This window comes from Lethenteron reissneri, chromosome 38 (assembly GCF_015708825.2).
Source record: "Lethenteron reissneri isolate LAM-NWPU_2019-01 chromosome 38, ASM1570882v1, whole genome shotgun sequence".
NCBI classification, from domain to species: Eukaryota; Metazoa; Chordata; class Hyperoartia; order Petromyzontiformes; family Petromyzontidae; genus Lethenteron; species Lethenteron reissneri.
In genome coordinates, this window is record NC_083816.1 from 11077100 (window position 1) to 11305431 (window position 228332).

Here is a 228332-nt window from a genome sequence, read left to right on the forward strand (position 1 = left end):
GTCCAGACATAATAATTGGGGTTTTTCCCCTTTTTTCTGGCAACAAAACTGAAACCTTTTACAAGGATTCATGTCACTGCATTAACCACAATACTTGCAGTCAAAATGCAAACAAAAAACATACTATGATAATATATTGGCATTGTCCTTGAAACTGATTGGTCCACACCAATTGGTGCTCGACCATAGAACGCCAATATATTATCATAGTATGTTTTTTGTTTGCTGCACTATCAAAGTAACGAGGGCTCGGGGTGAGCATCTACATCATTAGACCTTAGTTGGAAGTATTACACTGGTCAACACACTTTTTCTGGCATAAGGTATTCCAACGGTTTTAAGGTAATTTTAGGGTATCAAATATTGCATTAAAAAAAACTGCAGAAGAAAAATATTAAATAAATGTGGATATCTATATAAAATGATATTATAAACACACTATCCTAAAAATACAGCACCATATTTTAACACTAAATCAGTCACTGACTCGCAACAACTTGCAATCATAAGTGACAGAGTTAATTTCGGATAAAATCAATGAAAATGGGGTACACCGATAGCATAAAATGAGATGTGATAGGGCAAATCTGAGATCAGATTTGGAATCAGCACCCTGAAATTAGTCTAAAACAGCTGCAAAAGTCCAGGCCAGAAAACAATGTTTTTTTTGTTGACCAGTGTTATAATCTAAGGGAACCGCTCCACTAACGTTGACCAAAAGACTTGTGTACAGGAGGGCACTATTGTCGGTTGTCCCGGTCGATAACGTAGGAAACGTTTCATTACCCAGCACACACCGGACATGGGCACTTGCCAACTCCACATTTAGAATCAAAGTGCGTTTAGATTATTAAAATTAATTGTCTGATATAAATTTCCACGTGGTGAGCCACTTAGTTGAGCTTTCGTTTGGGGTGGCCAGGTCGCTTCTGAAAAAATAAGCTGATGGCTCAGTGGACTTTACCAGGTTAGATAGAAATGTACTTTTATTTGTAGTTTTCTAAAAAGTGATTTGCTTATCTTTCCTATACTTTGCACTCCTATCGTGTTTTTGTATTGTTTGTTGGGACGTTCTGACCCGCCCCTGCTGGACATGTAGTGAAAAAGAGCTGGAAAGCTAATCGTATTTCTCAAGGAAAATAAAGATTGATACTGCAGTCTACCAGCAACCTGGAATATTTTTTTTGTGAAAAACGAAGCCGTGAACACCCAGGACTCTGCAGTGGAATTTCCACATTACCATGGCAAGATTTTGCACTTTTCTTGGTTCTATTAATACTGTTCACATTTTTAAAAACTCATCATCAGTGCCTACCTTATTACAGACCAATTCAGACCTTATTGGTCACCCCGTGCCCTTATAAATCTCAACGTTCATCCTACAAAGTACCATCACAAGGCAGAAACACAAATAGACAAACATGTTTTTTTGCCCGTATTGAAACGGCTGTGCCGGATAACTCAAATTCCCCTGTACAAGAATACGGGTAAACCATATGGGTTAACAGGTATGCCATCGAGTGGCATTTGGGAGGTAACTATCGCCCAGAAAAAATCAACTCAAGGAAGGGAATAACACTCAAAGCTCCGCACAGATCGATTTCGTCCCACTGCCTGTACTACCATCTCCCTAGCCACCTCAAAGCCTAGCACGTTTGAACATTTCACAAACTTGTGTCATCCACCAACACTGGCTTCTAAGGTGGGACTTAAGGTGGGACTTGAGATTCTTGAGCACAACAGCCAACCCTTGACTTCTCACCGAGTGGTGTACATTTCTATGGCAATGTCCAGTTTCAATTGTTGAATTTCCATCAAGTGGCACAGGCCTCATTAGGCGATGCTCACTATATATCCACCCTTCCAGTTGATGACAGGCGGGTAGAGTTTGCCCTAATTGTGATTTAAACTCTCACACTTGGAATAAAACATTAAGCACGCAACGATACACCACCCACTTATAATTCGATATCACAATTCAACAGTTTAATGCTTCTTTTTTAATCTTATCATTTCTCCTGCCTTGTGCAGTTGTTTTCTCCATTAGTCTACATTTTACACAATTCAATGCATGCATAATGAGCGTAAACATTTTTTTCTATCAATGGACAAATGCACTAAATGCCCAATACCCGAACCAGCAATGCCATATATTTAGCGAGGAGACCACACTGAATCTCAATACTGTACAGCACCCTTTGTTTATCCTGCGTTGGGATGTCTGGTCCAAAAGTGTGGAATATGGGAGAGAAAATCAGAGTAGCCCAGCAACGCCTCGACGAAGAAAGGAAAATACCCCGAGGCAAGAGAGACGGGATCCCATTTGTTGTACTGCCATCTTGTGGCCACATTGCAGCCCTGCAAATTTGGGAGCTTGAGCCACCCAACGTATGAAACTACAGATACGCACTAACACACCGGACTGTACTTGAGGAATACGGACTGGGCCCTGCCATGGTAATGTGGAATTTAAACGAATGGCAAAGGCCACCTTTGACGATGCGCAAAAATAAGTAATTCTGTGAGCAGCAATGCTGTCTTGGACCTGTGTTTTATTCAATTTGTCGATAGCTTTCTCTTAATTTTTTAATACATGAGCATTCACGTGGAGGGATTTAAATCATCACCGCTTGCTTAAGAGACACAATTGGCTGAATCCATTCTGCACACATTGCCTACATGTAAACCTACACATATAAAAATGCGAGATTGGAAAAAAATATTTTATTAAACTTACATAGACTCGACCGAAGACACTTTGCGAAGGCAGATTCATATAAAATTTATTGAGAAAAACATTTTATCGTACAAAATATCGAGACTTTAAAAAACCTATTTTGGCTATTCTCAGTGCTGTTTACCAAGCAACTATTATTGCTTCTGCTAATGCACACCATATAGGGTGGCTGTTTCAGCACTTTCCACATTAACCACTTTTGCGTCCCCAATACTGATGTTCATATCACATCAGGTATTTTTCTAACGCAGAGCTGGCCAATGGGAGATCCAAATCAACTTTATTCCAACTGGCACTCGTATGCGACCAAGAGTTGAATTTAAGTTAATGGTGTAATCACTACACTATCGCAACCATCCCTCATGAAGACCACCTTTTTTGCCATCATTATTTGGTAATACTGCCTTTGCACAAGCACAAATCCTCAGCAACAATTTGGGCAATGGCCGTTCTTTTATGTGCCATGAATAATAACCATTGCCCAAAGCATCGCCTAATGTAAACCTTTCATTTTTAGCCTCCGGCTGTCGCAACAATCGCTGCTTGCGAGCACCTTTTAAAGCCGGCACATGACACAATAATAACAGCCGCCGCCATTCGCCACGAAGTGACGGTGACATCACCATCACAAAATACAAAGACCCCCCCCTTATAGCCTTAACAGGCTGTTGGGAGGTGGCGCTGTTAGCGAGCACCTATGAAGGCCGAAAATAATATTCACATAATGGTAAGTGGCCAAAAAATGAACATGAATTGTCAGGATCATAGCACAGTGTAACTACATTCCATTGCTACGCACATGTACACAAAAACAAAGTCTCCGTATTGCCATGTAGACCATTGGGCAGAGTACATTTGGTCAGCGTGTAATCAATCCAACATGTTGCATGATCAGAACCGTGCTTGGAAACCATTTTCTCTCCAGTGCTTACACTTCATCAGATATTCACTTATTGCTGAAATAATCTTTGAAAGACCCACTGATGTTACCCATGGCGAAAAACTGAACTTGGGTCAAAATTATTTAAGTGCAATGTGCGAACAACTTCTCCACCACTCGTCACAACACACACGCATAGACATATGTTTGAGGATGAGTCATTCGTGTCTTCACTCGAGTCCTCATTCTCCTGCAGCCTCCATGCAAGTTGCTGACATTTCCTTTAGGATGCTAGAGACCTGCAGAAGCCAACAATCACACAATATAACACATTGCTTCAACTCTTATCCTTTTCCAACCCTAACTTGTCAACGTATCTTCTAGCATTTTTCCAAGTTTACCATTAAAGCTGCCCCGATTCAATTCATGATTTCCACAGTGCAGTACTAACTTAGCAATCTGACACAGGCATTACGAGACCCCTTAACCACTCAGTCACCCGTGTCTGTGAACAAACGAATGAAAACCAACGACCGACCCTACTGACCATTCCTTAAGAACAGGGCTCCTTAACCGATAAAGGTGGATGTCAGCAAGAACGCACCTCGCTCATTGCAGGCCGTCTTCCCTTGCGATCCTCCAGGCACCGCAGGGCGAGTTGGTAGACCGCGTCCACCCGCTCAGGATCAACTGTGCCAACGTGTGGGTCCGTGAAGTCCTGCAGTGTGTGCGGGCCATCCTCCAGCTCTTCTGGTAGGCTGCTCTGCACAAGCAACGATATGCTGACTTTCCGTTGATTGCAACCGATAGGCATTTACTAAGATTTATTGGCAAGTTTATTTTCAAGTTTTGACTTTTTGAAAGTTGTATTTACATAATCCGTCATATGTAAATATGCAGTCCCTTTTGTCAATCCACTGCTGGATGAGGACCTCCCCATGCTGTTTATCAGTGCGAGTTGTTTGTGAAGACGGGGAGCATGAACATGGGAGCATTGAATGACAACTTTGAATTCTGATACAGTGCCCTTTGCTGACCACCATGTGGCACAGCCCACAGCTGCCTATGACAATTTGGCATGCATGGTGGTCACCCATTAAAACACTATCCAGGCTCAAACTGAATTAGTTTGTGAGATCTGATGAGATTTGGCACATGCCAGGTGATTTGGTTATAGGCCCATCTAATCTTGTCAGATCTCAAGATAAAAAAGACGGCCAGTATAGCAAAACACATTATTGTAGTACTATACTATGCTCCCATATCTATGCCCCCTGATTTCACCAACCTGCACGGACCAGCATGGTGAAGTATAGTCACCTAACCCCCACGACCTGCATGGCGGGGGTGGGGGGGACAAACAAAAAGGCTGCACATGTTTATCTCCTTAAGTGAAACTTGATGATGTCCTTACGATTACAGCTGGGGTGCGCTTGCTATCAAAGGCAGGAAGACCTGTGATCAGCTCCAGAAGAACCTGAAATACAAACCCAAGGTTTAGATGAGTGGGTAAGCGTTGTAGATGATTGAGTGTGCTGGGCAGGGCATTGGTGAGCGTATTGAGCGTGGTAAGTGTTGAGCGTGGCGAGTGTTGAGTGTGGTGATTATATTAAACCACGGTGAGCACGTTGTACATGATTGAGCGTGTTGGGCATGGCGAGCATGGCGACTGCAGTGGTCAAGGCGAGTGCAGTGGTCCTGGCGAGTGCGGTGGTCATGGTGAACGTAGCGAGTGCGGTGGTCGTGGTTAGTGCGGTGGTCGTGGTTAGTGCGGTGGTCGTGGCGAGTGCGGTGGACGTGACCCGTACCACCCCGAAGCTGTAGGTGTCTGCGCGGGGTGTGAGCTCGCCACGGAGTGCCTCTGGTGCCATGTAGGCCGCGGTGCCCACGACTACTGACGTGAGGGCAGTCGCACCGCCCGGCCCGGAGCCCCGCACCAGCCCAAAGTCCGCCACCTTCGCCACATTAGCATTGTCCAGCAGAATGTTCGCCCTGGGAGATAGAGAACAATCGAACAGCAAGGTTGCAGGTGTCCACATGCTCGAACAAGCAATCATCCCCTGCACCTCCAATTAGCACGGTTGGCTACGTACGGTGCGAAAGAAGTTCAGCATACATACATCTCCAACGGTGACCATGAGCCAGTGATTCCACACTTCTGTAAGGATTTGCATTATAGGTAGCTTAGATGCCACAGCGGATCAAAGTGCCTTACTTCACATCTCATCTAAACAATTCTATTGCTCTGCTGCTGTCTATCCAAGGGGACAGCCAGTTGCAGTTGTGTCTGTGTGGCACAAGGCCTCTGTGTGCAAGCACCTGCCAATGTCCAGTCCAGTTTACGATGAGAGTCCAGTTTACCATGGAAGTCCAGTTTACTATGGGGGTCTTATTTATTTTATCATCCCGGGATGGTTGATGAGTTGAGCCAACACCAAACATTATTTGAATTTGTAACCTTCCAACCGTGAGCCGAGTGCCTCACTACAGTGCCACTCAGCCAAATTCTGCATCAAAACTTGAGACTCATTTTTAAATAAACGAGCCAGCAGATGAACCCAAATCTCCCCGTGATGGAAACATGCCTCTATTCTTGCCAGCCGTGAGGATTTTACTCAAACCGAGTGAATGAATGGAATGTGCACGGTGATTGCCCACTCACGTTTTGATGTCCCGGTGGATGTGGTTGTTGGCGTGCAGGAAGGCGATGCCCTTGGCTGCCCCTTCAGCAACGCTGAGTCGAGTGGCCCAAGGCAGTGGAGGGGTATTATCCTGGAAACGGTCAGAAAGTAATCACTGGCAGGTGCAAGGGTGGTGGGTAGGTATTTAAGTAGTTAGGTTGGTAGGTGGTAATCAGGTAGTTAGGTTTGTAGAAATGAAGTTAAGGCACTGATATGTATCAAGGTATGTAGATCGGCAGCAGAAAATATGGACTGATGAAAATTCGAATTGATCCCAAGTGAGATTGCTAATATGACGAATTGTTTTTACTGCCAAAGGTGGTGTTCCGTGGCATTGGGTGATATCACGATTGTTATCACCATGATATTTTTTATTACTATATAATGTAAATGATCTAAAAATCTTAAAATCCGAAAAGATCTCGAACGGTCCTTAAAAATCAGAAATGTTTACATCCAAAACCCATCCCTATTACAGTCCTTGAATCTTTAAATAAGAATGTTATGATTAACCATGTCAAATGCTCTTGCGAAGTGGATAACGATAGCCGAAAAAATTATCCTATCTAAAAAACTGTAAAGTCAAATAGATATGCAGGTATGCAGCTAAGTAGATACGTTTGTAAGTGGAGAGTTAGATGGGTAGGTCCTTTATTTAAACCTTTTAAGAGCCCATTAGGACAACACATTTGTTGTTCGTAATACAACCCTGAGATGACACAGGTGGAAGAGTACGAATGGACACAACAGAACAAACGGATTACTACATGGTGCTCTGACGAGGCCATTATGACCCCTTGAAACACTTTCCCATGAATTGTTTTTCTACTTGCTTGTGTCAATGGTGACATGCTGACCTTGCAGGCGAGGCGTTCGGACAGGGAGCCGTTGGACATGTAAGGGTAGACGAGGCACAGCTGGGGCCCATCGCACGAGTAGCCGAGGAGCTCCACCAGGTTCTCGTGCCGACAGCTGGGCACACGCACACACACAGCTCCGCTATCATTTACATACATACACATTCACACTCACTCAACTCTGCTCTTTGTGTTTAGTTTATGTCCTTCCTCCGCACCTCCGATTATTATCACGGTTAGCTACATACGGTGCGAAAGAAGTTCAACGTTCAGCCGCCTTTGTCTCTCCAGTGGCAATGTTTACACTCCACACCGGGTACTCATTTGAGGCTGAGTTAACCTAGAGGAGGCCCAGGACCGGTTCACATAATCATCACTGGTGTTGGCCGTGAGAGTCGAACTCGGATCGCCGAGTTCATAGCGCAGCGCATTAATCGCTTAAATAAACATAGTCACATACAAGAAAAGATAAATCCCCTATTTAGCCTTATAGACAACTATTGTGTGTGCGGCTGCCAGTGGCCGCACCTGCTGAGCGTGTGTATCTCCTTGGTGAACTGTGTTTTCATGCTTTCCATAGACACATGGTCGAGCTGAGGAAAAAAGAGAAAACACACACGGGGCACTAAAACCCTCGGAACAAACATTGGGGAACAAAACTGTCAGAGAGTTGGCAGCAGATACACCGTCGGGAATTCAGGTTACTGCTTTGTGACACGAGTGCATCGGCCGTACGCTCGTGGATTCACAGTTATCTGCTCACAGTCAAATGATTACAAAGTTCTGATGTTGTTAGTTCCAAGTGTCAAGTTTTTTTTTGTTTAACCAGGTGAGAACTCAAAGAGACCAGGGTAGAGTCTCATTTCCAAGAGAGACCTGGGATATGAACCTGCCATATGGGGGTGATGAATGTGATGCATGATCCCAGTTGTGTAATCTGTCGGTAATTTTTTGAGTTTGGCAAATTTGGACTCTGACGCTGGCATACAATGGCCTACACTTGTGAATTATGTCAGGTGATCCTCAACAACCACTGTGACGCAGACGGCGACTATTATTCTCGTTGTTACACACCGCAGTAACAATCAGGCTGGCTTCTAGATTTGAAGCTTTCGTGACTGCAATGATTCATATCCTTAGGTTTTTTCGGTAAAGTCACGTAGGTAAAAACATTAAAAAGTTAAATAAAATAAAATAAAAATCACGACGTTTCGGAGGCAACACAAGCTTCCGTCTTCAGGTGGTACCGTCACAGCCACGACAGCTGTATCAAGTAAATGAGAGATTTCAGGAGTTACCACTGCGTTTATATAATGGTTGGAGAAGGTGGTGGGGCATGGGCCGCATCTTTATTATTAATATGGTAAGGTGAGGCTTGAGACTAAGAATAGACTGCATAACAAAGGCTGAGCCTTATGGAGAGGTGCGGTTTGTGACTCAACCTGTAACAGGGAGACCACCACTAAACATGGTAAAACAGTAATGGTTGTCTGTCAAATAAGATTGGCAAATAAGTGTAGTTAAATATTTTTTGCATGGTTAATCACATCATTCCAATGATTACTCAGTTTGTAACCGTCATCACGGTTGAAATTATGTCTGTGTTTGTATATTTGTATGGCTTCGTGTACAAACCTTTGATGGTAGCCAGGAGGTTTGCAGAGAACCTTGGTCTCAGAAAATACAATTTCATGAGAGCCGATCATTGCTACAACTCGGTGGGCTCTCATGAAATTGTATTTTCCGAGACCAAGGTTCTCTGCAAACCTCCTGGCTACCATCAAAGGTTTGTACACGAAGCCATACAAATATACAAACACAGACATAATTTCAACCGTGATGACGGTTACAAACTGAGTAATCATTGGAAAGATGTGATTAACCATGCAAAAAAGATTTAACTACACTTATTTGCCAATCTTATTTGACAGACAACCATTACTGTTTTACCATGTTTAGTGGTGGTCTCCCTGTTACAGGTTGAGTCACAAACCGCACCTCTCCATAAGGCTCAGCCTTTGTTATGCAGTCTATTCTTAGTCTCAAGCCTCACCTTACCATATTAATAATAAAGATGCGGCCCATGCCCCACCACCTTCTCCAACCATTATATAAACGCAGTGGTAACTCCTGAAATCTCTCATTTACTTGATACAGCTGTCGTGGCTGTGACGGTACCACCTGAAGACGGAAGCTTGTGTTGCCTCCGAAACGTCGTGATTTTTATTTTATTTTACTTTTTAATGTTTTTACCTACGTGACTTTACCGAAAAAACCTAAGGATATGATAATCAGGCTGGCCTCTGGATATTGAACCAGAAACCTCTGCGATGGGCAGCGAACACTCAACCACTAGGCGATGTAACTGCACAAGTATCCTGTGAGCAGGTTCATGTAAGTGTCTAAGATCTAGCTGCATGGATGTACTCACGGCTTGAGCCTGATAGCACTTTGAATGTAAGAGTAAAATTTGAATGTTTCAAATGCCATTATTGTCTGTATTTATAAAGCCTAAACACGAGCTCATGTAAGTATAAAAGGCAATGCAGCCTTGACAACAGTCGAGTGATCGCATTTACTCACGGCTGTTAGTTTCTTGACGGCGACGGCGTTTGTGCCGATGCGGCCCAGGTACACCAGGCCAAAGCCTCCCTCGCCTATTTTGCTGCCGCCCTGCAATAACGGGGCGTCATTGAACCCGCCAGTCATGCGCAGCAGGGCCGTGAACTCAAACTTCTCCACGTCTGAGGCATGGGCAGAGGAATCGGTGTAAGCCAGAGGTGTCAAACATCATAAAATACATAAAACATACTACATATTCTGGCATAGTGTAACAGTCATAAGGTCACAAAAGATCAATCCTGTCCAGGAATCCCCTTTTGAGTCAATAACAAGAAAGTTATTTATTTATCTATCTACGAAAGCCTCTCGAGTTTCGAGATTCTCTATCGAGAGGGCCTTGCCTTGGATGTTTTGTCAATTCCATTTAAAGGAGGATTTTATGACTGCGAGGAAATGCTTGTCACTAATAGCATCTCCCTGTGGAAGACACACTCTGGAAAACCAGTATTAAAGGAACATCAAGATTGTTAATTGGTTCACCTGTGGAGAGATAAATATGTCCACAGACAGACTCAGTTTGACACGCACATCAGGCTAACGCAGACAACCACATGCTCGCATTCTAACCTGAGTGAAAAAACACCCATGATAAAGGGTTCTAACAAACTTGCACAAATTGCAGTGACATATAATGTATCAATTTAAGAAAATAGAAATATAATTAAAATGTTTTTTTGCCAAAATAAATAAACGATATAGATTTGAGCAATTGTAGTGGAAAGGTGCGTGGTAAGTCTTATAGCTATTGGTTGAGGGACTTATGGAGTTTGCATGAAAATAGGGTCATCAGATGGGTGGACTGACATAAGTAAAGTTAAGGTGACCTGTGCCGTACCTGCTTCAATCCCAATCACCGTGAGCTCGGTAGGCGATGTCGGCTCCACCACGCGCTCCTCTTTGTTTTCGCTTTCTCTGCCAGCCCTCTTTGTGGATAAGAGCGACATCCCAACTCCAAGTCCTGCGATGTTGACGTTGCCTCTCCCGCTCTCTTCCCCGGCCGCCTCCTTCTCCTCCTTATTCTCCTCCTTCTCCATGGTGGTGTATAGCGGGCCCAGGCAGGTGTAGAGAGGCGGGACGACGCAAGCCTCCCACTCACCTGGCGAGCAGCAGGGCTGTGAGTAGAGCAGCGAGCTCTCGCACACGCTGCCATTGTCTGACGAGGGCGGAACAGCGGTGATATGGCGAAAGGGATCCCGCCGCTCGTACGAGCCTAGGGTGGGGCAAGCGTAGATGGCTTATTATTATTACAGGCGCATCGCACTTGCTCACGGTGACGTCATATCGCGCAGTCGTGCTCCACGAGTCGTGTGACGTTATCTGTCTTCATCTTGCCCAAAGTGGCATCCGTTTCACTCGAATGTTTTTAATCGCCACAACTTTCATCTAAAAATTATATTGGATAGTCTTCACGAGCGTTATTGTAACCCCCTCCCCCCTCCAACTACAGAGAGGTGGTGGGTGTCCATGGGCCCAGTGAATGACGCACTGGGGAGGAGCTGGTCAGCCGCATTGTAGAATTCCAGCTTTACAAGCAGGTCCACCAGATTCCCCACCGTGCAGTTCTGTGTGCCCCAATCATTCAGCAGTTCCATCGTGGGGCTCCTTCCCGCCTGCACCACTTTCTCAAACTTCCTGCAGGACACACACGGGCACGCACACAAGGATTCAATAAAAACACAAACACTATTTTTTATTTTACCAGGTATGTAGCTCTTTTTAAATCCTTTATATTAAGTTCGCATGCTTGCTTGCGTGCTTGCTTGCTTGCTTACGACCGTGCAAATCTTTCGGTCGTTTTTTAACCCACTTCCTGTGATCCAATCGAGCTGACATTTTCCACAGACTCGTTGTGCCAGACAATTAATGTTCGTGAAAAAAAATTCCCAAAATTTTACACTTTTTAGGCAAAAAAAAATTATTTTACATATATTCAAATAGAACTCATTCTTGGCTTTGGTTGAACGTCACAGTGTAAGAGCCCAGAGCGTAACCCCTCCACAGGCCATGGCGGAGTAGCGCAGTTGGTAGCGCCCTCGCTTCCCATGCCAAAGGTCGCGGGATCGATCCCCGCGTCCTCCACAGGCGAATATATTTTTAAATCCTTTATATTAAGTTCGCTGCCACGCATATAAAGGATTTATAGTGAAAAACTTTGTTTTTACGGGTTATACTTATTCAGAAGTGACCTAGCCACACATGACAGCTCAATGAAGTGGCTTATCACATGGAAATTTATAGCAGGAGATCAATACTCGAAGCGCATGATTCTAAATGTGGAGTAAAAAAACGGAGGACCCCAAGAAAAATGCACGCGACCACGGGGAGAGAGACAAGCAAACTCCAAATATACAGCAGGCGTCAGGGTCGGGATAAAACCCACAACCTCCTGTATACCGGGCGAGGTATTAACAGCTCACCACTGCGGCACCCCCCACATGCACACAGAGAGATACACATGCAGGGAGATACAAACATGCACACACAGGGAGATACACACATGATCCTGGGGAGACAGCCAAAGGAGGGATGTCAAGCTGGGGACAGGTTAAGATATTAAAGTACTTTCCACTGATGTTATCTGACAGCAGAATGCGCACCTAAGACAGCTAATAAAGGTGGATCAAAACGATTAAATAAAGAGAACAAAAGTAGAATGGAGTGCCTTGGAAAAGTTGAACACGATAATGAAATGGAGCACAACAATGCATCTGTAAACACATTTTCAATTGGTACACACTGATTGGGCCACTGAAATGTGTATAGATAAGGTCAGTTCATACGCAGGAGTTCGACAATAGCAGCAACACTGGACTAGCCCTGATGGTGTGGTTAGGCCTTCATCCAGCAGTAGATGGGACAGTGTTTTTTATAAGGATAACAGCCGTGGCCATAATCGGGAATTGAACTCAGGTCACCAGGTTCATAGTGCAGTGCGCAAACCCTACGTCACTGCTCCACCTCATTACACTAATGTGCGGCCACAAATCAAAGAACGTGGATGGCAGTTGTCAGCATGCTTCATCATGAGTTTGTGTGATTTCAATCTATTCAATTGCAGCCAACATCTGGTATGCTTGAAGCGAATAACCAAACCGACAAATCTGATGCAAATTCAACCTTAAAGACTTTGTTGCTCTTAAATGTGCATGAGTAGGCCGTTGCGTGCAGAAGTTGCAGATAAAACTTGAAAATTCTGCCAAAAGATTTTGGATAATAATGCTAATTACCAAGTTAAGGCTCATTGAGTCTAAAGAAACTTTGAGGGCCCTGCTTGGGATGTTTCAGCTGTTACTTTCAAAACCAATTGTAAAACTTGCTCTAAATCATTTAAAATGCATCAGACATGAAAGTGAGTGCAAACTGGAAATAAGCTCAATAATACCACGCACAAAAATGTGATTTAAAGACAGCCAAAAGTCACGCTTGTGACAAGAAGATCAGTCCTTTCATCGTGAGATAATAAACGTTATACACAGAGTCCAGTCACGTCACGTGACAAGCAAAGGCATGAGTGGAAGACCCATCGTGCTTTGCACAATCACACCATGCTGGAGAACACTGCAGCGCTGAGGAAAATCAACACACAAATGGATAAAGAAAAGCAATGGCCTTGTTGCTTGTGTCTCGCATACCAATGGATCCTGACCTGGGTAGTGAAGGACAGACATTTCCTTAATGCCAACTGGTGAGACAAGAAAGAAGGCTGTCTCTGGCGTCGGCCAATAAGTTTCAACGACAATGCATATATATTATCAGAGCATGTTTGTTTGCATGTTTGTTTGCCACAAGTACTGCATGGTATCTATTTGTTGTTTAAACATCTGAACACCTCGATTTAAAGCTTTCGTGACTGCAGGGATTCATCTTCTTGGTTCTTTTAGTAAAGTCACGTAGAAGCAAGCAGCAGTCTTCACCTGAAGACGGCTGCTTGCGTTGTAGCTGAAACGTCGTGATAATTATTTTATTATGTTTTATTTTTATTATTTTATTACTTCCCTTCTACGTGACTTTACCGAAAGAACCAAGAAGATCTGAACACCTGTTCTAAGGCAAAAAAGCTCCCACAGAGATGCCATCGTCTCAACTCGCACCGGTTGGCAGAGCAGTGGCGCACACCTCACCTGATCTGCAGCATCGTGTACCGTGGCTGGCCAAGACTGTTGGGGATCTGCGCTGCCAGTTTTCTCCAGGCGTCGTCTGGATCCAGCAGCGAGGCGAGGCTCTCCCGTGGGCTGAAGGCCAGCTTCCGCACCAGCGTCTCTCGGCTGATCGGTACTTGGCTCATTCTGGTTGCTGTGGTGCCAAAGGAAATAGCCACCTGAGGCTCAGCAACACACCGGCAACCGTTGCACGGTCATTCAACAGGGCCTGTCCGAAATGGCCACAGTTGAACCAATTCAAGGGGCAGCTGAGCACAAAATGCTGGGTCTGAAAAAGAGATATAAAAGAACACGTTTTCGCGCATTTAAAAAGGGTGCAGGTGATGGTTCTGGCTCTGCAATGTCTTACTAAAGCCACTGCTGGCGAAAAAGGCTTCAGAGGGTGCTCTCGTGGAAGTCCTTTAGACAAGCAGCGGTCCACAACCTTTTTGGCACCAGGGACCGGTTTCGTGGAAGACAATTTTTTCACGGACGGGGGGGGGGGGGGGTGTTCATCATTGGGTCTTTCTCCCTTTTCAAAGAAGCTCTCCAGCGACGTTTGTGTTTTACTCATTTTGGCTACTAGGGGTGAGCAGCTTCTGGGCTTAACAAAACTGTGACTGAGACAAGTGCGCAGTGCGGTAAAGAGGCGCGGACGGAAGTGGGAAATAAAATAATAGGGTGGGCCACACGTGGACTCACCGCGCTCACATCCTGCTGTGCGGCCCGGTTCCTAACAGGCCACGGACCGGTACCGGTCCGCAGCCCGGGGGTTGGGGTCCCCTGCTTTAGAGCAGTGTTCTGTATCGCAAGGCCCGCGGGCCACTAGCGGCCTTTAGTGCGGCCTCTTGACGTGCGGCGCCCGACAATACACAACATGTGAAAACACCCCCCCCCCCCCCATCATCATGGTGCTGCTGTCAAACTCCGATGGTTTCAAATGTGTGGCAGCCCTCACACTGATGAGGTCTCATCGGCGGAAGTGGCACCCCCCCTCTGAAAATTTGTGAAGAACACTGGCCTAGAGGGTATTTGGCCTACCATGGTGGCCAGGTGTCTTGTTCGAGATGGCAGTATCACTACTTTAATGCCACTATACGCAATCCTGCTGATAGACTAATTGTACACATTTGTTTAATTATAAACGTTTTGATTTTATGGCCACAGTGTTATGAACAAATGTGTTGCGTCGTTGGTATTGCTTATGCATTACAGTACGGTGACGTACACAAAGTTGACATACAACTCAAGAAAAATACCCGCGGAAATTCCGGCACACAGGTAAGATGACAAGTTGAAATCTCAACCGAGGTCATCATCAACTCAGACTCACCGCAATAATTTCACCAACACCTTCATGACCACCAACCATCATTACTTTACCATCATTATCATCAATGGTGCTTACTACCATCATTACATCATTACATCACCATCGCTAATCATCACAGGACCATCATAACTGTGTAGCCACCATGGTAATGTTGGCACTATCAACATTACCATTATCACCAATATCATACTATTACCATCACCATCATAACCATGGCTGTATAATGATTGCCACCATCATCACCACCACCACCACAGTACAATTACCACCATGATCATAACAATGACTGTATATTTATCATCGTCACGATCATTCCTGAAACATGACCACCCTCATCATCATCACCACCATCTCTGTGGTGCTGATACTACTACAAATTGTGAGTTGGGTGGGTGGGGGGGGGGGTGGCGGAAAAACTCCCTTTAAACAGCACTTACAACATCGTACTATGGCCATACTGGGCCCCGTCACAGACACATGGAATCTCCACCACGAGCAACTGAGACGAGCCGCGGTAAACTTTACCTTCAAGCAGCGCGTCCTGTAACCTCGGGCACTCGACGACGACGACTTCAGCAACGAGTCTTGGCACTGAACAGCGAAGTCGCTTTCGACCCCCCTCGCCTCCTGCCCCGCCGGCACTGCTGATGAGCACGGGGGGCTACGAAAGAAGATCAGACGGACATCACGGATGGAAAAAAGAGAGACAGGCAACAGTACAACAGCAGCAGCAACAACAGCAGCAGCAACAACAACAGCAGCAGCAGCAACAACAGCAGCAGCAGCTTTAAGACTGCGGAAACGACGGAGGCACGAGCGAGACGCTTTTCTTCCGCCCGCACTGCGCCCTGGGAAAGTCCCACGTGACTCACAGGGGGGGGGGGGGGGGGCTGCCCAAGTTGCACGCAACACGCCCGTTACTCACAGGGAGGGGCTGCCCAAGTTGCACGCAACACGCACGTGACTCACAGGGGGGAGCTGCCCAAGTTGCACGCAACACGCACGTGACTCGCAGGGGGGAGCTGCCCAAGTTGCACGCAACACGCCCGTTACTCACAGGGGGGGGGGGCTACCCAAGTTCCACGCAACACGCACGTGACTCACAGGGGGGGGGCTGCCCAAGTTGCACGCAACACGCACGTGACTCACAGGGGGGAGCTGCCCAAGTTGCACGCAACACGCACGTGACTCGCAGGGGGGAGCTGCCCAAGTTGCACGCAACACGCCCGTTACTCACAGGGGGGGGGGGCTACCCAAGTTCCACGCAACACGCACGTGACTCACAGGGGGGGGGGCTGCCCAAGTTGCACGCAACACGCACGTGACTCACAGGGGGGAGCTGCCCAAGTTGCACGCAACACGCACGTGACTCACAGGGGGGGGGGGAGCTACCCAAGTTGCACGCAACACGCACGTGACTCACAGGGGGGGGGGGCTGCCCAAGTTGCACGCAACACGCACGTGACTCGCAGGGGGGAGCTGCCCAAGTTGCACGGTACTCAATACTGCTGGCCGCTCTCCGGATGACGTGATTGCTAAGCTCCAGAGTGATTTCAACAAACTACAACATCAGCTAGTTGCTCTTAAACTAGTCCTAAATCCTGCCAAAACCAAGGTGCTATGCTTCTCACCAGGACTAAAGCGGGAAGTTGTTTTCCCCCAATTACATTCCTTAAATAATGATCAAATAGAACAAGTCAAGATCTATACGTATCTTGGGGTCATCCTGGATTCAAAACTGAATTTTGAAGATCACATTGATTATATTGGGAAAAAGACAAAACATTTAAATTTATTTTCTGTATCGACACAAGCACTGCTTCCCCCCTATGTTCCGTTTGGAATTGATAAAAGCTACCATACTTCATCTACTTGATTCCTGTGACATTGTGTATAAATCAGCCCCAAGTACTGTACTGAAGAAGCTTGACTCAATGTATCACTCGGCCTTAAGATTTGCATTGAACTGCCCATATAGGACTCACCACTGTGATCTCTACATTGGGTCAAACTTAACATCTCTGAATGTTCGACGGCTTGTGCACCAGATCTTATTTATTCATGATGTACTTACAAAAAAATCCGCAGATTACCTGCTGGATCTCCTCTCTGTTTCAAAGAACAAATTTGACCTAAGGTCTACACTCATTTACCAATCTTAACTTTGGAGCTTTCGTGACTGCAGGAATTATTCTTTGTTATTATTTAATTTATTATTTTTTCTGTATACGTGACTTTACCGAAAGAACCAAAAAATTTACCAGCTTCATATTCCCTATTGCCGTACATATACTGGAGGAAGGGCCTTTGCTATTGATGCCCCCAGGGTCTGGAATGCTGTTGTCAATAAATTGAAACTTGAGTCACTACCCATGAGATCTTCACTCAAAACTGCTCTAGAGGAGTTGTACACCCCTAGCTGCCAGTGCTATTCAGTGGCCTAAAATAAAATGTTTAGCTCCGGATGATCACTACAAAGTATGACCTGTATTTTTATTTAGTGTGCTGATCTTAAAGGTGCATTGAAAAATAATAATACTCCTATTGATGCTCCTGCTGTTGCGGAGTGGCTCATGCAGCCAGCTATGGCTGCAAGGTTTTGGTAGTACATGTTTATGCCATTTATTGTGAAAATTCCGTCACAGTTCCTATGATTGCTTTTTCATTGCTTTATTTTGGTGATTTCGAAAAGTGTATTGGTTTAGCCATGTTTGTTTGTTGTAGTACAGAGTTAGACTGATGGCCTTAATCTAAGTTGTCTTATGGTTGTTGTTTGACTTGCATCCCACTGGGATTTTTGCACACAGCGTTGGTGTACGGTGTTTTTTTCTGCAATATTTTGCTGTCTTTTCTCGGATTTTCTGTTTGCACGTAGTCACATATTCACTTTAAGATGTTTTTTTGTTCATGTTTTTGTTTTTTGTCTGTTGCGGTTGCACCCGATTCAAGAGCCGAATGGCTCACAGGGCTATACCTAATTAATGAACTTGAACTTCAATGTCGACGAAGACTTTTCACGTGGCAGTTAAGACAATCCATTTCAACACGCTTGCATTGACATAACATTTGTGTTGTGTGGAAATTCCCAGGCTACAGTCTACATTATAGACTGCCAGTACGCTCACCGAGATTAAGAACCAGGCTACATTATAAACTGCCAGTAAACCCACCGAGCTTAATAACCATTGCTACAGTCTACATTGCAGACTGCCAGTACACTCACCAAACTTAACCAGGCTAGTCTATTCTACATTTGAAGTTTTCGTGACTGCAAGGATCCATACTCTTGGGTTCTTTCGGTAAAGTCACGTACATTTTTGCTGTGGTTGTCCCACCTGATGACAGAAGCTTGTGTTGCCTCCGAAACGTCGTGATTTAGTTATTTTATTTTTACCTACGTGACTTTACAGGCGAGTCTACATTATAAACTGCCAGTACTCACTCCGATTAAGAACCAGGCGACATTCTACATGTGATTTTTTTTGTTTATATATATATAAAAAAAGGAACTTTATTATTTATATTTCTATCTTCTTGACTTTACCGAAAGAGCCAAAGAATATGCCCAGTGACTTTGCCAGACCCGTTCTCCTGGAAACCCCGAGGCAGATCCCCCTAACTACCTGACCTGGAGCCACGTTGGAGCAACGCTAAATGCACCAGTAAGTGTCGGCTGTCGCCGGATCTTTTGCATTAATTTCTTACCGAGAAAACCTAGGGTTAGCCCAATGTATGCCTGAACAGGAGCACATGCGTGGCGCTTCGCTATTCCCACATGCAAGAGTGCAATAAACAGGCAATAGCAAAAAGCTCAAAGCAGTAAGACTGTACTGAAGAAAAAAGCCATGATACTCCAGCGAATGATTTTCTTTCAGTTAATATGGTAAACGTAATTGATGGAAGCATACCAGTTGGGTAAAACGTCGTTTTATTCAACCAAGCATAGGCGATTGCACTACACCAAGAAAACAAAACTGTTACCCAATTTATCAAACAATTAGAAATAATACTAGACAGTTTTCACAATGTTACCATGCCAAAAATTAAACAATTTACATTAGCGTGAAGAATATTGTAAAAAGAGCAAAATATATATAGTACAATACAATGGTCATGTATAAAAACACTTTTAATACAATTCTCATCAACCACAAACGTAAAAGTATATTACACTCAAGTTTCCCATAACTTTAAATGCATGCACCATGAGCGACAAACGGACCAGTTTTTGCAATTGAAGCTATAAATATTGCTACCACTTTATAACAGCTGGTTTATAAACCAAAATAATCACACAACCTCTACTAAGGGATTTATAGAAAGTCTTTTAAAATTAATGTCATATTTCTGAGAGCAATATTTTGTTATAGAGTTGTCAATTTTGTTTTCAAAAACTTTACTAAAGCTGGTATAATCAGTCTGTCTAAAAGGCGGCAAAGGTGCAGCGCTGAAATTGCCTGCTCACGCCACTGCTGGGCGGAAGAAGCTCCAGCCAAGAAGGAGCTCTAGAGAGAGCCCGTCCTCGAGTGGCTAAATTCTTTTCCACGCTGACCAAACGTCTTGGAAGAGTAACACCTTAGACCTGCCAATGAACTGTGGTGTTGTTCATACTGCTGGGTGGACAGAGGCGGAAGCATTCCTCAATCTAATGCAGGCAACACCATGTATTCAGCATTCTCAAGGGTAGTCGTCACAGTCTCCTGTACAAGTTTGTAAGCTTCTCCTGAGAACCTAAGATTTTATAGAAGACGGCAACATCCTCAGAGGTTCCAGACATCTCCAATTGTTCACAATCTGCTTGCAGCTTAAGTCCATATTACTTACCAATATGTATCTGTGTGTCAAAGGTAAAAATCTCTGTACAAGTTTGTTCCACCGTTTAGTCTGGAGCTAATGAAATCTGACAAATACAAGTAGGACTTATGGAAGGAGACATTGATTATATCACAGATGGACGGCTGAATCAGAACTAGATATACCTACAACCATAAATGTGTTCACCCACCATTAATTCCAATGACCATATACAACTTAAAGTTGCTTTATCAGTATATGTAATGACACCCACATACCTTGTTCTAAATCTCTCTATGCCAATTACAGCCGTGTCCCTTGATGAAAGACCTTATATTAGCCCTCTGCTTCTGGTAAGACAAAAAACACATTACTTTCAGTCAATAAAATAATGCCCTATGTGGGTGGAACGCAAAAACACAAAGGTGTATCATGCAAAAAGTAAACCTCGCACAATGAAATCTTACCAATTGCAGGATACAAGTATATACAACGCAAGATAATATTTTACATTCAAATATAAACACAAATGCAAGAGGGACAAGGTGCCGGTTGGGTTTTTGTCCAGAGGGCTCAGTTTACTGCTATGTTTAAGCTTTTTAATATGTATGTCTATAACAACATTAAGTATCTAGCGACATTAATTCACACTTCGGCTGACCATTTGATCAAAGTACAATCTGTATGACACTGGATATGCCCATCATATGGCCACTGAAAGGCAAAATAATTCTCATCCTGCAGCCAATCAGTTATTATTTGCCGTATTACTTGTTCCAAAATTTTTACGTTGCAGACGTTAAATGAAGTAAATTCAGCTGAGTGGACATGTTAAGAGTATAGGTACACAGCAGTATACATTTAATATCTTACACACAATAGTTTGTTTTACATACGTGTATGGCAAGGGTGCTTGTACTATCACTAATCCTCCCCACCGCTGCCAAAATGGAAGGCTCCGTGCGTGCACGCTCACGGTTGCGCGCCACCTGCAGCCCTTGATATTAAGTGCGTCGTGAGCGAGCGTGACAAACCGACGGTGACAGAAACGCATAATGGCGTGGGGGGCTATGAGGAGTGCGGGAGGAGCGCGCAGTCCCAGAGAGCGAGGCGTTGAAAAAAACCTCTGTCGCACAGGACCAGAGGCAATGGCACCAACGTGGGGGGAAGACTTCATCCGGCAGTAGCCTGACGAATGGCAGCAGCCGCTGCTGTTGACGTTGTGATTGATGACGGATCACGATGATAACAATAACGACCATGACAACGCTGTCCATCGAAAGGAAGGTTTGGCAGAGTCGTACGGGAGTGCGTTGATGAAGCAGAGTAACAGAGTTACTTGTGCCTGCTGCCCCGTCTCTTCATGGCCACAGTGCATTGGGGGCAATACCACTTTCCCTTGGGGGCTTCCTTCAGCCCCACACAGCCGTAGTGGAACCACTCGATGGGGCACTGCAGAGAGAACAGAGAACACAGTTGGGGTCAGGCAATGCAAGGTAGTGGGACATACAGGTAACATCAGGACAAGAGCAGCTTATGAATACCATTCATGCTATCCCAATAATTTATCTTACAATAGGTACGATGCACTTAAAAAATAGGTGACACCGACTGACTTTAAAAGAGACATGCATTCGTTCCTTTGTCAGAAAGTATGAATGGCAATCTTGATTCTCAGAGAAGGATCGTTGCTCAACATTTTAGAGGATTAAAAAGGAGAAATTGAGGCTTCACCACTTCCCAAAAATGTACGGTTTGACAGTGATAATTTTTACGGTTCCTAACTGATCAAAACACTTTTTTGGGTGTAAATCGTTCATATAGAATCAGAATCTTAATTTAGACTGGAAGAATTTGATGAGCTATGAAGCTCTTTTTCACAGATGTCCAGTATCGGCGGGTCGGCAAGAAACAGGTTCCACTGTTTAATGAGCAACATACGACAAAGTCAAAATCATCTTCTTGGTTCTTTCTCTCAGGTGAGGACGGCTGCTTGCGTTGTGGCCGAAACGTCGTGAGAATTATTTTATTTTATTATGTTTTATTTTTATTATTTTATTACTTCCCTTCTACGTGACTTTACCGAAAGAACCAAGAAGATGAATCCCTGCAGTCACGAAAGCTTTAAATCAAAAAGTCTAAATCAATGTCGACACTACTAGACATATCATTCTTTATAAATCGTACAGCACGCATTAAAGTATATGTTTTGCACTAACACTATATAAAGAAAAAATGTTGCTTGAGGTACTTACGTCTTGATTGTCACAGCCAACCATTTCTCCATAAGAAACCTAGAAACATAAACACAAGACATTACAAAAGGACAATCCTACTGATAACAAGAGTTGACATCGATATTAGGGAGACAAAGGCAGCCGGGCGTGGTGCTGGTCACCAACCCCCTCGTTGCGCCGCACCGGCCTTCAAAGGTGCTCGCTAACAGCACTTGCCCCAACAGTCAATTAAGGCTATACGGGGGATCTTTGTCTGTGTCGTGGGACTGTGTGTGGTGGGTTGAGTGAGAGGGCACACCTGGTTGCAGATGCAGTACCGCGGCTCGTTGGGGTCATACGTCCAATCCACCTGGTCGCTGAGTTCTGCGTCCGCAATGACCATGTCGGGCTGCGCCAGCTCTTGCGCCAGCGCTGACGGCTGCTGTGCTGCTGCTGCCGCCGCCGCAGCAGCAGCCGCCGCCGCCGCCGCAGCTGCCGCGGCTGCGGCCTTATTGCCCCTGCGCACAGCAACAAAGGCGTGAAGCTCCGCCACCATCAACTTCCACGTGCGACACCACAAAGGCCAGCGTGAAAGGAGAATCGTGTCGGGTGGTAATTGTCTCCTTCGGTGACCGTGCATAACAATGGATTTTTGCTGCACTGCTTCCCTTTCGGCATTTTGGCATCCTCTGGTCTAACACCGTTTGAGACTAGGCTCGAAAGAAAGCTGTCTCTGGTGTGGACCAATCAGTTTAAAAGACAATGCATATATTATCAGAGTATGTTTTTTGTTTGCATTCTGACCACAAGTATTGTGGTTAATGCAGACATGATTCCTTATAAAAGTTTTCAGCTTGGTGTTTTAACATCTTAACACCTGTTTTGTTGCCAGAAAAAAGTGGAAAACCTATTCTCATATTTTGGTACTGGCAAAGGAGTTCCCATGATGAAAATTATTACCACAAAGTGTTACATAATTAATCGACTTAGAAGATCGAATGAGTTGCGGTGGCCACTGACCTAGATTTGGAATCACTAACCTCAGCAGGAATGGATTGGATTAATTCCATTAGGTATGAGACAATGAAAGACCTTAATTCAGCAGAGCATCATATTATGTATTTTGAACTTCTTTCGCACCGTACGTAGCCAACCGTGCTAATCGAAGGTGCGGGGGAAGGACAACAAACTAAACACAAAAAGCAGTTCTAAAGAAATGGGTTTTCAATATAGATTTTAAAGTGCATAGTTTCTTAATATCGGAAGGAAGAGAATTTCAGACGGCCACAGAAGCGCATCTGAAAGCGCGTGATGCAGTGACCATCTTTGTTCGATGGCTCGCCAAAGGCTGCTGCTGTGAGGGCGACCGGAGTTCGTGCGACGGCGTATGCTTCGTGACAAGATCAGCGAGGTATTGTGGTTCACTTGTGGCAAGCACTTTGCAGGTGTCAGTTAAGACAGGCCTATTGAAACGGCTCCGGTCTGTCAGTTCGCAAAACACAGAAGACACATTCTAGATTTGAAGCTTTCGTGACTGCAAGGATTCATATTCTTAGGTTTTTTCGCTAAAGTCACGTAGGTAAAAGTAAATAAAAATCAAATAAAAATTGATGGTAGCCAGGAGACTAAGGTGCTCTGCAAGCCTCCTGGTACCATCAATTTTATTTTATTTTTTATTTTACTTTTACCTACGTGACTTTACCGAAAAAAACCTAAGAATATGAACAGGAGACACAATCGCGGTCCGCTTTGCCGACCACCGCACGACGCACTTGCTCTTGCGGCCGCTGCGCGAGTCAGACGTTGAAGAAGCGGAGGCGGAGGAGGCAGCGGCGGACGCCTGTGCGAGCGCGGGCACCAGGCCGGGCCCCTCGCGCGGCAGCGGAAAGTCTCGCTCCACCAACGAGAAGTCGCTGTTCTTCAGTGCTTCGTATGTCGCTTTGAGGCTCGACGTGCGGCGGCCCTCTTTCATCTGAGCGCGACGCAAGCGCAGGAACACAAGCGTAACCATCGCCGTCACCACCATCATTATAACAATCATCCTAACCATCGTAATTATCTCCATTGTTATCATCACTACCATCCTTAGCATCACGAGCATCCGCAATACTGTATTATCATTATCACCAACATTATAGTTAACGTCATTAGCACCACCACAATCATTGTTATCATCCGAGTCTCGCATTTTGGAGGTGATGAATCATAGATCAAACACATTTGCATTCAACCTCCTAAACCCGCTGGGATGCAAGGTAGCCCAGTCATGAAACAGCAGTACCGACTGAATCCTCATTGCCTTTTGCAATTTTGGCAATATCCAAACATGGCTCACAACAAGTCTTTTTACAGTGACAATGAAGAACAGCTGTTGGCCTGTGTGAGAGTGACATCAGTGACTGTGGGAAAGGGGATGGGGGAGGGGGGGGGGGCATTTTTGTACCTGAGCTGTGGCCTGCACGGCATGGGCAGCAGCTAGCGTGATGGCCCCGGCCCCCATGCCGCCTGGGATGGCTGTCAGGCTGTAGGAGGGCAGCGGCTGTGACGTGGTCAGCTGGTAGGCTGCGGCGTTACCGCCTGTTGCAGCGGCAGTGCCACTGGTGCTGTTGCGGTAGCCTGCGTGGAAAAAAACCCACGTTCTATATTTAACATACACGTTGGGGGTTTTGATTTCAACAGACCGAGTCCCACTTAACTAGGCATGCCTATGAGTAAATCACCCAGAATGCCCACGATTGCATCAGGGTTGATCCTGGGTAGTGCTTAGATGGGTGACCACCATGCATAAACATTGCAGCAAAATCACTCCTTCTCCACTGTCCCACTACCCCAAAACAACCTCCAATGGGTTCAATCTCTCTCCAATTAAAACCCACTTATTAAAGATAACCGATGGCATAAAGACTTGCTCAATGACGATTGGTTCGGAATTTAATCCCAGTACCAATCAGTAGTACTGGATTATATGAAATCAACAATCGTTGGCCACCCAACAGGGAACTAGTGTGAATAGTTGAGTGTTGTCAGTTATCGATATAAAACAACCACACAAGATATGGTGATCCATTCCCAGATACCCCACTGATTTAAAATGACCATGTTCCATTCAATAGGCGACTGGATATTGTAAAAGCAATAGCTCAACGTCTTAATGGAGAGTGTTAAATTATTTCATAAGTATATTGAGATTGGTGGCAGACATGTAGAGTTTTATTTGATTTTATATGTTTTATTATTTATTATTTCCCTTCTACGTGACTTTACCGAAAGAACCAAGAATATGACATGTAGAGGCTTTGAAAGAAAATGTAGTCTTCTCAATAATGTCTCATTATTTTAGTGATGTATCTATACATGGATAACCATGTATATTTATTTAAAATAAACCACAGAGGGGACCTGAATCCAGATACTCACAATGTTCCGCACGTACCTGAAGTATTCTCCTTGCTGCTGTCAGCTGTGAGGGTTGACAGCAGAGCCTCTGACTTAAACTTCTTGTCCTGGTGTTCGGCAATGAGGTAGGGTGACGGGCTAGCGGTGTTTTTGCGCTCTGCAAGTTGGTAAAAGCACACATAAGCATGGCTTATGTAACACGTCATGTGTATAGTGTCTTGTTTGTTCTGTTTCATTTGATAATTTACCTACAGGTAACATTTGCATCGGATTTCCTTCGTTACAAATAAGCCATTTTTACATGAGCTATTTCCCGCGTGCATTGACAGCACAAGAATCGAGTTTAATCAACAAGTCCGTGACATACTATCAAACACGGGAGGGGTTGGAGTCTTACGGTAGCAGAAGCACAATAGTCATGAGCGCGTGTTCATGGAGGCCGACACTTACTCTCAGTGCGCGTGTGGCTGTGAACGTGGTGGTTATTGAGAGTCTGTGCAGGGGTGTCCAGTTCAAGGGACCCTGTGGAGGCGCAGAGACATCAATCAGAACACATCACAAAGAGAAATCATTTACACCATTGGAACCTCATTTGCCAGAAGAAAAAAGTATGATAATAGTTTTATTTTACCCTTTATCCTATAACCCTTTTTTGCATTACGACTGCAGGTATTGTGGTCTATGCAAACATGACTCCTTGTAAAAAAGGTGTCAGTTTTGTTGCCAGATAAAAGGGTAAAAAAAAAACAATTATCAAAGAGAAATCACTTATCAGAATCTTTATTTTGACTGGAGGAGGAATCCAATGAGCTATGAAGCTCTTTTTTTACAGATGTCCAGTATAAATATATATTGTTAATGTATTATTTGTCAGGACGAGGGCACGGGAGTGTGGAGCAACGTACGTCGCTCCAGGATCTCGGTGATGCCAGCATTGTCGGCCTCCAGCTCCATCTTGAACTTGGCGAGCTCCTGGTCGAGCTTCCGCAGGTGCCGGTCCACCTGGAGCACGGCAACAACACCACGCGCGGTCTCGTTTAGCAGCGCAAGGCCATGGAAAACAACAGATTAGCACCTACGATTAGCACGGTTGGCTACGTACGGCGCGAAAGAAGTTCAGCATGACTCACTGTTGCCTTAAAGCAGGGGTAGGAAACATTTTCCTCGCTGAGGGTCAATTCAACTTTCAAACATCTTTGGCACACCACACGTAAACATACATCTCCGTCACTGAAAAATCAGAAATACAGTATTGCTCAGTAGAAAATATTCGCCTCCAGTACCCAATTAGTGCAGCTATGTCGCTTGCAGTGATGAATAAATATTGTTAGCGGTTTTTTTTTTTTCAAACTGTGCTGCAGGTTGTATGAAACATTCACGGGCTGGGTACAGCCCATCATCCTTAGGTTACTGCCCTTCCATAAAGGGAACCTCAGGGCATGACATCTGAAGCGGACTTACCAAGTCGTAGATTTGATTGGATAACTGCACCTTCTCATCTGCATCTTCCAGAGCTTTGTAATAATCCTGAAAGGAGAAACAATGATGCTTCAAAGGGGTTTCACTCACACAAACCTGAGCACGTACTTAAGCAATTGCAAATGACATTAATTTCAACATTGACAAAGCACCAAAACATTGTGATGTGGATGCAGCTTTAGGAACTTTAGACAAGCGGTTGGGAAAATACATGAGGCATATATGGGGATAATACTTAACAAATAGTACACATCGGGTAAAAAATATACTTTCTGTACTGCCATCTATTGGCAACCTCGTACTCCTGCAGGTTTGGAGTTTCACACGATCTGTATGATCCCGCAACTCAATCTCGCAAGCGACGAACTACAGGTATTGTGACCGAGCATCGCCACTGTGAGGCGTGTGTAAGCGCAGCGATGTCACCCCAGTCTCTGCCCACGACGACTCTTCTCCTTGCGCGCACCTTTTTGATGGCCTCCATCTGCTCCTCGCGCCACTCGGGTTTGTTCTTCTTGGCATTCGCAAAAAATTCTTTCACCCGCTGCTCCAACTCATCCATGGCATCTGCTCGAGAGTAATAATAAAAATAATTAAGATGCATTTCAGCTGTTCCTTTTTTCAAAATGCTAATGTTTTTGCTTTCAATTATCCCAACGGTGGTGGGAACAACAGCTTCAGGCACAAAGCATAGCTCTTCCCCCCTCCATCCCAGCTTAAATAGACGCTCCAAGCCTGGGGTGTGTCATTCAGACTGTCTTCTCGACAGACCTGTTCTCCACCTGAGGACGGCTGCTTGCGTTGTGGCCGAAACGTCGTGAGAATTATTTTATTATGTTGAATTTTTATTATTTTATTATTTGCATTCTACGTGACTTTACCGAAAGAACCAAGAAGAGAAAAAAAAGCACATCACCTCCAGTTAATTTTAAGAAGCCTCTGCAGAGTTTAGACAGTCACCTATGCAAGGAAAATACTCTCTAGACAAGTGTAGTTTGCTTAATTGCTGTATATTTAAATAATCACAAGGTAGTGCTGCTGAGCTGTGATCACAGAGATGGCAGTATACAAACACTGCCATTTCTCTAATCTGGTCCCCGTAGTCTCGTCAATGAATGTGTAACTAATGCTAAGGGATTGATTCACACCACTTGCACAACAATCTTCGCACTGCACAAATCCTAAAGGTCCGTCTACTCCAGTATGAAAGAAGTGATTATTGAGGGAAAGCAGGACTCATGAAGCAACTACGAATCCATCATTAAAGTTGCTATTTTGCTCCAACACGTGGAAGTGTAATGACCGCGAGTGGTGACACACTGAACAAATCCATCTCAAATGCCGAGGTTAGACAATCGCTCTGCACCAGCAAGTTAAGCTCATTTATCTCCTGTGCCCATCTCATTTAAATGCACCTTTATCTTGAATGCATGTTATCCTAATTGATACTCGTGCAGATGCATAACTCTTCACATGCAGGTCTATTTTAGCCATCTCTAATACAGGCTTGTGAGGACAATTAATGTTAAGGGTTCCTCTGCATGCACAGTTCCATCTCACTCGTCTCCTGTTTGAATGCACTGTAATGATCTCTAGTACAAGTGCAATTAATGCAAGGTGAGGAGACAATGTATCTGTATCATCTGTAAGTCTATTTCCCGCATCTCAGTGAATCTGTCTCGTTTCAGTGTACTGTTCGAATAACACAATTCTATCAGCCAGCATTACACTCGCACACGACCAGAGAGACGTATGTGTATTGCTTTTATCATTTATAAAGTCCGTACTGTCCACATTGCTCACCTGTAATATTCTCTAATATTAGGTGCATTTTATTGCAATATACGTGTATAATAATCTGCAAAGTCTATTTCTATGGTTATATACTTGTACGATTTTAATGCGAACATAAAGTATATTTGTATACTATAAAATGTACAGCCTGCACTAACTCTGCACCTATAGGTCCGTGCGTATCTCTGTGACGAAAGCGTGTGGTTTTCATAGTAATGCAAATGTATCACCAAAATTGTGATTGCAACGCAAACGGTCACACAATCGATACTCACTCTGCACCTGTAGATCCATCTCCCGCATCTCCGTGAATCTGTCTCTCAGGTCCATGGGCAGCTGTTCGATCACTGCAAAGCAGATGCCGCACACGCGCGTTCAGCCCCCACTTTACACTCAACTCTTGTTTTCATGTTTAACAGGTAAGGACCCACGGAGCTCATTTCAAACGCGATCTGGTTCATCACAAACGATGGCTCGACGAAGCGGCTCATAGTGTGAATATAGACGGCCAAATACTCTAAACGCGTGTGCCGTTTCTAAATGTGAAGACAAATCCACGCGACCACGGGATGAGAGGACATGCAAACTCCAACTACACAGCAGCAGGCATCATCAGGGGGTCGGGATCGAACCCACGGACCTCCTGCATACCGGGCGAGGCAGACAACATCACGCCACGGGTGGTGGTGTTGGTGGTGGATACTCACTCTCGAGGTAGTCCTCCAGGTACAGCATCTTGGCGCCGAGTCGGCACGATGAGCGGAGAACTTCGAAGGAGGGGTGGGGAAGGTGGAGAGGGTGAGGAGGATGGTGAGGAGGGTGATGAGGAGGGTGGCGAGGAGGGTGGCGAGGAGGCGACTCGGGCGGGAGCTCGCGGCCTCCGCTCTGCCTCCTTCCTTGCGGCGACTTTTGCCCGGAAGTGAAAACCCCCTCCGACCGTCTTTACGGCAGCGTCGTAAATATTTGCACAAGTGTCGTGAAGCGCTGTGCGACGTCATCAAGAGTCGTAAAAAAGAGAAACCGTCGTGCGCGCGACACACCCCCCCCCTCCTCGGCGCTGCCGTAAGGCTTCGACGTTAAGTGTCGTGAAGAGTCGATGGTGTCGTAAAATGCCGTGAAGTGTGAGTGCGAAGTGCCGTGAAGCGTGAAGTTGCCGTAAACGTTGACTTAAAGCTTTCGTGACTGCATTAATTAATATTCTTTGGGTCTTTCGGTAAAGTCACGTAGATAGGTTAATAGTTTCAAAGAACCTATCTACGTTACAGAAAGAACAAAATAATTAGCGGTAAAAGATACAAAAAAACTGATTGGATGTCGTAAAGTCTCATAGAAGTGTCGTAAAAGTGCACACACATTGACCCAATGTTCAGAGCCCAGGTTCAGATCGATTGCAATCAGAATAATTTATTGTTGCCTCAGTGGGAGCTCAGTTTGGTGCAAATAAATCAATTAAAATGTTGCACTGCATAATAAAGGGCCATGCAAGTGGCAGGTCACTCCTCTGCTGCCACCTTTGAGAGACATCTCTCAGAATTGGGGTCTATTCCACATTTAGAAACAATTACCTGGTTGTTGTGGACTTCATTTACCAGTTTGGTGTGGTTATTTTTTACGCAATGTTGTACAAACCCATTACCAACCCGCACTGACCAGCATGGTGAAGTATGGTCAAACAACGCCCATGTGTGACAGCTTGTAGAGATCTTCAACCCAGCAGTGAATCAATGGCTGTACATTTCATTCATATTTAGTTAACTGCAAATATTTTAAAGGTTTTAGTGTGTATGTACGTATGCTCAACTTATTTTCCATAGTACGTAGCCAACTGCTAATCGGAGGATTCACTGCTTTGGAATGTTGGTCAATACGATTAAAGTGGCACGTGAAAATAAACGAGAGTATGCAGAGGAAACCCATGCATCTACCAGAGAATCACACTGAAAACCACCACTATCTGCTGGCCATATCACAGCACCATAAATAAACCACTTACTTGAGTTGTTAAGCAGCCAGCCACAGAGCTCACAAGTCTCACCCAGTCTACAAGGCTCACCCAGCCATAAGCCTCACAAGTCTCACCCAGTCTACAAGGCTCACCCAGCCATAAGCCTCACAAGTCTCACCCAGTCTACAAGGCTCACCCAGCCATAAGCCTCACAAGTCTCACCCAGTCTACAAGGCTCACCCAGCCACAGAGCTCACAAGTCTCACCCAGTCTACAAGGCTCACCCAGCCATAAGCCTCACAAGTCTCACCCAGTCTACAAGGCTCACTCAGCCATAAGCCTCACAAGTCTCACCCAGTCTACAAGGCTCACCCAGCCATAAGCCTCACAAGTCTCACCCAGTCTACAAGGCTCATCCAGCCATAAGCCTTACAAGTCTCACCCAGTCTACAAGGCTCACCCAGCCATAAGCCTCACAAGTCTCACCCAGTCTACAAGGCTCACCCAGCCATAAGCCTCACAAGTCTCACCCAGTCTACAAGGCTCACCCAGCCATAAGCCTCACAAGTCTCACCCAGTCTACAAGGCTCACCCAGCCATAAGCCTCAAACTCGTGGTGGCAGCACCTCACTTATTTCACGCATTCGCGATTCCATTTAAATCTGCGTAAGTAAATAGCTCGTGTACCAATAATGTATCCCTCCCCTGGTATAAACCACTTTAAAGTGCAGCCCTCACAAGTGTCTTCCCAAGTCGAGGCAAACCAATTTAGTGACTTGAACCTTATGGCGGTACCCTGGGGTACCAAAGTACCCCGGCTCTTGCACAATGTCCCTGATGCAGTCATTTTTAGTCTGTTGATGGTCGGCGATGCGGCAATCGACTCATCTCGACGAGCTGTACACGATGCACCACTACGGTGCGGACGAGCATTCAAGGTTTCGGCGCAATCGTCCTCGCTGCGTTTCGACATCGCAGGAGTGGCACTTATTTCGGATTGATTGGTACCCCAGTCCTGGAGTTAAGTAATACCCCTGGAAAAAATAGTGTCCTAGAAATAAAATATTTAATTGCCACGGCCAGTTTGTATTATTTGGTACCCCGGGGTACCGCCATAAGGATCACTTGGCAGTGGTGCTGAAGCATCAATGGACAACACTTCATTAACACTGCCTTGTACCAAACATATGAAATAGTCCACTATTCTGGGCATTTCCAATTCTTCAGAGCAGAGAGAAAGAGTGATGTATTGACATTTCTTTGAAAGATTATACTTTACTTTAAGACCATGAAGACATTTGAACTAATCTCATCAATGGATTTGAATTGGCAAGTTCAGTAAATAGTGATTGTACCAAATGCCATCCTGGGTAAAAAAACTCGATTATTTTACAGCAAATAGATGTGATATCCAATCTGATAGCTCTGCATACGAGAAGTCAGAGTCGTCTAATAGAAAGATTGCTGCTCACCACGTGCACATCTACAGCTCTTTTTGTAATTCCATTTCTGGATGAGGGCCTCCCCCTGCCATGCAGGACATGGGAGTTATATGGTCATTCTTTACTGTGCTGGACAATGCACTTTGGTGAAGGCAGGAAGCATAGACGTTGGAGCATGATGTAAGTCCAAAAATTGACTTTGATGCATTACATTTAATATGACTCGTTATATATTGTACAATAATTGATCAACGGGCACAATGTTTATTGAATGTGCGTTTTCCATTTGTCCTTTGGGGCCGTCCATAAATGACGTCACGCGATTTTGGACAATTTTTTACCCCCCCCTCCCTCGTCACACGGCGTCACAAAAAGTCAGACCCCCTCTCAAATATGACGTCACAAAGCTCTGCCCCCCCCCCCAAAAATTAAACATGTTTCAAATCGCTTTAAACTATTGTCATTGTAGTGCGTATTTAATGTGGCGCTGCACTCTGATGTTGTAGGAGAAAAATGTATTAAAAAGTCTATTCAAGTAAGTAGAACGTGTTGTCTATATTTATTTAAAGCTGCGCATTTTGATGTGATGTCACATTTCTCAAACCCGCCCCCTCTCGTCACACATTGTCACAAATGTTTGACACCCCCCCCCCCCAGGTGCGTGACGTCATTTATGGACGGCCCCTTTACACTTCTCGATATCGATTGAAGTGTTGAAAGTTTGTCTTCTTTAAAGAAAATCCTGGACGCATTATTCCACTTGTCTAAAAGTTCAGCGAAGTCTCCCACACCTCACTTCACTCCAAGTCTCTCTTGTCACTAACTCAAATATCATTGAGATTTCGTCTGGTTCAATTTAAGGATTTTATTGATTGTTTACGCTTGTGAATAAAATAAAATAAATAATCGTGTGCACAGTAGCTTTGCTGCTGTTGAACAGTGCTTAAGCAGGTGCTGTGAGTACGTTACAAGAGCCCGAGGCCCAATGGGAGGGCAAAGTAAAAGTTCAGAAGTGAGCATCCTGGTTGCTGTTGGCTTACGAGGGTACTCAACGCCTCTTGTTGGGAAAACCAGGACCATGCGGAGACCCTCACTTAAGAAAAAAATGCACACTGGTTTGAATATGAGCTGAAGTTATTTCTGTGTCCTCATGAATGAAAAAAGCTACGAGGTTGCTGATTAATCAAATCTATACTCAAGATAAAATTTGAATAAATTTGATTTTAGGAAAGTAAGTGGCCTTGGGCAGGGCATACAAGAACAGTGATGGAATGGCAGCCAAGGAACGGAACATGTCTGAAGGGGACTTTCACCGATGAGATGGAGCGATGAAATCAGCTCGTGTGCAGGTGCTAGGTGAATTATTACATTGTAGGATCACCATGGGGAGACGTTCATCCAGCAGTAGATTGACCATGGGTGATGATTATGACTTAATTAAGCATAGCAGGATTAATCTTACTGCCACCGAGAAACCAAACAAATCTTGACGTTTTAGTCAACTGGTCTTGTTTTATAAACTTCCTAATCACCATGGAGTTCTTGCGTTCTTCTTGGTGGTGGTAAAACATGTTATTGCTGTGGGTTTCACACCTGATGATTTCTTGTGTTGCAATCGAAACGTCGTGAGAATTTTATTGTTTTATTTTTATTATTGTAATATTCCCTTCTACGTGACTTTACCGAAAGAACCAAGAATAAGAATGCGACTTAACCTGTTCGTCATGCAACCAGACTATCTGTGTGAAGATCACATTCCAATCCTCACAATATTCCAACTGCCCCTTCCTTAACATGTTTCAGCTGAGACAAAGCCATATCGTAACTTTGTCATTACCTAGCCATCCCTACCTTGAAATCCTCACTTCCCCTGCAGTGAATGCCATGTCGAGATCAGATGAATTTAACGACATTTCAACTAACGAGAAATATGAAAACCATTTTAATTACTAATTGGCTGTGGCCAAGTTGTGCACAGACCATTGCCAAATTTAGGTTTTAATTATCATAATCAAGGCCATTCGTGGGGGATGGTTTTGTCAACATTGTGTTTTAGTACTGACTTGAGGAGCTTCATGGTTATAATAACTTGTTGCATTTGAAACAACACATCTAAACTGTCACGAAAACCCTGTGAGTTTTAGTTTGGTTTCAGAAACTGTTTTTAATTCTGTACGCTGTATTATGTGTGCATGTATGTGAACATTGCATATAGCCTTTCTTGGCCAGACGCAATCAGGCCAATTTTGCCATTGACAACAATGCAAACGTCCAAAACATATAAAAAAACGTCCCTCAAAGTACCCGTACTGTATGGACAAAAATATATCGCGTGTTATATTTTCATCACGTATGCAGAGACTTTGCACGCATTATTTATAGCTAGGACTACAGCGATGCAGCTGAGCTGGATTACTCATGGGTGAATTCTAAAGGCACATTTCGTCCCTCTCATTCGTGGGTACATTCTGACCATTGGAAGTGCACTATTCTAGAGGCCCTCAAAAACAAGTTTGGTCAGGGTAAGCGGGATAGGGGTGAGATTTAAAGATAAAGGCGTTCACCACCCTGCATTGGCCGGTGTGGTGACACACGGTCAAGCAATACCCGTGATTGACACGGCATGAAGGGGCTCAATATAATAATTATAATCATTACGATAGATTGGCAAACTGAACGTAGTAATCGAACACAAAGCAGGTGGCATTGCCTTAATGTGGTGCAGTAGATGCATTCTAGACTTGAAGCTTTCGTGACTGCAAGGAATCATATTCTTAGGTGTTTTCGGTAAAGTCACGTAGGTAAAACATCAAAATTAATAAAAATAATAAAATAAAATAAAAATAAAGATCACGACGTTTCGGAGGCAACACAAATCTCCGTCATCGGAGACTTGATGCAGCTGATCTGGCTGTGACTGTCCCTCCCGCAGTAGATGCATTTTGATATAGTAATAATACTGCTGTAATGCGTTATACCTTGGGGAGCCCCAGCTGAGTCTGGAGGGTCTTGCTACATTGGAACGGTTGACCAAGTTGTAATAGTGAGCGTTTGGCATTCTGTGGGGGTAATCCATAGAGCCCGCAGAAAACCCCTATGCATAAAGCACGGGGTGACACGTTCAAAGCACTGCATAGAGAGAGATTCACGAATCCATTGCTGTACTTTCATCTGGTGGCAACCTCAGAGCCAGCTGCCAACCATACAACATTCAAGTACTGACCAGGCTCAACCCTCGATTTGTAAATTCAATCTGGGGCCTGGGATGAACAGAACAACAAGAAAACACAAAGCCACGAAAATCCTCACACACCCCTCCTTCTCCATAAAGTCGCACCCTAAGTTGGTGAAAATCCATTGAAGTTTATTCACGTTACAGCACCACCCTCACCCTAACGAAGCGAATGCAATGATACGCAACAAACTTTAAGCAACATCTGATGACGAGATGCCTACAATGCAGATGCCTCGTGCGTGAGGTGCGCTCTCATATCTTTGTTAACAGAGATCATTATTTAACCATCTGAGACACATGACTCACTGGACATTAAAATCGTGTTTAATTACAGGCTCCTTCAGAAATGCCACTTACGCCACTCCTAATACTATTGCAATAGTTCTGTGAAGCAGATAAATAAACTATACTTGAGCAATTGCTGCACGCTGCTATTATTTGTGTACACGACATTGAATGTGGCTGACCATGCTCATATTTGGGGTACCTGGCTGAGCCTCTAATTAGTTCCGGGTTGCATTATTAAACAGATCCTTATTCAAAACATTAATAGATAATTATGCCTGTAGAACAATGGATAACGCTATGTTTACTATAGCAACAATTTATCAAACTCCTTTTATTTATTTTATCACAATTTATGAACAACTTTGAAAAGGCACTCCCTTTTCATACACACATGCAGAATACAATTGCATTTAACAAAAGAAAAAGAGTAGAGCAGGGAAAACACGCTCCAGGACTTGAGGCCACAAAGTCGATCTCTTCAGTCTATCAATCTATCAATCAATTGCGATGAAGTTGCTACTTAATAATATGTACTGTAGATTAATATATCTTTCATAAATTAGTCACTTGATAGACCTGTAAAGCAAGACTTTGTATGACCACCTAATTTCTGGCCCGGAGCCAAAATAATTACCATTGGTCAACACAAGGGGTGGTCATAAAGTTCTAACAATAGAACACTATATAATCACAGGCTCACACTTATAACCTTATTCGTTTTATACATAACCGACTGCACTACGAACCCGGTGCCCTGAGTTCGATTCCCAGCCACGGCTAACCTCAGTGGCGGGTGATATTTGCACCATGTTCTGGACTTCCTCTTTCGCCGACCTGCATCGACCAGTGTGAAGTTTCCTCAAACAACCCATGTGACCAAGATCATGGGGAGGCCTTCATCCAGCAAGAGGATTGACGTCGCGCTGTACATTTGTATTTCTACAACTGACTTAACGTCAGGATCGAGAGGAGCCAGTGGGGTGGTTCAGGCACCTGGTAAGGATACCCCCCGGTAGACTCCCCCTGGAACTCTAGCGGGCAGGACGGCCCACTGGGCGAAGACCCCAGCGCAGAGGTCGCAAACGGGTTTTGATTCCTTACCCGTACCCGGCCGCACCAGGGTCGCAAATGGGTACCCGTACCCGTACCCGGCCGGGTACAGGTAGCCGTATCCTACCCGTACCCGTACCCTACCCGAAATGAGTGACAAACGGTTAATCACCAGTGACTAACGGCGTACCCGTACCCGGCCGCACCAGGGTCGCAAACGGCTACCCGTACCCGGCCGGGTACGGGTAGCCGGGTATCGGGTAGGGTACGGGTATCGGATACCTGATTGCGACCTCTGCCCCAGGGCTGGCCCAGGACACGCTGGCAGGACCGTGTCGCTCGGCTGGCCTGGGAACGCCTGGGAATTCCCTAGGAAGAGCTAGAGTCTGTGTATAGTAGTGTATAATGTAGTGTAGAGTAGCGTATAGTGTAGTGTATAGTAGCGTATAGTGTAGTAGTACTGGAGTCTGTCGTCAGGGAAATGGAGGTGTGGACCGCCCTACTCAACATGCTGCCACCACGACCCTCACCAGGACAAGCGGACTGAGAAACGAATTTAGCATCAATTCACTTAGTTTATCACATCACCGGTGCATAGAAATACAAATGAATATCATACAATATTGGATGTATAGAATCTTATTATGGAAGGGTTTAAATATAAATGTTGGGTATTGCATCGAAGAAAAATTATGTAGCTCAGTGGGTAGAGCAGCAGGGCTCACACCTACGAGAATGTGAGTTTAAATCCTGGTCAGGGTCAACGCAATCCGTCAATTATCACCATCATCATCAATCATAACCATCATAATTTCTCTGCAGTTTGGTAATACAAGCACCGTCCACTGAGGCTGCACCATAGCAATGTGGAATTTCTGCCACTGGCTCAGGATCAACAATAAAAATAAGCACTGCCCAGTGTTCGTTTAAACATGGGAATGCGATGATGCCATTTCATGTTACTCAAACCTCCGATTGCCCATTGTGTTTAACTGTCAGTGTTAGAAACCAAAGCATTTCAGGCAGACATTGCTAGCTGTTTTGTGTTCCAATCATTGCCCATCGGAGTTATGAGGCTGAGAAATAGCTACAAGATCGATTATGAGAATATAATATTGAAGGTGTAATTCAGTGTAAAATATAAACATACCACTCAAACTCCCTCTCGAATTAACCATGGCATCAGCTTGATCTATATTGAATAAAACTCCCAAGAACTGAAACAAAGGTGCACTGGCTAACACAAAATGTCCAATAACATAACGTATGAAGGCCACACTGTTAAAAGAACCCATCATTATGCAATTATTACGTAGCGTGGTATTATTGTTTTCTAGAGTTGCATTTTAAACTGGGATATCAACATTTTGATGAAAATGTTGATGCAGCTGGCTTCAGTAAAAAAAAATTGCTGTAAATCAACACCCCCAATTTAAATCAAGTCATTGTGCAGGTCTACAGACATTGGAATGATAGCACTTAGTGGTTAAAGTCACTTCTCGGTCAAGCAACAAAAATAGTGCCGTATATGTTTTGCTTTGCATTCACGCACAAATCTCTTAAGAGCATCGCTCACTACACCGCATGACAAACGCCTTTTCACACCATCGTTTCTGCTTTAAAGCCACCGATTTGCTTTTATAAACCTTTCTCAGTTCTCACGGTCGATGAGTCCGCGGCCTTATTAGTAACTAATGTGTTTCTTCTCAATGATGTTATTTAACTTTACCTTATGCAACACAAAAAAACTACGCGGAAAGACACCCTCGCGCGACAAACGTTCCAAACGCGACACTCGTATGCGACAATGCATGTACAAGCACTATCTGTAGTAAAGTTTTTTTTGGTATTTTCTCAACAAATTTTGTTACTGAGATCCGTTCCCTTCCTAAACAGCAGACATATAGGGCATGGTTTCTGCCACCACGGCAGAAAAAAAGTGGCTCATTGGGCCGTCTCTCAGACACATTTTGCTACCAACGAAACTCAAGCAAGGGGCCTCTTGAACCATGAACCTTTCCCCCCCCAGCCCACCAACACAAAGAGAACAAAACAAAAATCTGGCCCAAACCACCACGGCCCATTTTCTTTGCTGTTCGTTTCTCACAACGACCCGTGACCCCCATCAATGCCTCCCCGCCGTCCTGCCGGCTGCAGGCGCGAGCGCGTTCCACGGCCCACCGACGTCCTTCACTCGTCGGAGAGCTGCGACAGACCCGAGTTGCGGATGATGCGCCTGAGTCCGCGTTTGCCAGAAGGCCCACGCGGCTTGGCAAACGCCTGCGCGTAGGCAAGTTCCCTCGGGTGGACCTCTTCGTAAAGGAACTCAGTCGTCAGCTCCGCGCCGTCGTCAATCTCCAGCTGAAGCTGTGGTGAGGACAAGGAGGGAGAAAGGGAGAGGTCAAGGGGTGAATATGCAGGGGTCAGGTTCGAACCCACGACCACCTTGTACACCAGGCGCGGTAGTTAACATCTGAAGGAAGATCCGCTGTGAGGGTATGGTGGCTGTTATGAGGGCGACTGTTCGGGAAGGGTGTCTGAGAGGGGAGTGGGTGAGAGGTAACGGCTGTGAGGAGTGCCGGCTATGAGGGGTGAGTCAGCGGTAAAGAGGGTGACAGAGGGGGTGAGTGGCTGTTACAGTGGCTGCGGGGACGCTGATGAGGATGGTCAGCAGCAGCAGCTGTGGGGACATCGTCGAGATGGCCGTCGTGAGAGAGAGAATTACTGCACGGAGGATAATCGAGGGGACACAGCTGCGAGAAGCACAGCTAAGATTGACTCTCAATGAGGAGGAGGGTGATTTTAGGAGGGGTTGGTTCTGTAAAGGGACTGCTCAAAAGGGAGGATGGCTGTGCGGGGTGGATAACGGTGAGGGGGATTGCTGAGAGGTGGTGCTTGCAAAGAGGGTTACGATGTGAAAGAGTGGCTGTAAGAGCCATGGGTGTGTGATGTTTAATATTGTTTAATCTTAATTTTGGAGCTTTCGTGACTGCAGGAATTATTCATTGTTTTTTTCGGTAAAGTCACGTATAAAAATAAAATAATAAATTAAATAATAGCATACGACGTTTCGATTGCAACACAAGCAATCATCATCAGGTATAATGAAATAGCGACATAGAATATAACCAGAAAACTATAGACAGACATATAAGCAGACAGATATCACCAAGATACATAGAGAGAGCAACCCAGGTACAGAGAGAGGTGATCGTCTCTGTGGGGTGGCCTTAAATAGACAGAGGGGGGCGGAGGCAGAGAGAGGGAGGGGGTAGGGAAAACATTTACATGTCAATGAGTACGAAGGGAGGGGAGTAAGGTAAGCAGGCTTAGAGGGAGAATGATTAATATTGTTTGTTTTGCATTCTTATTTACTTCCATATCACACGGCCGGTGGAGATGGCTGTACGTGTATGCATGTTCAACTTGCATGTTCAACTTCTTTCGCATCGTACACATCCAACTGTGCTCATTGGAGGTGCAAAACATGTGAGATGGTGTGAGAGCAGCTATCTGTGGGAAAGGAGAGGGGGGTGATGAGAATAAGGGAAGCTGAGAAGGGGGCAGCTGTCAGAGGAGAATGGAGAAGGGGCAGCCATTGGAGAGGGGGCAGCTACAATTGAGGGCAGCTGTGTCATAGAGGGTGGCTGTGTGACAGAGGCAGCAGCTGTGTGAGATGGAGTGACTGCGTAAAAGGGGCATGCTGCGCGACAGACGGAGGCATTGTGACAAGGGCGGCTGTACGATAGGGGGGAGGCTTCGTGAGAGGGAGCAGCTGTGTGATAGGTGACAGCTGTATGATCGAGGCTGTGTGGGATGTATCCGCCGTGAGTGTGGCTCTGAGGGAACCCGCTTGCCTTCTTGGCGACGTCCAGGCCGATCTTCTTCTCAGCGACGTCCAGCAGCGAACTCTTGCAGCTGGAGTACAGCATGCGCTCCTTGATGCTGCACTTGTACCCGGGCATAGAGTAGATGAACACTGTGGGGTGGAAGCAGCCACCACGACGATGTCAACCGTTCCAACGAGCAAGCGCCAGAAGTCGCAAACGGGTTTTGATTCCTTACCCGTACCCGGCCGCACCAGGGTCGCAAATGGGTACCCGTTCCCTACCCGTACCCGTACCCTACCCGAAATGAGTGACAAACGGTGACTCACCAGTGACTCGCGGCCTACCTGTACCCGTACCCAGCCGCACCAGGGTCGCAAACGGGTACCCGTACCCATACCCGGTCGGGTACGGGTAGCCGGGTATCGGGTAGGGTACGGGTATCGGGTACCCGGTTGCGACCTCTGGCAAGCGCCCCACCACTTCGTGAATGCAGTGATGCGTGAACACCTGTAATGGGCGACGTAGCTGCCTATCGCGCGTGCAGGCGGTGCAACTGCACGGGGGCACATGAACGAAGGGGCCCAGGTGCCGGTCTATGAGATGAAATGTATCTCGAGCCACACCCTATCAATACTTTTTGTGTGATTTGTTAACCTTTCCTATACTTTGCACTCCTATTGTGTGTTGGTACTGTTTGTTGTTGTTACTTTTCTTACCCCGTGCCCCTACAATGGACCCCTGCGAAAAAGAGCTTCACAGCTCATCGGATTCGTCCTCCAGCAGAATCAAGATTCTGATTCTGAATTTATTGCACCGGTGCCCATACCAACCACGCCAATCTACTGCTGCGGCTGATGGCGTGCGGGAGTGTGTGCACACCTGAGATCCAGAACTTTGGAGGCAACGGTTGATGTATCGCACGGATGCGTAAACGCTCGAAGCTGCTGGACTACAGGCTGCACATGTATACAAACAGCTCTAAGGGTAAGAGGAACGGTAATAATGCGTGAAAAGGGTGGTCCTCAAGCCAGAGACAAGTGCGATGGCCACAATGTGTGTGAAATTACCCTTCTTTGTTTTCAGCCAGCACACACTCTTCTGTTTAATGAGTTTGCCATCGTTTACAGAAAGGGTTATAATTGGTTTGAACGTGAATGGTCACCAGTCTGAGCATGATTACAAACAGCGACAATAAACACTAACACTGGCACACTCGCACACACACACAAGACACCACAATTCGCCTCACAGGCCGTTCAGGCAAGGGCTGCTCAGTCAGTGTCCCTTTGGCACAATCGAGCGACGCGGAAAAGTGCTCACTTTAACGGGTGTCTCCAAGTCACAGCACAACCCAGAAGTCACCGGATTGAGTCCTATCTCCCGGCGTGGCAGTTGAAACAATGGGTCAAGTTTATTAATCCCCCCCTGCCCCCCCCACCTAACCTCGAGCCTCTGTCGACCCAGCCGCGTAAATGGGTTCACCGAGATAAAAAGACTATAATCTATTTTTTATTTTACAAGGTAAGGCCCACGTGGAAATTTATAGTCACAGCCAAATACTCTAAACGTATGTTGATTCTAAATGTGGAGGGGAAAACAGGAGGATCCGGGGAAAAATCCACACGACCACGGGGAAAGAGACACTGCAAACTCCAAATATCCAGCAGGTGTCAGGGTCAGGATCGAACCCACGACCTCTGGCATACCAGGCGAGGGAGATAACATCTCACCACCGCTGCGCCTCAATTGGCAGGTCGGATCTGGTGGGTAAAGTGTGGGCACTCACATTTATTCCAAGATGCCTGACCAGCACGGAAGAGAAGGCCAGTAACAACTCCTTTTACTTGATACAGCAATCGTGCTGTGACGGTTCCACCTGAAGACGGAAGCTTGTGTTGCCTCCGAAACGTCGTGATTTTAATTTTATTTTAATTTACTTTTATTAATTAATTTTAATTTTTTACCTACGTGACTTTACCGAAAAAAAACCCTAAGAAGATGAACTCCATAGCGGTTCTCTAGAACTCCCCCCAGATGGTTCGAGCAAAATCTACGCCGAGTGGCAGGTGCGTCGTGGTGCTAGCACGTACCGACGGAGTGCAGCTGCTCCCCCTCGTGCATGTGCGTGAAGAGGAAGAAGTGGTAGCGCTGCCGCGTCCGACGGGATGCGGCACGGGAGCTCGTCCACGGTCGTGCGCTCCGTGTGCTCCAGGTTGATGGTCTCCAGGTTCAGGTCGATGCTCTGGCACAGGGTGGTGGTCGGCCGTGAGGATCGGTGCGTCCACACACAGAGACCGAGGCTACTCTGTCCCATTTAATCATTTAATTTCCCTCCGTACGCGAGTGTTTAGACTGATTTAGATAATTCTGCTGCTGCTGTAAGTGTCGAATTGACAAGCCGCTTTGTTGAGATATCATTTGTGGCCAGGCCGCTTTTGAACAATAAGTTAATATCTCAGCGGGCTTCACCTGGTAGGATGGGGATGGTTCAGTTTGATTTGTATGCGTTTGGGTGATTTGTTTATCTTTCTTCTACTTTGGATTACTTTCGTATTTTTGTACTGTTTGTTGTTGTAACGTTCTTACCTGCCCCTACTGGATATGTGTGAAAAATAGTTTCATAGCTCATAGGATTCCTCCAGGATTAATTTAATTTTCTGATAAAATAAAATATTCTGTACATATGGAAAACGTCATTCATCCGTATGCGATTCTGTCGGTCACAGCACTTGCTTGAATTGAGAGCTAAAAGTAGTTTTGTGAAATGAAGAAAGATCCAGGTAACCCATGGGGGACAATATATTTACAATTAGCATTGTTGATCTGCAATGTCCATGAAACGACATATTAAATGTGTCGTTTTATTGATGACTACCCGGATTTCCATCGAAGAAATATCCACAGTTATTCACTTTACTCTCACGTGGCAGGCCGCGCTCTTGCTTCAGGCTCACATCTGCGGCCGCCGTGCTCCCCAGCGTTCCGTAGCCACGCTGCCCCGGCCGTCACCGCCGTACTCACCAGCTGCACGTAGTTGATCTTGCGAGTCTTGAGCCGGTAGAGCGCCTCCAACGCCCTCTCCTCGATGGGGAAGGCCACGCCTTGCAGCGTCTGGTGCTTGCTGTCCACGCTGATGTCCGTGTTCACCTGAAAGGTTTTTTTGAGCTGTTGAATTCCGGCGAAATGTGGCCGCATTTACCACTTTAACAAAAATTACATCTTAGTTTCCCCCCCCCCCCCCATTCATGGAGATTTTCATTCAATTGAAGAGGGAGTGGCCAGTGCGACGTGGATTGTTAACTCGTAGGGCCCAGAGAGATGGCTATTTCACATCCTTGGGATCATAGACGAACAGTACAACAATGGATTGTCCTGCACTGCCTTCTGCCACCTCTACCACGGAGCGACCCGGCCTATAGCCTTCCATCCATGCACGATGGTCGCCCATCCAAGCACTATCCAAGCTCAGGCCTGCTTTGATTTTGAGATATGATGACATTGAGTGCATTCGGGATGACTTGGTCACAGGCACTGTTACCGGCTTTGCACAGCGTCTGGGTACAGCCAGTATCCTAACAATGAGTCTTGAGACTGAATCTTTTCTGGGCAGCCAAATAAATATTTTTTTTTCATCTCAAGACCCCCGACGATGATGTTATGAGCAGGGTTGCGATTTCCGCATGGAAAATGCGGAAGGAGGGTTCAAATTTTCCCGCATTTTTGCTAAAGTCAACCGCAAACGGTGGAAAGACTACTCCTATGACCGCGCGCTTTTAACAACACGTTAATGCGTTCTATTGGAAAGGATACATGCAAGGCCCAGCATCACGTAGGGCTTTGAGTTACTGATTGGAATGAATATATGATTTCCGCATTTCCGCACAAGAACCACATACTTTATTCAAATGCGGAGCCGTGATTACGAGCACATGTACATGATGTATCCTTTCCAATAGAACGCATTAACGTGTTGTTAAAAGCGCGCGGTCATAGGAGTAGTCTTTCCACCGTTTGCGGTTGACTTTAGCAAAAATGCGGGAAAATTTGAACCCTCCTTCCGCATTTTCCATGCGGAAATCGCAACCCTGGTTATGAGGTGGGGGGGGGGAGCGCCACCTCATTCAATTTTATCCGCTGCAGCTCCTCTTCCGCTGCTGTAAGAGGAGCTGGCGCGGAGCGAGCGAGTAGATGTCTGTTGTAGCCGTTGTAGGACACGTCATCCTGCACACAGACACACACACAGACAAAGATCCCCCGTTTAGCCTTAACAGACTGCTGGGGCAAGTGCTGTTCGCGAGTAGCACCTATGAAGGCCAGCACGGCACATGACGGGGTAGCTGGCCAGCACAACGCCCGGCCGCCTTTATCTCCCCAGTGGCGATGTTTACTACACACCGCACCGGGTAATCGTTTGAAATCGAGGCGGCCTAGGGGCAGCCTAGGATCGGTTCAGATAATCATCACTGGTGTTGACCTTGAGCGGGAATCGAACCCGCACTACACACACACAGACGCCCACTCGCCCAGATCGGGCATCAAGCCTGGGGTGATTTGTACAGAGTGGCACAGAGTTGCTTCACCAGGAACTGAGTTAATAGTGAAGAGATGGTGCCAGTGGTGGTGGAGGTGGTTCAAAAACAAAACTCAAAACACCGCCTTCGCCATTGCCACTGGCTTTAAACAGAAAAGTGCAATACACAGCAGGCTCCACGGAGTAGGAAATTGCCCTTTAACCTCATTAAACCAACTAGGAGCGATTATGAGGCTCAAAATGTATGCATAGAATGATTCACGTGAGAATTAATGACTTTGTACTTGAACGTGCTTCATGTAACAGCTTCACGTGACTCCTGCATCCACTAGAGGCCGCTACATTCAACACAACGACAATACAAGAACCACTACTAACCACATAGGTTTTTGCGGTCGTGCTGTATATAGTGGTGGCGTGTGTTTTCGGGTTGTACTGCACGTTGTTCGACAAACCATCGTGCTGAACAACACGCGGTACAAACCGAAACCACACCGGAGAGAGCCAAGAACCAACTTCTGAAATGTCACAAAGGACACCGGAGTGAAATCCTTGTGTTGATGTGAGGTGTATCTCACCAGGGCTGTCCCAAACATCTCCTCCTTGATGTGGCCTCCACCAAACTCATTCTTCACCGTGGCTCTGGTTGCAGCGTAGAGCATCTTCTGTCTCACCTGAAGACCATGGGTGACAGCAAAGTTCGCATTTAAACTCGACCGGGTCAAGACACTGGAACACAACGGCCAGCAGTCATTGAATTTTGTCACGGGGCCTTCGATGTTACACAATAAATCTGTTATAGACTCTGTAACGTCTGTCACTGGTGGTGACATGGGCGAGTGGTCGCGCGTTTTGCTGCATATTTTAGAGGTTTGTGGTTTGAGACCAGGCTGCCCTGTTTACTATTGCGGGTGTATTTTCCGTAAAATATGTGGCGTTTTGCACAACTATGGATATTGAACATCCCATGACGTTATAAAAAAAAATCAGTCGGCTACGTGAACTGGCACCATAGTGCAAAAAAAAAAAATACTCAATCGGGTCGAATCACACAGCAACATAGCACCCCTAATAGCAGACTATACCCCTCTGAGAAATATCGTGCCTTCGTGATAGCCTTGTGCGATAAGAAATGTGTGAATACCAAATTTACGATACTCTTTTTTCTAACTGGCCCAGTCTAACGCCGGTGGTGGTGCTGGTGGCGCCGGTGGTGGTGGCGGTGGTGGCGGTGCTGCTGCTGGGTAGGGTTATCACCGGCGAGAGGTCGGGCGACCAGGAGATGAAGAGCCACTCGTAGCCCTGGGCGTTGCGCGAGTCGAGCCGGAGCAGGATGTACGTCGGCTGCTTGTCCTCCAGCAAGGGCAGCATCAGCGCATCATAGTCGCGCTCCCACGGGCCCCCCGGCCGCCGCTGGGCAGCAAGCACCAGCTTCTCTGCGAAGCGGAAGCGGTCGGCGCACACGATAGTTAGATGCGTCTCGTTCGTGCAGAGCCACCCATCCCTCCGTTCGTCCCCGTTCATCTGAGCCGGGCGGCGGTGGTTTGCTGCTGCTGTATGCGGTCTCTAACCCAGCGCTGCTGAGGTAGCAGCGAGGGTTGGCGGATTGCCGCACAGATCTTGTTGTGAAACTCCCTTCTACCCGTGGGCATCAAGGAGGTGCCATACCCTGGCTCGCCAGGAGAAGGCGGTACAGCAAGTGGACTTATCGGCATCTGTTTCCATCGGTACGGGGATAGAGCGTTGCCCCCTTGCGCGTGTGGGTTTTCTCTGGGAGCTCTGGTTTCCTCCCACCGCTTTGTATGAACACAACTCATCATTATTTGGCTCACAACATATTCTATTATAAAAGCCCAATGTAAAAGAGTTGGATGAGTCAATGTGGCTTTCCTGGCTGAATAAGTAAATCATTATTAATTGTATGTAATATTAAGTACATCTGTCTGTCCACCTACTCTTTCCATGGCTCCGTCAATGGCTGAAACCAAGTGTTTAAAAATGTTAATTATCATTTATTGTCCAAGGACATAAACATAATATACAGTCCACAAAAATTCCAAAATCCAGATATAAATACGCATTCTTGGTCTAAAATTAAGTTATGTAGGTTTGACTTCGTTACCAATGGAAAGATTCAAAAGCGTATACTTTATTTTGACGCTACAGTATCTTATTGGGTTTCATTACCATTCATGTCTCAATTGTGCTATCTGCATCATGTAGTGATGAAGTGAGTATCTACTGAATTGACAGTGCTTCGCAAGCACAAAAAAACTCAAACTCAAGAGGAATAAATGTACTGTTTAACAGGTGACGATTCAGGTAATGGGAATCATTGGCGAATGTGTTGAGCTTTCATGAACGCTTGCAGGATCGAAGAGCTCTCTAGGACCGAGTTCCCCCACCTGTGGTGTCGTACTTGCAGGGTAGAGAACACGGTGGTGGGCTGTGGTGACCCCTTGATAAAGCTGCACTGCCGGCGAAGCCATGAAGTGAGCGGGGCTCACCGAATGCGCGAGCGACTTTCGTTGTCGCTAAGCGACTCGGTGTTTGTTGACGGTCACTCTACCGGGCCATGCGACTCGCCAGTCCATTACCTAACGGTCTAAATTAGACGCAGTCAGTCACGCAAGGCACGCCGAGAGCCGATCAGCTGAAGCCAAGCGGCTGCGATACTACTCGTGAATGTTTTAATTAACGCCGTGGGTTTGTTTTCCACATGAGTACTCGATTTGTACGTGACGACGACATTCCCATAACCGAGTTCAAATCCTGGTCAGTGTTATGGGGGGGGGGGGGGGGGTGGGGTCACTCATTATCTGTCTACAGTCCACACAATTGTTTACCACTTTGTAACAAGTAAATAGCGGTTGTCCTATGGGTGCAATGGCCCTGCCTTGGGAGTGTGGAATTTCCATCACTGATTGAGGATAACCAATTAGAGTGAGCACCGTTAATCATTATTTTAGAGAGTACGTACATTGACTACTGGAAATAATCAACAATAATGATTGTATTCTACTGGAGCACATTCTAATTCAGTCCTCCCAGACGTCAAGGCTTTTGTTAAACGAGTGGCCACAGATGCCACTAGCAGACAGCTCAAGTGTATGGCATCACCACTGGTCGCAGAGTCTGGGCACGACGTCTTTGGCAGCAGTCCGCATTGGCTCGCATCTGTCGGCTGCAGCTACTGCAGACCCAAAATGTCCTCGGGGGCTGCCTCGAGTGGATTTTGTCACCAAAGCATCTTACTTGTTGTTTAAATTAATTGTGTTACTGTGAACGTATTTTAGATTAGCCGTCATTTGGGTTATAGCAACGAGCGATGAACACCTTTGCGCAGAATAGCTTTCACATTTGAATTATAGGTTATTTATTGAGCGAAATGCCGACAAGATGTAATTTATCTGGCACAAAGTGATTGAATTAACATGCCATGTGCTGTGTTTGTTGTTGGGTTAAATCGCGTAAATATAAATGTGTCGTTAAACATAACACCACCCGACACAGCCAATTAGTAAGGTTTGTCACGTAAACAAAACATGCAATTGATTACCAGTTCAGCACACCGGTGTGTAGGAGAGTAAACCGATAACATTGCTGTGTTTCTCTACGGGCATGTGTTCTGCTGCACTTCTATCAAAGTCCAGCCGAGTAGTGCTCGCGGTTAGAGGTCTCGCAACTCACAATCGGAAGCGTCACGAGTTCAATATATGTATATTTATACTTCTTACACAACCCACCAGCCACACGGCCTTCTGGGAGTGCACAATTTCATCACCGTTGTTTCCAGAAACGCAAACTCTGCACTCGGTTTGACACAATACCTCGTCGGCAGAGGCAGGCCTGCTTGAATCAACGCTGGTGAACTTCCACTCTTACAGGTAAGGGCCCGCCATTCACGTTATGGGGTCCCAGTTATTTCCAGTTGTATTGTAGAGCTATTGTCCGCTTGTTTATTTTGTTCTTCACATATCGGTGGGACGCGGTGATCAAGTAGCAACGTTTTCTCTTCTTTCAAAATCCCGGCAATTGTGTGGAGGCTGCCTCAACACGGACGATGCAATAAGACTTGACCCTCTGATTGGTCACACCTATGGTTACACCTTGTGCCCGGGTTGTTAGAAAACAGTGCCTTAGATCACCCGCGTGAGACCATTAATTCAGCTCACAGGTGAACGAACTGCCACTGTTTCAGGCTGTTAAAAAAAACCACTTAGCAACTTAATGGTTTGCTTTGTGCTCTACGACCGGGAGACCTTAATTACTTTATGGGTTAAAGCAAATACGAGCAGAATTACATTCTGTCCCATGGTGAGACATGTCCCCACCATATAATTGCGGAATTCCCACGGCTGGCCAGGACAGGGTTCGGCAACCAACAGAGCAAGAAGAGCCACTTTTCCCCCTTAGAATTCAGGAACAAACTCAATGTTTCGAGGGCCGCAATGCACACGGTGAATATGTGATGGTGGTCTTTCATAAATAACGCCGGGAAGAGCCTCAGGTTGCCGACCCCTGGGCCAGGAGGACCACCAATGGAGTTGAGCAGAGCCCAAGGCACAAATGAGTATGGGGAGACACCCACTCTCTCGACAATGCCGTGTCGTGTCTACCCTTTGTAGCTCCTCCACTCCCGTGGTGAGGAGCAGACAGCTGGGCAACAATATCAATTGTTGCGCCGTACTTCTATGCTCCCACATCTATGATTCCCCGTTTTCACAACCCTGCACGAAATCAGCGCGGTGATGTTTCAAACTCACGTGGCGTGGAGAAGCCCTCATCCAACAATAGGATGGACCAAAGGGCTCGTCATCTACACGGTGGTCCAGATGTCTCGTGACCCCAAATTATTTTTTTTTCCTTTGCACATTCATTTCTGTTGGAAATAAACTTTACTTTTAAAAAATCAATTAAGATTTGGATAATTAAATGCGGAGTCACAAGACATCTAGACCACGCTTGGGAAACATCACTTTTGTCGCGGCTTTCAGTGGAAGCTGCTGCGCTGTGCCACGGTGCGCTGTGCCCTCACCATCCTTGATGGAGACCTTGATGAGGCGAATCTCTCCGTCGCGCGCCTTGGAGAACACCTCCTTGAGCTCCGTGGACGCTACGAGCACCAGATACATGCCGCCAGCCGCGTTAGACGAACCTCGCAGCGAGCAGACCCACCTCACGTACGTTGAACTTCTTTCGCACCGTACCAAGCCAACCGTGCTAATCGGATGAGGTGGTGATGGGGAGGCGGTGGGGGAGATATAGAGGCCCTGGCTGGGGCTCAGCCGGGCTCAGACACCCTCCGCTGAGAAGCCACGAACTTGGAGGTCGCGGTCGAAAGAGTCGCACAAGCAGCCACACGCAGCAACAAACGAAAAAACGACGCGCGACGGTGGAGCGCACGCCACTCGCAGGGCCTCCGGCTGCCGCGTCGTTGGCTCGAGTCGGATGTCGTCCGCCTGCCAAGCTGAGGTGTGCACGGGCCCCCTAAGCTGCGGTGCTCTCTGTGCGCGTGTTGACGTGAAGTCTCCAGCCGGGGGTCTCTGGGTGGCCTGCCGAGGGGGGACAGCGTTTGCGTAGCCACACTGGGACAACAGGCTAAATATATAACGGCGGCCGGATTGAAGACGCTTTATGTATCGCCGGCTCAGGCGCATGCTATCATGGACTAAATATAACCCACTCCGTGCGGACCGCAGGCCAGACGACAAGGTCTTGTGACAAGGTCTAAGCAGAAATATCCACGAGCGGTTATGGAATGTGGGTGATTGTAAGTACTGTGAGTAGCAGACGGTGTGGCGTGAAGCCTGGCGTTTCACTGCTTTTCGAGGCTGCGTTCCCAAGTCCGAAAAAGGAGTCTGCCTCGTGAAATGGCTTTGTTGATTCTGTGAGTGTCTGGTGCAGCTCTCGGTGACTTTTCGATGACGTACGTAGGCTGGTCGTGTATACGTTACGTGTAAATAATGACGGTAGTAATCCAGGGCAAGAAAAGAAAGTCTTTAGGAATGATCCTTTAGCTTAAATAAAATGTCTATCCCACGATGGAAGTGTACCCTCTGCCTGTTTCGTAGCCTATTCAATTGCATGTAGAATATTAAAGTTCAGCATAAAAAACTAATCTGCCAAAATTGGGAAACGTCTACACAGAAATTAACGTGGTGCTTCTGGAGATTTATTTTTGGCTTTGGCCTAAAAACACTTTCCAGCTGTTGATGTTTTTTTCGGGGATTGATTTTCTGCCCGTCTGACAGATCCAGCTGTTGATGCCGCTTCAAGCAACAACTTTGCATCGAAAACATTCGTCCCGAGTTAGTCTCCAAGCAATTTGCGTGACTGGGCTTGTACAAACTTGATGTTGAGATGCATATTTCACTCACAGCCATGCTTCCAATCCTCGTGTTAGTAAAATGTTTACCTCGAGTAGGGAAGTTACTACATTTATAAACGCGCAAATCGTATAACCCAGGTTATCAAATCACGAGTTGTGCGTTTTTGATTATGTAACGTCGAAATTATGTATCTGTCTGGGGCAAATTATATTTAACTTGCTTACATCGCTGATTAAATATCACATGTCCAAGTTTCCATTGCGAGAGTGAGATTGTATGACAAATACAGACCGGTGAAGGTTTGTAATAAAGCAAATTAATGAACGTGTGTGTGACTTTGTTTGAATAAGGGACTGTTTAAACGTGGATTGTACTGAATAAACAAATAAATGTGTCGCTCTCGCTGCCATCCCTGAAATATTTTCATATTGTCGAGTGACACTCTTCATTCTGTACAGATGCCAGTTTCAGGAATAACCTCTGGTGAGATAAATCTGGGTTGTGGTTCGTGACGGCGCGATCCCATCGGCAATAGCCTTCACGTAAACACACGGCGTGGATTGTAATAACAAGGTCTTCTGGGCACATACAAATTAACCTCGCTGACAAGCCAGTGCCCAAAGCACCACACGTAAACGATTCACCAACCTTCGATATTAACCCTGCAGCGTGGTCGAGAAATATTACCGAAGCATGGAAAGAGGGAGCTGGTGTGATACAAAGACAATTGAAGAGGTGCTCAGAGGGAATGGCCACACGCAGGAATGACCAAGAAGTCTGATTAGAAGCAAGGTGGCGTACGCGTCCTCACAGGGTCAGCTGGAGTTATGATGAAGGTGATTGCGCAAGGAAAGTGCTGGTGGGAAACGGATCAGCTGGTGGGACGATGTGAGGACCTGGAAGAACCCCCCCCCCCCCCTGTATTTTGGATGATTTTGGTCGGGGAAGCCGACCACGCGTTACACTGATCTGGAAGGGGTCTCTCCATGAGAGGCGATGAATACCGCGAAAGATGGAAAGCGGCTGCCATGGTTGAGATCAGTCGGTGAGCAATATCTGAACCGATCCTGAGCGCCCTTCTTCACCAACCCACATTGACCAGCGTCATCCAGCAGCGGACTGACAAAGGGCTGAAATATTATCATATGATAATAATAATGCTACTACTGGCTTAACACGTAGGCTTTCGCGACCAATATCGTCCAAGGGTTAGATCGCGAAACGTCGTACTCAGTTTGTAAATGTTGTGGCTTGGCTCTCCAACACACCGGTTAGTGCTGTACTAGTGACGAATTGGCCACGTTCTGTTTACGTGACAACCCTTACTAGTATGTTGTGTTGGTTGTGTCGGGTGGTGGAGGGTTTTAACGACACATTTATTTATTTACGCAATCTAACGCAAAAAAACCTCTATTATAAATACTACAACTACTACACGCCTAATGTGGTGGTGCTCATCTATTTAAGCACCGTCCGGGGGAGGCAAGAGTTCGTGAAACTCCCAAACTCGCCGGGCTGCGAGGTCTCCGGGAGATGGCAGCACAGCAAGTGGGATCATCGACCCAGCCGTGCGGACCTTTGAGTGTGCCATCGTGTGCATGTGTCTTCTCTTTGGGCACTCCGGTTCCCTCTCATATGCGAGACATCTCTTAAACAAAAATGATCAAACATCCCGATGATGCAGTAGCCTCTTGGAGATGTGTCTTGGAACACCCAGTGAGGTTTCCCTGACGGCGAACAGCCACGCACCGTTGTGGCCGAAGAGGAAAGAGTTCTTTCCATGTGTACTACCAACTATGACCTGGGCTCAGAAACGTGACCACTCACAAAGGGAAATGGAACAAAAGCTAAAAAGAGCGCAGAGAAGCAAGGGAGAGGCGCATGCCTGCAATTACACGCGAGAGAGAGAACGGAGATCACGTGGATCAGGAAACAAACACAATTCTGAGACATCGTATTCACGGTCAATACAAAGGAGCGGGATTTTGCAAGATCCACCACGAGCCAGAGTGATGAATTAATACGCAGCCACTTACTTTGTTACAAACATACTCTATCCCTCCACTGGCATGAAGACTCAACTCTTGCAGTTCCCGATCGGCAACCTACTACGTAGATACGTGGCGTCTTAAGTTATCAACAGGGTGTCGAGCATGAAGGCTGGAAAAAACATGTCCCTTCATTTCTAAATTTAGTTATTTTAACAAACTTTAACATCCTTGCTTCGTACATGTTATGTATATCGTTTATTGTTACATTTGAATCACAGTTCCTATGATCACTGTTACATTGTTTTTATAGCTTTATTTTGGTGATTTCGAAAACGTATGGTTTAGCCATGTTTGTTTGTTGAAGTACAGAGTTAGCCTGATAACTTTAATATAAATTGTCTTATGGTTGTTATTGTTTGACTTGCATCCCACTGGGATTTTTGCACACAGCATTGATATACGGTGGGTTTTTTGGAAGACTTTTGCTGTTTTTTCCTGGATGGTTCTGTTGCGTGTAGTCACTTTAAGATGTTCTTTGTTCATGTTTTTGTTTGTTGCGACCGAGTCAAGAGCCGCATGGCTCACGGGGCTACATCTAATAAATAAACTGAACTGAACGTTCAGACCTCAAGCACACCGATTTGATTCACCGTTCGGCCATTCTTCGTTTAAACAAGTAAGTGGCCATTGAGAGTTACAAGGCGCGCAGCTTGTACACATGACAATCACTGTGCCACTGTCAACCCTGCGCCTCCAAAAGTGCTCGATTACAGACAAACAACACCATTTCCCAACAATGTCAACAGTGAAACCACTTTGTACCGATGGTAAAGTGTGCAGAACAACACTGCGCACAATGGAGCGAGTGTAGCACAGGGAGATAACGGGTTAATTATTATGTTTTTTTTTATAATAGAAAGCTGTTTATATTGCCACGGGGAGGACAGGCAGATCTCGACAATTCGCCCACGTGGTTGGCTCTCTGTGAAACTACTGAGGTTTCCAGAAGGAGAGTCCTAAATACTCTTTGAAGGTGTCGGTGTTGGTGAATCAGATCTCTGACCGACTGAAGTTCGTCGGAACTCTGTGATGTCTATCGCGTGTCGTTAGGCTCGATGCCTGACGTGTCACTCCACGTGTTCGGAGCTTCTCCCTGTGTTTCCTTATTTTGAAACTGCCCCTTTTTGTACATAAACATGTTTGCTGAGCACAGAACATCAAAGGCTTACAAGAGCAAGCGGCTAGCAATCAACAGCACGATCGGAGTTGTAATAGTTAAGAGTTTACCACTTTTCTTAAATTGAGCAAGGTTATTGTCAGAGCTTGGGAAAAAGAGACGATGGGAGAGAATTCCAAAGTCACTGAGCAGGAAAAAAGCAACATGAGAAATGTGTTGACCTGCTGTGTGGTGATTGGACGCACAGGATGAGGCGAAACAGACAACCCGGTACAACTGAGTCCTCAACGTGTGTGGTGGAATCGATGAGTTTCACGTTTATTTTGTTTAACCAGTTGAGATATCAAGAGTCGTCTCAGTTTCAAAATTTAGCTAGTCTGCCAGTAGGGGGCAATGGTTGTTTCTGCATAGTCCCAATTGAGTAATGAGTGAAGTTCATTGTGTCACTGCCTGCCTGTGACTGCATCACGCCACGGTGGCTATGAGATGTTAACTCCCTCGCCTGATGTGCAGGAGGCTGTGGGTTCGATCCCAACCCTAACGCCTGCTGTATATTTAGAGTTTGCATATTCTCCCCTTGGTGGTGGTGTGGATTTTTCTCCGGGTTCTCTGATTTTCCCTCCACGTTTAGAATCAACACGCGTTTAGAGTATTTTTTTTAAAGCGAAGTTATGTTTCTTATTGTGCCACTGCACAATGCTGTAGTTACACACACACACATCGCTCTATTGCGGAGGGCACGCGATTACCGCGCTGTTCCCACCCGTTGAGTAATGTAGATAGATGCTCTTTGGTTCTTTCGGTAAAGTCACGTATAAAGATAAAATAATAAATTAAATAATAGCATACGACGTTTCGATTGCAACACAAGCAATCATCATCAGGTATAAATGAAATAGCAACAAATATCTAACCAGAAGACTATAGACAGACATATAAGCAGACAGATATCACCAAGATACATAGAGAGAGAGTAACACAGGCACAGAGAGGGAGATCGTCTCTGTGGCGAGGCCTTAAATAGACAGAGGGGGACGGGTGCGGAGAGAGGGAGGGGTTAGAGAAACAATTAACATGTCAATGAGTGCGGCGACGCGTGGTCAATTACGCAAACTTGTAGATGCCCAATCCGATGTCTCGTAAACAAGCCCCGGTCCAGCCTCAGACTATACCCGATATATTTATACTCTCGACTCGTTATAATGATCGTGCGAGCAGAAATAAATGCAGTTGTGCGATACAAATCTGTGACCGTGTCATGTACATATCGCGAGAGAAACAGAAGCAACGAACACATTGAAATTCTTAGTGTTGTGTGACCATGGTACTGTTGTTTAATAAATCATTGCTCGGGAGAGGCAGGCAGACAGACAGAGATAGACATGCATGCCGAGCAGGCAGACTGGCAAGCAGACACACAGACTGGTAGACTTGCAGGCAGACGGCCAAAATTTAATTCTCAGCACATTTCAAACGCAGCTTTCGTGACATTGGATGATGATCAACTGTACACATGCCGTATATACCGGTAACCCAAAGGGAACTCTGTCCACCTTCTGTTGGCATTTAGAATCACACTGCACGGGAGGTGAATTACACGGTTCACTAATGATGGGGATTGCGAATGATTCCAATGTCCTAGGCTGAGCCAGTTGTCCGAGTTGATTGGTTTCATTCCCACCAATACAGCCACTTGGTAAATTCTGTAGAATTCCTGTCTGTTCTGTTGCAAAAGTGACCATCGAAAATTCTGTGACATCATTCTCAAGAGGAGCATTGGTGGGTGTCAGTATCACAGCCCAAATCTAAAAGTTGAAATGAGCCACAGTAATTTCTGATGAATAATAATGTCCTTATACAGTACATCCAAGGAAGAAGCCACACCGAGCCTCAAGATGTGTGTTTTTTCTATCCCCACCTTCATCAACGTGCACTGACCAGCGTGGTGAAGTATGGTCAATAATGGCCAACACCTGCACAGCACAATTGAGGCCCTCGTTCTGCAGCAGTGGATCGACAAAAGGGATTGTCCAGTGCACACAGATACCGTAAGTTGCACAGGGCTTCGTGGCAAACGGTCATAATGATCTCCTTGTCCAGTAAAATGCACCGGTTTAAACCTTTGCCCTGTGTTTACGGCGCTGTGCCGTTTGGCATTTGGCGAATGTGAGAGTCCGCGGCAGGAGAGAGGTCTGCGATAGGAGATGTCAGCCAGACGGGAGCTGGGATCCGTGAAAATAAACCCTTTCAAAACACATGGGTGCGGCACCGTGCCAAGCCGGGTGTTTGACGTTGTCCGTGGATTGATATTTTTAGGGTCTGTTGATGTTGGATAAAACACACAGCACGTTGAATGTATGCCTCCATACGCGTTCTGTGTGTTTAGAGTGGGGAGCGGTCATCCAGCGGTTCGCGCTCTGCACTACAAAACCGGCGACCTGAGATGGACTCCTGCCAATGGCTAACGTCAGTGGCGAGTAATAATAATATATTAACCCGTTCTGGGCCTCCCCTAGGTCAACTCGGCGGTCATTGAGTATCTCGTACGACGTGTAAACGTCACCACTGGGAAGACAAAGGCAGCTTGGAGTCGTTCTGGGCACACCACCTCAAGCGCCGTGCCAGTCTTCATAGGTGCTCGCTAACTGCACTTGCCCCAACAGTTTGTAAGTCTATATGGGGATCTTTGTCTTCGTGTCATTCAAGCGGTTGCGATGATACCAGCGCCCCTTGGTGCGTAATCTTCACCCAGTCCTCCCCTAGGAAGGACTCCCAACAATGTGTTGGTCACGGGGCTTGATTGACCATACTTCCCCATACCCCACCGGTTGTTGACTTCCCGCTGGTCAGCGCAAGTTGGTGACAGGGGTGTGGGGGAGAGGTTCAGGTGTCCCTCGCCACTGGTGTCAGCTGTGGCTCAGAATCAAATTCAGGACTCAGAGGTTCATAGGTCTTCAGTTCGACCTTCGCACCAACAATTCGAGTGTGCGTGCCGCAGATATCGCTCTCCCACAAACAGCAAGCGTGCTATATAACAACAACAACAACACGTCCAGGTCAGCTACAAGTGTAATTTTCAAAAGACTAGCATGAGTTCGTGGCTCTGGTGGAAATTCCACAGTCGTATGAAGAGTGCCAGTCTGTCCGGCCAGGTGGCACCGAGGTTAGAATCCTTGATTCTCAATCAGAAGGCTACGAATTCAAATCGCTATTCGGGGAGTCAACTTCAGCACATCATCCATCCCTGGTTGGATACAATTATCACCACCTGGAGGTGGCCGAGTGGCTCAGATGCTTAGAGCGTTGAGCGCCGACTGCTAAGAGCCTGGGTTCGAATCCAGGCAGCCGCATGTGATTAAACCATGTTCTCGAGTGCAGTAAGTTGATGGTCTCAGCCGGTCACCAATGACTAGGCAAAAAATAATGACGTTAACTTTGGTCCCGTGCATTATTTAGCTAAATTGCAGCTTTGAGAAGTAAAAATCAGTTTGACTGTCATGCGATGAACATTGCTCGCATACGCCAGAGATGATTTTAAAGTCCTGGGCCCTTTATGTGTGGAACAAAAGTCACTGGAAGGATTCTCAGCGGTAGTTCTGTGAATATCGGCTTCAGTGAGTCCATTCTCTAACACAAATGGTCTTACCGCTTTGCGAGATGTCCACATGGATACTCAGTCTCATGGCATGACACTGATATCACCATCGGGATAACATTGTGGGGAAATGACAAAACCGTGTTCAAACGAGAAGTCAACAGAGGCCATCCATGCAGAGGACTGAGCTAGAAACACGCGTTTAGAGTTACGTATTTGGCTGCAATAAATGTCCACATGCAAAGCCGCTTTAATTGGCTATTAATTGTGGCCAGGTCGCTTCTGAAAAATAACTATAGGGCTCAATGGGTCTGATCTGGTCAAATTTTTTTTTTAGTTTTTACTAGTGTCGTTTGCTTCAGCTGATTCACAATGACTTTTCACCTTTGAACATAATACACATCACCTGTTGACTAACAGTGTATCGCGGCACGAAATTAGATATGCGTTTCCTTCTTTGAAAGAGGATAAGTAGATAGTATAGGCGGCCTAATGATGGAAGCTTCTTTTGTTAAAAGGTATACTATTACATGCCACACCTTAGACTTTATAAACATACGTCTATTGAGATTATTGTAAACAGTGGCCACAGCAACTGTACTGTTTAAACAATACACGGCTACACACAATACGCCGGCTACAGTATATTTTTAGTTTAACAGCTACAAGCATACGGCGAAAAAATAAAAATCACCAATAAAACTCACGAGTATTTAGGAAAAACATGCATTGTATTTACAACACGCACAACAAAGTAATAGGCTAGCATACACACACACACTTACATTTAAATGTAAGTTATAACATCTAAATATTACTTCCTGTAGTTTTCACAAATAATGATGAAAATGTTATTTAAGAATATCGAATAAAATACAAAGGTATTGTTCCGTGTCAAGGAAGGATCTGGAAAAGTAATTTAGTAGTTTTACTTAAACTACCGCTAAACTAACAATACCATAACTAAGGAAAACAATATTTACAATAGCCAACATTTCTGTTATGAATACAGCAACGTGTTAAATGCTTGACCTTCCGTCTAATTTGAACACGAGTAATTTTTAAATAAAGTACAAACGTAGCTCAGGATTTATCGATGATTGTATCGTGTTCATTTCTCCTTGCCGTAAGCACGTGGCATTTCCACCAGTCTTAGGGACGTTAACGCAAATGAGCATCATTCATGCTCGTCTGAGTAAGCAACCACTCTGGCATTTTAACTTTGGGGTGATTCAAAAAAACATTTCAGACACCAAATGTAGCTTGAGCAGTAATCTGTATGTCATTCTTTGGCTAACCGTGAATAGTGAAAGAATGGTGTCCCAAGGATTGGAACGTGTCTGACAGGACGTCTGCCAGAGAGATGGAGCAATGAAATCAGCTCGTGTGCAGGTGCTGCGTGGATTGTTACATTGCGGGGGATGGCGAGGGCGTGCTTAGGCTTTCATCCAGCAGTCGATGAACCATGGATGCTGCTGCTAAGATGATGATGATGGTAATGAGGAAGAGGTAAGTATTTTACAAATCTAAAATGTCCCTTTGTCGTTATTCTCACGTTGTGCTCGAGTACGTTTGCCCGGCAAGTTGGGAACGCATTACAAAGTGACAACTTTGAGCAGACACACACACAAAGTAGAAAAGCCAAAGTAACTTAACAAAATCTGGCTGCAGTAAAATAAGAGTCGTTCTGGGAGGGCGAAATAATAAACCCCTCGCGTGAGAAAAGGAAACGTGATGTGAAAGCGAGCCACCACACTCGTGCACTGGTCGGTGTGCTCACTTACACGGTCAGACAATAACCACACGACGTCCCCTTTATTCGCTCATTATGTTTGAACGTTATTATGTGAACTATCTCAGGATATTTCTGAAATCTTAAGCTATCGCACGCAACACAAATATGTGATAATACCTATTGATTGCATTGACAGTGTTCAGTCCAGACATTACCTATTCTCTTAAGATTTATTTTCTTTTCCTGAAATGAATAAACAATTTTTAGCACACACAAAGACAAAGATTCCCCATATAGCCTGAACAGACTGTTGGTGCAAGTGCTGTTAGCGAGCACCACACACACATGAGCGCACACACAGTACTTACCTTGAATACCCGTTTGATGAGACATAGCAACAACAAAAAACGCCGAATCAAAACAAAATCCACCTAAATGCAAGTCCAGGTGACACCTGGCTTCTGCGATGGTTTCAACCTCCTCCTCCTCTCTCTCTCTCTGAGCCACACACACACAGACCCACACACACAAACACACTGACCTGTCGTCTCTAACCACCTCACGTCACTTCCTAAAGCCCTCACCCGCCTCTCTCTCTCGCTCTCTGCACATTGCAAACCTCGCCACACGTGGCACCGGCGTTAAGAAACGAAGGAAATGGGGCCCCCCTTTTTATTTTGGGGGGGGGGGGGGTCAGCCGGTGGGCATGACTACTCGTCGTTGCGACCCCCCCCCCCACACACACCATGCATTATTGACGTGCCGTAAAAGTATATGAACGCGTTAATTATTGATGTGCCAGAGACCAAACTTGGTTTAAGTTAACGTTAGGCATGTGTGCAGAGCGTTACGCGCCTGCAGAATTGAGCACGTGTATCATCAGCAGCGCTCGCGTTCCAAATATTGCCCCGTGGCAACGTGGCCTCATTTGCTCGTCATCTCTAATGCGACTCGTGAGCACTGCAGAATTGAGGAGGAAAATCTGACACGTGGACATTATTAATGACGATTCTTGTCACCATGACCCTGGCAAGCGGGCACACAATCGGCATCGCTCGCAAGCGATGCCACTGACAGAATGCGACTGCTATATACCACAGCCCCGGAGAAGGAAACGTGTCCGTAGTAAAACAAAAACTCAACAAAATCGTCAATAATACTGTGGCCGTAATAAATACATAACAGTCGACGTTTCGGGTAATGGCCCTTCTTCACAGCACCCAGAGAGAGGCAGAGTCTCTCGATGTGACGTGAAGGGCCATGGCCCAAAAACGTCTCACTTTAATCTACTCTTTCTCGGCAGTGTGCATTGATGCATGTGCTGAGGTTTTTTTCGGTGGGGGGGTTACCCTGTGCTTGCGCTCTACTGCCAACGCAGAGGCGTGTTACCAACTCACCCGTAGAACCGTCACATTTAAACACCGAGCTTGCCTACAATTCGCCTACCATCGACCAAGTGCCGCAATGGAAGATCGATTTTACTGTGCGCGTTTGGTCGCGAGGGAAAGAAAAAGAAAGAAAGAAAAAAATCCTCGCAGCGAAGGGCAGCAAAAATGTCTCAAAAATCAGTGGAGTGAGAGGAGACTCAGGGATTTGCGTGCCCCCCCCCGGTTCACACAGGGTGGCCTGCCCCGCTGGGCCATTGTAAGGGCCCGGACTTTGGACGGCTGTGCCCCTCCTGTTGCCCGGGGCGTTTGTTTGCCTTGAGCCACAGCGCCCACACGCAACACTCCCTTCACATTTCGCTTCATGTTGGAGGGAAAGGGGGGGGAACAACCCCGCTCATCGACTGGATTTTTGGATAAAGGTTTCACACTGAATAGGCACAATATGAAACAATTGTAGTTATGCTTTTGGCACTATTAAGATATTAATTTTAGATTTGAAGCTTTCGTGACTGCAAGGATTTCATACTCTTAGGTTTTTTCGGTAAAGTCACGTAGGTAAAAAATAAAAATAAATAATAAAATAACATAAATAAAAGAAGATACAAATAATTATTATAATAATTATTATTTATATTATTTTTATTTGTATTACTTATTTTTTACCTACGTGACTTTACCGGAAAAAACCTAAGAGCATTAAGATATTCACCCGAGCATTTGAAGGTCTGTGGTGGGGCGCTGAAACAGCAGTCCCGCACACTGAATTGTGAATCCGGCGACTTGAGCTTGATTCCCGATCATGGCTGACAACAGCAGCGAGCGACATCCGAACCGGTCCTGCCCCCTCCTTTCACCAACCCACACTGACAAACGTGGCGCAGACAACTCGAATGACTCACACGTCGCTGGTAGGCCTTCATCCAGCAGTGATTTGACCAAGGCTGTAGATAATCATTATTATTTGGGGCCACTGAACGTTTCCCCATGGTTTAGAAGCAAATTAATTTTTAAAATTTTCGTTTTCAATTTTACACAGCAAAACAATGCAATATATGCAGAAACACTAATCTAAAATTTATGTAAATATTTGTGATGTTTAGGGGTTTGCTGTATGAAGGCCATTTAATTTGTCAATGTTCATGTCTTCGTGGGTTATCTACACGGAATAAAATCGATCTTCTTAGACCACAATAGTATGTTGCTTATCATTATCAATAACAGATTTCCAGTCACCCTTCCTGCTCTAGTTCACCCTTTTATATAATCACTTTGCCCTTGATCCACCTTCAACAACTGCCCTAGGTATACCCACATATTTCCTGTATACATAACAGACATTTCAATCAGTTCCGACTGTAATCTCGCTCCAAGCTCTCACAAACAAAATCCTTTACAAAAAGATATATTACAAAATACCATAATAATGTAAAAGTACGGAACCACTTCTGTAACATTATGTATGTTGAACTTCCTTCGCACCGTACGTCGCCAGCCGTGCTAATTGGAGGTGAAACATTACACAAAGATAGCGACAGAATACAAATCATACTCCTACAGAAACGAAAGAACGGGTGAAATAAGCAATAGAAAATGTATTAACTACTGTATCTGATATTTTCTGTGGACATAGTCGTTGAAACAACCATCAAAGTAAAACGCCGCAACATTGTGGAAAATTATAGGTAAATGAAAAAACTAAAGTTATGAACAATAACTGTCATAAAGAATAGAATGGTAGTTGGAGGGACAACACTGGGCAGGAACTCAAGAGGCAATCGTTAAGTGCAAGTCTCTCCCTGTTTGTTTTACTCGAGTGTTTGATAATCATGTGACTTGCATCCTTGAGCCCCGTGGTGTCAACTTCACATTTGCGTTTCTGCATAGCATGACAACATTAATGTACTTCACGCAGAAGATTATCCTCACTGAGTTTCAATACTTGATTTTTTTAGGAAAGTTCTGCTTTGGGGTGTTTGGCTCACTCCATGAATGGGTATTCAGCATGTGGGAGGAAACCAGCGAGAAAACTCACTCAAAAACTCCGCACAGATGAGTTCAATGCATTGATGAACCACCATCTCCGGGCTACATTGCAGCCCGAGTTTACAAGGCCGAGTATTCCCCCAAGGTCTCCTGTCCAAGCACTAGCCAGGCTCAACTCCACTTGGCTTCCAAGACACGATGACAATGGGCACATTCACAGCAATGTTGATTTCCTTACATTGTAATGTTCAAAAGAGCTAATTCAACCGACAACAGATTTGAACTTACAACCTTTCAAATCGCGAGTTGAGTACTTTTACCGCGGTACTATCTGGCGGCAGTAAATAGATGCACCCTGTATATGGTACGTTGCCGTGGTGTGGCGGTTATTGCACTGGACATGTAAACCAGAGGTTGCGGTTCAATATCCTTGTACGGCAATTGAAATGGGGCAAGCTACCTAAATATCTCCCCCCCCCCACCTATGTCCACGCAGCAATATAAATGGGTACAAAACAATGAGTCGATCCGCAGGTCCGCTCATGGTGGGGAGAGATGCGGGCACTCCCAACCTCTTCCAATTAGCACGGCTGGCTGCGTACGGTGAGAAAAAAGTTAAACATACATCTGGCCAGTCCGGTAGGTCAAATACTCTGTAGAGGGGCTCTCTAGAGCTTCCTCTGGTGGAGGCCCTTCCTCCAATAGTGGCACTAGCAACGAATTAGCAGGACTGTATCTTTACACTCTTAAACAATGTACACGTGTGGATGTGCATGAGAGTGGGCCACCATTTTTTTTGTACACAAAAGTTAACTGTTCACACTCCCCTGTTGCTCTTTGGACTCTGTGATCCCCTGGGAACCGACCTCAGGAATGACATTTTATTATCTGGTCGATGTTTATTGCTCGCGGGAGGTGTCTGGACTCAACCACAATTTTCCAGAATGGGCACGTTACGGTCAACCCTTGTTAATGTTTATCTAGATGTGTACACTCATCTGTTGAATCATTTACTGTGCATCCATTTCAATCGGGTACATTTTAGTAAAAATTTAACCACATTACAATAACAGGAGACATGAAAACATAACAATAAGTTATTCTTCATTTTTATATATGTTTAATACTTTCATACTGGCAAAAATGTAGTAAGAAATTAATTTCTAACGACAAACATTGTATACTTCTTGGGGGAGAGCAGCGACACTGCTTAGTGCTCTGCACGGTGAACCTAAAAACGCGAGTTTGACTTCTGGCCACGGCTAACATCAGTGGCGAGTGATATGTGAACTGCTCTTTCACCAACCCACGTTGAGAAACGTGCAGTTACCAACCCGAATATTGTGGCATGGGGAGGCCTTCATCCAGCAGTGGTATGACAAAAGGCGATACAATTGTAGAATATAAATACAGTATATATCAATGTATAAATACGGTGCTGTATTAAGCAATGTACATGTTCCATACTGTTCACTGATGCTTTAACTGTTTAACACGTTCATTGTTGCTTATCTTCATGAGATCCTAAACCAACATAGTAATTTCGTGCTCGAATGAGCATTGGGGTGGTGCTCCCCTGTTTACAACCTTGAGCCGGTGGTAGAAATTCCACGTTACTATGGCGGGGACGAGTGTATCCATAAGGCAACCCCTCTTGACTTCCCTAAAAAGTGGTACGTATTGTATCATCCCTGAAAGGATGATGGGTTGAGTCAACTGCCAACCAAGAATTTAACTCGCAACCTGCCAATTGCGAGCCGCTTGCTCCCCTGCTGAACCTGAACCATTGGTGGAGATTTTAAATTCCAACGGTGGTGACCGATCTCAATGCAAGCAATGCTGCCATCCAAACCAATGACCAAGCCTCATCAGGTGGAGCTCATGGGACAGACAACCTGAGTTGAATTTCGATTTAAAGCTTTCGTGACTGCAGGGATTCATCTTCTTGGTTCTTTCGGTAAAGTCACGTAGAAGGACAGACCTGTTCTCCACCTGAAGACGGCTGCTTGCGCTGTGGCCGAAACGTCGTGAGAATTATTTTATTATGTTTTATTTGTATTATTTTATTATTTTCCTTCTACGTGACTTTACCGAAAGAACCAAGAAGATGAACCTGAGTTGACTTGAGTTGGTATGATTTATTTCCCCACAACTCGAGTACACCGACGTATCATGTCGGTGATCAAGTCTCTTGCTTCTGGCTCCTTTTGCTCGGCCCGTCGCTGTGCGTCAGCTGGCGACACGTGGCGGCATGGGATAGGGGCCAGGTGCTGATCGCAATGCGAAAGGCGATGCCAGGCACGGTGAGTGGGCCTCACAGGAGTTCCCTGGTGGGCACAACGCCACTGGATGCCCAGAGCGAAATAGGAGAAACTTCAATAACACGTATGTGACTATTTTTTTTTCCGATTTAAAGCTTTCGTGACTGCAGGGATTCATCTTCTTGGTTCTTTCGGTAAAGTCACGTAGAAGGGAAATAATAAAATAATAAAAATAAAACATAATAAGATAATTCTCACGACGTTTCGGCCACAACGCAAGCAGCCGTCCTCAGGTGAAGACCAGATCTGTCGGGGAGACAGCATTCACCTGAGGACGGCTGCTTGCGTTGTGGCCGAAACGTCGTGAGAATTATTTTAGTATGTTTCATTTTTATTATTTTATTATTTCCCTTCTACGTGACTTTACCGAAAGAACCAATAACACGTACGTGACTATTTGCATCGCTTCAGTGCACCGTTCGCATCGTCTTTCTTGTATCCCGATTGCACAATATTTTATTTGTCGATGTTACATCATGAGACGAAGTATCGAATCGGATCTTTCAAAGAGCAGTGCGACAATTCGTGACAGAGAAGTGTCTACAGAGATGGGTATCGCAGAGATATCCTCAAGTCACCTTTGCTTCACAAAAGTAGGAGGCAGCACTTTCCCAAAGGCTCTACGACTGAGAGTAAAAAAGTCTCACGTGGACTTAGGAGAAAATATAATTTCAGAAACAAATTTAACGTGGTGACCGAGAAGAGACTTTGAGAAGTTGCCGAGATGTGAACCCCGGATCTCAGCCGTGCCAGGTTAGTACTCTGACCTATGAGTCAACCAGTCACCCCATGATTGCAGTGTTTTATCAACATGGAACGAGGCATGCATTTGACTCGCCTTGAGCAAACGCATTGACCCAAGAATGTGAAAGTGTTTCCGTGCAAACTAAAACTAAACAATTTATTATTTGACCAGGTAAGGCCCACTGAGCTGTATAGCTTTTTTTCAGAAGCGACCTGGCCACGAATGATAGCTCAACGAAGTGGCTTATCACGTGGGAATTTAAAGCAGCCAAATACTCGAAACGCACGTTTCTAAATGTGGAGGGAAAAACCGGAGGGCCCGGAGAAAAATCCACGCGACCACCACGGAGAGAGAGAGACACCGCAAACTCCAAATATACAGGCGTCAGGATTGGGATCGAACCTGCGACCTCCTGTATACCAGGCGAGGTAGTTAACGCATTGTCACCATGGCACCCATGGTGGCACTGGGTGCTACTAATACCCATTGGCGGCCTGAATGAGTATTGGGAATTCTACCTCGCTACTGTAGAGGCCAGTCTCTCTGTAGGATAACAACAACATAATACACAATTTTATTCATCATGGAATGAATCAAGCACCACGATCAATGTTGAGTTTAGCGAATTTCCACAGTGCCATCTTGTTGTGTGTGCAACACTCGCAACAATGGGCAGAGTGAGGTGGCGCAGTGTACAGATGGGGCATTATCTAATGGGCATTATGTAATGAAATTATATTCGTAATTGGTATCTAAATTACGTACTTCAAAGTAATGATTTATTCACGCCTAAATTACACGTGGCACGGTTAAATGGTCATTTGTATCTGCATTGCATTACCAATTACTTTGGTCTCTACTGGACATCTATGGAAAAGAGTGTTTTCGCTCATCGGATTCTTCTAGTATAAAAACATATTCTGATTTATCTTCTTGGTTCTTTCGGTAAAGTCACGTAGAAGGGAAGTAATAAAATAATAAAAATAAAATTTTTTTATTAATATAAAACATGTTTTATTATTTTTATTATATTACTTCCCTTCTACGTGACTTTACCGAAAGAACCAAGAAGATGAATCCCTGCAGTCACGAAAGCTTTAAATCGAAAAATATTCTGATTTATCCATAACACCAGGGTGTGTATTGTGATCTACCAGCAAACCATTAACTTTCATAAAATCATTAAGTGCACCTAGCCTGGCACAAGCTCCATGGTCATCACCATGAACAGAGGTTGTTGTCACCTGCTTGAGCGTGTACTTTTTAGACTACCAAAGACAAGTAGAATACATATACAACACATTCTAAAATGTTACACGCATTGTCCTCGGCAAAAGGCGACAGTGCCTTCCAAACGATAAACTGGCAGGAGTTCCCATGTCATATTTAATCAGGACGTTTGTGAAGAACACTTGTGACTCAGAAGTCTGTTCCTTTTTTAAATCCTTTATATTAAGTTCGCTTGCTTGCGTGCTTGCTTGCTTGCATGCTTGCTTGCTTGCTTACGACCGTGCAAATCTTTGGGTCGTTTTTTAACCCACTTCCCGTGATCCAATCGAGCTGACATTTTCCACACAGACTCGTTGTGCTTGACAATTAATTTTAGTGAAATTTTTTTTCCAAAATTTTACACTGTTTAGGGAAACTTTTTTAAATATTTAATTACCAATCGCTTAATGCTGGCAGACAATCATCTGACCCAAAGGTGGCAGCCATCTCAAGCCAGAGGACGAGAGGACTCTAGCCGCCACGCATATAAAAGATTTAGAGTGAAAAACTTTGTTTTTACGGGTTAATTTTTTGCCAGCCATTATCAATCCGCTGCTGGAAGAAGGTATCCCCACAACGTCGCCATCCCTCTCGGTTCAGCGCTGCTTCCTGCACATGAACGGGATCTTCTTGTTCCATCTCTGCGACGGTCAAACTTCTCAGATGCATGCGACGCCTTATTACTTTACAACAAAACAATTATCGGGAAAAACTAAATGGCCAATTTGTAGCACTGCAAATAATTTCCCTTTCCACAGATTTCTGCCAGCTTCTGCGGACTTCTGCCGGGCCGTGGCGACGACAAGAGCTGTCAAGTGAGAGGTGTCCCAGCTGGCCCTCTCCCTGCCACTCGAGCCAGCGCGAGGGCAATTTCGTCCTCTTCTGAATAATGAATGCATCTTCTGACGACAATGAGCGATGGCAGTGGTGGTGGTGGTGGTCGAGTCGCGGGCAAACGAGTGTCTCTCCATCGGCCTCCACTGTGGGTGCCACCGTGGCGAGATGTTAACTACCTCGCCTGGTGTACAGGAGGCCGTGGGTTCCATTCCGACCCTGGCGCTTGTATATTTGGAGTTTGCATGTTCTCCCCGTGGTCGCGTGAATAGTTTACCGGGTCCTCCGATTTTTCCCTCAACATTTAAAGACATGCATTTTGAGTATTGGGCTTCACTTTGTTGAGCAATCATGTGTGGCCAGGTCGCTTCTGAAAAGGAGCTTTATAGCATCAGTGGGCCTTACCTGGCAATATAAATATAGTTTAGTTTTAGACCTGCGCCAGTTATTGCAATGCCGCCATGACCTCCGTCACTGGATGTAATCACCGTAAAGAAGGCTCGAGTGACACACACGCCACTCACCTCTCGTGCACCACCAAGTGTGTACCAGAGTCTAGCTGCCAACAGTTGGCAAGAGTTTGTGCTCAGGAACGGCTTGCGATCACAGAAAAAAATGGCTTTCTGCGATGCTTTGGTTTACATCGAAAGGCTTGGCGTCCCCACATTCGTGACGAGTCTTAGCTACCTCAGGTTCTCTCCTCCCCATGGGGCAACAATTGCATTGCTGACCTCCACACATAGTTGCAGAACGGAGAATTTGAAATTAAAAGTTCCCATTTCAAATTCCTGCCGAGGGTCAATGCGACCCAATGTCGCTGTTTCAAGTGCAGACGAGTACCACTTTGACTTACTGATGACATTGCAACAAATCCATCAAACGCGTGACACTCACCGATGTGTGTTAAACAGTAAACTTTACCAATAGAAATTGCTATTGCTCAAGAGAACAAAGTCTGCATACACGCTGCTAGAATAACCATTATACCCTGAATTCCCTGAAGAATGCCAAGAACATGCAATTATGCATCATAAAAGGTAAAACGTTCAGCCCTGAAATGTCTTGATGGCTCACACCACAATTGGTGAAAGGACCTCCACTAGAGAGGGCTAGACATGATTTGAGCCTACTCTGGCCTGAATCCTTTGGAAGGTGTTGGAATAGCCGCATTTTGCCTCACCGTACACAACCTGCCGATCGAATAACTGTGTTGTACCCATTGGCACTGCTGGGTGGACAGAGACGGGGGGATTTAAACAAATAATTTCAACCGTACTCTTAGGTTTTTTCGGTAAAGTCACATAGGTAAAAAATAAAGAATAAAAATAACAGAAGAAACAATAGAAATAAAATAATAAATCACGACGTTTCGGAGGCAACACAAGCTTCCGTCTTCAGGTGGAACCGTCACAGCACGATTGCTGTATCAAGGAAAGAGCTCTTTACTGACTTTACCGGAAAAACCGAAGAGTATGAATCCTTGCAGTCATTAAAGCTTCAAATCTAGAATAAATTTCAACCGCTCCACCGGCGAATTCTGTATTGCGAGCCCCACACCTGCTTACACCAAGGCAGACAATGTCTTCTTCATATGTCTGTCTCCTGGCAAAAATAAAGTATTCCTCACACAACTCATCCAACCACACGGCCTTCTGGGAGTGAATGATTTCAGCAATATTCAAAACAAGCAAAGTCTGGACCGGTTGCCATGTTTTTGGACTCATTGCCCATATAAAATAAACATAAACCACAGACAAGTGCACACTATGTCAATGGAACCATGATCTAGGTGCCAATGTCTGCCTTTCATTGCTGTATCATATTTGTCATAAAATAAAAAAACGCACCGTGTCATTTTCCACCATGAGCGTAATCTCAAGTTTGGAAATGTATTCCGAGAAAAAAAACCATTCCGATTGCTTACATTATCAATAAATTAAGTTTGTTCATCTCCATATCAATTGTTCTGTGGAAAGGTGAAATGTTCAGTTAATACACGGCGATTGATATAAGCAGTGCACACAATATATATTTCCCCTCCATAACTTTTGTTGTTGTTATAAATATTTTTGAAACCAAGCGAGAGTCTCATGAGACAACTTCTCGTGCAAGGTGATTACAGGGCTACAAATACGAGCAGGAGGAGGAAACGGTATAATTCGCAGTCCAAAAATCCAGTACAAAATAATAGCTAAACAAATGAACGTGAAAGAGTGCACAGAATAGTGAGTGAGTGAATGGTACAATTGCAGTGCAAAGTAACATAATTAAAAAGTAAATAATTAAACTGGCTCTGTGAAAAAAACGTTACGGTCCTTTTTTAAACGGATAAATAGAGTTATAGGCAGGCATACATTACTTTGCAATTAAGTTGTACGTATTATTGGTTATTTCTGTTAAAATGTTTGTTTTGTTTAATATTTTTATTATTTTATTATTTCCCTTCTACGTGACTTTACCAAAATAACCAATAATATGAATCCCTGCAGTCACGAAAGCTTTAAATTAAAATTAAAGTTGTACGTGTTTACACAATGGGTTATTACTCTTTTGTAGTCCGTTACGGTTTACGATTCTTGACCTGCATGTTATATATTTTTGGCTATCTTAAAGTGGAACATAACTCTCTTTATCTCCACTGCCATGCAAAATAAGAGACAGCTGTCATTTTCATACTTTTCTCAAAATACATTATTCGGAGCACTGAAAGTAACCTGCTCTTTTACGCAAAAAAATGCCAATATAATACTTATGGTGAGATCTTTTTTTTATTCTCTAGGATTTCAAGAATTTTCTGGTGAAATTATTCCATTAATAGGAGCACAATTTGAAATGTTAGAGCAATTTAAATGAACCGTGCCAGTTTAACACGTAGACTTTCACGCTTCAACACACCGGTGGGCTAAAGCAGTGAACTATTTGTCTTTTGTCAACGTGACACTTTTTTGCTGATTGGCCGTGTCGGGTGGTGGAGGGTTACGACACATTTATAAATAACGCGATCTAAACCCAAAAACGTTTATTATGAATGAACCGTGTCAGTCTTCTGTATTCATATTCTTGGGTCATTACTGCCACTTCATCGGTGTTTCGCTACTATGTCTTCTGAACTCCTGCCAATTCAATTCAATGTTTGTTCCATGGAAAATCCCCTGTAGCCAGTTACCCAGCTAGCTTCGGTGGCAACGGCCAACAACCACTAACAACAGAGCTACTGTTGGGGTAGAGAGGAGCCCAGCCAGCCAGCAAACTCGAGGCCCAGATTATTTTAAATAGTAGAATGATTAATGGAGAACACTATTGGCAACCCTGTTTTTCCATGAGAAAATACCTCTTCTTTCCACATCACCTTCATCATCTCTAGATAAATATGAATAACAGTATGAATTCGGCACAACTTCTGGGGAGCTCCTCTTATCCGGTGAAACGTGTGAATAATAGGGAGGATTTTGTGACTGCAGCGACAATTTTAGTCGCGGAAATGTGGCGTATAGAATCAGTTCCCTGCATGACTCCTCTTATCTGTGGGAAAAAGCCCCGATGCTAATAGTCGGTGGTGACCAATTCCAGGGGCACTTCCTGCTCGTGGATAAACGCGAGTAAAAATAGAACGAATTTGCTACACGACTCAACTCGTGAAAAATGTGTTTACAGCACAACCTCCGTGGGCAATGAGATATCTGAAGGTATGTGAAAATGTTTAATTGTGAACTTGTACAGAAAATAACAGTTGCACTGTTGCACAGATACTGCACTGGCTGTGGTACTTAATGAGTCAGGGCAAATCAGTGACGGTCGGATATGCGACGTTGTACTGTACCACGAGGCTAACCGGAGCATGGGTGAGCATATGGATTTTTCATATTTAGAATCAACATGCTTTTAGAGGATTTTCCTTGCAATACATTTTCCACATGATAAGCCACTTCGTTGAGCTATCGTTTGGGGCCAGGTCTCTTCTGAAAAAGGGCTACATGGCTCAGTGGGCCTTACCTGGTAAAGATTTTTTTTTGCTTAATAGTAAAATGTTAATAGTGTTTATAATATACGTATTGATATTGGTACATTTCATAGTTCTCTCGTGTGTCAGTACTGCACTTGCATTTGTACCTAAGGTCCCCATTGCAAAAGAGAGTAGGAGTGTGATTGGTGACTTTGCGATGACGAGTGGCTGTTAGGCTACTGAGCTGATGAGAGCCGTGAAGATGGCTCGCATAGGTCGAGCCCTGGTGGCGGTGAGCGCGGCATGACGAGTGCATGACGACTCTGTAAGGCGACACTGCCACGACGCGTGATGGGTCTCGTTGACTCTCTCAAAAGCGGCCCAAGTTATTTAGCGAAAATATTTACGTGACTTAATGAGCGAATCGGCGACCGCCCCGGCAGTCGTGTATTATTTAGGAGCGACTCATGCCACCCCCCCCCCCCCCCCCCCACCCTATGTCGTCCGCTGGATTTCAACCAAAATTATACTGGTAGGAACCTCCTGGTTACACCAGCCCACAGGGGATTATTGTGTCCGTCCGTCCGTCGTGCAGGGAGGTGCTGGGTGGGGAGGGAGGGGCTGGTGGGGAGGGGAGGGGCTGGGAGGGCGGGGAGGGGCTGGGTGGGGCTGGGTGGGGGTGGGAGGGGTGGGGCTGGGTGGGGAGGGGAGGGTGGGGAGTGGCTGAGAGGGCGGGGAGGGGCTGGGTGGGGAGGGTGGGGCTGGGTGGGGGGTGGGAGGGGTGGGGCTGGGTGGGGAGGGGCTGGTCACCCCGTGGTGCCCTTATAAATCTCAACGTTTAACCTACTCACGCCGGATTGTGCCCGCCCTCACAGTCGGGCATATTTGCGGAATACACCACGCCGCCGTTGACCCTGGCCATTGACCGAGCAACCCAACGTTCCTACCAGCTCCCTCCGCAGGAATGTGTTTGTTGTTGCTGAGTTCGGAAGTTCCGTCTTGTTCTAAAGAAATGCCTCGAAGATCCCACCATCGACAAATGAATGTTGGGTTAGGCCACGTTAATGATCCGGTCAAAGTTGTGTCGTCAAGAACCTCAACCACCGGTTAGTTGAAGAGCAATTCTCACAAACAAATTTTGCAGCAGTTAGATACGTTTCACTTGACACTACTTCAGGACAAGATCCAGGAAGTCAGAAAAAAAATCCATAATAATGGCTTCGAAAACCTACGTGTTAACTCGCGAGTTCAACAGCATCCTTGTACCGTCGGGCCTTGTGGTTAACCACAAGGCCCGACGTTTCGCTGCATGTGCTGGGAGCTTCTTCAGGACATAATAGCTGGACAACGTTTGGTAAAACTCGAAAACACATCAGAGAGTGAGTTACCAGTTCACGCTACTCAGGATAAGCCAGACTGCTTCTAAACCCAGCCACCGTAACAAGGGGGACACGGTATTAAAGGCGTATAAGGTTCAAATATCTGGATGATGACTGGCTGTAGTTTTAAGCTGCTGTTCAGGAAGATTGACACATGAAGAATAACTTTTTTGTAGAGCATGAGCGAGTGTTGTTTAGCTTTAGAGTTGAGTAAGAGAGCCGAATGGACGTGACACCACAACGTTGCTCTGCGGTGTCACTTTACAGCTCCATTGCCTGAAAACGATGCTGGACTCTGTGGATCGAGAGCGTTCCAGAAAGGTTGTTGCTTCAAATCGTCACACAAGTTCAATAACACTATTGGGAAATAACTGATAACACGATTCAATAAAAATGTTTTGTTTTAATAATATGCTTATTTTCTCAGTTTTATTCTTGTGAATTATACGATACATTGGGGTGAATAAAATATTTGTTTTACCTTATGGTAACCGCCATGCAAAACAAAAATGGCTATTGATTTTCCGCATGTGCAGAAATTCCCATACATTTTCTTTTTTTTACCTTATTAAGTGACATACGAAGGCCGTTGCCATGTTGTAATGGGTTCGTGCACCGGGTGTGCTAGCCAGAGGTCGCCAGGTCAATTCGCTCTCCCAGGGCAGCAACTGAAACAATGGGGCAAGTTTCGTACATCCTCCCCTTTCATTTCACGTAGGAGTCTACAATTGGTACACACCATTACATCGATGGGCAGGCAAGTCACGTGTGGTTGGATAATATAATAGTTGTGGGTATAGTACACTCGCCTCTTCCAAAAAAACCATCCGGTTAGCCTGTAAAAGTAAACTTGAAATGCCCTCTAGAGTTCTCTCTAGTTCAGGGCATTTTGCGAGCAGTGGCGTGAGCAAAAGCAATTGCAGGGGCCGCGCCTTTACCTTTTAACAGACGAGGGGAAAAAATAATGTAACCGTACGGTGACTTGAACTTTCGTGTACGTCCATCAGTGCATTCAATAATAAGATTGCACTGAAAATGATTACCGGGGTCCGGACCTTCGGAATGTCAATCGATTCTGAAACGGTCACTGGTTTTGGCGGTTATCGGTCAACAACCCTATGACAGATACAGTACATAGCTCTAATTACTCATTGTAGCTCTATATACGGTGAACTAGGAGACCCTTGTGTTTGCTAACTCTGATTAAAGTGAGCAGTTTATTGTTACGACTGATGCACACGATGCAAGCCAGTAGGGCCACCAAGTTGGTATTAAAATCTCTTCGAAACGACAGCTCACAATCATGGCATTGCCCCCCACTGCCCACCAACATTCACCACTGGAATGTACCACAATTAGATACGATACAATAATTGTAAAAAAAACCCTGACGATATCAATGAGGCATCCATCTCCAGCAACTGCATTAGGTCAGCACCGCTGCTCTCTGAAGCATGGGTGCAGAGTCAACAGCCGTCAGCCAGATATGAACCATGACTTCATTTCGCACAGCCACATGAGGTCACTGCAAGCATCTTGGCTGCACTAATCAGATACTAACCAGAGAAAAGTATTCTAAATACGGCAACACTTTCTAATTTTACCAGGCTCAGTCACTTGTCGCTCAAGTGATTGTGACCACACAAATCAACGCAACGTTTAAGCGACAACTACAAGCAATGTGTGACCTGCCCAAGGTATTCATATGCCCAAAGTCAGCCCTCAGCAAGGAAAAGGTTCCCCACCCCTGAGTCTAAAGAGACAAAGACGTAACCTTTACGCTGACACCACTGCATTCATTAATTTAGACAATCACCGTGCAATACGAGCTCATGCCCCAGCCTGCCTTTAGCAGAAGCAAATGTACCGCCTCTGTGTCTGTCTACCTTGCTAACTAGGCGCTTCCTTACAGAAAGCTTTCAGTCGAATTGAATCTAACAAGAAACCCGTTTTCCCTGCGTCTTGTGCGAAATGCACACCTTTGCCCCACTTAGAATGATAATTGAAATGCCCTCCAACACAGAAGGGACCCGACAACACACAAGGGATGTACAGCTAAGATTAACGTGTATATTAATAAATAAAACAATAAAGTTTACCAATAATATAGGGTGTTTCAAAAAGATGGACCCAATTTCAAAGATATAGCGATTTCAAATCGGGTCCACCTGTTTGAGACACCCTGTACTATTGCTTGTGTTGCGTTTCTATCGCAAACGTCGTGATGTTTTTAATAACTTTATTTTTATTGTTTTTTCTATCGACGTTTCTTTACAGAAAAAACCAGAGAATATAAATTCCTGCAGCCACGAAAGTTTTAAGTCAAAGAGTACTGTACAAATAGTCAAATACCTTAACATACTTTAAGTTTATATCACATTAGACATGTCAGTGAGAATCTGCACGAAAAACTAAAATCTATCGTGAAAATACACATATTCAGCTTGACTATAACCTCCATTTAACGGCTGTGTTACAACTATAATTGCTGTTTGACAGATTAGCCAATGCGGTTGTACGTGTGCTAGGGAGACACTTGACTCTTAACTAAAATAAAACACTGGTCGTTCATTCACAATTTGAATCCCGTTATGGCACTGCTTGGTATTGTGCATGCCACACTATGAATGTGTTCATCTGATTTAATACTGCAAATAATAATTGTGTTACAGAGCAGATGATTAGCTGGCTGGGTCCGATGTGAACTTATCTAGGAATGAAAGTCAGGAATGAAAGTCTGGAATGAATGTTTCCTTCCTTGAGGATTATTTTACCAAAACACACGCAATTATATGCAACAGAATGCTGTTGAACAGAGTCACTGTTGTTAACACAGAGTGATCTTTCCAAGAACATCTGGTAACCCAGCAACATTGGTTGAACAAAATTGACTGCTGATGAGGTCCTAGACTGTGGAAATCGGTCCAGGATTTAGCTGCTTAAAAAAAATCTTGCTGGATGACATTCCTCACGATGATTTCGTATGAAATCGGTCAGGTGCCGGATTATCCTCGTAGAAAAAGTCGCTACATATGTAGCTACGGGCCCCGCACTTTCAAGGGCCCCACGCTAAATGTTTTCAAGCTCTCAATTCCGGTTCAGTGATTCTGCACTTGCGCCATTGCTATAGTACTATACTGCCTTCAACTTTTATGAACGACTGGGTGTTTAAGTTTAACACGTAGGCTTTCGCGACCAATATCATCAATAATAAAGGTTTTTTTGGGTTAGATCGCGTAAATATGTCGTTAAACCCCGCCACCACCCGACACAGCCAACTAGTAAGGGTTGTCACGTAAACAAAACATGCCAATTGGTCACTGCATAATGTACGTTGCTTCAGTAACCCCCCCCCCCCCCCCACATTGTGCAAGAGCGCAGACGGGTTGTCAACACATCTACGCCTCTATACAAGGAACGAAACAGGTGGACTTCTCCACAAATCTGGCTGTCGCCTGATGAAGCTAGTTGTAATTACTGGTGAAACGTCGTGCTCAGATTGTAGATGTTGTGGCTTGGCTCTCCAACACAGCGGTGTTGCTGTACTAGTGACGAATTGGCACGTTCTGTTTACGTGACAAGCCCTTACTAGTTGGCTGTGTCGGGTGGTGGCGGGTTTTAACGACACATCTATATATTTACGCGATCTAACCCAAAAAAACCCTCTTATGGGTGTTTAAGGTTAGCGATTTGTCATTATCTGGCTGTATAGCAAATAAAAAATATGCAATGACTTTACTATGCAAGTAAAAAAACATGTGTGTTTTAATATTTGTATTTTTTTTTTATTTAGGGCCCTTTTATCACATGTTACAGGCCCCGCACCAGCTTAATCTAACACTGTTCGACCGGTGGTCCAGTTCAGGGATGCCACGTTAATTTCACCGTCGGTCACTTTGGTCAGGGATCATCCCTCGCGTAAAAGGATACGCGGGCGCAGACACTGGGAGGACACAGTGTCCACACCTGAGTGAATAATTTAGACAAAGCAGTGACCTGATCTCGGTTCTCCCTCGTTCTCTCTGGGGCCACAACTCGCGAACGAACGGACGTTTCGCCAGTTGTGGCTCAGTGGGCGCTTCGTGTTCATGTGGGGAGAGCGCATCCCAAGCTCATTTACAAAGGTACAACACTGCCCCCAACCGGCACGAACAGACCGTGGCAAGTCCACAACGATGCTTGCAGGCATCCAGGGATCGGGTTGGGGCCTCTGAGTCTGAGGTCCTCACGACCAAGGCCGTAGCCATGGAGTCAACATTGGGGGGAGACCAAATCTTCCAGGTGGTCTGGGGGTCCCACCCCCAGAAAAAAAAATCTAAATTAGAAAACTAATTTCCTGCCTAAAATATTAAAAAATTCACTAACACATAGGATGGACTTTTTATTAATTTTTTACAATCATGTCTAATCGTGTATTGTATTACATTGCTCTGTTTTTTTTCTTTTTACATTTTCTTGTTTCATTGTATGTAATGGCAGAGATTAGGGATTAATAAAGTACAACCATAACCACAATCATATAAACAGAAATATATTTTATAGCAATATATTGGGGGGGGGGGGGGGACATTTTGAGCACATTTGAATATTGGGGGAGGGGGGGGTGTCCCCCCCAATTTCTATTATAATTACGGCCTTGCTCACAACCAAGGCATATCATGGGAAGCAGAATAATGTATCTCATAATCCTGGAATAGGGGAGGACTACATGTAACTAACAATACGGAATCCTTGTCTGGTTACCCATTAGTACAATACCCACCAATGTGGAATGGGGGAAGCCTTCATCCAGCCAGATGTTCTTGGTTGCTGCAGTGCTACGTGTCAGCAGACAGCAGTGCAGTAAAATGAATTATTGTATTGTAGATCTATGCTCCAATATAAGTACATATGCTTGATGCCTTCACCAACTCACCAGTATGATGAGCCGTGGTGAAATACTCATACTAGGGAAGACCCTCATCCAGCAGTGGATTGACAAAAGGGTTGTAGATGTACACGTTTATTATGTTTTACCAGGTGTGAAACTAAATAGACCAGGATAGTCTCGTTTGCAAGACGAACCCTGGGGCATAAGCCTGTCAGTACCGATGATTGCTATGTATAATCCAGACGGAGTGATTTATGGGTCCTCTTGAATTGACAAATGTGGCCTACCCTTGCAAATGACGTCAAGGGATGTTTATTTAGCCTTCGCTGTGAAGCAGACGTCGTGTAGTCGTTATCATTAGGGTTATTATGTGGCAGGGGGCGAACTCACTACTGCCAGGCCAGATCACCACTCATTACTGTGCTGTATACGTTATACAATGTGATATCCAGTCCTATGTGAAATACTGCACGGGTGATATTTTTCAGTCAGTTTGTCAACTTTATTTTATTCTGGAAGCCTAGCATAAGGAAGGAGGTAGTGATGAGTGAGTGAATGATTGACACCAATGAAGTCAATCATCTCCTTGCAGCCTCAAACCGAAATTTCTCCACTCTTTTCCACAACCAATAAAAATGTGATATTTTTGTTAATTATAGAAGTTTTGTGGTTACAGTTCATATTGTTGATACTTAAAAATGTTTTCCTTAAAAAAACATAACAAATGTATCTATCTCTGAAATGGTGCAAAACTCATACATTAAAGGACAGTATTTTTTTTCAAATTAGCAGACACAACTGAACAATTAAATGATCACTCAAACGGCGTGAAAGTGAATTAGGATGAATTGCTACCCATTACATGACGTAATTAAACACTGGGCTGATTTCCTGAAACCCATAATTTCCTGTCCACCCAGCAGTACAAATAGGTTAATCACAATGAGTGATCGTTGTGTGTATTGGGGTAAAGTGTGGGTACTCAACACCTGTTCGCCTTTTGGCGTTCTCTGGTCTCACACTGGTGAGACTAGTCCTTAAAGAAGAATGTCTAGACAAAGGGGCCGTCCATAAATTACGTCACGCGATTTTGGACAATGCCATATATAATTATTATCAGAGCATGTTTTTTGTTTGCATGTTCACCACAAGTACATGTGGCTAATGCAGACTTGATTCCTTTCAAAATGTTTCTATTTGGTGTTCGAACATCTTAACAGCTGCTTTATTGCCAGAAAGGGTAAAACCTGTTCCTATTTGTTCACACTCAACACCTCTTCTGAGACGTCTGATCAGTATGTCATCTGGTCCAACACCAGTGGAGACTAGGCTCTAAGAAAAGCCGTCTCGGGTGTAGACCAATCACTTTCAAGGACAGTGCATATCATTATCAGAGTTGTCTCTTTTTGTTTGCATTTTGACTGCTTGTGTTGTGGTTATTGCAAACATGATGCCTTGTATAAAGGTGTCAGTTTTTGTACCAGTTGAAAGGGTAAAAACCTATTACTATATTTTGCCATTGGTAAAGGAGATGTCATAGTGTAAATATAGTTTACTTCTGATGCTATAGTCGGGAGTGATATGAACTAATTGGTCCTTGATGTAATTGGCGGAGCTGTTTTAGATGACCTTTATTTTTCGTGCCAATATCACCCCCCAATAAAGTGGGTATCATGGAATGAGACGTTTGCATGTGGATACAGAAGCTAGGCGGTAGGTGGCGTAGCAATAATGAAATATGGGCAGAATTGTGGCTTTAATTATACAGTATTAATGGGAAGTCGAGGTGGAATACTGTACGGCATTTGTTTCTCAAGAATAACATCGTCCCCGATAGTTTTTATTCTAGCCGGTCTAATCTCTCATCACGATCACGGCGGGAGGGAATTTAACGTAGTTTGTCAAGTGCTCAAAAGTAACAGCATCAGCTTACATCCATGCGATGAAGGACGCGTTTAAACCCCTTTTTTGTTTGGCGATTGCAAACTCATTTGTTTGGTAACCATGGCGAGAAACATTGTCGTTTCCTCCTTTCTCAGACTGTACATGGTAGAAAGACTCGACGCAAACTTGTTGGATTAAAAATATCGATGTTCTGTGAAAGAGGGTCACTTACCCGAGCCATCACTTATCATATTTCCCTTAACGTGAGTGCCATTGGCGAATGTTTTGAGGTTGATAAACATCGCTCAAAAACCATTGCAATGTCAAATATGCGGTGACCATGATACAGTGGTTTTGGAGTCCGTGACTTGCTCATCTTGGGCAACAATAGATGAACTCACCGCCCCCATCATCCCACCAGCAATTCCAAGAATTTTCACAATTTCAGGCCACGTTTCCACTCAGTAATTGGCTTTTTTGTCTCGTTTTTACTCTCTAGGTTTGCAAAAATGCCTTCAGGCTCCGGCGAGGCTTTCCTGGTAAAAGTACTGCTTGAAACTATTACGACGAAACGTTTCTTGTTCTACCTGGCAACAAACAAACCTCAGATGAGCATGGTTGGCTACGTACGGTGCGAAAGAAGTCCAGCACACATACAGACCTTGCCGCACATAATTGTTCAACAAACGATAGCTCAATTAGCATCGTATTATTACGGTGTGATGTAAAGTCTTATAATACTTGTACACTGAGTAAACGGGGGTTTCATCGCACAGTTATCAGACAATTCGGTAGTTGTTTACCGGTAGCCACATGAAAAACCTGAAACTCTAACCAGTATACGCAGACTATTGGATTTTTCAGTTTAATCGAATAAAACGAAATCAGTCATGATCAAGCCACTACTGGATGTAGGCTTCCCAAACCCTTATCCATCACTCACGATCCTGCCATGTAATTAATAATCCGGATTCCATCGCTCCATCTCCGCAGGAGACGTACTCTCCGATGATTTCCCTCCTTTTGTGTGTCACTCCATTCCCATTGTTAATTGAATTTTCTTCCCACGGGATAATATAAGGCTACACGTTTACAAGCGTTTCCTTTGACGATATCAGTACATTGCTTGTAGTTCGTGTCACTTTACAAAATTGTAAATGTTGTGGCTTCACGCTTCAACACACCGGTGGGCTAAAGCAGCGAACTATTTGTCTTTTGTCAACGTGACACTTTTTAAATCCTTTATATAAAGTTCGCTTGCTTGCGCGCTTACGACCGTGCAAATCTTTCGATCGTTTTTTAACCCACTTCCCGTGATCCAATCGAGCTGACATTTTGCACACAGATTCGTTGTGCGAGACAATTAATGTTCGTGAATTTTTTTTCCAAAATTTTACACTGTTTAGGGAAAACAAATTAAATAATTAATTACCAATTGCTTAATACTGGCAGACAATCATCTGACCCATAGGTGGCAGCCATCTCAAGCCAGAGGACGATATGACTCTAGCCGCCACGCATATAAAGGATTTATAGTGAAAAACTTTGTTTTTACGGGTTTACTTGTTTACTGATTGGCCGTGTCGGGTGGTGGAGGGTTACGACACATTTATAAATAACGCGATCTAAACCCAAAAACGTTGATTATGAATAATATTGGTCGCGAAAGCCTCCTGCGTGTTAAACAGAGGCACGTGTGTTTGCATGTTCACCACTGTGTGTGTGGTTAATGCAGTATTTGATTCCTCGCAAACATGTTTCTATACTCTTTGGTTATTTCGGTAAAGTCACGACGGTATAAAGTGTGATTTTATTGATTTTAGTTTCTACCTACGTGACTTTACCGAAAGAACCAAAGAGTATGGATCCCTGCAGTCACGAAAACTTCAAATCGAGATTAAAAATGTTTCTGTTTGGTGTTTGGACGTCTTGACGCCTATTTTGTTGCCAGAAAGAATAAAAAGCAATTCTTATTTTTTTTCCATACCGAGTTAAACATGTTTAATTGTAATTAGCATGCTTCGATTGAGTGATCAATTTATGTTTTACAACATTGTTCTTTTTTGGTGTGGTTTTCATAGAAGCCCTATTGTGTTTACAACCTAACCTTTTATTTTACCCATTATTTGCATTTTATCTTTCGCTTGTTTTTGTGCAAATGAACTATACAACTAATTACACCATTCCTCCATACCCTCCAAATTATCAGCGATTTTAAGCGGAGTTAAACTCGCGGATAAGCAAGATTAATTAGTCTGACAATATTAGTCGATTCCACTGCCTGATAACTCTATAATAACGATGCTATCGACGAAACGTGTTAGGGGGTTAAAAAAAAAACACACACAAACATATTCTACGATAACTGTTACAGAAGTAAAGATTTGACCGAGGCCGTTCAATCAATCGATAAAAGGTATCGATTGTTTGTGACATTGTGAATGTAGCGGCCTCTAGCGGCTGCGAGGGTCGATTCGACTCATTGACGGTACAGAGACGGACGGATCGACAGTAGAGTCTAAAAATGCGATTCAAGGTATCGTAACATTGAAATCATGCGATAATTTAATAAAGTAATCAATTATTAATCGTTCTATGAAGCTGTGTGCATCTATCGATTCACCATTCCACGATCGCTTTCAAACCGATTCCGGGTAACGATTCGATTCAAATCTCGATTGTTATTTTTTCTCTCTTGTTTTTGTTGCTTTCACGTTAGTTTCAGTGCTTGATACTAACCTTAACGTACGACTTACATAAATCATGAAAACATATACGTTGTTATGGGAACGACTAGATGAAATATATCTCAAACAACAATAATCGATTCTATCAAACTATACTCCAACGGAATCGACGAATCGCTTGTCGCCCGCCACAGTAACAGCACGCAAACGAAACAATCAACGTCGCACATTTCCGGAAAACACCGAAGATTACCGAACGCCTCGGAAAGAATCGATTGGCTACCGAACGGAGTGGCCCCGCCCCACACCCCTCCCCGCTCCGGCGATACCGACCGGTGATTGGCCAACGGAGTCGGCCGAATGTTTCCGTAAATTGTCGAGCAGCCGAACTGCGTCACGTGACCGAGCGACGAGTACATAAGGACCTGCAGCAAAGTGACTCGCCGCCATTTCCTTCGCGGGGAGCTCGTCGACAGAAGGTGTGTATGGGGCCCTCTGGTGAATCTCATACGTTAGCCGACTCGAATAACTTTAACTTGCTTACATCGTAAATACAAGTTTGGTTAACGTTTTGAATTGGCGCCAGTGACGTTTTCTCTACTTTTTATTATTTTTTTAAACTTTTTTTATTTTTTTCGCCCTCTTAAACCAGCACGGGCACCGTGTTGTGTGTGTATACACACACTGTACGTACAGTGTTGAGCGACGATTCGTCTGTCCACGATTTTGGAAGTTTTCACAAGTTCCCCCTTCCATACCGTCCCTCTCCACCCCCCTTCCCTCATCCTGGTTGTTGCATTCGCGACTCCTACACCCCCCCCCCCAACCTAATCCTCGTGTGTTCCATGATTCTCTTACCCCCGCTCCCTGAGCGGCGCCGCGTGTGGCGGCGGCGGCGGCAGCAGCAGCAGCAGCCGCTGCTTACTTCACCTCCCGCGGGGGCCGAGCCTCCCGCGGCACTCTACATAATCCCGCCTCCCTCCCCGTGCTGCCTGCCCCCCCCGTCCCCTGCGTGCGTGCGAGCCGCCCACACCGCTGTAACGGCCGCGTGTGCGCCCCCCATGGGCAGGTTAGACGGGAAGGCGGCGGCGGCGGCGGTGGCGGTGGCCGCCCGCGGGCGACGTTGGCGTCGGCTGCAAGTGCCCGGGCGCCGCCCCAGGGGGCGCAGGGAGCCGCGGCAGCAGCAGCAGCCACTGCTGCTGTGTCTTCCCACCCCCCGGAGCCAGCGGCTGTCGCAACAGCAGAGACTGCAGCAGCAGAAGAAGCAGCGGCGGCAGCAGCTTCGTCCGCGTAACGTGAACGGGTGCCTGGTGGCCGGGCTGCGAGCGCCGCACAACACCACGCAGTTCCTCATGTGCGACGAGTACAGGCGGGAGCGCCTCCGCGTCGACCTCGCGGGGCCCGCGGCCCCCCGCGATGCGGGTGACCTGGACGGCTACTCGCGGGCGCTGGAACGAGCCCGTGGCGGTGCCTGGGGGGGCGGCCTCGTGGTGCCCATCTGCGTGCCCGGAGACTGGGGCTCGAGAGGAGCCGCGGGGGGGGACAGTCCCGGCTTGGCGGAGGCGAGATACGAGCCCGCGGATGATGATGACGATGATTGGTCGCGCACCGAGGACTTTATGGAGCGCGACTTTGCGGCTGTGTACAGAGAAGCGGGGTGTGCGTGAGGCCCAGGGGAGAGACGCTGGGGGCGGACAGTGGCTTACTGCCACCGCAGGGACATGCGGTGGCCACACACCTGATGGTGGTGATGGACCCCCCCTGTTGTGGGTGGTGATGGACCCCCCCTGTTGTGGGTGGTGATGGACCCCCCCTGTTGTGGGTGGTGATGGACCCGAGGTGGCGATGCAGACTCCTCCACGCGCCGTGTGCTGCTGCTGTTGTTACGGGAGAGTGGCTGTGTGTTTTTGATGCAAGGCTTGAATTGTCATCTTTTTGGAAATTGTTGAATGGTCTCCACCTCCCACCCGTATGTTGTCGTTTTTATTTAACTTGTGATGTTAATTCCGTGTCCCTCCACCTCCCCCCCCCCCCCCCCCCATGATGAGAGGTGTGTGTGTGAGATGCACTCGTGTGGTTGTTGCACTTGGCTGTACAAAGCTTCCGACGGGCTCCCATGTGCGCGAATGTTGAGGGGCTCTTGTTCATTTGTCGCGTTCCGGACGACTTTGGCTCTCGCGGCCACCGTGTTTGTGATGGCGAGTTGTGTGCCCGTCCTTGTAATAAAACCGTGCAACACTCGTGGTGGCTTCAAGACGCGGGGGGAGTCTCGTGTCTGTGCACTTTTGTAAAAACAAGGTTGTGTTTTGATTTTGCTCAAGCGAGGCCCAGAGTGGTCATGTGCTGCTTGTACATAAACGCGTGCAATTGGAACGTTGTGGATGGTTTGCGTTGTGAATTCACCGCTGCGGTTGATTTAACTGAATAAATTATTTTGTTCCTGTAATGCCTTGTCCAGTTATGTGGCTTAAGTTGGTGCCATTTGGTTTTGAGCGTGCAATAACTTGAATCGATTTGGGGTTTTTATGAGTTTGGGAGACCTACAATAGAGCACAAGTACGTTGTGGTATGCCACATAGGCTGCCTAAATATCAAATGGTATAAATATTCAATAGAAAACAAACGGTAGACTTTGCCAACTCGTGTAGCCAATTGTTGACATGAAAACCATTCCAGGAAATGTGAACTCGAAGATCTGAATCGCAGTAACCAAATGATCTGATTAGCTCGGTTGGCTACATAGTGGCAAAAGATGTTACAACATCTACGCTACATTAACGTCTTGGACGTTACCATTTTTCTTGAAAGTTAAATGTACATCGGCAATAACACGTCCCGATGTAACAAGGAATTGTACTCGCCGATTCTGCCCGTGTTCAACATGGCCTGTGTACATTGGTCCGTGGGGAAGTTGTAATTCACCAGTGTTCGCATACCACACCAACCCATACGATTTATACCCCGAATTAAACAGCTTTCATGTCCAAATGGCGTACAGCCGTTTCAATACGGGCAAGGATGGATCTCCCTTGATGGGACTTCATAGGATGAACGTTGAGATTTATAAGGTCACGGGGCGACCAATAAGTTCTGAATTAGTCTGTAATAATGTTAGGCACTGATTGGGGAATGAGAGGTATGTGTTAGCGTGAAAGGTTTTTTTACGTTTCACACGGAACGAAGTTGGTGCGACGTTGCATCACGAGACCCGGGACTCCATTACAGGCACAGGCAGCAACAACAACAAGAACAGCGCCACCATCATCCACCCACCACCACCCATCACCATCACCACCATCACCACCACCACCCACCATCCACCACCACCACCCACCATCCACCACCACCACACACACCCATCACCACCCCCACCACCACCACACACACCCACCACCACCCATCACCACCACCACACACACCCACCATCACCACCCACCACCACCACCACACACACCACCACACACACCCATCACCAATCACCATCACCACCACCACACACACCCATCACCACCCACCACCACACACACCCACCATCACCACCACACACCACCACCATCACCACCACCATCACCACCCCCCACCATCACCACCACACACACCCACCATCACCACCACCACACACCACCACCATCATCACCACCCCTCACCATCACCACCACACACACCCACCCACCACCATCCACCACCACACACCACCACCATCACCACCCCTCACCACCACACACACCCACCCACCACCATCCACCACCACACATCCACCACCACCAACCACGGCCAGTGACGAGATGGCGTCACATTCCTCAACCGCAAAAGTCCGCTCACGCGTGGAGCCACATTTACACTTCCTCTCGGGAATTCAATCGCCGTGTACCCTAGTCAAGGTTTGCCGTGTGTACCCTAGTCAAGATTGCCGTGTGTACCCTAGTCAAGGTTTGCCGGGTGTACCCTAGTCAAGGTTGCCGTGTGTACCATAGTCAAGGTTGCCGTGTGTACCCTAGTCAAAGTTTGCCGTGTGTACCCTAGTCAAGGTTTGCCGTGTGTACCCTAGTCAAGGTTGCCGTGTGTACCATAGTCAAGGTTGCCGTGTGTACCCTAGTCAAGGTTGCCGTGTGTACCCTAGTCAAGGTTGCCGTGTGTACCCTAGTCAAGGTTTGCCGTGTGTACCCTAGTCAAGATTTGCCGTGTGTACCCTAGTCAAGGTTGCCGTGTGTACCCTAGTCAAGGTTGCCGTGTGTACCCTAGTCAAGGTTGCCGTGTGTACCCTAGTCAAGGTTGCCGTGTGTACCCTAGTCAAGGTTGCCGTGTGTACCCTAGTCAAGGTTGCCGTGTGTACCCTAGTCAAGGTTGCCGTGTGTACCCTAGTCAAGGTTGCCGTGTGTACCCTAGTCAAGGTTGCCGTGTGTACCCTAGTCAAGGTTGCCGTGTGTACCCTAGTCAAGGTTTGCCGTGTGTACCCTAGTCAAGGTTGCCGTGTGTACCCTAGTCAAGGTTGCCGTGTGTACCCTAGTCAAGGTTGCCGTGTGTACCCTAGTCAAGGTTGCCGTGTGTACCCTAGTCAAGGTTGCCGTGTGTACCCTAGTCAAGATTGCCGTGTGTACCCTAGTCAAGGTTGCCGTGTGTACCCTAGTCAAGGTTGCCGTGTGTACCCTAGTCAAGGTTGCCGTGTGTACCCTAGTCAAGGTTGCCGTGTGTACCCTAGTCAAGGTTGCCGTGTGTACCCTAGTCAAGGTTGCCGTGTGTACCCTAGTCAAGGTTGCCGTGTGTACCCTAGTCAAGGTTGCCGTGTGTACCCTAGTCAAGGTTGCCGTGTGTACCCTAGTCAAGGTTGCCGTGTGTACCCTAGTCAAGGTTGCCGTGTGTACCCTAGTCAAGGTTGCCGTGTGTACCCTAGTCAAGATTGCCGTGTGTACCCTAGTCAAGGTTGCCGTGTGTACCCTAGTCAAGATTGCCGTGTGTACCCTAGTCAAGGTTGCCGTGTGTACCCTAGTCAAGGTTGCCGTGTGTACCCTAGTCAAGTTGGCGTGTGTACCCTAGTCAAGGTTGCCGTGTGTACCCTAGTCAAGATTGCCGTGTGTACCCTAGTCAAGGTTGCCGTGTGTACCCTAGTCAAGGTTGCCGTGTGTACCCTAGTCAAGGTTGCCGTGTGTACCCTAGTCAAGATTGCCGTGTGTACCCTAGTCAAGATTGCCGTGTGTACCCTAGTCAAGGTTGCCGTGTGTACCCTAGTCAAGATTGCCGTGTGTACCCTAGTCAAGGTTGCCGTGTGTACCATAGTCAAGATTGCCGTGTGTACCCTAGTCAAGTTGGCGTGTGTACCCTAGTCAAGGTTTGCCGTGTGTACCCTAGTCAAGGTTGCCGTGTGTACCCTAGTCAAGGTTGCCGTGTGTACCCTAGTCAAGGTTGCCGTGTGTACCCTAGTCAAGGTTGCCGTGTGTACCCTAGTCAAGGTTGCCGTGTGTACCCTAGTCAAGGTTGCCGACAAGTCAACGGGGGCAGGTGAGATTGGTGCAGCAAACACAAGATAGCTGAGACGCTATACTAGATTGGGTATGGGCAGTTGTCTTCATTTCAATAAACGACAGCGACAAATCGATCACTTGCACGGCCTACAATCAGCCACAGTCGTCATCCGTGGCCGATTGTAGACATCCAAGCACCGGGCGTGGTTCTCCACATTCACCCCGCAGTGACCGGCGTGGTGAAGTATGGCACAGCACTGTGCGGTTGAACATTCTCGCCCCTGACCGCCATGCCGTGTTGGAGGAGGGCTCCGTCTACCAACAGGGATGGCCCAATGGGGGTGGACACGTTTTACAATTATCTTTGAATAAATTCGACCTTTGGCACGTTTGCGATGCAGTAATAGTGTGCGGTGTGAGTGGATCGTACAGCGCTGCACTTGGAACTGTCTGACGTCCGGCACTTGTTAAACATGTGGCCACAGACTGTGCGCAACGCGACCCACGAACACGACGTTGGCTGTTGTCGTGAAACGTGCCGAGGCTTGCCCCCCCGGGGCGGAGTCAGCCACCCTCGTGCCGTGGGTGAACTGCCACACGGCAACATTCAACGTAGCAAAGACAAAGACAAAGATCCCCCGTATAGCCTGAACAGACTGTAGGGGCAAGTGCTGTTAGCGAGCACCTATGAAGGCCGGAACGGTACACGAGGGGGTGGGTGGCCAGCACCACGCCCGACCGCCTTTGTCTCCCTAGTGGCGATGTTTACACACGCACCAGGTACTCATTTAAGGCTGAGTCGACCTAGGGGAGGCCCAGAACCGGTTCAGATAATCGTCACTGGTGTTAGCCGTGAGCGGGAATCGAACCCGGGTCGCCAGGTTCATAGCGCAGCGCGCTAACCGCTACACTACCGCTACCCACAAACACACACACACCTCCAACGTAGCACACACACACCTTCAACGTAGCACATTTCACACACACACCTCCAACGTAGCACACACACACCTTCAACGTAACACATACACCTCCAACGTAGCACACACACACCTTCAACGTAACACACACACACACCTCCAACGTAGCACGAACACACACCTCCAACGTAACAGATTTCTCTCACACACACACGCCCTTCAATGTAGCACACACACCTCCAACGTGCCACATTACACACACACACCTCCAACGTGCCACATTACACACACACCTCCAACGTAGCACATTTCACACACACACACCTCCAACGTAGCACACACACACAACTCCAACGTAGCACACTTCACACACACATCTTCAACATAGCACACACACACCTTCAACGTAGCACACACACACACACCTCCAACGTAGCACACTTCACACACACACACCTCCAACGTAGCACACACACACACCTCCAACGTAGCACACTTCACACACACACCTCCAACGTAGCACATTTCATACGGTGAGCAGTCAAACACAACACACCACACAACACACCACCCACGATGCAGAGTCGGCACACATTCACAACGTTCACAGTCAACACTCACTCACGCAGCACACATCGTCAACATATTACACATTAACACAGTAACACATTAACACAGTCACAGCACACATGTTCAAACAACACAAAGACAAAGATCCCCCATATAGTCTGTAACAGACTGTTGTGGCAAGTGCTGTTCGTGAGCACCTATGAAGGTCGGCACGTCACATTAGGGGGTTGGGTGGTCAGCACCACCCCCGGCCGCCTTTGTCTCCCCAGTGGCGATGTTTTTACACACCGCACCAGGTACTCGCTTGAGGCTGAGTCGACCTAGGGGAGGAGGGCCAGGACTGGTTCAGATAATCGCCACTGGTGTTGGTGGCCGTGAGCGGGAATCGAACTCGGGAGACAAATTCACACAGTACATACAGGACACACATTCACACAGTACATACAGGACACACATTCACACAGTACTTACAGGACACACACGACACACAATACACACATTAATACAGTACATACAGGACACATTAACACAGGACACACATTCACACAGTACTTACAGGACACACATTGACACTACACACATTAACACAGGACACACATTCACACAGTACACACATTGACACAGGACACACAGGACACACATACACACATTCACACAGGACACAAATTCACACAGGACACACACGCGACACACATTCACACAGGAGATACATTCACACAGAACTCACAGTACACACAATCACAAACTACACACATTCACACACTACACACATTCAGACAGGACACACATTTACACAGGGCACACATACACACATTCATACAGTTCACACAGGACACACAAACACAGGACACACAGGACACACAGAACACACAGGACACACATTCACACGGGACACACATTCGCTCAAATCAGAAAGCACGCATGTTCCAGTCATGACCAAATGAAGGTTTAGTTCAGGCTTATTTTGATTTACCAGGAGGGAACTCTAGCGACCACGATTGTTCACGATTGCACATTCACCGACCAAAATGGTGAAGTATGGTCAAATAACTCAGAGTGGATTGCCAATAAAAATGTAAACATGCACACGTGGCCCGAATCTAACCCCTTGCCAACCTTCTAGTGGTTTCTAAAGGTTGTTTTTTTAAATTCATGGACAGAGATTAATGTTGTTTTGCTCGTTTACCGGGCAGGCAAGTAAGGCAGCTTTGCCCTGACACTACTTGACAGGGTGAAATCAATAGACTGATGTGCATCATTAGAGGATTATTCATTTTCTCTTAATCTCTCAAAAGAAAGAGGGATGGGGTAACAAACCCCTTTATGGAGATGGAGCTCAGTTCCAGACAGCTCGGCCTGAAAAAGAAGCCCTTAATTTGTTTTATACACCGTCTTGGGCATGGACTTCAACTGCATTTCATGATATAAATTGAGTAAACACGTAATTGTACAAGACAAGGATAACGCCGGATTCAACACTCCTTCGTGATGGCCCAGAATCTGTAATACAAAGCGAGAGAGAGAGCTGTTATGTGAAGACGCTGGATGGGATGGAGGGGAGGTTTAAAATCCCAGGCCGAAAGTTGATCCCAGCTCACAATTCCTAGGAAGCAATGAGCGATGGACCGTCTTGTGGCACATCGGCACGAGTTGTTCCACGAAGGAATGTGGAGTTTTCACCATCGGCTAAGAACTGCCAACAGAAAAGAGGATCACCCGAAAACCTTGTTTCAATCTGGCCACGCACTTTGAGATTTCGTTGCCCTTCCCCCGCAACGTTTGGCAACGTACGGTGCGAAATAAGTTCAGCGTGTGTTTGTTTTGAATTGTAAGCTTATTTAGATTTGTTGCACAGATTAACCCGTCCAACCAGTTTCCCGGCTATTTTACAACGGAGATTCGTGGTGCGTTTTAGCACAGCAGCAACAAATACAAAAAACCTCATTAATGCAGAGAATGAGTACAGAGCCCTTAAGGACTATTGTACAACTACAGTAGCAGGAATCACCAGGACAAACCCATTCTGGAAATACAAATTTCAGTAGTCTATTGCCGAGTTCCCTGGTACGAAAACCGTTCTTATTGTCTCAAATCGATACCCAAAGACAATTGTGCATCTGCGGCTGATCAGTGTACGTGCGCGCACACACACACACAGACCGCTTAATTATACTTTACTATACATAGGGTGTTCATGTTTTCGTTATCATTGTATATGATTAGATTTTAATTGCCTAATTGAGACCAACATAACAATCGAGTTTCATAAACGCCCATTCCCCTGGACCCATCACAGAACTGCACCCCCCCCCCCCCCCGCCTACCAATTTACATCCCTTCGTATACAAATTAAACATTTACACGCTGCACGTGTCTGATGATTGCTAAACACGTCCCACGTGACTTAGAGGGTGCTGATTTTTATTACAGTCCAATACCATTGTGTTTTAACACCCATCAAGGGCTGAAGTGTGAAGATTGACTTCCACGCGGGGCCGTACTGCTCTCAGAATCGGAATAGTATCGATACTGTCGATACTGGAGGAATCCGATTAGCTATCAAGCTCTTTTTCACAGGCGTCCAGATGCTCTGCAAGATTTCCCAACGGATTCCTCTGCTCATGGCATCATTAACGCCTCATAGGAAATACAATTTGGTAAACCGACAAGACATAAACCTTACATTTATTTAGATATCCCCATTATAGACTATCAAGGCAAGTGTTGTGAGCGAACATCTATGAGTAAGACTGGGATAGAACGACGTGCGGTAATGTGGCCAGAGCATCAAGTGCATCCTTTCCGTTCCCTAAGTAGATACTGTATTGTAATCTTAGGCTAAGTCGACCTCGGGGGTGACCCGGCAAATTGGTAAGACCATGGCTGAGACACGGTCCAGCGTCTGAAGGTGAACATGAGGGACCGTGGGGAGGGATCATGATCATTATCGGGCATGATCGATCCACTGCTGGATGAATGAACACCCGCACACGGGCTGATTGAATCACTCGATCTTTGGAGGACATTATCTCGGATTAGTTCCATACCTTGGCTGTCACTATTCTTGCCACGTCGGAGACAAACGCAAAATATTTAAGTGACTCTCTGCCCTGTGGCCTCGACCAAAATCAAATACTGTATGGATCGAATTAATTGAAACGCTGCCACGAGAGGGCATAATGCCACACTGCAGTACTGCTGTGGACGTTGTCAGCGTGTCTTCACTCACGGTCCAGGCCACAGCGTCCAAAGAGATTGTGTGCAGCCGCTCGTAGCTTGTAAATCCTTTAGTAATAACAGGATTTGAGTGATTTCACCCAGATTCACACACAATTAGTATTCTTACAGCACCGTATTCGATCGAATCATGGCTGTCATTACGCCCTCTGGTAGCAACTGATCATTTTTTTCCATCTAGGTCTGCCATCTGCTGGTAATCATGATCCTACAATTCTCGATTATAGACATTGCACTGTTTGCCGATTGTGACACTGCAGAGAGGCCAAAGTGCGTATCTATGGCCACCCGGTTAATAAAGATGAACTATTGTACGGCTAGGCACCCAGACCGCCGCCAGGGGTTGAACCTGTGGACTGTATCTGGAATGACAATCTCCCTCTCTCACGAGTGGCCACATGTCCTTGCATTAGATACCCCCGGTAGCAATCACATTGCCTATGTAACTTAATTGACTTTAACGCGTAGGCTTTCGCGACCAATATTATTAATTGTAAAGGTCTTTTTTGGGTTTGATCGCGTAAAATATAAATGTGTCGTTACTCGCCATCACACCGATGTGCTGTAGTAGTAGTAGTAACTCATTAGCACGTTTTGTTCACGTGTCAAACCTTACTTCATTGGCCGTGTCGGGTGGTGGTGGGTAAACGACACAATTATATGTACGAGATCTAACCCAAAACACTTTATTGTAAACTTAATTCACTGTCTTCCACTGCTTCTTAGACCTATACTTTCCCCAGACAAAACGCTATATTCAGTCTCTTGTTTTCTGATTACGTCCAAGAAATCTATTCAGTATTTCTGTAATCATTCTTACGGATCTTCTCTTTATACCCGCTGTCCGATGGCATACATGACACACATGACATACGTGCACTGTATAATTCATAGTGATGATGGTCGATGGTAAAAACAATTACAGAATGAGAATATTTATTTTTACTGGAGGAATCCGATAAGCTATAAAGCAATTTTTTTTTACAGATGTCCAGTAGTTTTAAATGTGGCAGAGAAAGGAATGGGACACATCTGAGCGCACGTCTACCTAGGAGATGGAGCAATTAAATACATTCGTATGCAGGTGCTTCATTGGATTACTACATCGCAAGACAGAGACGACTTGGGGAAGCATTCATCCAGCAGTCGATTGACCATGGTTGATCACAATATGATACATACAATATGATGCATTAACACTCAAGAGATGACCAAATTACCTGAAACTGCGCCTGATTTCGTTCGATCTCGGAAATCTAAGGGGGGGTTAAGCCGGGTCGAGTACTGGATGGGTACCCACCAGGACTGAAGGTGGCTGCGGTGCTATGCTGTGGGCAACAGAGGGCAGTGCAGCAAAATAAATGTGTTCGTTTACTTCGATGTCTTCACGTCTTTGCTCCACGACTTCACCAACCCGCCCTGACCGGCGTGGTGAAGTATGGTCAAATAACCCCCAACACGCTTCACAAGGTGTAAGGTGAGGCCCTCGCCTTGCGGTAGATTGACAATAAGTGCCGTACATGGACACGATGAATACATCCATCCAAAACAGGAGACTTTTTTTGCCAGTATGAAAGTATGAAAAAATAAGAATAGGGTTTACCCTTTCTGGCAATGAAACAGCAGGTGTTAAGAGGTTCAAACAGCACACAGAAACTTTTTGCAAGGAATCATGTCTGCATTAACCACACGTACTTGTAGTGAGCATGCAAACAAAAACAACATGCCCTGAAAAGTCTGTTCGTCTTTTGGCGTTCTCTGTTCTGACACTGGTGAATCTAGGTCACTAGGCCATAAGGAAGTCTGTCTGGTGTAGACAAATCAGTTTCAAAGACAATGCCATATCTTCTTGGTTCTTTCGGTAAAGTCACGTAGAAGGGAAATAATAAAATAATAAAAATAAAACATAATAAAATAATTATCATGAGAATTATTTTATTATGTTTTATTTCAAAATTTAAATTTTTATTTTATTAATTTCCTTCTACGTGACTTTACCGAAAGAACCAAGAAGATGAATCCTTGCAGTCACGAAAGCTTTAAATCGAAATACAATGCCATATATTGGCAGAGCATGTTTTTGTTTGCACGTTCACCACCAAGGAAGGCTGGGATTCTGAACTTCGCAGATTTAATTAACATCTGAATATTTATTTGGACTGGAGAAATCTGATGAGCTATACAGCTCTTTTTTCACATTTATCACAGATAGGACGGGCTTAAGCCACAATCAGCTGATCCGTGAAGTTGAGGCCTGGACAAGGGTGGAGGGGGATCATGACCAGAGCAGCTAACATGGTCCCAAGCGACATTGTCGACGAAACTGATCATGGGAGATGAATTAATTCAAGTTAAACCTGAATCGAGATATGCCGTTTGTGTTTTTTAATTGTATGCAGAAATTCGTTGAAGCTAATAAACCATCTAAGCGTAATGTTCGTATAACGTCCCCGTTCATATTCTGCTGTACAATCCACAAATAGACCAACATATGAGGTCTGCGTGTTTGCTATGCATATGTCATCTGACACCCTGCACACCCTTGCAATCGAGATGTCCCATCTCAAGGGATTATCCAGATACCATTTAAATAATACAAAAAAGCTCTAATTTATGCTGACATGACTTTGCTAGAGGTCGTTAATCCATTTTTAAATTAAACATGCCGGTGTATGTAACAGTAGGGTGCAGCTGCTGTATATACAGAGAAGTACACGTTACTCTGTAGATTTCTGGACTCCTGATTTTGAGATAAGATCCTGGTCAAGGTAGCCACACACAAAGTGCTTGCCACAAATGAACCACAACACCTTGCTGATCTGATCTCGTCAGGGAGCATGAATCATCACACAAACTCCGGTCATCCTCGCAGTGGCTTTTGGCTAATCATCGAACAAAAACGGTCACTGCATCACGCGCTTTCAGGTGCAGTCCTGCAGACGTCTGGAACGCTCTTCCTTCTGATATTAGGAAACCACTGGAGCTGTGCACTTTTAAATCATCTAGATTGACAAACTCATTTCTTTAGAACTGCGTTTTGTGTTTAGTTTGTTGTCCTTGCCCCCACCTCCGAGTAACACGGTTGGCTACGTGTGGTGCAAAAGAAGTTCAACATACGAACATACAAGTTCAACATACATGATCAACAATCACTGTCACCCACGTACAAATGTGAAATATACACGATTGATTTGGAACTATTAGTGTCAAATGCTCAAAAGAGCACTGAAATATATTTAAAATCACATTTGTTAAGGATTGCCTCACTGAGTCTCAAGCCTCTTATATCAGAAGGGTCCTCCTGTATGTGTATACTAGCTGTACTACCCGGCTTCGCCCGGGACTTGTATCTACCACGGCCGTCCGCCTTTCTCTCCCCAGTGGCGATGTTAATACGCTACAGCAGTTACTCGTTTGAGGCAGAGTCGACCTAGGGGAGGTTCAAATAATCGTCACCGGTGGTGGCCGTGAGCGGGAATCGAACTGGGTTCGCCGGGTTGGTAGCGCAGCGTAGCGTTAAGCACTACACCCACTGCTCCTCACACACCACACACGCACAGACACACACACAGACACACACACAGACACACGCAGACACACACAGACAGAGACACACACACACACAGACAGCACGCTAACCACTACACTACCGCTCCCCACACACCACACACGCACAGACACACACACAGACACACACACAGACACACAGACACACACACACAGACACAGGCAGCACGCTAAGCACTACACTACCGTTCCCCCTACACAACACACGCGCGCGCGTCCATAGGTACACATACACGCGCTTGCTGCAGACACACACGACTTTCAGGGTGCGTACGGCAGTAAACGACTGAAATAATAAAGCGGCAATGCTGTGTAAGGAACGCCTTAGACCCGCATTACACATTTGTGTAATGCGAGCGTAAACACACAAACACACACAAACACAATACACACACACATACATGCAGACACACAGACAGACACATAACACACATACATACACACACATACAAACACAGAAACACATACACACACATACATAGACACACACATACATACACACAAACACATCCACAGACGTACATACACACATACATACAGGCACGCAGACATACACATAAACACATACAAAAAAACCCACATACATACACACACACATACATACACACAAACACATGCACACACATACATACACACATGCATACAGACACACAGACATACACATAAACACATACACACATACACATGACCCGGCTTCGCCCGGGACTTGGATCCACCACGCCCGGCCGCCTTTGTCTCCCCAGTGCCGATGTTAATACGCAACACCAGTTACTCGTTTGAGGCTGAGTCGACCTAGGGGAGGTTCAAATAATCGTCACCGGTGGTGGCCGTGAGCGGGAATCGAACTCGGTTCGCCGGGTTGGTAGCGCAGCGTAGCGTTAAGCACTACACCCACCGCTCCTCACACACCACACACGCACAGACACACACACAGACACACACACAGACACACGCAGACACACACAGACAGACACAGACAGACACACACACACACAGACACACAGACAGCACGCTAAGCACTACACTATCGCTCCCCACACACCACACACGCACACACACAGACACACACACAGACACACACACACAGACACAGACAGCACGCTAAGCACTACACTACCGTTCCCCCTACACAACACAAGCGCGCGCGTCCATAGGAACACATACACGCGCTTGCTGCAGACACACACGACTTTCAGGGTGCGCACGGCAGTAAACGACTGCAATAATAAAGCGGCAATGCTGCGCGAGGAACGCCTTAGACCTGCAACACATTTGTGTAATGCGAGCGTAAACACACAAACACATACATACACACACATACACAACACATACACACATACACACACATACACACACATACATACACACAGACATACACACAAACACACACATACATGCACACAAACACATACACAATACACACACACATACATGCAGACACAGACAGACACATAACACACATACATACACACACATACATACACAAAAACACATACACACACATACATAGACACACACATACATACACACAAACACACACGTACATACACACATACATAGAGACACGCAGACATACACATAAAGACATAAAAAAAACCCACATACATACACACACACATACACACAAACACATACATACACATACATACACACATACATAGAGACACACAGACATACACATAAACACAAACACACATACACATGACCCGGCTTCGCCCGGGACTTGGATCCACGATGCCCCGCCGCCTTTGTCTCCCCAGTGACGATGTTCACACACGACAGCAGTTACGCGTTTGAGGCTGAGTGGACCTAGGGGAGGGCCAGGTCCGTTTCAAATAATCGTCAGCGGTGGTGGGCGTGAGTTGGAATCGAACTGGGGTCGCTCAAGCAGCTTAATGACTGTTTGTACAAAGAACATATAAAGAATCGATTATAATAACCAGGCAAGAGTCCACATTATAGACTGCCAGTACACGCACTCAGCTTCATAAGCAGGCTAGAGTGTACATGATAGAGTGGCAGTACGCTCACCGAGCTTAATAAGCAGGCTACAGTGTACATGATAGACTGGCAGTACGCTCACTCAGCTTAATGAGTATTTGTACAGTGAACATTAAAGTAATCGATTGTTGGCGCGTTGGGTTTAAAAGTAATATTAATAGCACACATTGTGGTGGGGGTGTAGTGAAGAGTAGGAAAAACTTTGATGAATTTACCTCAGAGTGGCGTGGTGGGTGTCGAGGCCTAGTAGCGTGCAAAGCCTGCGGCCTCGCCTAAAATTGTCGGCTTGGAAGAGGCAGGGTACGGGTGGCGTTCCTTCCCCCACCCTCAGCGCTCCAACAATACTGTGTAATGGCTATTATTTAATTAAATACGGAGCTTATGAAAGTGGCGAAGGCGTGGCTAGCCGTTGGCAGGGGCAACCGCCGTCCAATGAAACTGCAGCCCTTGGCGAAGGCGTCGCTAGCCGTTGCCAGGTCCAATGAAAGCGGCGAAGGCGTGGCTAGCCGTTGCCAGGGGCAACCGCCGTCCAATGAAAGTGCGTATGGGCCGAAATACACACACAGACAGACAGACATGAACGATTTTATATATATAGATTTGGCCAATCTTACATTAATACCTTTCTGCACATTTGAGGCAATCAATTTACTGAAAGAAAACAAATACTGTACATGTACGTGGGTAACGATAACAGCCTGGCACAACAATTCGATTTAAGCATCCTTTGCTGTACTGATACTTTACATCCATGCCACCTCACAGCAGCCTTGTGTTCCAGATTCACGTGAAATGGCAAAAAAGAACACCGCATCTTGAAAATTTGCTAAATTTTTTGGTGACGGAGCCATCGGCAACATTTTCACACAAAGGAACATTGACTGACTCACACAAATCTGGGCCCTGTGTCCAATAGGATTGCCATCGAGCCCTGTGCTCCACACAGGGCTGCATTGACGCCCTCGGTCTTGAATTCCCACTGCGGGCAACATTCCCCATGACAGGTGCCCGCTCACAGAGCGGCCTGCTTAGCGAATCGCTGGTCGCAGCTATTTGGGCGAGCGAAGCCCTCGCCGCACGGGGCTAAATGGAGCCCCATCTGACCAATGCGCAGCGTTTTGCACCGCAGGCGTGCATGTCATTCACCCTCGCATTCGTGCACAGTGGCGTACAGTGCGATGTTATGATGCCAATGTTAAGGTCCCCAGTATGTTGCGAGATGCTGTGGGAAGCTGGAAGTGTAGCGGTTCGCGCTCTGCGCCACGAACCCGGGATCTTTGTCTGAAACGTTGCAAGGGCGTAATGGCGAGCAGACTGGTGGTCTTCCTGAGGTCGTCAGTTCAATCTCCCGGCATGCCAGGGGGACAATGGACGCGTTTTGTTTAAATGCCACCGTGTCTGTCCACCCAGCAGTGTGAATGGGCACACCGCAGATACAGTCGGCAGGTTGCATGCGGTGGGGGTTCTGTGTGAGTGCGCCCAACTCTTTGAAGATGTTTGGCCAGTGTGGAAGAGTAGACCTAATACTTACTCGAGGGGCTCTCTAGAGCTCCCCTCTCATGGAGGATCTTTCACCGGCAGTGGCATGCGCACGCAATTTCAAGGTTCCACCTTTGCCTTTATCCTCAAATCGATTCGTGTAAATATATACAAATGGGCGGCATGTGATTCGAGCACTCAGCTCACAAATGGTAGGTCGTGAGTTCACTGCTCAAGCCAATCATCTCTCCAGGGTCAATACAATTCATACCGCTTGCAGAAAGTCTACAGCGGCCATCCGTAGAGAGGCTGGCCTCAGCATGAGAATATGGAATTTCTAGGGCTGCTTCGGGGCCCCGATGGTATAAGCATTGCCCCAAATGCCTTTGTCAGCAGAGAGATACTGTATTTAAATGTTTTATATATGGTGTAGTGTATATGAGAAAACATGAATAAAACATGTAATGGTGGCCTTTAAATGAGTGAGTAGACTCATAAACTTACAGAATAATTCATCAATCACCACTAAAATGAATACGCATATTCTATTAAGCAATGAGTGAGACGAGGTTTTTTAACTCTATGATTGAGATTAGAGTGATATAAGCTTAACATTAGGTTAATCATATTTTCCAGTAGAATACATATATACATCATTTTCATAAATTAGGTTTATCCTCATGGAACCTGGAATCTGGCCAAAAAGGCAGATCAATCTCAATCAGGATTAGACGATATGGTTGTGTAGTTAATGTATCCCTTGCAATGCTACTATAACATCCCACGGTGTGTGTTCCAGAAGGCGACAACATTAACAAATATAATCTATAGCAGGAAAGTCTCAGACGACTGATACAAAAAAAGGAAATACCTCCTTCGAAGTGTCTAACATCGTGGCTTTTATAGCCGCAGTAAAGCAGCGACGAGGTCTTTTAAGATGTAAAGAGCTCATCCATTAAAACGGCGTGAGCAGGAGCGCATTGAAGTGGCAGGAAAGCTCACTGGCTGGGGGTTACTCGGACCAACGCTTTCTCTCCCTTGGCCACGCCACGGAGATGCCCCCGGGCTACGCAGACGCACACTGTTCAGCAGAAGTGGCTCTCAATCGTAAGGGCTCTGTCACGGGAACGTACAGCGCGGAGATGCGATGTAAATGATTGCCCTGTTTCCTTTACCATGGGAGCCGATTTTGCATTTCTTAAGATAGGTCATTGATTCACAGGCTGAGGAATTCTGGTGTAACCAAGTAATGATGGTTAGGGTTAGGTCAAAGGTGAGTGGCGAGAGTTAGCGTTGGCGCTATGATTAGGAATAAGGTTTAGTTATTGGGTTATTGCGAGGGCTATAGTTAGTGCTGTGGGTATCGTTGGTGTTGGAGTTCAGGTTCGTGCTAGGGTTGATGTTGGTGCCAACGTGTAAGCGTCATGGTTCGGACTCGCGACCTCAGTTTGATTCCAGGCCATGGCTGACATAGTAGAAAGTGTTATTTGAACCTTTCTTAAGCACCCACCTACCTGCACGAACCCACACTGACCAGTGTGGTAAAGTATAGTCAAAGAACCCCCATAACTCACACAATATGGGGAGACCTTAAATCAGCATGGGGATTATGATTATATTATTTGTGTTATTTTAGCGATTGTTCTGGAGCTAAGGGACAGGGCTAGAATTGAGGTCAGGGCTAGTGTTAAGTGATAGTCTCATGGCTTATTCAATTAGAGTGGTTCAATAGTTATATGGCTTGGGTTAGTGACATAGTTAGTGACATAGTTAGTGATATAGTTACATGGCTTGGGTTAGTCATCGTGTGATAGCACCGCAGACTATGTGTGTGATCAATTCGAAGGCATCGTTAATGACCACGCTGTTACCGAGACTGGCTCTTTACTGCAAGCCCACTAACTTGTGCTGATACCCGCTGGGTAAAGGTCCTGTTTAAGTATGTGGCAGAGCAGTGTTCATCCGGCAATGATGTGGACTGACACTCACACGGCACATTTTTGAAAGTAGGCTCTGTGTAAAGGATGTTGTTTTAGGGATTCAAATACCATGCGTATATACACACACCACTGTAGGCTGACCAAATCACGAGGAATGTTCCCAATCTTGTGAGATCTCAGACGATAAGGAGGTTTGAGCCTAAGTAGTGTTTGGATGGATGCTCACCTTGCATATTTGTCCAGGAAGGTCACACTGAGTCTTTGGACTCTTTTCCAGAAGGGTCTCGCTGCTACATTGGGTTTTATTGTAAGATGTTGTCAGCCAATTAATGATGAGTTGCGTCTACACAAAGCGGTGGGAGGAGACCGGAGCTCCCAGAGACAATCCACGCGCGTGAGGGGGCAACGCTGTATCCCCCGTACCGATGAAACAGATGGAGATAAGTCGACTTGCTGTACCGCCTTCTCGTGGCGAGCCAGTGGATGGCACCTCCTCGCCACCCACGGGTAGAAGGGAGTTTCACGAGATCTGTGCGTTGATCCACCAACCCCCGCTGCTGCTTCCATAGTGCTGGATTACAGGCAGCCACGTGCATAGCCACCACCACCACCGCTACCACCACTACCACTACCACCACTACCACTACCACCACTACCACCACCACCACTACCACTACCACCACCACCGCCACCACCGCCACCACCACCACCGCTACCACCACCGCTACCACCACCACCGCTACCACCACCACCGCTACCAGGCTATAGGCTGCTGCTGGGCTACTTTGTGGGCAGTTCAGTAAAATCCACTGCTGTACTGTACTTCTATATTCCTATGCCTCTACTCCCCACCTTTATTAACCCACACTGGCCAGTGTGGTGAAGTATGGTCAAATAATCCCCCCGACCCGCATGGCGTGGGGAGGTCCTCATCCAGCAGTGGAGCGATGAGCGGGCTGTACATGTTGTCTGGTCTATGAGCAGTGGTGGGATTGTGGTGTCACACACTGTGCTACAGTCTCCCCAACCCAGACTGGAGTCCAGTTCATGACTTACATCACGAGTGGCATTCGTTATCTGAACCTGGCTTGGCCCTCCCCTAGATATATTCAGCCTAAAATGAGGTCTTGTGCAGTGCGGTTATGAACATGAGCCAGGTTCGTACTGTCCTGACCACGCCACACCATTCCCAAAAGCCTATTCCATCCTGGATACGAGAGCAATTTGTCACATTTCCTCTCCGTGTCGTGCATTGTTCGAGTCCTTGGTCAATACACTGCTGGACGAAGGCTGAGCCACGCCACGTGAGTGAATGTGGCTGTCTGACCACACTTCACCACGCAAGGCAATGCGGGTTGGTTCAGGCGTCGTGGTTTGGAGGGGTGGGTTCATCGCGCATCATGCTAACCACTGCACCACTGCCCCACCGGGCGTCATGCAAACACATTATGAAGAGCGATTGCACGTGGACAAGACAAACAAAATGAGGCTCAGGAAAACCAAAATAGGGACACATCGTCTCGAGCCATTGAGCGGCCTCGGAGCCAACTTGTGATCGGCTTAAGAAGAACTCATCCAGCAGTGGATACAGCAGTGCTCAGCTTGAGAAGAACGCCGGGGAGTCCGGTACGTACAGAGCAGTCACCCAGCATGTGTGAAGCACCCTCCTCCACACCGCCACCACGGTAGCACTGTGTTATGCTGAACAAGCAAAAAATAGGTACAGGTGCAGCCCTGCAATTCCTTGGTCACGACACTGCTTGGAGAAGGGCTTCCACTCGAGGGAGCTCTAGAGAGTCCCTCTTGGGAGTATTTGGCCTACTCTTCCACACTGGCCAGATGTCTTGGACGAGGTCGGTGAACCCACACTTTGCCCCACCTCACGCGGCCTGCCAATTGGTTGTGGTGTATCCATACAGAGGTCGGGGAGGTGGGTGGTATTTATAAAACTTGCACCACTGTTGCATACTGCTGGGATATCTAATTGAACCTCTGCATCTTAAGTAATATACACAAAATGGAGATGAACAGTAAAATATTTTTTTGGATACGAAAACTCTTCCTTTCTCACCTGCCCGTTAAAGCGACACCCTTCCATAAAGCCCGAGAGAGAGAGTGAGACCGTGGCCGAGTTGAACACCTGGACGGGACACATTCCACGTTTTTCAGACGTCTTGACCACAAGGCTGGGAGCAGAGAATGCAGCAGCGGTAAATAACGAGGCACCTGCCACACGCGACGCGATGCGAGTGCACTGCGATCTTTTCAACCGCGACGTTTGTGTGCTAGGGTGGAACGAGATTGTAAATAGAGGGCACGGATGATTGAAATCGCCGCCGCTTGGATGTGGGAGAGTTCAGTCGGGAGTACGTAATCCCACACGAGAGCCCCCCTCCCCCCTCCCCCCGAGGGCTGTCAGCTCCGTGTCTCTACACGGAGGCATTTTCACCGATGCAGGTGCGCAGATAGAGAGGGAGAGAGTGAGTGAGTGCCAGGTGGGTAAGAGATGGGCGTCACAAGTTGTGTTAAATCATCGCATGTTGTCTTGGGAACAGGCTTGTGCACAGTATTCAGGACAATGCGGGATGCAACCTTGTTTTACGGGGATATTTTAAACGGCACTTAAGTTTGCTCTGCACGTGAAAAAAAAATACTCAATTGGAAAATGGCCAAACTTCCCGCCTAGAAAAATATAGCAATGGGATTCGGTGAGGATTTCCAGAGTAAGTTAAGAATCACACCATCTCTAGGCTGTGAAATCAAATACATTTCACGGTCATCTAAGGCCACCCCCATCCCCACCGCCCACAGGCTTGATAACACAAATAACAGTGTGTAGATATCAACAGTCGTCATGAAGGGACAGACATCCACCATGGGAAAGTGAAATTTGAATCCAGTGGGCACGGACCACCAATAGAAAAGATCACTGCCCCCACTGCTCATTTCAACACGCGAAGATCATTTTTAATTGTGACACCGATTAATAAGTGCAGTAATATATCAACAAATACATCCTTATTTACCTAAATAAAGGATTCTCAGTGTTTAACGTAAAATAAAATATACATGAATGGTATTATTTATCTCTAGGATTGTCATCTAAGTTGTATTAATAATTTACCTTTAGAAACACAGAACCACGCCCCATGCAGGTGCCAGTCGTAAATGTCCTTCATGGCTTTAATCTGTGTGCAATGTGGCTGCCTTGTTTTATTTAAGCACATATAAATCATTTTTACGGTCCCGTTTCCACCCACGTGATCTTGCGCAACAATGTAAGGTACATATAGCGTCTGCACAGACATGGAGTAAACATTGTACTTTCTCAAAGTTGTCAAGAGCTGAGCTTTGGCACCGGTATTAAAACTACAAATGCCTTGCGCCTAACTTGATGTGACACCTTTCATTTAAGCAGGTGAGATTCCATTGCGACGGATGTCTTCCGACATTCCATTTTTAAATCCTTTATATTAAGTTCACTTGCTTGCTTGCTTGCGCGCTTACGGCCGTGCAAATCTTTCGGTCGTTTTTTAACCCACTTCCCGTGATCCAATCGAGCTTACATTTTGCACACAGACTCGTTGTGCGTGACAATACATTTTTGTGAAATTTTTTTTCCAAAATTTTACACTTTTTAGGATTTTTTTTTATATGTAATTACCAATTGCTTAATGGTGGCAAGCAATCATCTGACCCATAGGTGGCAGCCATCTCAAGCCAGAGGACGAGAGGACTATAGCCGCCACGCATATAAAGGATTTATAGTGAAAAACTTTGTTTTTACGGGTTAATTTTTTACCGTTTGAGAGCACGGTGATTATAATTGATAAGAGCAGACTAATGTAAAATAAATGTGACGTGATGTTGCCCTTTATTTAAGCAGATAGGAGGTCCTCTTTGGGATGTATATAAATAAATTATCGTATATCTAATGCTGATGTAACAGAATCTGTAATCTCTTTCTTCAGACACAGTCATGAATGGTTGTAGTTAAGTAAGGCATTTGATTGCTAATTTTTATTGTATGTGTTGCTAGCCAGTAATTGTAAAATTTGCGACGGGGGGGGGGGATATGTCACTGGCACAACATACTTTGCTTTTGTAAATAATGTCACGAAAAGAATGCCACGGCATCTGTAATTAATGTCCAGCGGTGTCGAGTTTATTCTATGGTGGAGCGGTGAGCGTGCTGCCGCTATGAACCCGGCAATCCGAGGTTGATTCCCGGCCACGGCTAACATCAGTGGTGAGTGATTTCAGCGCCAGTCCTTACCTCCAACAACTTTTCCTGACATGTACTGACCAGCGTGGTGAAGTATGGTCATGGCGTAGGGAGGAATGACAGACATTCGCAATATATGTACAGTACCGTTTTTTCTTTATTTTACGCAATGATAAATGTTTGTCATTTCCATCGGCAATGAATAGGGGCCAGTGATGGGAATCTAACTCGCAACTCTGTGGAAAGTGGTTGTAAGTGGGGAGTGCAGTGACCCCTGGAGAGACCCAGCCACTGGATTCCCTCTTCAGCAGGAGGCATTTACGTGGACAGACAAAGGGGTGAGGTCGGTGAAAACGTTCATTTTACGTATTTAAATTTGATGACAGCCCGCTGAGTGAACAAAACATGTTCTAAAGAATACCTGAACAAAATACTCGACACGGATAAAGTACTGCACGATAGCCTCCGGATTCTAAGATACATTTCCTCCGATATGTTAAGCAGAAGTTGTGGGTGCGTCTATAGTCTGCGAGGTGTGTGTGTGTTTGACAACTTGTGGATAGCTTTATTGACACTGGGCACAAGCCTGGGGTGTGTTTTATTTTCTGAAACGTTTTTTAATCTAAATAATTTGGTACATCTACTACAGTACCGTATGTAAAACAATGGTACTGTATATATTGTAAGACTTACTCACGTTTAGATTAATAATTGAAGTCACGTAAACGATATCGTTTACAGGTTTAATACTCTATGACATATCGTAAATTAAATATTTAGCCAGTAATAAAGTATATTAAAGAATAAATAAACAAACTAGTGCGCATAAACACACAATTCTGTAAATGTAATAATAAAAAACATTACATTCTATATACTGTATATAGAATTGAAAGGGTTTGCCATGATTGTAATAGCAGCTGAATTACTAAGAGCAAATCTATTTTGGAAGGTAGCATGGGTTTTGAAATGTGTAATGAGTTCACAAAGATTAAAATCAAGGTTGTTGGAGGACATTACTCAATAACAAATGCATAGTCATGGGTGACAGCAAAAACATACATTTAGTTTGGGCATACATAGATACAGCCATTGGTATGGACAGCTCGAGATCGATGGACAATGGGAGCAGCCAGGAAGGAGTGACCTACCATTGAGGGAAGCCTGCTGCTGCTGATGATGGGAGTCGTATCTGTGTTGGGATCTTAGGGTCCACAAACTCCCAGACTATACGCTCAAGGCTACAAACTCGCCCACTTCCTCCCACACACCTCCCCCCGTGTCTCCTCCCCGCATTGCCACCCACCACCACCACCCCCCAGCCTCTCGCCTCTACAACACCCCAGCCTCTCCTCTCTCAACAGAACTGGACGCCAAGGCAGAGAACGCGGACGCGCGCACGTCAGCTCGGCAATAATCGGTGAGTGGGATTCCTTATTACAGAACGCCTACAAACAAATCTTGCCACGCACGTTTCAGACGGTGGCAATCTCAGCGTGGATAACGCTCACAGTGATGAGATGTTGTTTGTAGCCCTGTAGTTATTATGCTGCATGGTATGGTTAAGACTTATGTGAACCTCAAAAGGCACGCACATATGAATAGCAGACGTGTGAGATCATGTATGTCGATGAATTTATTGCAACAATCACATATATATTAAAACATGCCATAATCGACAGACAGTATATGTATATCGTAGAGGAATACCTACTATACATACTGTGTAAAGTACCGTAGTGTGTTGTATAATTGCTGTAGATAAAACTTAAAGCACGTGTTTTATTACAAGACTGTCATACACATATACACTGCATATGCATGCCGCTATTGCAGAGGCATATATCTAATGTACATATTGTGCTCAAAGAATCACCAGACATGATCTATCTACTGCTTTATGTATGTGTATAATGTAGTTTTCATTACTTTCATGTGCATTCCACTACATTGTAAAGCTAAGACGAACGTTCAAAGAATCTGGTTTTTTTCTTTATATAAATGGAATGTGATTGCTGCGTCCGCAAAACCGGCTGGCATACAACAAGCCAGTCTTCAATTCATATATATGTACACGTCAATTGTATGCGTGTATATATACACACAACTATGGGGTATATATAGTTTTTTTATATTCTGGGCAGTGGATTGACCATGGGTGATGATGATGTATATTCTGGGAATGCATGTGGTGAGCTCACCTGCCACTAAAACCATTTTTAGCAGAGTCAGTGGTTCGATTACCACTACAGCTGCATGGCAACTTGTCAAGAAATGAGTTGCCTCCCTTTCCCACTTCTTATCACGACTAAGAGGGTTGCTGTTCGCAACAACTTCACTTGGTGATTTCTCCACTTTAGTTGAGGACTTTGTCTGCCAGGTCTCCTCCACTCGTGCGTGTCTTGCCTCTTTCCTCTCACCCCTCCACTTTGGAATTCCTTCCCATCGTCGCTTTCCCCAAGTTCTTACAACCTTGCTCAATTCAGGAATTGTGTTTCGTGTTACCTCTTGCACCTTCAATGGTGCTGGTCGTTTGCTAGTTGCTTGGTATTTTAGGCCCTTCATTTACGAGAGAGTAAGAGTCTGTTGAGACTAAAACTGTTGCCTCTGTGTCTCTATTTTTTTAAAGGCAGACCTGGAATTAAATAAAATACAGCATGGGAGCATTGTAATCTAAAACAAAACGTGAAATATAAAATTGGTGATAGAGACTTTACCTTCATCATTTATTCGATGAAGTTTCCGTGAGTCGTGGTAGTGCCCATAGTCAAAAACTTCTCGCAAACGTTGCTAAACTTATGTAACCATAAACTCCCCTTTATGAATTGGGAATGGATCTCAATGGGTCGTCAAATGGTTGAGTAAAGAGTGTACTCTACATATATACATTCATAAAGTATTAATACAGAAAAGGCCTAGAGGACCATTCCAGGCAGTGAGGACCACAGTTCATATTTCCCATGTCACTCAGTCTTCTCCATTCACTTGCAAACACAAAGCATCGAACATTACTAATGCATGTCGATCGGGAGACATGGGAAGATGGGCTCTACTCGACCCCAGAATCCCGGAGTTGCCATTCCCTGGTTCTAGGCTACAGTCTCAACGGAGACTATGGAATGTGTGTGTGTGTGTACTTCACAAACGGGCTGGTTCATTTGGCAAGGCAAGTGCCAAAACACCCGATCCCAGGTTGATAGTCGTAGCAGTGGCGACAGCCCTGCCGGTCTGGCAACTCGCCATACGAGCAGTCTGCTCGGGTGGGTAGCAGCGAGGTCTCAATATGCCCTTTTGTGCTCAGGAAAAGTGTGGTTTCTGGTTTTAATTAGCCGAGAGTCTAATTAAAAAGGTGCCATTCAACCTCACTTAATTGCAAATCACGCACCCACTGGCCACATATCATTGTCTTCTCGAGCGCGTGACGCAACATTTAAAATAATAATCAATGTGTGCTGCTCTATATACAGCACAGAATAGAGTAAGACCCCCGTCTGAGCATGGCAACTTTAGCTATGAGGGAAATCATGTGGTTAATGAAGAAGGAATTCCAATCCATGGATTGACATAACATCATGACCCTTGTATGAGCATACTTCATGGCTTTCATGTAATCTTTGTCTGATAACCTCTCAGCAGGCATTCTGTTTTGCTTCACAAGAGCACATTCTCAATTTTCTGTCCTCTCGATTGGAGTCGAGCTTACACATAGACACGCTTTGTTATCATATATGGCAGAAGTGGCACAGTGGTTAATGCAATACACAAACACCACGGTGACCTGAGTTCGATTTCCTGCCGTGGCTAACATCAGTGGTGAGTGACATCTGAACTGGTCCTGGGTTCCCTCAACCTGGACTGAACAATTTGGTGAAGTATGGTCGGTTATTTTGGCACTTGTTTGCCACAGCTTTTGGAGGCATTCATCTGGCATCATCATCATCACGATCCATGGGCAGATAGCCCGCAGATGTCCACTACACATTTCGTCATTTGATTCCACTTTCCTCTGTCTTGTGCCAATATGCTCAAGTAGTGCTAAACTTTTTATACCGATCTCTTATGTCGTCGTCAAGCCATGCTCTGCACACTTAATCCAGCAGTGGAGTAAAAAAGGATGTAATGTTTTAAATTATTGGTTGATGATGATGAGAGCGATATGACTGTGGCTTTTCAGGATTGACCACCAGTCGTGGCCAGTTTAAGACCCAACAGCAACTTCTGAGCTCTCCACACAGTTCTAGAATATCTGGCTTCCATAACTTGGACTAAGTTGTTCACCGAGGCACTGTTTTTGGAACTGGCAAAGCTCACACAGTGTCCCAAGGGCTTGCGTTGTGCCTCGAGTGCCTTTGAATTGTAGGGCCACATCTGTGGAATCCAGTCCCCTTGGAATTGAGATGACGGAATTCTTTACCCAGCTTTAAAACAACACTTTAAGCATATTTATTCCTGAAGATTGTTGGTAGGCACGGTATGCCACAAGTATCTCAATTTGTTTCAGCATTAGCAGACGTGTTCACGATAACATTACAATTTAAAGCTTTCGTGACTGCAGGGATTCATATTCTTGGTTCTTTCGGTAAAGTCACGTAGAAGGGAAGGAAGCAAGAATATGTTCACGATACTGCAGAATTGAGCACCTTTTCAATATTTTATATATTTTGGTTAATATTTGAAAATGTTCAAATTAATGTTTAAATGTCGAATCATAGAATGACAAAAAATCCCTATCAACAAAGGCAATGTGGAGATTGTGCATTGAGACCTGTGGTGTAGTGTGGCTGGCATGGGCCCTCATGCAAAGAGTAAAATGGGGCCCCCTGTCCAATTTCCTCCCCTCTTCGCATCCGCTCCGACCCATGGGCCCCCTGGTGTAGTTGCTCCACCTTCACCACACTCGAGTTTCACCATTCGATGCTGAATTCCGTCATTGATGTTGCTCATATTCTGGCCACAAGTTCCCACAGTGACTCCTGCGAGGCCAATTTTCACCGTGCCATTCACGTCGACAAACCCAGCACTGTGCGCGTGCAACACGCGCAGGTCACGCGCACGCAACAGAGATGCCTTTATTTTTGTTTTTAATTGGGCAGGATGTGATGAAGGCTCCAGACGATGGGTGGCTTTTTCTCCGGCACCGCGTTGAGAATGAGTCTGGAGGAGAGAAACGAGGCCCTATAAGCGAGGGATCCCGCAAGGCCTGAGAGCGCGCGTGTGTAATTGAAAGGAATGCGCACAAGATTGCGGCGCATTTTAATGCGGCATAGCTGTACCTAATGTGCATTAGGAAGAAAAAAATTGCATTCCAAAGAATCAGGCATCAAAACCTTTTTCAAACCAGTACAGCGATTGAAGGACATTTTAAATGGATGAAGCAAAAAAGCAACTCGCCACGTTCAGCATTGACGCGGCAAATGTTGTAAGTTCATTTATTTATTTGTGTTTGATTGTGAAGTTACTTTGGTACTTTTTTGTTTTTGAACCAGGTAAGAACTCAAAGCGACGAGGAAAGTTTCATTTTCAAGAGTGACCTGTGGCATTAATCTGCCAGTCGGGAGAGCGTCGATTGCTGCTGTGTAAACCACATTGAGGACTTTACAGGGCGATATCTGTGAAATAGTGTACAATAATATTAACATCTACAGTACGTCGCATATCCAACTCACTGGTGCATAAAGGTTTACTCTACAACACACAAGCGGTGTGCTGAACTTGCAACTAATTAGCACGTTCTGTTTACGTGAGACACTTACCGAGTGGCTGTGTCGGGTGGTGGCGGGTTTAACGACGCTTTTATATTTACGCGATCTCACCCCAAAAAACTTTTGTGGATAATATTGGTCACGAAAGCCTCTACTACGTATTCAACGAAGGCACCGGTGGACTTTACGTAACGGTCGGATGTTGTCAATATCCTGAGACAAATATAGTTCCACCATGCACAGGTGACAGACAGCAGTTAGTTGGTGAGGGTGGACACGTGACGGTTAGTGATGCAGTTGTGTACACTATATACTGTGCATATCTACGAGAACACAAAATTAGGTATATGCTGTCTGATTTTGAGGAATAAGATCCACATTTTTCATCACAGATGTTAAACAGACTCCACTGTGAAAGCAGGTGGTTGACCTTGAGGTTTTAGCTCAGAAATATGAAACCTGATAAAAAAAAATTGGCAAATAATGTGGATATTATATTTTTTATTGCGTGCTATATTTGCCAAAAAACTACATAGAAAATATTGTTGTTATTCTGTACAAGTGTCATACTACATTGAGCTGATGGCCAAATCTCTCTGAATGTGCCCGATCTCGTCAGACCCAGAAACTAAGTAGGGCTGGGCCTGGATAGAGCTTGGATGGGCAACCACCAGGCATGCCAGCTTGTCCATGGGCAGCTTGAGGTACTCTGTGGGCAGCAGAGGGCATCTCGTTGTTGCACTATACCTCTATGCTCCCATATTTATGCTGCCCATCTTTACCAACCTGCACGTTAAAGTACGGCATAGGGAGGCCCTCATCCAGCAGTGGAGTGACACAAGGGCTGTTTGTGAACATAGCGCAGGTCTGCCTCAAATGAAGAGGCCAGGTCACTTGGTGACTCACATAGCGATAAATACAAAGATTAAGATCCCCCGTATAGCCTTAACACAATTTTGGGGCAAGTGCTGTTAGCGGCACGGCACATTAGAGGGTGGATGGCCGGAACCACGCCCGGCCGCCTTTGTCTCCCTGGAGGCGACGTTTAAACACCGCACCAGGTACTCATTTGATGCCCAGTCTGTCTAGAGGAGGCCCAGTATCGGCTCAGATATTCGTCACTGGTGTTGGTGCCATTGAGCTGGAATGGAACTTGGCTCGCCGGGTTTGTAGCGCAGCGCGCTAACCACGGCGCCACCGCTCCTCTCTCACTCACACACACGTGCATGCATGCATGCGCCTTCTCTCTCGTCAAACAAAATATGCGGGCCAGAGGAGCTGTGTGTGCCGAGGTGTCAACAGGCCACTGCAAATATGCAGCGGTGCCGTCGTGTTGCTGCAGCTCGAAGGGCATGCGACGACCGTTGCTTGCCAACGTTCAGGTTTGTGGCAATCCAAGGCGCCTTTTGTGTTCGATCACTTCTGGGTGTCGTTCTGCCGGGCGGCCTATTGAAAGGAGGGGATTGTTCCCTAAGTCCAGAGATCAAGAAGAAGAAGAATAACTCCCCCTGCCAAACCAGTTGGGCGGGCAAAGCTGTCGTTAAAACGGGACCACACCAGCAGTATTTAATAATGCCTGGATCCGGTCACCGAACATTTATCGTTTTGTGTGTGTGTGTGGATTTTTTGTTGGATTCTCAAAGCAGCCAATAGATTACATTTAGAGAGCTGTTCATCTCATTGATATTTCATTTCAAATACTGTACTGTACTCATTAAGGCATTGCATTGAAGGCATTGCTTGTTAAGACGTTGATCGGGCAAACACAATATATTTTACTGAAGTAAAAAAACTAAACTACATTAATTTAGCCATAACATACTGTACATGTGCCTCTTAAGTTGGTGAGAGCCTTAGACGCTGAATATTATTCCCTTGGTAAAAATAACCATTTATGGGCAGTTATGCATTACTTTTATAATTGTGAAGTAATTAAATACATTTGGATTTGAGATGTAAGTGATGACATGGGATGGATTAATCTTCAAAAGGATAAATATAATTAAAGTTATATTGCAGGGAGGGTGAACCGTACACTTCTTAGTGCCCCCTATGTGTCTACGTTATGTTACACAACCAGTTTGTAAAGTACAAGCGTGTTAAAACAAGATTGCATTGTCTCCGTTCACTTCGCTAGAATGACAAGTCCAGTAAAATCGAGTTTGCCACCAAATGTGACGGCGGTCACAAGGCAGGCACATCTGAAGCAAATGACCTTACAATCCCACCAAATGTTATTTAAAAAATGTGGGTAATGTGCTCACTCGCTTACAGAGCAACACTTAGCACGCTTGGATGAGCGTGCAAAGAAGCACACCCACAACTCGGAGACAAGAGCGCGTTTGATCTACTCCGCCACCAGCATATACTGGCACGTGCGTGTTAAAATATACTTTATTTACTTTATGAATTGAAATTTGATATTAAGCCAGGTGGCACTGTAAGTAGAGTGCTCGACTCACAATTGGAGAGTTTATAGTTCAGTAAAAATAAGTGCCCCCTTGTAGGAAGTCAACAGTGGTTGTCCTTTGGAAAGACTGGCACCTGCCATGTGAATGTGGAATTTTCACCACTGCCTCAGGGGCTGCCAACGAAAATGTGCGCCACTCCAATGCCCGTTTAAGCAGAAACACTTGGGACTTTTGACCTTAAATTTACCATTCATACTCTTAGGTTTTTTCGGTAAAGTCACGTAGGTAAAAAAAAATAGAAATAATAATAGAAATAAAATAATTTATATTATTTATTTTTATTTTTACCTACGTGACTTTACCGAAAAAACCTAAGAGTATGAATCATTGCAGTCACGAAGCTTCAAATCTAGAATTTACCATTCATGACAACCCACAAGGCAGTACAACACGATCCATTGTTGTCCTGTACATTTGTGCTCCCATGTCTATGTTGTCTGCCTTCATCAATATGCATTGACCAGCATAATGAAGTATGGTCAGCGGCCATGAATCGCACTGCGCGGAGAGGCTCTCTGAGACAGCAGTCATTGATAAACATGTGACAACTCCTAAGTTGACTTGGAATATCGTAACCACCTCACCAACAATACTTGTGCGATTTATTTTAAAGGGAGGTAATATACAAAATGTGGGGAATTGTAACATGCTCCCTGGTTTGCGCCTATAATTGTGGGTCAATTTCTCAAGAATACTGCCCTGTCACTAGATCACAATGGCCTACACTCACAACCAAAGTCACGGAATCATGTTTTAAGTCAAATATCAATCAACTTACCTTTCACAGAGATAATACAGCAGAGCTGGGAAAACAAGACGCAAAAGGTTCAAATCCGATTCACATAAGTACACCATGAAAGTGATGTCATAGCACCTTTTAACATCCGTTGCAGTTGCTCAAACCTTCCAATCTCTGTTCTCAGATGTAAGGCGTTTACCACTGTGCGATGGAGCCACTCTCAACAAAATACTATCTGGCCGCATCAGTGATGCCGCAGCCTGAGTGATGAGATATTCATTGTCGCTCTGCTTGTGCGTGCTTGTCTGGAAAGGGCACTGCTCACAGGTTCACTGTCGACTCCTGGACGCAATGGACATCATGATGCAAGCGCTGAAGGACCTCAAGCTCCTACAACTCCAAACGTCCATGGAGAGCGGAGGCACGGCCAGCGCAGCCGATGCCGCCGCCGCTGCTGCTGCACACAAGCGGGGCTTGCATCAGGCCACGTACCCCACCCCGCCAAACCACGTCAGCTCAACAAGCTGCAACAGCTGCACGAGGAATTCATTTCGAAGAGAGGAGAGCGACACCTGCCACCACTGGGCCTCCCGGGCAGAGGACGGGCCCTCGAACGTGCGGCGCGCCGACTGGACGGCGTGCCTGCTGTCGGCAGAGGGCAGGAAGCGACAGCCCATCGTGCTGGGAGACAACAGCTTTGCCGACCTCATCACGGACTGGATAGAGGCGGCCGAGCCACCGTCCGAGAAACTGCCCAGCAGCAGCAGCAGCAGCGGCGTGAAAGCGTCCTCGCCGCTGGAGAGCTGCAAGAGGCTCTTCGGCATGGGTGGGACTCTGCAGCGGAAACTCTCCAGCCTCAGGCCAGGCAGGAAGGTCCACAGCAAGGCGTACAAAGTCAGGGACGGCGAGCAGGCGGTACGCAAGCATCCCACCGAACAGCTCAAGGTGGAGGCGAGAAAGTGCCAGGCGCCGTACGACCTGTTCAACTCGCACGCACGATGCCAGGCTGCACGCGTACACAAGGCATTGTGAGGCGTTTGGCGTCGGGGCAGTTGAGCGGTCGGTGTTCAAAGATCACGAAGAACTTGTGCCCCGTGTACATTTTCAGACATTAACAGTGGCTTTATTTCTCTTGGACCCTTGAACTGGGCATGTATTGAATACGATATGCTCAATAATTATGTCAAAGTGGATTTGAAAGGAAAGTGCCCTGGAAGGTTTTAGCGTTGTAGTGAAAATGGAAACTGGGTACCCTGGTGGTGGCCACCTGTTTCAATGTATCGGGTAACCTTTAGGTGTTGTATATGAACTTGAGACCGTTTAAAAAAAGAAATCCCAACAGCTGACGCTCTTTAATGAGCCACTTTGTTTTCGCGAGGGCTTTTTGAACAATTGCTTAATGGAAGAGCGCGCAGAAATTCCAACCACAGAAACCCCCTCCAATAGAAAAGTCAATTTAAAAAGGAAATCGCTGGGAGTCAACTCTCCAAAGTGTGCCTTCAAAAGAGGACCTGTTTAACTTCCACTTAAACCCTCGACTCAAACCAGCTGTGTTGGCAAAGGACCTTTCTCAGCAGCGCGAAACAACTCGTAACCACGTGCCGAGTATACATTACGAACTGGCAACACAGCCTCGTCCTTGTCAGATGGAGCACTCGAGACCTTGGTTACATATTTTACAAAGTGGCAGCGTGGATTGAATATTGTGGCTGCCTCTTGATCCGTACTTTATAAAGTTGCAACATTTGGCAGCGGTCGGCTTTCTACAAATAAAAAATGTATTAAAATGTTTATATTGTTGCAGTTGTTTTGCAAAGATTACATTCACGGAAAGGCTTAAAATCGTGTACTTCTTCAAAAACGTTGTAAACGTCTAATTGCGATTCTTTCGAGGGGAAGGCAAAGGGCATGCACATTTTTGTATGCCTGAAATGCACCACTATGTACAGCTGGGTGATCAATTTTAAGTCGTTAATTGCATCGACTACTGCAGTGTTTATTAATAAAAATGGGCAGTGGCTTAAAACGATGTTCAATAGAGCATATATCCCTATTGGGACAATTAAAACTAGCCATTAACTACAGTTTTACCTCCAATTATAAAGCATTTCAACACCTCACAAAGCATGTATTGTACATCAAATGCTCTTATCCACAATGGACAAAAGAGTTGGAAGATAATTTAAGAGTAATTTTTGCACGTAATCTATGAGAATGCCTCTTATCCACGATCACTTGTGATATTGGCAGTTGCGAGACGACGACCTGCAAATAACAGGATTGAGGCCTGGCTGAGCCAAGTTGTGGAAAGGTTTAAGGAATTCACTCGAAGTCCAATACACTCCTGGCAATGTTAACAGTTTAACGCATCAGCTGCTTTAACGTATCTCACAATTAGATGCATCAGGTTGTGTAATTAGTTAAAAGTACACAACTATTTTCGTAGCAATGAGCTTTCTGCAATAACTCACCACCTGCTCATTAACTATTAAACACCATCACAGGAATGCTTTAGTTAATAAACTACGATAGTGATATTTGTACAATTTCCAAAACATGTGTTTGGTATAAACTTGCCTACGTTAGACCACCTAATAGTACATTCACTATATCTATACCGAGAAAATTTGCCCTTCTACGAGCAGATACACCTTTGGGCAAGCGTATGGTAGGAGGCATCAGTTTTGCACCTCGTCGTAATGATGAAGCAAAGTGCCTATATTTTTTCCCCACTCAAGTGCCCCCTGCAAGAGAAGCATATAGAAGTGGAGCTTCTTTTGCAGAAGGCCCCAGGGTGGAAGGGGAATGCACTAGGTTTTGAAACAACACGTGACCCAAACATCAACAACAATCACGGATCAAAATCCTTTATTCCATTCCACATCAACAGTTGGGATTGTACAAAACAAAACAGTAGGTGGAGAGAGAGGGACGAGGGGGTAGGGGTGGCGTGGAAAAGAAAGGAAACAATAACATCCAAGTGTTACACTTTCTTTTATGTTTTGCTGCACCGATGTGCTCAACGTCAGGGGTTATTCAAGATGGAATATTATTATTAAAGCCTTCCACAGCGACCATTCCCTAAAGCAGTGCGAACGACAGAGTGATGCCGGCGGCCAGCGGAGCGTGCAGCCTGTGTGGCGCCTCGGCAGAGTGCGCATCCTAAAGTGCAGGGGGGTTGCGCGAGCGCGCGGCGTGTTGCACGGACACCGGCAGCAGCAGCGCGCACGGCCCTCTCCTCCCGTAGCATGTTTCAAACCTTGCCTCCCCCCCCCTCCGCTTCTAGGTAACATTGTCAATAAATGTCAGCAGTGTATAGTGCAACCGGAACGCACGCAAAGTAGGGATGGCTAGAGTCGTGCACCCGATTTCATCGCTAGCTGATTTTTATTGTTTTTAGTATTCCCCTAAAATATTTATTTTTAAAGTCTGTAATTGGACCAGACACTTCCCAGAAGACACATGCTACAGGCAAGCAACCATCTCTGCTGCGCTATCATGTGCCTTGTGGTCCTGCGGTGGGGTTAACTATCGCCACACACTAACGAGAGAGAGTGAAGGTGTAGTGTGGTGCGAGTGAAGGAGGAGCGGGGAGGGAAGTTGGTGGGGGGGGGGCTTGGCAGGGCGGGTTGTAGGCTGGGAGCGCGCTCCGCTTAGCGGAATGTGTACTTGACGTAAGGGACCTCCAGGTCCTCGTTGTTGGTGTCATTGCAGCACAGCTCAAAGACCAGTGCCTTCACATGCTTGCCTATCTTCTTCTTCGACACTTTGGTGACAATTTCAGTCATCCTGAGGGCAAACACGTGCACACACGCACAGCTGAGCACATGTGGAGTGGTTGGGAATGAACGCATAATGTGGCAGTAGCACATCGGCTTATGTTGTAACACAGCAGCCAACTGTTTTAAGAAGTGCATCTGAGGCAACCACGACTTAAAAGCACACAGGACGCAAACAACAGCCGTTTTTTTATGGGACGTCATTCAAAATGTGGACTGATAGCTCAAGAGGACAATAAGACCATGGGTTCCAAAGCATATACTTTCATTATGATACTCAATCACCTGGGCTTGCAAACCTTAAGATTGTTTTCTGAAAAGGTCTATAAACATATATTATTCACATGATATTTCCTCATGTGGTCATCACAAAGTGAATTTTAAAAGTCAAAGAAATGGCTACCACTTTAGTTTTTCCACCTTTGACCATAAATATTTCTACTCTGCCAATGGGGACTTTTTGTGCACATTGTATTGCATCACAAGAAAACTAAAAAACAAGGCTGCAACGTTGCGTGACGGTGCGTAATTTCGCTCTCTTGACAAAAGCAGTGTCTCTGCTCACTTCTGGTCGAGGCGCTCCTTGAGCTTGGCCTGGCCCATGAAGAACGAGTAGAGCATGGAGACGCCTTGCGACAGCATCATGATCTTCAGCTCGTGCTTCTCCTGGAGGGAAAGAATGCCACTGGGTGCATAAACAACACTCCAAGATACACCATTTCAGCACGTCTTGTTCGGGGCGAGTGCAAGTTAGTGAGCACCTATCAAGGCTGGCACGGCACACAAAGGTGTGGTCTGGCCATTGCCATGCCCAGGCCGCCTTTGTCTCACCGGTGCTTCAGCCTGCACATGGCACCAAAGACACTCGTTTAAGGCTAAGTCAACCCTGGACAAGTTCAGATATTTGCCACCCATGTCAGCTGCAACCTGTTAAGCTGAACTGGCATGAAACGCAATTTTACCAGTAAGCAGATGGAAGTGAAGCAACAGGATTTTATCCAACGTATGCAAACAATACAAAAGCTAAAAACGAATCTCAAAGTCTTAACAATTAGCAACATTACACCCCATTTTAATGTCCAGTTTTCTTAAATCAAATCCTTTTCTAAACTTTTCTTATTCAAATAATTCTCAGGCTGACAATATTAATAATACAATAGCAAGTTATTTACTTTTGAGGCTCAAGAACCTTGAGAATTGTAATTCTGAGATTGTTTTGTATGTGGGAAGAGACTAGCGTGCACACGGATGAAACCAGGGATATAATTGGAAAATGGAGAAGTCAGGACAGATTGGTCAATTAGCTACCCCTTGGCCTCGTGTAGGTGGCCTCACATAATTCACATACCAAGTGTCAGGAAATCACGAATAAGTGTAAAAGCACTTGAACATCAATCCCCAGGTTACCCTTGCTTTGTGTGTTAAAATGCATTCCGAATTTTTTTTTAACCGCACAAGACACTTGCGTGGAGAGTAGCACAAACAGGACGCACAATATTGTCCCACGTCCAACCGCATATGATCGAATTCAAAACAGCACGAAGCTAATTTGGGGTAGAAATAGGTCAACTGCATACACACAAAATCGCACAAACCAAAACCTGCGTAAAGCGAGGGAAATCTTTAGCCGCTGCTGCCACATTCAGGCGAAACAGAGGTGCCCATTCACGTTGAGGAGCTGGCGGCTCTCTAAAGGCCAAGTGTGAATGGCCGGCGTTAAACCGCGGGGTGCACAATGCGGTTGGGGATCTCCACACGCGCTGTCGGTGAACGCACCAAAAAGTAGGCCGTGAATTCTTTGAGCGTCATCTCCTCTCCATTCTCTTGGATGGCATTCACCTCAAAGCGGTCCCAGAGGCTCCACTCTGTGTCGTAGTACTGAAATGACAACAGCACCTTGCCGCCTTAGAAAAACCAGCCAACACAGCACCTCCGATGAGTACGGTTGGCTACGTACGGTGCAAAAGTTCAACAAACATACTGCACTTACGCATTACATTCAAATGTTATTTCTTTCACTTTAATATGTTCACAACATATTTGTACTAGGTAAAAATTATGATATATTGAGTAACCATGCTGTAAAGCTTCAAATATTTTGCTCTCCTCTCCATGCTATGAAGCACCACTGTCTATGACATCATATTAGGCATTTTCAGTTCTAAGGCCGTGTTTGTTATTTGTAATAGAAACAACGCATATTCAGGTTGTTATAAAAGCAAAACAACATTTTTGGATTTGTAAATGTTGTGGGTTTACTCTCCAACACACCATTTTTTTACAAATAGCACACATGATAAATTCAAAGAGTTAATATTTGCTCATTTAGGCGCTCATTAAAATCAGATTAAAATAGCACGCAATTACTTGAACGCAATTTTTGAGAGTATGACACACCTACATTCGAGATATTAAAGAGTATGCTTGACATTACATGAGAAAAAAATGCATTTGAGCAACCTGCAAAAGTGTTGCACAGATTCTACGAATCTTATCACACAATTGGCCACGTACTTTACAACGAATCTACACGTCACTGTGGACAAGTACAAACTATGCAAAAGCGCAAACTCCGGCGGTGGTGTCCGCTGGCGCAAGCGGTGCCTCTCACCACGTGCTTGGGCGCGGCGATGGGCTCGGAGAAGCCGAAGAACGGCAGCGCCAAGTTCATGAAGCCGTTCTTGAACGACTCGAGCTTCTTGTTGCCGTTGACGATCTTGTAGAGCTCCAGGCACACGAGCCCCACCACGGCCGCCGTGGTCGTGGCGATGGCCGGGATGATCTTGCCCGCGATCAGTTTGCTCTGCGTGGCAAAGAGTCGCAAGCCCCAGGTTAGTACCGCAGCGATCGACCAAACTGCCCGGCTCGTCCGTCAACCACCGTGGGCGCGAGCTAAGAAGCGCCAGGATAATTATTTTTAAAAGGCCGAAATGTGTATTTGGTATTTTTGTTTTTACCTTGGTTGCCGAGTAAAGGTCTAAAAGCCCAAATTACCAAGTGGCCAGCAACCAACAGACAGTCTCTCCACAAGATACGCACTACTGGCTATCCACGGTTTTAGTAACCCATGGGAAATGATGGGCTGAGCTGATACCTGAGATTTGCACTTGCAACCTTCAAGTTTAGAGTGAAGCACTCTAACCAAAGCGACATATAGTTATTAAGAATAATGTGAATAAAAGGGCTTTGTGAAAAATATGTATGTAACAAGTACTCTGTGTAACAAGTACAAGTGTAGTGTATAGAGGGGGCAAAAGCTGTACCTTGTGCCTGTCGGCAGGGGTGATGTCGTAGTTCTCTGCGCGCAGGTTCGAGGCGGCGACAATGAAGTCCATGTGGAAATTCGAATCGTCGTCCTGTGAAGGTCGCCAGGTCACGTTAAAAGCTGAATGGAGCCAGGGGCACGCGCAGTAGGGGCACGCAGCGCAACAACACGGAAACTACTCGTTTCATCATTCAAAACCAATATAACGATCTATATTCATGAATTATTCAAAACTACTCAACTTAAAACCATAATTATCAGCCATGATCTATCTGCTACTGGGTGAAAGCCTCCCCAAACCATTGCCTTGCTGGCGTTAAAGCAATGCTGCTAAAATGACGCACTCCCTCAGGGTCGTGTGGCTGATGGAAAGTTAGAGGCCATTTTAATGACGAACGACTAAAATCAAGGAATACCATGGTAAAAGCAGAAACCCAGCTCACCATGTCTTATATGTACAGTGGGAGAGAAGTCCAACATACAAACATTATAAACATTTTAATTTAGGTAGGAAATGTTGGATGTAACGGCCCCAAAAATAATGCCTCTACTTTTGCAAGTGACAGCACCACAAAAGTTCTTTCACGTCCGGTTTGCAGGAAATGGCTCCTTTCATGACCCGGCGCACACGTGACTGGGTGGAAACGACGCGCACACTTGGCTCCGTAGTGAGCGGGCTCGACGGCGTGGCTTCCCAGGGGCTGTTGCGAGTGAGCACCGCTTACAACGCCGCAGCCACGGAGCAGAGCGAGGGACTGCAGGTGTCTGTCGGGCACTTGCCGTGAAGCGAGTGCACCATTAAGTATGCGGGCGACGTGGGAATTATGTTACCCACAGGGAGGATTATCGCCCTGCCTTTGAAGAGGAGTGCACGGGTCACGGCGAGTACAGCAGCTGCCGAGACGGATTAGCGATCGGCACAGCTGAAGCGGTTTCCGGCGCTTACCTTCTCAAACTCGATGGGCACCATCCTAAAGTTGTTGAGAGTGTCCAACGACGAGAGGGTGTTCTTCACTTCTTCCAGTTTGTCATCGTCTGCCAAGAAAAACAACATGAAAGAGATAAACGCCCTTTATTCACCCATGCAGGTCTCACAGACAATCAATAATTTTTCAGGCGAGCGCTGCATTGGGATATTTGGCCACTGTAATTTTTCAGTGAATTTTGCACGTGGAAGAAATCTAGCGCACTCAGAAATGGCAACATGAATTTTAGGGGATAATGCTCAAAAGTCTACGCAACTGTGATAACAAAGTTGTGGAAAAATGAGTGTGTGCACGCATCTGTGAACATAACAGATGTGTCGTTCCTCACCCATGGAGCCAGATGCCGCATTCTGCAGCTCCTGGTCCGAGACGTGGATGGTGATGCCGGACCGCGGCACGTACTCGGGCACCTTGACGTGGGCGAGCACTTCGGCGGTGGCGGCGCGATCGCGCGACCCCTTGATGCCGTACATCGTCGCAAACAGGTTCGCCCCCGCCATCACGTAGTCCATGTGCAGGATCTGGCCATCCGGCAGAGAGAGAAAGATAGTGTTTACACACAGCTCCACACACCGAAGATTCACTTGTTTACTGATTCTGTATAAATGCATTGTTTCAGTGCTTGAAATAAATTATTACGCTCACAAAAAATACATACAACTGAACATGTGAAGACATATTAGTTAATATTCATGGAAATGATATGCCAATAATACAAAATATATGGGCAAAGGCAAAAATGTTGTTAAATCGAATTGCAAACCACAAGCAAGCTAATTAATGTAATTGCTCGGGCAGGTATGCAAGAACCAACAAAGGAAACTTTTAAATTACATTTACCCTCTCGAGGTACGAGTCGCACATTACGCATAATATTCCTGACACTATTAATACTACTTATATCGATAAAGCAACTCTGTATTGTATTTGAGAATAAGCTTACAATTCCTCGACATTGTCTCATCGTATTTTCACGCTTTGCGACACTTCCTGCCCGTTAAGGACCTCGCTGACCATGCAAGTGAACACCACATTTGCCTTTTGCGCGTCACTGTGGGGGACGTGAAAACAACCGACTCACGTTGTTGACGTCGAAAGAGAGGTAGTGAGGACACCTCTTTGGGCCAGACCAGAAGGGAGCGCCAGAGCTTGTGAGCTGTGGCGGGGGGTGGGGTGGGGTGAGGAGACATTTATTAAAATTATCAACACATCTTTTAAATTAAGACCGAAACAGGAGGATGGTTTCTCCGCAACTCTGGCTGTCGCCTGATGTCATGCCAAACAGAAGCACGCACAATCGGCATTGTTGCACGTGGCTTCCCTCCTCCAGGTGGCAGGAAATGGTTGATGACAATAGGAAACAAGGACTGCTGCTGCAGGCAGACATTGTTCTGACAGGAACACAACCACTCAGCGGACATTCTGGTAAGCTGAGGAAAATCCTACACCACACAGCGCAACACAAACACATCCTATCCAGCCAAGACGGATGTGTCAAAAAGTGCTCGTGGCTACGATTGAAGAGGTACTGACTTACTGCTCTGATCCACCAAAGCTAAATCTATCAGCCTGGTAGTGTTTTGATCAGAGTTGATTATTCACAATCAGAACGTTTTGACTTCGTGTTGGAGGGGGATTGATTCAACCCTCCATCCTCCCCTTATTCAATAAAATGTGCATCTATTAATAAATCCAACAGCAGTTGTCATATGGAGTTGACTGGGCTCCAACAAAGGAATATTGATTTTTTTTATTCACTCGCTCAGTCATGAATGCAGATGAGCAAAATTAAATGCTTACGAGAGTTGGAAAATATCAGACGCTTAAAGCGAACACCATTAAAAATACAAATGTGGGTGGCTGGGTGGTTCAAGAGGTCATAGGAAGGAGCGTCCTGGAACCCAGTCAGCCACTCATAATTAAACCAGGTTTTCAAGTGCAGTAAGTGGTCTCGTGCCCAATCACCAACGACTGCACAAAAAGTAACCGGATTACATTTGCTTCTGCACTAAATCCAAGCTCTCAGAATTAAGTATCAGTTTGACCGTCACGCAACGAAACACAGCCCACGTCGCCGCACAAATCCCACGACGCTTGCTACTGCACCCACCTGCTCGGGCGGGAAGTTGTGCAGCAGCTGTCGGATGTTATTGTTATATTGGTGCTGCCAGTGATTGCGAGACCAGGCCACACAGTCCTCCCAGTTCTTGGGCCGCTCGTGCACGAGGGCACGCCGCACGGCGTCAAGCGTCTCCAGCGGCTGTGTGCCGGGCAGCTTCAGTGTGCGCTCCATAAACTTGGGGTCCCTGGCAAAATTGAACGACAGTGATGGACACATTATGTTACATCGCTGTGGATTTCGAACCTACTTCCCAGGGGAAATATATGGCCCACAATGTTCATGTTATGCAGGCCTGTGGTCGCATTAAGCCTACCATTTTATGATGGTGCAGATGCCGTGTGAAGTGATGCAGATTAAATTTGAGTTGAGTGAACTCAGAATGACCGTGCGTTCATTGACGGCAGCACTCACTGTAGGTACTGGTTGACGTTCTCTGCAGGCTGCTTGAAAAGGCCTTCAAACTCGTCACGTGCCCACTGCAAGACAGACCGCCGTGTGAGCTCTTGTTTAAGCATTATAAGATGCTTAAAGATGCAAACAGCAGGAGCAAAGTTGCCAATTTACAGCATCCATATTCAAACAAAGAATTTACCGGGAAGATACCAGCACTTTAAACTCAAGAGATAATTAACACAGTGAATTCATATCATGAGGTGAAATGTTAACGTTTTTTTCCATGCTCAAACAAGCAAAAGGAAATAATTTGTATCTGTTGGCAGCTATGAGCCAATGACAGAAATCCCACAATTGCATGGTAGAGGTCATTCTTCATGAGAACCACTATTGGCTTCCCATTAAGTGGCACTCACATTATCAAACCAAGCGGGATGACATTACTCGCTATAAATTGGTCTCACGTAAGCTATACCAATGACACATCGGTAATTGGTGCCATTCACTTCTTTGCAAAAATACACCAATCAACAGGAGTGGCAGATTTCATTTCCTCATATAAATGGAAAACTGTCAATTCACCTCTGAAACAGTGACTAATTTCCTTCTCGCCCAAGATCCAATAACTGAAACCACCTCCTATCATATCCCACGTACATGGTATGGCCCTGTTCATCAATCCATAGCTGGATGAGGGCCTGCCCATGCCAAGCAGGTCGTGGGGGTTATTTTATCGTACTAGACATCTGTGAAAAAGAGCTTCCAGAGCTCACTGGATTCCTTCAGTCTAAATAAAGATTCTGATACTTCTACCACAATTTGTGCAGGATGGTGTAGGTGGTAAGAATAGACACAGGAGCACAGCACACAACAATGTATTTTGCTGCACAACCTTATGCTGCCCACGATGTATCGGCCGCCTTGACAATTGCGTATTAAACACGCCGCTGCCATGTCAAATGTACTATGGTTGCCATCCTGAAAGTGACTTTAAAAAAATTTCTCATTAACAAAGTTTCCAACCCATTTTAGACCAGATCAAACAGTCCATTTTAGCATCTACAAAATAAGAGCGGTTCGTCCTATGCGGGCTGCGTGTCCCCGTTTACGTGAACTCTCAACGGTAGCTGCGTGCAACTGGCCCACACCTGCAGGGTGTGCTCGATGGCGTTGGGGAAGTTCTTGAGGGTGCAGATTGGGATGGACTTCTCGGGCGGGTCCTGGCTCGAGCTGTACGACTCTGTGAGGAAGGGCAGCACCACCTGCACGTTGCCCTTGGTGCCCAGCGTGCCGCTCTCCAGCAGCGGCTTGCGGTAGTAGACGCACCGCCGGTCCATGTACATGCCTGGCGCACGTACAAACACACATAAGTGTATATGCCTGGCACGCAGGCACAACGGCAAATCCACCCCACCCTTTAAACGTAAGTGATTGTCGGTGCAATTGGTATATTAAAGCACCAATTAAGGTCAGCACAACACACAAAGAGGTTTGCTATGGCCAGAACCACGCCCGGCTTCCTTCGTCCTCCCAATGGAAGCACACCACACAAGGTATTCAATGAACTGACTTACGCCAGGCCTAGGAAAGCGACCCACAATTAAAGTGCAGTGTGCTAATCAGTGCACGACTTTTATGCAAACAAAGATGGAACTTTATAAACCTCATGAAAATGCAGTTAGCCAAGCACCTACTTAGTCACCTTAGTCACCTAAGTAGGTAATTGGCTAACTGAAATGCCCGCGCATTGCACACAAAGGGGTAGTAAGGACAGCACAACTCCTGCTCATGTTACGATGACTAATTTTGGCTGCAAATTTTAGAAATGTAGACAAGCAGATGGACACTTCTAGATTTGGGCAAATGTCTGTTTAACATTAAGACAATCTGCAGAGCACAGTTTGTAAAAATCTTATGTTAATGATTGGGCTGCACATACATTTTTTTTATCTTGTTTCACAGTCACCATTTTTGAACCACTGACCCACTGCTGCCATCTGTCTGAATTTATGAGAACCAACGTTGTTTTGCAATGATCCCATCGAGTACATTCCGCGTCTGAAACACACAATCTCTTCAGATGGCGCTGTGGCTAGAATGATCGACTCATAATTGGACGTGAAATAAAATGCCAGCAAAAATCAGTACAATTTTGTGAAGTCAACAATGATTGTCGTAAGGAAAGCATTACCCCTGCAATGGAGAAGGGACACTTTTACCAATGAAATGTAAGTACCATCCAAGAGTTCATATGAGCAGGGAGACAACTGCTGTATGAAGCAGCTCAACTAAACTCATTACTTCAGAGCAATAATTATGAGATGTACATTTTGTTGTCCTTCCAACACCTCCCGTGAGCACGGTTGGCTACGTACGGTGCGAAAGAAGTTCAACATAGATAAACATACATACATATGTGTGACCTTCACACTTAAATAAACGAATTTCTTGAATACACGTATCCCATAAATTGGCGGAGGGTTCTCGCGCGCACACCGGAGAGAACAGCCAACGGCGGCACCAACTCGCGTCGCCACCTCCATTTGTGCGCCACCCCCGCCACCCCCCCACGACCGACTCACGTGCGTCAACGTTGTCCAAGGCGTTGCTGACACAGTCGAGGCCCTCAAAGAAGTCGTCGTCGTACACACGCTCCGTGTCGGCTTCCACGCGGTTCTGGTGCGCCGTGATGTGCAACTCCGGGTTCATCTTCTTCACCGCCGCGGCCGCCGTCTCGGACTTCATTTTCTGCAGCACATGATCCAACTTCGATTTAAAGCTTTCGTGACTGCAGGGATTCATCTTCTTGGTTCTTTCGGTAAAGTCACGTAGAAGGGAAGTAATAAAATAATAAAAATAAAACATAATAAAACAATTCTCACGAGAATTGTTGAGAATTGTTTTATTATGTTTTATTTTTATTATTTTATTACTTCCCTTCTACGTGACTTTACCGAAAGAACCAAGAAGACACGATCCAACGTTCGCGGGTCCACTGACGTTGAATGCGCGACGCGAATAGAATGGAGCCTTTCGGTAATTGTGCCGGCGCGGTCAAAGACGTGAGGATTAAAGCATGCATTGAATGCTTGGTTATGTCAGTGCAGACGTTTGAAATACTGAATAATTAAAAACTTTTCAGTGGAACATTAACCGATTATTCCATCAAAGTAAATGCTAGATATATGGCAAAATTTGCACTTTAAACCTAACAGGTATTGAATATCTATTTGAAAACATTGCTCTTTATTTTTTAATGTTATTACATTTATTTTTGATTCTCAAAACTTAAAAAAATAATAGTTTTTTACTAGTTCTGACATCTCCCGTTTTCACCAGCCTTGAGGTGCCTGAATAATTCACTTAAACGAAGCAATGAAATCCTCGAAAAAATGCAAATCTAAACAGCGACATTTTACAAACTACTGGCACGTGAGAGGCGAATGGCCGTTGTGAATGAGACGCACGTGCATTTTAGTGCTCACCTGTACATCCCAGCTGCGGAAGAGAAACTGCCGATTGAGATTTGACTTCTCGATGGTGTCCATGTCGGTGACCGTGATCATGCCGCCTTCACCGCACGCGAGCCCCATCATGGCGTAGTTCTTAAGCAGCTCACAACCAATGGCACCCGCCCCAACCTGCCGTGAAGATTGAAAAAAAAAAGTCAACCAAGGGTCATCGTCCCAACTCGGAACATGCACCATCCCAAGCTTACTACAAAATAGCTTCAAGTTAAAGTTGGAATAAACCTTCCTCCTTGATATCTGGAAGCTATGAATCACCCCTTTGCAACAGAAAAGCCAATAAAGCTGCTCATCACAAAGTTGACCTGGTCTGCAACCACAAATGGCATAATATGCAATGTATTCAAAGCAAATGGACAAAGCTAATATAATAATAAGTAGTGTGAGCATAAATACATGTCATTGCCCGACTAAAAGCAACCGATTTTAAAGAAAGCTGTAAATATAAGTATCGTCAGGTAGCTTAAGGAGTGGATTAGCTCATTTAAGTTAGAAACCAGGTACAATTTATACAAAATTAAGGCTGGTACTTAACACAGACAACCAGGATAGGTTACACAATGCCACTCAGAACTGTATTGTTTGTCAGCATGTATAAATGCTCAGAGAGAAGGGTTCAATACTGTCATCATTGTGGCAAAGTCAGCTTGTGTTCGCTCCTGCTTCACTCACCAGGAAGAGCTTATGAGCGAAAAGTTTCTTTTGGAAGTCGCTTCCGAAGACTGCAATCTGGCCATCAGTACCGTGAGCCTTTCTGCAGAAGGACAAGAGGTAGGTTTCATAGAGCTTGCTTCACTGTGCAATTAGAATGAAATCAATAGGCATACATATACTACTCTAATGGTCACGCACAGCAAAATCAATAACATATTTGCTTTGCATAATATGAAGAGAAAAAACACCAACAAAACCCATTATGACCGGTAATAGGATGCTCATTTTTTTCCAAATTCAAGCGTTAGTTTGTAATTGCACTATTATCATTCATTTTTTATTCTTCTAACTTAGAATTATGCTATAATCACTGAGCAGTGAGAACCTATTCGTTTGAGATATTGAAATGAGTGATATGGCACTGGTTTAATTACATGAGAACCATCGCTGACATTCCCCTAAGTGGAACTACTCATATTTTTTGGGTCTTTCGGTAGTCACGTAGATATAAAAAATAATAACAATACATTTTTGGGTGGTATTGGCTAAGCTGAGTGGACATTTCAAGAATGCTCCCCCCTCGTTTCTTAACCATATGTCTACTATGAAGAGAGAGAGCATTACTTTTTGGTTCTTTCGGTAGAAAGAAAAGAAATTAAATAATAGAATAGAGAGAGCATTGTTCATCACTTTAGAAAGAGCCAGACTACTGATAAGCCTAGCCCTTCTTCAGAGGACGAGTTTGATCTGGCACTGTAATGGAGCCCAAAGTGCAACCAGAATGCACTACGGGTAACGATCAGTGCTGGCGAGAGAAGTTTAAAGAGGAAGTCCAACATACGTACATAGACAGACACGTTAAGACTCGAGACTTTGACTTACTGGCTTGCAGCTTTCCTCGGTGAGAAGTGTTTCCTTCCCCTCTTCTGGAAGGCACTCCAGTGCATCAAAGTACAGCCACTGGGTCAATGGTGTGAATTTTCCAGTACAAGCCTGAAAGAGCAAAAACACAGCTCAAGAAAAATGCTTCAAGTCGAGGGGTATCATCCTAGGAACATTTGTTGAAACGTGAAATGTTTGGTCTGCAAATTATTCATATTTATAATTAATGTTATTCTTTACCTCCTGCAGGTAACTAATGTGATTCAATGATTAATTATTATTTGTCTATGTTGTTTGCATTGTCTGTCTTGTTCGGTCTCATTTGTTCCATTATCATAAAGATCATATTTGCACATAATTTGCTATTATTATTATTTTTATATCATAATTATAGTTTTGAATGTGTAAGAATGATTGGCAGGATAACACCACAAAAAAGATGTTGCAACAAATATACAAATTAAAAGTGGCAAGTAGTTTAAGGAGTGGGTTAGCCAATTTCTAAAAAAACCAGGAACAATTAACGCAAAACAAAAGCTAGTACTGAACCCAGACAACCAGGATAAGTTGCACAATGCCGCTCAGAATTGTATTGTTTGTCAGCATTTAAAAATGCTCAGAGAGAAGGGTTCAATACTCTCATCATTGTGGCAGTGCAAATTCAGTTTCTGTTACCTCCAGACTTGGCAAAAATATCATGAACACATTTGTAAAATATTATTTTTCCGCTCAAAATAGTTAAATTCAAGGATTCTGTTTGTTCCCATGCAAGCCAATAGGTAACTGTAGCTGTACACTATTCCAGCAAGCTACATACAAAGCCACAGGTCACACGCTTGACAACCACTCTAATCTTGTGCTCGTTTAATTTGGTCGTCTCTTCCAGCACAGCTTCCTATTATCAATCACAGACAATGTAGTGAGTGATCATCAGTTGATGTGACAGAACCAGCTACCTTCATGACTTCCTGGGCCGCGATGCCTCCGATAAAGGCATTGATGGGAGCCAGGTCTCCCATGGCGCTGAAGGACAGCTCGGTCACCAGTGCCTCATCCAGCCGCTCTTGCCGCGCCGCGCCAGTGGCGCGTTCGTTCCGCCCCCGTGCCAGAGCCACCAACTCGTCTGCGTCAGCCTGCGTGACGAGCACGCGGTGACAGCAGTACGAGAGACAACAGCAGAGGGGGCAATGTCAACTAATACACAAGGGCAACGAATGGTGTATATTGGTAAATGCCAAGTCTAAGGGACTCACCACTCAAATAAGCCAAAGGGATGATGCTCATCTCTGTTGGCAGCTCTGAATCAGTGGTGCAAATTCCAATTCTTTTGGTGGGGACCATCAGCTACATATAATTTCTTTTCAGCTGCTTTTTATGTTAAGTTTGTTGTCCTTCCCCCGCACCTCCGATTAGCACGGTTGGCTACGTTCGGTGCAAAATAATTTCAATATACATATATTACATATTCACAATTGACTTGCAAAAAAGTGATATGAACTTCATTATCTGCAAAAAAATGAGCAGCCTAGATCTGTATGTAATAGAGGGAAATACATCAAATTCCCTCACTGTACTCCCACATAAATGCTCCCCACCTTCACCAACCCCAACTAACCAGTGTGGTGAAGTATGCTCAAATAACCCACATGACTTGCACGACTTGGGGAGGCCCTCATACAAGAGTGGCTTGACAAACGGCTGTAACGTGTACATGATCTCCAACTAAGATTTAAATGTGCAACGTTCAAACTGCGAGTCGTTTTTTTTCAGCGAAAGCCTCACCCAGACAACCAAAAACGTGACTGAATATTAATTATAAACCCTAGTAAGGTATAGCAAGTGTGCAATCGAAAGATTTAGGGGAGGGATGATGGGTTATTATATTATCATGTCGCTGTGACATGCATTAGAAGTGGTATGAAAGTTGTGGACTGTGAAATCTGGCGTGTTATAAATGTCATTATTACCAGTAAATCAATACAGCAAGTGGGTTACTACAGATCTGTTAGTGTATGCATTTATTCAGGCTTTAAATTGGCCTGCTACAGAAATACTTAATGGTTTGAGACAAGAATCCGAAGATCTTTATGAAAACCTCAAAAACTCAATAGTTTTCCACGGTGAAAATGTTGATGTTATTATGTGTCATACTCTAGATTGCATTTTTAGACACGAATAGGAAAACTCTTTAGATCATCACTTCGTTGGAGAGCCCACCATCTGCATCTTGACAGACTTTCAAATGCAAATTAACACTCCCAAGTTACTGTCACATACATGGCAGGAACACTTACTTTTATAACAGTATTCTGCTACCTAAAACACTGCACAGAAAGATTGTTGAGCAGACAAGTGAGCTTGACTAATGGTAAGCATGGCAGAGCTGAGTCTAAGTCCATCTAACATCTCACTCACCTGGTTGCGTGGTTTGGGCAGGCGTTTGTGCTTTTTGACAAAGTCATGCAGGGCCTGGAAGGCGAGGTGGAGTTGACCCGGACGTTCAAATTTTGCAAAGTCTGTCACGACCATATCAGGTTCCGCCAATGCCTTGCTGAACGTTTTCTAATGTGGGTAGATAAAAAAAAAACAAGTATAAATAAAATGCACGGAAATATACTTCATGTCATGAAGACTTTAGACAGGTGCTATTAAGCGAGCAACTACTTCAGAGTGGTATGGCATATGATGGGATAATGTGACTAACACCCAAGTATGATTGCAGTAAAAAAACATTCAGTGCAGACGAGACCAAAACAAAGTCAGTGCAAGAGAGCTACTAAAAGAAGACTGCAGAAGTCATGTCAGTGGACGAAAATCAGAAAATGACAAATACCCATGAGACATTGCAAAGAAAAAAGTACCACATTAAGCCCAGAATCACCTCTCAAATCAAACATATGACAAAACGGTGGCAAGAGAATATCATAGGCAGATGTGGAGATAGCATTTTTATTAAGAATATTTTTTTCTTGCAACCGAAACAGAGTTTACTTCGTATAATTCATTGCCATGATCAACAGCCTCATGAAATAGTTATAATTCTTAAAATTAACTCCGATTGATTATGCGATTCCAGAATATAAATGTCAGGGAGTTCATCGTTTTGAACCTGATGATATGGATGGGCTTCGAGGAAAAACACGCGCTATTATGCATGTGATTACACAGAAAATATATTACACTGTGGCAGGAAACAAGGCTAACATGTTACTTAAAACAATGTTCACATCAAACAATCTGGAGCCTCAGCTCAGCCTCACAACAGTCCCACGTGCATGAATAGCATTCAATAATTAATCCTGGATTAGCAATATCACTGTAAGCGAATTGATAAATGAGCACTCACAAAGCTGATCTTCTTGGGCATTTTGACCTGTGCGGCAATACCACCACGTTTGTAGTCTGAGAAGCCGCTCGTGTCCCCGATGCTGAATGTGTATGGGCCTGAAAGACACAAACCCATCCATTTACACGACAAAACCATATGGTTGTTTATGCATACCAATGAAAGGCTGCATAGGACATGAGGGACAGGTGTGGTCAGCACAACTTTTACTTCCTCATGGTAAGAATATGACACTCCCACAGCCACTCATAGGCCTAGTCCACTTTGAAGAGGCTCAGGTTAGGTAGGATGAAATATTGCCACGAACATGTATTTCTGCAAACAGACCGAGTAGCCATATTAGAGGCGCAGTGTGCAACCCATGATGCCACTACTTCTCCCACCTACACGACACACACCGAAAGCAGCAGCAGTTTCAGTTGGGAAATCTATACAAACTTGAGTCTTTGCCCCTACGGAATTTGTATTACCAAAAGCAGAACTTGAGGGAAGGCACTCGTGTTGTTGTGTTAGCGACTGCATGGTGTAATATAGACGGCTGACAATGTTTTTGTGATGTGAATCAAGACAAGATGTGCAAGGCTGTGAATTTTATGGTACCGTACTTATAAAAGTTTACCAAAAGGTTCAGCACATGGCTTCCTCCAACAACGAGAGTAATTGTTTCGTTCTGTTGCAAATGTGTGACAATCATTGGGATATTCCAGCTGAATATCGGTGTAGCTATTTACAAGATTGAAATTTCTTTTTTAGAATTTTTTACTTACTACCTAAAATTTTTATTTTTTACCATTTTGGAACAAATAGTAAATTGTATGTTAAATGTAAAATGAAGTTAGAAAACCTGCCATTGGATTACATTTCATCAACAAAAAGTTACACTGGGAAAACCATCAATACCATCTGTAATGGCATGATACAATTTAACCTGGCAACCAGTGTCAATTAAAATTACAAGATATACATAAACATTGATAGGATTTTGTAAGATTTATTGGGAATGCCTTGTGTGGCTGGCCTGGGGCTTAATATATTACAGTGGAGTTTTAAGTGGCCTATACATCAACTCAACCACGTATGAATTGGGCTCGGCACAGAAACTGCAAGCCGCGATTGTGTCGGCCAATCTCTTAATCAAACGATTGTCTCACCAAGAACTTTGATCTCCCGAGGTTTGCAGTTATTGAGCTCCGTCATCCCCTGGATTTCAGTGAAGATGACGTGGTCCCCACTCTCAAATCCATGCCGGGTTTCATCGAGACACGTAACAACTCCAACGGCATCCTGCAAAAAAAATCCATCACCACTGTCTTCATCACCAAAACCAATTACTTTTCCCCAAGAGCTATCAGATCTTAATGTATGTTTTTGAACTTCTTTCATACGGTACATAACCAACCATGCTAATTGGAGGTGCGGTGTAAGAACCAACTAAACACAAAAAGCAGTTAGAAAGAAATTCGTTTTCAATCTAGACTTAAAAGTGTATAGCTCCAGTGGCTTCCTAATAGTAGTCACGTATCATGCCTAAGTCAATCAAATGCCTTTTTCACCGATTTTCAAGATAAAATGCTCAGTATTTGAGCAAATATACTTTTATACAGAAGCAAATAGAAGTTAAGCATATTTTCACCAAATGTTTAATCACAGAAAGTCGCTACAAACGTATAAATGTGAACTTATGTTGACCAATTTTGACACATTGTGCTTTGACAAATGATTAACTGCACAAATGTGATTTATTTAATTTCAAAGTAATTGGATAATGCGCCTTTCATGTAATTCTTGGAAAATTAACTGGTTAAAGCCATCAGGATTCAATCACTTGATGCTCTGTAAACACTGGCAGCGAATCGTCGCCACAAACATCAGTGTGTGAATTTCAAAAAGTACATCCAAAAAGAGTTATAGCCAATTGTGTGTGTTCAACATGGGTATTTGACAAACAATACGCATCTGCGAGCCCAGATATGAAAACTAAATCTGGAATAGCTTGAACATGTTGGGCATGGGAAATGCTTGTTGCAATGTGTATGCACAATCACTTTACTGCCCTTGATGCCTATGTATGCCAAATTCACAGCTCAAATAATGATGATGTGGTAAAAAAATAATACCAGTGCTGACACTGCAAGGGTATTGTAAACGTTCACGCTATGCTTCAATACATTGGAGAAAATTACATTTTAATGTGCTCGTGTCTACCGTCACAAATGAGTTCACATTTTAATGCTTTCATTTATACAGCATCAACAAAAATCGATGCACCTGCTCAAAAAACACTGAATACGACACGAGAAAAGGTCAAGTGATCGCAAAAAATGCAACACTAAATGACTCGCAAAAACACCACACCCAGGCACACACAGAAAACGCAACTCCAGATTAATCATTCACCAGGTCGCTCCATCATGCCTCCATTATTTGAAAGCTAATGGCCTCAATGTTGCACTAACGCCAAACACAAAGCCTGGTCCCCCAAGCACCCACACGTTGTTCTTTACAAATGCCCGCCAGTTTGTATTCAATCCAGCGTTCAAAATCTCACTTCTCATTCACGCGAATGACTGCACCACTCGATTTGTCCGTTGAAAATGGAAGACAATCTATCACTATGCTGCCCTTGTCTACATTCTAGTGGTAAACAGCAATCAAGTGAATGCTGATTGGCTCTGCAATTGGAGTGAGACATGGATTGATCCTGATTGGATGAGTGGTTTATTTCATGTCTGGTCGCCAAGAAATCACTGGGGAAACTGCCTGCCACTACACCATCAAGCTTAAATCGCACAAGCGTGGACACGGACACGCACGCAATCCTCCTCTCCATTCGCTTCGCTGCCATGACATTTAGGTTGTGCCAATTACTCTGTTTACAGAGACTTCACGGTTTGTAAGAAATGTCTCTTCTGTATAAAAGACCAAGGCACAATCACTGCTGTGTTTTACATCTCATAAGTGAGCAACCGCTAAGAAATTTGTTTTAATTTCAAATGTAAACAGCTTTATAATATTATGGATGGCTGTAATAAACATATGTGAACATGCATGCTCTGTTGGGTTGTAACATTAGTGTTCCTGTATTTCTATGGAAAGTTTCACGAAAAGTGCAGAAGTGGCATTACAGTCAACCAATGATTAATTACTGCCAGCTGCATCTAATGTTTGTCTCACTTACTGCATCTTAGCAGTGCCAGAGTAACAGCTGCTGAAGTGCGAGTGTAGACAACACATTCAATCACTACCTTTGTAACTGCAGAGATCATAGCGCTGACGGGTTGTTCTCCAGTAGAATCCATCACCGTGAACTCGTCACCAAAATCACAGAAGAGTTGTCTGTCAAATAACAATAACACACACGCACACATGACAGGTTAAGGTGTCGTTATCATTACGTTAATCTACTCGTTCATTCACAAAAATACAAATGTGCTGCAAACAATTTTGCTTGAGATAGTACGGTGGCTGAGTGGTCAGGGCACAGAGATAACCATTGTGGAGATTCTGGGTTTTAATCAAAGCAGTCACCAATTGCTAAAATAGTGACAGTCTCCTGGCCAACAATGACTGCACTAAAAAACAATTAAGTCAACTGAATTTGTTTTACTTTAATTTGGTTTATTCCAGCTCTGAGAATTCAACATTTTAGTTCGACTGACCAATAACCATCTTTGCAGTGCATTAAAGGTGTGCCCCTCTCGTATTAACAAAGGTGTTGCTGAAGTGATACAGTAGGTCTATTGGGACAGTTTACAGTTACCCATTAACGCCACTGAAGTACACACTCTAGAGGCGAGCATCAACATTAATCAAAATAAAAAAACGGGAATGGCTTTGTTTGCAGGGCATGACACACCACCTGCGTGACCTAACGCAACCTTCATGTACATCTCGATGCAATGCACACGATTGGATGAAACATGGCACCGCTGTTAAACATGGCTGAATGTGCACACAAAACTGGCATCTGCACGCGCCCGGAAGGGCCCCTCGCATCAATTCAACGAGAGACGCCGACGTGCTTTGCGTTATAATAAATCAATCGAATGGCCGCATGGTTGCAAACAAACGGTTTAGCCTAGTCGGCTATGTACTCTAGCTAAATGCAATGAGTAGGAAGCACGCGAGAGTAAACACGAGTTAGCACAATGCATGTAATAACGGTTGAGTAGGCACCAAAAACACTTTAGCCCCAGTATTGGTAAGTGCTATACACACTTTAATAACACACAAACATTATTATTAGTAAGCAACATCAAGCATTATAGCAAATTATAGAAAGCACTATTGTAGTCATATGCATATAAATAGTTCGTATTAAAAGTAGCATTAGTAAACATTATAGATAGAACAAGTAATAATAGGTTACAAACATTAGTAACCATGCGAGTATGCACATTTTTTGAAAGCATTGATTAATAGCAAGTATAAGCACTTGCACATTTTAATGAGCACTGGACAGAAAAAGCACAGGCTCACATTATTGAGATATATAAAATAAGTCAAAAAAGTATCAAGAACGGTTTACATAATATAAATAAAATTCAGTGGATTAAGACTTAAATTACGTAAACATATATTTGCAAAAAAGGTGATATTGTGCAATAAAGCTTTACTTCTAAAGTTAAGAATGAAAGTGTATTCATCTGAAGACAATACGGTTACAGCAGAATTGGCATATAAGTGAGATAAAAAAGAAATCTAATAAATGAAAGTGCAGCAGTCAAAGCAGTAATGAAATTCATTTGACCACGGGTAGTAATTTCCTTACATGAAATGTATAGCACACAATTAACATTTATTAACAACTTTATTGCAGACCGACCGTGCTCGTGTGAAATGTGCCAACGCCAACTGAATGTCACACATTCATTTTTCGATTTAAAGCTTTCGTGACTGCAGGGATTCATCTTCTTGGTTCTTTCGGTAAAGTCACGTAGAAGGGAAGTAATAAAATAATAAAAATAAAACATAATAAAATAATTTTCACGACGTTTCGGCCACAACGCAAGTAGCCGTCCTCAGGTGAAGACCATTCATGTCAAGCAGAAAGACATGCGAGAGTACTCACCCAAATAAGCCCCTGGTGTCTGCTGCGATGAACTTGATCCCTTTGGAGTGACACAAGTCGCCGACGCGAATGCATTCCTCCAAGGTGGAGTTGGTCAGCACCACAACCTAGGGGAAAACCCATTAGGAATGTGTTTTGGTGAAATAATTAAATTACCTTCATGGGCAATCAAGTGAGCGTTTGAGGCAAAAAAATATCCTTTCTAAAGGAGGCCTGAGGTTCAATAAAGATTATTATGTACCTCCGATTAGCACAATTGGCTACATACGGTGCGCGAAAGAAGTTCAACGTACATACATTAAAACAATCCTTGTGAGTGTACTGCTGCTCAATTAAAGATGCAATGAGCAAATGAAGGCAAGCAGGCAGCCACCTGTTACAAAAATAGTTGGGAGGAATGCTTAAAATAGTGGCATGCAGCTGAAACAAATCACAGATGGACCCAATGAGGATGGGAGGACGCAGGTGGTGCCCGAGCATTAACCCACAACACTGCGGTGTGCGCAATGACCTGTGATTTAAACATCTGTAACTATAAATAACTAACGCCTACCGGCCAAATGGTAGCACGGTGGGTTGAGAGTCAATCGCCACTAAATTCAATCCGCATGACACACCACCTTGTGTAATGGGTACTTCCGGTCTCTCGGTGCAAGTTCAAGCATGCACTTCTCAGAATTTATTCAAATTTCATTACCAATGTCGTGGTCTCCGATTCAGGTCAAAACTATCCAAATAGAATTGTTAAACACATTACTATTCAGGCACAATGTTGAATTGCTTTTCATCATATTCTCTTTTCCAAAATCTCGCCAGATCGCCCGTCTGCCTCCTCCAACATCGTTTTTTATTCCGGTTCACCGTGAATGACTGCCAGTCATTCCATGTTTTCCAGTTGTGTCCCTGACAAAAATCTCCAATTGAGCTAAATTGTTGTTGACGATACACCAGCCATGCTTCCCAAGGGTTCCATGAAAGGCGAGCCACCACCACACAGTGTGGCGTAACCTCTCCCTCTTTCCGTGGCCTCAACGCGCATTACAGTTGCTGGTACAGGTAAACACTGTACCAGCAACTGTAACACGCTCTCGGCGCCTGAACAGAAAGCGGCCGTCGTTGAGTGCCCGCGCGCGAGGTTCCACGGCGAGCCAAGCCTCCCGATGAGGTGTCGCTCACCAGGAACTTGGAGAGGTACTCTTCGGTGAGTTCGCCCGTGTACGCCGACACGTGCACGTAGGTGTTGAGCTCAGAGAGTTGGGGCTGGCACACCTCGGCCCGGTTCTTCCCCAGGTCCTTCTCCGGCAGATAGAACTGAGACGCACAGATTCGAGGTGGTTGGCAAAGCACGGGTGGTCACACAGGAAAAAGCAATGTTAGCTTTTTTACAATACAATGGAAGAAATGTTGAACTAAAAGCTTTCAGCACATGCAAGACACAGCTGAGAAAAGTCCGCGTGCCAAGTAACGTGTGCATGAGGAAACTGGGAAGACTAGAATACTTAACAGCAGTAATTTGTTACATGGGTAGAAAAGACGGGTGATTAATTTACCTACATAAGGAGCTCGCCTGGCAGATAACCAGGTGGTCATTGACAAGTTTGAGAAGCTAACCTGGGAGTAGAGGTCCAGGTACTCACATGTAGAAGGAACAACTAAGGTACTTATTTATCTCTGTGAGGAACTCACCTGGGAGGAGAGGTCCAGGTACTCACATGTAGAAGGAACAACTAAGGTACTTATTTATCTCTGTGAGGAACTCACCTGGGAGGAGAGGTCCAGGTACTCACATGTAGAAGGAACAACTAAGGTACTTATTTATCTCTGTGAGGAACTCACCTGGGAGGAGAGGTCCAGGTACTCACATGTAGAAGGAACAACTAAGGTACTTATTTATCTCTGTGAGGAACTCACTGGGAGGAGAGGTCCAGGTACTCATGTAGAAGGAACAACTAAGGTACTTATTTATCTCTGTGAGGAACTCACCTGGGAGGAGAGGTCCAGGTACTCACATGTAGAAGGAACAACTAAGGTACTTATTTATCTCTGTGAGGAACTCACCTGGGAGGAGAGGTCCAGGTACTCACATGTAGAAGGAACAACTAAGGTACTTATTTATCTCTGTGAGGAACTCACCTGGGAGGAGAGGTCCAGGTACTCACATGTAGAAGGAACAACTAAGGTACTTATTTATCTCTGTGAGGAACTCACCTGGGAGGAGAGGTCCAGGTACTCACATGTAGAAGGAACAACTAAGGTACTTATTTATCTCTGAGGAACTCACCTGGGAGGAGAGGTCCAGGTACTCACATGTAGAAGGAACAACTAAGGTACTTATTTATCTCTGTGAGGAACTCACCTGGGAGTAGAGGTCCAGGTACTCACATGTAGAAGGAACAACTAAGGTACTTATTTATCTCTGTGAGGAACTCACCTGGGAGGAGAGGTCAGGTACATGTAGAAGGAACAACTAAGGTACTTATTTATCTCTGTGAGGAACTCACCTGGGAGGAGAGGTCCAGGTACTCACATGTAGAAGGAACAACTAAGGTACTTATTTATCTCTGTGAGGAACTCACCTGGGAGGAGAGGTCCAGGTACTCACATGTAGAAGGAACAACTAAGGTACTTATTTATCTCTGTGAGGAACTCACCTGGGAGGAGAGGTCCAGGTACTCACATGTAGAAGGAACAACTAAGGTACTTATTTATCTCTGTGAGGAACTCACCTGGGAGGAGAGGTCCAGGTACTCGGCGTTCCCCTGGTCATGGACTGAGACGGACTTGACGCCACCCAGGATGACGTTCTTGGCGATCTCCACGCCCAGCCCCCGCATGCCCGACACGAGCACATCCGAGCGCTGCATGCGCTTCATTGCCTCGTGGCCGAGCACGTACCTGGCGCGAGCGGTGCCAAGTGTTAAAAACCACAATGCACCGTGTCTTCGCCGTACGAAACGATGGTACGTATTAAACCAAGCCAGCAAGCCAAGCGATTACATTTCGAGTACTCGTGCAATGTTTCAAATTGGCATGCGGGGTTTGGCTAATTAAAGTTGATCATTTCCACATAATTCTCAGTCGGAGGAAAAGTGAAAGGGTTGTTCTGATAAAACTATCATTGGCAGTGCTCATTTATGTTGGCGGCCTAGCTGCTTGAATATTTAACATTCCCATTCCCACAAATGTTTATCGTTTTATTGGAAATTAAGGACTGATGAGCCCAACTAGGATTTTAGCTACACATTTTCAAATGTGTATTTGCAGTTCTCTAGCATTTGCAGAAAGTGGCAGTTCTGAACCATCTGATCATTAAAGTACATTTTCAGGGAGGCAATCCTTGATTCTCATCTGTAGTCATACATCACATTTATAATGGTATTCCATGAATCTAATCAGTTGATAAAAGGGTGATCAATTTATAAAACAAGAATTACAGTATTATAAAAACATTGTATTTCAAAGCCTCTTTCTCCCACAATTTCCAAATACTTATTCAATCTCTCAACATTCATCTGTAAAAAATGGAGACGTCGTTTTCAAAGTATTACATCGCCTGATAGAGAGTGATAGGGGCATGATAAATCAGTAGGGAAAAATAAAGAAAATACATGGATCACCCCATCCAACTAATTCAAGAGTCAATTATGTTTGTAACACTGCAGTGAACGTAGCACCTCGGCAGGGTACACGGATGACATGGACCAATGTAATGAAACACGTAGTCCTTTTGTCAATCCATTTTTGGATTAGAGCCAGTTATTTAACCATACCTCACCACGCTGGTCCGTGCGAGGTGAAGATAAAACAAAAAAATTATAAGTCTTTGACACGCATGATCTGGTGCATTATTGTGAGCTAAGGGATTCATTTTAACAGATAAGTCAATACCTGTCTACTGCAAAGCTTTCAAGGACGACTGCACATTGACGCTGTATAAAGCTTAAATTTACCATATTTTCAAAAGCTAGCTGCAGCTGTCTCATAGAACAGAGTGGTATCAAATATATTAGCCATGCTCTAAAAAACATCCAGCCCGAAGACAGTAAACAGCAGAACTTGCTTTTAATTAAATCTGAACTCCTGCAATGATGATGTGAATGTTCTAACCATCACCAACACTTTAGCCATTCATCTTTAAAATCAGCCCATTTTATCGGTCAACCGTTTCTTATGGCATGCAATACATTAGTCTGTTCTCCCACCAAGGAATGCCACCGATTTGAGGAAAATTTGAAGACCAAGATACAACAGTGACTAAAGATTTTCTTAACAGAGGCAAAAGGTGAAAGTCATGTTGCCAACAGTTTTACTACATTTCTGTCTACAATATACCTTTAACTTCATGGCTTATGTCAACCAAACTGTATAAATTGGGCAGCAACACTAAACAATAGCTTATAACAAACGAGGTTACAGTACAATGTTACAGAGAAGTGAAATATCTCATTTTGGAATTAAGATGCCTTTACAAGGCAAATTGCATCCTTAGGAATTTAAAATGCATTATCTAAGCTTTGAATTTCATGAACATGTGCGTTTCGGTATTATTTGTTAAACCTCTGAGAGGTATTAAAACATGGTGTATGGCATTCAACCACCATTAAATACACAGGCTCAAAATTAAGTATGATTCATTGAATGAAAACCATATCATAAATTACATGCACAAGGCAGTCACAGCTGTAGAGTACATTAAATATAGCCAAGCACACATATCGCTATAATGAGATATTTACTCCGAATATGATGAAGACACTACTGTACTTTCAAAGCAAGAATGCCGATTACATTTGGCCAGTACAGCAATTGTTTAAACCTTCATTCACTAAATATAATACACCCCCCGCATTATTTTAGTTAATTTTTTTCCTGGCATCTCTTTACAATGGTTCTAGGACTCAAAATATAACTATTTCACCAATAGCCACAGCGATTCCTTCAAAGTTTACACATTTGAAAAATGCATTGAGGCTGCCTGGCCGAGCTGTTGTCAGCTGATTCCAAAACATGTTTTGGAAAAAGGTGCTCACAAAACAGAAAAGTACCGAGTGCAGTACTTACAGCTGCCTTGAGTACAGGCCCTCATCGATGTCAACATCATTGCCTCCATTCTTGGCCATGTCCTGCAATAAACGAGTGTCAACACAGTTCAACGCATCCAAATTGAAACTCTTTTCAAGGAAGCTTTCTTCGACTTCTTCTCGATGGAAACGTTTCCTCATTCTTTCAGTCTGCGTTGTCAAACTGCGGCACTTTAGAAGAATTCACATTCATGATTGCGACAACCGTCTCTCCCAAAGTTAGTGGCCAAGAAAACAACAAGTGATGCATTTAAGTCGAAAGGCCACATCTAAGTATTGACGTTAACTTAAGCAAAACATGCATAATTAAATCAATTATATCACATAACCAATTACCTTTGTGCTTCAGCTTGCTTACAAGAGCTGAAACAATACTTCCAGTATCTCCAACCTCGAAGAAAATGTTCACAATTCAATTTTCACCCCTCTATATACACATTCTATATAAATATAAACCATGAACACATACGCTAAAAATATAGTATGACTAAACTGCAGGATAGAGTCGCGTCATTGTAGGAATATGTATACAGCTGTAGTTACGACACAAGCATGCAACGTTTATTGTGCATTTTACGCAGTGAACGCCCATGGGGTTTCAGCGCTGCTGCTTAGGTTACCAAGCCCCCAGGGGGGACGATTTCCATGCAGAACTTGCACATGTTGGTTGTAATGAAGTCTACCGAGACCAACGTGTAAAACGTAAAGGTGCAGCCCTCTAATTGCATGCTGAAGTCACTGTTGGCCTCCGCATTCAATTCGAGGAGTTTTTAACAAGGAGGAGCTCTAGAGACCCTCTGGATCGTAGCTGGTCTACTTTCCCAACCTGGCTATATTTATATCTTTGAAGGGGAAGTGAAAGGAATGCTCAAAACACATTAAGAGACGTGTAAGCTTGAATACTCCTGGTGAAAAACTCTTCCTTTACAGTATGAAATGATAAATAATAGATTTTTTAAAGACTGGTTTCTCCTGCTGTTAAAACTGATTTTCATCGGGTTTTTTCTGCACAAAACAGCTTACAACTGAATCGGAAATGTGTTATCAGTGAAAATACCCAAGGTCCGGGATTTTTTTTTACAGCCAATAATAGTATCACCAAGAGGTGTAAGATAACAATGCACCTATGGTTAAAACTTCAACTTCTCAAATCCAGGTTTTAGTTGAGCACAAAATATAACTGCACAACTCAAAAGAGAAGTCTAATTTAACATAAAATGGATTTCGGTGTGTTTTTTTAATAGAAACCTTAATGTGAAACGTTACATGAGAAAAATACTAAATTAATTGTATGTGTTTACACGTTGACCTAATTACTGTAAAATGATATACACTAAACATATATAAACGTAACTGGTATGTAAAAGTAATTTCTAGATGTTTAATCAAAAACATTGTTAGTATATGTAATTATGTATAATCTGTACAACTGCATGGATTGCTTGGTACCTTTTCGTTAGTATTTAATTTGAACCGTGGTAACACGCCACAACAGTGTGTGTGTATGGGGGCAGCAGTGGCGGCTTTTCAACACTGCTTGACCGAACACGACTACGTTCAAAGGCTACGCTTGTGAATCACCCAGCGTTTAATGCTCGCGGTGAATGAGTGGTAAATAGGATGAGTGATCAATAGGTTATGGATCGGTGATGAACGGAGGCTGTATTCACAACGCTCAGAGCACTATTACGACTCCACATGACGCACTATCCGCCCAACTCAATGACACTTGGCACAATTACCGACACACTAACGCGTCACATTCTGAAACATCTAAGTGTCGATTAACATTAAAATACAAATATTACCTTATCACGGTGTATGTATTAAATAAAATACCAAGTTGCTATTAAGCTTTCACATTACAGAATTGTGTAATTAAGCGTAAAGATAGCGCTGCCATATGTCAAAACAGGTCTTTAAAGCAACGCATTATGAAGGCTCATGTATTTTTTTTTACAAAATACGGATTATTTAAATACAAAGACAATGGTAAAGTCAATACAGTAATGAAACAGCAGTAATGTTAATTTAACACGTAGGCTTCCGCGACCAATTTCATCCATAAAACAAGTTTTTGTGGGTTAGACCGCGTAAATATATAAAGTGTGGTTAAACCCGCCACCAGTAATGTCAATGTTCAAACGACTCGTTGAGTACTCGCCCAGGGTAAGGAGGGTTTCGTCACATTCGCGTGATCCACCAAACCACCTCTCGTCTACGTGGGGAGTTCGCCGGGCGAACATTCTCGCGTGTGCGAGACGACGACGGCCAAACGCCTCCCTCGTCACCGCATCGTCGCTAAAACGTTGACACATTCTCAAACCTTACCGGGGGTGACTTGACCACGTCGCCGTAGTTTAAAACGCCGCGAATGCGGTCACTCGGAAAACGACGCGAAACAACAAAAAACGCCGCACGGAGAACCGCGAGAGAACAAAAAAAATCGTTACTTGCGAATTACAACAGCTACAACTTCCCACACCGGATAAGCAAGCCGCGCGTCCCATTGGCTGAGCAAGTCTGCCCTGACACCCGGCTCGTCATTCCCATTGGACACCGAGCAATGACGTCAGACCCGCCAGCCAATGACATCGCAAAAAGCCGAGCCGCTCGTACTTATCCGCTCTATGAAATGCAAAGCAAGGCCTGGTATTAAACTAGCTAGGCCCCGATGCGCAGTCATTGCGCCGCTTTTGTAAAAGCAAATAAAATGTGACTTTGAGGGTAACGGAGTGGCGAAGATTGCGACTCACCGCGTCCTTTGGCAGAGAGGTCTTGGCCGCTTTGCTCGCCGTGCAGTAGGAACCCGTTTTGTCGGCAGAGACACAGCGCTTCTTCGCCGGTGGGGAACTTGACATCTAAACGGTTGTGACCGCACGCGAGAAGTTAACCTTCATATAACCAAAGCGCCAAAATATCAGCACTTATAAAACACCACCGCCGACGGATCACACCGCTCGCACGGCGCGGCGAAGCGACAAGTCTTATTGTTGTTGGAATTAAAAAAAATAACCGCGAGCGCGGCGCCGTTGGCAGTGCGGCTTGGGGCACTTGGTGGCGATGATGGAGGAGGAGTGGTTAGCGGCACTGGAGGCTCGCGTGCGCGTTTGGCGGCTGCGGATAGAGGAGCGCGCGTGGCGAGGCGGCAAAAGGGAAACGAAAGGGGCTCGCGGCGTGGCGGGTGGCGGGACGCGGCCGGCGCCTAATCCTCCTCCTCGCACCTGGAAAGCGACGCGCGCGGCCGGCGGGGGAGGGACAAAGACAAGATGGCGTCCACGTGCAGAGCGCCCAGCGCGAGACGCACGGCGCATGCGCGGGGCGGGACCACGTGGGAAGGGGGGGGGCGGGACCGCGTGGGGAGGGGGGCGGGACCACGTGGGGAGGGGGGGGGCGGGACCACGTGGGGAGGGGGGGGCGGGACCGCGTGGGGAGGGGGGCGGGACCGCGTGGGGAGGGGGGGGCGGGACCACGTGGGGAGGGGGGGGCGGGGACCACGTGGGGAGGGGGGCGGGACCACGTGGGGAGGGGGGCGGGACCACGTGGGGAGGGGGGCGGGACCACGTGGGGAGGGGGGCGGGACCGCGTGGGGAGGGGGGCGGGACCGCGTGGGGAGGGGGGCGGGACCACGTGGGGAGGGGGGGGGCGGGACCACGTGGGGAGGGGGGCGGGACCGCGTGGGGAGGGGGGCGGGACCACGTGGGGAGGGGGGCGGGACCACGTGGGGAGGGGGGGGGCGGGACCACGTGGTGAGGGGGGGGCGTGGGGCGGGACCACGTGGGGAGGGGGGCGGGACCACGTGGTGAGGGGGGCGTGACCACGTGGGGAGGGGGGGGGCGTGGGGCGGGACCACGTGGGGAGGGGGGCGTGGGGCGTGACCACGTGGGGGAGTGGTGGGCCTTACCCAGTCACGTGGGGTAACTTGTTTAGCCAACCCGCGTACAGAACCAGAGTGCTGTATTTATAGTGGAGGAATCCGATGAGCTGTAAAGCTCTTTGACAATACGGTCCAGTCGTGAGGGGAGGGGAGGCGTGGTAAAAAAAAGGCTGCGGTGAAGCTTAAGTAGTTTGAGCCTGGATGTTATTGCATCCAGGATGTTATTGCTTCGATGCGTGATAATAAGGCGCAAGAGACCGGTTTAACCATTGAATTGGCTCGTCTTGTGCACTTCCCCGCATTGACTAACGTAGTGAAGTATGGTCGACATATCCCGCAAGACATGGGGGTTGACAAACAAGGGTTATACGCGTACATGCAATGATAAACTAATATTTCATTTTTTTAAGCGCCACTTTGATGTAATCACCAAGTAAAAGGATGTTGGGTCTGTGACAATGAACTCGGTTGCATTGTCTTGCCTTGACAATTTTGGTCTTATTCGCAAATATTGCACAATGTGTCAGTACACAAAGCTGCCAATTCTTTTGGGAGGCTCAACCCAGACCACGTGGTCAGCTGGCAGCCCCACTCGCTCTTATATAGCCGCCTACTGCTTCTGGCCCCGCCCATACCCGTATCAGCCCCGCCCACTACCCACGAAGCCTTCAACCCGGTCCAGAGGACTCCTCTGCTTACGAACATTCGACTTACGAACATTCAGAGATACGAACAAACCTGTCCTGTATGTCCAGTTGCCTGAACAGAGTCGTAAGTTCAACCGCCCCGGCAATAAATAACAGCGGTGGCATCTACATCTGCAGAACGGGAATAAGCAGTGGCATCTATATCTGCAGGAGATTATATAACTTTTAAAGCCATTCCCTGTATTCTTAGGTTTTTCCCGTAAAGTCACCTAGGTAAAAAATTAAAATTAATAAAAGTAAAATAAAAAATTAATTAAATCACGACGTTTCGGAGGCAACACAAGCTTCCGTCTTTTTACCTACGTGACTTTACCGAAAAAAACCTAAGAATATTAATCCTTGCAGTCACGAAAGCTTCAAATCTAGAATCAATACCATTCCCCGTGTTTAGTGTACACGCCGTACAATATGTTTGGAATCGACAGGGAGTAAATTTGGACTTACGAACAGATCGACTTACAAACAGACCTCTGGAAAACACGTAGGCTTTCGTTACCAATATCATCCTTAAGAGGTTTTTTGGGTTTATAGATCGCGTAAATATATAAATGTGTCATTAAACCCGCCACCACCCTGACACAGCCAAATAGTGAGGGTTGTCACGTAAACAGAACGTACATTTACAATCTGAGCACTGTACTTGTGACGAATTGGCACCGTCTGTTTACGTGACAACCCTTACTATAGTTGGCTGTGTCGGGTGGTGGCGGGTTTAACAACACATGTATATATTTACACGATCTAACCCCAAAAAACCTCTATTATGGAAGACCTCTGTAACATACGTCGTCTGGAAGTAGAGGATTCCTTCTACAACAATTATATTTTTTCTTTATAATTACATGTTTCGTTATTTTTGTCCATATTTAGGAATGAACACATCTTTAGTTTTGTTGAAAAATTGTTATTTTCATAGGTGTTGGGTCAAAAAAAACTTTCCAGTGTAATGCATCTTACGTGAAACAATGGGACGTTATTAGCAAATTGATAAACAGTTTTTCACTCTACGTTCAGTTTTTCACGAATGCAACCCAAGCGTATATCGAGGTACGCCCCCATCATGAGTTGAGCAGCAAGCCACAACATTTAATAGAATCTGTAAATTTCGAGAAAACCCCATCATAGAATAAAATAATAGTGCAGGACGGAAACCCATAAACACGCAAAATCGTGTCCGTATGGCCAACCGTGCTAATCGTAGGTGCGTTTAAATAGCACACTGCCTCTATGTACATGCAACAGCCATCGGCAGTTCCTGAAGAAGTGCACGTGCAAATGTGATCAAAGAGAAAATGACCATAATGCATTTATTTAATTGCATATGCACAGAGAATGTGTGCTTCTTATATCTTGTTTGCGTGCTTTTTAAAACTTTTGGCTCCGCAATGCTAAACCGCCTTTCTGAAACCAGGACGTTTGGTGCATAGCAATGAGCTCCCGTGTAGATCACTTGGCAACACACATTCACCGATACTTGATCAAATGGAGTTGTGGCACAGTGGTTAACAGCACTCAATCAGTTAATCTAGAGTTTGATTCCTGGTCATGGCTAACATTCGTGACGAGTGATGTCTGTACTGTTCCTGGCTCACTCCTTCACCGACCTGCACTGACCAGGGTGGTGAAGTATGGTCAAGTAACCCCCACGACCAAACACGGCTTGTAGCGGCTTTAATCCTATAGCGGATTGGCTAATGATGATAAATTAACGTAATTAAATTTTAAATACTTCATTTAAAAACACGTGAGAGCACGCTGAGATTAAAATCCTATATTAGTCAAGACCTGACATACAAGCAGCAACATAATACGTAAAGGTCAAAAGCAACTTAATACAATGCCAGCTTATAACGCGAACTCCATAGTATCAGTATAAAATACTGCAATACGTTTGCAACATATGTCAGCACCAGACTTCATATTACCTTCTCTGAGGTTTCCGTGGCTTTGCGACCACAAGTTCAATAGGGACAGCGCGTGATGGGCTTTATTAAATCCTTTATATTAAGTTCACTTGCTTGCTTGCTTGCGCGCTTACGACCGTGCAAATCTTTCGATCGTTTTTTAACCCACTTCCCGTGATCCAATCGAGCTGACATTTTGCACACAGACTCGTTGTGCGTGACAATTTATTTTCGTGAAAAAATTTTTCCAAAATTTTCCACTTTTTAGGATTTTTTTTTCATATTTAATTTAAAATACAAATGTGATAAAAATGAAACTCTTACTCAAGAAAAACAGAAATGAATAATAAAATAAAACCGATGCCACGCATATAAAGGATTTATAGTGAAAAACTTTGTTTTTACGGGTTAAATTTTAATGCCCCTGCACGCATTAGTAGTCGTGGTGACCGGTCTTCATGAGAGCAGCCAAATCAGAGGATTAAACGGATTGTTTTCTTTGGGTAAAATAGGCTCAGGCGAATCGTGCAAGAGCCCAAAGCCTTCGCAGCAAACCCGGCAAATATGGCTGTTAGTCATGTGGTGCGTTTGCTAACAGTGCACTATTTTGTAATCGAATTCCCGACAGAGAACAATCTCACGCAAACTGCCGGTCACATTAATATACACCAGGAGCCACTGCCCCATCGTGAGAATGAAGCCACATGACCGGGAAGGTTTGCTCCTCCTGCAACGCAGCACCTTTCCACGTTTAATAGCTTTACATTTTCAAATACAGTCTTTTTTTTAAAATTTACGGCTCAATGAAGTATTGGCCTACAGTGGTGTCACAATATTTTAAAACCGAGACTTATAATGCTCGTATATCAATCATTTAAAATTGCCAGTCAGGTAGAAAACAAATAGATATGCAATAAGCGTGGTGGGGACATTTTAGGTAAATAAGCTAAAGAAATCATAATAACACTTGACCAACATCAGTATCACCAGGAAAGCAAAATAATCATTATCGAAATATTTTTCGTTGCAAAATAACAGTGATACAACAACAAAATCATCAGTAAATGACTCACCCCCGGCTGCTGGATGGGATTATTGGCGAGAGGACATCTGTTGTCTGGACCGAGCCACTGGGCTGACTGCAACGCCTCTGCTGCTGTCGAATTCCCCCTCCTACGTCACCACCGAGGCTCAACCACCAAGTTTGTGCAGAAGGGATTTTTGTTTTCTCTGTAACACACGACGATTGTGAATCCATTATGTACGGGGCTCGTGGTCTTTGTTTTATCGTCCTAACGATGCTTGCACCAAAGCGTAAGGTTGTGTGGCGTTTGTAAAATAATAATCATGCGTTAACCATATTCTGCGTGTAATTAGTAAATGCATTTGTATGTATATTTTTTCACTGCCTATGCGTATAAATGAATTCACAGTGCATTGGATTGTGATGATATTATTATAATTGTACGAACATTTTGAGTTGGGGAGAATGCATCATTTAAACGTGTTGTACAAATGAAAGTGGGTCACAGCAGGATCATTCAAAGCTGGTGCTATTTTGATGGAATTCGCGTTATCGACAAACTTGCTATGCACGGTCTACAGGGAGGTGTTTACACTTATCAGAAAATTTGGTTTGGATTTCCAGGAATGGAAGCGAATTATAACAAACCTCTGAAATGTATGTGAAACTCCAGATCCAGGAAATCCGGACCTTGGTTTTGTACAGAATGGCTCCCCTCCAGCGAGAGGTTTTATAATTGTTTCCTAGGGTCAAAATCTCAAGGATGGGGTGTTTCATTAATAAAAAAAATCATTAATTGCAGTATATAGTTCAGTATCATTTTACGAATCTAAAATCGGCGTTGGAGAATATAATATAAAAAAGCATGGCACTAACAATTACAATCCAGTTGGTTTATAGGATGTGTCATCATGCATTTATGAATGTATTTATCGTCGCTCTAGTGTGTTGTATTTATGTGCGTTCTCTGCAGGGACAAAATGCAATATCAAAACAACGACGAAACGACAATTGCCAGCACAAGGGACACTTGAGCAGTGGGGGGCGAGGGAGGGCTTTCGGTCCATTACAAGGGCCACTAATTGTGCACGGCTCACCATCCGAATGAGTGCATGCCTGATTGTCAAGACATTCACACAGCCCCAGATTTGCTTCAACACCGTGCAGATCTCTCTGCAGAGCAAATTGCGGTGGCGTGCACAATCGCTGGCATTGTCTCGCTATAAAGAGTGGTGCGGTGGCAAACGCTTTCATGGGGAATGATTGGCACCAGCGAACTAGAGGTTGAGTGCAATGGCTTATGGCTCACAAGGCCATTACACACCGAGCAAACATTATTGGTCCAGCATATGTCGGTTGGGTCACGATAGCGAAGGTGACGCACGAGTTCAACAGCAGTAAAAAAAAAGTCAAAAGGACCAGTCAGTAATGAGTGCGCAAAGTCCAATCCTGGATGTCATTTTTTAATTGCGTGGTGATTATTTAGAGGAAAGCCTCACTGAATTTAAGATTGTTTATATACTGTACATGCAGCATGGCATGGAATGTAGTCATTGTATATGGGAAATGCTGCTTTTGCACGTGGGAAGCAAGAAGGAGAAAAGCCCATGTGTACAAACAAGGAGGCAGTACAGCAAGTCTAGCCTACTTGTTGAACTGCCTCCTATAGCCACCTCTCTGCCTTGCAGGGGATGTGCCTTACAAGATGGCTCTATTTCTGTAAGCCACTCAATTGGGAGGTCAGGCCCCCGCACACCTAAAAATATCGACTCCGTGCTGCATGTACCGTGTGCAGTTAGTCAATCAGCAGGTCACGTGCGGTTGGGTAAAATGTGGGCATGTATTTCCATTCAAGATGTCTGGCCAGTTTAGAAGAGGTGGTCAAAAATGATCTCTAGAGTGGCCGTCGAGAGCTCCCTGTACTGGAGAGCTTTTTGCCAGCAGTGGCATCAGTAAGCAATTTGCAGGGCTTCGCGTTTATCGTTTACTGCATGTTCATCTGTGCTGTATTTTAATCTATTACTTGTAAATGAACGGTATTTACACCAATGGACATTAAATAAAGATACGCTGCGAACCACTTGGCCGAAATGCATACTGAATTTTTACGTTTCAGCAAAATGCGTAAACTTTCAGCCCAGACCTATTACATCGCAGAACTGTCAACAGTGATTTTTCGACTGAGACATGTTTCAATTATAAAACACCCACGGTACACATTTACAGGAACTCATGAAAATTCCGTACACATGGACGGTTTAGAATAAAACGGTGAGCTGCCACTGTATTTGTAGACCGCAGCATTATTTAGACCAACTCAATGTGCCCGTCTTCAATGGTCAGTGTTTTGTGGGAATTGGTGACAATTTCATGGTGGATTTTATGTTGCTGTCATTGCACGTAAAAATAAATTTTGTATTTTAAATTGAATTCGGACACATTTTATGCATTTTAGCTACTGCACCAAGCAGCAGAAAGCTATAGAAAAGGTTTGTAAGATGTGGGGTTTTTGCTGTTTTATATTTAACAGACACATTTTTTTTAGAAAGTCTATGGTGGTTCACGTACTGTGTGGACAGACTGTACCCTGCCATGAAAATGTGGAATTTTAACCACTGGCTTAGGACTGACAATGGAGAGAACAGCTCAGTTTAGTTTTCATTGATTGTGAGTTCATGGTAACAATGCTTTTTTGGTTTAAAATGTTACTGATAACTTATCAACTGTACTCTTAAACAAAGTGTCATAAAGGTAAATTTCAATAAGTGTTTATATCAGTGGTTTGAATTTATCAGACGAGGGTCTTTATATTTCTCTTGCATATTGAATACTTACTAAGCAAGTTAATGTATTTCAATTTAAAGCTTTCGTGACTGCAGGGATTCATCTTCTTGGTTCTTTCAGTAAAGTCACGTAGAAGGGAAATAATAAAATAAAAAAAATAAAACATAATTGTATTTTATTATGTTTTATTTTGTGAGAATTGTATTTCATATTAAATTTTTATTATTTTATTATTTCCCTTCTACGTGACTTTACCGAAAGAACCAAGAAGAAGTTAATGTATCTTCTTCATTAACACCTGACTTGATTGCGTGTGGTTCTCGTTGGTTAAAGCCTCTACCGTGAGCAGCTTTTTATAATTATACAATAAATCCCTTAATCACATTAAGTATTTACCAAGGAAAACATACGTTGAATTTAAAGTATTCCATTTGGATAAGTACGAACTATTCACACGTCAATGGGCCGTATGTTGAACTTCTTTAGCACCGTACGTGTCTAACCGTTTAACTCTGGCAGTGTGGTTGGTGTATCACCACTGCACTACCGCTGCCCCCTGTATACTTACAAGGTGTACAAACAGAATACGCACAATGCGACGCATGTACTGCGAGTGTAGGAATTGATTTTTAATCTTTCAGAGTCAACATGACCGTACATTGTGGACTTCTGAATACCCGACATTTAACAGTGAAGACAATTCATTAAATAAGTCCCGATAAGCGTTAAGTAAAGTATAAAACCAGTCGTATCGACATGCTTTCTGAGATTCACTTGAACTTTGGCGTGCTCCCTCTACCATGTAAGTAAATACAATCATCTTTTCAATATGGAACAATATATATCATACAGAATTAAATTCCAGTGCAAATTGGTTGTACTTCACAGATACAGTGAGACTGTTGGATTAATATTCATATTAAACAGAATTTAATATATCATTTGTGTTAAAATCCTCATGTACAAAAAACACAAACATCAGTGTTTAATTGTGTGGTTTGTATTACTGCACTTACAAAAATATATAATTTGTTCACCTATCGTCACAATCACTGTGACCAATGAAAATAATACTGTGTTCCTTAGTGGTTGTATAATTGATACCTCTATTGGATCGGAATGAGAGATGTCATTCACATCCAGCAGTGATCTCGCTGGAGATTAAAAAACTCCGGCACGACAGATGTGCGAAAGAGGTAAGAGGAGATTGGTTTTATATGATTGTAATCATCAAATAATAGAGGTCCCCCCCATAGCCAATTCTGTGGAAGGCAAAAGCATATGCTCACAGAGCAGAATTTGTGATGCATTGCGAGTTTAAATCAAATTCAGAACCGTGTCTGAAAAGAGAACCGCTTTCAGAAATAACCACCATTAACCACCAGTTCTCTGGTCCACACCCGATCCTTTCAAAACTCTTAAACTCTGTGAGCTGTGATTATAACGATAATAAATATCGCACCAGGAGATCCATACCAAGTATCATGCCTGGAGGGTTCCGACTTTGGATGTTTGGTAAATTAGATGTTTTGTGCAAATCAAAATGTTTGCATTGCAAAAACACCATGCATTTGGGGGCATAACGCTCACACTTTGTACAAATAGATGAGTAGCATCCTCAGTGATGTACAGCCTCCTGCAGAGCTGTCACTGCCTTTGCATGTGAGTGTCTCGTGTACGTGAGCTCACCATGATCCGGCAAAGCCTCCTCCCAGCCTTGTGTTGTTTCAACAATGTTTTCAGCAATCCAAATAATTTTTGGCAACTTGCAGCAAGACCTTAGAAGCTAAGCAAAGTTGAGCCTGGCTAGAACTTGAATGGAAGAGGCCTGTTAATACCTGGTGCTGTAGGCTTGGGCTGCGAGGTGGCCAGGAGGCAGCGGCGGCACGCAAATGGATTATTGAATCTATCTGTGGAGCTTTGAGTGCTATTACGACGTTATGGGGTTTCCCTGGGCACTCTGGCTTTCTCGCATGTGCCAAGCACATGGCATTGGCCCAAACTTCCAAAGACAGGAGGACCCTCCTGAGTCTTGAGATTGAGGCGTGGGTGGGTACATAAAATATGCATTGCTATTGAGTAAAATGCTTGAAGAGAACAGACACCAGACCAAAAAACAAACTAATGTTTGCTCATCTAACACCACATGCCCTGCTTCCCAGATCAACAATAGTTATCAGTGCAGTTGGAATGGAAATAAATTGCTACGTCGCCCATAAGCTATAAAGAGTATTCAGCAAATGTGTTTTTTTGTATTCTCCAACATATATACATCATATATATAATTCACTACATCAGTGAAAAATACACGAATACAGTTACCACTGGAATATTAACATTCAATAAAACATTACTCTGCTCCGCTCAAGGGGGATAACACGTTATAGAATCGAATTACCCTGTAAATTAACTTATCATATTCAGTTGACAAATAATCACACACACCACAGTTGTCAGTCTCTAAACACGAAGTGACCATCTCCGTCTCTTCTTGCTGAACTTTGGTTCACGGTCCTCAGTCCGGCCGTGCAGCTCGGCGACGTCAGACTTCTCAGTGTCGATTTTTTGTCACGAGGAAAACTAAAATGTGGTTCCTGAGGGCCTCCGCTGCTCAAACATCGTGTCAAGCCAAAGGCTGAGCTGGCCGTCATGAGTACAAAGGTGCTGCGGCCCTCCTCTCTAGTCCGAGGACAGCGAGTGTGGCCTCTACTGACATCAGTCTCTTGTCACCACCGTCGCCACTCACTGCATCTTGTGCGGTTGCGACAATTGTTCAGGCATCTCCACCCTAACACAGGGCCTCCAACCCGTACCAAATGAGTTAGATTTCACTCTTTCACACACCATGGATTCACAGGCAGCTATCCGAGTGTCTTTGCAGAGCTCAGAATGGGCACTCGAGGCATCTGTCCGCTATTGGCAGAAATTGGGTCGTGGTTAGACAACTCACTAGGTTAAGCATATGCGCAGGCTTTCGGTTCATCGTGGCCAGCTTTGGAAAACTCTCGTTGCTACTGCTGTTGCTGCTGACGAGGTCCCTCTTGAGAGCTGGGCCCTGTACCGAGCGACATTACGGCTCTTCCAGTCCATGCTTTAGGAGACAACCGAGTTCGGCCGATCCCCTGTAATATCCGCCACAGCAGTGCTGCCATTCACAGCAGCACTGTCCTTGTCATCGGGCGGACAGGGAGGAACGCTCGGCGTGTTGTAGAGCTCCCGGGGAGAGTCGAGGGCCGGCAGAGCGCTGCGGTAGGCGTACGGCGCGTCCAGGTTGATGTAGGTGACGTTGAGGTTGATGTAGTGGTCTCCTTCGAGCGCATCGAGCGTGGAAGTCAGCTCGGAGATGAGCGACGTGAACGTGGGCCGCATCTCTGGCTTGTGGCTCCAGCACTCCAGCATCAGTTGATACCTAACGGCACAGACGGGGAGAGAGACAAAGATAATTGTCAGCGTCATCTCCGTACGTGCGTTGGAATTATCCAGGCAATGTTTTTCTCTCACATAAAAAAAAATATATTAAATATGCAATTGCCCAAATGTCCGAATGCAGGACCTTTGTAAAATATATATTTAAGGCACAGTGAGGCCTTCCTTAGAAAATTATGGACTATTTAACATTGGTGTTATGTAAAGCACTTATTTTAAAAAGGGGAACAACTAAGCATTTAGTTGGGTATGATGGCAACAAATAAGGCACGGCAATTCCAAACAGGGCAGTAGAAAGCAGGGCATTATAAGGCCAGACAGGACAAAGCAAGGTAGCTTAAGGAAGAGCAGCACAATGAAGGCTATTTAAGGATAGTTTCCTGCACCTCCGATTAGCACGGTTGGTGACGCACAGTGCCAAAGAAGTTCAGCAACATACAACATGCAATGCAGAAGCAGCACGAGAGGCAGGGCAGCGCGAGGCTGGGGCTGGACTCACAAGTCATCGGGGCAGTACTCGGGCTGCAGCAAGCGGCGGCCCCTCAGCAGGTAGGGCGTGAGGTCGTAGGGGTCCACGTCGGAGTAGGGGAAGGCCCCCCTCGTCAGTAGCTCCCACACCAGCACGCCAAACGACCACTGCAGGCGGGAAAAGTGGGGTGGCGGACAGGGTACGGGAACAAGCGTTGGTCCCCGCAGACATCCGACACATCCTCGATATACTTCTGGCCACTGTTACATTAAGGAGCTGCCAACTTAGAAAAATGTCAATAAGTGCGCTCAAAATTCCCTTACGTTTTGCTCGGGATGGAAAAGTAAGCAGGTATCTGTGTGGGGCTACGATGTGGGAAACACAGGGGCAGCACAGCAAAATCCATTGTCGTAGCATGCTCCTACGCTCCCACGTCTACGCAACCGTTCCTTCACCAACACGCACTACCAGCTGCACCATCGTGGGGCACGGAGGGGATGGGGGTGGGGGGGGAGGACTTGCCACATCGGACTTGGTGGTGAACTTCTGAGTCTGCAGGCTCTCGGGCGCCATCCACTTGACGGGCAGCTTGGCGCCACGGTGCGCCGTCACGCTGTAGTATTCCTTGTCCACCACGTCCCTCGCCAGCCCAAAGTCCGCCACTTTCACCGTGAACGTCTCGTCGAGCCTACACACAAATCCCAGAACGTGTGGGTGATGACGTCAGTTGTGGTGCAACATCGGTCATGGGCTCTGCCCAGTGCAAGGAATGTAAAGGGGCCACCCCCTGTCCAATGTCTCCCTCTGTCTTCATAGCCAAGCACTTGGGGCCACACCGGCCCAGAAGCCCCAGTGGCAGGTGTGATACCTTCGCACTTAATTTCTACACTACTGGATCGCAAAAAATGGAATGGCTCTGCATAGGAGTGGCTCCAGGCTCCAGTTTGACATGACAAAAACTCCACGCCTGGTTTTTCAATTCATCAAAATGTATGTGGCTCTACTTTAGTTGATGTGGTCATTGGAATGCAGCAACAAGGAAATTGGAGTGCATTTATTAACAAACAACACTACATATTGATAATTGCAATTTTATGATGTATCGATTTTGCAACAAAAAATAGATCCTTACACTCACGATATATGTGTAGCGTAGACTTGTGTTTAATCGTTAATTGCAATTGTCCATGGGAGAGGCGGATGCAACACAGACCGGCTACATTTAGTAATCATTATTCAGATTCAAAATGGAATAAGCCATTGATAGACCAGTATTTACTGAACTGTTGTGACTGAGTCAGTGATATGAATCCTAATGATATGTCTAGTGAGCTGAATGGCACAAGTACATATAGTCGAGTCTTTGCTTATAACTATAAAGTATTTTTAATATAGATTATGGCACAGAAGTTGATAGTTTTCTCATTGGGCAAGTTCAGCCTAATGATCAACGTTACTTTATGTACTTTTTGGTTCTTTCGGTAAAGTCACGTAGATAGAAAAATAGCTAATAGATCACGACGTTTCGATAGCAACACAATCCATCGTCTTCAGGTGAAACAACACAGCAGGCGGACTGCTGAGGCAGGAGGAAACGTAGCGAGAGAGCTACTGCAACCAGAGGTTATAGACGTTTGTGGTGGGTACAACCCAAGGGTAAGCGGGCGGGGCTAGGGATGGAATTTGCAAGTAAATGTAAGATCGCAGAGCTAGGCATTCCTCGGCTAATCCGAGGGGGGGGAGGGGAGGGGCTGCCGTAACGGGCGAGAGGGTGGGGGTAAAATTTACAGAGGGAAAAAGGTGATAGAGAAGATAGATGCAAAATTTAGCAATCTTGGGAAGGACGTTGATCAACCATTTATAGTGTTAACTGTTGTGTTGGCCGACTCTCCGAGTTGCATTACATCTCTAAGTTTGATATCTTTTTTTCTTTTTTCTATCTATCACCTTGTTCCGTCTGTAAATTGTTTCTTGTGTCTGTGTGTGTCCAACTCACATGCAGTTCCGTGCAGCGAGGTCTCTGTGCACAAATTTCTTGAGTGCCAGGTATTCCATGCCTTTGGCCACCTGGAGACCAAATCCTATGAGGTCCTTGACCGTGGGATTCTGGAAAAGCAATGTGGCAAAAGAGTAACGCGATACATTCGCAATCCAGCACGATGAATGAAAAGCAACACACCATGTGGATCAAAGCATGGACATTGGCAAATACGATGAAACAAAAGCTGAAAAGTGCACAAACAAGCGTGAAGAGGCGTACGCTGGGAATTAAATTGAAAGTCAAAGTGAGGGTTGTAGAATGTACGCAGGGTGAATGACATAATTCAAATCGCTAAGAAAGAAAGTGTGCTTTGGCAAGACACACGGCAAGAAAGCGATGATGGTTCAGACCAACGATGGAGTAGCAGCCAAAGGGGAGAATAATACATTGAGAGGACGTCTGCCGCGGAGATGGAGCGATGAAGCGGCTCACCCGCTCCTCGTCGCGGATGAAGTGGCACAGATCTCCGTGCTGCATGTAGGGCAGCACGACGAGAGGCAGACCGTGGGTGGGCACGCAGATGCCGAGGAGCGACAGCACGTTGTGGTGGTGGAAGCCCTTCATGATGATGCCCTCTCGCAGGAACTGCTCCACCTCCTCCACCTCCGTGATCCCTGCGCAGAGACAGGCAGCGGAGAGACGTGCGCGTGCGTGCGCGTGCGAGTAGGAATATAACGTAGCGGTTAGCGTGCTGCGCTATGAATCCGGCGTCCCGTGTTCGATTCCCGCTAACGGCTAACACCCAGTGACGATTATCTGAATCGGTCCTGGGCCTCCACTAGATCAACTCGGCCTCAAATGAGTATTTGGTGCAGTGTGTAAAAACATCGCCACTGGGGAGATAAAGGCGGTCGGACGTGGTGTTGGCCACCCACCCCACTGTGTATCGTGCTGGCCTTCATAGGTGCTACTCGCTAACAGCACTTGCCCCACCAGTTGGTTAAGGCTAAACGGGGGGTCTTTGTCTTTGTAGGAATGTAGTGATTCACCTGGTCCTATTCTGCCTGCTTTGCAATTCCGCGAGTGTTCATGATTCAATCAATTATTTGTGAATCAATTAATTGCTGCGATTCAATGAATGATCACTATTTTTAATGTGGCAAATCGGTCCAATCAACTTATATTTTTTTATCTACTGTGCCATGTTGTAGTACTACTAGTGGTATCATGACTGTAATCGTTACTTCTAATCAATGGAGTATTCTAGTCAATGGCAGTCCAGCAAATACGTTGGTTGACTTTTCTGTGCAACATTTGAGTTTTATTTACACGCACGCAAGTGTGTGTGGAGTTTGCATCGGCCAGTCATCTCGGTCAGTCGACCCATGGCACCTGCTGGGTCTGTCCCATGACCTCCTGCCAGTGGGCGTTCGACACTTCACGTGGCCTTAAAGTGGCACAAGCGTTGTGATGATGTCACCGCTACTCAGTGGTGAATGGCGGTTGTTGTTGTTGTTGTGTGGGGTTTGTACAAGCACTCCAGAGTTCCCGCATTTGGAAAAAAACCGACCCAGAGATTGGTCAAATATCTTAAGCAGTAAAACTGACCCGAGATAAAAACATCAGTTTTAATGCAAATCAACAAATTTAAATTTACAATCAACCCTTAATGTCGACTTTTGATGTTGGGGTTTTGCTGTCATTGTTTTAAATTCACTTCACATTATTATTTTAAGGTTTAAAAGGGAAACTAACCAAATTTATATTGCAAACAGCCATTCTATTTTGTTAATATCGAAGTAATTTGCTTGGCAGTACAAGCTTTCGCACATACACGTTATGCAGCTGAACAGAAGGAGATGTAGATGGTAATGGAATGCCGAGTACGTTTAAAACGAGCGCGCCTCGCTTAATCCGTTACATTGCTGCCAAGCGAGGGTATTTTGTATCGAACCGGCGCGTTGGCTCTTTTCTGTTACGCGTAAACAAAACAAAAAACAGCAGGTCACTGCGAGCCAGCGGAAATGATCACTGACCCCGTCATCAATAATAGAAACACGTGCTTCATACCCCAACGCTTTCCGCAAGCGACGAGAAAGCCCATCGCTGCGGGGAAACGCGCAAAAGATTAAAAAAAAAAGGCGGCGTGTTTGTGTGTGTGACCCCTGAGGAGGGGCCCCCATGTGAGAACGGGAGAAATCGGTGAATAAAATATAAACGCGCAACTCACTGTTCAAGGACTTCACGGCACAAACGATCTCCTTGTTGCTTTTAGAGTCTTTCAGAGAGCCATGGTAAACGCAGCCAAAGTGACCTGCAACAACACGCGTTTCGGATTTATTGTCAAATGTCATGAAATGTGTGTTTATGATTATTGTTGTTGTCGTTGTCGTCGGCGTTGTTTCAACCGACTTCGTTACAGTGTCGTCATAGGCGCAGAGTTATCACTGCTGTCGCAAATCATGATAAGTTGAACAAGAAGCAATATCATCTTCTGTTGTAAAATCTACCTCATTCATAATTAACCCATCGAATATAATGTATAAACACATCTACCAAGTATGGAGTTCTAAGCATCAATTTCAGTAAATTTCCCATTTATAACGATTACTTTAACAATCCACATTTTTTCATTTTCGTATTCTGTTTATTTTGCACTCTCTAGGTCTTGAATTCTCTCTTTCTCACATCGCTCCTCACTCCACGTTGTCTTTTCCTCCTCACACACCTTTGGCGCGCTCTCTCCCTTTGCCCCTTTCCCTTCTTCGTCTATTTCACTCTCTCTCTCTCCCCCTCCCTCCCTCCCTCCCTCCCTCCCTCCCTCCCTCCCTCCCTCCCTCCCTCCCTCCCTCCCTCCCTCCCTCCCTCCCTATTTCCTTCCTACTGTTTCTATCTCTCTCCCCAGGTCTCCCTCGGAGGAGACTTTTGTCTCAACGGGCTCTCACCTCGTCGTTCTCTCTCCATCTGCTTGTTCTCTCTTAACCTCTCATTTGTCACTGCATCTTTCTCCTCCTCCCCCCTGCCTTGTTCCATCTCTCGAGCCTCTCTGTTCCTCTATTCTGCTCTGTCATTCACTCCTCTTCTCCCTCCATTGTACTTCTCGATCATAACCAACCCCCCGAATATTTGTACATCTTCACTCTTCCTCGCATGATGCACCCAGATTATTTCACTGCTAGAAGTTTCCACGTGAAAAGCCACTTTGTTGAGCCATCATTAGTGGCAAGGCCACTTCTGAAAAATAAGTTAAAAACCTTCGTGGGCTTTACCTAGTAATGTAAAAAAAATTGTAGTTTTATTTGTATATTTTTTAAAGCGATTTATTTACCTTTCCTATGCTTTGCATCATGTTTTTATATATTGTTTGCTGTTGTAACGTTCTGACCCGCCCCAACTGGACATCTATGAAAAAAAAAAACTCTATCGCTCATCAGATCCCTCAAGTATAAATAAACACCTCCTCCTCACCCTTGCCGATGACGCGATCTCCGTGCACGCTCAGCTCCGACTCTGGGATGAGCACGGGCCGCACCTCGTCCAGCAGCGCGGGGTTCAGGAGGTCGAGCCTCAGCACCTCCACCGAGGTCATCCGCCTGACCCCCCCGACCCCCCCTCGGTCCCCTACCCGGTAGCCGGGGCTGAACACCGTGCCCCATGACTCGGCGGAGCCTGACGGCGCACTGGCAAGTTCATGCTCTGAGCCACAGGGAGCCACAGCAAACATACATTTTAAAAGAAACATTCTATTCAGTCAGATGAATAGGTACACATTGGTCCCGATGTTATGCCATTTAATAACAAGTCACGAGACAAATGTCCTCGCGGAACTGTCGCAGAGCGATGCATCGCAGCCCCCGGGTTGGAGAACGGCTCATGGAAGAAGATATCACAGAACTAGAGCGTGTCCTTGAATAAGCATCACAAAAGGAGCTTTCTTCATTATTGACAACTTGCAGCTCAGCACACGGCAGATGCCTGCGCAGCGCGACTCACGACCTCCTCTTGATACCAAGATCCAGGATGGTCATGTCTATGCGCCGCTTCTCGGTGGCAGCCCCAACAGTCTTGAACGCCATCACCCCTCTGCACATTCGCAGCATCACCTCAATCGCCTCCTTCAAGAGACACTTAAAAACTCACCTCTACAATCATGCTTTTGAGCGACTCTGAGCTTGGCTCCGCGCCTCTGAGTTGCGGCCACTATGTCTGCAAATTTGCGCGCGTTACAAATTGAACTACTATTATTATAATTACCCCTAAAATGTGAAAAGGTATGATTTTACTATTTTTATTTTTTAGCTTTGCAGAAACGTCACATGTAATCATCTCTGCGGGGCTTTAATAGGTTTTCCACCAGTGTTGTCAAAGCGATCTGTCAGCAGTGACAGAAGTGGTTGTGACATCATCTTCCGCGACCATTCTCTGACACAAGGTGGTGCCAATCGCTGCGAGAACTCTGCAGGTAAACATTATTTCACGACAATGAAGACGATAGCAGCATTTTTATAAATAAAAGAAAGACATACAATCTGCAAAATTCTGCGACTACGTAGTCAACGTGTGTATGTTGAACTTCTTTCGCACCGTACGTAGCCAACTTTGCTAATCGGTGGTGCGGGGGAAGGACACCAAACGAAAGACAACAACAAAGCGCTTCCGATGAATCTACTGCTGGCCTAGACTCTTGTGCCCCGCCCATTCCGTTCTGACACTTGGGCGATGCCCATTTTAAACCTTTATAAACAGTTGCATTTAGAGGCTTACCCCCCTTTTCTCTCCGCCTGATGACGACCGCTTGTGTTGCGATCGAAACGTCGTAGTTTTTTGTTTATTTATTTGTATTACTTTAAACCTATCTACGTGACTTTACCGAAAGACCCGAAGAATACGCTTCCAAAGAAATCAGTTTTAAATCCGAGTCAGGCGTCCCCACCGCTCAGGAGAGGCTCCCTGTAGTCGGTGTTGGGCCGCAGTAGGGTGGACACCTCCACGCGGCTGTTTCGCCGATCCTCTGACAACAGCTCCAGGTTGGGATGTCCATTCACGGCCGCGTGGTTGGAGCCTGAAAGAGTCAACGAGAGCGGCGCGTGCGGCCGGTTCCTTCATGAAAGACAAAGATGGAGTCGCCGAGCGGCATCGCGTAGGGGAGGGTATGACTTGGTCCCCGATGCGCAGCAGCCCACACGTTAAACGAGATTTATCGCGAACAATAATTTTTTTTAGGTTAGATCGCGTTAATATAAATGTGTCATTAAACCCGCGACCATCCGACACAGCCAATTAGTAAGGTTTGCCACGTAAACAAAACGTGCCAATTAGTTACTATTATGCCATAATCGCCTGATGAAACTCAAATTGTAAATGCTGTGGGTTTATACTCCAACACACCGGTGTGCTGAAGTAGTAATGAAGTGGCACGTTTTGTTTACGTGACAAACGTGATTTAAAAGTGCATAGCTCCAATTGCATCCTAATATCGGCTGCAGAAGCGCATCTGTATGCGCGCGACGCGGCGACCGTCTTTGTTCGATGGCCAGCCAAAAGCCTCGTATCGCATGAGGTCTCCCTCATATTCCGCCGTCCCAGTTCGTGGAAGCCTGGGGATTGGCGCCGCCGCCATTGCTGCCGCCGCTACCTTTCTTCCTGAAGCGTTGGGCGCGCAGCACGGCGAATGCGGCGATGGCGATGACCAGGGCGGCCATGAGGAGGCCGACGACGACGCCCACTGTGTGGTTGTGGCGCGGTGGCAGCTTCACCTCCTCGAGGATGCGCTTCAGCTGACACAGGTTCACCTGAGCGTGACGCAAAACACGCGCGAGGGTGAGAGCGAGCGAGCGACCTCCCCATAGCGTCTCCGCAAGATCGTTGTGGCGATACGCGACTGCCCTACCTCCTAACTTCCATTACTATTGTTATTATCATCATCATCATCTATGATCAATTCATTGCTGGATGAAAGCCTCTCAAACCCGCGCCATCTCTTGGTCCATCGGTGTAACAATCCGCCCAACACTTGCACAAGAGCTGATATAATAATTTCTCCATTCTAGCGGCGGATAACCTCTCAGACATGTTCCTGGTTGTGTTGCCTGTCGACGATTAATCTTACTTTTACTGTTCTTGATGACAACTATAAAAATTCGCAACTGAACTTTACCGTCCTTGATGGCGATGATGAAAATAAAAATGATTGACGGTGATTAACTGTGACGAAAAAAATTGGAGTAAATTTTTATTTAAATACAATGGCTTTTTGTAGCAAGAAAAGCAATGGTGGCAGTGAGGTCATGTGACTAGGCGCTTATAATGGAAAAGCGCCCCTATTTTTGCACTGGCGGCTACCGCTATGGAAAGTCGTGACCAGTCCAGAAAATCTACATCTAACGGGTGCCAACAATTATGAAAATACAATGTTATCTGATGATGATGATGATGGCGACAATGACAATCGGTTTGACCTAAGGCAGGGCTGGGGAACCTTTCCACACTGAGCGCCAAATCGGACTTTCAAACACCGTTGGCAGGACATACATTGACTGTGTGTACGGAACTACTTGCAAGACAACAGGTGACGAAGCATGCAAAAGATAGCAACATATTGTTGCTCGGTCAAAAATATTTCCCTCGAATACCCGATAAGTGCAACTAAGATGCTTGCAGTGACAGATACATATATTTCGTGGACTGTTTTGAAGTGGCAGGCCTCAGGTGACCATGGGCCGTATAAAATGGAGTAATGGATCGTATCGAGCCAGAGGTAGGTTATTGCAATTTAACTTAACACGTAGATTTCCGCATCATATCATTTTGGATTAGCCTACGTTAAAGATCTGGTCAAATTTGTGTTGTGTGACCCTATACCATCTGAAAATAGCCAAACAAATGTAATTGTCATGTGTATAAGCATTACGCAAAGCAATTATTAGCGTTTCAGCTCACCAGTGAGTTGAACAATTATCACAAGTAAAATTTTGCACGTACGTCTCAATTCCTGGATTTAAATCTGACTTCCTGGATCCTATCCTGAAGATGCTTGACAGAGTCTCAAGCGAAACCTCGTATCTAAATGGTAAAATGCCGGTGCAGGGTCTCACGAGAGAAATTTGGCCAAATTATGACGTGGCCTAAGCTAAATATTAATTTCGAATCCTCATATTATCACTCACCGACAGCGGCAGGCTGTCTCTGGTTGACTCAGCCATGGCTTCCCCTGGGATCTTGCACGACACCCACGTGGGGCCCACGGTCACATCACCGCACCTCCACGTGTCCACCATCAGCGTCACTTGGTACAACTGCACCAGCTTTGCAAGCGCCTCGCTCTGCAAGTGCAGCAGGCACACGCAAACGCACACAGACGGAGCACGTGAGCATACTGGGTTCAGTGCTCGACAGATTTCCACTGGGTTTCGAATGAAAAGCAGAAATAACTCAACGTATTCAAATATATTCAAGTAAATCATTATTATTATCTTAAAAGTATGAAGGCTAGGGGCAGGACTCGTCGAAGTAACAATCCACCCAGTGCCTGCACAGGAGCCGATTCACCGCTCTATCCCCTCGGTAAACATCAGCTTGGGCACGATCCCTCCCTTGGCTGCCACCCGGTAATTTGTCTCTATCCAGCGGCCATCACCGCTGGCTGTCGACATGTCCTGTCCAAGCTCACTTACTTCTCTTAACAGTCAGAACGATATCTATATATATATCACCCGTTTGTTCTCGAATACACGCGTTCCCGTTTGACCACTCGTAGAATTAAAGCGTACATAAAAGACCGAGTGGGAATTAGTTCATGCACTCCATTAATGTTTAGCGCCGATCTGTAAGCTACGTACACCCAGCCACCCGGAGTACTAATATCGAGGGTCACATAACGGTGATGTTGATCTGGGAGCCGGAGGTGGTGATCACGGTGGGGTTGGCGATAGGCAGCATGAAGAAGGGCGGCTTCTTGAGGTAGGTCATGCTGAAGCTGCCCACGTTGAGTCTGTCAAACTTGAAGGTGAGCTGCGCGATGCCTGGGCCCTGTGCAGGCTCGGGAGCCAGGCACAACATCTCCAAGCCATGTTCCATCACCACACAGTCCTACAGAGGAGGAAACCACCAGTGCCACATGCCAGAGCCCATATCAATAATAATAACAACGTACAGTTTCATCTTCTTGGTTCTTTCGGTAAAGTCACGTAGAAGCGAAATAATAAAATACTAAAAATAAAACATAATAAAATATTATTATTTCCCCTCTACGTGACTTTACCGAAAGAACCAAGAAGATGAATCCCTGCAGTCACGAAAGCTTTAAATCGAAACGTACAGTTTATTGTCAATTTCCTTCTGGAGGAAGGCCTCCTCTCCCAATGCCGCATTTGACAAAGTTTGTTACATGCCAATAATGTGTACTTTTATCATTCTCAGCACGTAGAACATATAGGTCAAGTGGTAACGAGGTTGGGACAATCAGCTCGTCACACTTGAGAGAACACGGTTTCATGACTGGGTGGCTGCAAACCACGATTCGAACCCAGAAAATCTTAGTGGGTGGCAGCAGATCGAGAGTCCCCGTGCCCCCTGAGGTACCCGCCCACCTCCCCACCGCGGCGCCCGGCAGGCTCCAGCTACCTTGGTGCTCCCCGTTGTGCTCGACTCCTGGATGACTATCTGGGGGTGGAGCACCGAGTCGAGATTCGAGCCGAACACGTTGACGTGACAGTCCCCGCTGCTGCACACGAGGGAGGCACAAACATTGGACGAAAACGGATTTCGGCTCGTAAAAAGGAGGGAAGAAAAATGTTGCACAAGCGGTTTCAACGCACGTTTGTCCTCATAATGTAAATGCTTACCCTGAGCTCTCAATACTCAGTGCGCTGTTTTTGAGTTGTATGCCTTTTGGTGTCATCTGGTCCAACACCAGTGGAGACTAGGCTCTAAGAAAAGCCAACTCGGGTGTGGTGCAATCAATTTCAAGGACTGTGCATATCATTATCAGAGTTGTCTCTTTTTGTTTGCATTTTGACTGCTTGTGTTGTGGTTATTGCAAACATGATCCCTTGTATAAAGCTGCCAGGTTTGGTGCCAGATAAAAGGGTAAAAACTTATTACTACTTCATTATGAATATATGTGTGTTCAACTTCTTTCGCACCGTACGTAGCCAACCGTGTTAATCGGAGGTGTGGGAGGACAGCAAACTCGGAAGTGCCAGGGAAGGAAAACTAAAATTAGCAATAATAACGTTACATTCCAGGTTGTACATAATGTGATGTCACACGGGTATATGATATGTGACGTCGTGAGATGACGTCACACGGAAAGACGCCATCGCCTTGATCATCAAGACGAAAACTTTTAGTACTGTTTTTTTATCACCACATTTTTTTCTACAATCCTTTGATGTACTTTCCCGACAGTAAATATCTAACGACAAAATAAATTTACACTAAAACGTGTATTTGCGATGGGTTATGTTCACAAGATACATTGCGACTGCCCTGGATAGTCGCCGTGCGGAATATAAATAACAAAATAATTAAGCGGGCAAGCCAAGTCACGTGTGAGAGAGTCCTCTTCATTTTTCCTCGACCAGGAATCTCTCACCCAATGAAGCTGCTGCTGGGGTGGATGCTGGAGATGTTGGGGTCCGGGCGGTAGCGGAACGCTTGGGTGGGGGACATGGAGTCATCGATCTTACAGACGACGGGAAGTTCTTCCAGCGCGGTGTGCTTGGGAGTGGTGCACACGATCGTTGTTTCTGTAAAGCTGGCGCACAAAGACAAAGATTCGCCCGTGTAGCCTTAACAGAATTTTGGTGCTGTTAGCGAGCACCTATGAAGGCTGGCACGGTACACGGGACGGTGGGTGGCCAGCACCACGCCCGACCGCGTTTGTCTCCCCAGTGGCGATGTTTACACACCGCACCAGGTACTCATTTTGAGGCTGTGTGGACTTAGGGGAGGCACCATGACCAGTTCAGATAATTGTCACTGGTGTTGCCCGTGAGCAGGAATCACCTGTGCTTTAATCAGAACACCTCGCTGATCTCGTCAAGGAGTATAAACCGTCACGTGAATTCCGGTCATCCTGGCAGCAGCTGGCTTTTGGCTGGCCATCGAACAAAGATGGTCACTGCATCGCGCGCATTCAGATGTGGTTCTGCGGCCGTCTGGAACGCTCTTCCTGAGTAAGCCACTGGAGCTATGCACTTGTAAATCTAGACTCTGAGGCCTGTATATTTGGAGTTTGCATGTCTCTCTCCCAGTGGTCGTGTGGATTTTTCTCTCCGGGTCTTCCAGATTTTCCCTCCACATTTAGAATCAACATGCATTTAGAGTATTCGCCTGTTAAGCATTTCCACACGATAAAAAGCCACTTCGTTGAGCTATCAATTGTGGTAGCCAGGTCGCTTCTGAAAGATAGCTACATAGCTCAAGTGGCCCTTATCTGGCAAGATAAAAAACTTTGTTTAGCAATAAAAATTCGCGGCCGTACCTGACAACGAGGCAGGGCTTGCCTCCGACTAGGACCTGCCGATCGGAAGCCGGCGGAGAGGTGTTTCCCCTCCAGCGTGAGCAGAGTCATCCCGGAAAGCGGGCCAAACGCGGGCGAGATCTTTGTCACCTCTGGGACCTGCGTCCCTCGGCAGCGACACGCACACAGCCGCTGGTCACGACTTGGAAGGCGGTGGCCACAACGCCACTGGCGGGGGAGTTTCCAGCTGTGAGGGGCAATTGAACTCGGGTGACCGAGTTCGTAGCGCAGTGTGCTAACCGCTGCACTCTCGCGCTCCACACACAAAAATAAATTTCCCCGTATTGCCTTTTAACGGGCTGTAGGGGCAATTGCCATTCGCGAGCATCAATGAAGGCTGATGCCACGCATGGGGGGAGGGATGGTCAGCATCATGGATGGCCAGACACACGTTTAAGGCTGAGTCAACCTAGGAGAGGCCCGGAACCGGTTTAAATATTCTTCATACACAAGCACGCGCGCGAGCACACACACGCACGCGCAAGTACACACGCGCGCAGCGCACCGGATAACTCACCACAAATTCAAATCCCTCCACGAGGGTGGAGCCCCCCCTGGGGGTGGTGACGTTCACTTGCACGACGCGGCCGAGCTTCTCCCGACTGCTCGTCGGCCCCAGGACGCACACCAGGCTGTTGGCGATGACACACGTGCTCACCACAGCTCCAAGTGAAACGTCGCATTTCACCGATTCATTAATGTGGTCGTGAGGATTGTACATCAACTTGCGGGCGAGCTGAATCGATAATAAATTACTGTGCACACGAAACGTGATTTTGTTTTTCTACGTCAGATGGCTGGGGGTGGGAGGGGTTCATGACAAGAATTTGGTCAGACCATTACTTGGCTAAATGCTAAATCAATTATTAATCTGTATATACATATGTACGATAACACACGCAAATATTTCCCATTTCAACTTGTTATTAGGCTCTATTTTCCAGTGGGCCACATAACAAAACTTGTCGTGTGCTGGTGGGCCATTTGACGTCACGTGTTATTATATCACATGGTGTTGTGACGCCATAACGTTCATATATGTGACCATCAATCTGTACCTCTTGTATCCAGGTCTTTCCTCTCTCTTGCTCCTCTCACATTCATTTCAATAACCGTCACCTGCGCTGCATCCCACAGCTCTCTCAATTCAAACTCTTGTTCGCCTCCGCTTCATCTCACTAATCCATCTTCTCTCCGAGCGCCACCGCGAGTTCATCGGACATCTACACGTCGCCGATTCTGTATTGTTAAGCAATAAGGAATCACGGAGTGCACCGGCCTGCGCTAAACCAACCGGTCTGATGGCTGCGAGACGCCCGACTTAGTTTGGACGTGTCAGACCGATGCCCATCGACAAGCCGCCTCATGCCACCCTTGGACTTCTGCGTCGCTATCCGACCACGCAGCACAAGACCTGGAGCTACTGGAAACGGCTCCCAGGTCCACCCAGACGCAAGTGACTGTGGCAGGTCAAGATAAATCCTGGGGCCTTGATGAAAAAATCTTGGACAACTTCGGCAGGTCGGTCGATGTTGAGGAGGGCGCTACGACTCCGCTTGTCAAGCATATCAGCGAGTGAGTCTGCGAGTGAGTCTACGAGTGAGCCTGCCACCAAGTCTGTGAGTGAGTCTGTGAGTGAGTCTGCGAGCGAGTCTGCCACTAAGTCTGTGAGTGAGTCTGTGAGTGAGTCTGCCACTAAGTCTGTGAGTGAGTCTGTGAGTGAGTCTGCCACTAAGTCTGTGAGTGAGTCTGTGAGTGAGTCTGCCACTAAGTCTGTGAGTGAGTCTGTGAGTGAGTCTGCCACTAAGTCTGTGAGTGAGTCTGTGAGTGAGTCTGCCACTAAGTCTGTGAGTGAGTCTGCGAGTGAGTCTGCGAGTGAGTCTGCCACTAAGTCTATGAGTGAGTCTGTGAGCGAGTCTGCGAGCGAGTCTTCCATCGTGGCTCCGTGTCCCCTCGCGTACAGTGTGCCCTCGCGTACAGTGTGTCGTTGCTGTTCTGACGATCGAGGATGCAGTCCACCGCTCCGACAGTGACGGCGGTCTCCTCCTGGCGCCTGCTCGCGATGTCGTCCGTGATCTCCAGCAGGTGCTTCCCGCACAGCGTGAGCCGCGTGCCTCCTGACACCGGCGCCGACAGTAGGAAAGAACTGCGGGAAAAATCCCCGCGGGGCAAAAAAAAATCCACCTTTGAAAACGTTGTTTGTGTGTGAACGCCCGATTTCAAAGCGTCGTCACGCTTACAAAAGTGCGGGCCATGCCCATCTTCACTTGCGGCGCTGAGCTGGTTGATGATATTACACATGCCTATGGCAAGGGCGAGTTACTCCACGAGACAGTGACTGTTGACTTCACGCTAAATTCTAAACTGCATGTACAGATGATGGGTAAAGTTGACCTCTGGGCAGGATGTGAACTCACACACATATCTGATAGCGAGTTAAGTCAAAATAATATTTTAAATTTTCAGAGATAGACTTTAGCAAAATTAAGTGCATATTCGGATTTAAAATAAATTGGAATATGCACTTAATTTTGCTGAATTCAAGCTCTGAGAATTAAAAATACGAGTTTGACTCTAGTGACGAACACCGATTTCTCAGCCTCCCACTGTGTGGACAACAGATCATGGATGGGATCTCAGAAGCAGTTCTGTAATGTCTGCTTCCGCAGGCCATCCTCCAGTGCAGGGTGCCGCCCTGCTGCGCCGACAGTCACGAACGCAATCTCCGCCTGACGCCGCGACGCCGATGGCACGCTCGCGGCCCCCTCACCTGGGAGACGACCGGAGGGCAGGAGTCCGAGCTCCAGCGCCCCCCCGCCGTGCACTCGAAGCTCTGCGAGCACGTCCCCGTGCTGCACCAGCCGCAGCGCGCAAAGGGAGGCGCGCGGACGCACGCGTCGCACGCCAGCAGGTGTGCGCACCCTACGCCCTCTGGCGGTATCCGTGTCACCTGCGTGCGTCACGCACGGGAGGGGTGCAGCGGCGGACTGCGTTTTAAAAGGCGCAAAGTCGTCACGTCCCGTGCGCTCGATGTAACCGGCGGTGGGGCGCGGGGTGTGGGGCGGGGGGGGGTCAGATCCCAGGAGCGACTGGGGGTGGTGCGCAGTAAATAGCCGCATCCAAGTTAATGGAATTGTGACTCGGAAAACACTTGTAGACAACAGCAGTGATGGATATTTGAAACCGGTCTGGGGCCTCACCAATGATAATTTAGCCTCAAATGAGTGACTGGTGCGGTGTGTAAACGTTGCCAATGGAGAGACAAGGCGGCTGGGCGTAGTCCTGGTCACGTGACTGCTGCGTGCATCATGCCAGCCTTCATAGGTTGTAATGCCAATATGGGCGATCTTTGTGTTCTCGTGTGTGTGCATTGATGATCAATGCCCTGGCATGAGAGGGGCTTTGAGGTACCATGGTATTTAAGTACTCAATAAATGCAAGCGCTCATCAGCAATCACAAGAAACTGTGAGAACATTGTCTAATGCTCCCATGTTGGAATTTAATTATTTGACCAAAAATATGAAGTCACATTTTAATAGTGGCTTTTTTTACCACTTCAAACACACCATCACCTACCAGCTTGGTCACTCCCAACCAGATCTATGTATCAGTGAAAATGGGTCAGATTTTCCGGGATATTGGTGTAATCTGATATACATATATATTTCCTTATCAGCGCCATGCACACCTATTAGAGAGGATGTGGGTATTATTGAATTAAAATGCAATTACTGGAGGTCCATTAAAATGTTGGCCAACTAACAGCAGCACACGATGACATGGCAGTTTGAGACACCATCGTCGTCATGGTCAGCACAACGCCAAAATAAAAATAAACCTCTCCCCATTTTGACCACTCAAGCTGTGTATTCTGCGAATGGTTTTATCTTGGAAAAATGGCCGGAAAATATTGCCAACAAGTCTCAAACCCGCCCACGTGCATTCAAAAGTCAAAAATGTCAAATTAGTTTCCCGTTCAATTGAGCAACTGCTCGGTTCCGGTGTATAGAACTGAGCTCGTGGTGAACATTCCACATCCATATGGTGGGGGTGAGTTGTTGGATAGACCAACCAGTGACTTCCTCACAAAGCGGTAGCCTTTTTATCGACCCTGAAGTGATGATGATGGGCTGAGTTGATTGCTGATCAGGATTCGAAAATACAACCTTCCAATGTGAGCTCTAAACTCTACTGCTGCTCCAGCTGGCTGGTACATTGTATTATTATAATAAGTGATGATATCATAACATCTAGCCTATGACCAAATCACCTGGAATTTTCCCCATCCCATCATCATACCTAGATACCCAAGTAGGATTGAGCCTGCACAGTGCTTGAATGGGCGGCCAACATGTATGACAGTTGTAATAGGCTGTGAGGCTACATGGCGGGCAGCAAGTTCCATAGTTGCACTGCACTTCTATGTCCCCGCGTCAATGCTCACCAGTTTTGGTGAGTTATGGTAAAATAACCTGCGTGACCTGCATTATGCTCAGAGGCCTTCATCAGCAGTGGATTGACAAAGGCCTGTACATGTACGCACCTTAATCAAGAGCGCCCCAGATTGGAAATACGGGCGACATTCGAACTGCCGTGGGCCTGCATTTATATCCAGTTTTTAATTGTGACATTTTTTGTACGTTCATTTTTTTGTGGGGATGTGCGAGGGGGGGGGAGGGTTGTGGAATTTGGTTTCTGGAACCAGAGGCAAGGGGCAATTCCCACGAGGTTGAGGTGGGGTAGCGGGAAGGAGGAGGAAGGGAGGGAAGCGGGAGGGTGGGGGGGGGTGAAACACGGTAATCAAGCCGTGGCACCCGGGGGGAATTCTCCAAACACAATGCGGACCCCGCAGCAGCAGCAGCATCACAGACCCATTGGCTCTGGGGCTTACGGTAATCCATTTGCATCGTTTTGGGTGATAAGTTCACGTGAGCCGTCTACCTGAAACAACGGTGGTGCGAGCGCTCAGACTGGATTTAGCTCCCGGTGCCTGGAATTGAGATCCGGCGTGGCAGTGCAGTACGTCACCCTCAAACTAAATTCCTCGTGAGGCACCGCGGGGTAAGTCTGTCCCGAGGTGACCAATTCACCTTCGTTAAAATACAAATGAGCTACAGCACATCGCATGCCTGATGATGGCTAAAAGTGTCCCACGTCTCATGCCAAAAACATGCATACACAAAGACAAGATCACCATCCTAACCTGAATCGGTGCTCTCCACACCATGTCACATGTGTTTAGTTATCAGGTGCGTCAACAAGGGTGTATTCAGACGGAGGCAATTTGGTAAATTTGAGAAGACTCACTGTGGTGGGTCGATAACAAATGTAGTTTGGAATGCTTCGTTCCAGAGGAACAGTACCGAACCAGTCCTGGTTTGGCTTTCCACATCACAGCCAGTCTTATCCCCTTCCCGTACCACGTTGAGTTGTTTATGTGAATTGGTCGATGCAGATAGCCCTACCATTAATACAGGTAGGAACAACAGGATCCACACTGCCCACCAGGGATTTTTTGTCTGTCGTGCACGAATGTGCTGTCCAACCAAGTTCCTACCTTCCCGCTCCGAAGGAACGTGTTTTGTAAACGTGTAGCTAGGTGGCGGTTCAAGCCACCAATGCGGAACATACAGTTGGCTTTACAGATCATGCAGCCAAGCAGAGCGGTGCACAGCGGTCAAAATAACCACGGGAAATGGCCATCCTATCATTGTAAAAAAAAAAAAGCACTTACCGTTGAAATAGGCTATACATGATATAACGCGAATGCAATTGTGGCAGTGGATTGTATTGCTTGCTAATGGCTTCTTTATGGAGCAAATATGAGGGAGGACAAGCGAAGCGTGTCCCAACAAATGACAATCAAGCGTCTATTTTTCCGTGGACAAAAAGATAAGGGATTACAATCATACTTCTGGTGGCCCCGAGACTCATTTTACTGTTAGAGGTTTATTCTATTGATGAGTCATTTTGTCACACACCCAAGCCACCGCGACAGCCAGTCCTGCCACCCCTGGTGCCGAGATCATGTTACAATGACTCATTTGTCACGATCATCTCAGACACACCAACTATTTTCCTGGCCACATTTTAGCCCAAATGGAGTCTTGACAATGAACACAAAGTCTACCATCAGTTATTTACCAACTGCTAATTTGGTCAACTGTACGCACGCGAACAACGCTTTCGCCAGCCTACTGCTGGATGAGGGCCTTCGTCACCTCGTGTAAGTTGCAGAGGTTATTTGACCACTTCTTCGCTCTGGTCAGCGTGATTTGGAGGGAAACGTAGCCAAGGGAGCATATAAAAGCACAGTACAACAAGTCATGTTGCTGCACTGCCCTCTGCGAACCCATCAAATAGTTCCACAGCCGATAAGAAGCTGTTCTTCATGGTGGTTGCTTATTCAAACAAAATCCAGGCCCAAAGCCTGCTTCTTAGCTCTACTAAGACTGGGTGCATTCCTGGTGTATTGGTCAAAGGTACTGGGTCCACATGCGACTCAAAGTCGCAACCCAAAAAACAAAGACATGCATCGCACATCTTGTAGACACTCGCCTACACTGCCACTGCGTCCTGGGCTACCCAACAACAGTTTGAAGCTTTGTTAATCATTGAAAATATTACTTGTATTTCATGGTTGGGTGGTCTGTAATAGCACTCTACTGACATTCCTGCAGTAACTTTTTATAAATGTGAGAGAGTGATCACGAGTGCCATAATGACGGGTTAAACTCTGACTTTAACTCATTTCAGACAGCCTGGAATACAACAGCTGAGGTACGCATCTACAAGATTTTAATTTGGGTTGCGTCTTCATTTCAGCAGTCCTCCACTGTTCTCAAGTGTAGATAGTTGATGGTCTATCAGCCCAGTCACAAATAACTGCAGAAAAAAAAAAAAACTCATTCAATTTGTTTCTGCACTTAATTTTGGCAAGATTCCTGTGGTGACAATTCTATAAATGGGATTGACCATCAGGCGTTGAGCATTGCCCTCAGTGGCCAAAGGTCAAGTGAAGGCATCTCCGAGGTAGTAGCTCTGCAGTATCCACTTCCATGGGGCGTTCTCAAACACAAGAGAGTTGTGCTGCTGTTCTGCAAAAGATCCGAATGTAGTAAAACCTTGGATTGCGAGCATAATTCGTTCCGGAAACGTGTTTGTAATCCAAAGCACTCGTACATCAGTTGTGATCACGTGACGCTCGGCAGACAAAGCGTATACACGTACTACTCGTATTGCAAGACCTCGCTCGTTTATCAAATTAATATATTTTTAAAAAATTTGCTCGTCTTGTAAAACACTTCGCAGACCAAGTTACTCGCAATGCAAGGTTGTACTGTACACCCTTCGACGTCCATCACACAACCGGGATGGTATTTTAGAAAAAGAGGCAAACACCTTTTTGATGCTGTGATTCACAGACAAACCAGCATGGTAACCAGCCAGGGGGTAAACACTGCGAGCTGAGAACAGGACGAGACCGCAAATCTTCCAGAGCCATTGCCCTCCATTGTGATGGTAATGTGTCCCATTGCAATGGTAATCTATGCTGTGAGGAGGATGGCTATCCCTGGGGGTAAAGTAAAAAGTGCGCCATCATTCACAGTAGACGACTATCTTACACCACCACCTGCCTCAGGACATTGGTCTTCTTTGCACAAAAGCACGCCCATTGTGAGCCCGTATCAAAATAACGACCGGTAATTAAAAGGGATTACAGATGTGCAGGGCAAGGTGATCCCAGAACCCTTTGTTAGGAGGGGTCATTCATCACGGGTGATGGAGCTACATTTTTACAACAACAAAAAACGATTCCATCGAAAAACGAACGGGACCAGAGAGAGTGCTCCTCCATTATGGTCATCATCGCCAGGCAAGATCCATCCACTGCTGGACGATGGCCTCCCCAAGCCGTTGCCATCTCTCGTGGTCTTACAGTGCAACAGCAACGCACCGCTTTTAATAGTTGCACGCAAACCTTTATTTCTTTCAAGCAAGGTCTCCCTTGGAAAAGTGAGCTCGGACCTGCAATTGTGTTGGACGCACCTATTGTATTGTATCGTCAGTCTGCATGCACAAAGACACACGCACAGACGCACACCACAAAAACCCGACAAGCCAGTACGGCGTGGCACCATGCACTGCGCTGCTTGTCAACGACCACCCGAGCGCGCTGCCTCCGCTAGCAATCACACGGCTGCCGCCTGACGTTGCCCATCGAGTTTTTGCGCATTCATTCGCTCTGTCACGAGGTTTTATCGTCATTTGCAGATGTCATTACTGTTGGCATTAGCCAGGCCAATGGGCCCCCATTGTGTGGAAGTGGGGGGGGGACTCCACATACGTGGTTCACAGATGAACACGTTTGCAGCAGCAGCGAGCATTGGTGACTGCAACATTCTGATGAGTCCTAACAAGGACAAAACGGGTCTACAGATAATTGGTTTTTACCCTTTTATCTGGCAACAAAACTGACACCTTTTTTTTACAAGGAGTCATGTTTGCATTGACCACAATACCTGCAGTCGGAATGCAAGCAAAAAACACACAACTCTGATAATGTATGCACTGTCCTTGAAATTGATTGGATCCACACCCGAGACATCTTTCCTTAGAGCCTAGTCTCACATGGTGTTGGACCAGATGACGCCAAAAGGTGTCAGTTTTGTTGCCAGATAAAAGGGTAAAATAACCAATGATCATATTTTGCTACTGGCAAAGGAGGTTCCAACGGTCTACAGATGTCTATCCTCTGTGTCACTGCTGCCTGTCAGGTCGGTCACATCTGTGCCAATATATTGTGACGGTGACTTCAGACAAGAGGACCACAATGTACTTGTTCATGAAATCCACTGCTTCTCAGAGAATGATGGCTTTGCATAATGCACAAGGGCAGAGTGCATTTTCACGTTCTTGCGCGTGTTGGTTTGAAACGTTCGCTCTGTAAGTGGTCACACGTCCTGCAATCCAGAAACATTTGGGCTCGCAGACCTTTTCTTTGGCAGACACCACTCTACAGCAGAATTACCCAAGGCTACGGCACACACTTAGCCATCTCACGAGAAAACACGCTGCACGCAGGGGGGAAATTATGTTGGCGCTGTAAGAGTCTCATTCCATTAAAGGCACCACACATCCACATGGGACCGGTAGGAACATAAATCACAAAGTACGCTCCAAACTTGTCCACCACAATATCTCTCCCCTCTCTCGTAACAGCTTCATGCATCCGCTGACCCTTGCGTCGTAATATCATGAAGTAACTCCCGATTTATTGTCCGTGTCGTCTGTAAAGGCTTTAAATCATCGTTGCGTGTCAAAGGGCGGCACGCAATTCAATTCAATTCCCTTAATTTTATTTCTAACGTGAAGGGAAAGGTCACGTTGTCCTGGCGCGTAGCTCAAACGCCGACTTGCAACGCCACGAGCCGCTCCGTCGCAAGCGTGTCTGCTCAATGCTATACTTCGATTGTGTCGGTTTGTATTGCAAACGAGACGCAATCTCAATCAGCCCTCGCTCCATACTAAATAAAGTCGGTTATAATAACGAACACATCGCCTTCCGTACACGCGCGATGAGAATGAAAGTCGCTGTATGCCTGTGTTTGGCATATGATGATTCACTCCCACCGATCAATGGATGAATTCCCATGATTTGATTAAATAATCAATTCTCTTTTTCTTTTCTTTTATTATAATTTTGATCTCTCCTTGGAACCGTTTTGTTTTGCCGCATTAGCCAGAAAGTAACATTAGCGCCTCATTTCATATCCGCAGCAAGACGCTGTAATGTGTCATCGTGGTTATTTAACCACGAGCGGTCGCGCAGTGGTTAGCGCGCAGCGATACGAACCCGGCGACCCGAGTACGATTCCCGCTCACGGCCAACGCCAGTGACGATTATCTGAACCGGTCCTGATTCTCCCCTAGGTCAGCTCAGCCTTCAAATGAGTACCTGGTGCGATGTGTAAACATCGCCACTCGAGAGACAAAGATGGCTGAGCATGGTGCTGGCCACCCACCCCCTCGTGTGCCGTGTCGGTTATCATAGGTGCTCGATAACAACACTTGCCCCAACAGTCTGTTCAGGCTATACAGGGGATCTTTGTCTTCAACCATACTTCAACACGCTGGTCGGTGAAGGGGAGGATTCAAGGCCGGTTCAGATATAACGCCACCGGTGTCAGATAGCTGGGCACTAACCACTACGCAACTGCTACTCTCTGCACACATAAATGTACAACCATTTGTCAATCCACTGCTGGATGCAGGCCTCAACCTCTGCATATAATGTGCACCACCGTTGCGTATAATCCATAGGTTACGCTCCTCCACACCCAGTCACTCGGCTGGACGGCACTGCGTTGAACTGCTCAACAAAATCCCAAACACCTGGAGGAGGGATGGGAAGGACTCGCCTTGTTTCCAGCGACGACAAACACGCCACTGTGGGGAAGAACGATGGCTGCAGGCAACACCTCCTTGCCCTTGTCCAGCGTAATGTTCACGTAGGGCTCGTAGACGCGGTGGCGATCCATCAATACCTGCAACACAACCAGTCGGGGTAGCTATCGAGGGTGCTGCACTGGGGTCCACAGACCGGAGGAACCCAATCGCTGGCCTTTAAAAAAATGGGAATATTGAACAGGGGGCTCCCATTCAATTTCTCGCACATGGCCCACGCCAACCACACTACTACTACACCACAGAAATTAACATCCTCGTCATGACCGCAGTACGAAGCCATTCACGGCCTCTCGTTCCATCCTTCGCTCATAGAACCAAGCTAGCGAGCAAGTGGCTACGATGATCGGAGCCGTTCAACGAGAGCCTTTTTATAAGAATCAGGTTACCCGGTTCTGAGAAGCCCACCCCAACTCCCCCCCCCACTCTCGCACCTGCACGAGCTGCCCGTCGCGTGTGCCCACGCTGGCCACCGTGTCGTTGCCGAGAGCGTGCACGGCCAGAGAGGTGACGGCCGTGTCCTTGAACAGGTTGGGGAACATGTCGTAGCGGGTCATGTCGGACGCCAGCACCAGCGGGGAGTCGTTGTCCGAGCCGCACGGGCTGACGGGCGCCGCTCTCTGGATCATGAAAAACAACAGGACGCAAGACGCTCGCTCGGCATGGAATGTGGAGGCGCGGTGCCCTCCCCGCACCCCGCCCGATTCTAAAGCTACCACGTTTCAGGAAGGACCGATTAGAAAATGTGGCGTTTTTTTTTGTTGTCCTTCCACATGCACCTCCATTTAGCGCGGTTGGCTTCGTGTGGCGCGAAAGAAGTTCAACATAAATGCGCGCACACGTACACTTCCCATCCGTCAGGCCCGTCCACTCACGTCACAAGCCCTATCCACACAGTGACGGCGAGTGGCTCGCCTCTCTTCTTTCCGATGTTGGCACCGTCGACTGCACACAGGCCCTGCCCCACCCCTGAGACACCTCTGGCCTCTCCAACCCACATTGGAGTCAGGCATGAGGTCAGAAACTGTTAAAAAGCAGGTCGTGCAATGATAGGTCCTTCGAGATTAAACTGCACTATGTTCTAGACACATCGTAAAAATAATTATGAGAGACCGCTGAAAGTTATGTAGAGTGGTCGTTATAAACACCTGATAACTCTTGCGTGAAGTGCCGTCACAGCTGGACAAACCGGTTGAAATGTCCAGGAGGTTAGCTGTACATCCTTTACAGGTTATTTATGCAGTGTATGTCCAAAATATATATCTCTTTAAAAACTTTAAAATCCCAAGGAATGCTTTTTTTGCCACTGATTTGTGGTTTAGTGCATTTACAAAGAAATTTATTTAAATCTTATTATCATTATTCTGCTTTACCGAACCTTTAGCAAGCCTTAAAGTCAAGCCAGAATGTCTCTTCTCACATAAGTATCAGTCACCTCTACTATCAATTCAGTGTGGGAAATTCCACATTACCATGTGGGGATCAGGCAAAAATGTCTCTGATGCAAAAAAACCCACACACAAACGTGGCCATAATCAAAACAAGACCACACTTGTGAGCAAGTCTTGCTCTGCCCCGCTGAAATACTGTATGTGCAAAGTGTACACAAACAACACTCCAAAGTCCACGGGTAACCAGAGATGATGAGTTGGCAAAAAAGTATGATATACCCCACAGAGGCCCTCTGAGACAGGATTCTCCTCACAAGCCATCCTGCCCACACAGGTCTGGGTGACTTCCTTCGCTGTTAAACACACGCCACTCGCACTGCTGCGTATGTTTTCGAGGCCGAGCCGTACGTATATCTCTCTCCAACGTGTTTTGTAGTTGTACGGCAGCCCCGTCGTGTCGAGGGGGCGCCTACAGGGACCTGTGCCCCACCCCGCCCCAAGGCTTAGCCTCCCTTGCCAACATTTTGTAGCCGAGTAAAAAATAAGAAAAATGTTGCTACAATATTTAACGCCATTGGCGGTGTTTCTTCAGCCTTTCCTAATACACACTCGGAGCAGATTCTCATGACGGTACCCATTCTGTTTCGTGTTGAATATTTATTTGAAGTTTGTTTGACATTGTCTGCGGTGTGTGTCCCGCTGAGATTTTGGGTGGACCTCCTGAAACCAGGGTGGAGTTGCAGGGCCGTCGTACCACGCATTGTTCGGCACCATGCCCGACGTTTCGCCCCACGTAGGTCCAACATGTGGAGCGAAACGTCGGACATTGTGACGAACAATGCGCGGTAAAACCAGAAAACACACTGCACATGCATACTTCCCGTGTCTTGATGCGACAGCGATTTCACCATCCTGGCCACAACCCCCCCCACCCAAACAAGGATGCGTCATGACATTGTAAAAAAAGAATTCCAAGAGACACATTGCTAACTTCCTTACAAATCTGGAACAGCAATGCATTGAACATCGATTCGCTTGAAGGAATAAAGCAATGAGCGAAACGAATAACGCATGTGTGTCATGGACTGTCTAACACAAGCCTGAGTATTTGTCAGTGAGGACAAACACGCCTTTAATTTAACCGGGAAAGTCTCACCGAGTCTCAAAGACTCTTTTCTCAAGAGGGTCCTGCAACTTGTTTGATATGTAACGTAAACAGCCATTTGGGAAACTCAAAATCATGCTGAAAGCAGCTCTGATGCACATCATTGCAGTCTCACCACGCTGTGGACAATTAATGTTAAGGTCTCGCTTAAGGTCGTACATGTTATGTAAATCGTTACATTTGAATCACAGTTCCTTTGATCACCGTTACATTGTTTTTATAGCTTTATTTTGGTGATCTCGAAAACGTTTTGGTTTAGCCATATTTGTTTGTTGTAGTACAGAGTTAGACTGATATCTTTAATCTAAATTGTCTTGTGGTTGTTATTGTTTGACTTGCATCCCACCGGGATTTTTGCACACAGCGTTTTTTCTGGAAGACTTTGCTGTTTTTTCCTGGATTTTTCTGTTGCGCGTAGTCACTTTAATATGTTTCTCGTTCATGTTTTTATTTGTTGCGGTTGCACCCGAGTCAAGAGCCACATGGCTCACAGGACTATACCTAATACATGAAACTGAACTGAACTGAAGGTGGTTGAACACGAGGCGTTAGTCCTTGAGTTTGTCCGGTGGGGCGTTTGTCCCACGTGACGGGGGAGGGAGGGGGAGGGCTGCGTTCTGTGAGGCGTGGGCACCGCAAGTTCAGTCAGGCTGACGTAACAACAACAACAACATCGCCGCCATCACCACCACGAGCCAGGGGATGGCACCTCGACGACCACGGGAAGGACGTTTCACAACATTTGAGTGATCCACCGTAAGATTGGTGAAAAGAAAACATGTGGACTGCAGCTTAGTGTGAGTTTGAGAAGCCCTGCCATAGAAGACACGGATTAACTCGTTTCTTAGTTCAACTGCCAATGCAAATTGCATTCTTGTCAATGCGAAATTGAATGGCAAAAGATTTGGGAGAATATTACAGAACTGCATTAATCTCCTCAAAAATACAGATTCTTTTTTTCAACTAATAATGTCAAAAGTCAGGGTGGTGGACAAACGAGGCAGATTTTGCATTCCACGTTCACCATCCTGACAGCAACAACAACAACCGCCATTCGCCACTAAGTGGCGGCGACGTCACCACGGCGCTTGTACCAGGCTGTGTGCACTTTAAGGCCACGCGAAGTGTACACGGCATACCGCGGTGCACCAATATTCAACATTTCACTTTTACCAGTCTTCTCCCTTCACGTACAAAAAATGTATCTGATACATGCTGCAAATGCCCAATGTTTGATTGCTGGTGCCGATTAAGGTCATGGTCCAAAAGCGAAACATCAAACGCCAATGGCAGAGCGGGTGTGAAAGTGCGGTCCTCTAGCGTACGGACCACGTCGCTTCAAAGGGGTCTCTAGAAGGTCACCCTGCTCGTGTGGGACGTTCCTCAAACACGGAGGGTCCCACTGCCGTGCAAGAGATGTGAATGGCTTCTTCACCTCACGATGACACGCCAATAATCGCACAATAGGCATAATATTGAGGGAAATTCTACAGCAAAAAAATATATACTGTGACAGAAATTACAACAATGTGACTCTTGATATGGTGATTACAACTGATCAAGATAACGACGATGATGAAGAATGATAACAATAATGGAAACCATGACGACGACGATAACTCGAGCGTCTCGTCTCCCGCCTCATGACCACCAAAGCACCGAGCGCAATACCCACGCAGGCCGCTCAGGCCGCTCACCTTTTGACATTTGCGCTCGCCGGGCCCAAAGAAGTACTGCATGCCCCTGTCGCGCTCTTCGTTGACACACGTGTCCCTCCCTTGCCCGATGAGTTCGTTGATCATGTTCAAGGGGAAGGAGCAGATCCCGGAGCGGGCTGTCGCGCCGGTCTCGCTGAACGCGCCGAACAGGACGTCCTCCCCCGCGCGCACGTTGAGCTGCACGCCGAGCCAGCTGCCCGGGCGGGCGACGAACGCTGCCGCCATCGAGGTGAATATCGCCGATTCTGCCGGCGCCTGTGCCGCTACTGCCGGGGACAAAAGACGGGCAACGTGAGCAGAGGCGAGGCGACTGTGAACAGAAGCGGGTTTTTCATTTTATTGGGGCCCAGAGGCTGTCGTAGTTTTGTTGAAGCATCTTTGCGTACAGGAACACCTCGCTGAACGCGGTTCGATTAGCACGGTAGGCTACGTACGGTGCGAAAGAATTTCAAGTTATCGAACGAGCGTTTCGATTACGCACCGTTTATTTAATGAGGTCTGTTTTCTGGAACACGGCGGTGATGTTTCGGCTCTCACACGGTTCGATGCTGCTAAGCTTCTCATCTCCACGTCGAAAAATAGCACACCGTCTGCTTGTACTGTGCTGCACAGTAGATGCTGCGGATGAATATCTCGTCACCATCATCCCTTACCAACATTCCCACGCGGTCTCCCTCCACGTGTAAGCCCCCTCCAACACCACCACCAATATCATCGTCAACATCATCATTCATCGTAAGTCAAAGATTCCGTTAAATTTCGATTTAAAGCTTTTGTGGCTGCAGGGATTAATCTTCTTGGTTCTTTTGGTAAAGTCACGGAGAAGGGAAATAATAAAATAATACAAATAAAACATAATAAAATAAAAATTATCACGACGTTTTGTGAAAATTAAAATTTTATTATGTTTTATTTTTATTAATTTATTATTTCCCTTCTACGTGACATTACCGAAAGAACCAAGAAGATAAAAGATTCCGTTTCACTTTTTAAAAATGAAATGTTACATCCCAATTTGATTTATATCATTCATTCCTTCCCTTGATTGTTTTTCCACCACCAATGCTTGATGCCATAACAGTCGCATCATTTAAATTAGCAATTTAGGTTTTAGTTTTCCGATGATATATACAAATTTTAAAGTTAAAATCAAACGTAAAATAAGCAAAATTATTTGAAATATTGCACGGAACTAGTAGTAATACACCAAGTAATGATATGCCTTTAATTGCCAAATTACCGAGAGGATTTGCCATAAGTGCTTACAGTATTGCGTTTCAACCGTCGATTGTAAAGCAGTATTTATATTTAGGAGACCCGCAAAATCTAACTGAGTTCCGTGGGTGTCCAGACACCCCAAATATTTACATTTGTCTAGGAGACACCCAGAACATTTTGAACAAAAACCATTATTACTTTTCAGCCTGTGCTTTTTCGCCCTTCAATGAGGTGGCATGGATGCTGAATAGACCCAGGCGTATAAAACGGTGCCACAAATAAACCACAACACCTTGCTGATCTCGTCAAGGAGCATACACCATCACGTGAACTCTGGTCATCCTCGCAGCGCCGGCTTGTGGCTCGCCATCGAACAAAGACGGTCACCGCATCACGCGCTTTCAGATGCGCTTCTGTGGCCGTCTGGAACGCTCTTCCTTCCGATATTAGGAATCCACTGGAGATTTGCACTTTTAAATCATCTTGATTGGAAACTAATTTCTTTAGAGCTGCTTTTTGTATTTAGTTTGTTGTCCTTCCCCCGCACCTCAAGAGTAGCACCGTTGGCTACGTACGGTGCGAAAGAAGTTCAACATACATTCATACAGAGGTGAACCACAGAATATGAAGGACATAAATGAGTGGGGAAATAGGATACATGCTGCCCCATACATTTGGTTTGGTTTCCAAGTGCCTTACGATATTTTTTATTTTACGACCTGCTATCGAATCTATTAAATCACACACACTGTGCAATTTTGGCAATGATATTGAAGACATTTATACATTAGCAAAACATTACAGAGCTTACATTACTTTGTCAGAGCGTAAGCACACACACACGCCTTAGCATAGGGACACACGGAAAGACGTAAGATATCATTCCCCGAAGATATTCTCCTCCAGCCAACCGTGGCAGCTAAAATATTCTATTGTATGAATAACGTTGCTGGTGTGTTTCTGAGGATGGCTGTTTGTGGCAGAAACGTCGTGAGCATTTTATCTTATTACGTTTTATTTTTTATTATTTCCCTTCTACGTGACTTTACCGAAATAACCAAGAATATGTTGCTGGTGTGGTCAACACATCAAGAGAACGTAGCAATAACAGCTGTGACTCATGAATTGAATTGCAGCAAGCGTGTCTGTGTGCTTCGAGGCGCAACGAAAAAACACTTCCACCTCCTACTCGTTAGTCCACTGTTGTAAAGCTACAATCAGTTAGCAGCCGGTCTACATCCTTGTTTTGGTGGAATAAATGTTCACTGATATGCAATGCCGACTTATTTTGTAAAGCCAAGTAGACAACACAAAGCTCGGTTTAACACGGAGGCTTTCGCGACCAATATTATTCATAATAAACGTTTTTGGGTTAGATCACGTACGTTCTAGATTTGAGGTTTTCGTGACTGCAAGGATCCATACTCTTTGGCTGTTACGGTAAAGTCACGTAGGTGAAAACAAAATCAAATAAAAAAATAAAACAACTAAATTAAATCACGACGTTTTGGAAGCAACACAAGCATCCGTCATCAGGTGTGACTGCTCCAGCAAAATTACTGTAGCGTATGAAGATAGCGATATTTTAATGTTTAGATCTCGTTATTTATAAATGTGTCATAACCCTCCACCACCTGACACGACCAATCAGTAAAAAAGTGTCACGTTGACAAAAGACAAATGGTTCACTACTTTAGCCCACCGGTGTGTTGAAGAGTGAAACCACAACATTTACAATTTTTTAGTACGACGTTTCGCTGGTAATTGCATCCAGCATCATCGGGCAATTTAAATAGAGCAGCAGCAGCAGGGTGACGTCATCATTCTTCTCATTCAGGCGCAGTGATTTGAGACGGAGGGGGGTATTGTAATAATATAATAGATTAGTAATCAGTCAATTGTTATGATTAGTAATGAGTTGTAGATTAGTAATTAGTTGTAATGTGTATTATTTAATAACTTACTATAACCACTCAAGCGCAGAAATTAAAGGTGGGGGCGGGGGGTGTTATATAATACATTAGTAATCAGTTAATTATTATGATAAGTTGTAGATTAGTAATTAGTTGCAATGTGTGTTATTGTAATTATATACTACGTTAGTAATCAGTTAATTAGTATGTGTTTCCCCGAGAAAGAATTGTAATATGTATTATTTAATAATACACTTCCAGGCCACACTAAGCCTGTAGCTGTCAGAGCGATAAAAGTTATTTCTATTTCTCTCAATTTCAATGGATTCTCTAATTAGTATTTGCCAATAATAATTAGTTTTACACAACACTTCAACGTTATCAAAATCTATTGAGTGTCCTTGTTGTCAAGCATGTTCTGCCACTGCCGACAGTTGCGTTTGAGATAATTTTATGTTTCTTTGGTGTTCTTTTAGTCTTACGCTGTTACGTCCCGTCTGTCCAATATAGCATCGGACATCGCGCCTAACAATACGCGGGACAGCCTGGAAACACATCGGACAGCTATGGTAGTCATTTTATAGACCCTAATATTCCACCGCACCGCGAGACGCTTTATTTTACCTTTGCCGGGGGCCTGGCGGCGCTTCCTGCGCTTCTCCGAGAGCAGGCAGACGAGCGGCAGCTCCACGTAGGACTGCAGCCCGTGGTCGGCCTCACAGAGCCGCCCGATGCGCGTCTGCGTGCCCCCTCCGTGGCGCGCGCCCGGGTGCACCGTCACGAAGTAGACGTAGCCGCCGCTGCCGAACGACGTCACGTAGCGGACCTGGTGGGCGGCGCGGAATTCGGGCAGCACCGTCAGCGACGGCAGGTGCCCCACCGAGAACTTGAATCCGTCCTCCTTCCCCAGCAGCTGCTTGACGGACAGCGTCGCGGGCGAGGCGGCGTCGGCCACCGACGGGTCGGTGGAGGCGCCCACGAAGAAATGGGCCCCGCCGTCTTCCCTCACCACCACCTCGGTGCTGGCGGCGCTCGCGAAGCAGTCGGGGCAGCCGCCGTCGCCGCCGTCGCCGCCGTTGAGGCACGTGGGCGGCCCGGCGGGCGGCAGCTCGTCGAGCGTGTGGAGCAGGCACACCCCGCGCTGCGCGCTCCAGCACGTGAGCAAGAAATGGTAGTCGGTGCTCTTGTGCACCACCGTGACCAGGTTGAGGTTGTCACCGGCCGGGGGAGGGCCTGGCGCCGCCGGGTTCTCGCACGTCACGTTGCCGAAGGGGATCTCGTGAACGAGCGTCAGGTCGGAGTCCAGCACGTACACCGTTCCCACTGCGCCCACGTACAGGTGGTCTCCGTCGGTTGCCACGTGCTGGATGGCCGTGGCGGAGGAGAAGGTGGGCAGATCCACCGTGCCCGCCGGGGCAAAACTGGTCCACCATGGCTCGTTCTCCGAGGGACATTTGTCCGGGTGGCTGGCTGCGGTCGTGGCGACAAGCCTGCAGGTCAGGAGCAGCAGCAAGATGCCCCTGGGCACCTCCATTCTGTTGCACAAACGTTGCAGATAAAACATCAGCTAAAGGAGCGTTATGCGCATAGATGGATTTTTGTTGGGTCATTCGCAATTGTGTACCGTTCACAGTGATGTGTCTACAACATTCTTTCGCTCCGGAAACCCAGGATTTCTGTTGAAGCCTCAACTCAGCCCAACCTTTGCTGAGTGGAAGGATGCTCTTTCTCATATGCTGTCTGCATGGTCTGGAACTCGCTCCCCTCCAGCTATCTGCGCTGTGGCCTCCATGCTTTGTTCAAGGCCAGGCTCAATGCCTTGATTTTTTCCTCTACCCTTTGACGGGCTGCCTCTCGCTATAAAATAGTGATAGTAAATTGTTTGAGATGCATTCACTTAGATGGTCTATAAATCTCACTGTTGTATTGTAGTATTGTGTGTATATGACATGAACGTGACGCACGTGATCTAGCCTTGATTTAATCCTGGTAAGGATGCATTGAGACAGCCTGGGTTAAACTTATATAAGTAGAAAGCACAATGTACTGACACAAGGAGGTATAGTATTGTGCGAAAATAATTAAACTCTGATACATGTTCCTAACCAATTGTAATCGTGTGTATATATTAAATCAATATTCAAAAGTAAATTCCATTAGAAGTCATAAAGATGCAGGATTTTCTATCCACTGCTGGATGAAGGCCTCCCACACCCTGTTGCCATCTCTCACAGTCCATCGCGATGCCATAATCTGCGTCACTCCTGCCCGAGCTGGTCGCTCCCATTAGCTGGTCTCTCCGCTCCAACTGTGCACCGTCGTCATTCTCCCAGACACACGATCTCTCTCTATCTCTCGTGGCCACTATTCCATCACAAACCTCGAATAATCGACAATGAACCCTTGTGGCGACACGTCCTGCCCAAGCCCACTTACTGTCCTTGATAATAATAATGCAATTTATAACGCGCGCAAATTTGCGGACGTAACGGCCGCAACTCAGAGGAGCGAAGCCAAGCTCAGAGTCGCTCGAAAGCGCAGTTGTAGAGGTGAGTTTTTAAGTCTCTCTTAAAGGAGGCAATTGAGGTGATGCTGCGAATGTGCAGAGGGACGGCGTTCCAGACTGATGGGGCTGCCGCCGAGAAGCGGCGCATAGACATGACCCATCCTGGATCTTGGTATCAAGAGGAGGTCGTGAGTCGCGCTGCGCAGGCATCTGCCGTGTGCTGAGCTGCAAGTTGTCAATAATGAAGAAAGGTACGGGGGGCAGGCAGATGTGAATGAATGCGATTTGCGTTTGTTCCCTGCTGCGTGTGTTCCTCTGTCTCTCCTATGACGTGCCTCTCCACAGCTGATATTTACAATTCCCCTTTTCCAGGGTCCACGTTGACAGAGCACAGGTGATATGCACATAATTCAAAGTTTATTCGGAGACATTGGCATTGATTTTCATTCCTGTATATGTTTGTTTATAAATGTGCTCAATTAAATACACCAATTATCAAAACATTTGTGGCATTCTCGTAAATATGCATCTATGAGACTAATAACAGATCTCATAAGAGAAGGAACGTATTCATGGGTTTTGTTTGTGTAGAGTGCTCAGTATCTGTACATGTACACCAATATTGTCAATTCAGTGCTGGATGAGGGCCTCCCCACAAAAGGGGGTGGTTATTTGACCATACTTCACCATGCCGGTCAATTTAGGATGATGAAAATGGGGGAGCATAGACGTGTTTAGAAGAACAGTACAACCGTGGATTTTACCACACAGCCCTCAACAAAGCCCTATGACAACCTGTGTGGGCACATGGCTCAACCATCCCAGCCAGCACTTGCTAAGCAGGTTTGAGCCTGGATACTTCTTAGTTGTGACAAGATGAGGCGGAGGAGGGATGGGTAATTCCGGGCGATGTGGCCACATGGCTGAGTATTTGATAAAGAAAATTTAACACACACACCACACACACACAATAACAAGACACACACAAGAACAAGACACACACACACCACAAACACAATAACAAGACACACACACCACACACACATTAACAAGACACACACACCATACACACAATAACAAGACACACACACCATACACACAATAACAAGACACACACCCCATACACAAGAACAAGACACACACACACCACACACACAAGAACAAGACACACACACACCACACACACAAGAACAAGACACACACACACACCACACACACAAGAACAAGACACACACACAAGAACAACACAGACACACCACATACAATAACAAGACACACTCCACACACACACACAAGAACAAGACACACACCACACACAATACCAAGACACACACCACACACAATAACAAGACACACACCATACACAATAATAAGACACACACAAGGAGAATCATAATATCTCCCCCCTCACTCAGTGTGAGCCCCTTGATTTATCGCTTCCTGAGCTGTGGACAATGACAAACCACGGACTCCCGTCACTAGCACAGTGTATACAACACGTGTATAACAACCGAACTCCCTTTTGAAAAAAAAAATATCCAAATGGTTGTTACAATTTTGGGGTTTCTCCTATTAGCGTGATCCTCATTTAAAAAAAACCTGTACAAAGGGTTTACAGCACATATTAAAAAAAAAGTCTAGCGATGAACATCACATTTGAGATTGTATAACTGGCGAATCAAGAGAGCTGCCGTCCTGAAATAATGGGATTATCACGTGGGACTTGTAATCCAGAACTCCCCGGTTCCATTCGATTTCCCGGCACGGCACTAAACGATGAAACTTCATTCTCTTACCAGGTAAGCCTCACTGAGCGATGCCGCTCTCTTTCAGAAGCAACCTGGCCACAAATGGTAGCTCAACAACGGGGGTCTTCACCACGTGGAAACCTATAGCAGCCAAATACTCAAAACGCACGTCCATTCTAAATGTGGAGAGGAAAATGCGGAGGACCCAGAGAAAATCCACGTTACCACGGCAGAGAGGACACTGCAAACTCCAAATGTACAGCAGCAGGCGTCAGACTCGGGATCTCACCCACGCACTGCTTGCACACCAGGCGAGGTAGTTAACATCTCGCCACCACTAAAAGGCGATGGGGGAAAAGTTTATTTAAACCCACAACCCACCCGTCTCTGTCCACACAGCAGCAGTGTCTAAGGGGCCGTCCATAAATGACGTCACGCGGTTTGGACGATTTTTGACCCCCCTCTTCGTCACAAAGCTCTGCCTCCCCCCAAATAAAATAAAACATGCTTCAAATCGCTTTAAACTGTTGTCATTGTAGTGCGTATTTAATGTGGCGCTGCACTCTGATGTTGTAGGAGAAAACATTTATTACAAAGTCTATTTAATTAAGTAGAACGTGTTGTCTATATTGATTTAAAGTTGCGCATTTTAATGTGACGTCACATTTCTCACCCCCCCCCCCGCATCGTCACAAATGTCTGACCCCCCCCACCACCACCTAGGTGCGTGACGTCATTTATGGACGGCCCCTAATTAATGCCGCCACAGTTAATTGCCAGGTCGCGCGTGGCGAGTTCAAATGTGGGGCACGTCCGTTGCGCGTCTTCCAAGTCTCAAGGGAGTCTGCGTGCGCCTGGAAGAGGAGACCAAGGACCCTCACGGGCGAACCCCTGTCGAGTGGAGACCCCTCGCGAGCCAAGCAATTGCCGGGGCTGATCCTGCACCACGCCTGCACTGTGGAGCGAGAAGGGGGACGCAATCCGCGCGTTCATTGCCGACATTCCGCCGGAATCGATTTCCAGTCACTCACTTTCGCGGAACCGGTAATCGATTCCGAAAATATTTACCCAGGTAACCGACCGGCTATAGTTTGACAATCCTATTGTTTCGATTTAAAGCTTTCGTGACTGCAGGGATTCATCTTCTTGGTTCTTTCGGTAAAGTCACGTAGAAGGGAAATAATAAAATAATAAAAATCAAACATAATAAAATAATTTTCACGACGTTTCGGCCACAACGCAAGCAGCCGTCCTCAGGTGAAGAACATAATTATTTTATTATGTTTTATTTTTATTATTTTATTATTTCCCTTCTACGTGACTTTACCGAAAGAACCAGGAAGATGAATCCTATTGTTGTTGTTATTGACAACCCTTTGTTGACACCCTCCTGGATGAGGGGCTCCCCACTGCTGTCGGTCATGGGGGGGGGGGGTCGTTTGACCATACTTCACCACGCTGGTCAGTGCCGGTTAATGATGGGGGTGGGAGGAAACAAAACCGGTTTTTGTAGACACCGACTCGCCACTGATGTTGGCAGAAAATCGAACTACTACGACTGGACATCTGTGAACAAACGCTTCATCGCTGTATCCTGTATCAATACGGATTCTGATTCTCAACTCGGATCGGCTCCACCGATTATTTTCACGTGTACAGGTTAAACATGAATAGAGTCCTGCGATTCTTACAAGTATTGTGCAGATTCTAGCACGAAGACAGTACTTATGCACCAGTCAAGGTAGCTACAGCATAGAAGTCCTGCAGGGACGCATGGCAGTACACGCAACCACGTGCGTTCGTGCATACGGAGTCAGTTCCATCTGAAAATGAATACTAGTTAGTTACACCGCAGAGCGGAGCTTAACAAACATTCATCGTGCACACCGATTGTCGATGAGCAAAGACCAAAATACTGCAAGTTTAGCAAACGCAGACAACAATACTTGATGGTCCATTTCTACCACTCATCTCTTCTACCACCTACTTGGCGTGTTGATTCTGACAGCCCGGTTACCAGCACGCTACGTCCAGCACACGGCAAAAAAACTCTTCTGCATGCGTCCACAATCAAGACGCAATGCATCCCATTTGGTCAACAAAGATTCTCCCGTACTGCCTGAATACAATTATGGAAATTTTGTAAAACATACAAAAAGACAAAGATCCCCCGTATAGCCTTAACAGACTGTTGGGGCAAGTGCTGGGCACCTGTGAAGGCTGGCACGGTACGCGAGGGGGTGGGTGGCCAGCACCACGCCCGGCCGCCTTTGTCTCCCTCGTGGCGACGATTTTACACACAGCGCAGCACCCAGGACACTCATTTGCGGCTGAGTCGACGTAAGGGAGGCCCAGGACCGGTTCAGACACTCGTCACCGGCGTCGGTGGGCCCGAGGTGGTGGAGTCGAACTCGGGTGGCCAGGTTGGTGGCGCAGCGCGCCCCTCCACACAACTTCCACTCACCATCACACAAGATGCAGCAGATGGGGCAGGACTTTTAGTCAACAGGCGCCACGCTCGAATTCAAGTTCCGTGCAGGCTGCTCGTGCGATGATGACACCACGGGTATAACAATACGTAACCACGCGTAGTAGTCGTAGCAGCAGCAGCAGTCAAAACATAGCTCGATGTTTGTGAAACATAGCCAGGTATAGGAGTTCAATGGAGCACACGCACACACCGTCTAGACACGAGCCAAAGACCCTCTCTGGTTAGAATGCAAATGACGACTGGCTTCAACGGCGTGGTTGGTATATATCGTGCACGCCCAGCGACGGGAGAGGGGTGGGGATCGCCTTTGACGCATGCGATTCCAGCTGTGACTTGCGCGCAGACACACAGACACACAAACACACACACGCGTGCGTGCGTGCGTGGGCTGTGGGCGTCACTGGGAGCAATGCCTCCTACTCACCAGCTTGGCCGAGCGGGTGGTGTGAAGTGCGTCGGAATTTGTGGCTTTGCGAGCAATGCTGCTGGCTCTTCTTGGGTCACTCGCTTTCCATCTCGTGCCACCCACTCGCGAGTGACTGGGACAATACATTGCAGCGTTTTGGCACGGTGCATTTGCCGGTCATCTCAGTCGGTCAACCCACGGGCACCTGGGGTTTGTGTCCCGTGACCGCCTGCCATGCAGCGAGCCTTCGACAACTTTCGCGTGATAGCCTCAAAGTGCACCTAGCCTGGCACAAGCGCCGTGATAACGTGAGCGTCACTTAGTGGCGAATGTCGGGTGTTGGTATTGTATGTTGGTATTGTCTTGGTCACTCGTGAATGCGTGGTGTTCATGGCACGAGATGGAACGATGGGAGGGTAGAACAGGATTACGTGGGGTTTCCCGTCTCTCCTCCCACGCCATGCCCCCCCTTCTACACCCACCAGAGTTGGAGGTTGCGTAATCGACACAAACACATTCAGCACCATACGGACCTCACAGTACCGTAACAAACTGACCATGACTCAACCGCCAACGGAATCATGTGACCAAGAATACAGGCTTGGAGCGTCTATTTAAGCTGGGTGTGTCATTCAGACTCTGTCTTCTCGACAGACCTGCTCTTCACCTGAGGACGGCTGCTTGCGTTGTGGCCGAAACGTCGTGAGAATGATTTTATTATGTTTTATTTTTATTATTTTATTATTTCCATTCTACGTGACTTTACCGAAAGAACCAAGATGATGAATCCCTGCAGTCATGAAAGCTTTAAATCGAAGTATAACACAATTCCAACTCTTATTTGTTTCAGCAGGAAAATTCTGGAATGGCTTAGACTTTGAGTCTCATCAGCAAAGTGTTACCCGGTGTTATAAACTTATGATGCCAGTGGTGTTTGATGTATTCCTTTTATGAGGTGACATTGAGACTTTATATATTTATTTTAACATGTAATCATCCACAACAGCACATAACATGGTGCGCAATTAGGTTTATAAAACATATCAATAATAACCTCACCGTGATATATTTTTTCACAACACAACATGTTACAATGTCGAAACTCACTCTAACAAAGTCTATTCCTCACCGTATTCTACCCACATCTTTCCCTCTCCACAATCTCCCTCAATCAGTCTACCCTGCCTTGACACCTTCACAATCCTTCGAATTGCATCGTCTTTGTCTCACCCTTTTACCTACTCAAATGAAACATTTTAAGAATGTTTATCCTAATAAATAAACATTCAAATGATAAATAATGCACAAACAAAACTCTGACCCTGTTCTGAACTAACCAAAACCCTTAATCAAGCATAGAACCCTAACTTTCGTAGAACACTGGTAGGTCATTAGTGATCTCTCTGCTATGAAGAAGGGTCTCTTCATGGAAAAGTAACCGACACGACAAGTCACCATTGGTACCTCATTTGCCAGTAGCAAAATATGATAATTGGTGTTTCACCCTTTTATCTGGCAACAAAACTGACACCTTTTTGATGAGGAGTCATGTTTGCATAGACCACAATACCTGCGGTCGGAACGCAAACAAACACAACTCTGATAATGTGCACGATCCCTGAAGTTGATTGGTCCACACCCAAGACAGCTTTCTTTAGAGCCTAGTCTCACATGGTGTTGGACCAGATCTGGTCCAACACCATGTGAGACTAGGCTCTAAGGATCTGGTCCAACACCATGTGAGACTAGGCTCTAAGGAAAGCTGTCTCGGGTGTGGACCAATCAACTTCAAGGATAATGCACATTATCAGAGTTGTGTTTGTTTGCGTTCTGACCGCAGGTATTGTGGTCTATGCAAACATGACTCCTCATCAAAAAGGTGTCAGTTTTGTTGCCAGATAAAAGGGTGAAAAACCAATTGACACGACAAGTGTTGAGTTTTTGTTATTTGTACCAAAGAGACGAATATGCTGCTGGGTACCTGTTGAAATTCCTGTCGGATAAAATATTTTATTTTTCAAACCTAGGATGACCTTAAAATTCAGGCCAATATGGTATTGTTGAGAAAGGAAGCCAGTGATATGACCTTCTACGAAAGTTGAAGCAAAAAAAAACAAACACAATGTGGTCATATTGGAAAAGGCACATCCTTTGAATATAGAATGGCACTATTTTAAGGACAAAGTCAGACTATGTTTTTTTCTGGGGCTTTACCCCTATTGAAAACACCATTCTCTTTTCACCCAGATATGCATTATAATGGGGGCAAGTGAAGCGATGATAATAAAGAGTGAACATGAGCTACTGGCATTAAGCTGCAGAATCTAAACCCAAACTGGGTAGACCCGACACAGGAACGTTGCCAGTTTTGAGAACTATAGAGAATAGACAGATGATCCGATAATAGTGAATGCATCCTACTACGTTCTGCAAACGTAATCTATGAAAACAATTTGTGACTTTAGTGATAAGCCAAATGGTCTCTATGCTCATGAGTAATGGGGACGATGTCCATCACCACTGGCAACCCCGAGTGCAGTTTTCAGTTTCATTTATTAGGTATAGCCCTGTGCAGTGGTGGCTCATCAATGTGTAGTGGAAATATTATAAAAAAAAACACCTCTAATACTTACCTGCTCGTTATGAATGTTAAAGACTGCATATATCCCTTGTCTTCCCATCCCCCTTACACTCCCATTCCCCCTTCTGTCCCTACCCCGAATGTACCTACCAGCAGCCCACTACTGCTTAAGGCAGGGGTGGTGAACCTTTTTTCTGCCAAGGTCCATTTGTATATTTACAACATCATTCGCGGGCCATACAAAATTATCAACTAAAAAATTTGCCCGTTATATTTGGTCAAACATTTTATTAACTCACCCCTAATGTGATGGCTGGAACTGCTTCTCTTTGGCGAGGCGTGTGATGATGTTAGCTGGTATTGATGATGTTGTTTCTCGCAACTGCTTTTCCAGGTTTGCTCCTAGATTTATTGAATTTCGAATCCCGCCTGCGGTTGCCTTGGCAGGGCCTTATACGGCCCGCGGGCCGGACGTTCCCCAACCCTGGCTTAAGTGGTGGAATTCTACATTCCCAAGATTGGAGTTTGTTCCATATGATGACCACTCTTAGCTTTATGATGGGACCTCTTTTTTGCCAGTATCAAAGTATGAAAAATAAGAATAGGTTAACCCTTTCTGGCAATAAAACAGGCGTTACGATGTTCAAACACCAAATAGAAACCTTTTGCAAGGAATGAAGTCTGCATTAAGCACACCGTACTTTTATTGTACTTATATTATCCACCCAAGAGAAATGGTAGGCTTATTGTTAAGCAATATTTATAAACTTAGTCACATTAAGTTATGCAAAACTGTACTACATTGGATGCATGTAGAAAAGTAATTGTCACGCAGACATAATAAATTATGTATAATTAAAATGTAAAAATGTAACAATCCACATTACACACATAATAATGGCTTATGTATTGATCTCGCTTTGCACAACATCACTGAGCAATGGAAATTTTTCATACTTGACTGAGATTTGAACCTGCAAATTTAGAAATCTACTGTAATTGCTACATTTGGTTGTGAGAATTATCCTTCAACGTATCGGTGAGCTGAAACAATACTACTAATAATCTGCATGTTAAACGCTTGTATACCTTCATAAAACACTGTTTGTACTCAGTGTGGCTTTCCTGGGTAAATACACAGAATAGAGAAAACTACATTTCAATTCAAAGCCTCTACATGCCTCTCACCAATCTCAATACAAACTATCAAATACTTTAACAACGTAAGATATGGAGCCATCGCGTTTACAATGCAGTGTTCGATAACTTGTTAGGGAGGTAAGAGAGTCATTATAAAGCAGTCGTGCACCTGTAAATTAATCATCCTGCATATCCATTACACATTTGTTATCCAGCGCACCAGACACACTGCGATGCAGTGCATGACACAATGAGAAGCAAATCAGAATACTGTAGCTGTATTCCTACATCACTGCTCCCCGCGGGTGTCAAACACACGCCAGGACCTAATTACTCAGCTTCTGGCCTGTGATGTTCACAAAGGCCCATGTGACACAATAATTTGACTGGCTTAGGGCCCACATTAACCTAAATCCAGGCCCGGGTTTTCAGGTCTGTCTTTAGAAATCCCAGGTGTTGTTTAAAACAAGCCCTAATCATTTGCGTTTGGTTTAGAAAACGTTAAAGAATATGGGCACAAAAACTGTTCAAACTAATATGGATGAGTGTTGTTGCATATTTGCAATGCACGTACAATACTCTCAGTAAGTTCAGTGGCCTGAGGCTCCTTGTAGTACAGTGTACCTGTATATAATTGGTATGAGATATAAAATGCACCCACCCTTTTTCAGTCCGATTAAAAAAACAATAACTCTGCAAGGGCTCACCAGTTGCAGGCCTTGGAGGGATAGAACATAAATGGAATCAGCAGCTGCCATTTATCATTGTGCATTTGACACCCAAGGGAAAACAAAGTAGAATGGTCCATATAATGCCTTATTTTTCAGTGATGTGGATATATATAGCGCAGAATATTGCAATCTGCCATATTCTGGATATTAAATAATAATAAATCGTACTCATTCTGTCCATATCGTATTAAAAAACACTCCAAGTCTCCTTATAATTTACACATCTATCACATATCACAGTTTGCAATGATACCAATCATGCAAATTCACCCAGGATAATTCACACTTAAGTTATTTAGTCCACATTATAGAGTTACTCAGACGGCTTCATGCTGCGTGTGATTTCGCACTGTACACTATACATATGTCCAGTTTCTGGCCCAAATGTGCATCCTGTCATCTGTGATAAATATTAGTAATGCAATTCCACGTTAGCGTGTACGCACTACTTAAAGTTACGCATCTATGCGCTGCAATGGCTTGAACACGTGCGGTGGCTCTTACTCAGTTACCCCCTTGCGTACAGCGAAGGCGACTGCCCTGGAGGAACCTTGGACACTTTCCCAACAGCCCCATTGCACCCAAGGGTAACAGCGCAAACAGCACCATGGCATGCAGCCAGTACAGTCCGGTGCTGCAGTTCAACAGAGCGCACACATTCACTAGATACATTACAGTAGACGTACCTTTGCACTGATAAAATTGGCTCATAAAATTCAGCTTCTAAAAAAAATAATCTAACGTTTGAGGCAATGCCTTTGATTCAGAAAGATATGGCATGCACTATAGATTGTACCGCGTATATATAAACTGTTTTGGTTTCAGACAATCCCATATATTATCAGCAACTCCTATTATTTGTCGGAATCGTAGGATCCCTGGCTATTTTCTACGATTCGTTATCTGTGGGTTTATTTTTTATCCGGGGGATAAAAGGAGTAACTTCGCGGGTAAGTCCGTCAATAATAGATGAGACGTTTCGGCCAATGTGTCGTCTTCATCGCACACTAAGAATATGACCCACAATGTTCGTCTCCCACACGAAGAAATTGGATCCATAGTTTTGATTTGAAGCTTCCGTGACTGCAGGAATCCTTACTCTGTCTCTTTTGGTTCTTTCGGTAAAGTTAACGTGACTTTACCGAAAGAACCAAAGAGTAAGGATCCATAATGTTCGTCCCCTGCATCACTGCGGAAAAGAGGGAATTTTCTCGTATAAAATAAATTCCTCTTGAACGATGACTAAATCTAATGGCAGCTTCATTCTTACACATCATAGACTACATTGTAATGCACAACACGTCTAAAAGCAAATTTATCTCAAGATGCTATCTAATTACTCGTACTGTACGCTACATTACAATTATTTTTAAGCAGTGTATATGAACAGCATTACCGACGATGACACCGATCACAAACATAGACATTGGCAAAGAAAATGTTCCAAGGACCCTGCATTGTGTGTAAAGACGCAATAATCACGCTTGGACTTTTACTGAGAGAGGAAGAGCGGCCACGTGGATTAGAGAACACACCGGGGATTAGCAAACATCAAAGGACGAGTGGCAGTACATGTCGCTTTAAATTAACAACACTTGCCGATGATTGAGATTCACGACTATGGCAGCCAGCAGAGAGAGAAAGACTCTACACGACTATGAGGTGGTGAAATCAGCTCTTGGATTGTGTACGTTGTTGCTCTGGAGGCCAGCGAGATCGATCGATGTTCGGTCGACGGTATTCGCCGGTATTTTTCACTGGACGGAGTTGGGGGGACAACTTTGAAGGATGACGCCACTCCACGCAATGCCCCGATCCGCGAATACCAAGGAGACACCATCGCAGCGGCGGCACACGAACTCCGCTGCTGCTCCTGACGCTGTGTTTCTCTGGGCTTGAACACCTGAATCATGTGAGATTGTAGTTGATGTTTTGTTACATCGGAGGACCGTGAGAGATGGTGGTGGCGGCTTTGGAAGGCCCACATCCAGCAGTGGATTGGTCATGCCGGATAATAGGCTAGGTTATGTGAAACGGTTGTGCTCATGCAGTAATAATTTACAGATGTTTTTTCAATCCACTGCTGGATCAAGGCCTCTCCAGCCCATGTCGGTCATGTGACCATACTTCACCATGCCTGCCGGTGTGGGTTGATTATGGTCCACATCTGGGTTTGCATTGCATCACAGAGCAATGCTATGCTTTTTTTCTACAGTACTGTACGAATGTTAAAGAGGACTGTGTTTAAAAATAGAATAATTAGGTTACTTATTACTGAACAGTAAATCATGACCTGTACAGTTAATGATTTCAACTTGGTCAAAAACAAACTCTTTAGATACTTGTTTGAATCAGCGCATTCTAAACACCACGTGGTGAGACATTAAAAGTTTTTGTTGTGAAACGCGTGCCAACCTTTGGCTAACGTTCTTGACAGCTGGTTATACAACTATTGGGGACCATCCATGTTTACTCGGCAGAGAATGTTCTCCAAATGATTGTAGCTGCACGGCACTCCTGAGTCACTGCAACGTCTGGGAACGTTCAAGCAGTAGTGTGACATAACACTGCAGCCGTGTAGGCGTTTTTCGAAAAATGGGCTTTATCTCGTAACAATCTAACCTTTGTGATCTATATAATTTAACGATGAGTTCAAGTCGACGAGCTTGTTTTTAAATGTGCAAGAACGCCGCTGTTTTAGGATGGATCTGCATTGTTGTGAATGCTCCGAAATATAGTTTCTGCAACTGGTGAAACCGGAATGTTTGGGAGCTTTGAGGAGGTATTTACGTCTTTATCTTTGGTGGGTTCTGACCCAATCACCCTTTTCATCGTTGGGACCTTTTTTGCCGGTATCAAAATGATGAAAAATATAGAGGCTTTAGCCTTTCACGCAATAATACAGGTGTTCATATTACCACAAGGATGTGTGGCTAATGCATACTTGATGCCTTGCAAATAGGTGTCTATTTGGTGTTCTTAACACCTCCTGTATTAATGCCAGAAAGGGTAAAGCCTATTCTTTTTCATCAATTACCTGTTGTTGAGACTATAAACTTTGATAGCCCTGAGCACCAACTTATACAGGGTGCTTCGAAAAATGTTTTCACATTTCTGAGAATTTGCAACAACACCGCAGGAAATGTGCCTCCGGGCTCTGGAGACCACCTGGAGAAGATTCCAGGCACGTGTCGACAACGATGGCGAGCAAGTGCAGACTGACTTTTTGAAGCTATTCACATCACATTTGTTATCATGTTACAGTGTAGTATTATACGTTCTTTTCCATTAAAAATGATAGTCCCATATAAGTTAACATTTCTTTTTTAAGCACCCTATGTATCTGCCATGGCTACTCAACCTGCGTCAAAATGTTAAAGTACCATGCCCTACTGCAGACCCTCCTCAAAAGACCAATCCCACAACTGGCAGACTAATGATTATTGTGAGGCCAGTGCTGCGTACACCTTGTGCCCCCCATCCAGCCCGCTAGACTCCAGCGGTGGCTTGTGGCTCGCCATCGAACAAAGACGGCCACCACATCGCATGGCGCTTTCACATGCGCTTCTGCGGCCGTCTGGAACGCTCTTCCTTCAGACATTAGGAATCCACTGGAGCTGCGCGCTTTTAAATCATCTCGATTGAACATTCATTTATGTACAACTGCTTTTTGTGCTTAATTTGTTGTCCTTCCCCCACACCTCTTATTTGCGCAGTTGGCTACGTACGGTGCGAAAGAAGTTAAACGTACATGCATACAGGGCATTGGAATGGTTGAGATGAGATGTGATGTAAGGTACTTTTATTGGCCGAGGTATTTTCGCACGATAGGAGTGTAAATCCTCACAAGCCCTAAGACTTGGCTTCATTAAGTGTGACAATTTCGTCAAAATATTGATGGCTTAGCGCAAGGATTATCTGTCAGGCGACAATGAATTAGACACGTTGCCGGAGGCATGGGAGGTTAACAAATGTTGGATCTGTGGCACTCTGCCTGACGCTAACAGAACAAAAAAAATTGCACTTCAGAGGACACAAACTCCCCAGGGGAGGAGGTGACCAATAGACTGAGTGCTAAAAACAGTACGGTACAGTAACACAGAATTCCTGCACCGACCCATGCTCATTGAGCAGGAAGTGACAGACTATTAACAGCACTTGCCCTGACAATCGATATGGCCGAACCCATGGGTCCGTCTATAGGATGCGATCTGAATTCCCTATATTTCGACAGGATATGATTATACATTTAATGTTCTTACTCGACTGATTGTATTGATGAATACACCATGAAAACCGAAAATTGTGGTTACAGTTAAACTCACTGATACTGATACAATTGTATGCGGCAGTGCTCGGGGTGGCTCATCATTTTCCGTGTTTATCCATGCATTTGACTTACTTTAACCATATGGTTATGTGCCGACAAACATGGACAATGATGAAAATACTGCCACTTCAAGGGCACTCCTCTTATCGGTGTGAAGGCTGGGTTATTAGCATTCATCCATTGCTCTCGGAACAAAATGTCCAGGTGCCAGGGAACTCTATGACATGATAGGACAATAGTCTGAGTCCAAAATTGCCAATAAGTAACGGGAAAGCAGTTATAAGTGACTTAAAAGTTGCGTATACAGGACACGACTTCACTGAAGGCATCAACACCTTCAGCGAGCGCGATGCCGATCACACAATGCGGTTCGAATTCAACCCTCGATCGATGGCTGCGCCATCGCTGCACACGCGTTGAATAAAAATCAAGGGACAAGTCCTTACTTACTAACAACTCCTCTGTCATTTTTCATTGCTGGAGGGGTTGCCCCCCCTCCCTGAAAATCCTGGCTCCGCCATTGAAGGGTATTAACCACTGTGCCAGCCCTCCCATATATCGATCTACGTGTTCAAATGTTATTTTGAGTGGGTACTGATGCATTATATTCATCCTCCATGCAGGCGACGACTGCCAACAACAGTTAAAGTGAAAGAGGAACTGGTAGTGGTGGCTGCGTTTGCAAAGAGCCCAGGAAAAAGTGTCCAAGAAGTGTGAAGCGATGCGCAGGTCATGACGGTGGATGGAGGGATCGCCAACACAGATGGTCAAGAAGACTCAGCTCCACCACGAAGTTCCCATCCTGCACTTATACAAATGCATCTGACCTATGGCATTTCTCATATATGCCAAGTCCTTTGAAGACAATGCCTATGTAGTGGTGATACGCGCTGACAGTAGGGATCGTGTGGCAGCGCGTGGTGATTGGTCAACTAAGGTGGGTGCTCACATCGCGGTCCGCATAGGCTCCGTCTCCTCGGAGCGGAGAGCTATATAAGGCGGTGCGCGCGGGCGCTCGGGGAGTGGGTGACCAGTGAAGACAGAAGACGGAGGAGGAAGAGATAGGGCCCTGAGACCCCTAGTCCCGCTGTCCTTGTAGGGACCGGGACCCTGTGTGGCTCGGAGGCGGGACCCTGGGACCCGGGGCCGGACGTCCGTGTGAGGGCCGGGCCGCGGGACCCAGAGGTCGTGACCCACGCCCAAGCTGGGGTGGGTCTGTAGGTTCCCCGGATGCTACGGGGCTGGAATGCCCGTGTGTGTGTAGCCGGGTGGAACGTGTAGCGTGAGCTGTAGTGACCACACGTGTCGGGTGGAAAGTGTAGCGTGAGCTGTAGTGACCACACGTGTCGGGTGGAACGTGTAGCGTGAGCTGTAGTGACCACACGTGTCGGGTGGAACGTGTAGCGTGAGCTGTAGTGACCACACGTGTCGGGTGGAACGTGTAGCGTGAGTAATAGTGACCCCACGTGTTATTGTGGCAAGACAAGTGCTAATAAAGTGTGCTACCCATCAAGTGGTTTCCCGCCGTCATTCAGAATGCTACACCTACATTAGGTTGTGTGTACATACGGACCACTATGCTGGCATATCAAACATTCAAAGCATCTGCTTGTTGAACTTCTTTTGCACCGTGCGTTGCCCACCGTGCTGAATCGTCCCATATCCGACGGTCACATGGCCACCCTAACAATTTAACCAGTATCTGTGCGTGGTGTGACGGTGTTCTTTTCTAAGGATGTTCACAAATCTGACCTCACGTATAGTAAGTAGTAACACTGTAGAGAGAGCCTTAAGCGCGTGTACATTCACTTACCTATAAAGCACAAGGCTGCCACGCGTTTTCCGAAGTTTAAAGTAGTTTGCACTTTATTCTTTTGTCCAGTAACTTAATTGTGTTGGTATATCCGACCTTATCCGCCTATACCCGAGTCGCCAGCGTGTTGGATGTGCGATGCTGTAGAATGTATCACGCACAGGTGTACAGAGCTGCATTGTGAATGCATTACTACGTACACACACATACATAACACGTGTTCATTTTACATTATCAAATGTGTTTTTTTTCATCTGCTCACAAAGTTCTCTCCTGGCTTAAGTAAAGGCGACAATCGATGTTTAACGCATTGCACATTTACCGCATACAATATTAATGTTCATACAAAGAGGGAAAACTTTTTTTACAGAGAGACGTGGCATGGAATCACCTTTACAACATATGTACATGGTGTGCCTTTTCAGATCATACCCAAGTATATTGAAAACACATTGCTTGGGGGTATACTTTTAAAAGCACACCCTGTAGTATTATTATATAAAGTGTTATACGGTACACACAACACAACACATTGGCTGGACACAAAAACACACAAGACAGCACGCACACCTGCTCACCGCAACTATGACTACCAAAGTTGTAAACGTTGTTTGGCCTTCGCGGCAGTTGCACGTGAATGTCCGCACAGGCTCACCTGCGGCGAGACCCGAGTGGATCCAGGTGATGTGCGGAGTCCGACTGCTGTCGGCACGCCGTGAGCATGGAGGCAGCAAGAAAACAACCTCGCACACAGAGACACTCGCAGGGCACTGGACGACTACGTTGTCGTTTTTTTAGAATGCTTCTTTTTTAAACACGAGAACACAAAAACGTGTTTTCCCTCCACCCCCCTTCTCCTTTCAAGCTGAGGGTGGGGGGAGGGTGCGAGAGGGCAGCGAATAAACTCGCAGGGTGACGCTGCTGCCTGGCTCACCTGCCCTGCCGCCCCCCTCCATCTGCAATGCCCCCCCCCCACACATCCCCACACCCCCACACCCCCCCCACACCCCACACCCCCCCACACACCCCCCACACACATCCCCACACACATCCCCACACACATCCCCACACACCACACACACCCCCCACACACCACACACACCCCCGTATAGCCTGAACAGACTGTAGGGGCAAGTGCTGTTAGCGAGCACCTATGAAGGCCGGAACGGTACACGAGGGGGTGGGTGCCAGCACCACGCCCGACCGCCTTTGTCTCCCTAGTGGCGATGTTTACACACCGCACCAGGTACTCATTTAAGGCTGAGTCGACCTAGGGGAGGCCCAGGACCGGTTCAGATAATCGTCACTGGTGTTAGCCGTGAGCAGGAATCGAACCCGGGTCGCCAGGTTCATAGCGCAGCGCGCTAACCGCTACACTACCGCTCCCCACACACCCCCCCACACACACACCCCCCCCATACCCCCCATACCCCCCACACACCTCCCACACACCCCCCACACCCCCCCCCACACACCCCCCACACACCCCCCACACACCCCCCACACACCCCCCACACACCCCCCACACCCCCCACACACCCCCCCATACCCCCCCCCACAAACCCCACATCCCCCCACCCTCACCCCCCCAGCAAGGCGAACTGAACCACACCCTGGCTACGACACCCACAGGTGCTACCGCATACCTGTCCAGGCAGCCACCACACACACACACTTCACGCACGCAGACTGCATGGCCTTTCCCGTCATACGAAAGAACGCGTCGTGTCTTTCTCAGAACGCATAATTTCATAACCCACTCACTGCGAATTGTTATATATTGACCCACTTCTGGAAATTGTAACTAGAAAAGTAACGCCACCTCTCTGGTGGTACTAACGAGTGCAATATCTGCTCTGGGCTCATGGATCACGCAGGAACATGCCTCTTATCCATTTTTTTATTTTTATTTTACCAGGTAAGGCTCCGCTGAGCTATGTAGCTCTTTTTCAGAAGCGACGTGGCCATCTAGGATTGCTCGACGACGAGGTGGCCTGTCACGTGGACATCGACAGCAGACAAATAGTCTAAATGCGGTGGGGAAATGCGGGGGACCCAGAGAAAAATCTACGCGACCACGGGGAGAACTTGCAACTCAAGAGCCAGGGTCGGGATCGAACCCACGCACTCCTATGTGCCAGGCGAGAGAGATCAGATATCGCTACCCGGACGATATGGATGACCCATATCGCAGATCATAATATCCGTAGGTGTATCTGCGAATATATTCCACTTATCCGTGGAGGGGAAATAATAACGGATAATAGGAAGAATAGGTCCGTGACTTCGCGATAGTGTAGACCATACAGCTCCCGCAGGTAATATGAATCACAGGTAATGGGCTAATGGATGAGTTATTCTGTATTGCAGTACATGTGCTTCCAGTGTGGAAAAAAGCCAAACAGTTTTACTTGATGTCACGTCTAGATTGAGCTGGTTGGCACTGACAGAGCAGGTTGACTCACAAACCTAAGGTCGTATGAGTTAAAATCTCAGTCGTAACAAAAGTCTAACTCGTATGACTCAGGACATTATTTGATTTGTATCGTTCAGTGCTATTCAATGGTATCATGTTCATTTCACAGGACATAATCAACGAAGCGTGTTTCCATTGACTGCTCTGTTGTATACTGCAATAAATACATGTTAATTTACGCATCCACTTAGACTATCGTCCCGAGAAGGGTGCTATCATGGGTACCATGTTGAGCGTTGACAGTTGTGGTTGTTCTGTGGTGTGACTGGATTGTTTAAATCTTCACACTGGCCCAGGGCCAGTAAGAGAGACGAGCATCACCATGTTTGATCATGCAGATCATATTCAATTTATAAAAGTATATTTACATATTCGTATGATTTTACTTAAAGTAATGGAAGATTGGTGCGCTTCATACATAACTGTTTGGGATGATTTTCACTAAATTGTTTCCATTCAATTTACAATATGCCGTTATTTTTTCTTAATATTCTGTAACGCTCGTGGTTTTACATTTTGTTTTATTTTACAGCCTAATGGCTATTTTAGTACAATATCTATGTCAACGTTTTACTATGTATTACTCAATAAATGTGTTACAAACTACACCTAATCCTGAAAGTGAGCATTTCTACTGGAATTCAGAACAAATAATATGAGTATAATATTCTTCACATCGCTGCCTCACGCTGCCAGTTATTGGCCAGCTTTTGAGACAGTAAATTTGCGAACATTTATTGCAAGCAACTATGCGTATTTTCTTCAACTCCTGCTTTCCATAAATGTTGATGCCATTATAGTTTCCCCCCCAAATTCAAGTTTAAAAAATATAAAATCCACAAAAAAAGCAGAGGTTGTTACATTTGTTGTGGAGATAAACAGCGCCGATTAGCAAATGCAGCCTTCAGTTTAAATGAAGCATTTCAATCACGACAGCTAAGAGCCATAAGAGAAAACACCAAACGTTATAACTTTCACCACCGCTCCATGCCCCCCTTTGATGTGGAATGTTAATTTACCTTCAGAATATATTGCAGGATTTTCCCACAAGTGGAAGGGTGGAGATGCCAAATCTTAAAATAAATCTCATCGCTTTACGCAAGGCGCCCGATGAAGTGAGGATTTCCACAGGTCAAGAGGACACAAAAGAGAAAAGCCAGACATTCACATCCACTCTCTGGTAGAGTTTACGCGTAAACCCAGACCTGTGGAATGTGGAAAACCCCACGATATTCACCCTGCTAGAACCACTGAAATTTATTGTATTTGTATTATTACACAGATTACCCAGAAAAGCGTCACTGAGTCTGAAGCCTCACCCACCAAACGTTTTCGCAGTAAGGGGTGATGTTGCTGCTGCTATGTGTAATCCAAAATCAGTAGTTTGTAGGAAATGTTTCAGCACTGGGATGTTTGCCCAATACCAGTTACATTGTACGTGCGATTTTAGCTGTGGGAAGAAACCGAATAACCCAGAGGACACCCATGCAGAATAGAGGGAGAACATACAAACCCCACGCCGGAGGGCACCTGAGGCACTAATGATGGCACTGTGCCACCCGGTCGCCAATATTATTTTGCTAATTCATTTTCTAGGTCTGCAAAATGGCAGCGTGTAATGCATTGAGTAATTCCATAAAGTTATATAATTTTAACAAAAAATGCGGAAACAAATGGGGAACTAAGCTAAATTATCTCTGTGGCGCACCGCCCATCTCCATTGGCAGCCTTGAGTTAGAATGTCCAAATATCCACAGTGCAGTACAGTCCATCATCATCATGAGAACACGCCGTACTCTATCCACTGCTGGATGAGGGCTACCCCAAGCCGCCACCACCACCATTTATTGATATCTTGCAATACAACAATCCACATGAGTTCCTACACACGAGCTGATTTCATTACTTCATATCCACGGTGGAATTCCTCTTTGTCGATCCCCAGCCCCTTCTCGTCACGTGCATTGCCAAAGCCTACGCACTACCATTTACAGTCGACATGATGACTCGAACCTGCGTACTTTTTCTTCAAACGCTCTCCGATAAATATAACGTTTTGCATGACAAAGCAACGCATCTGTAAGCGATACGCGTTGGGACCATTCCGTGAAGTGTCTGTTGCGTAGCTACATTATTCTGCTTTAATTCACTTCACTGAGCATGTGTGTTGTTGTCTGTGACTCCGCAGAGAGGTAGATACGCACTTTAATGAGCGAATTGCCCTTTGAACCCGACACCCTGAATTCGGATCCCGACTGCGGCTCACATCAGTGGTGACTTGTTAGTGATAGCTGAAGCAGTCCTCAGCCCCGCACACTTCACTAACGTGCACTGACTAATGCGATGAAAGATGGTAAACCAACCCCAATGGCCAAACAAGGCACATGGAGATCTATAATGACAGAAGGCTGAAATATATTGACTTAGTTATGTCAGTCTAAAGTTCACAACCATACATATTGTGCCGTGGAGATGTCACGATGTACCGATTCATCCATGAATATCGATTCTTAAGCTTATAACATATGCACCAATTGACTTCAGAAATAATCAAGTTGCATTTCAGGTTTCTAAAGATCAGAATGCATACGTCCTGTTTGCTTCTCAGTTAGGGAGTTAGTGGGTGTTGTTTCACATACAAGCCAAAGTCAAGTCCCCTTCCTCAAACGCGCTCGCTCAGCTTTATTATTGCACCCTTAGCTATTGGTTAACATTCCACATTCTTAAGGGCAGAGGTCAATACCCCTGAAAAAGTTGTGTTTATTTTATGAACTCAACCCCCAACTTGAATTTGAGCACTGGCAACAAGTACACTCTCTTCGCAGAGTATTTCGATACATACATACATCGGCGTTGACCAATTCACCTCATCTCGTCACTTATCGGAACACATTCAGGGTTGATCCCAGATAGTGTTTGGATGGGTGACCACTATGCAGTAGTTGTGTGTTTGGGTGATTTGTTTACCTTTCTTGTACTTTTCACAACTATCGTTTTTGTTGTAACGTTCCAGCCGGCCCTTACTCGACATCTGTGAAAAAGAGCTTCATAGCTCATCGGATTCCTCCAGTATAAATACATATTCTGTTATTCTGATTCTGTTATAAGCAGCGGGCTTTCATGGAGGGCAGCCGATGGCAATTCAGTAACAACTGCTAAGGTCTCTCCGGTCTATGGCTCCCGCCTTCACCCAACACGCGCTGACAAGCACGGTGAAGGATAATCGAACAACCCCCATGAGCTGCTAATTTAATCAATCCAGCAGTGGATTGGTTAAAGTGCAGTACATGTACATATCTGCAGGTGTGGGCTCACTGATAAGTCAAGGACAAACATGACATGAAATCTTTAGAGGACAAGAAAACCCCATGAAAGTAATTTTTGTGTGCGTGTTGTTTGAAAACGTTCAATGCACTTGCCCATAATTCAGAGCACAGTGTGTATTAATGAGCTACCTTGTGGGAGCGGCGTTCACGTGGTGAGGCAGACTAAGTGTGGATGTACACACATCTCCCCCTGCTGGCGTGGCGCGAGAGAGAACTCGGGGTATAAACCGCCGTGCATTCGTTTCACGGCACATCTGACCTGACTGCCCCCAATGCCACCGTCTCTAACGAGCCCGATTCTGGCGTGACCAATATATAAAAACAATTCAAAACTAGACATTCCCCACAAATTTTTTTATAAATAATTTTGACTTTTATTGACGTTAAATGTTGCTGGAGTTGCCCAACACAGCTTTCAAAGGGGGGATGATGTTTTATTTGAACACGACAAAGACTTTGATTTCGTTTTGTATTCTGTTAAAATCGAACGTGAAGCCCAAATATCAGACCAAGAATTACATCTTAAATCATCAGCGGCTTTTTTGATTTACAATATTCTTTTCAACCAAACTGAAGGGTTTTGTGGGAATGCCGATAGGTGGCGTGCCGGTCTAAATCATTGCTGACACCACTCATAATGATTTTTTTTCTTCTCATCGCAGCAATGTTGACCTGCTGACAGGCATCGGTGAAACTGGAAGCGGCTTTAAAAGCCACCGACTTAAAATCCCGAGTCAGTGCCTTGTCCTTGCATTGCAATCGACATGTAATTCATAAACAACGCTGAGACTAAACGTTACAATTTCACACCTATGCTTCATGAGACTGTGGGATAAATAAGTAATATTGCGAATGCTGTACCCAGACAATGCTGGACTTGCAATCCAGAGTTCGCTGGTTCGACTTCCCAACCACCCAGCAACACGAATGGGTACACGACGGTTGATCGGCAGGTTGCGTGTGCTGTGGTGAATTGTGGGTATTCTAACCTCTTCTAAGCCGTCTGGCCAGAGTGGAAGAGTAGGCCAGATACACTCGAGGGGGTTCTCCAAAGCTTCCTCACGTGGAGTCCCTCCCATCAGCAGTAGCGTGAATAAGACATTGCAGGCCGCCCTTTTACTATTAATACGCAGCCAGGCAGTTTTATACACAGCGAGCCTATATGTATTTATATTATAAAGTGAGCTGTTATGACAAACTGCCAACACTTTGCCATTTTTCACACTCTCGAGTTAAAAAGTTTTCAGCATCGATTACAGGTTTCTTCACTTGCCAATTAGCTCGGCTGCGAGTGCTAGAAATGTCTCATACAGAATTATTCCTCTCCATTGACACACACACACGGCCCTTTCATCTTTTAGTTAAGCCTTTTGATTTTCGGATCCAATCTCTGTTGAAAGATCAACTTCAAACCATCTGGCTATCAGACACCTTTAAAAGTGAATCAAAGTGCGGCTCTTTGCCCTCCCCTTTGAGCATGGGTTGTGAAAGGATATTTATATATAACATTTAGATTTGTATAATTAGAAAGCACGGTGGACTATATTGGCTTGCTAATTATATGCATTTGCTTTAACATTTTACTTGGGATATCACATTCTTCTACTACCTGCCTAAATCTTTAAATGTTTATTTTGTAATCTATTTTCTCTTTTGTGTACACTCACAGGTCGACACAAATAGCTCCAATCAGTCTGCTATAGTAATGTCTCCGACTGGGTAGCGCTGTGTTTAGAGTGCTTGGGCCACATTTGGACGGTAGGCACGTCAAATCCGAGTCAAGGATCGACTTGGCACTTGATCACTCCGAGGTAGATACAACGAGTATCACCTTGCAGGAACTCAACGGAGATTATTCATTGGAAAATATCCCTGCCATGGCAATGTGGAATTTACACTACCGTGTCAGGGATCTGCGTCGGACACTGAATGATTAAACTCGTGGTGAATAGAGTAACTGTGGAGGAAGAAATGTGCCCAGGTGCTTCCCATGACCTCTGCTGTAAGTACAATAACGACAAGAGGTCGAGGCGCAGCCCCGCAATTGCTTGCTCGCGTCACTGCTGGTGGAAGGGCCTCCACTTAAAGGATCTCGTCTAGAGCCCTTCTACTCGTCATTTTGGCCAACTGGTCCACGTTGGCCAAAGAGCTTGGGAGAGGAGGAGGGAGTGCCCGCACTGGACCCCAGCACACGTGAGCTGTGGTGCGCCCATTGACGCTGCTGGGTGGGCAGCCGTGGGGGGGTTAAGAAACATGCAACAATGTTCCGACTGTTGTACCGGGGGAATCGAACCGGTGACCTCTAGATTGTGCGGAACCGCATTACCACCTCAATCCCATTGGCTCACCATCGAACAAAGACGGTCACCACATCGCGCGCTTTCAGATGCGCTTCTGCGGCCGTCTGGAACGCTCTTCCTTCCGATGTTAGGAAGCCACTGGAGCTATGCACGTTTAAATCTAGAACTGCTTTTTGTGTTTAGATTGTTGTCCTTCTCCCGCGCCTCCGACTAGCGCGGTTGGCTGCATACGGTGGAAAAGACGTTCAACATACATACATAAATGAGACCTTACAAACTACAATTTTTTTTTCATTCATAATGTATGTGTTGTATAAAGCAATGCCTTCTCAACTCTGTTCACGTGCTGACATTGTGGTTATAAAGCTCTTTTCTTTGTTGTTCCAACATGCGCCGTTTTTATTCCCTGCGCGTAGAAAACATTACGCTTCCAGAGCAAAACAAAACGTGGAATAATACCCCTGCTAGCAGCGTAAATTCCCCGAACAAGTCTTGATGGGGCTGTATAGAGTTGGCCTCATGCCCAGGTATTGAATTATCGCTGAATCAGGCTTTAAATTGTGAGCGTGTGGCACATTTAACTGCAGCAAGGTAGTAAAGAATGTTTTGAATGCACACTGAGCACGCGTTCTCTTATCCAGTGTGCGACTGCCGTTTAATTGTGCTGTTATGTTTACTGCCCATATGGAACTCAGATCAAATGTCCATCAAGATGCGTTCTGCGTCTTGGGAGACCTTTTGGCACGACTAGCAAATGCCCCCGTGCCCTCTCTGCGCTCAGCAGCAGCTTTAAGCGGTCTGCTATTTTGACTTAGTGGGAGCGACTGCTTGCAGTTTTACTTTGGAAGATAATTTTTAGATATCCTTGGTCAAACAAATCTCTTAGCTTGTCTCCTCGACCGGTTTGTATTGTAAGTCTTTTTATGACCTCAGTGTGAGCCGTTCCATCATTTTAAGCGGTTTTGATATCGCCTGTTTATTTTTCATTGAGGCCATGGTGTGCGCGAGCTTGGATGACTGAAGGTTACTTGCGACCAGGTGGAAAGTCCGTTGGGAAAACGACAACCTCCCGAGCAAAAAGGAGATCTGGGGTCCAAGCAAAGAAAGTACGCTACGAAATCCTCAGCGCAGAAAAGCAAACAACACAATAAGGAAGAAACGTAATGGGTATACATGGTCTATGGAGTGCTCGTCAACATTCATACTTCCTTGGAAGTATTTAATTAGTGATCTTAACAAGCTCACCTCAAGAGCAAAGCGACCTCACGTTTACGAGTCGGGTGGGCTGGCCATTACATCATGGTAGGATTTGTATCTGCAACAGCGATTTGATTTTAGCTCCTCGCGTGTAAGAACGATCCGATTTTAGTTCCTAAGGAATAGCGGCATGAATTGCGTGTGAGTGCGCGTGTGCGACTTAAATATGGGGAGCGGTGGTGTAGCGGTTATAAAGTGCACGGTTTGCGCGTGTACAGGTATGTGCCCAGGTGTGTGTGTTCATCAGTGGATGGTGAGGGCGAGAGCTCAGCCTCACGGTTAAGCGCTGGTTGTTAATTTGTCTGCCACCAGAACACACTCGGGGGCGATGTTGGTTTAATTGAAACCTTTACTCATGACCTCCTTCTGCCTTTCACTTGAAATACAAAAAAAAACGCACATGAGCCGCAGTATTTTTCGCACGTGACGAACATAGCTGCACAAAGAATTTACTTCGGCACGCACAGAAATCGTACTCGGTCTTATTTTCTTTGAAGTCGAGTTTTATCCTTCGATTCTCTTGGCTTCGTGACAAGTGGATTGCCTCGCACGGCATGTCTGGGCTTCGCTCAAATCCATTGTTGTACACACGTGGTCCCACATCTATGCTCCCTACGTTCAGCAAGCCGCACTGCCCAGCGTGGTGAAGTATGGTCGAATAACAACCCGCGACCTGCTCGGAGAGGGGAGGCCCTCGTGTGACGGTGGCTTGACAAGCGAAGGTATCCAGGTGAGGGCCCACGAGGAAATAAAGTCAACACGTGACATCACTGTTTCGTGTAAACATCGCACTGCAGATGCTTCGTAGGTCAAATGAACCCATGACCTGCACAACATGAAATTTGTACAGCAATTAAGCGACTCTTTTGCTTGGTAATGCACAGTGATGTGCTTTATAATTGTGTTTTGTTGTATTGTTTTTTGTGCAGATGAAAATAGCAAAATCCGACATGAAATTAAATATGAATTATGACTCATCTGGCATTTTTCACATTATTATCGCTAAACTTAAATTTTTGCTATTTAAATTTGCTTCCAAATTCGTTTTTACATAACTAAAAAAATAGCCTTCGAATACCATACCAATGTTCTTTGAAATATTGTTCCCTTAGCTAATTAATGATTTTCATCAATATAAAATGTAACTTGACATTTAATTTTTTGAGTAAAAACACGTGAGCAATTCGATGCATTTAAGTGCTGGTATGAACACGTGGATAAATCATCTCTCTCTTGAGAGGACACTCATAATAATAGTATCCATTAAAACTGAATAGAGGAGACATTGGAACAATTTGATTCATTATTTTGGTGCACGCACCTAACATGGATTTGTGTAAGGAGCGTTCGTATCCCATAGATAATTAAAACAGTGTGAATAAGGCACAGTAGATCTGTGCACTAAGTTATATATGTAAAAATACACACATTAAAGATAGATCAATGTCATGTACAGTCGCTATAAAATAAACATAATTTATTTTAGCTTAGCAGTTAAGGTCCATTAAGCTATATAACTCTTTTTCAAATGTGGCTTATCATGTGAAAATTTGTAGCAGCCAAATACGCTAACCACATGATTCTTAATGTGGAGGGAATAAAAACACGTAAACTCCAAATATACAGGCGTCAGGGTCGGGATCGGGATCGGGATCGAACCCACGACCTCCTGTATTCCAGGCGAGATAGTTAACATCTCGCCACCACGGCGCCCATATCGTCAGCTATGTATATTGTCAGAGCTAGTTAAGTTAGAGAGCACCTATTAAGTTGGGCATGGGACCTCAGGGGGTGATGTGGAAAAACACCACGCGTGCCCAGTTCGCCTTTGTCCCTCAAGTTCTGCTTTGAGATACTGTTAATTTATACAAGGGGTAATCATTTTAGTCCGAGTCAACCTGGGGGGGGGCGGAGGTAGGTCAACAAATCCAAAGCACTTCGCACCTTGAATTAGCGCGGGTGGCTACGTACGGTGCAAAAGAAGTTCAATATACATACGTACAATGCTCATTTCCAAGAAAGCAGTGCATTCATTGGCAATGCTGAGCTAGTGGTAGAAATTCCACATCCCTGTGTGGCAGGAGCCAGTCTCTCCTTCGTAGTATGACGTGCATACAGTATTCGTTAATGGTCAAGCATCAGCAGCAGCATTAACCAGGGCTGCCACTGGATTCCAGCCATGAACCATCTCTGCAACAATCGACAAACGCACCACCGCTGAGGGCCGTGTCCCCGCTATATGTACGTGCAGACAAAGACAAAGATACCCCCTATAGCCTTCATATACCGATGGGACAAGTGCGTTTAGCGAGCACCTATGAAGGCCGGCACGGCACACGAAGGAGTGGGTGGCCCGGCCGCCTTTGTCTCCCCAGTGGCGATATTTACACATCCGCACCAGGTACGTACTCGTTTGAGGCTGAGTAGATCTAGGGGAGGAGGCTCAGGACCGCTTCGGATGATCGTCACCGGTTGTTGGTGGCCGTGAGCGGGAATCGAACTCTTGTCCGCCAGGTTCGTAGAGAGCGGGGGGACATCTGCTCCGAATGGGAGGCGCGGTGGTGCGCGCGTTTCAATGCTGCCATGGCTGGCAAGGGCTCCGAACCTTGGCAAGGCGAACCGAGACGGAGAGGGAGGGGGGAGGGGGGCTCGCTTTCAAACTCTGACCTCATACGACCCCCAAGCCCCATTCTCCCCCCCCCCATTCCTGCCCGGGTTCTATTCCACTTTCAAATGCGAGGCGCTTTGTGCAGCAGTGTCACTGCCCTTGAGATTGTCTCACTCACTCCTCACTCTCCCTGGCCAGGGAAGCTGGGGGAGGGGAGGGGTGGAGGGGGGGAGGTGCAGATGCGAATTTCTGGCATTTGACCACGAAAACGGGCGGAAAAGAAAAATGCAAAGGCAAAATTCGCCCGCACGCCCCGTGCGAGGGAATTTCATTCGCCCCGTGTTGCTGCAACCTAGCAACCCACAATGGATGCTCAGACAAGGCCATTGCACTTTTGTCTCTTTACTTTTTGTTTGTTGCAGTTGATTCCTTTTTTGTGTTGCGCCAGCGAGGTCCATACTTATTTATTTATTTATTTTCGCTTAAACGTGCAGCATCCAGCAACTTTAGCTTTTTTTGGATCTCCCATTGGCGAGGCGAATACGAGAGCGGTTTTTAAATCTTTTTTCTGGAAAGGGGGGGGGGGGGTGCGGGGGGGGGGGGTACACTCCGGCAGAAAGAGACCAAGATCGTTGTTGCGTCTTGCCTGCGCCGTCTCTTCACGAGCAGATCGCACACGCGATCCCAGCTGGCGCTTTCGGATGTGCTGCTTCTGCGGCCGTCTGGAACGCTCTTCCTCCCGACGCTAGGAAGCCACTGGGAACTAGGCACTTTTAAATGATATCGATGGAAAACTAATTTCGTTAGAACTGTTTTTTCGCGTGTGTTTAGTTTGTTGTCCTTCCCCCGCACCTCCGATTATCACGGTTGGCTACGTACGGTGCGAGCGAAGTTCAACACATACTGTACATCATATTGTTTGCGTGTGTGTCATTTGCGCATTCAGCTCAGGCTTTCGGGACGATTGCGAGCAACGTGCAAGCTCCTGCTAGCAAATGACGCGACTCTGCGCTCACAGAGAAAAACTTTCTACCACGATAGCTGTTACATCGTGAAGACGTACACCGTATGAAGTTGCCCTTTTGCGCTGCCATACATTTTGTGAACCCAAATATTCTCGGGGCTGAAGACCCATTGCTGTTACTATATACATTAAAAACATCTTGCAGACTGCACCGCGGCCAGTAATGGCCAATTACCGAGTTCACAGCTTCAAATTACTGTAAGTGGATGAGTAAATAATAACACAAATAGATGTTTTTTCCCCTCTCTCCATAATAGCATGACTGATTGTTAATGTTCGTTGGCAAAATTCACACATTTCATTTTGCTTGCGTGAGTCTCGTCGTCGCCATCGTCATCATCCGCTGTTGCCTCTCTCCACTGCTGGATGAAGGCCTCCCCCAAAGCCGTCGCCATCTCTCACTGTCTCGGGCTGCCACTCTCTTAGCGAGGAGGTAGCAGGTAGCGAGTAGGTAGCAGGTAGGGAGGACTGAGGAGGTAGCGAGGATGTGTGCAGCCATCCGCATCGTTTTGCGGGTGGTCGTGGCGCGCTCGGCAGGATTCGCAAATTCAAATGGATCTGAGAGCGGCTGCGACGTGTGTGCTTCCCACGTGCCCACCTGCCCACGCCTGTTCCCCCAGGAGAGGGAGGTGGCAGTGGTTGACGTTTGAGCGCTCCCAGACGTCGAACGCCTTCGCTGACTCGCACATCTTCGAGCGGGGAGCAGGCGACGTCTGTATGCACGCACGTTGGACTTCTTCTGCACCGCACGCAGCCAACCGTGCCCATCGGAGGTGCGGTGGGATGGGATGGTGGATTGTACCGATGAGTCCTAATGAGGATGAAACTGGTACATTTGTTTGCTTTTTCTTTGGAGTCGTGATTAACGATGCAATCAAACCAGAGCGCCGTCCAGAATTGCACAAAGGTGTGAACAAGCAACGCATTTCTTCAGGGGCAGGGAGGGAGGGAGGGGGAAACTCGTCTCACATTAAATTGAAATTATATTTATATACAGCAAAAAAAAAAACCGGGAGCTCGCATGCGGCAGCCTGCTATTTCCTCCGTCGCCCCAGCAACGGCGTTGCAAGCGCCAAGGACGCGTGCGGAATTTCAATCAGCCGCTGTCGCCTCCACCCAGAGATGAAAGCCCCCGGCGCCGGGTGCATTGAAGAAGGGAGACGTCGTGGGCTCGTCTCCCAACCCACTCTCCCGTGGCTCTCCGGCCATTTGTGATCTCCTTGCCCGGTCTCCGTCCCCATTTATTCGACCATCCTTGTGTCATGTTACTCAGGTGTCGGTGTGACTGTGTGCATGCGTGTGTGGTGTACCCGGTGTGTACCCAGTGCGTGTCCGCGTGGAGCGGTCAGCGCCATGCTGCGCTACGAACCCGGCGACCAGAGGTCGATTCACGCTCACGGCCAACACCAGTGATGGTTATCTGAACCGGTCCTGGGTCTCCCCTAGGTCGACTCAGCCTGAAAACGAGTAACTGGTGCGTTGCGTAAACATTGCTACTGGGGAGACAAAGGCGGCCGGGCGTGTTGGCCACCCACCCCCTCACGTGCCGTCACGGTCTTTATAAGCGCTCGCTCACAGCACTTGCCCCAATATTTTGTGCAGACTACACAGGGGATCTTTGTATGATCTGGTCAAGCGGTTGTGGCTGTGGCTTAGTATTTATCCTTTACAGTATTTAGGGTCTTCACGGTGGTGGGTAGGCCCGAGTGAATGTGCATGGCTCGGAGTCAGATCTGTCCTCACCTTGGTGTGTGTGCACTCTCTGGCTTTTGACCTTACTGGCCACACGTAGCGAGGAGTTTGAGAAACTTTCCATGGCAGTGCAAGTGACTTGGTAATTGTTGCTCACTCAGAGAAGGTCTTGGAGACTCATCTGTTGGGCATGGAGGATGCCACCAAGAGGTGGGGCCTTGCCATCAGCCTCATCAAAATGAAATACCTGCATGAGAAAGCCGTGTCATTGTATGCATATCTCTGTGTGCATTCATAAGACAAAAAAACGCAAGTGTTGTAATGATACCACTGCCACTTGGTGGTTGTGTATGTAGCTATGTATGTACGTGATTGTTTTGCACGTTTGAGCGTGCACATGTAAGACTGCGTGAGTGTGGGCTTGTAGGAGTGATGCAAATTGGGAGTGGTGGTGCAGCGGTTAGCACGCCGGATTAACAATGACTATCTTCCGGGTTAATTTCCCAGCGCTATTTAGACCTGTGCTGAGCTTCTCCTCGGTCGACTAAGTCTCAAGTCGAGTACGTACTACGTCGCGTGAACACCAGCAGCTGGGCATGAGGCCGATTAAACCATTCCGTCGTTTGCGCGCAGACCTTAATAGGTGCTTGCTGACAGAACTTGCCAGTGATGCACGGTCTAGGCGTTTTTTTGTGGCGTGAATATCGCAGCAAACGGGAGGGTTACCGACGCCAAATGCGACGGAAAACGATGTTGCTGTTGCCACTGAATTTTGACGCTGAACAAACAAGACTGCAGTCGATAATGACCGTTGGTCATGCTCTCTGCTTGACACACTGGCATGAGTGCACCTCGCGCACACACACACACACTTTTGACTTATTGCAACACAATTCAGAGTAGAATTTTAGAAGTAACGTTTTGTTTTTGCACGAGCCGATTTAGGAATGCTCAGGCACACATTGAGGCTGTAATTACGGAGAGCTCCTTTTTTAGTACATTCAGGATGCTAAGGACTTGCCGTGTATGGGATGAATGGGGCATCGGCACAAAGGCAGAACCGAGGCTGATTTTTATGAAAGGAGGTAATAAAAACGAGACGCATCCATTCAGCGTCCCTGATGGATGTAGCAGCAGCTGCAGGTTTCGTATTATACCCCAAGTAGACTTGAAGTATCCCTGCCTCACTTTAAACAACAATGAATACCCAATCATACCATCGTATACTACCCTTCACCCCCTTGCTAGTAGATGGTACTCCTCGGCGGTTGGCTAATTGGGTCCTTGAGAGCAGGGATGTTACCCGAAGTTAATTATGAACTCACATGAGTGGGACGTTATTTGTATTTACTGCCAGGGTTATATTGAATTATGTAGTGTCTATGGAAGGCAGCGGAGTAAGTGGGTTCTTGACCCATCTGTATGGACTCATGAGGGGTTGCCCCCTTCTCATATGTGTGGGTGGGATTTCTGTACCCCCGGCAAAATGAAGAGGGCTTGTGCAGGACCAGGGCGCATCGTGAGAAGGAATGATGGCCGGCGGGAGAGACTAAACAACGTACTTGTAGCCAAGGGAGGGAACTTGCCCAAGAGTACAACCACTGCATAAGTGGAGTCATAGGATCAGCCTGACACGGTAGATGTTTTTTTTGTATAAATAGTTTTTAGTTCGAGCGCAGGGGCTAGGTGCGTTGGGAGATGGCGACGTCTTGGGGAAGCCTTCATCTAGCAGTGGATAGATCATGGCTAATGATGATGGTGACTCACACACACAAACAAAAAAACGAAACCCACAATGAAATTGATTGGCTAAACATGCTGAGCAGGACTATACTTAAACGTAATATTGAGAATCAGATGTACACCTACCTTTATAGAGAAAAATAAACACCAATTGTATTGTGTCATGATTAACGTATGCAATTATAGTATTTTTAAGCAATGAACATTCTTATTGACTAGCGCAAAAATAAATGTTGGTAGGTGTGTGCGTCGCAGGCAGAGGAGGCATCTAAAAGTGGGGTCACGGGAACGGATGTTTCATGTGCACTGTAAATGAGCTCTCGGAGGCTTTTGACCTTTAACGTTACCGCTGAGAAAAATCCCCAGCAACCAAAAGGGGGTCAAGGTACACAACGCACTCGGTAGCGATTTGTGGAAGGAAGTAGAGTGATATGAGAAGGGAGAGGTCGGAGAGTGCGTAGGAGGGAGGCGGGTGATATGAGAAGGGAGATGTAGGTGGAGGTGAGTGCATGAAGGATCTTGAAGACAGTGAATGTGATCTTGACAGCGGGCTGTGATTGGATTGGGAGCCATTTGGGGGGAAAGGAATGTTGGGGCCATGTCATCCGTTTATATCTCAAGGGTGAGAAGACTGGCTGCGGGAATCAAACTCAGGTCGCCGTGCTCGAAATGCAATACGTTAACCACTCCACCACTGCTGCCCGCAAAGTCTATATATATTAGCAGTTAGTGGCATGCACTTTCACCTCGTATAAATTAGGGACAATGCTACTCAGCAACGATGCATTGACTTTGGCACTGACCCAGCAGCATTCTGCGGAACGTTTTAAATTATTCAGAATTTGCATTCGCGTTGGCCAAATGTCCTCCTAGGCAGCATTTTACAATTCTAGACTGATGATGCAGCTATAAGAACGTAAATTTTAAATTGGGACACTGCTCCGTAAAATTTACCAATGAACAATTCGGAAACAAATTTACCAAAGAAACTAGCAGTTAGTGCGCCGATCATCCTCGCATGTGTGTTCAGGTGACAACTCAAAAGCCGCTTTTTCAGGAAGTATGCGAAATGAAACGAGCAGGCAAAAGCACGACGAACACGGTTGCTTGGCTACATACGGCGCGAAAGAAGTTCAGCATACATACAAGTTCAAGCGAAAGATACACGCACGTGCGAGAAAACCCGAATCCACACGCATGCGTCAGCGGCCTATTTGCTCTACTGCCACCTACAAGCCACTTCATAGCGGGTGCTTGCGTGTCTCACTTGCATAATGATGCATGTCTCATCATCATTATCATCATCGATGATTTAGTCAAGTTCAAGTTGCATTTATTAGGTGTAGCCCTGTGAGCCATTCGGCTCTTGAATCGGGTGCAACCGCAACAAACAAAAAACAAAAACATGAACAAAAAACATCTGAAAGTGAATGTGACTGAGTGCAAACAGAAAATCCAAGAAAAGACAGCAAAATATTGCAGAAAAGGCACCGTACACCAACGCTGTGTTCAAAAATCCCAGTGGGATGCAAGTCAAACAACCAACAACAACCACAAGACAACTTAGATTAAGGCCATCAGTCTAACTCTGTACTACAACAAACAAACTTGGCTAAACCAATACACTTTTCGAATCACCAAAATAAAGCCATGAAAGCAATGAAACAGTGATCATAGGAACTGTGACGGAATTTTCACAATAAATGGCATAGACAACATGTACTACCAAAACCCTGCAGCCATAGCTGGCTGCATGAGTCACTCCACAGTCACTGCTGGATGAAGGCCTCTAGCAAGCCGTCAGCATCTGTCGTGCTCCTGCAATGTAACAGTCCCTCGAGTTCCTGCACACGTGCTCAGCTCGTCACCGCATCTCCATGATGGGGGTCGTCTCGGGCGTGTGACCTCGACACGATCCATCAAACCCAAGTTGGGAGTTGCGTGCGCGAGAAAAACGCGCCGAACGCACAATGAGGGTGGACTTTGGTGAACATAAAAAAATTATACGGTAATGGTATTTACAAATACTCTTAGGCCATATCGGTAAAGTCACGTAGGCAAAAAATAAATAATAAAATAAACAACTAATATAAGAAATAATAGAAATAAAATAATAAATCACGACGTTTCGGAGGCAACACAAGTCTTCAGGTGGAACAGTCACAGCACAATTGCTGTATCAAGTAAAGAGAAATCCCAAGAGACCCGACCGTATATATACTGGTTGAGGCGGGGGATGAGCTAAGAGTATGAATCCTTGCAGTCACGAAAGCTTCAAATCTAGAAGTATTTACAAATGTTTACTAAATTAAATACAGCATAAAAAATGAACGATGAAACCGCATGGAAGGGGTTGCCATATTGTCTGACTCTTTCTGTCTTACACAAAGACACGCTCATCGCCGATTGATTGCTGCGTGTGGGCAGCTACAATCTTAATTAACATCGCTTCCACGAGCAGTTACATTTGCGTGCGTTGTTCGCCAATGAGCAGCAAAACGTGCACTCGCTGCAGCTGAACTGGTCTTTGCGTGCACAAACGCCGGTGGGATGGCGCCGCATTAATCTGCACCGATACCAAACGGCGATGTCCCACGCGTTGTGGGTGGTGGGGAGGCAGGTGCGTGCTTGCAAGTGGCGAGAGACCCATACACAATAATGGTGAGCCTTGCACGATCACACTTCTCACTTTAATTTCAAAACACACGCGACCATACTCTTTGGTGTTGCGATCGAAACGTCGTGATTTGTTTTATTATATTTCTAACTACGTGACTTTACCGGACGAACCAAAGAGTATGGATTCCTGCAGTCAGGAAAGCTTCAAATCAAGATTGAACACGCGACCATATTTCGCCAAAGGCAAGAAAGGGGGCTGTTGCTTGATGACCCCCCCCGGTATGTTACCCCTTGACGAGTGCAGGTTAAAACAGACACCCCTGACATTGTGCTAGACATACTGTAAACACTCTATACACGTGTGCGCACATGCGCATGCACACGAGCAAGTGTGTGTGTGTGTATTTGGACGCCCGTATTTGTATTTTGTAAAATCAAGCTGTGTCGTGTGTTAATAGAGTATGGCTAAATGCAACTAAAAGACTGTACCATAATTCAAAGGCAAATTCCTTCACGGCAAAGAGTTTGTGTGTGTGTGTGTGTATATATGTCTTTTATATTAAACAAGGCCCCATGGTTGACATAAGGTGCCCTTTCCAATACTAGTTGGTGACCCCGCAGTGTGTCTAGCATGAGGCGATGCACTGCTCTGTGACAGTTTCAAATTGACACTTTGTCTCGTGACACGATGCCAATAACGCAATTGGAATAAACATTTGCAACACTTCACTATCATTGCAGCTAAAGCACGACGTTATTCCTAATGCCATGAAGCAAATATGTCCCTTGACGATGCATTTTTCAGAGTTTGCAACCTTGAAGTAAAAGTGGAGCCCGTTTAATGACAACACAGAGCAAACCTGCCAATTCCCATTGTCTTTTAACACGACATCGTGACTGCAAAGGTCAAAGCGGTTTCTTGCTCATTTGAGAACTGAAGCAATCCTCGTCACCTCTTTACGGGCTTGGACCAGTGGTGGAAATTCCACATTTTGCTGACAGGAGTGAGGAATAGCACTTGTCACTTCCCCATAAAGTGGTAATTCTTTCATGAACCCTGGAGTTGGTGATGGCCTGAGTCAACCCATTACCAGGATGTGAACTCACAGACTTACGATTGTGAGCCGCTCACTCCCTCTACCGCTGAGACACCCGGTCGGATATTGCACTTTTCTTTTTCTGCACTACCATCGGCCTTATTTGTTCCATTGGGCCGTTCGACAAAAATTAAATGACAAAAAACTGCTTCTTAGCCTTTGCATATTTGTTTGCTGATTCTTTTTCTTTGCCAGTTTGAATTGGATCCAAAGACTGTCTTCAACACCGTCAGGCACCTGCACCGACTTGGTGATCGTTCTGAAGAAACAAAGAAAGGGTTTTATTAGTACCACCTTACACACCTCGATGCAAACCATAGTGTCGTCCCATACATGACTATAATCATCATTCAAATATGGCATTGGCTGTGCAGTGCAAATTGAAGATGGGTACAAAAAATATTAGATGTAATATATTTCAGCGGTAACGGAGGATACATATAAAGAGATAAGACAAATTACGTAATAAAAAGAGGAACACATTTTAAAATTAAAACTGTATCTCATTTAAGGCCACATTCACAAAAGATAATAATGTCCATGACTTTTAACCACTCACTTTAATGGGTAAGATATTTTCATTTAAAGATTTAAAATGTATCCATTATACCCCACAACTTCCTTCTTGGCATTTAATAACAAAAACAAATATTAACACAACTTTGTATATTTCATGCATTTCACAATTTCATTTTTGATTCGTTTAAATAGTATATTTATTTATATTCGCAAGGAAGAAAATTGTATATTACTTTATTTACTGCAATTGTTGATTTTATATATGTAATGCGAAGCTGATGGATTTTTGCCACCCTCTTGGAAATGAAATGTGAATTTCAAGGTCATTCTCTCGTTAAATAAATAATGCATTAGTCTAGCCTTCACTAATAAATCACTAGTGTAATTGTCCGTCATTTGACGGGTTCATAAAAATTACATTTAATGAAAAGACTAAAATTTCAAGATTGTATTGAATTTATTTAATAGAAAATCTCTCAGTGTAAGTCACCTTTACCGTAGAGTTGTAAGAGCCGTTTGAGTTATACCGTTCCAGCAGGCAGAATGTTATCGAAATG

At 45.6% G+C, this 228332-nt stretch overlaps 7 protein-coding genes and 1 non-coding gene across 10 annotated transcripts; 2 read left to right on the forward strand and 6 right to left on the reverse strand.

Moving 5' to 3' along the window:
- Nucleotides 1-2766: 2766 nt before the first annotated feature.
- IRAK4 (interleukin 1 receptor associated kinase 4) lies at nucleotides 2767-16085 on the reverse strand. 3 transcript variants are annotated; one of them, XR_009756203.1, is made up of 12 exons: nucleotides 15775-16085; nucleotides 13899-14205; nucleotides 11264-11409; nucleotides 10613-10987; nucleotides 9739-9899; nucleotides 7684-7748; nucleotides 7156-7270; nucleotides 6280-6389; nucleotides 5426-5609; nucleotides 5032-5094; nucleotides 4222-4375; nucleotides 2767-3916 (listed from the first exon to the last, which is right to left on the reverse strand). XR_009756203.1 is itself a non-coding variant. In XM_061566907.1 (12 exons), the coding sequence occupies exons 2-12, from the start codon at nucleotides 14060-14062 to the stop codon at nucleotides 3860-3862; spliced, it is 1599 nt and encodes a 532-aa protein (XP_061422891.1). In that variant the 5' UTR covers nucleotides 14063-14070; nucleotides 15775-16084; the 3' UTR covers nucleotides 2767-3859. The 3 variants fall into 3 exon arrangements, 2 of the variants coding, with proteins under 2 accessions (XP_061422891.1, XP_061422890.1); XM_061566907.1 differs by having other exon boundaries at nucleotides 4222-4380; nucleotides 13899-14070; nucleotides 15775-16084; XM_061566906.1 differs by having other exon boundaries at nucleotides 4222-4380; nucleotides 15775-16084.
- A 3275-nt stretch (nucleotides 16086-19360) lies between these two features.
- Nucleotides 19361-29856, reverse strand: ING3 (inhibitor of growth family member 3). The gene is made up of 12 exons (XM_061566995.1): nucleotides 29636-29856; nucleotides 29204-29275; nucleotides 27601-27701; nucleotides 27117-27182; nucleotides 26561-26657; nucleotides 26106-26177; nucleotides 25693-25812; nucleotides 24703-24875; nucleotides 24032-24231; nucleotides 22579-22777; nucleotides 22299-22337; nucleotides 19361-21495 (listed from the first exon to the last, which is right to left on the reverse strand). Exons 1-12 carry the CDS (start codon nucleotides 29661-29663, stop codon nucleotides 21379-21381), a joined length of 1284 nt encoding a protein of 427 aa, XP_061422979.1. The 5' UTR covers nucleotides 29664-29856; the 3' UTR covers nucleotides 19361-21378.
- An 8361-nt stretch (nucleotides 29857-38217) lies between these two features.
- LOC133351574 (twinfilin-1-like) lies at nucleotides 38218-60614 on the reverse strand. The gene is given in 10 exon segments (XM_061566881.1): nucleotides 38218-39249; nucleotides 40746-40867; nucleotides 42809-42866; nucleotides 42868-42960; nucleotides 43740-43865; nucleotides 44835-44939; nucleotides 45828-45923; nucleotides 46507-46685; nucleotides 50288-50365; nucleotides 60448-60614. Coding segments are annotated over 10 exon segments (1053 nt in total). The 5' UTR covers nucleotides 60473-60614; the 3' UTR covers nucleotides 38218-39078.
- Nucleotides 60615-72159: 11545 nt separating this feature from the next.
- Nucleotides 72160-85828, forward strand: LOC133351804 (uncharacterized). Its single transcript, XM_061567337.1, has 3 exons — nucleotides 72160-72218; nucleotides 83790-83861; nucleotides 84452-85828. The coding sequence occupies exons 1-3, from the start codon at nucleotides 72160-72162 to the stop codon at nucleotides 85047-85049; spliced, it is 729 nt and encodes a 242-aa protein (XP_061423321.1). The 3' UTR covers nucleotides 85050-85828.
- Nucleotides 85829-108098: 22270 nt separating this feature from the next.
- Nucleotides 108099-117446, forward strand: LOC133351623 (PAK4-inhibitor INKA2-like). Its single transcript, XM_061566957.1, has 2 exons — nucleotides 108099-108200; nucleotides 116006-117446. The coding sequence occupies exon 2, from the start codon at nucleotides 116044-116046 to the stop codon at nucleotides 116722-116724; it is 681 nt and encodes a 226-aa protein (XP_061422941.1). The 5' UTR covers nucleotides 108099-108200; nucleotides 116006-116043; the 3' UTR covers nucleotides 116725-117446.
- A 1097-nt stretch (nucleotides 117447-118543) lies between these two features.
- LOC133351790 (ubiquitin-like modifier-activating enzyme 1) lies at nucleotides 118544-148139 on the reverse strand. Its single transcript, XM_061567320.1, is given in 27 exon segments — nucleotides 118544-119481; nucleotides 120037-120137; nucleotides 121248-121349; nucleotides 122083-122274; nucleotides 122735-122827; nucleotides 123683-123771; nucleotides 124051-124243; nucleotides 124804-124878; nucleotides 125833-126028; nucleotides 126256-126320; nucleotides 127386-127582; nucleotides 128820-128985; nucleotides 129723-129878; nucleotides 130437-130502; nucleotides 130504-130518; nucleotides 131301-131411; nucleotides 132257-132433; nucleotides 133716-133862; nucleotides 134647-134744; nucleotides 135798-135930; nucleotides 137892-137982; nucleotides 139718-139824; nucleotides 140894-141028; nucleotides 142444-142612; nucleotides 144779-144840; nucleotides 147555-147659; nucleotides 148023-148139. Coding segments are annotated over 27 exon segments (3267 nt in total). The 5' UTR covers nucleotides 148113-148139; the 3' UTR covers nucleotides 118544-119345.
- Nucleotides 131096-131226, reverse strand: LOC133351825 (small nucleolar RNA SNORA35). Its single transcript, XR_009756229.1, has one exon. It is a non-coding gene; the product is annotated as a small nucleolar RNA SNORA35 (small nucleolar RNA).
- A 7569-nt stretch (nucleotides 148140-155708) lies between the features above and the next one.
- On the reverse strand, nucleotides 155709-207957 carry LOC133351732 (hepatocyte growth factor receptor-like). Its single transcript, XM_061567168.1, is given in 24 exon segments — nucleotides 155709-158503; nucleotides 159020-159156; nucleotides 159512-159677; nucleotides 160986-161095; nucleotides 161463-161644; nucleotides 163201-163284; nucleotides 164439-164666; nucleotides 165904-166032; nucleotides 166606-166762; nucleotides 168137-168292; nucleotides 168849-169058; nucleotides 169593-169692; nucleotides 170566-170727; nucleotides 171457-171503; nucleotides 171505-171594; nucleotides 172013-172127; nucleotides 173474-173628; nucleotides 173630-173641; nucleotides 174266-174445; nucleotides 181918-182043; nucleotides 182398-182583; nucleotides 186217-186503; nucleotides 189993-190903; nucleotides 207770-207957. Coding segments are annotated over 24 exon segments (4314 nt in total). The 5' UTR covers nucleotides 207838-207957; the 3' UTR covers nucleotides 155709-158187.
- Nucleotides 207958-228332: the final 20375 nt, after the last annotated feature.

Coding starts and splice junctions, on each gene's coding strand:
- ING3 (XM_061566995.1), bottom strand. CDS start 29,663: ATGCTGTACCTGGAGGACTACCTCGAGA. Junction 25,813..26,105: donor CAGCCACACGCGCACTGAGA/GTAAGTGTCGGC, acceptor ACCAACTTGCAG/AGCGCAAAAACACCGCTAGC. Junction 22,778..24,031: donor CGCAGCGGCCGCAAGAGCAA/GTGCGTCGTGCG, acceptor TGCTGTGCGCAG/GGGCAATAAGGCCGCAGCCG.
- IRAK4 (XM_061566907.1), bottom strand. CDS start 14,062: ATGAGCCAAGTACCGATCAGCCGAGAGACGCTGGTGCGGAAGCTGGCC. Junction 10,988..11,263: donor GGCTGACCAGCTCCTCCCCA/GTGCGTCATTCA, acceptor GCCCCACCCTAG/GCTCGTACGAGCGGCGGGAT. Junction 6,390..7,155: donor CCGAACGCCTCGCCTGCAAG/GTCAGCATGTCA, acceptor GACCGTTTCCAG/GATAATACCCCTCCACTGCC.
- LOC133351623 (XM_061566957.1), top strand. CDS start 116,044: ATGGACATCATGATGCAAGCGCTGAAGGACCTCAAGCTCCTACAACTC.
- LOC133351804 (XM_061567337.1), top strand. CDS start 72,160: ATGCTAATAGTCGGTGGTGACCAATTCCAGGGGCACTTCCTGCTCGTG. Junction 72,219..83,789: donor CTGCTCGTGGATAAACGCGA/GTAAAAATAGAA, acceptor CACGTGACCGAG/CGACGAGTACATAAGGACCT. Junction 83,862..84,451: donor GGGGAGCTCGTCGACAGAAG/GTGTGTATGGGG, acceptor CCCCATGGGCAG/GTTAGACGGGAAGGCGGCGG.